Source organism: Saccopteryx leptura, chromosome 3, assembly GCF_036850995.1.
Source record: "Saccopteryx leptura isolate mSacLep1 chromosome 3, mSacLep1_pri_phased_curated, whole genome shotgun sequence".
Taxonomy (NCBI): domain Eukaryota; kingdom Metazoa; phylum Chordata; class Mammalia; order Chiroptera; family Emballonuridae; genus Saccopteryx; species Saccopteryx leptura.
The window spans coordinates 93,957,527-94,225,022 of NC_089505.1; the positions used below are offsets into that span (position 1 = coordinate 93,957,527).

A 267,496-nucleotide genomic window follows, 5' to 3' on the forward strand; every position below is an offset into this window, starting at 1 on the left:
CAAGACAGAGGGGATATGAACTCTCTTATATCCCTAAGGAACCTATGTCATTGGCCCAACTTAAATTTACCTTCTTCACCTGTGCCTCTCCCGCTCCCCAACAACCACCACCACAGACACACAGATCCCTGTCCCGTGCTAAGGGCAGGGACTGGCACATTCTAGGGTCGAGCTCTCTTTTTGGTAAATGGGTTTAGGAATCCTAGGTTCCAGGCTTTGGGGAAGTTCCTGCATCCCTCTGGGCCTCAGCCTCCCCATCAACTTATAAAGGAGTTGGACTAGAAAGAATCCCTAAGGTCCCTTGCAACTTTGACGCTCTAGGAGTCTATGAATAGGCTTAAAGAGAACCGGGACCAGCGATTGTTTCCCCACCCTAGCAACAGTTGCTAGACCACAGCCATCTCCCGGTAGGAATGGAAACCGCTCCCTGGCTCGGGGAGGTCTTTCAAGCATCCCATCCTGCACCGCGACTTAGCCTCGCTAGGAGGCACGTTTTGACCTCTTTGGTCACGATCTCCCCTTTTGATCCAGCCAAAGAGCGCGCCTCGTTCCCATAGTAACCGCGTTCGGTCCACGCGCAGACGGCGCGTAGCAAGGGTCAAAACACATTCGCAAATAGAATCCCTCCATTGTTCAGTCCGTGCCTTGGAAGCGCTGGGCCTTTAAGTATCACGTGACTCCCTTCAGCCTCGTTCCCTCCTTCTTCTCCTCCTCAGGCCCGGGCGAGCGCTGGTGTGGACTGGAGGCTCTCGGCCAGCGGACTAGCTGGATCTCGGACGCTGCAGCCGTTTAGGCTGGTGCCCTTTCCCGGTAACTCCTTCCCGGCGTGACGCGCGGAAGCGGCAATGGCTGGGCAGGCTCAGGGATCTTGTGCTCCAGTTCCTCCTCGTTTCCGGTCCCCGCTGGGCCTGGGGGGAACCGGGAGCCTGCAGGGCCCGACCCGGGGCTCGCGGAGGGCAGCGGAGGAGGCGGCCGTCTCCTGGAGGATTGCGACGTGGAGCTCGAGGCGGTGCTCGGACCCAGAGCGTGTCGCCAGGAGCGGCCGCCGGGTTTCGAGGGCATTGCCCGAGGGTGGCAGCCTACCTGTTGTACAGGTTGTCCGCTGCCCGGAGGCCGGCGCCGTCTGTTAGCCCAAGTCCTTCACCACCCCCTGCCCTTGGGCCCTCGAACGGGAGGCGACTGACACAGTTGATTGAATAAGGCAATGTTTGCGTAGCACGATAGAAAAAAATAATAACAAAAAGTAGCACTTACTGACTTGACCCTGTGCCTGCCCAGTAAATACTTTACATACATTTAACTCCCGTGTTGAGCCTTTCAAGATTGTATTATTCACCCCCATTTTTTTTTTTAATAAGGATGTGGAGGCTAACAAGTTTAAAGTAACTTGCCCAAGGTCATCAAGGAGTGGAGGATGGATCCCAATCTTAGTCTGATTTCAGACTCCATGCACTTAACCAGTAGCGACATCACCACCAGGTTTTTAGCAGACTCTGCGTGGTTTGTAGCCAGAATAGGTTAAAAGTTGCCTGAACAAGAAAGAAACTGGTTTGTTTTAGGATTGTATCCAACATACACGCAGTCCTAAACGTTAGCCATCGGATTAGTCCGTTTTGTGAGGGCTCTCAGGCAGCATTGAGACCTCTACCTGTCCGAATCCACCGCTGTCAACACCTTTTACCCACGCTCTTAAGTGAGATGTCAACAATAGACACTAGAACCTTAGAACTTAAGTAATTTATGAGAAGTCAAGATAAATATGACCCTTGGAAAAACTTGGTCTATCACCAAGGTCCCAATCCTGGGGTGTGTCTGTGCAATGCAGTGCTACCTTGTTCATTAACAACCCAGAATTATTTCCCAAACCCATGATAAATTAATTCAGTCACTAAACTCACCAGAAAGGGATCATTAATAGATGAAGACCATGTCTGGTCTGCAGTCTTTGTCATTGATTCCCCTGCATATGGAAAACTAAATTTTCTCTCACCACTTTTTCTCAAAGGGAAGTTAGAAAGTTGAGCATTTCCTGAAGTTTCCATTTATAATGACCATAGTGCTAATGATCAAGTTAATGAACAACTTCCTTTTCCTGTTCTAATGGGCTTTGTGGGAAAGACTAGAATTGGGGCATAGTAAGTCATAATTGCAAAGATTTTTAAGAGTATTTCACTTTTGTATTTGTACTGATTTAACTCCCAGTAATGTCACCACTATCTCATTTTGTGATTCTATATATGGTAAATTGTATGATGTCGTGAATTTATTTAGCATATACCCAGTGAGTTATTCTCAAGCCTCCTCTTTTAAGTTTACACTATGATTGTCTAAGTGAAACTGTATTTAAGATGTAATCACCTTGATTTTCCTGTGTGTGTCTTCCCACATTTGCTTATTATTTCTTCATCTCACTCATTTTCAGTCATTTCTAAAGCTTTTCTAATCCAAGGATTCTGGAGAGCTACTATTAATTCTTATTGCTTTTTTAAAAAATCTTTAATAGTTCTTATTTGTGATATAAATAGTAGTGAGATTGTTGACTTTTTTTAAAATATAGTCAAACAGCTTGATACTTTTCCTGCAAAATAGCTTTGGTTTGTTTTGTTTTTCATCTATCTTATACCTCTACCTAAAAAAAAAAAAAAAAAAAAAAAAAAAACAAGACTGTCCAGGTTTCTTCCACTGAAACTTGTTGCCTCTTCAATTATTTCAGCTCTGGAAAGGAAGAGACATGGAAGTGAAAAAGTTGAGCATTTCCTGGCAGTTCTTGATAGTTCTGGTTCTGATCCTGCAAATTCTGTCTGCGTTGGATTTTGACCCATACAGAGTCCTAGGGGTCAGCCGAACAGCCAGTCAGGCTGATATTAAAAAGGCTTATAAGAAGCTCGCCCGGGAATGGTAGGTGAAACAAAGAAATAGTCTAATGTAAGCTAAGCAGTTTTAGCAGGGAAGTGAAGCCTAAATTATGATTAGCTTTTACTTATCTCTGTTTCTGGGTTCAATAAATATATAATATATATTTATTTTATATAATATATATTTATTTAGACAGATGTCTAAAAGATTTTATTTGGGAGAACTAATGTTTGTGTTATTTTATCATTTTTAGTGACATGACCCAAAGCCTGTGTTACTATGAAATCCCCTTAATTGCCCTAGATATTATTAGCATATCTAATGTTAAAGTAAAGTAGGATAAAACTTTAATTTTTAAAATATTTATGTAATAAACAATGGATAAGCCACCCTTCCCATGATGTTTTTCACAAAGTAATTCTTTATGAATGCCGTTGCTAAAGGGCACACTACCCAATCCTATTTTCTAGACTATTAAAATGTTTAAGCTTTGAATACGTATGTTATAATAACAGCTTGTTCCCTCAATTTTAAATGAATATTCAGGAATTGAGTACTTCATAGAAAATTCAGAAGTTGACCTGTAGATGTTCTGTATGCTAGAGAATATGCACATGTTTATGAATTAGCAGGCTAGCAATGAATTAAAAACTTATTTTGGACAGACATCATCAGCTTCATCCACAAATGCTATGGGCTTTCCAGGTTGAAGTATGGATTCTGTTAGCTAGAGGGGAGCAGCAGGAGGCGGGAAAGCACACAGGTGACAAGCTAGGGGAACCCAGCACAAGTACAGAGAGGTTTGGGGAGGGAGCCATCACTCAGCACCTGCATGCTCGGCTCCAGGTTCTGTGTTTTTGATCTCGTTTAAACCTTATAATTACACTGTGAGGGAGGTTATTGCTGTTCTTATTTTATGGGTTGTTCAGTCTATATTACCTCCGGCTTCCACAGTGTGACCTGTACCAACCATCTATTGTTTTTTTTGGTTTTTGATCACTTACCCATCTGGGCAGAAGAGTGGGTAGGTTAGTGTTTTGAGTGGGTAGGAAGTTAGGCAGCATCCAAATTGCCACATGCAGATGACATTGCGGGCTGTGCTGATTGCCACTGTTACTCTCTAATGAAACATGCCTTTTAGTTTTAGACTGGTTGCAGTACAGGCAAAAGATAATTTTAAAATACAGTGTTTTGAATAGATACTTTACACTCTATTCATATCACAAGGAATCCAGAATTGGTTACTAAAACACAATCTCTTAATTGTATGTGGCATCTTTCCAGGGACTCTTGACAGCAAAGTTGCTTTCTACATCATTTCAAACTCTTGCCTCTTTATGTTTAAAGCAAAATTTATAAATCTGGCCCTGGCCGGTTGGCTCAGCGGTAGAGCGTTGGCCTGGAGTGCGGGGTACCCGGGTTCGATTTCCGGCCAGGGCACATAGGAGAAGCGCCCATTTGCTTCTCCACCCCCACCCCCTCCTTCCTCTCTGTCTCTCTCTTCCCCTCCCGCAGCCAAGGCTCCATTGGAGCAAAGATGGCCCGGGCGGGCGCTGGGGATGGCGCCTTGGCCTCTGCCCCAGGCGCTAGAGTGGCTCTGGTCGCAACATGGCGACGCCTTGGAGGGGCAGAGCATCGCCCCCTGGTGGGCAGAGCGTCGCCCCTGGTGGGCGTGCCGGGTGGATCCTGGTCGGGCGCATGCGGGAGTCTGTCTGACTGTCTCTCCCTGTTTCCAGCTTCAGAAAAATACAAAAAAAAAAAAAAAAAAATTTATAAATCTGCAGTGAACTCATAAGGTAGTAACGTTCTTTTTGACAGGATATGGTCTTTGACATTTTAAAAGGAGAAACAGCAGCTTGGTTACATAGGACCTATTAAAATATACAGCTTTGACTTTGCTGTCTTCCAGAGCTAAAAAGGTTGTTATATTACTTAAATGAGTCATATACTTCTCTTCCTTGATTATATTCTCTCTAGGAGTAATTAATCACCAAAGAAATATACAGAGTATCATCCAGCGAAAGTCTAAAATTTTACTTTACCTTTGTATTTTCGCTGTGTTATATTTTCTGCCGTTTTGGCTGTGGCCGTGTTTTATCACTAAAATCATTCGTTTCCTTTTGTGATGGTTTCATCTACACTGAAAATAGTAGTGTTTCCCAGTTTACTCTCCAGATGAACTGTAGCAGGGAGAAGTGGTTACAGTAATTGTCAAATTAAACTTGTAGCCTTTCTCTACTGTGTTTTTTACTACTTAAATGTGTCACTTAGACCTCTCAAGAGCTTACCCCTTGCTTGGTGAAACCATTTAAAATTACTTTTCCTCTCAGAAAAACTGTTTGTCTCCCAATAATGAAGTTGTACCATAGGTTCTTTTTTTTTTTTTTGTCCTCTACACTGGCAGAAGGAACAGTCCCTCCCACTCCAAGAAAAGGCCATCAGAAAGTTTGATTTGAAGCACATGGGTGTAACATGGGTAGACACCTGAGTAGTAAAGTGGTTTGTCTAATATTTTCCTCAGTTACTTTTTTCTTTATCATCAACTTTTAAAAATTTTTTAATTACAGTTGACATTCAAACGAAATTACTTTTGCTACCTTCATTTGTATTTCCTGAGAGGTAGCTAGACCCGCAGGAGATACCAAGTACAGTGTAGTCTTCACTTTGCAGTGTAAAGGGTGTGTGTATGTTGAAGTTTGTGAAATGCTTCCCATGCACTGAAAATAGCATTGGACAGTACTTTTCTAGAGCTGAAGTTATTCTTTTCTGTTTTCAACTTTATGCTGTCTGCCTCTGACTAGAAAAATATTCCTTATTAAGTTGAAACTGTCCTGTGGTTTCCTCCCAATTCTTGGGCCTTGGTTTCCTCTGTCACAGGGTTTGTGGTTTTAACCCAGCTGCCCTCACATTCTCTCTTTGGGTCAGTCTCTTTAAAAATCTCCTCCTACCCATCCCCCCTACAGAGTTCTGTGTGTTAAATCTTCATTTGTCTGATCGCATAATTTTTATCTTCTCAGCCTTTAGCCTAAGTTTGAATATTTAAAGCACTTTTTTTTTGTCATGCTTTAAACCACCATCTTGTTTCCTTAAATCATACTATTTTCATTATACATAGCTGAGACTTCTTTCCCCGCTAATATTCATAACAAGGACTGAATAGTTAAGGAGTGATGTCCAAATTCAACAGCCAACCATTTGAAGTTTCTTTATTTTTAGAGAAATCAGAAGATGTGGTATAATTTGTTCAAATATGTCCCTGCTACATTAAGTTGTAATTTTTTTTTTTTTACTCTGATGTACATGGTGCTGTTTTTAGTAGTCATTTGCTTCCCGGTGGATTCAGAACCTTTGCTAGAAGAAATTTAATAGAAGTTAGCAGAAGTGATTACATAAAGAATAAGGTCTGTAATAGAGTCTCAATAGAATGAATGCTGAAACATCAAACACTGATTTAGATCTTAGGGGGTTCTAAAGACATAAAACCCAGCTCCTAAAAAAACAAACAAAAAAAACCCCAGCCCCTACTTTCTTACAGTACCTACTTTGGGACTTTAAAATGCCCAAAGCTGAATTGATCATAAACACAAGCAGAGTCTGGGATAGTAAATGACTACAAGATGGGTAATTGCTGCCTGTGTATAATTGCAAATATTTGTTCTAATATTAGTTGAAATCACTTTGCTTAAACTGTAGCCTTTCTCACATCTTAAAACATGCAGCCTTGAAATTATTACCCATATATAGGTACAAGGCAATCATAGGTAGAAAGGGTAATAATGAAAACGAAAATGTTCTAATTTGAACATCAGCAGCAAGATGCTCGTTGAAACATGGTTGTCACTAACAAATTCATGTGGCATCTTTAAAGCTATTTCTTTTTTTTTTTTACAGAGGCAGAGATAGACAGGGACAGACAGACAGGAACGGAGAGAGATGAGAAGCATCAATCATCAGTTTCTCGTTGCGCGTTGCGACTTCTTAGTTGTTCATTGATTGCTTTCTCACATGTGCCTTGACCGCGGGCCTTCAGCAGACCGAGTAACCCCCTGCTGGAGCCAGCGACCTTGGGTCTAAGCTGGTGAGCTCTTTGCTCAAGCCAGATGAGTCCGCGCTCAAGCTGGCGACCTCGGGGTCTCGAACCTGGGTCCTTCCGCATCCCAGTCCGACGCTCTATCCACTGCGCCACCACCTGGTCAGGCTAAAGCTATTTCTTATGTCTACCTGAGTTGTCAGAAGAAATTGATATCATTGACACGTTCTCGCATTGGGATGGAATGCTGCCATCCCAGGGAAAGAAGGTGCTTCTTCCGGATAAGTGACTTTAGCCCTGAGCCAGTTTAACAGTGTGTGGGAGCAGCGTTAAGGCACACACATCCCACCTCTCCCAGTGAAATGCCACAGTGCAGGCTCCTGTTTGCTTTGAAAATGTGCCCAGCCGAAAAAGTTTCAGAAGAACTTGCCAGTTTTAAAGGTGCATTTTTTTATGGTCTTGTGAAGCAAGTGATTGCTTCTACCATTTTTAAAGAAACCATCCTAAGAAAATAGCCTTCCATTTGCCTCTGATGTAATGAACTCTGTGGACAAGGATATTAATTGGCTGTGTGTAAAACATTGAATCCATCCTCACTGCCTGCCCTTTTGTGTTTCAGGCATCCTGACAAAAACAGAGATCCTGGAGCGGAAGACAAGTTCATTCAAATTAGCAAGGCTTACGAGGTATGGTGTGAGACTTTGGGAGGCATCCACTAGCTCTTATAAAACATGTCTAAATGTTTTGTAGTCTCCTCTGACAGGGCATGTTCCCTATGCCCTTGACCCAGTTTCTATCTGATGGTAGAGGGACCATATTTGGTCATATCCAGTGTGTTGAAACTCATGCCTGAACACTTCAGCTGTTTAAGAGAATGGCCTATTTTAAAGGCTGTGATTGGATTATAGAATTGCCCTAAAGGTATGTTTCTATTTCCTTTTTAGAAACTTATATGATGTGCTCACTTCGGCAGCACATATGCTATAAACTTAAAGAACTACAGACCAATTTTCCTATATTTGTTAACATGGCACAAGGTTATAAATACATTTAAACCCAAGATTTTCTGTAGTTTTCTAACAGAAGCTTAAGTAGGTCAGTCTGGAAGACAGAAAGAGCAAGTCCATGGCTTGCTGATTTGTGTAGGGTAATGCTCTTCAACAGACAGTGCCTAGCTCACAGAATGACACAGCATCCTAAAGCAGGTTCTCGAATTCTATACTTTGAAGTTATTTCCAAGTCAAACAAAGTTGGCTAACATAAAGACTCTGAACTCAAGTCTATGGTTATTTTTTTGGTGCTCACAGCTTTTCACATTTTGGTTTGAATCATTCCAACTTAAATGACAACATATCCTAGTCAGTTTTCTTATGGTTTATCCCTGGTGAACAATATTAATTTTTATTTGTTTATTGATGTGCTGCTTACTATTACAATAGTTCAAAATCTTTAAACCCGAGATAAGCATGAGTATCTGAGTGACTGAAGTAATTTGGTCTTGAAATGTTTAATGTTTCTACTGAGAGAAGAACTTTCTGGTCTGTTAAGGACTGCATTTAGATGATCTAGTCATGTGATATCTCTACATTTATTTTCTTCCCGTCTCTTCCCAAGCTGCTTACAGGAAAGTTCTTTGGGTAAACTTTTTGCATTCTATACATTTCTTTTTTTCTTTCTTTCTTTATAGATTCTTTCCAATGAAGAAAAGCGATCAAATTACGATCACTACGGAGACGCAGGGGAGAACCGGGGCTACCAGAAGCAGCAGCAGCCGCGGGAGCATCGCTTCCGCCATTTCCATGAGAACTTTTATTTTGATGAATCCTTTTTTCACTTCTCCTTTAATTCCGAGCAACGGGACTCCATCGATGAAAAGTACTTACTGCACTTTTCGCATTACGTGAATGAAGTGGTCCCGGATAGCTTCAAGAAACCCTACCTCATTAAGATCACCTCAGATTGGTGCTTTAGCTGTATCCATATTGAGCCTGTTTGGAAAGAAGTAGTTCAAGAACTGGAAGGATTGGGTGAGATCATTTTATTCATTAGAAAATGTTTCTACAGAAGAAGGTCACTCCTCAATTTTGAATTTTATGGGATGCTGGGGAGAAGGGACCGTGTGATTTCTGTTCACAAGTTCATGGTGACTGGTGTTTTACAAGGACACATTTCCAGAGAGGGGAAGTGTGTCAGCCTCTTCGTTTTGCATTACTACCTTGAAGCTTTATCTATATATTCCCCTTACATTCAGTTGGGAGCCCAATGCCTAGGAGAGGCTTTACAGTGGTTGGTGAACAGAGCAGCCCCAGGCCTCCGTGTGAAGGCTGGCAGGGCTCTCAGAGTACTTGTGTGCCCTTTGTGATTTCACTCTGCACGTTCGGTTGCTAGGGACGCCCTAACAAGGTAGCACATAAACAGCAGAAATTTATTTTGTCACAGTTCTTGAGATTAGAGGTCCAAGATCAAGGTGTCGGCAGGGTTGGTTTCTTCTGGGGTCTCTGTCCTCGGCTTGCAGATAGCTGCCTTCTCCCTGTGTGTTCCCGTGGTCATCTCTCTGTGTGTGCATGTGTCTGGTGTCTCTCTCTTTCTGGGTCCTGAACTGTTCTTATTTGGATACGAATCATATTAGATTAGGACCCACCCTGATGACTCTATTTGAACTTACGTACTTTTTTAGAGGCCCTATATCCACGAACGGTCACATTCTGACGTCCTGGGGGCTGGTGCTTTGCCAGGAGGGACACACAATTCAGCCCATAACATTAATGGTCATGGGTTACCACTCTAGACGGCAGATTAGCCTTCCCTTTGTATATAGTCATCTCTTAGTGCCAGGAAGATTTTAGTGATCCAAGGAGGATATTTATTTTAATAACTCCTAAGAGGTAGAATTACTGAACTAAATATGTGTGTGCGTGTGTGTGTTATAGGCATTAGCAGACCTATTTTTGAGTAACAAAAAAGAGACCCAACTGTAGAGGTTGAGGGGCCTGTATTTCTCTGTGGAGAGCTATCACTGAAAATCATTAGATCATTTATTCTAAAACAGAAATTTTCATCATGTTGTTCAGAAGCACTCAGAGAGTCAGATTGCTAAGATGCTTTCCTGGGATTGAATATTAAATGAGAAGTTGTTTTATTAAGCGCCTGATATATATGAAACACTTAATAAATGAACCTTAGGGAATTTTTTTAATTTATTGGGCTTACATTGGTTAATACAATTATATAGATTTCAGAGGTAGAATCTTAGAGAATTTCTGATTAACTATATTTTTTAGTTTACCAAAGTAAAAATTTTGAAAGCACCTATTTTTCAAACTCCTTATAAAAATCTTTCTTAATATATTATTCTACTTACTTCTACTCACTGATAATCAAACACCAACTTTTTACTTATTCTTAACTAAGTCTTGAAAGGTGGTTAGAAGTTGCCTGGACAGGAAACGGAAGTGACGTTGCAGCAGAGGGAAAAAGTGCAGGCAGGGAAACAGAGCATGCTCAGAAGGGCCAGCAGCAGGTGTGACCTGGGTGTGGGTGAGACAGGAGGGAACAGGTAGAGCTGGAAGCCAGGTAGTAAGGAGCCTTAAATTCTACACTAAGGAAGTGGACTTTATTATACTGTATGTAATAAAGCCAAGAAAAGTTTTTACATAGAAGAGTGACCTAAACAGATCTACTCTATAGAAAGCTAACTGTTGGCCCTGGCCAGTTGGCTCAGTGGTAGAGCGTTGGCCTGGTGTGCGGAAGTCCCGGGTTCGATTCCGGCCAGGGCACACAGGAGAGGCGCCCATCTGCTTCTCCACCCCTCCCCCTCTCTTTCCTCTCTGTCTCTCTCTTCCCCTCCCGCAGCCGAGGCTCCATTGGGAGGGGAAGCTCCATTGGAGCAAAAGATGGCCCGGGCACTGGGGATGGCTCCTTGGCCTCTGCCCCAGGCGCTAGAGTGGCTCTGGTCGTGACAGAGCGACACCCCGGATGGGCAGAGCATCGCCCCCTGGTGGGCGTGCCAGATGGATCCCGGTCGGGCGCATGCGGGAGTCTGTCTGACTGCCTCCCCGTTTCCAGCTTCAGAAAAATACAAAAAAAAAAAAAAAAGAAAGAAAGAAAGCTAACTGTTAAATCTACGTGAAGGACAGATTAAAGAAGGTAAGAACATAGGAAAGGAGGTTACCCACCCTGGCAAGACAGCAACCATTGGCCCAAACTAGGGCAGTAGAAATAGAGAGGAGAACAAGTGTCAGATATTCCCTCCTGGTTGGTCAGAATGTCAATTTCACACCAAAAAATTACTTAGCAGGATCTCTTCAACTGCTGGGAGACACAGAAAGGCCTCATGTAGGTCTTCATACTTTTCAGGTGTAGGAATCGGCGTGGTCCATGCTGGGTACGAGCGGCGCCTGGCCCATCACCTGGGAGCACACAGCACACCTTCTATCCTAGGAATCATAAATGGGAAAATCTCCTTCTTCCATAATGCAGTTGTCCGTGAGAACCTGCGACAGTTTGTGGAGAGTCTTCTTCCAGGGAACTTGGTGGAGAAAGTACGTACCTGGCTGAGAAGTAGTTGGCGAGGTGCCTGGGGCTGTTGGCTGCCCAGAACTTTGCCTATGGTTCATTTTGAGCAGGGCAAGACACATTAATCCAGCGGTTCTCAACCTGTGGGTCGCGACCCTGGCGGGGGTCGAACGACCAAAACACAGGGGTCGCCTAAAGCCATCCCCTGTGTTTTGGTCGTTCGACCCCCGCCGCGGTCGCGACCCACAGGTTGAGAACCGCTGCATTAATTAATCACTCAGACTAAATCATTTCAGTGAAGTCTCTCAGAGACTAGAAATTGAACAGATGAAGTAGAGAGATTCAAAGTTCCCTGTTAATACCACTGTGCAGATTTACACTGTCATAGGAATCAGCCTAGAATGACAGGGACTGTTATTTTCTAAGCAAATAATTTTAGATCACAACATAAGATAAAAGGTTTCTTTCCAACTCTTGACCTTGCTCATTTGAAGATACTTTTCTTATAAGTATTCAAATTCGGCTATATTTGATTATATAGTTAATGATCATAATGTGCAGGAAACACCAGTTTCCACAAAAACATACTTTTTGATACTTTCAATACATATAATGATGCAGCAGTATGGTTAAATTTCACAAACAAAAGGCTGAGCTAAAGCAGCCAGGCACAAAGAGTTCATACCAGTTTATGGTTTTTGTACTGAAGGAGCATTTTCCCCCCAGTCTTTTAAGTTAGAGGTCACAGGAACTAGAACAGAATTCTTGTTTTGCTTTAAATGATTTATTCGTTGAACAATACCAGGGAAAGTGAACATATAGGCGTTTCCATCGTATTTCTACATGTACCATTATTCATAGCCAGTCCTGCCAAGATCATTCCCCTCAGAAGAAGTGTATTTGTCAGAGTTAGCCTGTAAGGAAATTGTCAGAAAGCATTGAGGAGGGGGTTCCTAAAACCATGATAGGTCCTCAAAACTTCATAGAATGTCTGTTTTAGGCCTGGCACTAGGGTAAGTGTCGAGGACAATTTCAAGAAGCTCACAGCCTAGTGCGTGATTTTTCCATTCCATATGTTACGAGCTCATCCTAAAGAGTTGGGAAAGGCTTCCTGGCAGAGATTACCCCTGCCCTGAGTTTATCAGGGGAGGAGAGAGAAGTAGGCAGTGGTTTTAGGGTCCACAATCTTCAGGCAACATCAAGGTGGTTAACTCTTTCACAGACCGGCAGGCAGTTTCTGGCGGACCAGCGGTTGGAAACCCCTGAAGTCAGGAATGAGTTTCAGACTGGCAGGGGTCTTTGTATGATGTCATCATTAGTGAATGGAAGAGGACAAGAGAAGAGCTTTAGAAGGAACCTTGCTGTGGGGGCCTCAGAGGGAATCTCGCTGCTTTAAAGAACTTGGGCGTTAGCCTTCGGGTGGTTGGAGCCATTGAGCAACGGGGAGACGTGATCAGATTAAGGTGTCAGATCATTCTGCAAGCAGAGTGGAAAGATACCTTTTTTGAACTACTATAAAAAAATTCTAAATATAAATTTAATTATTTGTGCTTTTTAAATTTGTTCTCTTGGTAGGATTATTTTAAGGCATACACAGGGAAACAAAAGGAGCAATTCAGATGGCAATAAAAGAAATTATGTAGTAGATAGATGAGGCAGGCCCACTTATTTTTATTTAAGCTATTTTAAAAGAGCAATTGTTATATTATCTTCTGGATTAGATACAGTTAATAGATTAAGAAGTACAGTCTATACTTAAGCTAGAACCAACTTCAAAAGCTCAATGTTTTAAGATAATACGGTTAGCAATTGTTTTAGGAAAGATTATGATTTCAGGCGGTAAGAGCTAGAACATATGAAAATATGAAATCACCATCTTTGCTCTTTTTAATAGTTTTAGTCAAATGAAGACAAAAGATTAGCTGTCTGCATTTCTTATTTTTTATAAAGTAATATTTTACACATATTTTATTTTATCTACTGACTGCGTGGTAATACAGTTATTGAATATTAAATATTGAAACTAACATCCCCTTTTCAATTGAAGGTTACGAATAAAAATTATGTCAGATTTCTCTCTGGCTGGCAGCAAGAGAACAAACCACACGTCCTTCTGTTTGACCAGATGCCTGTTGTACCGCTACTCTACAAGGTACTGTATGTGCCGGGGTAATGTTTTCTCTTGGTGGGAAGGACTTGTAGCCTGATTGTCCTTTTTGGAAGTAAAAGCTTATCCCATAAAAATGTTCAGAGACCAGAAATTTACCTTAAACACCATACATTGAACACTACTGATGTGATTGCTATGCTATTAGTGCTTTCCACACACATAATAGCATTGACTCTTCAGAAGAGCCCAGTGATATAGACATCATCCTTGCCTTATAGACCAAGGTAATAAAATTAGAGTGGTCACTCAACCAACCCAGGGTCACTATGGGGACTATTGATTCCCTTGAAACCTATCTGACTCTAGACCTGCCCTCTGAATGATACACTGCCCTGCACTTCCTGGACACCTCTAGGTGTCACTGTGACCTGAGATGGTCACAGCCATCTTACATAACTGGGCTACAGGTAGTTCCTCCAACACTCCATGCTTCCTGTCTAGAGCACCTCTCAGTAAGATGAATATTTTGCTCTGAAAAAGAAGAATTAGTTGTGTTCAGCTCTGTTGTTGCAGTTTTCACGCATGGAACACCATAGGATTCCTGCAAGTGTGCAAGGGTGTAACTGCCCACATGGGGCTATACAATAAGCTTGTGTTCATCTCCCCTCGCTGATGTGAACAAGTCACACTGGATTGTAATGTACGCCGTGTGCTATTGATTTCATCTCTTCCTCTCTGTTATGCCCTAACAGTTGACTGCTTTTGCATACAAAGATTACCTGTCATTTGGGTATGTCTATGTCGGTTTGAGGGGAACGGAGGAGATGACCAGGCAGTACAACGTCAATGTCCACACTCCCACCATCTTGATCTTTAAAGAACACATCAACAAGCCTGCGGATGTCATCCAGGTACGTGGGGGTCCATTGACTTCAGGATTGCCCACACGTTTGATCTTGGGCCTTCCTGGACATACGAAACAGCAAAACTGAACAAAGCAGATGAGAAGAAACTAGTTTTTTATTTCTTCCTACAGAGGCACAAAAATTTAAAAACAAGTTTGTTTTCCATATGATTGGTAGTCTTTTGCTTAAAAAATAATCTTTTGACAGAAAGTAGAATGGTGGTTGCCCGGGGCTGGGGACAGAAGGAAAGGGGATCAGTGTGGGAGGGGCGCCATTTCAGGGGAGGAGGAGGGAGAGGCCTGGGAGGCGGGTGCCAGTGACGGCTGCAGAACTACCTGCAGATACTGAATGCCGCAGGACTATGCACCTGAAAACAGTTTAAATGGTAGATTTAATATGTTATGTATATTTTACCACAAAAATTAAATAATGAAACTCCTCCCCCCAAATTGAGCTAAGAACATGAACAAAAATCTGAGAAGAGATTCAAGTGACTGATAACCCTTTTAAAAATTCAATCTCCTGGGCCCTGGCTGGGTAGCTCAGTCAGAGCATTGTCCCGTAACACCAAGGTTGTGGGTTTGATCCCCGGTCAGGGCACACACGGGAATCAACCAATGAATGCACAGCTAAGTGGAACAAAATATGAGTGTTTCTGTCTCCCCTTCTCCACTTCTCCCCTTCTTCCCTTCTCCCTCACCCTCCTTCCCTCCTTCCTCCTCTCTGTCTCTAAAATAATCAATAAAAAATATTTTTAATTAAATGTCACTCATAATCAGAGAAAAGTAAATTTAATGTTTTCTTCTCCCATCAAATTGTTAGAGATTTTCAAAGTAAAACTCAGAAGTGTTGCGGGTGGAAAGAAACATACTTTTTTTTTTTTTTTAAGATTTTTATTTATTGATTTTACAGTGAGAGGAGAGGGATGGGGTGGGGGGAGTGAGATGTATCAACTTACAGTTGCTTCACTTTGGTTGTTCATTCCTTGCCTGTTGTTTATCATACGTGCCTTGACTGGGCAAGCCCAGGGACCCCTGACCTCAGTGTTCCAGGTTGACACTCTGTCTGCTCTGCCACCATAGGTCAAGCTTTTATTGTTTGGGTTTTTTTTTTGTTTTTGGGGTTTTTTTACAGAGACAGAGAGTCACAGAGAGGGATAGATAGGGACAGACAGACAGGAATGGAGAGAGATGAGAAGCGTCAATCATTAGTTCTCCATTGCGACACCTTAGTTGTTCATTGATTGCTTTCTCATATGTGCCTTGACCGCGGGCCTTCAGCAGACCGAGTAACCAGCGACCTTGGGTCCAAGCTGGTGAGCTTTGCTCAAACCAGATGAGCCCATGCTCAAGCTGGCAACCTTGGTATCTCGAACCTGGGTCCTCCGCATCCCAGTCTGACGCTCTATCCACTGCGCCACCGCCTGCTCAGGCTGTTTGTTTTTTTCCCCTTGCTGGAGGAAGCTTCAGATTTTTCAGAAAAGCAATTTTATATCAACTACCTAGATTTGTTCATCAAGGTTACTCATGAGTATCTGATACATGCCAAACACTGTGCAGGGGTCCCCAAACTTTTTAGACAGGGGGCCAGTTCACTGTCCCTCAGACTGTTGGAGGGCCGCCACATACAGTGCTCCTCTCACTGACCACAAGTGAAAGAGGTGTCCCTTACAGAAGTGCGGCAGGGGGCCGGATAAATGGCCTCAGGGAGCCGCATGCGGCCCGCGGGCCATAGTTTGGGGATACCTGGTGTAAGGGGATCCAGCGCTGAACAAAACCAACAGAATCCTGCCTGACCAGGCGGTGGCGCAGTGGATAGAGTGTCAGATTGGGATGCAGAAGGACCCAGGTTCGAGACCCCGAGGTCGCCAGCTTGAGCACGGGCTCATCTAGTTTGAGCAAAAAGCTCACCAGCTTGGACCCAAGGTCGCTGGTTACTTGGTCTGCTGAAGGCTGGCGGTCAAGGCACATATGAGAAAGCAGTCAGTGAACAACTAAGGTGTCAAAACGAAAAACTGATGATTGATACTTCTCATCTCTCTCCATTCCTGTCTGTCTGTCCTTCTCTCTGACTCTGTCCCTGTAAAAAAAAAAAAACAAAAAAAAAAAAACCCTCATCCTGTGTCTGGGGGGGATAGCAGGCAGGCAGCACAGCATACTACTGTGCTGTGACATGTTAAGTGGCAGTCAGTGCAGTGGAGGGACGTGGAGCAGGGAAGAGGCATGAGGGGTATTGGGATAGAAGGTTCACATATTTAAGGTAAGAAGGTGTCATTAAGGTCATGCTTGAGTAAAGACCTGAGGGAGACGAGATTACCTTTTAGGGATCTGTCCTAGGGTAATGGGAACTCAGACAAAAAATTACATATAGAGATGTTAAGGACCACTCATAATAGCAAAAGTGGGGAAAATATAAATTTCCAACGGTAGGATAATTATTGGTGCGTTTCAAACAGGGACCTTATATAACCATTTAAAATGGCAATTCAAGAATACTTAGCCTGACCTGTGGCGGCGCAGTGGCTAGGGCGTCAACCTGGAACGCTGAGGCCGCCAGTTTGGAACCCTGGGCTTGCCTGGTCAAGGCACATATGGGAGTTGATGCTTCCTGCTCCTCTCCCCTTCTCTCTCCCCTATCTCTCTTAAAAATAAATAAAATGTAAATTAAAAAATAAAAGAATACTTAATGATGGTGATCTTCATAATAGAACATTAAAGAGCAAGCAAGATGCAGAATTGTGTGCAGTTTAAACAATGATCTCAAGTTTATAACATGGATGTATACATGTTTGTGCATACCCATAGAAAAGCTAGAAATATTTGGATTTTCAAATATCCCTATAATAAATATATATTCTTTTATAATTTTAAAGACAGAAAAGTGAGACCAACAATGGTATGGCAGCAGTGGGATGTGTCTTTTATAATTTTTTAATGTTATTTTTAAAAAATCAACAAGGACCCTTTGGCCTTCTCTTAAAGAAGGCTAGAATGAAGAAAATGAGAAATTCTATAAAATCCTTTATTTCATTTATTCAGTAAATTAATTGCCTGCCTGCTATGTAGAAATACAGAGACAGCTCTGACATCCAGAGTTAGTCTCTGTCCTCATACAACTCACCGTTTGGGAGGAGAGAGACCCAAAGGCAATTTCCACCCACTGTCATAGATGTCCCACGTAGATGTGGGGTGAACCCTGGGAGCCGTGGAACACAGAAGACAGGCCCCCCAGACCAGGGGAATGAGGGAAGGACAGTGCATGTGAGAGAACCAGACAGGGAAGGTGGATCGTAAGGAAAGGAGAGCAGGTGGGAAGAAGGCAGTGAATTCAGCCGTGGACATAATGAATTATGAATTGGAACTGCCTACAGGAACTCTAAGGAGAGATGTCCATCAGGCAGTTGGGTGCAGGGATCCAGAGCTGGGGCTAGAGCTTTAACTCATCAGTGAATGGTTAGGCGTTCAAGTGTGAGTGTGGGGCGATCTTCCAGGCATCATATGTGAAGTAAGGAGAGAAGGGGGCCAAGGACAAAGTCGGGGCAAACACCAGCAAATAACAATGGGGTGCCTGATGGCAGCCAAGAAGGAGCTGAGAGAGAGGAAGAACAAGTCCCAGTGGAGGGAGAGAGCAGAGGGTCCTCTCACCCCAGGGTCGATCGGTGAAGGTTGCCTACATTGCTGTTTAGTAATAGCTTCTACTCTTGAGAATTATTTATTTCTTCCCTAGAGAAAACTGTAAATCAAATACATTCACAAAATTACTGGTACAATGCATGCTTTGCCAATTTGCTCTTTAAGGCTGTAAAAATGCATGCTAAACTTGAAAAAAATAAGTTCTCCAGCTGTTAGTGGTATAGCGTAATGCTAGAAGCACCAGCATTTCGTGTGGCCCTAGCTGATGTGTTTTCATTTGCAGCACAGCGATTATGGCCACATTGTCGTTTGTTTACTCATCCTTCTGTTGATGACCATTTTGGTGCTTTAGGAGCAGTGGTGCCATGAGCACCTGAGCACAGCTTCTCTAGGACAGCAGTTTTCAGAAGGCGGTTCACAGACCCCTGGGTGGCAGGCCCCATGGGCCCTGGAAAGGAGTCTGTGAGATCAAAACTGTGTTCATAACCTAACGTAATTTGTCCTTCTTCTCAGTGTTGACGCTTACACCAATGGTGCAAAACAATAGTGGCTAAAAAAACCTGTGTGTAAGTGTGTGAACCCAGACCACCCGAGACCATGTTCTTTCTAAGCACCTGCCATAAAAACAAACAACACTCCTTTCACTTCATCGCCTTGATGAAGCAATAAGAAATACTAACTTTATTAGTAAATAGACCCTTGAGTACACATCTTTTTGTATTTTTAATATTCTGCATGACAGTGTGGGAAGTGTGCATAAAGCAGTGTGTTTCATGCCAGAGTACGAAGGTTGTCTTCAGGACAAGTAGCTATGATTGTGAGATTTGAACTAGAAGGAATTTTTTTTTTTTTAACTTTTCAAAATAGGTAGTGATTCCTCCTTGCCTCCTTGTCATCCTTGATAATGGTTATTTGAACCGTCTCTTGTTTCCAGTTGGTTTTACCATAGTGTTGTCGATTTTATTAGCTCTCCCAAAGAACCAATTCTGGCTTTGTTAATTCCTCTGTTTCTTCTCTTTCTCTATTTTTTGTTTCATTGATGTCTGTTTTTTTGTTTGTTTTTATTATTAATTTTAATGGGGTGACTGATAAATCAGGGTACATATGTTCAGAGAAAACATCTCCATGATATCTGGGGTTTTTTTCTGTTGTTTTGTATTTTTCTGAAGTTGGAAACTGGGAGGCAGACAGACTCCCGCATGCGCCTGACCGGGATCCACCCGGCATGCCCACCAGGGGGCGATGCTCTGCCCATCTGGGGCATCGCTCTGTTACAACCAGAGCCATTCTAGCGCCTGAGGGAGAGGCCATGAAGCCATCCTCAGCGCCCGGGCCAACTTTGCTCCAATGGAGCTTTGGCTGCAGGAGGGGAAGAGAGAGAAAGAGAGGAAGGAGAGGGGGAGGGGTGGAGAAGCAGATGGGCGCTTCTCCTGTGTGCCCTGGCCGGGAATTGAACCCGGGACTCCTGCACGCCAGGCCAACGCTCTACTGCTGAGCCAACCGGCCAGGGCCTCCATGATACCTGTTTTTATCTTTATTTTTTTAACATATTTAATTTGCCCTTGAAGATAGAACACAAATTGTAAGTACACGTCATTATAAGTACATGTCATTGACATCCAATTGGTACACAATTACATGAGCATTATCAATTTTAGTTACTGACGTTGAATAATGTGCATTGCAGATAGCAATTTCATAAGCATTTTGCTAATTAACAACAAAGGCCTTCATTTTTAGAGGTTTTCGGCTTCATCGTAGTTGAAGACTGCATGACTAAGGTGACATTTCCCAAAGAACATAGAGCTGGGAATCTGTCAGTTCAGGAACATCCACATAGTGGCCCTCCACCTCTTGCTTCAGGTCTAAAACAATGCTTCTCCAAGTGTGGTCCCCAGACTGGCAGTGTCAGCTTCACCTGGAACCTTCCCTGTTGCGTTGACATTGGTAGAAAAGCCATGGTGTGTAACTGCTAATGTTGGCACCCATCAAGGCGGGAGCATCAAACGGTACTAGTAGCCATCATGTCCGTTAGTCATGCACGCCCCAGGCCCTGTGCCCAGGATATCCTTGGACTTGATCATCGCTCCTCCCTCTTGAGAGCTGTGTGCTCTGAGGAAGCCAGCGCGCTCCCTTCACCAAGGAGCTGCCTGGCCTATTTTTATCTTTATTCCCTTCTTTTCTGGGTTTATATTATAACTCTTTGTTTTTAACTTTCTTGATACAGATACCTACCTAGTTCATTGATTTCTGTTACATTCATTTTAACATTACCCTCTAAGTACTACTTTGTCTACATCTGAAAGTTTTGGTAAATATATAATATTTTAATTAATCATTCAAATTCAAAATATTTTCTAATATCTGATAGACTTTGTTAGATCAATAGGTTATTCAGAGTGTGTTTCATAACATACGTGGATATTCTGGTTTTACATTCTTTTTAATTGAGTTTATTGGGGTGACACTGGTTATCATAATTATACAGGTTTCAGATGCCCAATTCTGTCTGGTTCACGTTTTATATTGATTTCTAGGTTGTGGTCAGAGCACCTGCAGTATACGGAGTGGGCAAAGTAGATTTACAGTTGTTCGTTTAGAGAGATATATAATACAAGAATAAGCTGTGTTTTGCATATTCAAAACTATAACCTAATTTTGCCCACCCTGTATAATTTCAGTCCTTCAAAATGTATGAAATTTACTAATAGCAGTGGTCATCATACAATTATAGTTTTGTTACTTTGGAGTTTTGGGGGTTTTTGTTTGTTTGTTTTTTATTTTAGAGACAGAAACATCGATCTGTTCCTGTGGGTCCCCTGACCAGGGATCAGACCCACAACCTTTGCTTATCAGGATGATGCTCCAACCAGCCGAGCTCTCCAGCCAGGGCTGGACTGTAGTTACTTGTCCCGTTTGCTACAAATCTTAAAGTAAACTTGCCTAAAATGTAAAATGATTGGTTTTTATAAAAATCTGCCAGCATAAAGCAGTATAGAAAGGCCTTTGACTCTCCTTTGACTTGAAGGAACTAGGGCGCTGCTTTCAGCCCAGCCTGGCTGAAGTAGATCACATGTTTATTTGCTCAAACAGAACTTTCTTCTTTTGTTATGTTACTGTAGCGAGGGTCAGCCACATTTTCATTGAGCTTGTAAGTAAAGCTCTTTTGCTGTGAGAAAACGGAATAAAATAAACTGTTTCTTGGTTTTCCTCCAGGCCCGGGGTATGAAGAAACAGGTCCTTGATGACTTCATCACCCAAAACAAGTATCTGTTAGCAGCCAGGCTCACTAGCCAGAAGTTGTTCCATGAACTCTGCCCCGTGAAACGGTCTCACCGACAGAGGAAGTAAGGACACCAGGCTTCGCTCTGCTTGTCATTGCAGTAGAGGGGCCATGGTCACACTTTACTACAGGGCAACTAAACATCTACCCTACAACAGTCAGAATTTATTATTTAGGTAACAAATAGTGACTGACGACTATTATAGTAGTGGGTATATTAATTCAGGGTCCGTTAGGACCAAATTATTGGATGTGCTAGTTTGGCCCAGGGGTCAGAGAAGATCTCCCTAAGATGTAAAACTTTAGCCGAGACCTGAAGAATGAGTAGATGTTAGCCAGGTGTCAGGGGTGATGATAGCTTTAAAGCAGGCGTCCCCAAACTATGGCCTACGGGCCGCATGTGGCCCCCTGAGGCCATTTATCCAGCCCCCCGCCGCACTTCTGGAAGGGGCACCTCTTTCATTGTTGGTCAGTGAGAGAAGCACTGTATGTGGCAGCCCTCCAACGGTCTGAGGTACAGTGAACTGGCCCCCTGTGTAAAAAGTTTGGGGACCCCTGCTTTAAAGGAGCACAGGGTATGAGAGAGTTACTATTCCTACTAGAGTATTCCATGCAGGGTGAGTCTATAGGTCTCGTATAAGCTCCCCAAGAGCAAGAACATCATCTGTCATACCAGCATATAGTAGGTGCTCAGGAAATACTCAGAGAGTGAGTAAATGAATGATAAATTAAACTTTCCATTGGAATCATTGCAAAGGAAGCCCTTCATAATGAGGCTCAGCAGCCTGTGGGCTGAGAGGCTTGGCCAGCCCTGCCTGTGGTGGAAGAACTGACCAGATGGCTTCTGAAAGGTCCTTCTGTGTCAATGACTCAGTGACCATTGCCTTAAAAGAAATTCCTGAGTATGGTGATCTGGTTTGGGGAAGACATGACTAGTTTGGAAAAGAAGCAGGTCATGAATGACTTGGAAGTCATCTCTCATTAGAGACTTTGAACATAGAGTTTTCATTAGTAAAATGTATTCACTTCTCTAACGTGAGTGCATCCTCTCTCCTCCACCTGCACCTGCCATCACAGCTTCTAATCACAGCCTCGGGGGTTGGTTATGTCTCCTGTTGTGGCACAGGTACTGTGTGGTTTTACTGACTGCTGAGGCCACCAAATCGAGTCAACCCTTTGAGGCCTTCCTGTCCTTTGCCCTGGCAAACACACAAGATACAGTGAGATTCGTGCACGTCTACAGTAATCGGCAGCCGGAGTTTGCCCACACCTTCCTGCCAGACAGTGAGACGTTCCGAGGAAAGTCAGCGGTGAGTCATGGTTTCTGTTTTGATCCCGAGCTCTGCACAAGCCGTGGGCACCTGATTCTGTTTTCTCCTTCCTCAGGAAATCCCAGGAAATCCAGAAATCTCTGGGCCTCTTTTTGAAAGCCTACTCTTAAAACGGTCTTACCCTGTAGATTTCACCTTCTACACAGAAAGCACCTTGGTTCTTCACAGAAAGCACCTTTCCTATGAGTAAAGATTGAAGGGCGTTGGTCCTTTTCACCAGTTTTGCCCCATGGCAAGTCTAGTCTTGCAGTATCTGTTTTTTTTGTTTTGTTTTTGTATTTTCCTGAAGTTGGAAACGGGGAGGCAGTCAGACAGACTCCCGCATGCACCCGACCAGGATCCACCCGGCATGCTCACCAGGGGGCGATGCTCTGCCCATCTGGGGCGTTGCTCTGTTGCAGCCAGAGCCATTCTAGTGCCTGAGGCAGAGGCCATGGAGCCATCCTCAGCACCCGGGCCAACCTTGCTCCAATGGAGCCCTGGCTGCAGGAGGGGAAGAGAGAGAGAGAGAGGAAGGAGAGGGGGAGGGGTGGAGAAGCAGATGGGCGCTTCTCCTGTGTGCCCTGGCCGGGAATCAAACCCGGGACTCCTGCACGCCAGGCAGATGCTCTGCCACTGAGCCAACCGGCCAGGGCTTTGCAGTATCTGTTTTGCAGAATCTTCCTTAGGCTACCAGTAATATGCTTTCGGAATTGGCTCTCCTTCACTTTCATGGCATCCTAACTGATCTCTCCTTCCTCTCCTCTCTCATCACTCAATTCTTCTCTGTCTTTTCCATCATTTTGGTAATCATTGAAAATCACTCTAGCCTGACCTGTGGTGGTGCAGTGGATAAAGTGTCGACCTGGAAATGCTGAGGTCCGGTTCGAAACCCTGGGCTTGCCTGGTCAGGGCACATATGGGAGTTGATGCTTCCAGCTCCTCCCCCCTGTCTCTCTCTCCTCTCTCTCTCTCTCTCTCTCTCCTCTCTAAAATGAGTAAATAAAAAAATTTAAAAAAAAAAAAAAGAAAAAAGAAAAAGAAAATCACTCTAAAAAACAAGGGGTCCCTTTGTTATAAAGTAAGAGGTTATCATACCAAGTTTATTGAGAAGAAAGGGCTTTAACTTTTAACAGAAGCTTTGGAAAGTCACCATAATTTCTTTTGTCACAATTATTTAAATCTCTTGCAAATGTTTTATAGTCATCCATATTTGTGTCTGCCTTTATTGCTGACTTCGCTAGACCCTGTTTTCCATCCTCTCTGGAAAGAACGCAAACAATGGTAACTTGGGATCATCCTTTTGAGAATTCTGATGGTTTTCGCTCTTTCTCTCCCAGGTGTCTATCTTAGAAAGGCGCAACATGGCAGGCAGGGTGGTATATAAAACCCTGGAGGAGCCCTGGACGGGGAGCGAGAATGACAAGTTCACCCTTCTGGGTTATCTCGACCAGCTGCGGAAGGACCCAGCTCTTCTGTCCTCAGAAGCTGTGCTCCCGGACTTGAACGATGAACTTGCCCCTGTAAGCATGTGGCCCAGGAGAGGGGGCGCTGGGCAGGGCTGGTGAGCTTCCAGGGCTGGAGCAAAGGTTCAGCAATAGCACTGTGTGGGGGTCGAGGGCTTCTTCCAGGTCCTGTCATCCACTTCCTCTCTCAATAGGTTTTTCTCCTTCGGTGGCTTTACTCTGCTTCTGACTACGTCTCAAACTGCTGGGATAGCGTCTTTCACAACAACTGGTAGGAATATTGCTAGATTGAATTTCTGTTGCTGCGTTAATAGCAGGGCCACTGTTTTTCTTTTGTAAAGAGTCTGTCCTCCTTTGATTTGAGTGTATTTTCAACATGGGCAGTTGGCAGAATGTTTACACATTTTCAACACTGTTCCCCTTTTACTTTCTTTCTGTAACTTCACTTTTTTTGTATTTGCTGATTGACTCTTTCCCACTGGTTGGAAAAGAAAGGATCACCCCTGGCTGCCCTTCCGGACAACAGAGCCTGGGACTGTCCTCTTCATCCCAGGGCCTGGGATGAAGGGCCTGACCCACGTGGAGTCCAGTGTAGCGGTGTGCACACCAATCAGTGAGTCCCTGAGAGAAGGGAAACTGGACAGAGCACATTTCCTTCGTATTCATGATTGCTAACACCCAGCCCGCGCCCGAAAAGCAGCAGGCCCTTAATGAGTGTTTGTGGGTGAATACAGTTTTAGGATACCAGTTCTAGAGGAAATTGTGAAGGGTCAACTTTTTTTCCCTACTCCACCCTTCTGAGCCACGTCTGAATTATTTCAGTCAGGAAAAATATCAAATAAAGAACTTCATAGCCTTTTTAGGCAATGCCATTAAAGGTAATGACATTCCCCTGTCCTGATAAGCATCTTAATCTTAACTACCCTTGACGTCAGAATGTTCTTCCTTGCTCCCCGCTGACATCCTTTATGACCCCTCTTACTATTTCCTTCTACAGGATATGTAAGCACAGCCTGTGATACTGAGACACAAAATCAGACCCTTAAAATAAGCTATCTGTGAATTATAACAACAAGGGGGAAATCTCTGCTGTCCCCACCGCCACCCCCAGAAACCTCTATTCGTATGAAATCAAACAATGTTCATTGCTGTGAATGCTGCATTGGTTTGGAGTTCTCTGGGGTGTTGTTCTTTGGGCCAAAGGGAGGAAACCTAAAACCATTCAGTGGTGTGTCACAGCAGCCCAAGCCGAGCTGAGCGGACTGTGCGTTTGTCCCCTTGTTTCAGGCGGGAAGTGATGCCCCTTCTGCTGTCCCTGGTCTTCTCGGCCCTCTTCATCCTCTTTGGCACGGTCATCGTGCAGGCTTTCAGGTCGGTCCTGTGTGACGTCTCGGCGCGGTTTCTGTAGGGGGAGCCCAGAACCCGCGGTTGTTTGTCCTCTTCTCATGTGAAAGCCGTTTTCCTCACTTCAGTGACTCAAACGACGAGCGGGAGTCGCACCCTCCAGATAAAGCGGGAGCCCAGGAGAAGGCCGGGAGGACGGAGCCCAGCTTCACCAAAGAAAACAGCAGGTTTCTAGCACACCCACCTCCTCTCTGCAGCACACCTACGGGCCGCATGGTCTCACACAGCAGTGTTCGGATGTGGGGGATGTACAGAACTCCTCCTTTCCTGGGCCTGCCTCCTGGGTTCGAGTGTGGGCACAGGGAGGGTCCCTGTTGGTCCTGTCTACCGAGACCCTCTCCCCCTCAGACACCAGACCCCCTTCTACTCAACTTCTCACTCTGGGTTTAATGATGAGGGCAGGAAGCCAAGAAGCTTGTCAGAGCGATGCTGGATAGCCAGAGCAGAGAACGGAGCATCACCATAGCTTCGATGGCCTTTGTCCCGTCCTGAAGCAGCTTCTCCACCGGCCGAATGGCAGCATCTGAGAGGCCCTCTGTAGACCCGGGGTTGCCAAGGAGGGCCCAGCCCCAGCCCCCAGTGTGCCAGGCTCGGGAATATTAGATAATAGATCTCATCCAGTTAGAACGTACTGTTTTCTTCCACTTGTTCCTTTTAAAAATGGCATTCCGTACTTTGATAACATCTTAATTCTTCAATATTTTTCACAGCAAAATTCCTAAAAGAGGCTTTGTGGAGGTAACTGAGCTCACAGATGTAACATACACCAGCAACTTGGTCCGCCTGAGGCCAGGCCACATGAACGTGGTCCTCATCCTGTCAAATGCCACCAAGACCAGCCTCCTACAGAAGTTCGCGCTGGAGGTCTACACGTTCACCGGGTGAGCTCGAGTGTGTGAGGGAGGTGGGGGAGGGGAGACAGCATGCCCACCTGGGTAAGGAGGGGCCCGGAGGAAACGACTCCTTTCCTCTCTGTGAGGCGCTCTATCCCTGCACCATGATGTTGGCCATGACCTTTCTAACCCAGTAATCTAAGCCATGTGAGGGGACCTTTTTTCCTTCTTGACCTCATGTCCTCTTAGTTCTATTTTCCGGATGCTGAACACTGAGAGTGACAAGTAGCATCCAGCAAGGGACAAGTGGCAGCTGTTGTAGGAGCCCTTGGCTCCCACAGAGGTCCTTTACGTTGTCTGTGCTCTGGCCCCACCTGACGTGAAGCCTCTTCTCGTTACTGGAGGTCTGACGGAGGTGTTTCTGCCCCTGCCCTTGACCGTGTCGGATGTCCCCCTGACCCCTCCGGCTCTCCTTCCGCAGGAGCAGCAGCTTGCACTTCTCCTTCCTGAGTCTGGATAAACACAGAGAGTGGCTCGAGTACTTGTTAGAATTCGCCCAGGATGCGGCCCCGATCCCCAACCAGTACGACAAGCACTTTCTGGAGCGGGACTACACCGGCTACGTGCTGGCTCTGAACGGCCACAAGAAGTACTTCTGCCTCTTCAAGCCCCAGAAAGCAGTCGGAGAGGAGGAAGCCATGGCAGGGGGCGGGGACCCCAACTCTTCCCTCCACCTGGGGGAGTCCCGAGGGAAATCTTTCTGTGGCCCTGGATCCAGGCCCATCAAAGGGAAGTTGAGCAAGCTGTCCTTATGGATGGAACGCCTGTTGGAAGGCTCCTTACAGAGGTTTTATATCCCATCTTGGCCTGAACTAGACTGAGAGCACTTCAAAAAGAGACTTGAACTCTTCAGACCTTTTACAGGCCCCTGGGAACAGGTATTTTCAGGACTCAAAACTATCACAACGGACAGAGTATAGATTTTAGATTATTCTTCTGGAACAATGGCTAGAAGAATCTTTCCTTTGTCCTGTGCTAACCTAGGAGTGAAAATACCGCAAGCTGAATTCTCTAGATGAAAACATTTTCCTTTGGGTTTTATTTTCCTCATCTGAATGCCGTACTATTTAAAATAGACTGCTCCTTCCCTCTTCTGTTATGGTCCCCACACGCTCACAGCCCCGCCCCCGCCCAGTTTCTGCTACGTGGAAGCACACGCGACACGCGCTCGCCCTGCAGCGGTACCGGTACCGATGGAGCTCGGGAGCCTGGTGTGCTGGTCTCTGGGCAGGTCGTTGGCCGCCTTTCTCCGCCCCTCTGGCCCGCTGAGCTTCTGCCATGGTGCATGCTGGGACAGTGGGACCACCACAGCAGCTTCCAGGCCCCGTGTCCTGAGAGAGGCCTAGATCCAAGCAGTCTGTACATTGAACGGTTTTTCTGGTAGGGAGTGGCTAAAGTATATTTTGGGGGTATCCCCCTGCAGCAGTTTTTCAGCCATGGTTTTAAACGTGTAGGGCTGAGTGGGCGTTCTACATGTAAGTTTGGTTTTATTCCCAAGGCAAGAGAAGGGAGAGCTGGGCAGTGACTGAAGTTCCCTTCTGTGAGCGTCCCATCAGTCACCTCCCCAACTCTAAATGTAGCCAAGAGGGATCCGCACGGCAAGAAGTACTGTAATGACTTGAGCCATTTACATGTATGTCTTCAAATGCCTTTCTGCCTCTGTCAATTTTAGGGTATGGATATTAGGAGCCATAACTTTAACCTTGTTCTCTGAACATAGAAAGAAGCTGCTATAAGCCAGTAGATGTTAAGCTGAAGACTCGTTCCCGACTGCGATGAGTGGTGTCTCTTTAGTAGAATACCCGACATGTCTTTGTATCAAGGAACCTAACGTTTCTCAACAATTGTGTTTTGGACACTGTTTCCTCAAATGTGCTGTATCTTCAAGTCCTCTTTCGTGACAAGTGAATCAAGATTTGTTCTAGACTCCTGTTTTGCAGAAGGCTTACTTTGAGCTTCTGGCCTATATTTTGATATCTCACCTTAATCATTTCCCTCTTAACTCACAGCCCCTGCGCCAGTACCAGGGTCAGACCTGTCATCAGCTTGCTGAGCTGCAGTGTAAGATGGACTCCAGGCGGGATCGTTCCAACCAGCTAGAGAGCTTCCCTTTTCTCTAGGGCAGATCCACCAGTGGAGTCTGGACAGCCTCAAAGACTGGTCTGTTCAAATGTCAAAGCAAACTGCCCTTTCAAAGCAGTTTGTAAAATGAAGGGTCAAAATTAGTGACGGGACAGTAAGTGAGTATTTTCTTTCATCATAACTGCTTTAAACTAAGCCGTTTGGATCCTGAATAGCTTAAATATTGAGCTTCAGTGACAAGTAGTAAATTCTTTGAGCCCAGGAACTTCTACAGTTGTCATAGAATCCATAGTTTTATGAAAAAAGTAAAGGAATCACTGCCTGGTTCATTTCCCACGTGACCTTCCGCCAGTGGCAGCACACGCTCCTCTTGGTGCCTGCCAGGTAGAAACGGTCGTGGAATTCATTTGGCTCCTCGATGCATCTGTCCTCAAAATTATTTTCTGGGTCTTTTATGGCCAGGTTGCTTAAATGAGTTTGTTTTGGTTCGATGGTAGATTTTTATTATTAATATCTGGTACTAATGGGATTTCTGATCCTAATTTCTGAAAACCAAAACCTCCCCAGACTTGTTTATTTTTAAAAATTTCATCATTAAGCACCATCAGACAGCTGTGCCCTGCATTCATACTAAGAAAGGAATGTAATAGTAGGATTGAAAACATTCCTGGCAAGTATTTTAGTCCAAAAAAAAATTTTTTCTTTTAGGTTTCATTTATTGATTTTGGAGAGACATGAGAGAGAAAATGCGGGGAAGAGCAGGAAGCATCAGCTCATAGCAGTTGCTTCTCGTGTGTGCCTTTACTGGGCAGGCCTGGGGTTTCAAACTGGCAACCTCAGCGTTCCAGGTCAATGCTTTTATCCACTGCGCCACCACAGGTCAGGCTAGTCCAAAAATTCTGCAGATCTCTTTGGGGGCAGATATATCTGCCAAGAGGATACAAGAGAGCTCTTATTTTATCTTTTTTTTCTTCTTTTTTCTCTTCAAGGGGGGCTTTTATTTTAAAATGAACTTTAGCCTTGACACCCAAGCCTTTCCTCCTGAATGTTGTTCCTATTAATTTGTTTACTTTCGTGTCAAATGTATGAATCATTGTCATGCTCAGCCAATGCCACCATTTCTTTTTCTGATATATGTAACCACACAGACCCAGTTTCAGTTTTAACTTCCTAGTCTTCGAATATGTATCTTATAAAGACAACATTGACGACCTTACAGGTAGGTTTTTCTGGTTCATAGAGACTGCATCATGTGTAGCAGGTGGTTATGAAAACCGGCCTTAAAAGTCTTTGTGGAATACACGCCCATTATATTTCTTTATTGCCAAGGTGGCATTGGCACAATTTGTCTAACACGGAGGTCAGCAGCCCTAACTAAGCAAGTTCAGTGAGCAAGGCTGCCCTAACTTCCATCAGTCACGTGGTCTCGCAGGTCTGGCTGGTCTCTGGTCTCGCTGCCATCCCTTACCGAGTCTGAAATTTTGGTTGTGGTTTTCAAATAATAGGTTGATTTCCTCCTCATTCAGCACATAGATGTTTCCCTGATATAAAGAGGAATGGGATTTGAATGTGTTTTAAGTGATTTGCTTTGTTTGGGAAATGGGATTAGAAGCAAACACTCAAGACCTTTTTTCAGGAAAATTCTTTAAAAGCTGATGGAAAACATTCTAACAAATGAAATGTTGCTCACATCCGAATACCTGCCATTGTCCCTTGAAGGCACACACAGTGTGGCAGCTGCTGACTCTGTTCATTCAGTTTGTCAAGGAGAATAATTATACTTTCGAAACAGACCTGAAAAGAAGGTGAATATTTTGCACTTTTGATACTCTTAGGAACAAATAACTTATTTGGCAAATGGTGTCTTTTTTATGTTGATTTTGTTTTGTATTGTGAACAGGCACTAAAGCGGATGTTATTTTTGTTTTAAGAATATTACCGACTGGAAACAGAAATAAACTATTTTAATGTGTGATGATTACGGGTAGCTTCTGCATTATGAGATGATGATTGGATCATGGACACATTATCAACAAAGCTGAATTTTCAGTTAACTCAGCACATGGCTGAATCAGCATATCCTAACTGCAGATTTGGGGGACTTCTCTCTACAGGGTGTGTCAGCTAGCAGAGTAGATAATGCAGAACAGGCTTCAGGAAGTGTCGCGAAGGACTGTTCGGGAGGCCAGTGGGTGTCGTCTGGTTTAGAATACATTTCATGTACCCTCCTGGGCTTTCAACTGGGACATTTATTAGTATCTTTGTGTTACTTTACTTTTTTTTTTCCCTGAAGTGAGAAGTGGGGAGGCAGAGAGACAGACTCCCAAATGCACCTGACCAGAATCCACCTGGCATGCCCACTATGGGCAGATGCTCTGCCCATCTGGGGCGTTGCTCTGTTGCAGCCAGAGCAATTCCAGCACCTGAGGCAGAGGCCATGGAGCCATCCTCAGCGCCTGGGCCAACTTTGCTCCAATGGATCCTTGGCTGCGGGAGGGGAAGAGAGAGACAGAGAGAAAGGAGAGAGGGAAGGGTGGAGAAGCAAATGGGCACTTCTGTGTGCCCTGACTGGAAATCGAACCTGGAACATCCACACGCTGGGCCGATGCGTTACCACTGAGCCAACCGGCCAGGGCCTGTGTTACTTTCTTTTTTAAAAAAAATTTTATTTGTTGATTATAGAGAGAGAAATGGGAATTGAGGAAGGAGTAGGAAGCATTAACTCATAGTAGTTACTTCTTGTATGTGCCTTGACCAGGCAAGCCCAGGGTTCAGAACCAGTGACCTCAGTGTTCCAGGTCGACGCTCTATCCACTGTACCACCACAGGTCAGGCATGTGTTACTTTCTTTCAAACTTTTTGTTTATGGTCCTAAAACCAAGATGCAGCCCCTCCATGATCCTTGGAGGAAGAGCTGTATTTTAAAGGAAGACACTGTGGAAACATAGAAAGTGTATAGAGTATTATTTCATAGTCTTTATTTCATTCCTCCAATTTTTAGGTAACTTTGAACTAAATTCTTCATCCCTTTTCCCTTTATCCCCCATCAAATTTCATTAAGAAAAAAATCAGCACAGCACAAGTGCTTCTGTTTTCGTAAGTGAATTTAAACTCCTTAGAAATATTAGCTGTTTGGGTTAGAGTTCTACTCTAGGCCCTGATTTTACAGCTGCCGGTGTCACCTGACAGAAAGTTTTATGGGCATAAATTTTTCAGTACTGACTGCTTGCTCATAAATTCCTGAGTTTTGTCATTGATCCAGTCTGTTGTTTTATCTGGAAGAGCACGAGGTTCAGACGACTCTCACTTTGGGGAGAACGCACAGCATCTCAAACAGCAGGTTAGCCGCCAGGAGGGCCGTGTTTCCTACAAAGAATCAAAACCCACTGTGAAGACTGCCTCCCCACCCCCAGCCACACCTCTCTGGACTGCTCAGCCTTCCTCCCTTCGTCTTTCTTCCCAGGTCCCCCCTCCTACTCTTTTGGGGGGCTGCCCAACCACCCACGACCATGCTTTCCCTGGCATTCTGCTCCATCAATCATTTGGAAATAGTGCAGAAGATTCTGGCCCTGGCCGGGTGGGTCAGTAGATAAAGTGTCATCCTGGCACACTGAGGTCACAGGTTCCATCCCCGGTCAGGGCAGATAAAGTTAAGAAGTTTCTTTGTTTACTCTGAGAACAGAGTTCCCCCAAAAGAAAACCTATTTAATAATGGTATGTTCCCTCTGAGGCTAATAGGCCTAACTCCGTAAGGTTTTCTAAATTAAAACTGTTGGGACGGCATCTGCTTTGAGCATCCCTCCTAAGCCAGCTAACTCCCCACTTTAGCAATATGAACAAATACTATATTATTTACCCTTTAAAAATTCACTTTTCCATGAAATATTAAGAGGGTGGTAGTGCACCACCCTGTCTCTAAACTGTAGACTGGCTTCCTTTGCTGACTGATGGGCAAGTTAATAACACTTCGCTCCCTCCTGGGCTCATTAGCTCGTGCTTGTGAGGTGTGCGATAATAGGTTTATTTTCTTCACCGTAGGACCTACTCAGCAGGTTCCTGAGTTACACAGAAGGACCCATCCATCTGCTGCCTGTTAGCTAGATTAATATAGTTTAAACTAGCAGCTGCCTACGGATCACAGCTCTCTTGTGTACTCACCAAAAGGATCGTATGGTGGTGAAACTTCCACAAGGTCACATCCCACCACGTTCAAGCCTTGACAGCCCCGGATGATCTCCAGAGCCTGTTCGTGGTCCAGCCACAGCGGCAAACATTTACAATGGAAAGCAACTGGTACAGGCCTCAGTGGATTTCTCCCAACACGTGCCCACCTTTTGACTTGAAACTATTGCTTTCCCTCAGTAAACAGCTACTGACTGCCAGATGGGCATCACAGATGACCCATGCACAGTCCCTGCCTCTGTCCCTGCCCCTGGAGGGCTCCACAGTGTGATGACGGGGACGAGCAAACCAATCGTTTCTTTTTTTTTTTTTTTTTTTTTTTGCAATTTCTGAAGCTGGAAACAGGGAGAGACAGTCAGACAGACTCCCGCATGCGCCCGACCGGGATCCACCCGGCACGCCCACCATGGGGCGGCGCTCTGCCCATCCTGGGTGTCGCCATGTTGCGACCCTCCTGGGCGTCGCCATGTTGCGACCAGAGCCACTCTAGCGCCTGGGGCAGAGGCCACAGAGCCATCCCCAGCGCCCGGGCCATCTTTGCTCCAATGGAGCCTTGGCTGCGGGAGGGGAAGAGAGAGACAGAGAGGAAGGCGCGGAGGAAGGCGCGGCGGAGGGGTGGAGAAGCAAATGGGCGCTTCTCCTATGTGCCCTGGCCGGGAATCGAACCCGGGTCCTCCGCACGCTAGGCCGACGCTCTACCGCTGAGCCAACCGGCCAGGGCCTCAATCGTTTCAATATCATGCATTAAGGACTTCAAGGAAAGCGAGCAGAGGATCGGAGAGGAACACGTAACAGCCCACAGAGGCAGGGGAAGGCCTCCCCGCGGTGGAAACACTTAGCTCAAGAAGTTGACCAAGCTGATGAGCAGGAAAAGGGCAGCCCGGGCAGAGGAGAAAGGCACCAAGACAGAGGAAGTACCCGTAGTTAGACATTGCTGGAAGACAGGACAAGTGAGGGGATGGTAGGAGGAAGCGCTTGGTTTGAAGGAGTTTCCACTGTGCAGGTGAAAAGCCCAGAAGCAGCTGAGGAATGAGTTTTAGAAATCTCTGTGACGGGACCTGATCATGGCTTTCAAGAGACAGTGATGGCCATTTTTCCTTAGAGGATACAAGATTATTGATTAGGTTTAAGCCGTCTTCATGTCCTCACAAAAACCCTCACTACCCAAGATCGGGTAGTGAAGAGACCAAGGCCCTGCCCTCCGGGAGCTTACCTTCTCATTATAACCACACCCCAATTCTGCCTCCCTATGTTTATGCTCGGCACACCCTATGGGAAATCATTTGGGTGTCGCTAAAGATCTTGAACTGCCTTGGTAGGTGGCTAATTCCACTGTGTGCACTTCTAAAATTAAAACCTAAAAATGATAAGTTGAATGTTCTTAATTGGGGTACCAGAGTATTGTCCCCATGAACCGACTACGGGTGGACCAGCAGGAGAAATCTCAAATGAAGGGCTGTGATATCCCAGAGATACAAAATGAGGGCCCTGGCTAAAACCATCCAGGCCTCAGTAAGTCAGTATTCAAACCCAGGGTGGCCCTGAGGACAGTAAAGGCCCATGTGCCCTGCTTTCACAGTCCTGTCCCAATTCCCGAAGACTCACCACAAGGCCCAGGAAAGCAGGGAGTTAAAAATCTTCCCCTACCCCCGGAATGGTCACTGGTGGAGCCTCTCCGTACCTGACTAGGGGTGAGACCAGCAATTTCAGGTGTCCCTGTTCCTGGGGCGTAGGCAGGATCCAAGCCGTCAATGTCAAAGCTGATATAAATGGGTTTGCCTCCCATCTGCTGCCTCACTTCCGCCATCAGAGGCACCAGCGACTTCAGCCAGCAGTCTTCAGCCAGGACCACCCGGAAGCCCTGAAGGAGGTAGGAATTACAGAGTGGGAGGTCCAGGGGTCTGCCTGGTGGCACTCACTGGGCATTTCCTATGTGCCAACCCCACACTAAGCTCTGTGCCCACATCACCTTGGACTCCCAATCAGAGAGAAGCATGGCTAAACCTCGAGAAACTCGGGACACTCATGCTAGCTCTTCCTGAACAGCTGTCTAGAGGACTGGCCTTCGCATGGGGACTTGCGCCTTTCCTGTTGGCTCCTTCCTCTTACTGAATTTAGTGGGATGGTGTTGATTCCAGTTGGGTCTTATCGTATGTTCCCCCAGGAGGCACTCTGCCCAGCAGGTAGGAAGGTGAGAAGTAAGGGGGCCGCTCGCCTTGGGTATGGACTCCCCTGGCTCTTTTCCAAGCCAGCCAAGTCCCAGGGGTCAATTTGTTTCCAGTAGTCTCCCCACCCAGCTCTAAGAGGCTTCCTCTGCTCACTCCTCTCTGCTCCACACGGCCCTCTGGGTGCAAACTCAGTCTTTCATCCCCATTTTCAGAACTTGATTATCAAAGCCCCTGTTCGGTAGCTCAGTTGGTCAGAGCATCGTCCCAATATGCCAAGACCGTGGGTTCAATCCCTGGTCAGGGCACATACAAAAATCAACCAGTGAATGCACAAATAGGTAGAACTACAAATCAATGTTTCTCTTTCTCTCTCTCTCTTAAATCAATCAATTTTTTTAATTAAAAAAAAAATCCCCGCCCTGGCCAGTTGGCTCAGCGGTAGAGCGTCGGCCTAGCGTGCAGAGGACCCGGGTTCGATTCCCGGCCAGGGCACACAGGAGAAGCGCTCATTTGCTTCTCCACCCCTCCGCCGCGCTTTCCTCTCTGTCTCTCTCTTCCCCTCCCGCAGCCAAGGCTCCATTGGAGCAAAGATGGCCCGGGCGCTGGGGATGGCTCTGTGGCCTCTGCCTCAGGCGCTAGAGTGGCTCTGGTCGCAACATGGCGACGCCCAGGATGGGCAGAGCATCGCCCCCAGGATGGGCAGAGCATCGCCCCTGGTGGGCGTGCCGGGTGGATCCCGGTCGGGCGCATGCGGGAGTCTGTCTGACTGTCTCTCCCTGTTTCCAGCTTCAGAAAAATGAAAAAAAAAAAAAAAAAAAAAAAAAAAAAAAAATCCCCTGTTGAATCCATAGCCACCATTGAGTGAGCAATGGAGAGGAAGGCACTTTGCAGGCAGAGGACGGAGGAAGGGGCATTTGGTCTGTCACCTGGCTCCGGCTGTATCTGCAGGGATCCAAGGTCATGGAAGAGCCCCTGATGCCAATCTGTACTACACGCTTACAGTCCAGAAGTCCCTCGTCCACGCAGCGGCGGAAGGGCGTCCCGTGATAGATCTTCTCTCCCAGGGCCTTGTCAGCTGTGTCCATGTGAGCGTCCACGTGCAGCAGCCCCACAGGGCCATGCCTGATGACACAGGGCAGCTCAGAGGCCAGGCCTCCTCATGGTGACCGAGCACGGCCACCCTCCAGGCCACTGAAACTTGATGACAGTTCACAGCCAAGGAGGGGAGACCTGGCATCAGTAAAAGGCCCTGCAGCTGGTTTCTGCCTTCAAATGACTTAGCAGCTCAGAGTGATAAACTCAGAGACATCGGGCTGAAAATAGACATGTGCTTTAGTTGCCACCCACTACCTATCACCTAGAATTGTCCTCACAGATGGAGAGTGCTGGGCGGATGACAACGAAGGGTGAGCTCAGCTGAACTAATCAAAGCCACCGTTTCTCAAGCTGGGGCACCAGGAAGCAGCTTGGATCCAGCTCTCTCGCCATAATCTCCACCAACCCTGCTGGTCACTCCGAAAAAACAGAATTCAAAACAATGCTAGGCAAACACAGCTTCAAGAAAAGACTTGTACCCACCCACACATTAGGATCCTACCACCCTGGCTGGTAGTGGCGCAGTGGATAGTGTTGACCTGGAGCACCGAGGTCACCAGTTTGAACTCAAGGTCGCCCAAGGCTGCCAGATCGATCCCCAGTCAGGCACACATGAGAAGCAATCAATGGGTACACAACTAAGTGGAGCAACGAGTTGATGCTTCTCTCTCTCTCTCTCTCTCTCTCTCTCTCTCTCTCTCTTTCCCTCTCTCTCAAAAACAATTCTATCTGGAGCTGCCACTGACTTGGACCATCTGTCTCTTGCTCAAATTAATTCACCAGCGGGCCCTTGCAGGAGAAAACTAGGGCCTCTCCTCAGCAAGCAGTACCATGGAGCCTGTCAGTATTTGGGTTTGGCCTTTGAGCAAAACAGAAACGAGTTAACTGGGGTTGTGTATTTCACTAGGGACTCATCTTCCAAAAAGAAGCAAATGCTGAGCGTGCATACCAGAGCAGATCTAGGGCAAGGGAGGATGGCAGGAACTGTTAATAATAGTCTTGGCTTCTAGCTAGTGACTGACAGAGGCACCTGGAGCCCGACCTTCTGATCCACAGAAGTAACTCAGTCGGGAAGTTCCTATCAGCACCCCCTCCCCATAACCTGAGCCAGCACAGATCACCTGATGCCCTCTAGCAGCAAACAACTTATTCCCTAGGGCCCAGACATTGGGAACTTACTTTTTTGCCATGGCTTGCAATATAGGATATGTGATTGTGTGATCTCCACCTGCAAAGAGAAAAAAAGGAGAAAACTTCTGCAATACAGTTAAGACCCGAGGCCTGTGTGTTACATAGAACAGTCTCCACTTTGCCCGATTCTGCTGGGCTTTCTATGAGACTGAAGAATTACAACCCCAGCTAAAATAATATTTTGTTCAGCGGGGAAAGAGACACTGGGTGTTTGAAATGACACTGTCATTTAAAAGGAGAAATTAAGCCTGACCAGGTGGTGGCGCAGTGGATAGAGCATCGAACTGGGATGCGGAAGACCCAGGTTCGAGACCCCGAGGTCGCCAGCTTGAGCACGGGCTCATCTGGTTTAAGCAAAAGTTCACCAGCTTGGACCCAAGGTCGCTGGCTCGAGCAACGGGTTACTCCATCTGCTTAAGGCCCACGGTCAAGGCACATATGAGAAAGCAATCAATGAACTACTAAGGTGCCGCAACAAAAAGGAGAAATTAAACAAATTAAGGTTTACAGGTAAAATGCCCAGAACAGCTCTGTGCAATAGAACTATCTGCAATGATGGACATGTTATAAAAATGCACTGGCCAGTCTGGTGGCCACTATCTATATGAAGTTATTAAAAGAAGGCTCATGCAACTGATGAACTGAATTTTTTATTTAAAGCAATAATTAAATTAATTAAATATTTATTTAAATAATTTAAATTAATTTAAAATTAATTTTAGCCCTGGTCGGTTGGCTCAGTGGTAGAGCGTCGGCCTGGCGTGCAGGAGTCCGGGGTTCGATTCCCAGCCAGGGCACACAGGAGAAGCGCCCATCTGCTTCTCCACCCCTCCCCCTCTCCTTCCTCTCTGTCTCTCTCTTCCCCTCCTGCAGCCAGGGCTCCTTTGGAGCAAAGTTGGCCTGGGTGCTGAGGATGGCTCCATGGCCTCTGCCTCAGGCACTAGAATGGCTCTGGTTGCAGCAAAGCAATGCCCCAGATGGGCAGAGCATCGCCCCCTGGTGGGCATGTAGGGTGGATCCCAGTCGGGCACATGCAGGAGTCTGTCTGACTGACTCCCAGTTTCCAGCTTCAGAAAAATACAAAAAATAAAAATAAATAAAATAAAATTAATTTTAATTTAAATAGCCTCACGCAGCTAGTGGCTACCATGTTGGACAGCACAGGCCTAGAAAAATATTACTATGGGTAACAACTCATAATAATAGCTAATATTTATTGAAGCTTAACTTCTGCCAAGCACCATGCTGGGCCTTCTGTGTACGCATTGTCATTATATGTCCCTCACAGCATAGACTATGGCAGGTGGTGGTTTTGTTATTTTTCCTATTTTATAGAAGAGGAAATGAGGCAGAAATAGCTAGTGGGAGGTAGAGCTGAGATTTCAAACCAGGCCAACCAGAAAGCCACTATTCTCTCTGCAGTCCGGCCTCTCCAATTTGGCAAAAATAAATATGCTATTTAGAAAATGGTCTGTGTCATTTTAACTATTTATAAACCAGATGGGAAAGAAATGCTACAGTGGAAGTGGGCGGGGTTAAGGAAGGGGAAAGCCACCAGATACACTGATACAGACCGTGACATGGACGAACCTGCCCTGTGTCGTGCTCTCAAAGTCATTCACACAATGTCCTTCAACTAGTTCAGCAGTCACACTGAGCCCCTGTTCCTGCCTTCCCTGGGCCTGGGATCCAGGGCAGAGACAGAGATGGAGAGGGTGAGGTGAGGTGCAAAACTTAAGGGATGCCGAAAACCTCAGTAATCAAGATAAACAATCTTTTAAGGTAACATTTTCAAAAGTAATTCATTCACGGCCTTACCAGGTGGTGGCACAGTGAATAGAGTGTCGGACTGGGACAAGGAGGACCCAGGTTCAAAACCCCAAGGTCACCAGCTTGAGCGTGGGTTCATCTGGTTTGAGCAAGGCTCACCAGCTTGAGCCCAAGGTCGCTGGTTTAAGTAAGGAGTCACTTGGTCTGCTGTAGTCCCCCAACGATCAAGGCACATATGAGAAAGCAATCAATGAACAACTAAGGTGCTGCAATGAAGAATTGATGCTTCTCATCTCTCTCCCTTCCTGTCTGTCCCTATCTGTCCCTCTCTCTGACTCTCTGTCTCTGTCACACACACACACACAAAAAGCATACACTATTATAAAAAATTAAAAAATTCATTCAAAAACAATCCACGACAGAAGTTGCTCTGTGTCTCAGCAGAAGCAACTGTGTCATTTTAACTATTTATAAACCAGATGGGACCCTGGTACCGAGGGTCCAGCCACCAGCTTGCTCCCCCCTATATCAGTTGGAGGAGAAAAGTTTGTGAATTAGGTCTCCAAGTTTTGGGGCACCCGGGCTTGCAGCTTGGGGTGACAGTTTGTTGGCGCTTTACCTTCAGAGCCTACCCAGCCTGCAGAGAACCCCAGCCTGACCCAGCAGCTCCACACTGCAGAATCGAGGGGACCATGAAGACCCCGGGGACAAGGCCCTGGATGGCTCTGATACAGTAGTGCTCAGCCTCTTCCCCTGCACCCCACAGCCTGGCAATCCTGAACCGGATGCTGGAGCCTTGCCCCCTTGGGGCCGCCCCCTGAAGCACTCCTCCCCCCACTCTGGCCCTTGGCCTTCGGAAACATTGAGACAGTCTGCTTCTTGCTTGTGTGGATTGCCAACCCATAGATCCTGGCCAAGGAGCAGGAGGGCACCCTGTCACTGGCCAGTGCAGCTGGCTACACGGACATCGTGGGGCTGCTGCTCAAGCATGACGTGGACATCAACACGTATGACTGGAATGGAGGGATGCCACTGCTGTATGCCGTGCATGGGAACCATGTGAAGTGCGTGGAGGCCTCGTTGGCCCAAGAAGCTGATCTCACCACTGAGACCGACACCCCCGTGGACTTCGCAATGGCTATGGGATACCAGAAAGTGCAACAAGTGATCGTGAACCATATCCTCAAACTCTTCCCAAGTAACCTGGTGCCCAACAATCCCTACTGAAGGCCACCTGCCCCTCAGGGACTTAGACACTCAGGGAATACATGGTTGACCCAGAGTTGGGGGAACCCAGAACTGGCTTCAAAGGCAGCTCCTGGATAGATGGTGGGAGGGAATCCTCAGGAAAAATCAATAAATCTTTTGTGCAGAAAAAGAAAATCCATGATAAATTGTAAAGAAAGATGGGACCAGTAACTGCTGTTCTGAGCCATTGGAGCACGAGGCAAAAGGGGAAATCAGCAATACTTACTGTTGATTTTTTCGGTGACCCTTAAATTTTTTACAGAGGTGCATGCCTCGCCTGCCTCCCCCATAGTCCGATCCTGTCCATCATACTAGTCCAACATTTAAATATCCTCTCCCCTGGGGGGTTAAAATACATGAGTTAATAATGTTCTCTGTCCTACTGTCCCCGCAGTCACAGTGGCTTGCCCTGGAGAAGTAGCTGTACTCCAGCCCACTGTATATAATCCCTGAGCACAGCGACCTGCACTTGCCCTTGCAGATGCCATTACCCAAGGTCAGGGGAACACAGCCAGCAGCTACAATCTTCTGATAGGACTCCTGAATTAGGCGGCAGCTGTCCTGAAGGTTGTAAAGATTCACATTCACATCACCTAGGTCTGCAACCATGAGGGACTGGAAAGGGAGGGCCCCTGTGCTAGGGTTGATTGTCCGAAGCATCACTGATTCTTCCCGGATCCGTCGGGGTCCAAATCTGGAAGAAGAAGGAGTATCCTGTGAGCATCCCTGAAGGCTTAGAGGCCTTGCCTCGGTAGGGCTTCTCAGCCTCTGCACTGGTGACACTTGGGGCTAGATGTTATTGGGGGCGGGGGCATCCTGGACATTGTAGAATGTTTAGCAGCATCCCTGGTCTGTCCCCACTAGATACCAGTAGTACCCCTCCCCCCAAGTTCTGACAACCAAAAATGCCTCCAGACACTGCCAAATGTCCCCTGAGGACAAAATAACTCTGGTTAAGAATCACTATTCCAGTCCTGGCCGGTTGGCTCAGCAGTAGAGCGTCGGCCTAGCGTGCAGAGGACCCGGGTTCGATTCCCGGCCAGGGCACACAGGAGAAGCGCCCATTTGCTTCTCCACCCCTCCGCCGCGCTTTCCTCTCTGTCTCTCTCTTCCCCTCCCGCAGCCAAGGCTCCATTGGAGCAGGGGTGGCCCGGGCGCTGGGGATGGCTCTGTGGCCTCTGCCTCAGGTGCTAGAGTGGCTCTGGTCGCAACATGGCGACGCCCAGGAGGGGCAGAGCATCGCCCCCTGGTGGGCAGAGCGTTGCCCCTGGTGGGCGTGCCGGGTGGATCCCGGTCGGGCGCATGCGGGAGTCTGTCTGACTGTCTCTCCCTGTTTCCAGCTTCAGAAAAATGAAAAACAAAAAAAAATCACTATTCCAAGCTAGATATTAAGAGATTAAAGGAACAGATTTAGGAGCCCACCCATCACCAATTTACTAAATGGTATTGAATAACTTCTTTTTTTAAAACTTTGATTTTTTTTTTTTTTAATTTAGAGGATTTTTTTTAAGAAGGAGAGAGAAACATCGATTTGCTCTTCCATCCATTCAGGCATTCACTGCTGTATGTGTCCTAACCAGGAATGGAACCCACAACCTTGGTGTACCAGACAACTCTCTAACCAACTGAGCTACCTACCTAGCCAGGGCTTGGATAATTTCTTAATGTCTTTGAGCCTCAGTTTCCTAATCTATAAAATAATAATGGTATTTCCCTTACTTCATTGTTGTAAGAATTAAGGTAGATGAGATTATCTATGCAAAGTGCCTGGCACTTAGTAGACATTTAATAAATGGTGGCATTTATCATTTTAGGCCAGTAGTCAGATGTGTTGTTGCTGAGCTGAATCAGAAATAGCTAAAGCTCCATAACTAGGAAAATGGATTTTATTTCTGCTGACTTGAATTTAGGAAAATTGCCATAATTTGAACAATTTTTTTTTTTTTGTATTTTTCTGAAGCTGGAAGCGGGGAGGCAGTCAGACTCCCGCATGCGCCTGACCGGGATCCACCCGGCACGCCCACTAGGGGGCGATGCTCTGCCCATCCGGGGCATCGCTCTGTCGCGACCAGAGCCACTCTAGCGCCTGGGGCAGAGGCCAAGGAGCCATCCCCAGCGCCCGGGCCATCTTTTGCTCCAATGGAGCCTCGGCTTCGGGAGGGGAAGAGAGAGACAGAGAGGAAGGAGAGGGGAAAGGGTAGAGAAGCAGATGGGTGCCTCTCCTGTGTGCACCCATCTGGCTGGGAATCGAACCCGGGACTTCCGCACGCCAGGCCGACGCTCTACCACTGAGACAACCGGCCAGGGCAATTTGAACAATTCTTGAAGCAGGTGACATCTAGAGGTTTTGGGAAGGGGCTGCCAGCTTCTGTCCCCAAATGTCCCCTGCCAGTGGATGCTGACCATACCCCCAGCCTGCGTCCCAGCAAGGTCTGGGGATCAGGGTGTGGAGAGGTTCCTGTCGCAGGTCCCCCTTTCTTTACCACACGTGTTGAGCCCTGGGGGTTACTCGATGAAAACGGAGGGAAATAAACTCTTAAATGATCAGGGGCTCTTTGGAGCCAGGCACCAGCTTTCAACCTGACTCCAGGTGAGCAGAGCCCCCTGTGCGGTTTACATGCCCACTGGCCCTCAGGCTACCCAGACACGTGTCCCTGAATCCTCCCGGCCTTACCTCGCCCCGGGCCTGTTGGAGGTCCCAATGTCCAGGGGCACGCCCACGAAAGCGGCGTCCAGCCCCTCAGGGGAGGTTTGCACCGGCAGCCGCATCATGGAACAGACGCCCACCGGCCGGGCCACAAATTGGGAGTTGGGGGGCTGGTTCAGGGGGGCGTCGGAGGTCTGGTGGCTGGCGCTGCGGCAGTGGTCGCCGAGCCCTGCGGGAGGACGAGCGACCCTGCGAGCCCTCGGGCCCCGGGCGCAGCGGGACACCAGCAGCCGCAGCATGCCGCCCACCGCCTGACCCGCCTTGTCCCTCGCAGCGCTCAGGACGCTCGTACTAGCAACAGAACCGCCGGGCTCAAAGGGCAGGGGCGCCGGGTGGATCAATGGCAGGGGAGGGGCCCCAGAGATCGGGGCGTTGTCTCCCTACCCGCCGTTCCGGACTTTGGCCTCTGGCTTTTTTGGTCAATAAAACCAGGCCAGGGGCTTCCTATGCGCACACATCCCCAAAGGCCCTTTGCAACTTTTCTCCTATTCAGTGTAATATTTTCTAAAACCCGAAAATTTTGAAGGAGAAAAACTTTTCCCTAAGCGACAAAAATTAGAAGTGCATTTAAAAAATAATGTATCAAGCCTGACCAGGCGGTGGCGCAGTGGATAGAGCGTCGGACTGGGATGCAGAGGACCCAGGTTCAAGACACCAAGGTCACCAGCTTGAGTGTGGGCTCATCTGGTTTGAGCAGAGCTCACCAGCTTGGACCCAAGGTCGCTGGCTCCAGCAAGGGGTTACTCGGTCTGCTGAACGCCCGTGGTCAAGGCACGTATGAGAAAGCAATCAATGAACAACTAAGGTGTCTCAATGAGCAGTGAAAAACTAATGATTGATGCTTCTCATCTCTCCGTTCCTGTCTGTCTGTCCCTATCTATCCCTCTCTCTGACTCTCTCTCTGTCTCTGTAAAAAAAAATAATAATAATGTATCAAGAATGTCTAGGTGGGATTCTCAGGAAGCAGTGAGTCTTTCTAAATAACATAAGAAAAAAAAAGGTCTTAGAGGTAAGCCCAATAGTCTGTGGTCTTCTTTATTTCTAAGGGGTAAAAAGTCACATGGGGTTAAAGGAAGTGATTTGTAATAAAGTTACATGAGCCATTTGGTGGCATTATATATTTTTTTAATTGCTTAGAGGCTGAGATTGAATAGGAAAGGCTCTTCAGCATTCACTACTGCTGATCACGCCCTTCCATTAAACTTTCCTCAGATGGCCTCTTCCACCAGGTGTGCCCCTGCTCCTTATACCTATCTGACCTGGGGGTGATAGTTTTCACCTGCAGGCAGGTCATTCACAAGCCACTTTTCAGCCCTGGGCTCCAGTCGCCCGTTTGCTAGCTCCCTACCCAGATGATTTGACAGCAAGTCAGGTAGGCTGCAAGGTCTTTCCACCGCCCTGTCTTGGACCCCACGCCCCGCCCCAGGTAAGTCCCGGTGGTTTCCTGCAAGCAGGCCCTCGGCTCCTGCCCTCTGCGGCTACCCTGGTTCAGGCCTCCCCACCTCCCACTTTCTCACCCCACGTCTCACCACCGCTGCTGTCACATGGACTTCTCTGCCAGGTCACGCTTCCTGAAGCCAGGCCGCCTTCCCAATTGTATTTTCCTCCAATCCCGTGTTTTCACGTACTTGACCCTCCAACCACTGTTCACCTCCCAAGGTCCCATTTTTCTCGCCCCCTAACTTTGCCCACGCCATATCCTCTGCCTGAAATGCTCTCTCCCCGCTCCACACGCCCCGTTGTCAGCTGAAGCCCATGTTTAAACCACTCTGAACTCTCTTAAAACCTGAACAGTTTTCTACCTGGGATAAGTGTGGGTCTGGAATCAGAAAAAAAAGTTGCATCAGTGTATCTTAGTCACTGATGGCAGAAGACAGAAGTCATCCCCACCCCCGCAGGTCCCGGGCACGAGGAAGGGGGGTACATAGCTCTACGTGCGTCCATTAAGCACAGTACTTCTTTGAAGTTTCATGTTTGATCTTGCAAATTTGCGCAGTTTTCATTCAATTTCATAACACATATCTATTTTAGCATAACAAATATTTTATATTATTTACTAGTTAAATTGCCCCCAAGAAGTTTCAAGTAAAGCTGTCACTCCAACAACTTGTTTAACTCAGCCCACCAATGTGTACATCCCTGACGGACCCAGTCGGGGAAGTGTGGCCTTAGCACATCAACCTAAGCAACTTACCCTTTGGAACCTGTTTTCTATTCATTCTGTAAAATGGGATGATATTCCCTCCTGGTTGTTCTTACGGGGATTAAATGCGAGAGAGCACCATAAGCCACACATTGAGAAAAAGCAGGTAGCGTTGTCACTGTACGTTTTATTTCCTCCACGGCAGAGTGTCCTGACCCGTGGTCAGCGCGCACTGGTAATATTGCAAATGGGTTACAGGTGGGACACCACATTAAGATCCCATGGCCCTTGGGGCCACCAGCTAGGCCAGTCACTTCTGGGCAATCCAAGAAGAAAGTGATCCAAGCAGAGCAGAGTGTGACATCCTCCCTGTAATCCCCATGAGTAGGCAACAGGATCAGGGTCGTTTGCCACTTGCCATGTGTCCCCACCTGGACATGTACCTCAGCAGCCAGCTGCAGTGTGAGCTGCTGCATGTCACTGGCGGCCTGCTAGAGGAGCTGGGGCCCAGGTACTCAAGGAGGAAGAGCAACAACAACCCAAGGTACAGGGTCGTGAAAGGGTTAGGAGACAGGTTGGTGGCCTGACCAGAGCAGCGCCAGATAGCTGACCCAAATCTCTCTTTACATTGTATCAGACGTTTCCATCGATTTTTGGTTGGTGTCCAAGAAATTGCCACACTAACTTCAGGGTGACTACTGTCACAATGCTTCTGGACAGGGTGATATTTAAAATATTTTTAACATCTGAGATGGCACAGATATTGACCAATCAGAAGAGAATCCAGGCTGTCACAAAAAGTGAAGGGCACCTACCACGGGGCTATCAAACCTGAAAGAGTGTGCTTTAAATCAAAGCTCTGTCATTATTTTAAAAAGCTTGACATGAGTCTAATTGGATTCAAAACCCATTAATGTTATCACAAGGAATTTTAACTGTACACTTGTTTATGAAAGATAAAGAAGACATTTCTTTAAATATTTAAACTTTTGTAAATTTATCTTTACCAACTATAAGAGAAAGTTTATTTAGAAAGTCACAGAGGTAGCCTGCCAGGCGGTGACAAAATGAAAAGAGCTTCAGACTAGGACTGAGAGGACCCAGGTTTGAAACCCCAAGGTCACCAGCTTGAGCGCGGGCTCATCCGGCTTGACCACAGGCTCACCAGTGGTTGCTGGCTTGAGCGCTTGAGCAAGGGGTCACTCGCTCTGCTGGAGCCCCCCAACGATCAAGGCTCATATGAGAAAGCAATCAATGAACAACTAAGATGCCGAAACGAAGAATTGATGTTTCTCATCTCTCTCCCTTCCTATCTGTCTGTCCCTATCTGTCCCTCTCTCTGTCTCTCTCTGTCACACACACACACACACAAAAAGTCACAGAGGTAGGAAAAATGGGCTTTAGGAGACAAGTTACAGAGGTGACAGAAGGGGAGCTTAGGAGAAAGAGCCGCACCTGAGGAAGGGGGCGGGGAAGGTGCGGGAGGGCTCCCCGAGGGAGAGCACTCCTAAGTTTTTTAAAGTTAAGATTTTAAAAATTATTATTACAAAGTCGGGTTTCTGATTATTTATGGCTGTCAGGAACCCCTCCTGGGGCTGACAAGAGTCCCTCCTTAAAAAGTCATGGTCGGCACTTCATATAGCCATTTCAAGCATAAAACCTGATATTCTAAAGTTATATTCACAGAAGAAAGCTAAATTTTTGAAGATATTTTATTTGGAAATTTTGTACAAGCTCAGTATTTAATGCTGTCTCTAATACTTTTATTTTATATTTCAAATCATAGTTATACAACATGTAGAAAATGTCATTCGTTTCTTTTTTTTTTTTTACCAAAACATATATGAATGCTGCCCCCCCCCAGTTTATTCAGTGGAACATACAGATGGTATGTGTGTCCCATGATTGGAATAAAGGTTCCAAAGCACATTTTCTAAACCATACATTCCAATACCTGCTTCATCCTTGATTAAGCCAGCCTCTAAGCACAGTGCCTTATTAAAAAAAACAAAAATAAAATAAATGTTTGGCGAGCAAGTAAATGACTGAACAGACCTTCTGGAAGCTGTGGAGAGTGGCTCTGGGGAGATAACTATTTCAGCCAAAAGACTGTGACAGCCAAAGAGAATAAAGAAAACACCATGTACGGTTCAGCTGTCTGCGCGGCTTCCCTTTGCCCTGGTGCATGATGCAAGGGTTCCACACGAGGCGTCAACGCTTTGAACTTGTCGGTGCTTGCACAGGCTCAGCCAGGATCTTGCAGCAACCCCAGCTTCCCCAACACACCTGACATTTACCTTTACCTTCCTTGCTCCCTGGCCCTAAAGAAAAAGACATATATTTTTTTTGAAAGACATATTTTTGAGTATGTTCAGAATATGTTTATCAAAGTTTGTCTAAATCTCCACTCTTCCTACTTCTTTTATAAACATACACACTCAGCAATGCCTCAGAGAATACTTGACACACTCATATAGAGTAATCCCCAATAATAGCATCATTGTTTTTTGTGTGTGTGTATGTGTTTTTATTATTATTATTAAATTTAATGCAATGACATTGATAAATCGGGGTACATATGTTGAGAGAAAACATCTCCAGATTATTTTGACATTTGATTATGCTGCATACCCCTCACCCAAAGTCAAATTGTCTTCCGTCACCGCATCGTTTTTGAGTATAGAAAATAAGAACAGCCTGGCCTGTGGTGGTGCAGTGGATAGAGCATTGACCTGGAACACTGAGGTCGCCGGTTCGAAACTCCAGGCTTGTTTAGTCAAGGCACATACAATAAGCAAGCAATGAACAACTAAAGTGAAACAACTATACTTCTCACTCCCCGTCCCCCCGTAAAATCAAGAAATAAAATCTTTAAAAAAAGAAAAGAAGAACAGGTACTATTTGAACATGATACTGGTTGTTTAGTCTCGCTCTTCAGCTTTTCGACATTTGGGGATTAATCTGACCACTTTTATCCAGACACCAAAGTAGTTGGCCCTCTTGGTCTCTCTCTAGCCCAAAATGGGAAAGGGAGGGCCAAGCATGAAATTTATCTAAGGAAGGACCCACCCAGTGAAGTTTCAAGAATACTATATTATGCAGTTTCAAAGTCAAGCCAGGAGAGGGCACAGAAAGATGAATATAGAAAAGACGAATTCAGGAAATGCACACAGCTCTTCTTCCATCATCCATCAGGGGACGCACTCAGTTCAGGTTGTTTAGTCAGTCGGCTTTCATCCTGAGACGTCAACAATTGTCCTATAAAGTAGGCTATCTTAATATAATCTTGGCACCATTTAATTTGTTCTTGAAGAAGATGTTCAGATTCTTGCAAGCGCCAGCCAGTTTCCTATGCATTTCTTCTAAACAGCGTCCTCTTTGCTTCTGTAAGGTAGCCAGCTGCTTCTGAGTAGCTTGTCTTCATCTGCAAAGTGGAGACTGTAATAATAGCTGACCTTTCCTGACCTCCTGTTGAGGATGCACAGCTGCGAGTACACCATCAACCTGGTCCTTAGAGAGAGAGGCATTAGACAAATGCAAGGGCTGATTATTAATTATAAACTATATATTCTGGGTAAAGAGATCTGACTCAAATCATTAGTAGAACTGAATATTCAATAATTGATGATGAAAGGGACTGTAGCTTAAAACGGAGGTTCTAGAGTGACACAAAGCCATGGGACACTTTGAAAATGCTTTTTAGACAAATTCATCTATGAACCAATTTATGCTAGACAGTTCGACACCATTATATGTGTTTGAAAGGTAAGAATGAATGTTTCAAGTAGAGATCTCATATAAACAAGCATGTGTGCTATAATGTAGTATAATCAAATCAGTGGTATGATAAAGTATTTGTCCTCTTAATCTGACTTCGGATAGATACGGACAGACAGATAGGAAGGGAGAGAGAAGAGAAACATCAATTCTTCGTTTCGGCATCTTAGTTGTTCATTGATTGCTTCCTCATATGAACCTTGGTTGGGGGGCTCCAGCAGAGCGAGTGACTCCTTGCTCAATTTCCTTTTGAGTTCAACATGATATATATCTTATTAGTCCTTCCAATTATCCTAGAAAACAAATAATACATATTATTTATATCCAATAAGGAAACTGAAGTGCCAGGCCAGTGATGTCATTGTATATTGCACAGCAACTTCCTGTCCAGAATCCAGAATTAGAGATGGTCTTACCTGTCAAAGAGGGAGGGAGTGTCATCGTGTACTGGATAGCTAAGAGGGTAGAAGGATTCCCCTGTATGGACTTCATTCCCATAACTGTTATCAAAATTGTTTCAGAGCTTCACCTAAATTTCAGATCCAGGCTCCAAGTGTTCATTATTTAAAACTGATTTCTGGAAACATGACTAGCAGCAAAATAATTTGTCTCAGCTCAGAGTTCGAACAACAGAACTGGAATGCAGGTTTTCTGATATCTTATCTAACATTGTCTCCACTACCTTGTAGATGGGTCAAACGGACCCCTTTTTCTCTTGGCATTTCCCTTTACTTATTTTCTCTCTCGTTTTTTAAAGAAGATTTTATTTATTGATTTATAGAGATGGGGTGGGAAGCAAGAAGTATCAACTCATATTTGCATCACTTTAGGTGTTCATTTGCTTGCCTGTTGTATGTGCCTTGACGAGGCAAGCCCAGACTTTCAAACTGGTGACCTCAGCATTCCAGGCTGATGCTGTATCTACTGCACCACCACAGGCCAGGCTATTTTCTCTCTCTTTTAATTAAAAATTTTTAATCTTCCTTTTAAGATCCTTTTTTTTTTCTGACTACAAAAGAAATACATGTGTGTTGGACAAAGTGAAAGTCCACCATAGTGTACACCTACTGAATCAAAGTTATAGTTCAATACAGATAAGGCTTTTCAAAAAACTCAAAGCTGGGTTTAGCCTATATAAAGAGGTTGGCAACTTCTTTTTTCACCTTAACATGTCTTAGAAATCTTTAAGATATGCTTTTTAAAAATTACTTAGGTATAATTTATATACCACAAAATTTACCTAGTTTTGAGTATACAATTCAATGATTTTTGTAAACTGCTGCATCACTACAACCCAGTTTTAGAATATTTCAGTCATCCCAAAAAGTTCCCTTATGCCTGTAAATACGCTTTTCTAAAGGATGCATTTTTGTGGATAATTGTAATCATGAATAACAAATCCCAAAAATTTCCATTTGCCTAGCTTTCATTTCCTGCTGGCAGACAGAAAGAAAATTGCAAATGCCCATCAACAAATGTTGGAAGAAAACACCATAAGCTGATTGACAGCTATTTGCTCAAAATAGTTTCTTCATCCACTCCAGCTTTACTGGGTGTCAGCCAAGCGCCAGGCTATTGGCTAAGTCTGTAGTGATATAAAGACAAGATAATAGCTGTCTTCTCCTAGAATAAGTTGGATTTCAATACTGAGTTCAGTAGCATGCAACCTAATTTAAAAGTTTCAATATTCAATGATTTTGAGTGGCAAGTGTTCCTGATGGATGTGATACTTGGATTTCTACTTCTAGAAGTCAAGACAGAGATAGAGGGACCAGATTTACTTTTCTGCCTAAAATTGCCAAAAGAGCAACGAAAAAATATGAAACAATGGGTTTGTCATGCAGTAGACACCAAGCCCCCAGTGGCAGGAACCCTGAGAAAGGGAAACAAACAAGGTTAGCCCTAGCACTGCCCCAGGTTATTGCCTTGAGTTTCCAGGCTCCAGTGCAGGGAAGGAAAACAGGCAGACCTCAGTGGAGTCCCTGGTTTGAGGAGACAGAGCTGGCTGTCCAGGGAGACCAAGACAGCTAGAGCTCATAAGACAGAGTACCAGGGAGGAGAGAGTGGTACAGGGAGCGAGAGAACCCCAGAGACCTGTAGGGTGTCCTCTTCTAGTATTCAGAAAAGTACTGGTTAGCACATGTGCGTAAGAAAACTACCTGAGGCTGGGGAAAGAACCACTTGAAAGGATAGGAGGGAAAAGTGCTTGATGCACACACTGGGCTGGGCATAGCACCTAGCCCCACCACCAGGTTAGAAGAACTCAAGATTTATGGAGCACTGGGAAGAGTACTCATGAAGGTCTTGCCTCAGGGACAATAGTTGGCCCTAGAGTGCCACTGCTCTAGTCCTAACAAGTTTGAAAAGCAAGACCCAAAAGAATCAAAGTAGCTGACCAGGCATTGGGCGGGGACGCTGAGGACCCAGGTTCAAAATCCTGAGGTTGCTAACTTGAGCGTGGGCTCATCTGGTTTGAGCACAGGGTCACCAGCTTGAGTGTGGGATTATAGACATGACCCCATGGTCTCTGGCTTGGCTGGAGCTTCTGGGTCAAGGCACGTATGTGAAAGCAATTGATAAATAACTAAAGTGCTGCAATTCTGAGTTGATGCTTCTCAACTCTCTCCCTTCCTGTCTGTCTGTCTGTCTCTCTCTCTCTCTCTCTCTCTCTCTCTTAAAAAAGAAAAAGAAAAGAATCAAAGTAACTTAACTGCACCCCAAAACAAAACTCAAGTTTTATAGGAATAAAAATAAGCCAACACTGAGCAAGTTAAAATTTATAATATCTGACATCCAATCAAAAGTTACCAGGAAGACAAAGAGACAGGAAAATGTGACCCATAATGAGGAGAGCAGTCAATCAATAAAAACGGACCCAGATGTGACACAAACATTAGAATTAGCAGCAGACATTAAAATAGTTATTATAACTGTATTCCATATGTTCCAAGTGATAAGTAAAGTCATGGGGATATAAAAAATAATTGGAATTTTAGAGATAAAAATGACAATATGGGGGGATAATATCTCCTTTATTTTGAATATAACCACTTTTTTTAAGAGAGAGAGAGAGAGAGGAAGGGAGAGAGTGAGAAAGAGACAGAAACATTGATCCATTCCTATGTGTGCCCTGACCAGGGACCACATTGGCAAGCTCTGCACTTCAGGATAATGCTCTGATCAACTGAGCTATCCAGCCAGGGATAGAAATGTCCACTTTATGTATTTATTTATTTGTATGACCACTTTATATGTGCAATATAAAGTTGCAAAATATTTTTTTCTCTCTTCTTTAACAAATACATCAAGTGTGCAATCAGCCAAAATCACTGCTTTCATTTCTCATGAATGAACTCAAGTCTTCCTTACCTGGTACATTCAATTGCTTGTACTTAACTGGGAACTCGTGTTGGTTTTGAGCCATCATTTTAACCAATCTGAATCTCTTTAACTTTTGTTCCTGTGGGCTGATTAATTACTGCTAATTCCTGACTGTGTCAACTGAACATTTGACAAGACTGCTCTTTGACCTCATACAAGTTGCCATAAAAATGCTGAGCACTTTAATACAATCTAGATCAGTATTTTTCAACCACCAGTCCTCCAGAAATTTCATGCAGGTCCATGAAGGAGTTAACCACCCTGATGTTGTATGAGGCTTATAAAGTCTACAAAAGAGTTAATTACCCTGATGTTGTATGAAGAACATAGGGTCTACTGGTCAAGCCAGTAACCTTTGGGCTCAGGCCAGAGACTATGGGGTCATGTTGATGATCCCACGCTCAAGCTGATAAGCCTGCTTTCAAGCTGTATGAGTCCATGCTCAAGCTGGTGACCTCAGGATTTCGAACCTGGGACCTCAGTGTCCCAGGATGATGTTCTATCCAGTGTGCTGCAGCTGGTCAGGCTAATTTTCATTAATTTTACATATATCAAACCCTATCAATCTAAAAATCATTGACCTGGGTTCCTAGATATCTATTTTTTCTTTGTTGTTGTTGTGAGTCGGGGGCGCAGAGAGAGAGATCAGCAGATGAAATCATCAAGGACTAGCAAAGGACCACCACTCGCTCAGGCAAATGGCCCCGAGTTTGCACTGTGTCCTACTTTTATTCACAAGACTTCAAAAAGCTTGTTTACTGAGAAATTGGCATAACATCAAGCATAACTTTTACTTAAAGATACATGGAATAGTCTGACCAGGTGGTGGTGCAGTAGATAGAGCGTCGAACTGGGATGCAGATGACCCAGATTCGAGACCCCGAGGTCACCAGCTTGAGCGCGGGCTCATCTGGTTTGAGCAAAAAGCTCACCAGCTTGGACCCAAGGTCGCTGGCTCAAGCAAGGGGTTACTCTGTCTGCTGTAGCCCCCCAGTCAAGGCAGGTATGAGAAATCAATCAATGAACAACTAAGGCCTTGCAACGAAAAACTGATGATTGATGCTTCTCATCTCTCTCCGTTCCTGTCTGTCTGTCCCTATCTATCCCTCTCTCTGACTCTCTCTCTGTCCCTGAAAATTAAAAAAACAAAAACAAAAACATGCAGTACACCTGCATGATAGCTTAATAATAATATAATATCAAAAGGCATTAATTGCTATTGCTTCTATGGTTCCCACAACATTCCTCTCTTTATCTCAAGGGATAACCTTGAAAGGAACAGAAATCTTATGAGAATGTTTTACTGAGAAAAAAGCCCAGCAACTGCCTTCAGTCACATAGACCTATTTCAGTGACCCACCTTCAAGTCACAAAACAATTCTCTTGGCAAAATATTATTTTCTTGTTGGCTGTGTTCCCATCCAAGGCCATGCAATGGGTTATTCCACTACATTTCTTACATCATTTTAAATTTCTTCTTGTAAATACACCATAATTTGGAGAGCCTTCACTACTTAGTCTCTGTGTTCAGAACTTCAGGTGTGTTTTCAGTGTTGAAACTTTTTAAAGAACCAAAGGACGGCAGATGCGTAGTGAGTCAGTGAGAGTCAAGTCTGAATCCATGGATCCCATGGGTTAAGCATGTTCTTCAATGTCAGAGGGATTTCACCTTTATCTAAAGACTTTTAACAATAAAAGGTTTGATAGTTTTAAGTCTATTATTCCAAATATTGTGAATTCTCAGATGATCAAACTAACAAAATAACCAAAATGAATTCTGAATAGAAATTTTATATGGATAATATATGCTTTTGATCATTTTCATCCTATGACTTTCCCTTCATGTGTAACTAAAAGTTTGCTGATGTTAAATTGTTGTTTGGGCATAAAATCAGATATAGAAAGGAGGTAGTTGTGCGATTAGCAATAACAATTACATAGGGCTATTACTATTCATGAGGCCAACAGCCTCTTTATCTGCAACTTGGGAGCTTGTTAGACATGCAAAAACCCTCAGATCCTCAAACCTTAAGATTCATAAGACATTTTCACAAGATTTCCCAGGTGCTTGCTATACACATTCAAGACTAAGAAGCACTGATGTCTGGGAAATAATTTCTCTGATCATGTTTCTTTATGCATGACAAAAAGGGCAGTGAAACCTGCCTACCTATTTCACAAGCTCGTGATTAGAATGAAATGTGATACCCAATCCAAACGTGTTAGGTACCGTGAAATATCAAACTTTCTAATAAATAGCGAGTTACAAGTCCCAGCCACACCACAAGTACTTCTGGATTGAAAATACTGAACAGCAAAAAGACTGCCATTGTTACTAGAAATCCCCAAAACAAGGCCTTCTTATTTCATTATTTTTTTAACATGTCTTTATTTTATTTTTTTTTAATTTTATTTATTCATTTATTTTTTACAGAGACAGGGAGTGAGTCAGAGAGAGGGATAGACAGGGACAGACAGACAGAAACAGAGAGAGATGAGAAGCATCAATCATTAGTTTTCCATTGCGCATTGCAACACCCTAGTTGTTCATTGATTGCTTTCTCATATGTGCCTTGACTGTGGGCCTTCAGCAGACCAAGCAATCCCCTGCTGGAGCCAGCGACCTTGCTCAAACCAGATGAGCCTACGCTCAAACTGGTGACCTCAGGGTCTCGAACCTGGGTCCTCTGCATCCCAGTCTGACGCTCTATCCACTGCGCCACCGCCTGGTCAGGTGTCTTTTTTATTTTTATTGATTTTAGAGAGGAAGAGGGGGAGAGAGAGAGAAAAGGAGAGAGAGAGAGAGAGAGAGAGATGGATTTGTTGCCCTACGTTTTTATGCATTTATTGGTTGAGTCTTGTATGTGTCCTGACTGGGATTCGAACCTGCAACCTTGGCATATGGAAATAATGTTCTAACCAATTGAGCCAACCAGACAGGTCTCAAATACATAAACTTTTTAAAAATGTAGTTGACTGTTGGCCTGACCTGTGGTGGCGCAGTGGATAAAGCGTCGACCTGGAAATGCTGAGGTTGCGGGTTTGAAACCCTGGGCTTGCCTGGTCAAGGCACATATGGGAGTTGATGCTTCCAGCTCCCCCTCTTCTCTCTCTCTCTGTCTCTCTCTCTCTCCTCTCTAAAATAAATTAAAAAAAAAAATTTTTTTTTAATGTAGTTGACTGTTTTCACTTCTGGGAATAGCTTTATTTTTCTTTTTCTCGAAATATGTTATCCTTCAGTATACAACTGTTCAAGACAATCGTTTCAGGAAAGAAGCACATGTGGTACAGAGTCCCTGTGACCATTTTCCTTCTCTGGCCAAAGCGACAAACCTAAACCTTGACGCGAGCCGCTAGGTAGCTGCAAGATGCCGCGCCTGGACTTCCAACAGGGACCAGCTCTTCCGCCCGCCACTGCCTCCGCCACACCTCTGCCGAACCACAGTCCTCTGGTTCTCTTGAGCTGCGCTGGCCAAGGCATGGAATTTGTGACTGGACCACGCCTAACCAGCGCGGCCCTGCCCCAGCTGCCAAGTTGGTCCCCGAGGAACAGAAGCTTGAGGATGCCGGCACGCCTGGGTTCAAACCTCGAAGGCGAAAAGGGGTAGGGGCCGCCACCAGAGCTGCCACCAGAGAGAAGACCGCAGCTGCTAAAATCCCTCACAGGAACTAAAACATCAAAGAGAATGAGTCGGGTCTGGAGCTCCCACCGCTACCTCCCAGGATAAAGCCAACCACGTGATGCCCAGCCGGAGCTGGGGTCGCCTAGCAACCAGGAGCCTAGTGCGGACTCCAGGCATTGGCCAACGTACATCACGTGGGCAGGACCCATTGCCCTTTGCGAGTGTACGCAACAGGCACATGATGCGACGCAGGCGCATTTTCACCAAGTTCTCCGTGTTGGTGGTGAAGGTTCCTGGAGTGCTTTCTGGAGGATCTACTTTGGTATCCCACGAAATCTTGGCCTGACTGGATTGACCAGAGAGAGACGAAACGGGAAGTTGAGACCTTTCTGCACCAGCTATACAAAAGCGCTGCAGCGGTGGTAAATTGCACCCGTGAGGCTATCATGCAGGAACATTTCTTGAGAATAAGACTCGTCGGATGCTAAAATCTGCCTCCCGAACAGAGTTCTGACCAACCGGTCCAACACCTGCACATGTTAGGATGGAAAGAAGAGTCATGACAAATAGTGGGTGGAAATTAGGGATATTAAGGATATTGAGTCGGGCAGTGTGTTCAGTGCTGGCTGGAAGAGACAGACTGCTTCGGGGGCCAAAGGAGTTTTGTGGGGGAAGGCAGGGGCCTGCCTTGCCAAAGTATTTATTGTAAAAGTCGAACTTCCGTTGTGAATTTAGAGGGCAACTTCAGCTTCGCTTCTCGTACGCGAGGAGCCAGAGCCTTGTCATCCACCTGTCAGTTCATGAAATCTAGGTCCCAGCGTGCACACCAGTGTGTGTGAGGCCTGGCCAAGAAAACGTCCAGTTTGGATGGCATTTGAGATCATTGGGATGGCCTAGCTCCTCTTCCTCCTCTTCTTCTTTTTATGAATTTTTAAACTTTTTTTTTTTTTTTTTTTTTTTTTTCATTTTTCTGAAGCTGGAAACAGGGAGAGACAGTCAGACAGACTCCCGCATGCGCCCGACCGGGATCCACCCGGCACGCCCACCATGGGGCGACGCTCTGCCCACCAGGGGGCGATGCTCTGCCCAACCTGGGCATCGCCATGTTGCGACCAGAGCCACTCTAGCGCCTGAGGCAGAGGCCACAGAGCCATCCCCAGCGCTCGGGCCATCTTTGCTCCAGTGGAGTCTCGGCTGCGGGAGGGGAAGAGAGAGACAGAGAGGAAAGCGCAGCGGAGGGGTGGAGAAGCAAATGGGCGCTTCTCCTGTGTGCCCTGGCCGGGAATCGAACCCGGGTCCTCCGCACGCTAGGCCGACGCTCTACTGCTGAGCCAACCGGCCAGGGCTAAACTTTTTTTTTTTATTTACTTACTGATTTGCACTATAGAGGAAGGGAAAGAGAGAGACGGAAACATGGCTCTGTCCCTGTATGTGCCCTGACGGGGAATCAAACCTACAGCCTTTGCCTGTCAGAACTTCCCAGGAGGTTGTCGGCAACACCACCTTTAATTTGAATCATTTTTCCTCCAGCAAACAGGAATTTAAAGTACCATGCCTACTCTCGAATACTGCCCCATACCTCGTAACCATCCTTGGTTCCTTTCTCTCACACCCCATATTCAGTGCATCAGCACAGCCTATTGCCTCTACCTTCAAAATGAGTTCAGCATCTGACCACTTCTCACTACTGCACAACCCATTCTGGTCACAACCCCCACGATCTTTCGTCTGAATTATTGCAGTCACTTTCTAACTAGCCCACTCTTGCCTTCCTCCACAGGTCAGCCAAAGTGATTTTTTTTTTTTTTTTTTTTTTTTTTTTTTACTATATCACTACAAATTTTATTCAGAAATCCATCTTTGTTTTTTTAATTGTTTTTTTTTAAAAAAAATTCCCATTATGAACTGGTTTGGTCAATCAACTACAACACTTTCTAGCAGACACATACGGTAAAAATAGCCTGGCTCAGAATCGCCCAGATCTCTCACGATCTCTTGACCGCCTCCTATCACGCTCCCGTCCCCCACCACCTCCTCCACCACCGCCACCGCCACCACGACCACGGTCTCTAGACCGAGAGCGACGCTCCCGGGACCGGGACCTCGATCGATGCTTCTTGCGCCGGCGCCCATACAGTTCCCGTCGCAGCTCTCTGGAAATGGGCTTCAGATGCATGAAGTTGCAGAAGCCGCCTCGTGTACACTCTCCCATTTCATACTGGCGGCAGCAGGCTTCCCGGAAGTCGGTCACGGGGGAGAGCTCAGCATGGATGGGCTGCCCGTTGAACCAGCGGTTGTTCAAGTCAATCACAGCTTTCTCTGCATCTTCTTCACGGTGAAACTTCACGTATACATTTCCTACGAGGTGGTCTCCAAGGTTATCACAGACGTTCATCTCTTCAACCTCACCATACTTCTCCTCCATCTCTGTAAAAACCTCCTCAAAAAACTCATCATAGTGTTCCTGCATCTCGACATCACTCACAGCACAGCGCAAACCGTCAGCAGACTGGGAAGAGTTTTGAGGGTTACGGTAAATGTTCAAGAGGGCAATGGTCTGGCTAAAGGTCGGTTTATTGTGCAACCGAGAGCATCTGTCTCCATGACGACATGCACCAATTTTGAAATAGAATGAACAGTTGACTTTGTCTTTTTCGGTTCCGAAGATGGAGGCCAAGTACTCCGCCATTTCCCACCCGCAGCAGCCAACACTGCTGTCGACGCCGCCGCCACTCAAAGTGATTTTTTTTTAACACGCATGTCACATCATGTCATTTCTCTGCTCAGCACCCTCCTGTGGCTTCCTTTCTTAGTAAAAGCCAAAGTCCTTATACATAATCTAGTCCTATGGGCTCCTATCCACTCTCCTCATTTCACTGATCTCCAGAAATGCTATTCTTCACGCTGTTTCTTGAACAGGGTAAGTATGCTTCTGTATTTAGGTCTTTGCCCTTGCAGTTACCTGAGCCCAGTGTTCTTTCCTGATGTCCACATGACTTATTCCTTTACTTCATCTGCTTAGATGTCAGCCTTATAAGACACACTTTCCCTGACCACCCTGTGTGAAGTAGCAACCATTGCATGCACCAATTTCCTAACCCCCTTCCTAGCACTCCCTATCTGCGGCTTGCTTTTTGTCCCTCTCTTGAACACTTATCAACACCTGACCATTTTATGTGTTCTTTGCCTCTCCTCCTAGAATGCAATAAGTTCCCTGTGGGTAGGCATTTTGTCTTGTTCCCTGCTGTACCAGTAGTACTCAGAACAATGCCTGGCTTTATTAATTGTTAACTACCAGGTGTTAATTGTTGAAAGAATGACTAACTGGTCTATGCCCCATATGGTTCTATTGCTGATTATGGTGAGCGGACCAAAGTTGGTCCAAGTGGCTAATATTGAACACATCCACAATATTGTCATGATTTTGACATTGGCAGTGCTCACTCGCAGAATGCTTTGCATCCACTTTGTAGCTTAAAAGCTCACTGTGTGCTCTTAGCCATGACTGAGATTTCTCCACATGTAATGTGCTGTTCCAAGAAGAAAGACATTTAAGCTTTACTTGAAAAACCAGGAGTTTCTTGAAGAGAAAGAACAGAAAAGAGCAATTTAACTACCAAGGTGGGTATTGGACTAGGTGTATATCAAGGATAGATCAATAAAACACTGCTCAGATGTCAGCAGAGTAGGTGAAGTAGGCTTGGGTCAATCCAGAAGGCCAAGTTCCCTTAAGCCTGGAAATCTACAGCTGATGAATAATCCTTTATCCCTTATTAAAATACAAATACCCTGAGAGAGATAGTACTGAGTTTCAGCAGTCATTAATACCTTAGTGTGAATTACTCCAGGTTCTTTCTTGAGAACAGGTTTTGAAAAGGCAAGGGAAGAAAGGAGCACGTGAGAACTAAGAGGAACAAGTGGAGAGAAAGTTCCGGAGCCAAGGAAGGAGCATAAACTTTGTACTTGCCAAGGACAAACTTTGACCTATTTTGTAGGTTTGCCCAGGGCTGTCTCTGGTAATCAAATACAGCAGGTCCTCAAATAATGTGGTTTCATGATGATGAGGAGGAGGAAAAAAAAAATTGAACCCCAGCTGGGCCAAAGTCTGTGCGGAGTTGGCATGTTCTTCCCACGTCTGCGTGGGTTTCCTCTGAACACTCTGGTATCCTCCCATATCCCAAATGTGCACATGAAGTGTATTGATGTCTAAATTGTTCTCGTTTGAGTGTGTGTGTGTGTGTGTGAGTGAGCGTGCCCTGCGATGGAAAGGCAACCTGCCCAGGGTTAGTCCCCACCTTGCACTCTGAGCTGCCAGGAGAGAGTCTGGCCACCCACAGCCCTGAACAAGAATAAGTGGATTGGAAAATAATTATCTTCCTTGTTTTTATTAATCTTTCTTAAATGTGTGCATAGCTCACATTTATTTCAGTGTTTAATATTAGAAGTGTTTGGGTCTTTATTTAGATTTCTGGTGATGTTTTTGTGACCAGAAGTTAACTCTTGTTTAATATTAGCAAGCCTGTGGTTAAATTGTTTTTGCTTGAAGTCACAGTTTCCAAGAACCTATTGACAAGTGAGGACTTACTGTACATATGATCTCTAGCTCCAAATTTCTCAGTAGGAAAATTATGGCACTTAAAATTATTACCTGAAATGTTTTGATAACCCAGTGGGTACAAGATACACTGGGAATGAAGAAGAAGGGCTGACCTAGAATATAGTGGTTCTGAAAGGCTATCAGATTTTTGGAAAGATAAGCAGGAAAGGGAGGAGGCATTGCATTATACATATGCACATGATCCTGCCCTAAGAAATAGGAAACCAAATGAAAAGAGTTTTTGTGTTAAGGTAAAATGAGTAAAATGGAGCGCTCTCTGCTCTCCATTGACATGTCAGAAACAAGAAGGTGAGATGGCCTTTCTTGAGCAACCAGCAATGGATGATGAAGGAAAATATTCTAGAACAATGCATACATGCTTTTTAAAAGTAACAGGTCACAAATATCAAATACTTCAGTATTTGGGGAATTTGCTTCTTACTGTAGGGAGTTTATAATCAATCAGGGTAGATGCCTTTATTGATTTGTTATTTCTGGTAGAAAAGAATTAGACAAGAACCTAGAGGTAGACAAAAACTTTGCTGGTAGTGACCGTATGGTGACGAAAATTGGTTTTGAAGCACAGCAAGGTGTGTGATGTCCAAGTAGGGCATTTGTGCTTTAGTTAAAGGTTTGAAGTAGATGTTTTCACTCTTAAAGTTTCTTCCAATTTGTAGAACCTGCTACTCACTACCTGTATGAACATGGGCAAGTTTAAAACTCCCACCTGTCAGTTTCCTTATCCATGAATAGTAACAGTACATATCACTGAGGTCTTTTTGTTTTTTATTCTTGCAGAAGTCTTTTATTTATTTATTTTTATTTTTTTTTCTTTACAGAGACAGAGAGAGAGTCAGAGAGAGGGATAGACAGGGACAGACAGACAGGAACGGAGAGATGAGAAGCATCAATCATTAGTTTTTCATTGCGTGTTGCAACACCTTAGTTGTTCATTGATTGCTTTCTTATATGTGCCTTGACTGTGGGCCTTCAGCAGACCGAGTAACCCCTTACTTGAGTCAGCAACCTTGGGCTCAAGCTGGTGAGCTTTTTGCTCAAACCTGATGAGCCCGCGCTCAAGCTGGCAACCTTGGGGATCTCGAACCTGGGTCTTCCGCATCCCAGTCTGGTGCTCTATCCACTGCGCCACCGCCTAGTCAGGCTCGTAGAGGTCTTTTAGAAGGTTGAAATGAGGTCTTATATCTGGCAGTGTAAAATAGTGGTTAAAATTGTGAAGTTGAGTGAGATTACCTGGTTTGAATACTGGAGCTGCCATTTACTCTTCTGTGCCCTCGGGCAGGTCACTGACCCCTCTCCATGCCTCAGTTTCTTCATCTGCAGAATGGAGATAATACCTCATAGGATTTTTGGAAGATTAAATGATTTTCCTATAAAATGCATAAAGTGGCCTGACCAGGTGGTGGTGCAGTGGATAGAGCGTCGGACTGGGATGCGGAAGGACCCAGGTTCGAGACCCTGAGGTCGCCAGCTTGAGCGCGGGCTCATCTGGCTTGAGCAAAGAGCTCACCAGCTTGGACCCAAGGTTGCTGGCTCCAGCAGGAGGTTACTCAGTCTGCTGAAGTTCCACGGTCAAGGCACATGTGGGGAAGCAATCAATGAACAACTAAGAAGTCGCAATGAGAAACTGATGATTGATGCTTCTCATCTCTCTCCGTTCCTGTCTGTCTGTCTCTGTCTATCTCTGCCTCTGTAAAAATAAATAAATAAATAAAATACATAAAGTGGGTGTTCAGTAAAAGTTAATCATTTGCAAGGTTCTTGACACACAGCAATGATTAATACATGGGACCCATCTTGTTGGTAACCCTCCTTATCTAGGCCTCCCTCAAGTTCCCCCTTACCCCATCCTGACTTATTATGAAGTACTGGAAATGTCTCAAGCCATCTGTGGTCACAAGTAATAGAGGTGCAAAGTCTATTTCACAGAGCAGTAATTTTCATGAGATGACCTTTGTCATCTTATGGCACACATAAACTAATTACTAAAATTCTGTGGCACACCAAAAATATTTTTTGCCAATCTGACAAAAAAAAATTAATTATAATTTTGATTGATTTACCAAAAAATAAAAAAAGAAAGTAATTACCTATCCTTTTTGCTCCTAAGTGATTTTTTAAAAAATTTATTTAGTAAGAGGCGGGAAGGCAGAGATAAACTCCCACATATGCCCTGACTGGGATCCACCCAGCAAGCCCAGTAGGGGGGCGATGCTCTGCTTGGCTGGGGCCCTTGCTCTGTTGCAACTGGAGCCATATTTTTTTTTTTTTTTAGCTTCTGAGGCATAGACCATGGAGCCATCCTAAGTGCCTGGGCCAACTCGCTCCAATTGAGCCATGGCTGCAGGAGGGGTGGAGAACAGAGAGATATATAGAGAGAAGCAAGAGAGGGAGAGGTGGATAAGCAGATCGGCACTTCTCCTGTGAGCCCTGGCCAGGAATTGAACCCAGGACATCTACACACTGGGCCAATGCTCTATCACTAAACCAACAGGCCAGGGCCCAAAGTGATTTTTAAAAAAAACAGGAGCCTATACTTATATATAAGGTTTATCGGAAAGTTCTGTTCGTTTCTATCACAAGTTTTTGTTAGTTTGTTTTGTTTTTGTATTTTTCTGAAGCTGGAAATGGGGAGGCAGTCCGACAGACTCCCGCATGCGCCCGACCAGGATCCACCCAGCATGCCCACCAGGGGGCGATGCTCTGCCCATCTGCGGCGTCGCTCTGTTGAGACCAGAGCCACTCTAGCGCCTGAGGCACAGGCCATGAAGCCATCCCCAGCACCTGGGCCATCTTTGCTCCAATGGAGCCTTGGCTGCCGGAGGGGAAGAGAGAGACAGAGAGGAAGGAGAGGGGGAGGGGTGGAGAAGCAGATGGGCGCTTCTCCTGTGTGCCCTGGCCGGGAATCAAACCCGGGACTTCCGCATGCCAGGCCGACGCTCTACCACTGAGCCAACCGGCCAGGGCTTTCTATCACAAGTTTTGACATGTAAGCACATGTTTATTTGGCGCATGTGTGCCTCTCTACTTTTATCACTTAATGTATACATACTGACGTAGCAAATTAACTAAAATAAAGTTGATTCACGTTAGTCTTATGTGTGAAGTGATAGTGTACCCATGGCTACTGATAAAGTTCATTTACGCCACTGTAATTTTTACGAATTTCAACAAGGAAGAAATGCTACAGAAGCATGTCTTTCGCATCCACCATATTCCCCAGACTTAGCACCCTCTGACTATCACTTGTTTTTGTCCTTACAAAATTTTTTGAAGGGCAAAAAATTCAAAAATGAAGAAGATATCAAACAAGCACTGGTTCAATTTTTTGCATCAAAAGATAAAACATTTTTCAAAAATGGGATATACAAAATGCCCTCATGCTGGCAAGAAATCATTAATAATAATGGCAATTATATTATTTAATAAAGTTTATTGACGGTAAGAAAAATTTGTATTTTGGTTTATTCCAAAAATGGACAGAACTTTCTGGTAGACCTTATATAAGGATTTCTAGTACCAAGAACTAACCAATCAGACACAACATTACTATGCAGCATAACCAATAAGACCCAACTCATATTATTATATGACCTATGTATCTATGGTTTAAGACAGAGTATTCACACCAGGTGGCTCTTGTTGTTTTGGCTGTCATTTTTTTTTTTTTTTTTTTGACAATCTAAGGGAAAAGAGGTCTGTGTCTCTGAGTAAATAGTCAGCTACTACATGTTTTAAAAATTCTTGCGGCACACTGGTTGAAAATAGCAGTCATAGATTGGTGCGAGAGAGTGGAAGTCCACAGTGTGAGAGCCAGAGCCCAAGAGACAACTGAGCAGAGTCTGAAAGGTGTGAGGCCTGGGAGGAGAGGAGCTGATTGGTGAAAGCTGTAGGAACTCTGCTCCAGAAGTGGTTCTCTCAAGAGAGGTGGGAAGGTAGGAAAGGAGGAGTTCAGGGAGATTAGAGCAGTGAGCAGAGCTGTTGGCAGAGGGTTCTGCCACAGAGTTTGTTGGATCCAGTGGAGTGTGTTGTAAAAATTCCCTGCATTCCTAGAACTAGGACCCTGATGATGAACCTTTTTATAAAAACCGCCCACTTTTGGGCCCTGGCTGGTTGGCTCAGCGGTAGAGCATCGGCCTGGCGTGCGGGGAACCCGGGTTCGATTCCCAGCCAGGGCACATAGGAGAAGCGCCCATTTGCTTCTCCACCCCTCCCCTCCTTCCTCTCTGTCTCTTTCTTCCCCTCCCGCAGCCAAGGCTCCATTGGCGCAAAGATGGCCCGGGCACTGGGGATGGCTCCTTGGCCTCTGCCCCAGGCGCTAGAGTGGCTCTGGTCCCGGCAGAGCGACGCGACGGAGGGGCAGAGCATCGCCCCCTGGTGGGCGTGCCGGGTGGACCCCGGTCCGGCGCATGCGGGAGTCTGTCTGACTGCCTCTCCCCGTTTCCAGCTTCAGAAAAATACAAAAAAAATAAAAAAAACCGCCCACTTTTGCAGTGCTAGTCAACCTAGTCCCTCCCACCAACTAGTGGGCGGTCTAGCTTTCATGGTGGGCCAATCGTGGTGCTGTTTGGTTGCTCCACTCACCCACCATGAAAGCTGGAACGCCCACTAGTGGGTGGGAGGGACCATGTTGACCAGCACTGCAAGAGTGGGCGGTTTTTATAAAATGGTTCGCCATCAGGGAACTAGGACCGTGAGTCTGAATCCTGGTGCAACACAGAGACAATGCATCTTGGTTACTGGGATGTGTTGTGTGTATATTTCTTAAGTTTTCTTTCTCTTAACTCGTGTGTCATTCCTCCTTCTCCCTTGTCCTCCCAGTCCAATCTATTAGCACGTTCTATCTCTCCAAACCAGCTGCCTCTCTCATCTCAACTGTCACCTCTCTAGTCCATCATTTCTCTCATCTAGACTCCTGTTGAAGCCCCCTAAACATTTTCCTGTTACCTTTTATGCCCCAGTAAAATCCATCATTCACTTAGCAGCCAATATGAACTTTAAAACATTTTAATAGCTTTATCGAGATATAAATCACATATCATACAAATTGCCCATTTAAAATGTTCAATTCAGTAGGTTTTAGTTTACTCACATGGTTGTATAACCATTACCACAATCAATTATAGAACATTTTTATCACCCCAAAATGAAACTGTATTCATTAGCAGTCACTTACACCCCATATACCCCCATTCCTCTATCCCCCACCAGACTTAAGCAACCACTAATATACTTTCTGTCTCTATGGATTTGCCTTTTCTGGATCCTTCTTTCTTTCTTTCTTTCTTTCTTTCTTTCTTTCTTTCTTTCTTTCTTTCTTTCTTTCTTTCTTTCTTTCTTTCTTTTTCTCCCTCTCTCTTCTTTTCTTTTTTCTTTCTCCAGGTGAGAGGAGGGGAGATAGTGAGGCAGACTCCTGCATGCCCCCCAACCAGGACCTGGCAACCTCATCTGGGGCTGATGCTTGAGTGGTGAGCTATTTTTAGCACCTGAGGCTGATGCATTCCAACCGAGCTATCCTCAATGCCCAGGACCAAGCTTGAACCAATCAAGCCACTGACTGTGGAAGGGGAAGAGTGAGAGAAGGGGGAGAGGAAAGGAGGGAGAAGCAGATGGTTGTTTCTCCTATGTGCCCTAATGGGGAATCAAACCCAGGATGTCCACACGCCGGGCAGACACTCTATCTACTGAGCCACCGGCCATGGCCTCTGGATATTTCATGTAATTGGAATCATATCATATGTGTCTTTTGTGACTGGTTTAACTTAGCATAATGTTTTCAGGTTCATCTGTGTTGTAGAATGTGTTAGTACTTTTTTATTTTCAAATAATATTCCACTGTATGGGTAATACCACATTTATTTATTCATCAGGTGTTGCATGCTTGGGTTGGGTTGTTTCCACTTCTTGATTATTGTGAATAATGCTGCTGTGAACATTTGTGTACAGATTTATTTATTTTTTTTAGAGAGAGAGAGATGGGGAGAGGTGCAGGAAGCATCAATTCACAGGTAGTTGCTTTCTTTGACGGAGAGAGAGTCAGAGAAGGATAGATAGGGACAGACAGACAGGAACGGAGAGAGATGAGAAGCATCAATCATCAGTTTTTCGTTGCAACACATTAGTTGTTCATTGATTCCTTTCTCATATGTGCCTTGACCATGGCCAGGCGTCTCCAAACTACGGCCCACGGTAAGCATGTGGCCCCCTGAGGCCATTTATCCGGCCCCCCCGCCGCACTCCCGGAAGGGGCACCTCTTTTCATTGGTGGTCAGTGAGAGGAGCACTGTATGTGGCAGCCCTCCAACGGTCTGAGAGACAGTGAACTGGCCCCCTGTGTAAAAAGTTTGGGGACCTCTGCATGGGCCTTCAGCAGACCAAGTAACCCCTTGCTCGAGCCAGCGACCTTGAGTCCAAGCTGGTGAGCTTTGTTCAAACCAGATGAGCCCGCGCTCAAGCTGGCGACCTCAGGGTCTCAAACCTGGGTCCTTCCACATCCCAGTCCGATGCTCTATCCACTGCGCTGCCGCCTGGTCAGGCAAGGTAGATGCTTCTTGTATGTGCCTTGACTGGGCAAGCCCAGAGTTTCTTCTTTCTTTTTCTTTTTTCTTTCTTTTTTTAATTTTATTCATTTTTATTAGAGAGAGAGAGAGAGAGCAAGAGAGTGGAACAGATAGAACAGGGGGAGGAGCAGGAAGCATCAACTCCCATATGTGCCTTGATCAGGGAAGCCTGGGATTTCAAACTGGCAACCTCAGCATTCCAGGTCAACGCTTTATCCACTGTGCCACCACAGGTCAGGCTGTGTACAAGTTTTTGTGTGCATATATAGTTTCATTTTTCTTGGGTGTATGCTTAGGACTGGAATTGCTGGGTCATGTGATGATTCTAACTTTTCGAGGAACTGTCGAACTGTTTTCGAAAGTGGCTGCAGCATTTAAAATCCCCTACAACAGTGTATTAGGGTTCCGATTTCCCCACAGCTCACCATCTCTTGTTATTATAGTCATCCTAGTGGATGTAAAATCATAGCTCATTGTGGGTTTTTTAAATTTTTTAAAATTTATTCATTTTATTTTTTTGTATTTTTCTGAAGCTGGAAACGGGGAGAGACAGTCAGACAGACTCCCGCATGCGCCCGACCGGGATCCACCCTCAAAAAGTTCTCTTTTTTAAAGTTTATTGGCTATGCCTTTATTCAGTGTACCAGTTAGTGTTGCTTTGTAAGAAACAACCCTAGGCCCTGGCCGGTTGGCTCAGCGGTAGAGCGTCGGCCTGGAATGCAGGGGACCCGGGTTCAATTCCCGGCCAGGGCACATAGGAGAGGCACCCATTTGCTTCTCCACCCCCCCCTTCCTCTCTGTCTCTCTCTTCCCCTCCCGCAGCCGGGGCTCCATTGGAGCAAAGATGGCCCAGGCGCTGGGGATGGCTCCTTGGCCTCTGCCCCAGGCGCTGAAGTGGCTCTGGTTGCGGCAGAGCGACGCCCCGGAGGGGCAGAGCATCGCCCCCTGGTGGGCAGAGCGTAGCCCCTGGTGGGCGTGCCAGGTAGATCCTGGTCGAAACAACCCTAGCCTGACCAGGCAGTGGTGCAGTGGATAGAGCATCAGACTGGGATGCGGAGGACTCAGGTTCGAGACCCTGAGGTCACCAGCTTGAGCACGGGCTTATCTGATTTGAGCAAAAGCCCACCAGCTTGAACCCAAGGTCGCTGGCTCCAGCAAGGGGTTACTAGGTCTGCTGAAGGCCCGCGTCAAGGCACATATGAGAAAGCAGTCAATGAACAACTAAGGTGTTGCAACACGCAATGAAAAACTAATGATTAATGCTTCTTATCTCTCTCCATTCCTGTCTGTCCCTGTCTATCTCTCTCTCTGACTCACTCTCTGTCTCTGTAAATAAATAAATAAAATTAAAAAAAAAAAAAAAAAAGAAACAACCCTAAACTTACTTATGTAAAATAATCATTTTATTGTACTCATAGATTCTGTGGGTCAGGAATTTAAAAAAAGTACAGTGGAGACAGTTCCATGATATCTGGGACCTCAGCTGGGAAGAGGCAAGGGCTAGAGATGACTCAACAGCTGGGGTTGAATTCAACTGGAAGTGCCTTCATTCATGCGCTTGGTGGTTTTCCTGATAATTGGCTTTCATCTCAGCTGGTTTGTTGCCTGGAACATCTACACTTGCTCTCTCCATGCTGTCTCAGTATCTGGGGTAATTTGGGCTTCCTCACAGCATGGCTGCTGGGTTCCAAGAGCAAGTGTTCCAAGAGAACCAGGCAGACTCTATACTGGCTTTTATGATTTAGCCTCCAAAGTCACACAATGACATTTATGCCAGAGTTCATCTGCCATGATTCAAATAGAGGGACATACAGCCCATCTTTTAATGGGAGGAATGTCATAATATCATTGTAGGAAGATCATATAAGATGGGAGATGCTGTTGTGGCCATCTTTAACCTATTACACCTGGACACCTAAGCGCTAGAAAATAAAACATTATAAAAATCAACTCATGCCTGACCTGTGGTGGCGCAGTGGATAAAGCATCGACCTGGAACGCTGAGGTCGCCAATTCAAAACCCCGGGATTGCCCAGTCAAGGCACATATGGGAGTTGAAGCTTCCTGCTCCTCCCCCTCTTCTCTCTGTCTCTCTCTCTCCTCTAAAATGAATAAATAAAAATAATAAAAAAAAAATCAATTCATGATTCCACACTGAGGTCGCTGGTTCAAAACCCTGGGCTTGCCTGGTCAAGGCACATATGGGAGTTGATGCTTCCTGCTCCCCTTTTTCTTTCATGCTCTCTAAAATGAATAAATAAGATCTTTTAAAAAATTAATTTGCCTGACCAGGCGGTGGTGCAGTGGATAGAGTGTCAGACTGGGATGAGGAAGGACCCAGGTTTGAGACCCCAAGGTCACCAGCTTAAGTTCGGGCTCATCTGGCTTGAACAAAAAGCTCACCAGCTTGGACCCAAGGTTGCTGGCTCGAGCAAGGGGTTACTCGGTCTGCTGAACGCCCGCAGTCAAGGCACATATGAGAAGGCAATCAATGAACAACTAAGGTGTCACAACGAAAAACTGATGATTGATGCTTCTCATCTCTCTCAGTTCCTGTCTGTCTGTCCCTATCTACCCCTCTCTTTGACTCTCTCTCTGTCCCTGTAAAATATAAAAATAAAAAAAAAATATTTAAAAAATTAATTCATGTTTCCAAACTCAGCTGAACTCTTGACACCGTCTGGCAATCCTACATCATTTCTCTGCTGAACTTGCTTCAACTTGGCAAGGATTATTTCAAGCCTTCTCTGATATAGTAGGCACTGTGTATGTCTCACCCAACACCCATTCCCAACCCCTTTTTCCTGTCCCTGTCTTGTAAGGAGGTGATAAAAGCTCAACACTCATTTTCCTAGCCTTTCTTGCATCTATGTAACAGAGTTCTGGCCAGTGAAATGTAAGCAGAAATCTACTGGGGCACTTCTGGGCAAGCTCTTGATTTGAACAAGAAAATGATGTATGGAGTGGAGGCAGTCGGCCATACTGTGACCCTCGGGGAAAGCCCCCTACTCCTCCACCTTCTCTCTTAATTCTCTACAGATGAACTTCCCTCTTCCATTACAGAGAAAAGTGTTCAGCTGGTTATTCTCTGACTTTCTTGCCATCAAACCTACCTACTTACCTGCTTCCATGCCATCCTGTTTCCTCCTTCCCTTCCCTTCCATTATAACAGAAGAGGGGTCCCTAATCCAGGATGGGGGAGTGAGAGGTAAATAGGAAGATGCCAATCTCGTATCCATTCTACCTTCCTCTGTTTCTGTTTTCTGAGTCATTCTCATGTTCTGGGCCTCTATCACTCATCAGCCATGGTGGCCTTTATACAGGCCATTAAAATAGCAAATATTTTATCCAGTGGAATCTAAGCCCAATAAATGCACTGCACTAGGTGCTGGGGTATGCCAGGGCTAGGAAGGAGCAGCCCAAGAGAGAGAGCTATTTACAAGGCAGGCTGAGGAACGGAGTCTTGAAGGAACTGAAAGTCACAATGTGGCAGGGAAGGCAGTGTGGAAAGGGCTCAGGAGGCGGGGCTGCAGATGACGCGCCAGAGTGAGCGGGGTCCTACGGGCCAAGCGAGCCAATGATTTGGGGGGACTGGCAATGAACTAATATCTCTGCGCCTCAATCTCTACCTCGGGAAATAGGTTTTACAACTATTTGTTTCGTTTTCAGTCTCCTGTACTTGCTTCAGAGTTCCTCAAGGGCAAAGACCTGTATTGTATCCAATATGGTAGGCGCTTGCTTAATCAATGCCTGCTGGATGAATAAATGATATTGTGGAGCTCTCCACAAACTTCAGTTATTAAGCCAATTAATAGTCTTTCTCATTCCTCTCCTCCCTCCTCTTTTCTCGTCCATCCTCCCTCACGTCTCCCACACCGGCACCGGTGCTCTCCTGGCTTCCCGCCAGGCTTCCCGTCTGCCTTCTCCGCCCTGCCCCTCCGTTGCGTCGCGACAGCAGACCGGGCAAGGCGGGCTTTACGGCAGCCGCGTTGCGACGGGGCGGGGCGCTTGGCGGCTGGCGCGCTTGGCGGCAGCGGTGGGAGGCAGACCGGCAGGCAGGCAGGCAGACGGAGTCGGAGGCGGGTTGTGGCGGCCGTGCTCTCTAGTGAGGGCGGTCGGTCGGGAGTCTCTGAGCGTGTGTGAGGGAGGAAAGGAGCAAGTGGTCGAGCAGGCAGCCCGCACCGTGCCCGCAGCACCAGCCAGACCCCGCCGCCATCTGCAGCCCTGCGCCGAGGCCGGGCGGAGCCGAGCCGAGCTGGGTCGGGCCCGGGCCATGCTGCTCACCGTGTACTGTGTGCGGAGGGACCTCTCCGAGGTGACCTTTTCCCTCCAGGTCGACGCCGACTTCGAGCTGCACAACTTCCGCGCACTGTGCGAGCTCGAGTCCGGCATCCCCGCGGCCGAGAGCCAGGTACGCCGTGGCGGCGAGCGGGGCCTCCCTCCGGAGCTAGCCCTCCCGCTTCGGGGCCTCACGCCCTTCCGTTGCTGCGGGTGAGGAATCGAGGGTGGGGGAGCAGGCTGGCCCTTTCTCGGCTCGCCCCCGCATCCGGGAGGGAGCTGGAACCGGTCGCTGCCTCCACACACTCCCGGCGTGGGGTGGGGTGCCGGGGAGGGAGCGGAGGACCTGACCTCAGACGCTCCCGCTGCAGCCGGAGGGGTGCGTGGACTGTTGGGCGGCCCGCCCTACCTTCTGGCTCTTTGGCCCGTTCTCCCTTAATATCCCCAGTTTGGGGTGTCGCCGGGGACCTAAGACGAAGCCCTAGGTTTGCAAGAGTCCATACGTCCTGCTTCCCCAACCAGAAACACCAGTTTGGATCACTGGTAGATACATAGATGTTCATTATCACTTTTAGAAAAGGTTCTGCTTGAGTAGACGTAATTTATCTTTAAATATACAGATTTGCACTCTAGATGAAGGGAAAAGTTTAAGACTGGTACTGCCTTGCTTTGAGGCCTTTGAAAATTCTCTTTTCCTTGACACACGGTTTCTGGTTGAATTCTGGAATGGGGGGGGTGGTCAGTTATTAGTGCAATTCAGACTGTTTCTCTGTTCTGTTCCCCTGGTATTAGGCCAGAATCCCTCTTGTCACATTTGAGCGTTTGGGTCAGTTCAAAGCACAGTGCTTTAAGAGGATATTTGTTTTAAAATGGCTGTCCGTAGATATCCATGGAAATGTTACTCATAACTGCTTCAAATTATCCCCAATTCTCCTTGTGATTTGCTTGTCTCCTCTCAATTCCCCACCCTGCTGGGTGGAAGTTCAGCTCCTGTTACATTTTAAATAAGCCAAGTAACTTATTCTCAAAATGTTCTGGGGCTGCCACCAGACAGAATGAGTGACAATAACACTGTGGGACTGTGGGCGTCACACTAACATTTAAATCCTGACTTCATAAGAGGATCTTGGAGGACCTAGTCTAAATATTAAGAAAATTTAAGAAGTTCTCCAAAGCCCCAGAATGTAAATCTTGATTTCCTACTGCAGTTATGAAATAGTTCCAGAAACTATTGCCCAACTGCAGCTTGCTCTGCCCTATGTTATGGTAAATAAATGGGTCAGTATTTTCTTCAGAAGTGAATATGATTTCTGTACAGTGGTGTGAACTTTAGAACTGTATCATAAAGCTGAGTATCAAGAAAGGATTTATTTCAGGGCACAGTGTTACTCAAATAGCACAGTCTGGTAAAAGGGATTTTTTTTGGCAACTTTTATTAGCTTGTGTTAAGCTAATCACAAAAACTCAGGAACCAGTTCCTGTCAGCAAATCCTCAAGGCAGATCTGTTGAAAGGACAGTTTATATAGGGAGGGAAACATTTAAATCAGTTCATTGTATGGTTAAAGTGGGCACTGTCCTCTGCCAGCTCAGAATGGTAGGAACATCTTACCAATTGAACAAGTAGGCTAACTCTAAATTCTTTCTTATTGCTAGGTCAACATTTTGGCATTTACTTCCCTGTTAAGCCAAATTCGCATATGGAAACCTAGGTTCCAACTAGCATTAAGCCTGTATTACATAGTTGTAAACAACTCCTGTTTTTCAGGTTTGGTGTGTTGGCTCTGTTGTAACCTAACACAGTATCTATTTTAAGATGTCTGGTGGTCGGTTGTCTTTCAGTTGCTAGCCCATCAGGCAGGAACAGGATCCACCCTAGAAACTTGAGTCATTTCCTTTCACCAAAACATAATAGTAAACACCATTATAGTTTTTACCCTCCAATAGATCATCTTCCCTCACTTGAGGTCCCTCCTCCTGCGTTACCTCCCAGGATTCTCCCATATTACTCATCTTCCCTTCCTCCTGGTAGTTCTGGTCTTTATCCCACTCTTCTTATTTACCTTCTCTGGTCTCATCCTTCACTTCCATTTCTAAAGGGAATATATATGTATTTTTTCTCTCCTGTCACTATGTGTCCAGACCACTGGTCTCCAAACTTTTTTAGTCTTGTATCCCTCTGTGTAAAATGTTTTTTTTTTTATTATTTTATTATTATTATTTATTTTATTTTTTTTGTATTTTTCTGAAGCTGGAAACGGGGAGAGACAGTCAGACAGACTCCCACATGCGCCCGACCGGGATCCACCCGGCATGCCCACCACGGGCAATGCTGTGCCCACCAGGGGGCAATGCTCTGCCCCTCTGGGGCGTCGCTCCGCTGCGACCAGAGCCACTCTAGCGCCTGGGGCAGAGGCCAAGGAGCCATCCCCAGCGCCCGGGCCATCTTTGCTCCAATGGAGCCTTGGCTGCGGGAGGGGAAGAGAGAGACAGAGAGGAAGGGGGGGGGGGAGTGGAGAAGCAAATGGTCGCTTCTCCTATGTGCCCTGGCCAGGAATCGAACCCAGGTCCCCCGCACGCCAGGCCGACGCTCTACCGCTGAGCCAATCGGCCAGGGTTGTGTAAAATGTTTTAAAACATGCGCCTTTGTGATGTATGTAAAACAAGTTATATACACAAACTAATGTTATGTGCACTATGTATGTGTGTATATTACATTTATATAACTATTGTCATCACTAACATATACATGAAGTAATACCTTATGTATATTATAAACAAGCACAGAATACAATTTAAGGAAGGATAAAAATAAATGGAAACGGAAATTCTATTATTTTTCTGTTTTTTTTTTTTCTTTATCCTTAAAGTCTTATCTTGCATTGAGGATCATTGGTTTAGAATCCAGTCTTTCACAATAGCATCAATTGTGTATACGCATGTACTCAGAAGAGGTTAATTTTTAACGTCTCCAGTCTGATTATAGTAGTTATAATGAGATGATAACAAATTTAGAATAGACACCATTTCTACTTGTACATGTGATTAAAGCTGGGTGTGTTCCATCTCTTAATACAAGTGTGGGCTTGGAAGCCAGTCATGGCTGTGTTTGAAGCTTTGATGCAGACTTGGTTGGACAAACTTCAAACAGTTATCAGAGAACCCAACTTCAGTTTAAGGCCTTTGTATTTTTGAAACGTTGTTCTAATTTACTCTTGTAGGTGGCATGTGGCAGAGAGGGTGCAGTAACTGTGATCCTGAAAATGCAGCTTTGCATGCCGCATGACTTGTGGTTTGTAAAACACTATTTTATACTAGTGGAAACTGAAATAGCTGGTTTGGGTCATGTTTATTTTCACAGGTAATTTTCATGTTTTTTTTTTTGTCTGATAACTACTATGTAGTCATTATAGAGAACTTGTAATATAAAGGTCACTATTATTATCTCATAACTCAGAGATAACTGCAGTTTACTTTTTAGTATACAATATTTTTATACTCTCTTCTTCCCTTTGTACAGTAAAATGTCCTTTAAACATGATGGCCTAAACTGTATAAACAGTTTCAGATCTTCAACCAACACTACATTGTCAGCATTTTCCTATTGGTATAAATTCTTCAAATACCTGTACATCATTTTAATGGCACATGATATGTCATCATATATGTGTCCTACAGTTGATCAAGTTTTTCTATAGCTGGGTATTTGAATTGGGGATAATTTGAAGCAGTTATGAGTATATTTCCATGGATATTGATAGACTTAAGGCTTTGTCTTCATTTTTTTATTATTTTCTCAGGATAAATTCTTAGGGAATTGTCAGGTCTTTGGAAAGAGTAACTATTGCCAAGCTATCTTGGAGCAGCATTGTAACATCAAACTATTAGCATGGGATAGTGTGTGTGGATCACTTGGCCTAGTGGGCTTTCAGTACATGTTAGATACTATTATGAAGTCATTGTATGGTCCTTACTGCTCGAAATAATGTTATGATTTCTGTTGATTAAGGCGCTCATTCAGAGATCAGAATACAGTACATCTGACAGTCCATCTTAAAGGTCTTGGAGATGTATGAATTATTATTGTTAAATGTTGACTAAGGTTAGAATCTAGTCTCTGGGGCGCCCCTGGAATGAGCACCAGCAGCTGTGCCACTTGTGCAGATTAAGACCTATAGCTGTAGGAATTGGCTGTCTTATCTTAAGTCCTTATACCTGTCAAAACTTGAGTTTTGAGTTTTGTAACCTTTAAGTTGGGTATTATAAATGGTGGGAAGCATCACTAATGATATTACCAACACTCATTTTGCTTTGATTGGTAGGAATTTGAAACCATGATGTGTTGGAAACTCATATTACGTTAGAAAATTGTTCAGATGTATTCTGAGACTTAAGCTGCAAAGTAATTGTCTTTCTTAGACTTTTTTTTTTTTTTTGTATTTTTCTGAAGTTGGAAATGGGAGGTAGACAGACTCCCGCATGCGCCCGACCGGGATCCACCCGGCATGCCCACCAGGGGGCAATGCTCTGCCCATCTGGGGTGTCACTCTGCCGCAATCGGAACCATTCTAGTACCTGAGGCAGAGGCCACAGAGCCATCCTAGTGCCCCGGCAAACTTTGCTCCAATGGAGCCTTGGCTGCGGGAAGGGAAGAGAGAGACAGAGGAAGGAGAGGGGGAGGGGCAGAGAAGCAGATGGGCGCTTCTCCTGTGTGCCCTGGCCGGGAATCGAACCCAGTACTCCTGCACGCCAGGCTGACGCTCTACCACTGAGCAAACCGGCCAGGGCCTCTTTCTTAGACTCTTAAGTCTACTTTAACAAAAGGAAATTAATTCTTTGCAGCAATGATAATTTCGTCTAAGCTTTTATTTCATTTGTGTCCTTGGATTGAAAGGACACCTGCTGCTTTGTCATTGTGAAGAATGTTTGCTTCTCACCCACATTCTCCACTCTAGTATTTTTAGGAAGTTGGGGCAGATAGCAATATTCCATATTTCATATACATGTTTAACGTTATTGATTACATCTTAATTTTTATTTTTAGATCGGGCTGCCCTTCTTAAAAATATATATATAATTATATATATATATACACACACACACACACACACACACACACACACACTGTCTTCTGAGGAAAGATGGTGCTAACTGTACAGTGAACTGGTGTATAGCATCGGTCAAATGGTAGTACAGAGTGAGGAGCTGGTGGTGTTCCTTTCTTCGTGTTCAGGGCAGGGGTACATTGAGCAATGGACACTGCTTTGATCCCTCTCATTTGTCCTCAGTGGTGATGGATGGCTTAGTAACTCTTGTTAAGGTCACCCAGCTAATTTACCAGACCACTTTGGACTTATGTGGTGCTAAGAAGGGGTATGGGCTTTAAAGTCAGTCCAGTGTGGTCCCAGTCCCAGTTTTCTTCTTAATAGCTGTGTAGCCTCAGGTCATTGATCTGTTTCCCTGTCTATAAAATGGGACAAATAATGCCTACCTCTTCAAATGATTATGAGACTTAAATGAGAGGATATGAGGACAAATAATGCCTACCTCTTCAAATGATTATGAGACTTAAATGAGAGGATATGAGGATTTAAGTGGGAGACTTGAAGAATCAAGTGTGATGCTTGCTCATCATAGAAGTTCTCAGTGTTGCCTAGCTGTCTATATATAGAGGAGATTGTGAGACAGACTCCTGCATGTATCCCAACCAGGACCACCCGGCAGCCCCTGTCTGGGGCCAATGCTCGAATCAACTGAGCTATCCTTAGCACCTTGGGCCGATGCTTGGACCAACCAAGCTGTCTTCAGCACCTGGGCCGACGCTCAAACCAATCAAGCCATTGACTGCAGAAGGTGGAGAGGGATGGGGAGAGAAGCAGGTGGTTGCCTTCTCTTGTGTTCCCTGACTGGGAATCGAGCCCGGGACGTCCATACCCTGAGCCATTGCTCTATCCACTGGACAAACTGGCCAGGGCCTACTGTCTAATTTTTTTTATTATTTTTTTATTTTTTATTTTTCTGAAGCTGGAAACCGGGAGGCAGTCAGACAGACTCCCGCATGCGCCCGACCGGATCCACCCGGCATGCCCACCAGGGGGTGACGCTCTGCCCATCCGGGGCATCGCTCTGTCGCAACCAGAGCCACTCTAGCGCCTGGCGCAGAGGCCAAGGAGCCATCCCCAGCGCCCGGGCCATCTTTTGCTCCAATGGAGCCTCGGCTGCGGGAGGGGAAGAGAGAGACAGAGAGGAAGGAGAGGGGGAGGGGTGGAGAAGCAGATGGGCACTTCTCCTGTGTGCCCTGGCCGGGAATCGAACCCGGGACTTCTGCACGCCAGGCCGACACTCTACCACTGAGCCAACCGGCCAGGGCCTGATTTGGGTGTATTTTTACTGTAAGATAAATACTTAAATAAGGGAGCATGAATAGATTGATAGTGACAGTTGCTATTTGTTATAAGATGATTTAAGTTTGCAGGTGAGGGAAAGAACTAACCATAGTGTTCTAGTATAATTGGACCTACAAATGCTGTAAGTCAATTTTTTGCTCATTCTCAGAACTTTTGTGTGTGTGTGTGTGTGTATGACAGAGACAGAGAGGGACAGACAGGAGGGAGAGAAATGAGAAGCATCAATTCTTTGTTGCGGCACCTTAGTTGTTCATTGATTGTTTTCTCATATGTGCCTTGACCTGGGGGCTACAGCAGAGCAAGTGGCCCTTTGCTCAAGCCAGCGACCTTGGGCTCAAGCTGGAGAGCTTTGCTCAAACCGGATGAGCCCGTGCTCAAACTGCTGACCTCAGAGTTTCAAACCTGGGTCCTCCGCGTCCCCATAATCTGAGAGCCATTACCACAGACCTTTTTTTATTTCCTTATTTAAATCCTGTATATTTCAGGTTCTGTGCCGGGCAGTCTTAACCATGAGAGTTATGAGGACATATGAGGACACATTGTAAATGGTTGTGTAATAGAAAGGCCTGGAAGAGACAGTGTAATGATTATTGAGCCCTGCTGCTCGCTTACCATGTGGGAAGCTGAGATCAGCTGAGTGACGGGCCGTAGGAGCCAGGACAGAACTCATGTTCCTCAGTTTGCTCATGGCCCAGTGGAAAGCTAATCATTAGAAAGAAAACCTTTCAAAGCCTGAATTTGCCCCTCGGGTATAATGATGCAGGGAGGTTTTACGTTCCTTTGTGGTCAAATTATAGCGTGCCCTCTGTGTGTTCCTGTTCTTTCCAGAGCACATTGTTTCACCCACATTCATGCTCTCAGGCTCTCTTTCGTGTTTGATTGCAGGTCATACTGATAGTACTTAGGAGTACACGCTTGTTCTTTTCTTTCATCTGTGTTGAATTGTTCTCTTCTGAATGTCTTCCACTTTTATCTTCCACTCACAAATATGAATGATAAAACTTTGGAGATGGTTTAAAAAAAAAGGAAGAAAGAAAGCAGGAAGGGTGGTGCTTGGGAGTTTTTTAGACTTGCTATTGTGCAAGATCATTTAAAAATGGACACATTGGGATGTGCCTATACAGTGTGGTAACTAAACTTAATACGGTATCATATATTTGAAAGCTACTATAATAGTAAACCTTAAAAGTTCTCATCATGAGGAAAAAGTTTGTAACTATGTGAGGTGATGGTTTGTAACCTATGTTAGGTAACTAAACTCATTGTGGTAATCATTTCGCAAAAGACGCATATGTCAAACCATCATGTCGTGTATATCTAAAATTAATACAGGTTTTTATGTTAATACTGTCTTGCTAAAACTGGGGGGAGGGGAAGCTAGAAATATATAACAGTATTATAGTTCGCATACCCAGAATAAATCATCCCCATTTTTTTCCCTGCTCAGAATTAAATCTAAAATTATATCCACTGCTTCCATATATTAGTTTGTCATGTAATTCAACAAGTAGTTGGGCATTATTTTTCTAACAGGCCTTGTTCTGGGCATTTGGGATATGGCAAGCAAAGCAAATTCCTTGTCCTAGAGTAGCTTACATTTAGAGGGGACAGGAGGACAGTAAAGAGATAAATACATACATGTTAGGTGGAGATGATTAGAAAAGGTCTCTGAAGGCCCTGGCTGGTTGGCTCAGTGGTAGAGCGTCGGCCTGGTGTGCAGAGGTCCCGGGTTCGATTCCCGGCCACCCCTCCCCCTCCCTTTCCTCTCTGTCTCTCTCTTCCCCTCCCACAGCAAGGCTCCATTGGAGCAAAGATGGCCCGGGCGCTGGGGATGGCTCCTTGGCCTCTGCCCCAGGCGCTAGAGTGGCTCTGGTCGCAACAGAGCGACGCCCTGGAGGGGCAGAGCATCGCCCCCTGGTGGGCAGAGCAGCGCCCCTGGTGGGCGTGCCAGGTGGATCCCGGTCGGGCGCATGCGGGAGTCTGTCTGACTGTCTCTCCCCATTTCCAGCTTCAGAAAAATACAAAAAAAAAAAAAAAAAGAAAAAAAAAAGAAAAGGTCTCTGAAGAGGTAATGTTTGATCAGAGACATAAAAATGACTGGGAAGGACCATTCCTCATATAGAAGGAAGAGCGAGTGGAACAGTCTTGGGAGTAAATCATTCGAGAATCAGTGATTGTGGTGAGATCAGACCAGAGAGGGAGTTGGAAGCCAACTGATTGGGCCTAGAGGAGATAAAGGACTTCGGCTTTTATTCTGGGCATGGCGGGGAAACCTCGAGGGTTTGCAGCAGGAAGTGATGTTATCTCATGAAGAGGAAAACGGATGCTGGTACTTCTCAGTGCTTTGTACTGTTCTACCTTTTCTGGTTGTAGATTGTCTACGCTGAAAGACCTCTCACGGACAACCACAGGTCACTGGCTTCTTACGGCTTGAAAGATGGAGATGTTGTGATTTTACGGCAGAAGGAGAATGCAGACCCTCGCCCTTCAGTGCAGTTTCCAAGTAAGATGTCTCATAATGGGTTAGCTTCTGGACGCAAGCATCAGTAGCATAGTGTAGTAGTGGCTCAGAGTTTTGGATTAGGTTTGGATTCAGACTACTAGGGTACAGATCCTTGAACTCAGCTCCTAGAGTGGGTGTGAGAATAATGCGTGGAAAACCTTCAGCCCATAGCAGGCCCTTGATATATGTTAGCTTCTGTCGGCAGTGATCAGTTTATCCTTGGAAGGACTTGTGAGGCTGCACAGGCCTGACCCCTGACAGACTTTTGCTATTCGTGGCTGAAATTCCGAAGCAGGCCTTTGCCGTCAGTCAGGCACATGCACATGCACCAGTGAGTCATGTGATCTCTTAACTCATATGTGGGGAAGAGATTCCTCTTTACAACTTACTATCATTAACAGATGAAACTGTGATTTTAAATGATGTCTTTTAAGTTACATAGCTAATAAGTGTAGGCATAGAAATTAAAACTTGGTGCTTTTACCACTGCACTGAGCTTTATGAACATTAAGCAGCTAGACCACCAACTTCTAATTCTTTCTCACCAATTTTGTTAATTGTGTAAAAAGAAACTTATTTATCTTAGATGCCCCACCCAGAGTAGGTGTTTATAATCTGGGATCTGTACACTGGGATGAGGGAGGTTCCTGTGTCCCCAAAATAAGAAGCGTAATTATGTGGGTGTGGGCATTTGATAGGGACAGGGTGCATGGCTTGCCTAAGATACTGACATGGATTTATGATCTACCAAAGTTTATAGGGTTCTGATGTGGAACTACTCAATGAAATGTATTTGGTTTTTTCCATTCCCTATCATGCCCCGATAGATTGCTTTAAACAGTGTTTAGTCTCTAGGTCACTTGGTTTTAAAATTTAAGGTAACAGCTGATAGGTGTTCAGGTGATGACAGTCTCTAACTTAGAACACAATGCTCCCATTCAGCCTGGAACTGGGGCTATAAGAGATCATTGAGCAGGGTTCCTCCCAGATTTGGATCACATTACTCCCTCGGGGCTGTGGTTCAACTCCACAAAGAGCAGTGGTTCAAATATGCCAGTCAATAAAAACCAAACCTTCCTTTGATCAGTTTGGTGAGATTGTAGTTCTGGAGACCTACATGTATTTTGTTTTGTTTTTTTTCTGTACTGTTCCATATCAGCAAGAGAGACAGAGCGCATGGGAGAGGATGGGATCCGGTCTGTAAGGCCCAAAATAGAAATTATTCTGATGGGAATGGATTCTCTAGATAAGTGTAACAGGGTTGGAGATAAAGTTTCTCAACCCACAAAAATGGCTTGCCATATATGTTTTGCTAACTGGTATCACTTACCTCGGTAAAGATGGTGCCATTAGTGTCCCCTTTTCACTGGGAGGAAGTTCGTATACATTATACACTACTAGCTGGCAGCTGAGGTCTGTTTGAAGAATGCGTCTGGTTGAACCCATGCCGGGAGGCAGAAACCTTATGTCTAAGTTCAGGCATTCCCTCCGTCTGTTTGAGGCCCAGAGGCTTCAGGATAGCCCCAGACTTGGGACAGGTGTGACTGTCAAAGCATTTTGGGATTGGAGAAATGGGGGTTCATTTAGTCCTACCCACCTGTCCTGGCTCTTCTCTTTTCTTCTTCCTTCTAAAAATAAAACTCTTGCCTGACCTGTGTTGGAGCAGTGGAAAGAGTGTCAACCTGGAACTCTGAGGTACCAGTTTTGAAACCCTGGAGGTCGCTGGCTTGGCCTGAGCCTCCCGGTCATGGCATGTATGAGAAGCAATCAGTGACCACTAAGGTGCCGCAACTACTAGTTGATGCTTCTCTTCTCTCTCCTGTCTCTCTCTCTTTCACTAAAAAATAAACAAATAAAAATAAAACTTTAAATAACAGCTTCTTTGAGATCATTCACACCCATGAATTCACCCATTTAAGGGATGCACTGGATCGGTTTTGGTGTATTCAAAGTTGTGCGGCCATCAATCACTGCTGTCAGTTTCAGCTATTTCATTGCTCTGAAAAGAAACTGTCATTCTTCATCTGCCCCCAAGCCTCCCTGCCCTGGGCAACCATCAGTCTACTTTGCATTGCTGTGTATTTTCCTGTTCTGGACATTTCATGTAAATGGTCTCACACAATATTTGGGTCCTTTGTGTAAAGCTTCCTTTTCTTATACTTTCATTTTAGTAAGGTCAGCTCGGCCTGGAGTGTGGAACCTGGGAGCTGTAGTCTCTAACCCTGTTCAGTCTGCGGTGTACTCAGAGCTGAGAACCTGCGCATGTTCTTTTTCTTCTGTTTTTCTCTACTGTAAAATGATTAGCCCTGCTGGCTTCCCAGAGCTATGAGAAGAGTTCTCAGTATGCCCAGTTGAAAGTGTCAGTTCAGATAACTAACATGTGTAGCACAGACTTGTAGAATTCAACATCTAACGTTTATGCTGTTCCCTAGATATGTATGTATAGTGTTCTGTACACAAGATATCAGGGCTCTTGGAAGCATATGTCAAAGCAGACCAGGATTTTTCTTAACCATATACAGATTTTTATAGTTATATTTGAGACTAGCTTTAATTTTTTGTAAAAAACCAAAAGTAAATAAAAATATCTATGACATTTTATAAGCCAAAAAATCTGGGATCTGTGCCGTAGTGTGCTCCCCACCCCACTTTTGTGTTTATTCCCACCTCTTTGCTCTCAGGCTGCAGTCTTCATGTTCAAAGTTACTGTGAGAAACTCGCACAAGGGAGGGGCACTAGAATGTCGACGACCACCACGCACTGCTGGTACATACCATGTGTGCGCCAATGTTCTGCACTTTTCCTTCGGATACTTGTCTGTAATGGATCACTTAAAGTAAACAATCGATTTTCCCCAACAGACTTACCCCGAATAGACTTCCGTAGTATAGCTGTGCCCGGCACGTCGAGCTCCCGGCAGCGGCAGCCCCCAGCCACACAACAGCCCCGCTCATCTCCCGGCGACATAGCTTCCTCTCCTCAGGCCTTGGACAACCCAGCCTTGCTTCGAGACATGCTGCTGGCCAACCCCCATGAGCTGTCCTTGCTGAAGGAGCGGAACCCTCCGCTGGCGGACGCTTTGCTCAGTGGAGACCTTGGTAAGCTACTTTGGAAAGGCCGGCACACTGACTTGAGGTGACTTGGTTGTATCACAGCAAAGGGGGAGAAATTCAAGCAGCTGGTGTGTCCAGCTCAATGTGTCACATGATTTATTAACCACATCATTGCTCTCTGGGAGGTAAGTTAGTACTACTGTTAAAGGCTGAGTGAAATGACAGTAGCAACAGAATTTTGGGGCTGTATAGAGTTCCGAAGTCCAGCTGAACCAGCCGTTCCATTTACATTTTGTCCCAATTATTTTAGCAGCTCATAACCCAGATACTGCTTGCTGTCCTAACCTGTTCAGTTAGACCTTTAATTATGGGGAGCACCAGGAAAGCTTCTGGGCCTTCAGTTACGAGCAGCGGGTCCAAGGCCTTCACCCTGTGCAGCAGAATGTCCCTCCATCCTCATCCACCCCAAGTTTAATGAAAGGGGTCGTTACCAACAGTTTATTTGGAGCTGCATTTGAACTGTTCTTTAGAGAGAGAGGGGAAGGGACGGAGGGTGATTAACTCATTCTTCAATAACCATTTTGTAAGTAGAGGTAATATTTACCTATAGAGAAATACACAGATTTTACATATACCGTTTGTTGAGTTTTGGCTAATTCATATATCCACCCCTCCAACCAAGATCTAGAACATTTCCTTCCAGAAATTTCCATTATGTTCTCATCCAGTCAGTTTCTTCCCCTTAGAGGCTACCATTATTCTGATAATCATTATAGATTATTTTGCCTGTTTTTGATCTTCATGTAAATGGAATCATCACACATGTCTTCTCATGTCAGGCTTCCTTCACTCAACTTAATGTTTTTAGATTTATCTGCGTTGTGTGAATTAGTTCTCATGACCATTATCTTGGTTTCTTTCATTTCTTATGCAGCCAAAGACCATGATGATGCCACTTTTAAGTTTACACATTTAAATGCACCCATTTAAGAAATAGCAAAATAAAGGTGGTTTTTATAACATGTAGCAAGCAGTCTTTTCTTCTATACTAATTTATCTGCTTGTTACCCATCAGGTAACAAAGGTATGCTAACAGTAGTTTGCATTTAATTGGTCTGCTTTAAGCTTGAGAGTGTTATGAAGGAAATGAAACTGGAAGAGGAAAGGGGGTTCTATAGAATAAGGGTGGTAGGGAGGGTCATTTATCTGCCACACAGATACCAGTCTCCGGATTCAGATTGTAAAGTTATCTCTGAGTAGAAACAATATTATAGATAACTTCGTATGAGAGTAAATGATTTTTCCAAAAACTTTATCTCTTTGCACTGAGTTTAGGTGAAGAAATAGTCTCACCTCTGAACAGAAAGCAAATGTAATTGCTCACTTCGTTTTTAGGCATCTTCTTTGCATCTCTTACAGTGTTTTTGTTTTGTTGTGTTTAATTTTACTTACTGATTTGAGAGAGAGGAGAGCAAGAGAGAAAGATGGGTGGAGAGAATGGGAAGCATCAACTCGTAGTAGTTCTCATATGTGCCTGATCAGGCAAGCCCATGGTCTCAAACCAGCAACCTCAGTGTTCCAGGTCCACAATTTATCCACTGTGCCACCATGGGTTGTATTTTGAGAAAGTGTCTGATGTGGGAAAGGACTAATAAGGAATGAGAATACAGTGGTACTTAAGATCCACCCCCCCCCTTGCTTTTGTAGAGAAATTTTCTAGGGTCCTGGTGGAGCAGCAGCAGGACCGAGCGCGGAGAGAGCAAGAAAGGATTCGTCTCTTTTCTGCTGACCCTTTTGATCTTGAAGCTCAGGCCAAAATAGAAGAAGATATAAGGTAATGATGCCTTAACCTAAACAGCGAGAGAGGATGCGGACTTCCCATACTACAGGTTGTCTTATCTTAGTTGGGCATTTTGCTTCGAGGTTGATTCCTTATTTTGCACTAGAGATAGTAACTTCAGTCTTTTATTCTCCCATTTTCCTCACGTTTTAATTCAGCATTACAAAGGTACCAGGTACCGAACTGAATGGCTTTTCTGAAGTTTTAATAAAGTCCCCTGGCTAGCCCACAGTGTGTCATTGAAGGTAGATGACCCCAGGACTAAGCAGAAGCCCCCAGTTTGGTGAGATTGCTAGGCTTGCTACCCAGGCTGATTTGAATCTGTCCTTAGACATATTTTGTGGGCCCTGATCAGATCTAGGGCTTGAAAATGATTGGATGAGGAGAAGAGCTCTAAAAAGGAACCTGGTAGTCCTGAATCTTCTTCCTTCTGCAGCTCTTGTTCGGGCCTCAGTGGATAAACTGTTTCCGGCTCCTGTTCTCATGCTGCGGCTCTCATCTGAGGCTATATTAGCACCATGTTAGAAGCTTCTAGAAATGCAGGTGCTTGGGTTCCACTCCCAAATCTGAGGAATCTGAATCTTAAAGAGTGGGGCCAAAGCAGGTACAATAGTGCTAATGCTAACTTTGGTCACGTTATTAGTCACAGGCCAGATGCTATTCAGTCAATCCCTTTGCAGAAGAAAACAGCTCCCCCCATTCAGTTTTTGTGGCTCATTGTGATGATTTTAAAGATTTTATTTATTGATTCTACAGAGAGGAGAATGGTGGAGCGCGAAATATTAACTCATAGTTGCTTCACTTTAGTTGTTCATGGATTGCTTGTTATATGTGCCTAGACCAGGCAAGCCCAGGGTTTTGAACCAGTGACCTCAGCGTTCCAGGTTGATGCTCTGTCTGCTGCACCACTATGGCCAGTGCTGTGATGGTTTTAGTATAAGTAAAAAGACTGACTGTACCAATGCTACTTTTAGGGGCTTTGTCATCATTTTGGTTACTTAAATGAAGCCTCAATTGGTCATTATATTATGCTGTCAACTTGAAAGTCAAGTAATTAATGGTTTCCTTCATTCTTACTCCTCTGACTGCATTTAAAATCAAAGAATGTAAATTGAACACCGGAATCACTTGAGAGCCCTAAGCCATTCTCTTTCTTAAGCATTCCCATTAATTGTATCACAGATTTTATCAGAACTGATGAATACAGTATCTTTGAGAACCATCTCACTAGTTAAGTCTTCCTGGAGACACAGGAAGACGTGTATTCTCTGAACTAGACTGCATTGCAACTACAGGGAATGTTACATAATTGACAAGAATAATTGCGTCCAGCCCAGGAAGCAGGAGTGCTGAGAGGGAGAGGCTTAAGGCCACATAGGCACCGTGGCACTGAGCTTTCGGAAGAGTAGAAGTGGAATGAGGCATACCCATTGACTCGTGTTTTTCCCATGGTGAGGGAAAGGCAGTGGGCTGATGGATGCATCCACTCCTTCAAACCGAACACCTGCTGCCTGTAAAGGGAGTCTATGTACAGAGCCCAGAATAGCCACAGGAACCTGTATTACTTCAGAAGATTTTTGCTGAAAACCTTGGTTGAAATCATTACAGTGTCGGGAGTGTATAGCTAATTTTGGGTTATTTCTAAATTTAATAATATGGCATAGGAGAAAAGCTGTTTAATTATATCAAATGCTTATTAAAGTTTTATTTGGTATGCTACACCAGTGATTACACAGGGTATGTATACACTGAGGTATGATAGCTTGCCTGTGCTCAAGCCAGCGACCTCGGGGTTTTGAACCTGGGTCTTCAGCGTCCCAGGCCGATGCTGTATCCACTGCGCCACTGCCTGGTCAGGTTGAGACATTTAATATTTTAATACAGAATGGCCAATAAAGCCATCAGTTCAGTTGAGCTAAAGTATTACTACAGCCAGGACAGTTTAGAACAGGGGCCAGTAAACATTATCCGTGAAGAGTCAGATAGGAAACACTTTCAGCTTTGCAGGCCGCACTGTCTGTGGCTGGCAGTCAGTTCTGCCTGTGTGGAACAGATAGCCAGAGATAATACCAGTATGGAAATGAATGGTGGGCTCTGTTCACATGAGGGTTTATTCACAGAGTGGGCTATAGTTTGCCAGCCCCTGGTTTACAATATAATTTAACTAAGCCCTGAACCCTGTTCTGTTACTGCCTCAGCCTTGAGAGAAGGGGCCTAGCCCCTGCCTTAGTTTCCATTAATGGTGATCATATTTGATTGTTTTTTATAAGGAGGTTGGGCATGGAGATATGCCATGATAGAGTAAGCTGCTGGTAAGCAGCCTTCTCTGTGGTTGTTTTTTTGGGTTTTTTGTGTTTTGTTGTTCTTTTTTTTTGTGATAGAGACCAGAGAGAGGGACAGTTACGGACAGAGATGAGAAGCATTAATTCTTTATTGTGGCTTCTTAGTCTCCTTAGTTGTTCAGTGATTGCTTTCTCATATGTGCCTTGACCAGGAAGCTGCAGCAGAGCGAGTGACCCCTTGCTTAAGCCAGCAACCTCAGGGTTTTGAACCTGGATCCTCTGTGTCCCAGTTCAATGCTGTATCCACTGTGCCACCGCCTGAACAGCTATGTGCTTTTGTGCTTTCTTTTTTTTTTTTTAACAGAGACAGTGAAAGAGGGATAGATACGGACAGACAGACAGGAACAGAGAGATGAGAAGCATCGATCATTAGTTTTTCATTGCAACACCTTAGTTCAGTGGTAGTCAACCTGGTTCCTACCGCTCACTAGTGGACGTTCCAGCTTTCATGGTGGGTGGTAGCGGAGCAACCAAAGTATAAATAAAAAGAGTTTTAACTATAGTAAGTTATTTTATAAAGATTTATCCTGCTAAACTTAACGAAAATCCAACATAAATTACTTGGTAAGTAATTATTATATTCTTTAATTTGCTGTAACTCTGCTTTATAAATTTTATAAAGTAAAGTTACTTCCCTACTTTATAAATCACCATTACTGTGGAACTGGTGGGCGGTTAGAAAATTTTACTAGTAACAGAGATACAAAAGTGGGCAGTAGGCATAAAAAGGTTGACTACCCCTGCCTTAGTTGTTCATTGATTGCTTTCTCATATGTGCCTTGACCGTGGGGCTACAGCGGACTGAGTGACCCCTTGCTCAAGCCAGCAACTTTGGGTCCAAGCTGGTGAGCTTTGCTCAAACCAGATGAATCTGCACTCAAGCTGGCAACCTCGGGGTCTTGAACCTGGGTCCTCTGCGTCCCAGTCCGATGCTCTATTCACCGCACCACCGCCTAGTCAGGCGGGCTATGTGCTTTTCTTATGTGATAATTTGAGTGTTCAATTTTTGAAGACGGTATTTGATGACCCAGTAAAAAGTGATTCTTTTGTATGTGTAGTTCTCTTAAGTGATAGCTAGATAGGAATTTTTTTTAATCTGCCCTTATGTTGGCATTGTATAATAGATGCTTTCTACCTCTCAGCAACTATCTGATGGGAATCATCCTCATTTTACAGATTAAAAAGCCCAATCTTGGAAATTAAGCAGCAGGTGCAACCCAAACAGTTAAGACATCTGTATATTATATTTGCAAACAGTTTTTAATGGACTGGACATAGGAAATGAACCCAGATACCCAGTAAATCCTCAGATAAATTAGTGCATTCATGAAATTCTGATATTCTATAGGATAAAAAGGGTTGTGACCCTTACTCTCCAGAAATATGTTTCCCTGTATTGTGAGCTTGAAAAGGAAACAAATAGTCATTTTATATGAGGGTAATTTGTATGCCTTTAATTTTCTGCTGTGTATCTCATTGCCTCCTGCAAAATCACATACTGTGGGATAGAGCACCAGTTTCCATTTCAGTGACTCAGCTGCTATAGTTGGCAAAAGATACATACAGATCTGGTTTTAATATTGTGACTTTGAAACAGTTCTCTCTTCATGGAAATGGTGCTCTAGTGTACCTGGTTTTGGTTTGTTACAGGCAACAGAACATTGAGGAAAACATGACGATAGCTATGGAAGAGGCTCCGGAAAGTTTTGGCCAAGTAGTGATGCTTTATATTAACTGCAAAGTGAATGGACATCCTGTGAAAGCCTTTGTTGACTCAGGTGATGTCTCTGTCCTTTGTGTCTTTGTCTCCCCATCCAACATTCTGACCTGACACAGGAAGAAGGGGAGACCCTGGTGTCCATTAAAGATGGCATTTGTCCTTTGGACTGCTAGCTAACAAGCCTGGGGGTTATTGTTTCACTTGCTAACCTTTTCTTGTTTGTGATAGGTTTGTTTCTTTCATCATTTCTTTACTAGTTTTGCATTTTGTGGTGCCTCTTTATCTTCCTGCTTACCTTATTTGGCATCCTGAATTTCTAGGGCACCTCTAAGGCATTGGGGAGTCATTGGGTTTAGAATAAGGGGCTGTAAGGAGGAGCTGTGTAGCGTATAGGTCAAACAAATATTTCCACTTGGTCTGTGGGCCATCACTTTGCCAGGAGCAATGAGTATAAGCACGGTTCTTGCCCTGGGAGCACTAAACAGCCAGATAAGGAAGCAGGGATGTTACACTTGAGGATACAGATAATCCCAGTGCTAACTGTCACCTTCTCTCTCAGCAACAACTCCTTGCTTTTTAGTCAGACCACACAGGCAGCACCATGTGGGTGTGACAGTGGTCTCTGTGTCTTCACCCTGGGTATGACTTCCTAGAGTAGTAACAGCTCCTGCTCAGGTCAGTTTTCCTCCCTTCATTCATCCACAAATACTTGAGCACGTGCTAGGTTTCAGCTGTTAAAAGTTCGTACTAAGATACATATATTCCTGTGAGAAGTAAACTGCTGATTATTCAGCTTTTAAAATGTCTTTTGAGTGCTGTGTACAGGGCCTTGTGCTGAGTGCTTAACTAACTGCTGCTTCATAGGGCTCTGGTGACAGAAGAGACAGACCCTAATATATATAAAGCTCAGTGCTTCTTGAGCCATTATTGTGTGCCAGGCACCATGCTAATTCATGCTTAATCAACTAAGGTGCTTAATATATATTGTTTTATTCACTTCTATTTACTCCTCAGAATATCCCCCATAAACTGTGTTCTGCTGTTACCCTTATTTTATAGATGAGGAAATGTGGACATAGAGAGGGGAAGTCATTTCCAGGTATACAGAGTTCACGAGCAGTAGATTTTTTTTTAAGTTTGTATTGATTGATTTTAGAGAGAGAGAAAGGGAGTGAGTGAGAGAGATACATTGATTTCTTGTTCCACTTATTTATGCATTTATTAGTGATTCTTGTATGTGCCCTGACTTGGGATCGAATCTTCAACCTTGGCATATCAGGACACTAACCAATTGAGTTACCTGGCCAGGGCCTATGAGAAAGTTTTTGGATTTAGCCCCCAATCTGCTTGATGCCAGAACTCTAACCACGATGCAAAAATCAGATGCATATTGAGTGAACATGGGTCACCTGACTGGGACGCTCAGGTGTGGCTTCAAAAGAGAGAGACTGTGAACTGAGCTGTCTCTGCAGGCAGAGAGTGGGCTTGGAGCTGAGGCTTGAGAAGAAAGAGGCAGGGGAGCAGTAACAGGGACCCTTCTCATCCTGGGGTTGCTTCCTGTACATCAGTAACTAGTTTTTGTGGAGTAAAGTGAGGAGGGAGGAAGAAAAAAGAAAATTGCCTTCCCAAATTCCTTTTTCCTTCATTATTTTTGGGCCTCCTTGGACCTAACCTTGTTCAAATGGCATGACTTTCAGTGCCCGTCAAGTGTAAGGTGCCTGATGAGTAATATAGTCAGGAAATGCTGGGATTGAGGTTGAGACATCATTGGCAAAGGACGTGTGCGTTGGGGAGGAGGCGGGCCTTCAGGTGGGCCTCAGAGCGTAAGCAGAATTCAGAGAGAGTGGAAGCAGTGGAGGGGCGCTCTCATGGAGGGTCAAAGTGAGTCAGGGGTGTAGGGAGCCAGTGCCCCCATAGAGTAGAGGATGAGTACTTGGAACACCAGACTGATATCTGAGCTGCTCCGGCTGCCATAGCAATACCATAGACCAGGGGTCTCAAACTTCAAATATTTTGAACTTCGTGGATTAGTCTGCGGGCTGCACAAAATTGTTCGGCGGGCCGCATGCGGCCCCGAGTTTGAGACCCCTGCCATAGACTGAGTGGCTTATAAACACAGATCCGTTTCTTATAGTTGATTGAGGCACTGGAAGACTCGTGGCTGGTGACAGCCTGATTCCTAGATCATAGATAGCAGTCTTCTCCCTAGGTCTTCACGTGGTGGGAGTGGTAAAGGAGCTCTCGGGTCTCTTATACAGGAGCCAGTCCCATTCGTGAGGGCTCCATTCTAATGACCTAATCACCGCCCCCCCCAAAAGCCCCTACCTCTAATATCACATTGGGGATTAAATTTCAACATGAATTTTGGAGGGATGCAGACATTCTGTCTATAGCAGCTGGAAGTAGTTTGACCAGAACAAGGCGAGATCTGAAGCTTTGGCAATGTGGTTTGAAGGTGGTCTTATAAGAGTAGGAGCCGCCCTGGGTGGATAGTTCGGTTGGTTAGAGCATTGTCGTATGCCAACGTTGCCGGTTTGATCCCCAGTCAGGGTACATACAGGAATGGATTGATGTTTCTATCTATCTATCTTTCCCCCTTCTTCTCTCTCTAAATTTAAAAAAAAAAAAAAAAAAATTTAAAGTAAAGAGTAGAAGCTGCTGAGGATCTTTGGGCAGATAGATAAGTGATCTGAAGAAGGTGGTATTTTAGGAAGACAGAGGCAGTGGCAGAAATATAGAACTCTATAACACTAAGGGTCAAAACTACTTCCCTGCTTTAAGTTATACATCCAGAGTGTTTGGGAAACCAGAGAAATTGTCCACTAGCGAGGGGAATAGAGGGTGAGCAAGGCTGAGTGCTGTGGCTGGAAGAAAGAGGGGCAGAAATTACATAGAATTTAACAGATTGGACCAGCGTTTGAGAGTGTGGAGAAGGCGAAAAGAGGAGTCAAAAGTGAACAGTGCTTATGTTTCATGATTGCAAAAAAGTAATTCCATTGGTGAGGAGAAATCCGAAGTTTTAATTGTTTGGGGAGAAGGAGTCTACCTGTTGGCTCTGAGATAGACACGGCTGACAGCAGGGGGGTGGGACTCGAGTCCACGGGAAAGATGAACACTGTAGGTCAAGATGAGCGGAGCATGTGGTCCCCACCGGCCACCTCCACTGTGGGTGAATGCATGTCATTGCAAGAGAGAAAAACCCTCACTGCCCACTTCCTAAAAGAGCAGAGGGCTCATAATGGGGAGTTCACTTCCAGTTTTTTTGAGAGACTGTATGATATATATATATCTTTTAAAGATTTTATATTTTCATCGATTTTACAGAAAGAGGAGAGAGAGAGGCATGGGGGAGTGCGAAGTGTCTCATAGTTGCTTCACTCTAGTTGTTCGTTGATTGCTTGTTGTAGGTGCCTTGACCGGGCAAGTCCAGGGTTTTGAACCGGCGACCTCAGCATTCCAGGTCGGCGCTTTATCCACTGCACCACCACAGGCCAGGCAATATATTTATTTTTATTTATTTATTTTTCATTGATTTGTTTTAGTGAGAGAGGAAGGGAGAGAGACAGGAACATTGATCTGTTCCTGTATGTGCCCTGACCAAGGATCAAACCAGCAACCTCTGCACCTGGGGATGATGCTCTAACCAACCAAGCTATCCAGCCAGGGCTTAATGATGAATTTTTTAACTGGCAAATTAGTGTCCCTACGTTTGATGTAAAAATAACTTGGTGACATGTTTAGAGCTACTGTGTGAAAACAGATATGAATGTAAAAAGTGGTACATGGTGAGCATTTGCACCTGTAGACAGTTGCCTTGTTGGAAGTCTTTTCCAGGTATTTTTGCTTCCTATGCGGTAAAGTTTTAAAATACCATTTAATTACTACATTTAACCAAAATATCCTTTCCCTCAGTGTCAGGTTTCTGCACTGTTTCAGATTCCACTGTGGAACTGAAAGTGAACTAAGGCAGGCAGGGAATTGCTAGGTGGGAACAATGTCACCGACCAGTCTGGGGGTGTACTGGCGGCCTACCCTGTTCTCAGTGCTGCATTTGTCCTCTTGCCACAAAGGCAGATTTTGTCCTTATTGTGTGATGTTTCCCTCCACCTCCAGGTGCCCAGATGACTATTATGAGCCAAGCTTGTGCAGAAAGGTGTAATATAATGAGGCTGGTGGATCGTCGGTGGGCAGGAATCGCCAAAGGAGTGGGCACCCAGAAGATTATTGGAAGGGTACATCTAGGTGAGCAGAAAGGCGCTGGGGATCTTTGTGGGGTAGTGGAGTTAAATTTCCCGGGACAGGTGCCTTTTCCAGTAGGCCTTAACCCTAGACATTTAAATTCTATTGAAGTCATACGGATCTGCATGTTTTAGCTGGTGACAAAAACAGTCCCCAGTGTGCTTACGTTTTCTGCTCCTGAGAGATGATTCCTTTCAACTATTTCAGATTTCTGTTGGTGCTTGCCTCCACATTTCTAAGTAATATGTTCATAGTGCTATTTACTGATACAATTATATAAATACCATTGAGGAGAATGTAGCCATCTCATTGAAAATAATTGCTTTCCTTTTTCGTGTGTGTGTGTGTGTGTGTGTGTGTGTTACTCATCCCAAACACTTGCCTAGTTGTGTAAATCTCCTTGATACATTGCATCCCGTTGAAGACGCTTCTCCCAGAGCCTGGATTGAAGGCTACTGTGTTGGAACCCACTTGACTGGGTCCAGAGGGGTTCTTTTCTCGTCCTGATGTTGGGCTACATTAATCTCATGTCTCTCTCTGTATTTTGCTCCTCGGTTTATTAGAGCACATCTTCCAGTAACTTCCTGAGAAAAAGTGCATGGAGGTAAATTGAGTCCTTAAATATTAGAACATGTCTTTTTCCCCTACATTCTGCCAACCTGGCTAAGTTGGAAGTCATTTTCCTTCACAATTTTTTACACTATTGCTGTGGAAAATCTGGGTGCTATTCTGATCCTCAGTTGTTTATGTGAAAGATTTCTGTTTCTGAAGGTTGTAGAATCTAGTCTTTGCCCACAGTGGTTTGAAATTTTACAGTGATGCACTTGGTTGTAGCTCCCTTTTCACCCGCTGTGCTGGGTGCCTTTCAGTCTGGAGAAGTGACTGTCAGAATGGTCTCCTTCCCTCCCGCTGGGTGCACTCTGCTCTGCCAGGGGAGCCCCTCTGTTAGGCAGGGAGGGTAATCTCCTGTCCTGGACTTGTCCTGTCGTTTCCTTTTTTCTTTCTTTCATTGTGTTCTTAGAGGGGAGAGTGGCTGGTGAAATTTCCTCAGTTTTGCCTTCTTTCCTTTCTAGTATTATATTTTGGGGTTATTTTGGGAGAGGGTTCTTCTGTGTTAGATGGTTTTCACAGATGTCTGATTATCCTTGGAATCGCTCATATTGAAGAGGGGACACCAGAAGGCTGTCTGGAAGATTACTGGTGTGGACATCCATGGCGACTGGGGGTGATCTAGAAGTTGGAGGGAGAAAAAGGCCCCAGTCTTAGCTTTCAGTTAATGCCCTTGGTTTTAGTTAGGTACTAGTGCCCCTGTCTTCCTCCATCTTCTTCCCTGCCCACCTCTGTTTCACCCTCTTGAGGAAAAGTCCTCCGGTGTGCCGTTGAGGTAGAGCGAGGGGCTGAGCAGCGTGCAGGAGAGGGGCCCCAGGATCTGGCCGCGCAGGAGAGGGGCCCCAGGATCTGGCCGTGCAGGAGAGGGGCCCCAGGATCTGGCCGTGCCTGCTGAGACCTTCAACCTTCTTTCTACCTTGGACCCACTTCTACCGGTTTTCAGAAGTACTTATAAATACAAGTTGTGTAATCTTTCATCTCTCATCCAGCGTGTTTCTTTCTGTTGTTTTTTTTTAACATCTATCTAACATATGCTTGTTGTAGAGAATCTCAAAAGTATAGAAATGTTAAAAGAAGCTAAAATACCTTAAATCCTGTGAGGTGAGAGAATCAGCTGTTGATAGTATTTGGACATACAGTACTTCATTTTGGCCTTGTTTCCATGTGCTTTTTTTCTTAAAAAAGATGGTCATACGAAGTGTAGAATTTTATTCTCTGATTTAAGAAAAATTAACATTCTTAACATTTTCCCAATGTTACTGTCAATTTCATAAGCATAATTTAAATAAGTGAGTAACAGTCTGTTGTGTAGGTTTAATGTTCGGCTTTTAGGACGTGTATTTTCCTCCAGTATTTTGTCATTGTAACGTGGCTTTTTGTGTACGCTGATATTTTTCCTTCAAGCTTCCTGTAAATACTGAAGCAAAGGTTATGGGTGCTTTCAGACTCTTGATATTGCTAACGGTTGTACTAATCTGGTTTCTCCAGCACTGAATGAATATTCCTCTCAACATCCTTGATACAGTCAAGTATTACTAGTTTTTAGTCCATTAATTTGCAGATGAGGTGCTTTTTTATTATGTTATTTTTCTTTCATTACAGTGACATTTCTACCTATTTTCTTTAATTTTTCTTTTTTAATATTATGTGTCTACTAGCACCATCTTATTATCTCTTACTGATTTCTGTAGAGTAGGATAATTCAAATACCTTCCTCTCATATACTTTCTAACACACAGTAGAACTCAAATTGAGGAGGAATACCACAAATGGGTTGCTTCAGAGTCTGAGGTCTCAGATTTTTCATGGTTTTAAGTGAGGAGATAATAGGAAGAGACAAAGTAATACGAGTCCTTTGTGCCCTTCTTTGCGGATGTACAAGTTGTACTATTTGCAGCTTTGGCTCTGATCAGTATGAAGAAAACCTTAAAACAGTTAGGATCTGTACCATGGATAGGAAGGTTCAGTCTGTCAAAGATGGTAATTCTCCACATTTATCAACAGAATCCTTGTTAATACCATCCAAACCCCAATGTGTATGTGAGAGGGAGAGAGACATGATATGCTGATTTTAAATTTTGTTTGGGCTCTTTACATCACTTACAAAGTCAACTCAATGGTGGTTAAAGACCTAGAAGCAGAAGACAAAGTCACAGCTTCTAGGAGAGAACACAGGAGGGTGTCTTGCCTAGGGAAGGCATTCTTTCAGAGGCAGGAAGGAAATTATTTGAGACATTCAGCAGCTTTAAGATTAAGAACCTTTCATCAAAAGACATAAAAAAGTGCACAGACACAAACTAGGAAACATGTATAACTTATAAAAGATTCGAATGCAGAATAGACACATTCCACGTGTTTGTATATCCTCTGACTCAGTAAGAAAGACAGTATAAAAATATTCATAAGTACTTTGAAAGGAAACCCAGTGGTTAGTAAATATATGAAAAGTTGCTTAATCTCATTATTAACCAGGGAAATGCAAAATTACTGCTAGGCTAGTAGGATTTTAAATCTAATCATACTGACTGTAGGTGAGAATATGGAGCACTGTGAACTTTCATGCACTTCCAGAAAGCATTTAGAGAATTCATCATCACCAAGCAAAATTGAGCCTGATATCTCCTAGAACAGTGGTCCCCAACCCTTGGGCTGCGGACCGGTATTTAAGTCTGACCAATGTTTTATTTTTTAAAAAATGACCAGATTCCCTCTGTTAATCCGTCTAAGACTCACTCTTGACGCTTATCTCGTAAGTTCAACAATTATATTTTAAAATACCACAGTTTTTACACCGGTCGCATAATTTTATTTTGTGCATTTATCTGTCCCACCCTAAAGGCTGGTCCATGAAAATATTTTCTGGCATTAAACTGGTCCGTGGCCCAAAAAAGGTTGGGGACCACTGCCCTAGAAGAGTGGTTTTCCACTGCCAGTCCACAAAAGAGTTAAGCATCCTGATACTGTATAAAGGGTTCACCATCAGGGTGGTTAACTGTTTTGCGCACCGGTGGTTGAAAACCATTGCCCTAGAACCCTATGCTCTCACTTCTTAGACTCTACCTTAGAGGAACTCATGGCACACCAGGGGACAAGTGCTCCTGCATTCACGGTAGCAGTGCTGTGACAGCAGAAACTGGAAGCAACCCAGAAGGTCCCACAACAGTGAAATGGGCATGTCAGTTCTGATGTGTTACACAATACAGCCCTCTAGGGTGGTATAAAGCAAAGGTGTAGTCACGTGTGTCTGCTAGCGATGAAGTGTCTCAAAATATTTTTTGAGTAAAAGAGCAAGTCCATAGTTCAAAAACATAACACTAAATAATACAGTATGTCCGTAAAGTCATGGTGCACTTTTTTTCTTTTTTTTTTTTTTTATAGGGACAGAGAGAGGGATAGATAGGGACAGACAGACAGGAACGGAGAGAGATGAGAAGCATCAATCATCAGTTTTTCGTTGTGACATCTTAGTTGTTCATTGATTGCTTTCTCATATGTGCCTTGACCTTGGGGCTACAGCAGACCGAGTAACCCCTTGCTGGAGCCAGGGACCTTGGGTCCAAGCTGGTGAGCTTTTTGCTCAAATCATATGAGCCCGCGCTCAAGCTGGTGACCTTGGGATCTCGAACCCGGGTCCTTCTGCATCCCAGTCCGGCGCTCTATCCACTGCACCACCGCCTGGTCAGGCATGGTGCACTTTTGACCGGTCACAGGAAAGCAACAAAAGACGATAGAAATGTGAAATCTGTTCCAAATAAAAGAAAAACCCTTCCAGTTTCTGTTGGATGATGTGGCAGCATGTGTGCATGTGCAGATGATGATGTAACACCGTGTATACAGTGGAGCAGCTCACGGCCATGCCAGTTGAGATGTGGACGGTACAAAGTTCAATGTGTTCTGTGGCTTGCTAAATTCGAATCTGTGACCAAAGTGCAACATGAATATCGGCGCGTTTATAACGAAGCGCCACCACATAGGAATAACATTACTTGGTGGGATAAGCAGTTGAAGGAAACCGGCAGTTTGGTGGAGAAACCCCGTTCTGGTAGGGGTTTCAGTGACCAGTCTGTAGAGGCTATACGGGATAGCTACCTAAGGAGCCCTAAATAATCTGTACGTGAGCCCACATCGAACTGCACTGAATAGGTATGAAACTGGGAGAGTTTTCCCTTTTATTTGGTGCAGATTTCACATTTCTATCGTCTTTTGTTGCTTTCCTGTGACCGATCAAAAGTGCACCATGACTTTATGGACACACACTATGTTGCACAGAAATCATACAAAGCGGGAAAGAACTTTAAGAAACGCTGAGAGTAATTAACACAAAACCCAGGATAATTGGGAGGGTGGGAGGAAGCAAAGAGAAAAGTTGTCATCAGTAGGACATACTGAGACTTCTCAGCTCTGTTTCTTAACTTGGGGAAGAGATGTGTGGGTGTTTATTATACTTTATGCTGTACATATATTTCATACACCCTCCTGTTTTTAAGATATACTTACTAATAGCAAAGTAAGTTCTTCAATCTTACATATTAAGTGAGGAGAGTAATTGATGAAGGAATTGAGGCAGGAGGCTCCAGGCAGACACCGGCCTTGGTGTTTTGCCTGGTTTGGCACATGGAAACTGGATTATAACAGGCAATAATAAAGTTCACTTTTTGGAGGCTAATTTAAAAGGTTTAACATGTACAGGCTTTATTTCCCTTTTAGAAAACCTCTTGTAAGTGTATATAGAAAGTGGGTGGTTTATAGGAGGAATTGGTCTTTTTTTTTTACAAGGGGTTTGAAGCAAGAAGTATCAACTCAGTTCCTTCGCTTTAGTTGTTCATTGATTGCTTGTTGTATGTGCCTTGACCAGGCAAGCCCAGGGTTTCGAACCAGTGACGTCAACGTTTCAGGTCGACATTTTATTTGCTGTGCTACTGAAGGCTGGGCTCTTTTTTTTTTTTAAGTCCACTTTACTTTGTGCCCTTGCTGGCTTTTAAACTGCTTGTTAGTCTAACAGGATTTTCTTTCTGTATTTCACCTTTTTGCTGCTTTGCCTTGGTTTGGACTGATTATGAGAAGCAAGGCACAGAATGATAGATACGTTTCCAAAGTTTGCGTTGGGCTTTTGAAGCAAAAATCTGTAACCTCTTACTCGTTTTTCATGTGCTTCAGCTCAGGTTCAGATTGAAGGTGATTTCCTGGCCTGTTCCTTCTCTATACTTGAGGAGCAGCCCATGGACATGCTTCTGGGACTGGACATGCTGAAACGACATCAGGTACCCAAGGGCTCTGCTTGCTTTTTGCATGGTTTTTTGTACATTTTGTGCTTGTTACTGCATCATTTCTGTTGGCCATGTATACTGGAAAACTAAGAAGCATGACTCTTCAAACCTGGAAAGGTCCTTGAAGACAATGTCATACAAGGGTCATACAAGGTTTGAAATTATGTGTAAGTAGAAATAGAATCTTTTGTGAAATCTCTCTGAATCTTAAATCTTGCCATCTGTTTTGAGATTAAAATGGGCAGTGGTTCTCTTGTGTAATTTTTAGTTTCTAATTAGAACTCATTTTTCCCCCCATTGATATGAGAGAGAGAGAAGCATCAATTTGTTGTTCCACTTAGTTGTTCCATTTAGTTGTGTACTCACTGATTGCCTCTCATATGAGTCTTGACAGGGGGTTGACCATCTGCTTCTTCCCCCCCCCCCTCTCCCTCCTCTCTTGCAGCCAATGACTCTGTGGTTTGAGTATCAGCTCCAGGCACTGAGGGTAGCTTGGTTGGTCCATGCACATCATCCCTAGGCACTAAAACTAGCTCAGTTGGCCCCAAACAGGGTTGCTGGGTGGATTCCAGTCAGGGCACTTGTAGGAGTCTGTTTCACTATCTCCCCTAGTCAGGGTGCAGGATTTTAAGTAGAGGAATGAGTGAATGCATGTGTGAATAAAACATTTTATTGTTGGCATCTTTTCTTGTTTTTTAGTTGTGATATACACCTGGAGTCTCCAGCTTTATATACATAAAGCATATATCTGTAATTGTCCTATATTAACTAATTCTCAAAATACACAGAAAAGTATGAAATAAAGAATAATTTTGTAGAGAGAGCATAGCCTGTATACCACTTTTGAAACCATTAGTACAGAGTTTAAATACCAGCTGTACTTAGACAAAAAACGAAAAGCAAAATGTAAAACTACATAAATGGTATTTCTCAGCTTTATAATAAAAAGTTATTTAGCCCTGGCCAGATAGCTCAGTTGAGGGAAGCATCGTCCTAATACGCAGAGGTAGTGAGATCAGTTTCCAGTCAAGGCACATACTGAAACATGTCGATGTTTCTGTCTCTCTTTCTCTCCTTTCTCTTTTTCTAAAATCAGTATATTTTTTTTAAAAAAAGAGTCTGACATGTCGTGGCGCCGTGGATAAAGTGTTGATCTGGAATGCTGAGATTGCCAGTTCGAAACCCTGGGCTTGCCCAGTCAATGCACGTATGGGAAGCAAATACAAGTTGATGCTTCCCGCTTCTAACCCCCCCCCTTCCCTCTCTCCCTCTTCCCTCTCTCTAACATAAATAAATAAAATTTTAAAAAAATAACGAAGAAAAGAAAAAGGAAAGGTCACCTATATGTTTGGCCACTGATTATGCATGGCATTTTTCCAAGTTGTGCACAGTGAACATGTAGTACATTTAAACTTAGAAATAAACATACACTGTGTTAGACAAATATACTAAATGCAAACTATAGCCTATAGAGATTATTCTACTATCAACTTTAAATGGTAAACAAAGTCTAAATTAACAGTGTCACCTAGGTTAAAGTGTGAATACTTCTAGGTGAAGTTGTTCTGAACCATGTTTCTCTGTCAGTGTTGTTCTTTGTGGTTGGAGCTTTAAATTCAGGATCATCATTTTTCTGCATGGTGTTTTATATGCTATCATTAGTCTTTGGTTTCTTCCTTCTAAGTGTTCCATTGACCTCAAGAAAAATGTCCTCGTGATTGGCACCACGGGCTCACAGACCACCTTCCTTCCCGAGGGAGAGCTACCAGAGTGTGCCCGGCTGGCGTATGGGGCTGGGCGAGAAGAGGTGCGGCCAGAGGAGATCGCGGACCAGGAATTAGCAGAAGCGCTTCAAAAATCTGTACAGGATGCAGGTATCTGCCATGGCGGGCTCTGGAATGAGGACTCTTGTTAGTGGTGGGTGTGCCTGGGAAGTCAGAGCTGTAGAGGGGGTTGGGGACCTTTCCAGCTCCTACTCGGTCTGTCGTCCTGTCAGATGTGTTTCTGTCCCCTTACCGCCTCCTTCCAACTCAACAGATCCAGAGACAGCAGTTCATTGCCACGCACAGGATAGGTAGGGTGGGGAGTCACTTGTTAGGCACATTTTGGCAGGCTTTCTGGAAAATCTTGTCTTCTTTTATTCTAAAGAAAATTATAACGGTGAGCAGACATTTCCTTTTGAGTTCAACAGTATATCCCTGCAAATTTCTTTGCTTTTTTGTAGGCACATTTATTTTGAAGATTAGCATTGTCCCTGTGACTAAGCAGCCCAGCCTGTTTTCATGTCCTGAAAGCGCTGCCATCAAAGACAGGAACCAACAATAAGAGTAATCGAACAACAATCAAAAGATATACTGTTGATGCTATTAGTAAGGGCACAATAGTGTGTCATTGGGCCAAATTAGAACAGTATGTGAGCTATTGAAATGAGCTACCTAATGCTTTTTTTTTTTCCTAAGTCTAAATTGTGGAAGCTTGTTTTGATCTAGAGCCTAAGCTGCCTGGGCTGGATAGCTCAGTTGGTTAGCATCGTGTCGAAGCATAGAGGTTGCCAGTTCGATCCCCTGGCAGGGCACAGAGAGGAACAGATCAGTGTTCCCCTCTCTGTCTCTTTCTCTCTCTCCCACTCTTCCTTCCTCTCTTTCTAAAATCGATAAACATTTTAAATTTTTTTAAAAAAAGTAAAGTCTAAGCCAAGTTCCTGTGTAAAATGGAGGGATGTGGTTTTGCTGACATCCCACTTCCATGGGTAGTTTTTCCCTATCTGTTGTAGAACAGCGACTCTGGGATGCAATTTCTAGAAGCTGAAGATTAATTAACTTTTAAGTTGGGGTTATTTTGAAGCCTTGAGCTGTAATAATTCATATTGCATTTTCTGATACAATAAAATATATTAGAGCTACAAGTGCAGGGAATCACTTCTAAAGACAAAAAAGACCGGAGCTCTAAAGAATAAGCAAGCAGATTTTGCCAATGTTTATTACTGGTTAACACCCGGTGGATTAGCCTTGGGCCTCTCTAGAATGGACAGGGGCTGCAGACAGCGTTTTCCAGGCTGGCCTTGTTCACAGTCTGCTCCCACCACCACTTCATAGCTCAGTTTTACATGTAAAGTACAGTTTGGAATGTGACTTCAGTATTTTATAGGAAGGGGAGAATTTTGAACAGCCAGACAGAGAATAAATTCATAGTTCTAATCTTCACTACAAGGCAAGCTTGAGTGAGTTTGACATACCCACTTAGAAAATTGTACATTTTCTCAGTAACTTGTCAGCTTAGTCATAATGCTATGCATTAATAAAGTAGGATATATTATCATTTTGTGAACTCTCTATTACCCCCACACACAGTTTTGGTGCTTTTATATAAGAAATGCTAGCTGAGCCCTGGCTAGATAGCTCAGTTGGTTAGAGCGTTGTCCCAATACACAAAGGTGACCAGTTCAGTCCCCAGTCAAGGCACACACAGAAACAGATCGAGGTTTCTGTCTCTCACTCTCCCTTCCTCTTTCTCTGAAATCAATAAATAAAAGTTAAAAAACAAAAAACTAGCTGATGATAGCAGTGCTTTCTAAAATTAACAACGACTACTCTCTTTGGGTAATTATTTTTTTAAAAAACGTTATCAGGCGTCCCCAAACTACGGCCCACGGACCGCATGTGGCCTCCTGAGGCCATTTATCCGGCCCCCCGCCGCACTCTGGAAGGGGCACCTCTTTTATTGGTGGTCAGTGAGAGGAGCACTGTATGTGGCGGCCCTCCAACGGTCTGAGGGACAGTGAACTGGCCCCCTGTGTAAAAAGTTTGGAGACCTCTGGTTAAGATGAAAATAGAAACCACAGGTGTTTTTACGCATAGTAAAGGACATATACCAGTTTTAAAGGATAAAAAAGAAATGACTCGTTACCCACATTGTATTGGCTTGTGCTGATTTTTGTAATGTTTAAAAAATGAAATAATTCTACAACATCCAGTTCTATTTGTTTGGACCGCTGACTTTCCAGTATCATTAAAATAAAAACTATGGGCGTAGCAGGTCAAAGTATTTTTGTTAAAAATCGTTTCTTTGGTGGCTACTCTACACCAAAGTATCTTTATCTGTTCTATCAGTTGAAAAAAAATCAGAACAGAAGCTGTGTGTGTTTTATAAAAACTGATTAAAAGATAAAGAAGTTAAGCCAGAATAGATAATTAGGTTTGGTTTGTACTTCTTCGAAAAATAAATCTCAGCTGAGAAAGAAATTTGGAAGTGACTGTTGCGTGTGTCCACTTACCCGTTACTCCATAAGATGACATTTGTGTCACGTAGTTCTGTCTATGGGCCTACATACTTTTATTCACCTGTCTCATGTGTTTGCCCTTGAATTCTCTGTGTGTGCAATTAATCTCTTTCCAAGTTCTATTAAAAATATGTTGGAAGTTGACACATTATGTATTGTGAAAGAATTAAAGCAACCAACAAATCTTTTGCTGTCCAAACGACAGAAATGTTCCCTGGTTTTGACTCTCCCCGTTCCTGATGTTAAGATGGCAAAGGAATGGAGACTATAACCCCGCATGCTGTGTGGTTTGCATTGTTAACCCAAGTTTGCTTGTCTGTTTCCTAATTCAAACAGAGCGTCAGAAGCCATGATGCATGTAGTGTGTGTGTGCTGCAGCTGGAGTGGGCCCCAGACCAGGTATTTATAGACATGCGTTCAGCCTTCCGTCCCGTCGTCTGTGGTCTGTATCTGCAGCCGTTTGGGAATGTGGCGTTCGTCCTTCACCATTTCACCTTGTTTAATCTGGTTACAACCAGCCTGTATGTATGTTTGTATGTTGGCATACATACACATCTAAGCATATTTTCCTATTCCAAATTTTATCAATTATTAGACCAGTCGGGGGGGGGGTCCCCAGTAAAAACTGTTCACCTGACTTGTGAGTATCAAATCAACAATGTCAGTATCACAGCCCTTTTTTTGTTGGAGACAGCTAGGCTGTTAAGGGTTTCATAAGTCCCTTCTGGAAAACTTAGTTCTTTTTTCACATCAGTGCACACAGCTAACTACCTAACGTTATAGCGAGACAGTAGTTTTTATTCTGGTGAAGAAGAAATGGAGACAGGCCAGGTGACTTGCCCGTGGTCACAGAGTCCATAATAAAGGTGAGACTGGCATTTTGTTCTCCCAGCAACAAGGGCCAAGACTCTGCTTGTGCCTCTCTCCCAGGCCTGTCCGGTTTCCCTGCTCTGCCTCCATTTCCCTGCAGTGTCAGTGTGGCACTTGTCATCCTGAGCACACTGGCTGATGTCTCAGAGGAGGAAAAACGGTCATTTAAACTGTCAACCTAGAACTTGACAGGGTTTGCAGGCTGGTTGTAATTAGATGCATAGGACTTAATTTCTTCTTCTTTTATTTTTTCTTTTTCTTGTAAGGATGGGTTATAAGAACAGGCATAGTTTAATTCTTAAGATCCATTGTCCTCATCGTCTTCTCCTATCCTATGGTACTGATCCAGTCCTCCCTACATTTAGGACTTAGGCCAGTGAAACTGACCATCTCAGCTACAGGAGGACTATATGCTGCTTTCATAGTGAGTACAAAATACATCGAGGCCATGTTCACTCTGACCCCACCCAGTTGTTATAACTGTATGTCATACCAATAGCCAGAAGGCCATTGTCACATACCCCCGCCCCCGTGCTGCTAACATGGGTATGTCACTACAGTGCATCTTTTCTGTTCACATTAACTCAAAATGAGTCGTTTTCAGAGTCAGCCTTAGAGATTGATAAATACAACTAATAACTGTTTTTACTCTAATGAATATAGTTTGCACTGAGATAAATGCTGTTTTCCTGTTTACCCCTCAAGTCAATAACTTCATGCTGTTAACCGCTGTTGGATTAGAGTGATCCAGAGCCATTTGAATTGTGACTGCATTGCTGCATGACTTAAGTCAAGTTAAAGTTCTTATAAAAATTGCACAGAGGTCAGTTTTTGACTAGATCAGTGGCAAAAGGAGAGTTGGAACTTACGGTTTAATGACATCATGATGTTTACACTGAAGTCATGTTTAACCCTGCCACCTGGTGTGACCGCTCAGAAAGTGGCAGTGGCTCTCAGTCACCGTTGCCTATTGAAAATCTATCTCCCTCCACTGCCTGAACTACCTGGCTGCACCCCTCCAATCCCCCCTTTCCCCTGCCCTTAAAGTACCTAAATGTTCTTACTTAGTTGTACTGTTAGTGTGATAAAGTAACTAATAATCTTATTTAAAGTTTATTTGGTAAGATGATGACTATGAAATTTAATGTGTTTGATGTTTAGCTTTACTGTTGTTCTCTAAGTCCATGCTCAAGTAGTTTTATCATTACTTTTGGGAAGTTTGGGTAGAAATAAATAGAGTGTTTCCTTCTGTATTCTGGAGATCACCAAGCATTACATTCTTCTCTGGGTATTTCCCACTCTGCCCCAGCTCTGCCTGGTTTCAGACTTCTCATTTATACTCAGTGTTCACATTTAAAACACTAACAGTACATTGGCATTAGAATCCTAGTGCAGAGAGCTTCAGCATTTGTAATGCGCTTAAGAATCACCTGGAAAAAAGAAGAAGAAAAGAATCACCTGAGGGGCTTATTGAAAATGCAGGTTCCTAGGTGTACTCCCAGGTATGGTGTCCCAGAATCTGCATGCTTAGCAAACATCCCAGGTGGTTTTAGGACAAGAGCTGGAGAGAACACACTGGGGAAACTATTCTAGCCCTCTGAGCTCACTGCGAATAAAGATACTTAAAAGTCCTTCTGTTTTGAGAGCTAACCCAGCCATTACTAAGTGGATGTTTATTAACGATGCTTAAAATACTGAATTACAGTACGCATGTTTTATTAAGAACATGCCTACCTTTTATTTGATGCCATGATGTTAAATTGTCTACACAGTGGAAATGACTCTTGTGTAAGTCTATGAATATAAGCAAAGCTAAATTTAAGGACCTGATGTTGTTCTATCCTGTTTAGATTTGTGTCCTCTGATAATTTAATGGTTTTTGTAACTGCCAATCTTTTTTCCTTTGTGTTCCATACAGAGAAAAGTGGTGAAGAAACTACCTCACTGGGAATGCCATCGTTACCAACTTCAGATGGATTTGACCATCTGGCCCGTCCTTCAGGACAGAGTCCTGAGATTGGTAATCCTGTGGGCCTGGCTCACTCTGTCTCGGCTTCAGTCTGCCCTATCAAGCCCAGTGACCCAGACAGCATCGAACCTCAAGCTGTGAAGGCTTTGAATACTTCCTCTGGATTCCAGATAACCTCTGAAAAGAAAGAACATCTTTCCCGACTGGGTGTTTCTGGCTGTGCCTCTCCAGTGGACAGTGCTCCGGCAGACCAGACAGCGCTGCCTTTGCAGAACTCACCCAAGGAAGCCCCAGCTACGGATAACCCAGAGACGTCTCCTGCTGAAGCATGCACCCAGGGCCTCAGATCCTGTCTCCACACAAGACAGGAAGTTTCTGTCACAGCCTCTGGGATGCAAGAACCACAGAGGTTTCTAGGTGGAAAGGGTCGGCATCCAGGATGTCAGAGTCTGAGTCAAGTGAATGGCCTTCAGCAGCACAAGGAACCAGGGAATGAACAGCATGAAGTTGTACAACAGAATGTGCCACATGACCAAGAACATCTTTGTAACACCGGGGACCTTGAACTTCTTGGAGACAGGCAGCAGAATCAGCTACAAAGTGTTCATGTGGAAGCTCCAGTGAAAGGAGAGGGGCCACAGCAGAATATGGACCTTGCAGGTACACAGAGAAGCAGTCTGCTTTCAGGATGCTTTGACTCCTCTAACTCAGAAACACTCATGGAAATAGATACAGTTGAACAGTCCCTCATTGCTGTGCTTAATTCAGCAGACGGTCCGAATGCCAGTGCCGAGAGCGCTGGTGCATCTGACCTCACCCCAGATAATCCCCCCATGGAAGTGGAACCATCGAAATGTGGCCCTTCATCTGAAATGTCGAGGAATTACATTTCCACTCAGAATCTACAGCTCCCAGAAAGTAACGTGGAAATGTCTGGAACAAACAGAGACTGTGGGAATTACTCCCCGTCTTTAAGTGTCCGTGGCAGTTGTCAGCCCCCTGTGGAGTCAGCAGAGGAGTCTTGCTCCTCTTTAACAGCAGCCTTGAAGGAACTTCATGGACTGTTGGTCATTAGTAGCAAACCAGCTTCAGAAAACACATCTGAAGAAGTTAGCTGTCAATCAGAAATCATAACTGAGGTCCTTTCTGAAAGGTGGATCCAAAGTGAGCATCTTACAGCTACCCAGAATGAGCAGTGTTCCCAAGTCTCCTTCCATGAGGCCAGCTCTGTATCATTGAAGACAGAAATACTAACAGCAACTTCAGCTGGCACTGGAATAGAAGCTGTAGAAAATATTAACTTTAAGGGTCCAGGTGATGGCCTATTAACTGACAAGGAAGGTGTCCCCAAGTCTAAGGAATCAGTAAATGAGAGCAATTCTGTCATACTAGCCTCAGCTAAAATGTCTGATCAATCACACTGCACCTTGGGTGTGGAAGTTTCACCCAAACTTGTAGCAGGTGAGGAGGATGCACTCAATCAGACATCAGAGCAAACTAAGTCCGTGTCAGATTTTATATTGGTTAAAGATTTGGGTCAGGGCACCCAGCATCCAGTGACAGACAAGCCTGAGAGCAGAGAAGACGCCTGTCCTGAAGCTGCAGGACCACTTCTTGAATTTGAGCCACCTGCCAGCTATCCATCCAGTCCTTCCACTCTTCCACCATTGATGTTTCCTGCTGCAGACATTGACCGGATTCTCCGAGCCGGCTTTACTTTGCAGGAAGCCCTTGCGGCTTTGCAACAAGCTGGTGGAAATGCAGACCTTGCGCTGCTTCTTCTGCTAGCAAAGAACATTGTAGTTCCTACGTAACCCTGGAAAAGTGGGCTAGACCATACTTCATTCCCTTAAGGAAAAAGCTCTGTCTACACACATACACACGCACTCACCACATATACAGTATATGTAGAAACCTGCAAGCAGAATGTTGAGCCAGATTTTTTTTAATGATTTTTTTCAGCCAAAGTAATTTATGATCTCTTGTCTGATGAATTTGTCTATTCTATTTGTTAAAAATTTGGGCCTTTTTTAATGTAATAGCAGTATATGCATACAAAAGCTTTTTATTCTCATTAAGATGATGTCTTCTGGAATAAAATTGATGGTTTTGTGTATAGCGTACCATACTAGAATGAGAGTGAATGCTTTGAGACGCAGAAGCTGGGAGAAATCTCTCTGCCCATGCAGCTGAGAGCAGGTCAGGTTCACACTCCGGCTGTGTCTCTGCTATAGGCAAGCTAGGCTTGTTGGTTCGGTGGTCAACTTACAAACGTTTGACCACACGGTTTGGGTGTTCAGAATTCCACCCAGTGCTCTGATATTCTGATTCATCAGTTAGCACAGGAAATTGAAGAATAATTGAATAATATCTCCTAGCGTGATAGCATCATTTCTGTGGTTAGGATTTGACATTTTCAAGGGATGAATCAGGAGGGTTTAAAACTTGAGCTGCTTTGTACATCACAGGCTGCTGCATGGGTTGCCACATATCTTGGATGGGATTTTGTGTGGGAAGTCACATTAGAGTGCAACATGGTGCTACCCAGATTTAAAAAAAAAAACCTGCAATTCCATTTGCAAGTGTCTTGGTGATGTTTCAAGCACTATAAATGAAAAATAATGACCTAAACACTGGAATTTACTGGAAGTTAGATTTGCTAGCATCTCACAGACCAACCTCCACCCTTAATGACTAATGATCTTCCAGTTCAGCTAATGAGTGGATCGCCATCAGTTTAGTTTCTGAACTCATCTTCTACTAGGAAGTTCTAAAGCTCAGTTTGAGCTGTAATCTGAGTGAAAAATTAAAGTGCGAACCATGTCACTGGTTCATCTTGGTGCTTTGAACGGACAGTCCATTTGGTGAGTGTGCGTTGCAGCAATAGAAATAGTAATTGCAGTTTCTGACTCAAGTGGCCTTGGCAGTGGGTTCCATCGCATTCTTTCCTCAGGCGTTTCTTTGATTAAGCAAGAGTCATCCCGTTTGTGTTTACTATGTCAAGTTAGAGTGGGGCATAGTATGTAGATATATTTATTGTGGCCTTTCTTTTCTATGAGTGCCCTTGGAAATCATATTCCCATGGGCCCCACTGTGCAATAATTCTGGATAGATTTTAGATCTTTTTTTTTTTTTCCTGGAAAAAAACACAACTGCTCTGTTATGTACTTAGCAGGAATCTGAAATCTTGGTTTTACTGAAAGGGATTTTGAGCATGATAATTCCCAGTTCTGGGGTATAGGTTGCAATGTGTTTGAAACAGAACCTTTGAAATGGTGATTTGTGAACTTGGTGTTAAATGATCTTGTTTGAAGTCTGACTCTCTTTGAAAGCTCATTCCATCCAAATGCAGGTCATTTAGCACAATGAAAATGGAGGCTCATATCTCAGGAGTTCTTGAAATTTTAATTCGGGGCTACTTACAGGCGTTTCTCTTCTACCGTGTTCCATCTCCTTTTGGCTGTGGTGTGTGTGCGTGAGTATGCGTGTGTGTGTGTGTAGACTAGTAGCGTGATGAAAACTTGCCTCAGTTCCTCATGATCCTCTGAGGTTAGGGAACAGCTGACAAGTTGTAGTTGACTTGTCAAAAGGGTGCTCAGAATACCAGGTTAGCCGGGCTGTCTTTTAAATGTTCTTTTAGGCCCTGGCCGGTTGGCTCAGTGGTAGAGCATCGGCCTGGCATGCAGGAATCCCGGGTTCGATTCCCAGCCAGGGCACACAGGAGAAGCGCCCATCTGCTTCTCCACCCCTCCCCCTCTCCTTCCTCTGTCTCTCTCTTCCCCTCCCACAGCCAAGACTCCATTGGAACAAAGTTGGCCCGGGCGCTGAGGATGGCTCCATGGCCTCTGCCTCAGGCGCTAGAATGGCTCTGGTTGCAACAGAGCAATGCCCCAGATGAGCAGAGCATCACCCCCTGGTGGGCATGCCGGTTGGATCCCGGTCGGGTGCATACAGGAGTCTGTCTGACTGCCTCCCCGTTTCCAACTTCAGAAAAATTAAATGTTCTTTTAGACAATCACATGCTGCAGACCCTTTCACCGGCCCTACACCAAAGATGTCAGATGCACCAGGAAACTACTTACAGGACTTCTGTCAGCCGACGCGGAGAGGTGTGATTGTAATGAAGTAGCTGGTGCTGTGATTGAAGCAAAATCTCGTGGCATTGCAGTGGGTCCATGTATTTACTTTATGGGCGGTGACTGGGAATTTATTCTAAGCTATGAATCTTTAGGGCCACAGAATGGGTGATTGTGGGGTGGAGAAACTTACCAGTGACAAAAGACTCCTCCCAAAAGGCCTTGTGTGTGAAGACTGGCCTCGCAGTTTTCGGAGAGCGGATAGCATACACCATTCAGGCTTAGCTGCTGACTTTTCACAATGTGGAGCCGGGGGAGTCAGTCCCAAGGTTGAGATATGGAGTATCGGTCCCGAAAAGGTTGTATTGCAATAGCTTTTTATGTGTATGTGTATTTATTTTTAGGAGAAAATGGACAAGGCCTGCAGGTGTATGTGTGTTTTCGTTAAGAATACTTTGAATGAGCTCAACCCACTTGCCAAATACCCTTGTCTTTTTCCATCATTTATTTTCCAATGTATAATTGCTTTTTCTTTTTAAGGTCTTATTTCCTGTCCACCGTTTGTATAAAAGTAAAGTTGTTGATGTTGGGTTTTAAGTCATTTGTAAATTCGGAAGTTCTAGAACACATAAGGAATTAAGGAACACAAAACTAGTGAGTCGTCACTGTCAGTTTTTACTCCAAGTGCAGAAATTAGAGATGGACTTGAAAATCATTGTGAAACTCCTCTGGTTGTCAACAGAACTGGTGTTGGCCAGCCCAGGAATGGGCCACTTTACTGGACAGTTCCTTTGCCATGACCAGTATTGGACAGCTCTCTAATTAGTGCTTACCTCCAGGGGTGGCCTAAGTTCATTGACCAAAGAGAGAAGATTTTTTTATATTTAATATCTGCATTTTCCATTAAGTTGAATCCTGTGTGTAAGAATGTGCTTGCTATCCGGATGCCTATATCTAGGTTATAGATTTTGCCCATTGAAGGTGATAAGAATTTCCACTTGTACCTGTTTAGGCCTCCAGACATCAGCCTTCATCCCACAGATGGGGCTCTAGCCATAAATATACAGAGATGACCAGTTGCTTGGCAAAGGGAACTGAATAGATGGTGAGTGTGTATTAAAACTCTTTCCTTGTAGCCTATACCACATGTTTTTCCCAAAAACACTTCTCCAGCAAGAAGATTGCATAAAAATAGAAAGATACACGAGGCTTTATGTCACTGACTTTATGATAACCATTTCAAATGGAACTGCCTGTTCTTCCCTTAGCACTTCTATCTCAAGTAAAAGCCATAAAAATTTAGTTGGTTTAGCCACCAGCTTTTTGTATATATACATGTGTGATTGATGAATAGTCTACTGTTAACTTTACATAGATTAAAAAGCAAGCGATTTTCATATCCACAAATAGATTCTTGACTTGTAGCTCTTATCCCACCATGTGTATAAAAAACAGCCTTGCAGACACCTGCCTGAGGGTAAACAGGATAATTGAACTGTTAAAATACTCCAAAATTTTTATCGCTGGTAACATAAGCAACATCTAGAAGATGAATGTTACCTTTCATGTTAGGAGTTCCATTAAATAAAAACAGCTTTTTCTCTGAAAGACTTTAAAATGGCCATTCCTCTTAACAAATCCAGAGCATGTCCTTGAGAACTGGAAATGTGCAAGCATGGCTCAAGTTCTATCCCTTAGTGGTCCCTCAGTAGGCGTCACTAGGGGTGAACCTTTAATGTGCTTGATTTTTTTTCTCTTGTGCCTTAGTTTCTCCAAATAGCAGAGACAAGTTTTGGTGGGAAATGAGAGTGGAAGCATGGGGGGGGGGGCATTGAAAGTGTCCTTCCTGATGGTAGAGGACACACATGGAGTGGTTTTGAGGCTCACCTTTATTGTTCAATCAGAACTCACCTGTACTGAGTTGTTGGGTAGAACTGCTTGAAGAGAGAAAGTACTCAGAAATGAGTTAACAGTGTGGGTGGGGGTGGGCAGGGAAGAAATGTGAATAAATGGAAGAGGATCCTAAACATTCAACAGCGACAGCTTTTCCTTCCACTGGACCCTCTGCCCATGCAGGGTGGGAACACGGGTTGTGCTGCAGCATCCTCCGCGCTGCCCCTGGGCACAGCTGCTCTGGAACACTGGGCTTGCTGTGCTAAAGCGGCCGAGTGCCAGAAGTGGAAATAAGGTCTAGAGCAGAAAATGTGGCAAGCGGTGTGTGGGACTGGTTGATGCAGAATTTATGTAAGAGCATTCAAGGTTCTAGCAAATCTTTCTACAGGAAGCTCCATCAGAAGGATGGACATTCTTTAACCCATTATTTGACATGTTATCACATGTATTCCTGAGGCATACAGGGAGACTTTCTGGACTTGGTACTAGTGACTTAAGAGGTTTACAATGAGTTATTGGTGATTGGTAACCTAGACCCTCTGGGGGCTCTAAGGTGAGAGGATGTAACTGACAGGTTTTAGGACACAATCTTGTGGAATGAAATCTGCAAAGGAAGTGGTTCACGGGTGTATGAGTTAGAGAATTGTTTACCTTAAAAAAAAAGGCCTTGGAATGGGGGTGTAGAATGCAAAGTTAGAATAATTTTTACAGAGCTATATCTCTTTAAATGTGTACCATACGGTTCTCATTAGCTGACTTCGAAGGGGCATGCTGGGACATTTTTTCCTGGGAACTAACATGTCTGATGGGAAATGATGCTGTTTACCAGGAGCTTGTTTTACACACGACCTTGAATGAATGCATCTGTGGCTTCAAGAAAGACCTCTATTTCCTACCAGAGACAGGCAGTCAGATTGGTTTCTTTCTAAATGCATTTGGGCTGAGATTACCTGATGCTGACCAGACTTCTTTTTCCTTCCCTGAAGGCTCCCAGCTGAGTCTATGCCGCCCATCTGTGACCTTTCCCTCTGAGTGATTATATCTCCATTCTCTGTTCTCTTAATCATTCTTTTGAGACACTTCTGGTAATATACTCAGAGCAATTGCATACTAATTGCATTTGCTGTTTTCACTGTACCTACGATGAAAGTTGATTTGCTCAGTTTTTTTATTTGCTCATTTTAATTCAGAATCTCATCTTCATGGCAAATTGGGCTAATGACCTTTGTTCTCAAGGTTTGTTTACCAGTTTTGTAGTCGTATTTGGCAAATCATAGCGAATAGAAACGGCTCTTTTCCCCCCTTTATCTGTGCTTGCAATTGCTCATGTATGCTTTCCCGACTTTTCTTTATGCTTTGAGACTACTGCATCTTACAAGAATTGGGCTGATTGGCAGCATAGCCTTGCCAGTAGCTCAGGCTTTCCCATAATGCTTTGGTTTTGAGAGTCAGAAAACTCTTGAGAACTTAAGGGAACCAAACTCAGGAATCCCAAAGTTGGTTGCATTGTGCCATTGGTTTAGGGACTGGACATAGGACCAGTCTGCAGCTGAATGAGCTAGATGCATTTGGGTTTGAGTTTTTGTCACATAATGAAATGTAAGTCAGCCCTAAATAATCAAAACACTTTATTTTTTTTTAATAGGAACTTTCTGAAGAAAAGTGATGTGTAAAACATTTGATATTTAAGACAATAAAGTTTTTACCATAAGATGCTTGTTTGCTCGATTTTTTTTTTAAGATTTTTATTCATTTTAGAGAAGGTAGAGGGTAAGAGGAGCAGGAAGCATCAACTATATGTGCCTTGACTGGGCAAGCCTGGGGTTTCCAACTAGCGATCTCTGCATTCTAGGCCAACACTTTATCCACTGCGTCACCACAGATCAGGCTCAATTTTTTTTAAATTGAAGTGGTTAACTTTTATTATTATTCAGTGAGAAGAGGGGAAGCAGAGACAGACTCTTGCATGCACCCTGACTGGGATCCACCCAGCAAGCCCACTAGGGGGTGATGCTCTGCTCATCTGGGGCATCGCGCCATTGCTCAGCAACCGAGCTCCTCCTAGCACCAGAGCCAGAGGTCATGGAGCCATCCTCAGTACCTAAGGCCAACTTGCTCTAATTGAGCTGTGGCTGCAGGAGGGGAAGAGAGAGAAGCGAGAGGGGGAAGGAGTGGAGAAACAGGTGCTTCTGTGTGCCCTGACCAGGAATCGGACCCGGAACATCCACACAACAGGCTGACACTCTGCCACTGAGCCAGCCAGTATGGGCTAGTTAATTAACTTATCCCTGTCTGTCTCCCTGCCCCTTTAAATCGCTTATACCCAGGCTCTGTGGCTTATCATGTGCTTAAACCCCAGAAAAAATGGCCTTCTCCAAGTCCTTAAAGTAACTTTTCAGTAACCACTGCAGGAGGATAGCTGTATGCTGAGGTGTAAGATGTGCATTTTATGACTCTGCGTGGGCCGTTGATACACAGTAATAGAACATTGGCAATGGGGTATTGTGGTTTAGACTAACCTCCAGAGCCAGGCTGCTTGGGTTTGAACTCCAGCTCTGCCACTTACTAGCTATGTACCAGGTATCTTGCCTAACCTTTCTGTGCCTCAGTTTCCTCATCTGTCAAGTACAGACTGTCGGGTTACAGGGATTTAACAATATGTGTAAAGTCCTCAGAAAATGACTGGCACATAGTAAGTGCTCATAGATAGTTGAACTCATTGCATCACATAAGAGATTTGAGCATGCTAAAGGGAATTTCCAGAAGTTGGGCAATTCTAGCAGTCATGTGTGGGAGGGGAGGGCTCTGCCTCATGCAGTCAATCACAAAGGGTCCTAGCTGCCAGGGCTCTGCCCTCTTCAGCATGCAACTTCCAAGATTACTGGACGTGCAGCTGACATCCCAGGAGAAGAGAGTGAGGGCTGTCTGTCCATGAAATGCTAATACCAGGGCTGGAGGTGGTGTGCATCACTTGACCCACGTTTCACTGGCTGGAACTTGTCTGCAAGGTTGTACGGAAATGCCAGGGAGGTGGGGAGAGCTAGAGCTAACCTACTTGTGTGCCCAAGAAGGTGAGGAGCACAGTTCCATGGTCAGCCAGCAGTCCTGCAGCGTCACCTTACCCAGACCACACGCCTGGGCCCCCAAGGAGAGGATCCTGTACCCCAGCCAAGCTCTCAACTGACCTCAGTCCAGAATCCCCTGAGATGTCCCGTTCTCTCCTTGAGTTCTTGACTGTGGCTCTTTTATGGTCTGGCAAACAACTGCAGATGATGCCATCTGCTCCTACCCCATATACAAGTGTTGGCACAAGGACAGAATAACTGCGATAGAAATTGCATAAAAATGCTAAGTTATCACCTGCAGCTGCACAGCTATTAGTGTCTTCATGGGGTTAACCAAGTATGTATGTCGATCCTTATCTACGGACAGTGTCCTTTAAAAAATTAGAGCTAGCCTGACCAGGCGGTGGCGCAGTGGATAGAGCGTTGGACTGGGATGCAGAGGACCCAGGTTCGAGACCCCGAGGTCGCCAGCTTGAGTGCGGGCTCATCTGGTTTGAGGAAAAGCCCACCAGCTTGAACCCAAGGTCGCTGGCTCCAGCAAGGGGTTACTCGGTCTGCTGAAGGCCCGCGGTCAAGGCACATATGAGAAAGCAATCAATGAACAACGAAGGTGTTGCAACGCGCAATGAAAAACTAATGATTGATGCTTCTCATCTCTCTCCATTCCTGTCTGTCTGTCCCTGTCTATCCCTCTCTCTGACTCACTCTCTGTCTCTGTAAAAAATAAATAAATAAAAATTAAAAAAATAAAAATAAAATAAAAAATTAGAGCTAGGGTGGTTTGGTTCCTCCTAGAAAGACGAAAGCCTTTGTGGTTTTTCCTGTTCTATCTCAGGTGTCTGAAGTGCGCTGGGCCAGAAATCCTCCACCACCCCCACATCCCACCTGCTCCTTTCACGTTCATCCTCTGAGTAGTAAATGACAACTGCATCTTTCCCTTAGTTCACTTTTTTTTTTTTTGTATTTTCTGAAGTTGGAAACGGGGAGGCAGTCAGACAGACTCCCGCATGCGCCTGACAGGGATCCACCCGGCACGCCCACCAGGGGGTGATGCTCTGCCCCTCTGGGGCTTTGCTCTTTGCAACCAGAGCGATCCTAGCGCCTGAGCCAAAGGCCATGGAGCAATCCTTAGGGCCCGGGCCAACTTTGCTCCAATGGAGCCCTGGCTGTGGGAGGGGAAGAGACAGAGAGGAAGGAGAGGGGGAGGGGTGGAGAAGCAGATGGGCGCTTCTCCTGTGTGCCCTGGCTGGGAATCGAACCTGGGACTCCTGCACGCCAGGCCAATGCTCTACCACTGAGCCAACCGGCCAGGGCCTCCCTTCGTTCACTTTAAAGCCTCGAGTGCTTTTGCAACCTGCATCCAGCGCACCGTAAATCCTATGGGCTCCACTTCAAGATCCGGTTGTTTCTAGAACCCCGGTCCCAGGCATCTCTCACCTGGGTTATTGAAACAGGTCTCCTGCTCCTGCGCCTGTCTACCTATGTTCTGTTTTTAGCACACCTGCCACGTGATTTTGTTAAATTAGTTCATACCTCTCCTTAAAATCAAACCCTTCAGCGGATCCCCGCCTAACTCGGAGTACAGTCCAAAGTCCTTATGATGCCCCCGTGGCTGCTGTTTGCTCCGCCATCCTCTCCTGCCTCACTCCCTCACTCAGCTCTAAGCCACCCTGATCTCCACGCTTGAAGTCACCATGCTCTCCTACCTCGGGCCTTTATAGTGGTTATTTCCTTAGCCTGGAGTGCTCTTTCCCTGGACGCCCTCTTGGCTTTTTCTCTCTCTTCCTTTAGGTCTTTACTCAAATATGACCTAAGTAAGGTCTTTTCTGGCTACACTTATTTTATTTATTTTAGAGAGGCAAGGGGAGGGGAGGAGCAAGAAGCATCAACTTCCATGTGTGCCTTGACCAGGCAAGCCCAGGATTTCGAACTCGCGACCTCAGCGTTCCAGGCTGATTCTTTATCCCCTGCACCACCACAGGTCAGGCTTGGCTACTCTTTATAAAATTGTAGCCACACACCCCCCTTCCTATGTCTCTTCCCTTATTAATTTTCCTCCTTAGTAGTAACCACTACCTGGCATACTCTGCATTTCATCTCTGTTCCTAGTTCAGTATCTTTCTCCCCTATTAGAACTTAAGCTCCAAGAGGGCAGGGATTGATATCTGTCCTTTTCATTGCTACATCCCCATGCCTGGTGCATAGTAGATTTTGAATGGATAAATCCATGGACACCATTAGACTGCCACAGTTTCTCAATTCAAAGGCCCTAAGGAGCTGTGCCATAGTGGGGTGACAGCAGAACTGGTCCTGAAACCTGGCCAGCTCGTTGAGATCAATTTGCAGGATTTGGGGATTCTAGACCAGGAGGACTGTTGAGGTTGAGTTTAATGTAGATTTAAATATACGTCATTCTGAGGTTAGTAAGTTTGCAGGCGTTTATGTGAAGTAGTACTTTTAAAAAAAAAAGATTTTATTTATTCATTATAGAGAGGAGCAAGAGAGAGAGAGAGAGAGAGAGAGAGAGAGAAGGGGGGAGGAGCAGGAAGTATCAACTCCCGAATGTGCCTTGACCAGGCAAGCCCAGGGTTTTGAACCGGCAACCTCAGTGTTTCCAGGTTGATGCTTTATCCACTGCGCCACCACAGGTCAGGCTGAAGTAGTACTTTTGATTTTACTCCCATGTAATACTCTGTACACCTGCTAAGGGCTGTACAGACCATAATTCTTCATTATCTTCCTAGAATGGGAAGACCCACGGTAGGTATAAAGAGAAACAGCCTTATATCTGACCCTGCTTCTCTTTCTGTGCTTTTAATTCTACAGTTAAAATTTTTTTCTGCATCCCTATTGAATTAAAAATTAACCAGCAGATATTAATTCAAAAAACATTGAGGCCCTGGCCAGGTAATTCAGTTGGTTAAAGTGTATTTCTGACATGCCGGGGCTGCAGGTTTGATCCCCAGTCAGGGCATAAGAAGAACCAACCAATGAATGTATAAATAACTGGAATAACAAATAGATGTTTCTCTCTCTCTCTCCTCCCTTCCTCTCTCTCTGAAATCAATAAGTAAAAAAATATACTAAAAAAAAAAATATATATATATGTATATATATATATATACACACACTGCTCGCAAAAATTAGGGGCTATTTCAAAATGAATAGGAAGCTATAAAATATCCCCTAATTTTTGTAAAATATTCTCTAATTTTGTGAGCAGCGTAAATAAAAACATTGTGTATCATGTGCCAGATTGTGTGAACTGAGCAAAGGAGAGTGTCCCATGGGTCTCACATTATCGCAGCCTCTTTGAAGAATGACAACAAAGTGCTGGGTGATAATAAATTCTACAATGAACATTGGTAGACCGGCACACTTGAAGGGACTAGAGGCCACTTCATGTGGAGTAATCCATGCGAAAGGTCTTCTGAGAAGCTAACCTTTGAGTTTTGACTGACAAGGCTCCTGCCAGGTGAGGATTTAGGAAGTTTTAGGGTTAGGCTAAACTGAGGGAAAAAAAAGCCCCAAATTTCAATAATTTATTACATACAGTACAATACAGAAATGGTACCTGAGATGTGGTGGCGCAGTAGATAAGGCATCAACCTGAAACGCTGAGGTTGCAGGTTCGAGACCCCAGACTTGTCCAGTCTAGGCACATATGAGAAGCAACTGTGAGTTTGTGTTTCCTGTTCCTCCCTCCCTCCTGCCTTTTGTCTCTCTCTAAAATCAATAAATAAAATCTTTTTTTAAAATTATAATATACAAAGGATGTATTTATAGAACTGTACACTTACACCTATATAATTTTATTAACCAATGTCACCCAAATGGATTCAATAAAAAAAAAGTTTTAAAGTTATTATCTTGCTTATATGACAGCCCAAGATAATTATTCCTGATTGATGGGCAGCTCTCCTCCATGTAGTGATTCACGGAACCAGGTTCTTGACATCTTGTCAGTCTGACGTCCTCTTTACTTCATCCTACCTGGTGGAAGAAGAGACAGCACGGAGAAGCCCAGCCTAGAAGTGGATCACTTTCTTTCTGTTCACGTTGTTCTGGAGAGAACTTGAGAGCCGTCATGCCTATTGCCAAGGAGGCTGGGAAATGTAGTCCGGCACTCCCTGGCTACAGGGCTATCACTGTAGAGAGAGCAGGTTTGGGTGAACAGCTAGAGTCCTCTACCACACGGGAAGAGCACCCCAGCAAAGGCCCTCAGATGTGTACACATGGCATGTTTGAGAAAAAGAAGGCTGGTAGGGACTGGTCCACACAAGCGAAGAGATTAGGGCAGGAGTCAGGGAGAGAGGCTGGATCAGGTGAGCTATGACCTTGTAGGCCAGAGGAAAGAGTACGAATGTCATTCTAGATGCTGTGACAGGAAGCTGTTGGAGGCTTTTCAGCTAGGAGGTTGATTGACATTCCAGTTTTCACCAACCCATCTTGTGGACGGGACAGTAATGAGGAAGGAACTAGATGTTCCACATTTTAAAATAAAATCACTGAGATTAAAGCTGCCTTGTTTGTGTTTACTCGGTCTTAGAGTTGCAGATTATTATACTTGTAAGTGCCTGGAGTTAAGGAGCAGGAAGCTGGACCACTGCTGTGATGCTCACCCTGCCCCTCTGTCTCCCCCCACAGGTGGGGATCAGCTTCACAACCTGATGGCCAAGGAAATAGTCTCTAAAAACACAAATATATCTGCCTTGAGTTAAGAGGAAAGGGAGGAATTAGCCCCTTAAACTATCCTCCACTTTATTTTTACAGTCCTGCCCAGTGACCTTTGAAGGATGTGGCAGGATGAAGGTGCCAGAATTTTTGCTGTTTTCCCTCTCTGAGGCATGACACATCTTTGGGAAGACGAGTGAAGGAGACTGGTGAGCCAGGGCTATGGTCTCTCTACAATCTTGCCTTTCTTTCCAACTTCTTCCCTCATCTGATGGAGTTCAGCAGCAGGAGACTTAGGTGAGGAAGAAGAAGAAGAAAAAGAAGGGAGAGGAGGGGAGGGAAGAGGGAGGAAAAAGAAGAGGAACCATAACAACAACAAAATCATTTTTCCTGTGTCACTGATTTGGAAACAAAAAGAGTGATTTGCTCGAGGCCCTCTTATGAGTCAGTCCGGGCTTTTGATTCCTGATGCCTCATAGTCTTGTGCATTTTACATGTGATCAGCAAAGTCTTGTGCAATAAATAAATGGGCTTCGATTTGGAGTTTCAATGACTCCCAAGAACAGGATTAATAGGCATCCTGGTTTTGGATAGTTTTGTTTTAAATTTTTATGTATTGATTGATTTGAGAGAGGGATAAAGGGAGAGAAAGAGAGAGAAACATTAACTTGTTGTTCCATTTATCTATGTATTCATTGTTGATTCTTGTATGTGCCCTGACTGGGGATCAAACCCGCAACCTTAGTGTATGGGGACAATGCTCTAATCTAACAAACTGAGTTACCTGAATGCTTTCTCCTTTCCCTTTCTTTCTTTCTTTCTTTCTTTCTTTCTTTCTTTCTTTCTTTCTTTCTTTCTTTCTTTTTCTTTCTTTCTTTCTTCTTTTTTTTTTTTTTTTTGCCTTGTTTTTGACAGGCAAGAATGGATTCCACCTTCGAGCTCTAGGCATGGGACAGTTATCTGCACATGAACACCCACACTTGGCCCTCTCCCCTTTTCCTGCAAAAAGTCTTGTGAGACTAGAATGTGCCTCTCTTCTCTCATCCACGTACCTATTTACATCCCCATATGAACCTTGGAAATCTGAAAGGCTGTGAAACCAAATGTTCCTCCTGAAAGTTGTAAAAGGTTGACTGTGGTGTGAAGGTGCAAATAAAACGGCAGAAATGCCACCACCTTCTGATATCACAGGGATCCAGCCAAGGGACAAAAATGCCTATTGAAGCTGTCATGTGCCCAAGCGCATGACAGGAAGGTGGTGACCAGCAGAAGACGCTGCCCGGAAGATGGCTTCGTTAATTAACACCAGGAGAAGAATCCCAAAGCCAGTTGGTTCCTCCTTGGGTTGAAAGTAGTCTCATGAGCCAGGGTTGCAACCAACAGGTTGGGGCCTGTGGGCACCCTAACAGGGTGGAGTAGGAAGGGAGTGCTCCAAACCTATGAGACTGGTCATTCAAGCTGGCTTTCCTCCTGCTTGCCATAAACACTTTAAGACACCCGACTGTTTTTTTCCTCATTCCCAATAATGTGTCCTCTGCTCTTGGCCTTTTTTCTACCTGTCCAGTCCCTGCAGCCTCCCTCCCCACCTGTCATTCTGCCCCAGCCCAGCTCCATGGAGGCTAGCTCTTATTTTTCTAAACTCAGTGCTAATAAGAAAATGCTCTCAAAAAAAAAAGAAAGAAAGAAAATGCTCTCAGTTTAGAGATTTTCCTTCTTTCCCTAAAGGGTTAGACCAAAGAGATCACCTCTTAGAATAATATGAAGAAATGTGACAGGCCTGACCAGGCAGTGGTGCCAGGCAGTGGTGCAGTGGATATCAGGCGGTGGCGCAGTGGATAGAGCTTCGGACTGGGACACGGAGGATCCAGGTTCGAAACCCCAAGGTTGCCAGTTTGAGCGCGGACTCATCTGGTTTGAGCAAGGCTCACCAGCTTGAGCCTAAGGCCACTGGCTTGAGCAAGGAGTCATTCGGTCTGCTGTAGCCCTCCCGGTCAGGGCACATATGAGAAATCAATCAATGAACAACTAAGGTGTCGCAATGAAAAACTAATGACTGATGCTTCTCATCTCTCTCTGTCCCTGTCTGTCTGTCCCTATCTCTGTCTCTCTTTCTCTGTCACACATAAAAATGTGAAAGGATCCTTAGCTCAGGAATGGTTTCTGGGTTCCACCCTATACAGTATGATTTTAGGCAAATGACCCCCACCCCTTAATTTCATCTGTACCACAAAGATGTGAAGATACATGAAACAGAAGTAAAGCACTTAATTCAGTCTGTGGCCCAAGTCAGCATTCAACACATCGTCCTCATCATCGTGCCTATTGACAACTCTTGCCCTAGCCAGGGGTCGGGAACCTTTTTGTCTGAGAGAGCCATGAATGCCACATATTTTAAAATGTAATTCCGTGAGAGCCATACAATGACCCATGTACGTTATGCATTATCCAATAAAAGTTTGGTGTTGTCCCGGAGGACAGCTGTAATTGGCTCCAGCCACCTGCAACCATGAACATGAGCAGTAGGAAATGAATGGATTGTAATACATGGGATGTTTTATATTTTTAACGTTACTATTTTTTTTATTAAAGATTTGTCTGCGAACCAGATGCAGCTATCAAAAGAGCCACATCTGGCTCACGAGCCATAGGTTCCCGACCCATGCCCTAGACCCTGAGGTGGTCATAGGACACAGCAATCCCAGTTTCTCAAGCCATTGTTCTTTCCTTTTCCTGACATGTACTCATCCCCTATTCAGTCACATAGAAACAAAACAACTACCGTACCACCATCTTGGGTCTCTCCTGGGGAAACTGAGGGAGAGGGAGGGATTTTTGGTTGTGGATGGGGTGGGGTATATCTAGGACAAGCTGTAGAATCAGTGTTTCAGGTAGGTGCTGGGGCGGCCAGGTCTAGGAGGCTGAGGGAGGAGCAAACTGAGCAGACAAAAAATAAAATTTGGGAGCTAAAGTTGAGAATTGAGAATCAGTGTGTCCCTTTTTATTTTTTTATTTTTATTTTTTTAAACTTTTATTTTTATTTATTTATTTTTTTGTGGCAGACACAGAGAGACTCAGAGAGAGGGACAGACAGGGACAGACAGACAGGAAGGGAGAGAGATGAGAAACATCAATTCTTCGTTGCAGCTCCTTAGTTGTTCATCGATTGATCCCTCACATGTGCCTTGACCAGGAGGCTACAGCAGACCGAGTGACCCCCTGCTCAAGCCAACGACCTTGGGCCCAAGCTGGTGAGCCCCGCTCAAACCAGATGAGCCTGCGCTCAAGCTGGCAACCTCGGGGTCTTGAACTTGGGTCCTCCACATCCCAGTTCGACTCTCTATCCACTGCGCCACCGCCTGGTCAGGCCTCTTTTTATTTTTTAAGATTTTATTTATTGACTTTAGAGAGAGAAGACAGCCCTGGCCGGCTTGCTCAGTGGTAGAGCATCACCCAGTGTGTGGAAGTCCAGGGTTCAATTCTCGGCCAGGGCACACAGGAGAAGCACCCATCTGCTTCTCCGCCCTTTCCCCTCTCCTTCCTCTCTATCTCTCTCTTCCCCTCCAGCAGCCAAGGCTCCACTGGAGCAGTTGGCCCCAGAGCTGAGGATGGCTCCCTGGCCTCCGCCTCAGGCGCTAGAATGGCTCTGGTTGCAACAGAGCAACAGCCCAGGTGGACAGAGCATCGCCCCATGGTGGGCATGCCGGGTGGATCCCAGTCTGGCTCATATGGGAGTCTGTTTCTCTGCCTCTCTGCCTCCCTGCCTCTCACTTCAGAAAAACACAAAAATAAATAAATAGATAGATTGATAAATAAATAAATAAATGAAATGAAATGAAATGAAATGAAATGAAAATAGAGAGGAGAGAGAAAGAGTGGGGTGGAGGTAGCAGGAAGTATCAACTTATATGCCTTGACCTGGGGAGCCGCATCCTCAACACTCCAGGTCAGCGCTTTAGCCACTGCGCCACCACAGGTAGGGTGAGAACCAGGGTGTCTTAAGCATAAAAAGGGGAATTATCATTTTGCAATAGACATATATTGAATCATGTTGTATACCTGAAACTAATGTTACGTCAACTATATCTCAATCTTTTGAAAGTGATAAAAAGTACATATTGATATTTTAAAAAAGAATAAAAAGAAGAGATTAAAGGATGTATTAGGAATATATATGTTTAGGACCAAATGAGTTAAGAGAGCCCAGTAGGAGTGAATTTGGAGAGGGGTGGGGTGGGGGTGAGGGGAACTGTCATTCTGGGTGTCGGGCTGAGGGAGTGGGGGCCCTGGGATATGTGCCCGCAGAAGCAGTGAGCTGAGGGGTCTCCGGGGCCTGGCATAGCTAGCTGGGTCTTCGTTCTAAGGAAAGGGAGAGTGTAGGGGTCCGCGGCCGGACCACTCCGAGGTCCCCGGTCGGAGTGGTGGAGGGACTCGGGTCACTGAGGGTCAAGGCTCGTCGAGGTCTGTGTGGTCCCTGAGGTCTGTGGACTGAGGGGGGCGGGGCGCGAGGTCCGCGGGGTCCCCGGGGTCTGTGGGCTGGGGGGCGGGGCGCGAGGTCCGCGGGGTCGCGGGGTCCTCGGGGTCTGTGGGCTGGGGGGCGGGGCACGAGGTCCGAGGGGTCGCGGGGTCCCCGGGGTCTGTGGGCTGGGGGGCGGGGCGCGAGGTCCGCGGGGTCGCGGGGTCCTCGGGGTCTGTGGGCTGGGGGGCGGGGCGCGAGGTCCGCGGGGTCGCGGGGTCCTCGGGGTCTGTGGGCTCGGGGGCGGGGCACGAGGTCCGCGGGGTCGCGGGGTCCTCGGGGTCTGTGGGCTGGGGGGCGGGGCACGAGGTCCGCGGGGTCGCGGGGTCCTCGGGGTCTGTGGGCTCGGGGGCGGGGCACGAGGTCCTCGGGGTCGCGGGGTCCTCGGGGTCTGTGGGCTCGGGGGCGGGGCGCGAGGTCCGCGGGGTCGCGGGATCCCCAGCGCGGGCGTCCCCGCCGCCGGCCCAGGCGCCGCCCCGCCTGACATCAGTTCCGCCGCCGCTGCCGCGCACAGCCGCGGCCTCCTTCCCCGCCGGCCGCGCTCGGGAGCCGCCGGGCCGCGGCCGAGCGAGGCCCCGGGCGAGGCGACGGCCGGGCGGCGGGCGCCGGGCCCCGCGGCCGGCACGACGGAGCCCCCGCACGGCCGCCCGCAGCGGTTGGCGGCGGCCCCGGGCCCCCGGCGCGGGAAGCGGCGGCGGCGGGGCGGCGGCGGCGGCGGCGACATGGAGCCGCGGGAGGTGAAGGACCGGATCCTGGAGAACATCTCGCTGTCGGTGAAGAAGGTGAGCACGGCCTGCTCGCCGGTCCGGCCGCGACCCCTCCAGCGCGCCCTCGTCCACGGCGTCGCTCACCCAGGCCGGGTCCCACCTGTCGCCGCGGCTCGGGGACGCCGCCCTTCCCCTCCGGGACCCCGGGCCGATGGAGGGGAAGCGGGGCCGCTCACGTGAGCCGCGGTCTCGGAGCTATTTTTAAAGAAGGGGTTGAGGTCAGCATCCTCAGGGCTTCCCCCGGCCAGGCCCGCGGCCCTGCGGCCCTACGGCCCTGGGACGGGTCGCGCCCGCCGGTGCCCCCACTCGACCCGCGGCAAAGCTCTGCGGGGACCCCCGCCCGCAGCGCATCTCCGGGCGGCATCCCTGCATCCGCGGCCGCCTCCGGACTGTCCACCCTCAGTCAGGGCAAAGGCCGGTCATCGGCCGCTTCCAGTTTCCCCAGTTTTGGGTGACATTGCCTCCGGTCCTGGGACGTTCTCTGAGGGATCTTGCTCAATCAAGGATGGCAGTTTTGGAGAGGCTTTTCAGAGAGAGCTTTGAGAACCTGGAGCACCTGGGCATTGCATTCTGGACGGTGACTCCCAGGGCTCTGGGACACCCCAGATACTTGGCTGTGCAGGGCTCCTTGCAGCAGAGATTGCTGTCCCAATTCTAGGTTAAAAAAATGAAACAAAACAAATTACCTATAAAGGATATGCAACTTATGGACAAGGAAGGCAGCTTATCTGAAAAAGGGTCCTGTTTTTGAAGGTAGAATTCATAGTCACTTAAAACCAAACCACAACTGACCATCATTTCAGGATGTTGTTGGATTCTATCCCCCCCCCCATTTGAATTCCTGAATCACCGATAGTTTCAGAAACAGGGTGCTGGGGGTGTCTTGAAGGGGTGGGGATGGAAGGCTCATCAGATTATTTTATCACAAACCAAAATGAATAAAATTAGTTAAATAAACCATTGTATTTAAATAACTTTTTCCCACTTAAATTCTTCAAAAGTAATATAGGCAAGCAATTTTACCTTTTGTAGAGATTAATATGGCTTTAAAAGAAAAGTAAATTCAAAACGTGCTTACTGCCCTGGCCAGATAGGTCAGTTGGTTAAAACATTGTCCAGGCCCTGGCCAGTTGGCTCAGTGGTAGAGCGTCGGCCTGGTGTGCAGGAGTCCCAGGTTCGATTCCCAGCCAGGGCACACAGGAGAAGCGCCCATCTGCTTCTCCACCCCTCCCCCTCCTTCCTCTCTGTCTCTCTCTTCCCCTACCGCAGCCAAGGCTCCATTGGAGCAAAGTTGGCCCGGGCGCTGAGGATGGCTCCATGGCCTCTGTCTCAGGCGCTAGAATGGCTCTGGTTGCAACAAAACATTGTCCAGATACACCAAGGCTGTGGGTTCAATCCCCAGTCAGGGCACATACAGGAAACAACTGATGAGTGCATAAATAAGTGGAACAGCAAATTGTTGTTTCTCTTTCTCTTCCCCCTCTCTAAAATCAATTTTAAAAAATAAAGCTAATTTTTAAAAACATTTTATTTATTGATTTTTAGAGAAAGAGAGAGAGAAAGGGGAGGAGCAGGAAGCATCAACTCCCATATGTGCCTTGACCAGGCAAGCCCAGGGTTTCGAACCAGCAACCTCAGTGTTCCAGGTTGACGCTTTATCCCACTGCGCCACCACAGGTCAGGCCTAAAGCTAATTTTTTTAAATGCTCTTATTAAAATATTTCTCTAAGAGCCCAACTAAAAGTAACATTGCAGACATCCAACAAAAGTTTTATTTCATTCTCCCGAGCTTTGCTAATGCCATTGGGGTGTAGCTTTTGCTTACTCAAGGAATATACAATGAGCAAATACTTTGTTAAAAAAAAAAAAATCTTTTGTCCTGACTAGTAGTGTGGCACAGTGGATAAAGCATCAGCTGGGAACACTGAGGTCTCTGGCTTGAGCACAGGGTCACTCAAGGTTACTGGTCTGATCCCCTGTCAAGGGAAGCAATCAGTGCACAACTAGGTGGAATAACAGGTTGATACTTTTCTCTCTCTTTCTCTCTATCTAAAATAATAAATAAAAAGCAATACATCTTTTCTAATGGGAGAGAAAGAAAGATTGCTGACTTGACTAATCTGATCTGGGCTGATTATAGCTTCAGGTAGGCCAGGCATTTTGTCTTTGGGTTTTCCACAAGTAAGTGGGAGAAAGCCCTGGGTAGGAAGGTGGTAGGCAGGGACAGTCAGCAGTGTAAGCCCGGCTCTCTTAAATGCAGAGATCCACTCTGTAAATTGGAGGAGTACATTACGAAGGAGTTGTTTGTCGAAGTTCTTGTAATTGCATGGGTTTGGACAAGCACGTTTTATTGAGCTGTAATGCGCAGCCAGCAGGTAGAAGTCGCACACTAGAAACCGGAAACCCATCCCTGGGTGCAGCGCAAGGGCAGGCCCGACTAACAGCCTGGTGAAGAACATGGATTCTGGGTGTGGCCTGGGCTGAACACTTGCACTGCCAGTTAATAACCCTGCAACCCTGAGGAGGTTCCTCAACCTCTTCATGCCTCAGTTTTCTCATCTGTGAAGCAGGGATAAATTTTGGGTTGTTTTGAAACGTTAAGGAGATTAAGTATGTAGAGTGTTTGTCATTATGGCACAGTGCTTGACCCAGTCTTAATAGGTAAGTTGTCTTAGGCCATTTTGGCTGCTATAATAAACCACCATAGACGGAATGGCTTATAAACAACACACATTTAGTCTGGCCTGTGGTGGCACAGTGGATAAAGTGTTGACCTGGAATGCTGAGGTTGCCAGTTCAAAACCCTGGGCTGCCTGGTCAAGGCACATATGGGAGTTGATGCTTCCTGCTCCTCTCTCTCTCTCTCTCTCTCTCTCTTTCTCTCTCCCCTCTCTAAAATGAATAAATAAAAAAGAAATTTTAAACAGTATACATTTATTTTTCCTGGGTTTCTTGTATAAGGGTGCCACCCTCATGACCTGAGCACCTCCCAAAGGCCTAACTCCCAGTATCATCACATTGGGGGTTTGGATTTCAGCACAGGAATCTGGGGGAACACAAATGTTCAGTCCGTAGCACAAGCAGTAGTTATCTCTGTTTATCGAAGAGCCAGTTCCTTTTACAAGATCTGAAGATGGGTATGGGCCTCACCACCTAAAAGTTGTTATACAACAGCATCTGGACGTGTTACCTACTTCCTTTGTGTGCTGTGTCTTGGAGAACTGTTGTATGATTCTTGCACCATGAGGTGCGTTTGGTTTTCTAAACCAGAGTACCTGCTCCTCAGAGGAACCAGTTAGCTAGGCTGCAGCAATAGGCATTGAGCAGTCTTGGGCTCAGGTCTGCCCTGGAATGCCAGTGTCACTTAATTTTCTTATCCGACACCACCTGACCAGGCGGTGGGCACCTTGAGAGTCACTTCAGCTTTTTCTCCATCCTACCACTGGTAAAATGGTCTTACTGATTCTTGCTGTATGAAGAAAATGAGAGGTATATTTCTGCAAAAAAAATAAAAAAGATCTATTGTGTATTACTAGTTTAGAGCTTTTTTTGATTGATTGATTTGGGGGGGGGGAGGGAGAGAGAAAGGGAAGCATTCATTTGCTGTTCCACTTAGCTGTGCATTCCTTGGTCACTTCCTGTATGTGCCCTGACTGGGCATTGAACCCACAACCTTGGCATTTCAGGATGAATGTAACTGACTAAGCAACCGGCCAAGGACTAGTTTAGAACTTTTTTTTTTTTTTTTTACAGGGACATAGAGTCAGAGAGAGGGATAGACAGGGGCAGACAGACAGGAGCGGAGAGAGATGAGAAGCATCAATCATCAGTTTTTCGTTGTGACACCTTAGTTGTTCATTGATTGCTTTCTCATACGTGCCTTGACCGTGGGCCTTCAGCAGACCGAGTAACTCCTTGCTGGAGCCAGTGACCTTGGGTCCAAGCTGGTGAGCTTTTTGCTCAAGCCAGATGAGCCCGTGCTCAACCTGGCAAGCTCGGGATCTCGAACCTGGGTCCTTCCGCATCCCAGTCCGACGCTCTATCCACTGCACCACCGCCTGGTCAGGCAGTTTAGAACTTTTTATTGAAGTAGAATATACCTATATTCCTATGCAGCTGGATGCATTCTCACAAAGTAAACACATTCACATATCCAGCACCTAGATCAAGAAACAGAGCCTAACCATCATCCCAGAAGGGCTCCCACCATTCCCCTCCCAGACACTATGCCCCAAGTGTAACCCCTCTCCCTAAGCACCATTGTCAAGTTCAGCTAGTTTCACACCTAGAGTCTGTGTGATGAGCATGTGCTGAAGCACCAGCGAGATGAAATAGCTATTATCCTACCTGGATCCGAGGGGACCTGTGTTCTGACGTGAAGGCAGGATTCCCAGGGGTTAGAGAGATAGGAGAGTTTAATAGTTAGTGCAGGTAAATGAATATGATCACAGTGAAAGCAAGTTCCATGTATTTTTTCAAGGGAGAGAGTGGCCCTGGCTGGATAGCTTAGTTGGTTTTAGAGCATTGTCCCAAAGTGCAGAGGTTGCTGGTTTAATCCCCAGTCAGGGCACATACAGGAATAGATTCATGTCCCCCCCCCATCCCTCCCTCTCCCACTAAAATAAATAAACAAACAAACAAATAAATAAATACGTAAGTCTTTTAAAAGAGAGAATAGCAGAAATATCCCAGGTGCAGATAACAAAGCTTGTGGTTGCTGACTTGTCAATGGTTAGAAACATTCAGGTCAGAGACTTGGCATTTTTCATTGGCGTGCTGTTCTAACTAAATAGCATCTTCTCCAGGAGAGGAAAGGCAGTGCTTTTCGTGGGAGTTTTGTTTTGATGTTGAGGAGCGTGAGTGTCTGTTGCCTGCACCTTATAGATGAGCAATGGCTCTGTGCTGTGAGAAGCAGCCCCACCCCCCAAACAGTTTGTATGTTGGTTGGAGGGAGAATTTTAAAACTCACTAGAGCAAGGAGAAGCCCTCAGAGGAAGAGGGCTTAACTGAGTCTTTTTTTTTTTTTTTTTTACAGAGACAGAGAGAGAGTCAGAGAGAGGGATAGACAGGGACAGACAGACAGGAACGGAGAGAGATGAGAAGCATCAATCATCAGTTTTTCATTGCGCCTTGCGACACCTTAGTTGTTCATTGATTGCTTTCTCATATGTGCCTTGACCGTGGGCCTTCAGCAGACCAAGTAACCCCTTGCTCGAGCTAGTGACCTTGAGTCCAAGCTGGTGAGCTTTGCTCAAACCAGATGAGCCTGCACTCAAGCTGGCAAACCTCGGGGTCTTGAACCTGGGTCTTCCGCATCTCAGTCCGACGCTCTATCCACTGTGCCACTGCCTGGTCAGGCCTTGACTGAGTCTTGACAAGCAAGTAGAATGCAGAGAAAGAGAAAACAGGCATTCAAGGTAGAAGGAACGGCCTCAGCACCCCTGGGGAAGTGGGATGCCCAGGTGGTCTTCTGAGGACAGCGAGGAGACGGACAGGTCTCAAGAGTGCTGAGGGTTCAGCTTGATCGGCCGGGAAGTGCTTTCCATGAGAGCTGTGCCGCATAGTAGATACAAACCCAGGTTTCCAAGGTGCACAGACCTGGGTCTGGATTCTGGGTTTGTTACTGACCATGTTGACTGTGGCGAATTACTGGATTTCAGTTATCCTCAGCAGTTGGAACTTACTCATGCTGCTGTGATGAGAATGGAATCACAGGAGATAATACACATAAAGCATTCGGTATAATGCCTAGTACATAACAAGGCCTAGGTAAAATATTAGCTGCCTTCATCACCTGCAAGTGTCTATGTGAACTTTGCAGTTTACTCTTGTGCAGTGTTTTTTAAATTTTATTGATTGGTTCGCTTCCTGGTCAGGGCACACAAGAGAAGTGACCATCTGCTTCTCCAACCCTCCCCATCTCCCTTCTCTCTCTCGCTCTTCCTCTCTCCTTCCACAGCCATGGCTTGATTGATTCAAGTGCATCAGCCCTAGGCACTGAGGATAACTCCATGGAGCTTCTGCCTCAGGTGCTAAAAATAGCTTGGTTGTGAGCATGGCCTCAGATGGGCAGAACATTGGCCCCAGACAGGGGTTACTGGGTGGATCCTGGTCAGGGTGCATGTAGGAGTCTGTCTCTATCTCCCCTTCTTTCATTTAGAAAAAGAATAAAAAAATAATAAATAAAATAATAATATAAAATAAATTTTATTGATTTTGGAGAGAAAAGTGAGAGAGAGAGAGAAAGAAGGAAACATCAATTTGTTGTTCCACTTATTTCTGCATTCATTGGTTGATTCTTGTATGTGCCCTGACTGGGGATCAAACCTGCAACCTTGGCATATCGGGGCAATGCTCTAACCAGCTGAGCTGGTTAAACTGTCAAACTTCTTAAAAGGCCAGATGGCAAATATTTTCAGCCTTTCCATCTTTGTTGCAACTGCTTGGCTCTGCCCCTGTGGCTAAAAGCAGCCACAGACAGGCCATACATGTCTGCATGTGGCTGTGTTCCAGGAAACCTATGTTTACAACAGGCAGCAGCCCGGGGTTGGCGGGCTTTACTTTGTATGTGAACATGTGTGTGCACGCGGAAAAATCCTCGCCAGGGTAGGCTAGGGATCACTTTCAGAGAAATTGGTGTGCCCCGCCTAGTTACCCAAACCTCTATTGTAGCTGTGCTTCAGCACATTTTTTGAGGCTTGTGGAATGAATGGGGACACTTGTGAATCCCATCATGTGTCCATGCATCAGTTTTTAAAAAATATATACTTATCACCTTTTATATGCCCCTGCTGTCCTCAGCCCACGGAGGGTAGTAGTGAACAAGACAGATAAGATCCCTGGCCTCATAGAGTGGATATTCCAGGAGGAGACGAGTGATAAATCAGTAGACAAAGCAACACAAAGATGGTCTGGTCTCAGATTGTGTTGGGGCTTGGACACATTCAAGTGCCTGGCCTGTGGTGGCACAGTGGATAAAGCATTGACCTGGAATGCTGAGGTCGCCAGTTCGAGATGCTGGGCTTGCCTGGTCAAGGCACGTACGAAAAACAACTACTACGAGTTGATACTTCCCGCTCCTACCCCACCTTTCTCTCTCCTCTTTCTTAAGAAAAAAAAAAAGATTGTGACAAGTGTTATGAAAGCATCAGGTGGAAGAATGCGATAAATAATTGGTAGGGGAGGTTGCTGTGAATGAGGTGTCAGGGAAGACTTGCCTAAGGAGGTGACGTTGCATCCAGCAAGGGACACTGACTAGGACTAGAGCAGAAAACATTATCCTAGGAAAATGAGTAGTTGTTTTAAGAAGCACCCAGATAGCTCAGAAGTGTTAAAAGAGAAAAGTATGTGACCCCTATTCTCGCTCTCCTCAGCTCCAAGTCCGCTCCCTTTGAACAGGGTACATAAAGGAATTTCGATAAAGTGACTGTCCTTCAGAGAATGTTGCTGGACTGTGACAACCTTCCCTTACCTAGGACCACCTAGGTCTCCCACTCACCTCAGGTTGATGGCCCTACCTATCTAGGCTCTCTTTCTGGCCGGGCACACCCTCCGTGGGGTGGGTGGGGGGTCTTCCAGTTGGGTTCGGCTAGTGAATGAGCAGCCGCTGTCCAACCTCGCCTGTCGCTGCAGCCATGGGTGGGAGGCTCCCTGTCCCCATTCTTATGTTCCTTCATATAGGTCAGATCTGCCAGAGCATTAAAAATTAGTTAGGGCAGACCCTGGCCGAGTAACTCAGTGGGTTAAGAGCGTCATCCCAAAACATCAAGGTTGAGGGTTCAATCCCTGATCAGGGCACATGCGGGAAACAACCAATGAACACACAACTAAGTGAAAAAACAAATGAATGCTTCTCTCTCTCTCTCTCTCTCTCTTTCCTTCTTTTCTTCTCTCTCCCCCCCTCATCTCTGTCTCTCTAAAATCAATTTTTAAAAATTAGCTAGGGCAGCTTATTTCTAGGAGGGCCTGGTAGTGAGATATATGTGGGAATTTTATTGACCATTTGATTTCAATCAATAATTTTGTTCTCTCTGGTTTCATGGGAAAATTAAGAGTTTAAAAAATCTTAAGAGTTCTGAAAAACCCTCAGTCTCCTGGGCAGAGCTGTCAATGAAATACTGAAGGCTAAAGGTCAAGGTCGCTTCTCCTTACTTCCTCTTCCCCAGCCTGAGCCCTGACATTGGCTGTAGCTATTTCTCTGCGCCCCTCCCTTCTCATTGAAGAAAGACCATCTAGCGAGAGACCTGAAGGTCCCCAACCAGGCAGCACAGATGTGTGCACCGACCCCACGAGTGACCCCACCCAAGCCAGTGGAGAAGTGTGAGCTGCCCTGCCCACGACATTTTAAGATATGGTTCTCCTTTTACAAAATGCTTCTCTTAACATTAGGTTTCTGTTTGGAGCCTGCTGACACTCTGGTCCTTTGTGTCCCACCGCAGAGCAGCCGGGCCCTCGCTCTCCATGGCTTGGCTCTAGCATTCAGCCCATCCAGAGTGAAAGGCCCTGTTTGGTGATGGGAGGCCAGGCAGAAACTCAGCTGCACCTGGGCTTGGACACATACAGGTTGCCCCATGGCAGCAGGTGGCCCCTGTCAGTCGGGTGGCCTACAGCTGTCTCTCTGTAGTCACATGATAGTCACGTCACACTCAGAGTTTCAGATGGAGCGGTGGGGAGTCCTGCAGGGCCCCTGAAAGCTCATCCGCCTGGAGCCCATTGTGAAAAGAAATTCCCAGCAAAACTGAACACCTGTTGCTGGCCAACAAAAATGTTAGGTCTGCACACTGATGTTGAGGAAGGGGTGGAGGGGCACAGACGTGTTCTCATGTGAAGGGAAAGGAGCTGTGAGCATCACGGGAGGAAGAAGGTCGGCATTTGTAGGTACGGTGGGGCTCTCGGGTGGGTCATTCTTCCCCTCAGGTCTTTGGTGCTCAGGTCAGGCATCAGGATCGACCACCATGGCAGGGGCGTGTGTCCTGCAGCCAGTGGCGGCTTCCTTCTGAGGAAGGCGGTGGGGCTTTTCTCCTCTAGGATAAAACGCTGAAGCAGGTTCCCTATCTGGGACCTGGAACCCCAGTGCCATCAGTGCCATGTTGGAGTGACCACCTCTGGGCCCCCTAGACCTCTCCTCCTTGGTTTGGGTGACCTTTCCTTTCCGGCCCCATTCTCTTCCTCACTGCTGCTCACTTAAGGCGCGAACATCCTAGAACTTCCTAGAACTGTTTGAGAGTAAGGACAGTTTCTGAGAGAGTCCACTTGGCTGGAGCTGGAAGGTCAGGTCATCGATCTGTTGTTTGTTATAACCACCCAGGGGCACGGGAGTGCTTCCATCCTGCTAGCAAAGCGCTGGCCTCGCCACACAGACATTCTCCCCCGTTTTATGTATGTGTGATTGACCTTCTTCCCCCCTTTGCTTTGAAGTGTTTGTAAACATTATAGAAATACGTAAAGAAGAAAGTGTTCGTTTCCTTCGCTCTCCCTTCCTCCCTGGGTAACTGTAGTTAAGAGTTGGAACTAAGAGACTCTAAGGAGCCCAGTAATACAGGGATCACTCAGGTTACAACCGTCTCCACACACAATGTTTTGAGTTTACGGCACTCCCTCCCATAGAAACTTAAAAAAATTAAGATGTGTTTTGGTTTACACTGTTAGCGTCATGCTTTCTTTCTGCACTCATTTTTTTTTGTACAGTGGACAGAGCAGTATATTTATGTCCTTTTCCTTTTCCCGGGGCTTAGTTGTGTTTTTATGCTCTAGAGCAGTGGTGGTCAACCTGGTCCCTACCACCCACTAGTGGGCGTTCCAGCTTTCATGGTGGGCGGTAGCAGAGCAACCAAAGTATAAATAAAAAGATAGATTTAACTATAGTAAGTTGTTTTATAAAGATTTATTCTGCCAAACTTAGAGAAAATCTGACATAAAGTACTTGGTAAGTAATTATTATTATATGATTTAACCTGCTGTAACTCTGCTTTATAAATTTTATAAAGTAAAGTTACTTCCCTACTTTATAAGTCACCATTACTGTGGAACCGGTGGACGGTTAGAAAATTTTACTACTAACAGAGATACAAAAGTGGGCGGTAGGTATAAAAAAGTTGACTACTCTTGGGCTAGATTATGATTTTAGAACTGTGTTAGGATGGGTAAGTGACTTAGGCTAGGGTATGTTTCGACTTACACCAAAATTCGGGTTATGTCACTGCTGTAGGAACGGAACTGTCTCATAACCTGAGGATCCCCTTTATATGAGAACAAGGAAAGGACTGTCATAGAGTTGAAGTCCACAAAAATCTCAGAACTTAATTTTTGTGAGTAGTCAACCTCTGTTTCCACCATCACCCTAAGTTCTTTATTTTTGGTATTATCCTACTGGGGCATGAAATGTCCAAATATCCTGAGAGGAAGGGGGGAAATAATATCCGAGGAATCCTTACGTTTAATGTACTGTTTATACACCTGCTGTTTATATACATTTCTTCGGTCGGGCTCACAACCAACCTATAGGAGGGATCATGATCTCTGTTTAATACACGAGAGAAATGAGCTTTGATTATAACCCTCATATGGGGGTCAGGCTGGATTGGCACCGCATATCTGGCTCTTGTTCCCTCTATTTGTCTTAACTTCTCCATCTCCATGATGTTTGTCTTGAAATAACGACAGAAAATCCATCCCTCTTGAGCCTATGCTGTGGGACAGCCCTCCATAAAATGACCTGTTCAAAAAAAACAACCAAAAAACGACCTGTTCATTGAACAAATATTTATTGAGTGACTGTGCTGTGCTGAACTCTCCTCTAGTACCAGGAATCAGCAGCAAACAGAACCCACCAAGTCCCTGCCCCTTTGCGTGGGGCTTACACTCTAGAAGTAGAGACAGACATACAGATCACAGTGCATTAGGGGTGAAAGCCCAGGCCCTCCTGACGACCTTTATAGCTGTTTGGGATTTGTAATCCATGGAGTTTTTGTCATGCTTCCTTACTCTGTAGCTACATTTTTAGCCTCCAAAGTCTCTGACTGTATTTCACAGGTCTTGACGGAGGCAGGGGCCCCCCCAGCGCCCTCCCAATCTAATGCTGTGACTTAGGGCCTGGATGGCCATTTTCCTCATTAGCAGCAAAATGGTTGTCTGGGTGGGGGAAGCACGTGTGCCGTCCTGTTGTAGGTATGGCAGAGGAAAGGGGAAGTGAAAGATGAACACAGAACCAGGGAAGGCTCCCAGGCTTTGAAAGAATGATTAGAATGAGGCTTTGAAAAACTCCCTTCCTCCTCGCGCTGGTGCCACACACCGCACTAAATGGGGAGGGCTCCCGCCCGCTCCTGCTCCATCCCAGCGGCAGAAGCATGGAGCGGAATGGCGGGTGCGCGCGCTATTTCAGGCCGTTGGCTGGCTTCTAGGTCCCTGGTGTTTGCCTGTTGGCAGAGCCTCTGACCATTTTCCTCCCCACTCTGAACAAGTCCTTGGTGCCTTCACAAGAGGTCAAGCCCTGCGCGGATTTCAGAGGCAGACCAATCCTAGAACCTGGGGCCCGGACACGCCCCTTCCAGGAAGGAGAAGCCTTCAACTGCTTTTGGAAACCGAATTCTGTCAACCCAGGAGATCTGTGCCCAGTTAGGCCAGTCCCCTTCTACTTCATCCAAGTACCTGCTTTTTTTTTTTTCCAGCTTTTCCCCCTGCGTAGCTTTCGACAGAGCTGCCAGTCTTGCCAACTCTCCAGCAAAGGGGCTAAATGAGCAGTGATTTGGAAAGGTGGGAAAGAAAGCTGGATAATTGTGCGTATTTAGTGGCAAATGAACGGTTAAGAAGTATTGCTTTCCCCCAGCTTGCTTAAGGAACAATGCGAACCCATGGCAAACAAACAGCACACGCTTTTATGACGACTCTATGTGTGGGGGTGTCAGTCAGTCCCAGGATGCCATCCAGCCTGGACATAAGCCCATCCTGGGCAGGGCCATTGAGAAACCAGGCTGATCATTTCTGAATCGCAGGACCTCAGATTGGTTCTCATGCAGGGGTGATTCCTGAGTTCTCTAGTTCTAGAATCTGCTGTAATTTATTGTCCCTGGGAATGAAATATTTTCCAGGCTATGGTGGGCTAGGATCTCAGGGATTTTGTTTTATTTTATTTTATTTTATTTTATTTTTTACAGAGACAGAGAGTGAGTCAGAGAGAGGGATAGACAGGGACAGACAGACAGGAACGGAGAGAGACGAGAAGCATCAATCATTAGTTTTTCATTGTGCGTTGCAACACCTTAGTTGTTCATTGATTGCTTTTTCATATGTGCCTTGACCATGGGCCTTCAGCGGACCGAGTAACCCCTTTCTTGGGTTCAAGCTGGTGGGCTTTTTTTGCTCAAACCAGATGAGCCCACGCTCAAGCTAGAGACCTTGGGGTCTCAAACCTAGGTCCTCTGCATCCCAGTCCAATGCTCTATCCACTGTGCCACCGCCTGGTCAGGCAATTTTGTTTTATTTATTTACTTTTTAAAATTTATTGATTGATTTTAGAGAGGGAAAGAGAGAGACAGACAGAAACATCGATCTGTTCCTGTATGTACCCTGAATGGGGATCGAACCTGCCACCCTTGCATATCAGGACGATACTCTAACTAACCTAGCTATGGGGCCGGTACAATCTCAGGGATTTTAAAATTAGGAGCATAAGTCAGAAGCACGGTGGTTGCCTGGGCTGGTGGAGTAGTAGACACGTAGCAGGCCAGAGCCTCTGTTGACACTCTCATCTTGTCTAGGAAGGAAGCAATTAGGGCATTCTGACATTGTTCCTCACCCCCAAGCTCCCATTATACAGTCTTGGGAGAGGCCACGGCCCCTGCTGCTCTGCCCTCCCTCAGTGAGATGTTGGGATGAGCACTTCGCAGATGGTAACGGCAGGTACCCTGACCTTCGTTTCATCCCCAGGCCGGGTGGAGGCAGAGGGGCTCCAGGAATAGCTACTTCTGTGGTGTCTGAGTACATCGGGCCAAGACTCTGCAGTAAAACAGCAGGGTCAATGGACAAAGCCAGGAGGGGTGAGAAGTATCTGCACCTTCCTGGGTTCCAGTCTCCCTGCCTACAAAATGAGGGTTCTGCCTAAGTGCTTCCCCCCCCCCCGAATTTTCAGCATATTCAGAAGTCAGAGTCTCTTTCACTCATCGCCTGTCTCTCGCTCACATAGCCTCCAGCTCAGGGCATACTTGCTGAGTGGGAGGCCTCAGGAAAATCTACTTTGCAACTGAGTGGTTTCTAAGGGCCCTTCTGCTCCTAGATTCTGAAGTCCTTCAGCCTGGCCAGAACCCAGCCTTGTCTTAGATCCCACTGGAGATTCTTCACGGAAATGCTGTTGGCCTTGGCCTTCTATTCCCTGGATCACGTAGAAGAGGAATTATTGCCTTTAGAAGCTTTGCTAAAAGACCCCAGCCTGCCTGCCTTGTTTGTTTGTTTATTTGTTTCCTTGTTTAAGTTGACTCGGTGGCATCCTGAAGAGAACACTGGGTAGCTCTAACCACACCAACCCTCCTCCAGCTGCCACTGATGTGGATGAACCCTCTTAGGATCCTTCTCCCTGGGGGAGGCCAGACATCAAAGTATGGGGACCTCCCAACCCCAAAGGTAACACGTAGCATCATGTGGCATGCGCTCTGCATGGCCCAGAGGGGCTGTTTCACCCATCAGTGGCCACACTGTGAATAGAATTCCAAAGGCAAAGCAGGCTGAGCCCTCTCTCTTTCCACGAGACTTGTTGCTGGCCCACAGTGCACCTGCAGCGGCATGCGGTAAGAGGCAGCCTGTGGATTCGGTGGCCTGGAGGGTCCTGCAGCTCAGGGTGGCTCTGCGTTTGAGTTGAGCTCATGGAACAGGGCCATCATCGATATAATATTTTTTTCTGAAGTGCGAAACAGTGAGGCAGAGACAGACTCCCACATGTGCCCAACTGGGATCCATACGGCATGCCCACTAGAGGGTGATGCTCTGCCCATCTGGGGTGTTGCTCCGTTGCCACCAGAGCCACTCTAGCGCCTGAGGCAGAGGCCATGGAGCCATCCTCAGCGCCCTGGCCAACTTTGTTCCCATGGAGACTTGGCTGCAGGAGGGGAAGAGAGAGACAGAGAGGAAGGAGAGGGGGAGGGGTGGAGAAGCAGATGGGTGCTTCTCCTGTGTGCCCTGACCAGGAATTGAACCCAGGATTTCCACACACCGGGCTGACGCTATACCGCTGAGCCAACCGGCCAGGGCTTGGATTTAATTTTTAAAAGAGGTGATTTCAGGTCAGATCCACCCTTCCTTCATTTGGGGTCTTTTATGCTTTTGGATTTCCATCCCTTGCCTAACCTTGGCCTGCTGAGGCTGTTTTAAACTTTCTTTTGTTTAAATACACCTGATCTCCATGGAACCACTAGGGAGACCGCTGTTTCCTGGCGACCTGCTCCCTGGGCAGCCGAGGAGAGCCAGGTTTCCCGTGTGTGGAGGGGTGAGTGCCTTCTATGTGCTGAGTAGAGCAGGGGTGGAGGGGCCCAGCATCGGGCCCCAGAGTGGTCGGCCAGTTCACACAGGCGCCTCTGCAGCCCTGTGTCCGTCCAGCCCTGCAGATGCTCCTATGGCTGGGGCAGGGGTTTTTATCCTGCGCTGTGAACCTAAGAGTGGGGACCACCCTGCAGCCCTCCCCACTCCCCCACAGGGCAGCCTATGGAAGGCAGCAGAGTTCGATTCCAGCTCTCCCATCTGGACTCTTACCGGGCAGCCTCATGGCCTCTCTAGTCTTTTTTTTTTTTTTTTTTTTTTTTTTTAAAGGTTTTTTTTTTTAATTTTATTTATTAATTTTTAGAGAGGAGAGAGAGAGGGAGAGAGAGAAAGGGGGAGGAGCTGGAAGCATCAACTCCCATATGTGCCTTGACCAGGCAAGCCCGGGGTTTTGAACCGGCAACCTCAGCATTTCCAGGTCGATGCTTTATCCACTGCACCACCACAGGTCAGGCCTGGCCTCTCTAGTCTTGACTGACCAGGGAGCAGGGAAGTAGGACTCCTGGAATGGTCTTACTTTCATTTGGCCACTTATCCTCTTTCTCAGCCATCTTTGAGGTATCTGTTAGGGATGACTTCTGGAAGGATTTCCCAGTACCGACTGTAGAACCAGAAATCAATTTGTGGCGGTGTGTCTGTAAGGAAGACACAGGACAGGCGGTGGCTGCTCAGCACAGAGAGTAGGGCTGCCCCTGATTAAAATGCTCTGAGTCAGGCATTCCTGGCTCGCTGGAGTGTGCCACCCACATTTCCCTGCAGCCACCGGGGCGGGCAGTCTTGTGACGGCGAGTCCTCCCAGCGTGCTCTGCAGGGAGCACGGTCCTCCTGGCTTTGAGAGGCCAGGGTGGGCTGAGCCCTGCGTTTCCTGGCCAGGTGCCCGAGCGCTCCCCCAGGGACAGGAGCAGAAGCAGGGAGAGAACAGGCGGGTCACCCCAGGGTGTGGTCTGAGCGCAGGCCACTGAGAGAAAGAAAGAGAGAGAGAGAGGGAGGCCTGAGTTAGGGAAACCATGACTTTATTTATTTTTTTATTGTTAAATCTTAAACCTTTTCTTAGCTCTCAGCTGCCCTTGCTTATTTTTAAATATTCTTTTGGTGAGAACTTTTTCATCCTCCCACCATCAATCCTCCCCGCCCACCCGCATCTGGGTTCCCATCTGTGCCCACCCTCCCCGAGCGGTGGATCCCGCCTGTCTTTCCTGCCCAAGGATTTGGGCTTTTTTATTCCACCCCCATTTCCTTGCTACCCTTTTGGCAAAACTGGTCAGAGGGTTTTCTGTATTGCTGTCTCCTCTTTTTCCTTCATCCTTCCCTCCCTCCCTCCCTGCCTCCCTGCCTCCCTCCATCTTCTCTGCCCCCTCTCTCCTCACCGCATGTAAGCAGTGCTTTACTCTCATCATCTCTGTCTTTTCTGCTAAACCCTTTTCCCTCTGTTGTTTTAAAGCAGATCCCAACATCCATAACATTTTCCATAAACTCTGCTCAGAGAGGACTTTTTACCCTCTCATAGCCCAATACCACTCTTACTCCTTCAAAACTTAATAATAATTCTTCCTTGATACCATAAAATATTTACTAAGTTTTCAAGCCCAATTGCCTCATCAATCTCACTTTAAAAAATAGCTCATTTGCTTGAAGCAGGATTCTCCCTAATAAGTAAGCTCTGACTGTCCCTACCAATCTACCAGGCTTTTGTCCCTGTCCCTTCACCTGGATTGCTTTTGTCAAGGTTCCCGGCACCTCCCTTTACGGCCTCCCTTTATGTGGGACTGTGACCCCAGGAGCGGATCATTCCTGCCCTTTGGAAACTCTCTCACTTGGAGGAAGTTCCGGAGCACACGCAGTCCAGGTTTTCCGCCCACCCCACCAGCCCTGCCTTCTTGGTAGAGCAGCTGATCCTGAGCCCTGGCTGGGCATGAGAGTGACCTGGGGAGCACGAGAAAGAAACATTCGCTCCCGGGCCCTGCCTCCAGAGTTCCTGATTCAGCTGACCTGGGGAGGTGTCTGGGCGTCATCGTTCTCCTCCCATTTCCTAGGCAGTTCTGTTGTGCAGGTTGGGTGCTGGCCCGGGTCCAGCAGCACGAGGCCCCACTCAGCGTTCCAGGTCCTCGCTCTGCACTCCTTGAAGGGCCTTTTCCGGTTCCCCAGCTTGAAATCCCGGGTAAAGGCTGATGGCGCTGACCCCATCCAGACCCTCTTATAGAACTGTCCCCTCGACACCTGTCTCCACTCAGATATCTGATAAGTATCTTGAACTTACCATGACCAGGGCAGAACTCCACCGGATCTGGAAATGGCCCCCGCATTCATTTGCTCAGACTAAAAACCTTAGAATCATCCTTGTCAACTTCCTTTGTCCTAAAACCCACATCTAATCCATCCATAAATCCCTGGGGCACCACCTACAGAATACATCTTGAATCTGACCCCTTCTCTCTCCACCACTACAGCCAGCTCCAAGCCTCCATTATGTATCCGCACTGGTGATAGCCTCCCCCCACCCTCTCTGCCTCCACCTTGACTTTGCGTAGTCTGTTCACATACCACACAAAAGCTGTAGCGGCCTCAAAACATACAGATTGTATTATGTTACTTCCCTATTTTCAACCTTGCAATAACTTCGCATCATACAGGTAATAAAATATGAAGTCCTTACTGTGGCCTGTATAGCTGCACACAATGTGGTCCTTGGCTACCGTCTGACCTCATCTCCTACCATTCACATCCTTACTCCCTGGGCTGCAGCCACACCTGTCTCCTTATTGTTGCCCCTGCCTCAGGACCTTTGTACCTGCTATCCCTCTAACTCTTCCCTGAGATACTTCAGTAGTCATTTCCTCAGTGAGATCTTCTCTTACCCCAGATTTATAACAGATCCCCATATCCTTGCTTTGTTATTTTTTTTATAGTGTTAGTATTCCCTGACATGATATTTGCACACAGTTTCTCTCCATTACCAGCATGTAAGCTTTACAAGGGCAAGGACTTCTGTGGAAGAATAGTATCTGATCTATACATAGTAGGTGCCCAGTAATTATTTGTTGAAATATATGTATCTTCAAGGCTCAAGTCTGTCTCTCTTTCTGGCCACTGCAGAACTGAGCTTTGGGCAGGAGACAGCTTCCAGCCCAGCCTGTCACAGGTGTACATTCCTGTCCACCCCTGCTCAAGGCTCTACACCAGTGGCCCCCAACTTTTTTTGGGCCGCGGACCGGTTTAATGCCAGAAAATATTTTCAGGCCCCTGGCAGGTTAGCTCAGTGGTAGAGTGTCAGCCTGGCGTGCAGGAGTCCCAGGTTCGATTCCCGGCCAGGGCACACAGGAGAGGCGCCCATCTGCTTCTCCACCCCTCCCCCTCTCCTTCCTCTCTGTCTCTCTTCCCCTCCCTCAGCCAAGGCTCCATTGGAGCAAAGTTGGCCCAGGAGCTGAGGATGGCTCTGTGGCCTCTGCCTCAGGCGCTAGAATGGCTCTAGTTGCAACAGAGCAACACCCCAGATGGGCAGAGCATCGCCCCCTGGTGGGCATGCCAGGTGGATCCTTGTCGGGCGCATGCAGGAGTCTGTCTGACTGCTTCCCCGTTTCCAACTTCAGAAAAATACAAAAAAAAAAAAAGAAAAGAAAATATTTTCACAGATCAGCCTTTAGGGTGAGACGGGTAAATGTATCACGTGACCGAGACAAGCATCAAGAGTGAGTCTCAGACGGCTGTAACAGAGGGAACCTGGTCATTTTTAAAAAATAAAACATCATTCAGACTTAAATATAAATAAAATGGAAATAATGTAAGTTATTTATTCTTTCTCTGCAGACCAGTACCAAATGGCCCACGGGCCGGTACCGGTCCGCGGCCCAGGAGTTGGGGACCATTGCTGAGTCTAGACCACAGGTCAGCAAACTTCTTTGTAAAGAGCCAGATAGTAAATATTGTAGTTCTACAGGCCACACCGTCTCTGTGGCACCTGCTCCACCCTACTGTCATAGCACAAAAAAGCAGCTGAATGAAATACAAAACAAATGGGCATGGTCGTGTTCCAATAGAACTTTATTTACCAAAACCCACTGCCTATAGTTTGCCAACCGCTGGTCTGCAATTTTCTGCCTTTCCCCCAAATCTACACGGACAGAAAGGCAACACTCAAAACTACTTGGCAGCCCTGGCTGGTTGGCTCAGCGGGAGAGCGTCGGCCTGGCGTGCGGGGGACCCGGGTTCGATTCCCGGCCAGGGCACATAGGAGAAGCGCTCATTTGCTTCTCCACCCCCACCCCTCCTTCCTCTCTGTCTCTCTCTTCCCCTCCCGCAGCCAAGGCTCCATTGGAGCAAAGATGGCCCGGGCGCTGGGGATGGCTCCTTGGCCTCTGCCCCAGGCACTAGAGTGGCTCTGGTCGCAGCAGAGCGACACCCCGGAGGGGCAGAGCATCGCCCCCTGGTAGGCAGAGCGTCGCCCCTGGTGGGCGTGCCGGGTGGATCCCAGTCAGGCACATGTGGGAGTCTGTCTGACTATCTCTCCCCGTTTCCAGCTTCAGAAAAGGAAAAAAAAAAAAAAACTACTTGGCAGTCTGGTCAGCAGGCTGAATTTCTTCCCAGAAGTGGGGAAAACTTCCGGGGCAATTGGGGCTTGTGTCAATCAAACTACACATTCCCACCAGGAAGATGCCAGTGTGGGGCAAGAGGGGGAGGGAGAAACGGGCAGGCTTTCTTCTTAGAGAAGCCGCCTGGCTCTTCTGCTCGGTCCATCTTCCAAGAAGCAGAGCAGCAGAACACAGTGAGCTTGTGCCCACCACATCGCCTTTTAGTTCCGCGCCTTATAACAGAGGGGGCCGCATTTTTCTTGGGTTCTCCTGCAACATATTAGAACAAAGGACATTTTATATATATAATTTATATATATATATGTATATATATATATATATTTCATTCAGAGCTCTTGAATTCAGGTTAGATGGGAGGATTTAAAATCAGGTTCTGCCACTACTAGCTCTGCGACCTATTTTATGAGATTGCCGTGATGATTAAATTAAATAGTATTTGTAAATAGTGAGTCATTGAAGCTGCTAACATTTATTTAATGTTTTCAAGGTATCATTCACTTTGATATGCTAGAAGGGGTATCTGAACCCTCACAACAACCTATAGGGAGAGCATTGTTACTAAGCCCATCTTACTGATGAGGGAAGCGAGCAGAGAGGGGTTAATTAACTGGCCCAAGGTTACATGGCGAGTGAGGAGCAGAGCCCACATTCAAACCCAAGTCGTCTGACCCCAGAATCCACACTCTTAACCATTCTGCCTCCTCCCTCGTGCACCTTATAAGTGCTTAGTCAATGACAGCTCTGTGGCTCTAATTATAGCCAGTTATAGCTCCACCAGGAGGCATTGTATGTGACCAAAGAGGGGTTTGGAATAAAAGTTAGTTAATTTTGCTTCCCGGCTGAATTATGGTCATTATACTCACTCCATGACTTCTGCTGCTCAGGAGCCCTCATTCATTAGATGTTTGCTTCCCTCCCACTCCCTGCTTATTCAGAGCCTGCCGATCTTACTGGTGCAGTGAGCGGCCACCTGCTGAATACCTCCGCTGTGTACCTTTACCTCGTGCTTCGCCGACCAGACCAACTCCCCACGCAGGAGCTCGGGCTGCTTACAGGGCTTCTGAAGTTCTGCCATTGATCCATAAACATTCCCTTTCTTCCTCCTGCTCCTCTCAAGACCTATGCTGAGCTGTAGCATTGATGAAGAATCTCCTTGTCCCCTGAGACAATGGGAAACCCTTATGACCCTGCTGTAAAAGAGCAGTTAAGAGCCAGGCTTTGGAACCTCCTGCCAGGGAACCTGGTGAACAGGAGATGGGTCATCAAGAGCAGATTCCACCATCGTGTCTTCTCGGCCCAGAGCTTATGGTTAGCCAAGTGCTGTGTCATTAGTTTGACTAAGACTGTAGGTTTGGCCCTACAAACCGGTTGGCTCAGTGGTAGAGTGTCGGCCTGACATGCAGGGGTCCCAGGTTCGATTCCCGGCCAGGGCACACAGGAGAAGCGCCCATCTGCTTCTCCACCCCTCCCCCTCTCCTTTTTCTCTGTCTCTCTCTTCCCCTCCCAAAGCCAAGGCTCCATTGGAGCAAAGTTGGCCCGGGCGCTGAGGATGGCTCCATGGCCTCTGCCTCAGGCACTAGAATGGCACTGGTTGCAACAGAGCAATGCCCTAGATGGGCAGAGCATCGCCCCCTGGTGGCATGCCGGGTGGATCCCGGTCGGGCGCATGAGGGAGTCTGTCTGCCTCCCGGTTTCCAACTTCAGAAAAATACAAAAAAAAAAAAGAAAAGAAAAGACTATAGGTTCATTATTCCTAATAATCTTAACTAATATTTACTGAGCACTTGCTGCTTAGTAGGGCCTGTGCTAAGCCTTTTATGTGCTTTCTATCATTAGCTCCTTTACACCAGCACTGTTCGGTGGGACTTCGGGCCGTGATGGAGATACTCTATGTCTGCTCTGTCCATATGCTGTCCACGGCCATGTGCAGTCTCTGAGCAGCTGAGATGTGGCTAGTGCACCTGAAGAACTGAACTTTCTTCTTTTTTAAAAAAAAAAAATTAAATTTTTATTTTTTTACATTGACAGAGAGTCAGAGAGAGGGATATATAGAGACAGACAGACAAAACAGAGAGAGATGAGAAGCATCAATCATCAGTTTTTCGTTATGGCACTTTAGTTGTTCATTGATTGCTTTCTCATATGTGCCTTGACCATGGGGCTACAGCAGACCGAGTAACCTCTTGCTCAAGCCGGCGACCTTGGGTCCAAGCTGGTTAGCTTTGCTCAAACCATGTGAGCCCGTGCTCAAGCTGGCGACCTTGGGGTCTCGAACCTGGGTCCTCCGCATCCTGGCTCTTAACTGCTCTTTTACAGCAGGGTCATAAGGGTTTCCCATTGTCTCAGGGGACAAGGAGATTCTTCATCAATGCTACAGCTCAGCATAGGTCTTGAGAGGAGCAGGAGGAAGAAAGGGAATGTTTATGGATCAATGGCAGAACTTCAGAAGCCCTGTAAGCAGCCCGAGCTCCTGCGTGGGGAGTTGGTCTGGTCGGCGAAGCACGAGGTAAAGGTACACAGCGGAGGTATTCAGCAGGTGGCCGCTCACTGCACCAGTAAGATCGGCAGGCTCTGAATAAGCAGGGAGTGGGAGGGAAGCAAACATCTAATGAATGAGGGCTCCTGAGCAGCAGAAGTCATGGAGTGAGTATAATGACCATAATTCAGCCGGGAAGCAAAATTAACTAACTTTTATTCCAAACCCCTCTTTGGTCACATACAATGCCTCCTGGTGGAGCTATAACTGGCTATAATTAGAGCCACAGAGCTGTCATTGACTAAGCACTTATAAGGTGCACGAGGGAGGAGGCAGAATGGTTAAGAGTGTGGATTCTGGGGTCAGACGACTTGGGTTTGAATGTGGGCTCTGCTCCTCACTCGCCATGTAACCTTGGGCCAGTTAATTAACCCCTCTCTGCTCGCTTCCCTCATCAGTAAGATGGGCTTAGTAACAATGCTCTCCCTATAGGTTGTTGTGAGGGTTCAGATACCCCTTCTAGCATAGTCCGACGCTCCATCCACTGCGCCACTGCCTGGTCAGGCTGAACTTTCTTCTTTTTTAATTTTTATTTATTTATTCATTTTAGAGAGGAGAGAGAGAATGAGAGAGAGAGAGAGAGAAAGGGGGGGAGGAGCAGGAAGCATCAACTCCCATATGTGCCTTGACCAGGCACGCCCAGGGTTTTGAACCGGTGACCTCAGCATTTCCAGGGCAACGCTTTATCCACTGCGCCACCACAGGTCAGGCACTTTCTTCTTTTTTAAATTTAAATTAATTTAAATTTAAATAGTTACATATAACTAGTGGCTACTGTACGGAGAACTTTAAGCCCATTTTACAGAAGAGTGTGAGAGGGTTAACTCATTTTAAAAACGAGGGTTAGATCCCTGGCCAGATAGGTTGGTTGGTTAGAGTGCCACCCTGATGCACAAAGGCTGTGGGTTCGACCCCGGTCAGGCCACATACAGGAACAGATTGATCTGTCTGTCTATCTCTCTCTCTTTCTCTCTATTTCTCTCTATCTAAAATACTGTTTTTAAATGAGGGTTAGAGGCCCTGGCCAGTTAGTTCAGTCGGTTTGAACAGTGTCCCTAAATGCCAAGGTTGCAGGTTTGATCCCCAATGAGGGCACATATGCTGGGTAGCTCAGTTTGATAGAGTGTCTTTCGGATACCCCAAGGTTTGGGCTTGATCCCAGGTGAGGGCACATTCAAGAATCAACCAGTGAATGCATAAATAAGTTGAACAACAAATTAATGTTTCTCTCTCAAATCAGTTTTTATAAAAAATGAGGAGTAGAGGGTTAAATATTTTGCTAGACGTACTCAACCCCAGGAGCAGAGTCAGACTGTGGACCCAGGATTCCTACCCAGAACCCCGGTTCTTCTCCGTGTTATATTCCCTTTCTGTTTATCATACTTTTTGCAGAAATTGTTTAATGGTTGCTGACTATTCCCTAATTCATAATGCCATGTGTGTGTACAACCCACTTTGAAATAAATGTGCAAGACCTATGTAAAGTCAGCTGTAAAATTTACCAAAGGAATTATTGATAGAAGAAGACCTGTATAAATTAAAAAAAAAAAAAGTAGCCTGACCTGTGGTGGAGCAGTGGATAAAGCATCGACCTGGAATGCTGAGGTCGCCGGTTCAAAACCCTGGGCTTGCCTGGTCAAGGCACATATGGGAGTTGATGCTTCGTGCTCCTCCCCCTGTTCTCTCTATCTCTCCTGCTCTCTCTCTCTAATAAAAATGAATAAATAAAATCTAAAAAAGTAAATAAATAGAAATTAAAAAAAAAAGTACTACGTTTCTGGCTAAGCAAGACTCAGTATTGCAAAAGTACCATTTCTCCCCACAAGTTATCTCTGGATTCAACAGAATTCTACTCCATATCCTAAAGGGAATTGCAATGAAATTTGATTCTAAAGAATGTGCTAGAATAGTCAAAACAGTTTTGAAAACAAATAGTTGGGGGGTGGGGTGGACTTGTTCTGCACATATAAAAATAATGAATAAAGCGAAAATAATTAAAAGTAGGAGGCTGCCACAGGAGTAGACAGTGAAAAGTTAAACAAAATAGTCAGGGAAGGTGGCATATTAAATTGCAAATCTGTAAGGGACCGTGAATGCACGTGGGAAATGAGTTAGCCATCCAAAAAATAATAAAATGATTCTTACCTCAAGTTACATATAAAATAAAGATATAAGCATTAAAAAAAAAACCCAGAAAGTCCTAAAACAAAGAATAAACATACTTTTGTAATATTAGATTAGGGAAAATGGAAACTCTAAAGAAAAATATTTGACTACATAAAAAATAATTTCTCAATAGGAAAAAAACCACCAAAAGCAAAGTTTCAAGGTCAAGTGGCACTGAGCAAAAACAAAACATAACACCCCCAAAAACAAAAAACAGCATTACTACAAACAGGGTTAAATTCTTTTTTTCTTTTCTTTTTGAGAGAGAGAGAGGAAAGGAGAGAGAGATGAGAAGTGTCAACTCGTAGTTGCGTCACCTTAGTTTTTCACTGATTGATTGCTTCTCATATGTGCCTTGACTGGGGGCTCAAACCGTGCCAGTGACCCATTGCTCAAGACAGGGACCTTGGGATCACGTTGATGATCTCTCGCTTAAGCTGGTGACCTCAGGGTTTCGAACCTGGGACCTCAGCATCCCAGTTCCACACTATCTACTGCCGCCTCCAGTCAGGTCAGGGTTAAATCCTAACAAACAAAGAGCTGCAATAGATAAGAAAAGACAAGCATCCAGGAGGATTGGGTGGTGGTTATGAATGGGCAATTCACAGAAATAAGAAATACAAGTGGGTAATAAAGATGTTCAGCCCTGGCCAGTTAAAGTGTCATCCCAAATCAACAAGTTGCAGGTTCAGTCCTTGGTCAGGGCTCATATGGGAAGCAACCAATAAATGCACAACAAAATGGAACAACAAATGAATACTTCTCTCTCTCTACCTCTCTTTCTCCCCTTCCCCTTTCCTCTCTATATCTTTCTAAAATCAATTAATAAATTAAAAGAAAACTTAAGATGTTCAGCTGCATTAGTAATCAGAGAAATATCATTTAAAGCAATTAAGTACTGTTTTCATTAACTGGACTGGCAATAATTTGACTAATTATAACCTGTGTTGGCCAGCATGGTAGAACAGTAAATTGACCCAACCTTTTAGAAGGGCACATGGCAGATTCCGACCAGACTGTAAAGATGCATGTTCTTTGGCTGGGCAGTTCCACTCTAAGCACTCACCCTGCAGAATTACCCCCCCCCCAGAGATCTGCTGATGTTTGTTGCAATGTTGGTGTGTAATATGAAAGAATCGGAGACAGTAGCCATATCTAACAATGGTTAAAGCACAGGGACCTCATACTTTAGGATGCAATGTGGTTATGAAAAGTAGTATAGTGGACCTGTATGTAATGATATAGAAATGTATACTTGATGTATTGTTAATTTGTAAGACTTTTTGAACTAGTATAGAATGATACTATTTCCTTTTTTTTAAAACCTATGTAGACAAGGAAAGACTTGGGAGGACATACACACACACACACACACACACACACACACACACACACAAGCTGTTGGCAGTGGGAAACAGGGAGCAGGGGTTTTAATATTGATACCGCTTCCACATCACTCACATTTTTTTTTTTTTTTCATTTTTCTGAAGCTGGAAACAGGGAGAGACAGTCAGACAGACTCCCGCATGCGCCCGACCGGGATCCACCCGGCACGCCCACCAGGGGCGGTGCTCTGCCCCCCAGGGGGCGATGCTCTGCCCATCCTGGGCGTCGCCATATTGCGACCAGAACCACTCTAGCGCCTGAGGCAGAGGCCACAGAGCCATGCCCAGCGCCCGGGCCATCTTTGCTCCAATGGAGCCTTGGCTGCGGGAGGGGAAGAGAGAGACAGAGAGGAAAGCGCGGCGGAGGGGTGGAGAAGCAAATGGGCGCTTCTCCTATGTGCCCTGGCCGGGGATCGAACCCGGGTCCTCCGCACGCTAGGCCGACGCTCTACCGCTGAGCCAACCGGCCAGGGCATCACTCACATTTTTTATGATTGAGCAAATATTGTTTCTGGAATAATTCTTTTTAAGCTATCTTAACCTAAAAAAGGAGTCTGAGCTTGACATGTGGTAGTGAAATGGATAAAGTGTCGACCTGGAATGCTAAGGTCACCAGTTCAAAACCCTGGGCTTGTCTGGTCAAGGCACATATGGGAGTTGATGCTTCCTGTTCCTCCCTTTCTCTCTCTCTCTCCTTTCTCTAAAATGAATAAATAAAATGGAAAGAAAGTTGTCCGAGTTCCAGCCATGGCTCCCTCACTTAGCTAAAAATCACAGTGAAGGACTTAACTTCTACTGGCTTTAGCCACCTTCTCTATTTAAAAATAAATAAATAAAACTTTAAAACTTTTTCATGTTTTTCAAGTGTGGTGGTGGGCATGGCTACTTTTATAATGAAGAAAATGAATGAGCCCATTTTGCTTTTTAGGAAGGGAGTTACACCGGACCTTTGAAGAGCCTTCTAGCTCTAGCATCTAAGCCTCTCTGATCTCAGATTTCAGTGGATTTTGAAATTAAAAGAAACCCCCCTCCCAAGCCCGGAAGTTGGCGCTGTGGTTCTCGGTAGTGAAGTGCCCGGGAAGGCTTTCCGCCGTCGCTGAGAGCGGTGGGGTTTCGCTGGCCACTGCTCTTCCCTGCACTTCTGGAAACCTTTCCTCCTGGAGCTTGGTTCTGCCCGCCTCTCAGGAGGCAGGGCGGACCCCGAGGGCCTGAGGTCTGTCCCTGGCCAGCAGGCCTGCTGGCAGGACTACTCCGGGCCGCAGAGAAGAGAGACTATTTTTGTTGTGGGGGCTGAATGGTTGGCCTCTCTCCAAGAGCGCGTGCTTGTTGGTGTGGTTGATGTCTTGCCTCCTGCTGCTGTCTCCACCACTGCTTCAGAAAAACACTTGAGAACACATTTGTCTAGCGCCAGGAGCTTAAACCTGAGATGAGTGTACAGGGATGGGTGCTCTTTTCTTCTTTCCTTCCCCCTTCTGGCCCCAGGAAGGGCACCAGCAGACCAGAGTGTGGCTAAACTGAAGGTGGACAGACTTCTCCTAGAGCTTTACTTGAAAGGGGCCCCGCCTCCTCACTGGTTGCAGAGAACCCAGCCCCAGTATCTGGGCTTCCTTGGCCTCCCCTAAGCTGGGAGAGCTGCCCTGGCCTTCATCAGCTGGGGGGTGTTTGCTCAGAGCTGCACTTTGTCCCGCCTGCTGTCCAAATCTTTGATCAGTACAGCCTGAGAACAGTGTCCTTCTTGGTTCATTGGTTCAGGGCTTGACATGAGCCTGGCATGTACGCAGATCCATATCCAGCCTTGTCAGGTTCCGCAGGTAAAGCCAGTGTCGCATGTCAGCCTCCGGTGAGAAGGCCGTCACAGCAGGTGCCTCAGCCCATCGGCCCTTAGTTTGTGCAGAGGAGCTGCCGGAAGCAGGGCCACCATGTGGCACAACTCCGGGGGCGGGGGCATTTACACTGGGCACTGGGGTCATTTATGTAGACAACAATCTATGTACAGTGCCTGCGGTTTTGTAGCGCGGTGACCCTGGCTCAAAGCCTGGTACCACCTGATACCGATGCACGGACCACGCTTCCTCACCAGCCGTGGGTTGTCATCGGGCAGAACAGTAACAGAGTGCCCTTTGGGGCCTGGGCTGTGAAGACACAGCGTTCGATCTCTAGAGTCTAGACCAGGGGTCCCCAAACTTTTTACACAGGGGGCCAGTTCACTGTCCCTCAGACCGTTGGAGGGCCGGACTATAAAAAAAACTATGAACAAATCTCTAGGCACACTGCACATATCTTATTTTAAAGTAAAAAAACAAAATGGGAACAAATACAATATTGAAAATAAAGAATAAGTAAATTTAAATCAACAATCTGACCAGTATTTCAACAGGAACTATGCTCCTCTCACTGACCACCAATGAAAGAGGTGCCTCTTCTGGAAGTGCAGCGGGAGCGGGGGCCGGATAAATGGCCTCAGGGGGCCGCATGCGGCCCGCGGGCCGTAGTTTGGGGACCCCTGGTCTAGACCATCCAGTGCAGGACGAGCAGCCGCGCATGCAGTTTGAGGTGTAGACTCTGTCGGTCACCGCGAGTACGCCATGTACTTTTTCTGAGCAAACTCGATTGCCCGACTTCTGTAGCCCTCCTCTTTGTCCATTTCTAATTTGGGGTTGTTTCTCCCCGTTCAGTTGCAGAGCTACTTTGCTGCATGTGAAGATGAGACCCCCGCCATCCGGAACCACGACAAGGTCCTGCAGCGTCTGTGTGAGCACTTGGACCACGCCCTGCTGTATGGGTAAGCTGCGACAGTCCCTGGAGAAGACAGTAGGGCACAACAGGGCATGGCTGAGGTCACGCTTAGCCTCCAGAGAGAAGTCCCTGGCCTTGCCCGCCTTTTATTTCTTCCTTCCCTTGGCAGAAGGGTCCCAGGCTGTCTGTTGTTATCCTGGTAAATTGTCTCTGAGCAGGCATAAATGACCGGGGAGAGAATTAGCAGCAGACGAAACAGTGGTGTGGAGGCAGGAAGGGATGCTGTTGCCAGTGGGTCCCTCTGGGGATCCATTGCTTTCGGCCTTGAGCTCACGGCTGACACAGCTGGTAGACCAGCTGACTGCATCTTCCCAGCAGAGCCCTGCTTAGGTAACAGCAGCTCCTGTTCTATTTTCTCAGACTGCAAGACCTCTCATCTGGCTACTGGGTGCTCGTGGTGCATTTCACCCGGAGAGAAGCCATCAGACAGATTGAGGTGCTGCAGCACGTGGCCACCAACCTGGGACGCAGTGAGTAGTACCAGATTGATGTTGGGAGGGACCAGCTCTGCCATCCCTGTGGGTGGCTCGGGGCTCAGGTGTGGCCTCCCGATCAACCCTGGGAGGCTGACTGCCTCTGATGTCCAGAGGCAGCGGGGTACTCAAATGCCAGTGCCCTCCATGAGGCCCCTCTTCCCCCCGCCTATGGCAGTCTGTTGGGGCATTGTGGGTGGGGCAAAGGAGGGTGAAATGCTGAAGAGAACCAGACTCCTGGCAAACCCCAGCCTGAGCGCAGAATGAGTCTCGCTTCCTTCCCTGAGCGAGGATCAGTGTTAGCCTACAGGATCACACAGAATCATTGAATTTATCAACCCACCCAAAGTGTGCAATCTGCCCCATTGATCAGAGCTTCACGGGCAGCCACAGGCTAGAGTTTGACTGGGAAAATGAAGATTTCAGGGTCCAGAGGCAAGGCTGTCGGAGTGCATGGTCCCCTTGGCTACTCTTTCTTTCCTTCCTGCGCTTGCTTGGCCAGAAAGCCGGCACCCTGGCAGACCTTCCTCCCAGTGACTCCTGCCCTGTTCGCAGGCCGGGCCTGGCTGTACCTGGCCCTCAATGAGAACTCCCTGGAGAGCTACCTGCGGCTGTTCCAGGAGAACATGGGCCTGCTGCACAAGTACTATGTCAGGTGAGTGTCCACTCTGCCTCACGTCATCCCAGAGCTGCCCTTGCACCGCGTCCCAGAGACTCTTGTCACATGTGGGCACCAGGGTATGCCACATCAGAGGCCTAGCCTGGCATTGCATGCTGAGGACACATGCCACGGGGCCATCAGAGCCTGTCCTGTGGCGGCTCTGGCCAGGAGTCCTGGTAATCCTACTGGGCTCGTGTCAAGCAGTTTGGTGCTCTGCCTGATCCTCAGATGCAACTAGAATGGACACCCTGGGCTGGGGTTGCTGCAGGGACAAAGTATTTATAGCAGCTGTTGCGAGCCAGATGGGCCTTAGGCTGCAGGTCCACATCTGAAAGCACACAGGGTGAAGTGCTGTGTGGCCCCAAACCCAGGAAAAGAATGCTGGAAAGGGGTGGGTGCAGGTTGCATCAGGCTGGGTCCCCTCCGGGACTGCAATGTCACATGTCACATTTCATCACAGCCGACTTATTGGTGAGGGAGGGCCAAGCTGGTAACTAGACCCAGAACCACCATCGTCCCTTCTTGTGTCTCACAGGAATGCCCTGGTCTGCAGCCATGATCACCTGACTCTCTTCCTGACCTTGGTATCTGGGCTGGAGTTCATTCGATTTGACCTTGATTTGGTGAGACCCATGGCTTTCACTGCTTTCGGGGGCAGAGGAGTGGGTAGGCTGGGCACGTGGTTTCATTTCCCAGGTCCCTCTCAGGGAGCCCACTGGGTGTCACGGGGCCTGAGCAGGATTCAGGGTCTGAACAGTGGGACTGAGGGGAAGAGGGTGATTTTTTTTTAAGTGAGAGAGGTGGTAAGACAGACAGGAAAAGACTGCAACTCGTGTTGCAGCATCTTAGTTGTTCATTGATTGCTTTCTCATGTGTGCCTTGACTGGGGGCTCTGATGAGCCAGTGACCCCTTGCTCAAGCCAGTGATCTTTGGTTCAAGCCAGCAACCTTGGCTTCAAGCCAGAGACCTTTGGGCTCAAGCCAGTGACCATGGGATCATGTCTATGCTCTCATGCTCAAGCTGGTGACCCTGTGCTCAAGCCGTCAACCCCACACTCAAATTAGTGAGCCCATGTTCAAGCTGGCAACCATGGGGTTTCAAATCTGGGTCCTCAGCATCCCAGGCCAACACTCTATCCACTGCGCCACCATCTTGTCAGGCATCCTCTCTTGATACAAGGCCAGATTTCCTGGTTCAGCTGACTCCTGGAGAAAAGCCACGCTGCCTAGAGCAGGTTAGCGCTGAGGCACTCTCCTTGATGTTTAGGACGCGTGTGTTTGAGAGGGACAAGACAAATTCATCCCTGCGCCTCCTGGGGTCCTGGAATTGTCACCAGCACTGTATTCCCTGGCCTCCCTCCTCACGTTGTCATGCGTCCCTCACTATCACACACTAGAGAAATATGGTGCTAGCCCAGAACAAGCCGAAGGGGCCCAGAGCGCCTCGCAGACTCAGACTTACCAAGACGATGCAGCTTCCCCGTCCTACTAGAATCACCTGCCAGGGGTCCTGCCCTGGCAGCAGACTGGAAAGGAACTTAGCTACTGAAAAGTCACAGAAATCAGGGAAAATAAGCAAGGAAGGGTTAGAAGGCATCGCTGGGCTCTGTCATCTCTGTCAACCTCAGGTCCAGCTTTAATAGCCACAACCATTCACATTACTCTTTTTAGCAGCTTGTTCCTGAATTTAGTGCCTTAAGCCCATTGGTTTCCCAAAGAAAAACTGGATTGGGGGAGGGTGTGACAGGCAGATGACGGCTCCCGCACGTGGACTCTGCCGACCAGGGAAGCCCTTGTTTCCAGCCCCCGCGAGAACCCCCGCCACCCAGACCTGCCTTCCCCCTCTCTCCTCAGGACGCCCCTTACTTAGACTTGGCGCCCTACATGCCCGACTACTACAAACCACAGCACCTGCTGGACTTTGAAGACCGCCTTCCCAGCTCGGTCCATGGCTCGGACAGCCTGTCCCTCAATTCCTTCAACTCTGTCACCTCCACCAACCTGGAGTGGGATGACAGTGCAATTGCCCCATCCAGTGAGGGTAAGTGGTCCTGGGGCAGAAAGGACCCAGCCTCTGCCATGAAACTGATTCTAGAGCCACTAGCGCCCAGCCGGGTGACGTCCTTCTTGGCTTAGTTTTGGTCTGATACTGAAATCATAGTTGCATAGGGTCGGCTGTTTTCCCAGACCTTCATTTCCTCCGCATCCCTGTGGTGGCTGAAAAACTGGTTCAGGGCAGAAAAAGCCAAACAATCTTATAAATGTTAGGACCCTTTTCCCGAAGGCTACAGCCACATGCCGGGCAGTTTTTCTGAGTGAGGGCGGATTAGCAGTGTGACCTGGAATCTTCCCGTCACGTAGGGGTGAGCGTTCCTGCCCTGGGGAGGTTGTCCTGCCCTAGATCCTCACCAGAAAGAGGCCAAGGAACTACTGGAAAGAGAAGAAGACCAGATGGATGCAAAGTTTAGGGGGAAGCCTACCACCATTTTTCATGAATCCATTCGATTTCTGGGTCCCTCCTGCACTTGCTAGGGTTTCAGCAGCAGTTGTACCCATTGCGTCAGAGACTGAGAAGGAATGTCTTCATGTCCTGATAACATTTGGGGTCTGGATCCAAAAACTTATTGGAACAGCCTGGCTCCCTTCCAGCCTCAGGCCTCAGTGTTCATTTACAAAGCTGGCCGTTTCCCCTCCATCCATCCCATGTGGGAAACCAGATGTCTCCATCCCTGCGCCCCACCGCACCCCCAGGGAAGGGTCTCCAAGCCCCAGTTCAGCCCCTGGGACTCCCTAGAATTGCATCAGCTTTGAGACCTTGACCTTCTGTATTTCTAATTGTGCCATGGGCCGTGTCTCAGGAAGAGGGCAGTCACTTTCAGACTTGCTGCTAGCAAGATTCGGATTACTCCTTGTATAAGCGGCAGAAGGTGGCTCAGTCTCCTTGGGCTGGGCTTATGGGCTGTCTCAAAGACAGAGGGACGGGCCTCTAAGGAGCACCCCCCATCTCAGCTGCTGGGTACGGAGGGAGGGAAGACAAGAGATAGAAAAGACGGTCAGGTGCAGGTGGCCCCCATTCTTCTCCACCAGAACGTCTTCCTAGCTGGTTGGAGGCCTCCAGGCCGGTGCCTGAGCTGGGGCAGCTGGGGTCCTAATACGTTCCTCTGAGGTTGGTTATCGGAGGAAATGTAGAAAGTTTCATTTTTTCCCCCTCTCTTGTTTTCTCCATGTCTCCCACCCTGGTGCCCCCACCCTCCCTGTCCGTCCACTGCCTGTTTCTAATCTTCAGTTTTGTCCCCGTTTTTGTAGATTATGATTTTGGAGATGTGTTTCCAGCAGTGCCGTCTGTACCCAGCACAGACTGGGAAGGTGGGCAGAGTCCGCTGTTACCCTCTTTTCCTGTTTTTGCAACGTTTCCATGCCAAGCTTGCTGCATGATTCAAAATCAGCTCATTATTTATAATAATGTCAATGATCATAATAAAGCCAAGTTTGGTGTTCTGATCGATGGAATTCTGCAGTAGGAGGACTTGACCATTAGCCCTAGGCAAATTCCTTGTCCCGTGGCCTTGTGGAGCCACTAAGGGACTGCTTTTCAGGGACACACAGGTCACTCTTCCTGATTCCGATGCCAGTTCGATGTAACCACTAGATGTGCACAGGGAACCAGCACGTGGGGCACTGGTGGCCTGACCCAGCGAGTGGAGACTTGTTCTGGAAAGTCATGCCTTTGAACATGTGGGTTGTGAATTCCTGTAGGTCAGATGTTTTCCTGCATCAGGAAGCAAAGGCAGAGGGCTTGATTCTTTCAGTCCATTCTTAATGGCTTCCTCTTGGATTTTTTGAAAGAGATTGAGGTCTAAATGAGGGAAATTGCCAGTACAGGTGAAACTTCCCACCGGGAAATTTCTCTTTAAGTTTTACGCCAAATTAAACTAAACTCCGCCCACCCTCCCACAATGTCCACTAGGTGGCAGTAGTGCTTGGGCATTTTCCTGCCTGAAACCCCCACATCTGGACTTGTGGGAATTTGTGAAGCTCTTCTTTACATTCCCATGATTACTCAAAGCATAGGGCACGTTTCTGAGAAGGTTGATGCTTCCTCCTTAAATCTGAGGCCATAATCAGGACCCTGTATTACAGACTCTCTTGCCCTGTGGGCCACTTCCACGTGGGGTGCTGTGGAGTGCCAGCCTCTATAGGAGGACAGATATATATATATGGGATATATATGGGGCCATATATAGTGCTCTCCCCAGTGCTCCGGAGCAAGCCCCCCTTATAAGAGCTGTGATCTCTAAGTAATGGATGACAGGTGATTTTTCTCCCCAAGTATCATGTATGAAATTACTTAAGTTTGAGGGAAATAAGATGACATTGGGAAAAATAAATTGTCATCTGGCCAAGAGAGTAGCATCAGAGTCCCACGTGCAGCTGACATTGGCTGGAAATCCAGAATTCCATCATGACATCATTTGTCCTCTCAGCCTCTCTTCTTGCAGCCGACGTGCTGGGCGTTGACATTTCCCCTCTGGTTCTAACAACTAACCCCTCCTGACCCAGCTACCTGTTGCCTGTTGTGGTTGCTTGACCAGCGGGGCCTGACCTCCCTCTGCAGCCCCACAGAGCTCCCTGTGGCCTGAGAACTAACAGCCCAGTCGCACCGCTTGCTCAGGCTGGCCGGGTTCCAGAGCAGGGTGAGATTTGTCCCAGCGGTGATCTCCGGCTTTTGAGTCCTCGGGCACCAAAAATGTCCTGAACCCGCAGTGGCCTGTCCCTTGGGGAGGCTTGGTCTTCTCCTGAAACCAGGAGGAAAGCAGGACTTGCAGGCAGCTCCAAACTCTGGGCCCCTGGGTCAAGTTTGGGGCCACTGTCCCGTGGTCTTCAGCTCATTTGCAGGACTGGTGGGTACTTGACATCCATCACGTCCGGTGGTCTGCTCGCTCACCTCTCGGACTCCTCCATTGAGCAACTGCAGATGTCCAGGGGCTGGAACAAGAGTGTGTGGGCTTGGCAAGAACCTTCTCTGAGATGGAAGGGCAAGGTTTTCTGCCTCTGAGAACTGAGGCGCTGTGGCCCCAGGACATCAGAAGAAAGTCTCATCGGTTGCCAGTGTTTTTCCAGCAGAGCTGGCAATTGCCTTTAGCCCCCTCTTTTGTCCTTATATTAAAAGACAATGTACTTTTTAAAAATATATGAATGGTGTGCTGTGTCAGCAGACAGCCGCCAGTGGTTTCCAAGATGCACTAGGCAGCTGACTGCAGCTGGGCCCTTCCGGATGAGGCTGAGGGTGGCAAGCAGGCTTGCCACGTCTCCTGGGCAGATAATGGCCCATAAGATGTGCATAGGGTGGCTAATGGAGCGTGAACAGCCTCACCATTAACCCTCACCCAGGCTGTTCCACCAGCTCTCTGCTTGGGCAGTTCCCATCTGCCACCAGATAAATGGCCCGAGTGCTTTTCCTGCTGCTGCTCCCTCCTCTCTCTGTCCTCCTATTCCAGTGACCTGGGAAGGACTGCTGGGGTCACCTACTCCGCTCTGACAGGGCAGCATCATTCCCCACCCATCCTCTCCCTGGGGGGGGGGCGGGGGGGGGGTCAGGGGGCCAGTGTGCACCTGAGGCAAAATGAAACGGAGTTCCTAGCACTCCCTTTAAAGGGGCACCTGGTCCTGCCCCCTGGAGTGTGCTGGCGGGTTGTCAGGAAGAGAAGCAGCCGCTGAAGGCCCACCAGCCATCTGTTGGGGGCAGCCCCTCGGCACACTTTTCTTGTCCCCTTCACCCTTCTCTCTCTCTCTCTCTCCCCTGTGCTCTGGCTCTTTCTCTGCGTTCCACCCTCTCTCCCCTCCCCTCCCCTCCCCTCCCCTCCCCTCCCTTCTCCTCTCTGCCTTCAGCCCTGCACCCTCATGTTCTCTGATTTCAGTTCACTCTTTTGCTCCTTGTTATCTGCCCCCATGGGGGGCCCTTCGGAGGACTGTGGGTATCTCAGCCCTGCCAGTGCCTTGTGGTGCTGAAGGGGCCGCCGGGTACCCCCTCTAACGCCCTCTAGTGGAGGTCCCTGGCCTCCCCTGACAGGTGTGCGGCCCGTCTCCTCTTTAGACACTGAGCTCATCATCCTTGAGGGGCCTTAGTTTGGAGCTCTTAACTCAACTTGGCCAAACTGCTGTGGCTCTCGAGGGCTCCCAGTGGTAGTGATAATGGTGGTCCCCCTAAGTCGCTTTTAAAGAAGAAATCCCGTGTCCTGTTGGGTTGGGGCTTCTACTCTTGAAAGAGGGCCACCCCAACCAGACTTCCCTGGGGAGAACTCGCCTGCCATCCTCAAGAGGGAAGGCGCGCCCTGGGGGCCCGGGGCCCCAGATGGCGCCTGACGGCCTTGTCCTATCCCTGCTCTCCCAGACGGAGACCTCACAGACACTGTCAGTGGCCCCCGCTCCACCGCCTCCGACCTGACCAGCAGCAAAGCTTCCGCCAGGAGTCCCACCCAGCGCCACAACCCCTTCAATGAAGACCAGGCCGAGACCGTCTCGTCCTCCGACACCACCCCTGTGCACACCGCCTCCCAGGAGAAGGTGGAGGCCCACACCCCGGAACCGCTGGACGCCTGCACCGAGCTCGAGGTCATCAGGTCAGCAAGGGCAGGGGGAGGTCAGCTGAGCCTCCTGGTGTCCATTCTTTCTGCTCCTAACATCATGTTTCAGTCCACGCAGGCAGCCGGGCAGCCGCCTGGAGACCAGGCACCCCCTTTCTTAGTAGTACTTTGAGCAAGAGGAAATAGCAGGCCCGGAAGACAAGAGACACAGGCAACAGCCCTGCTGGTTCTGGGGCCTGTGCAGGCTGCTGGGGCATCTGTCCAATCCACCCAGGACCAGAAAGCACTTTCAAACTGGACTTCTCTCCAAGGGGGTTCTTGGGCCTCAGTGCACAGTTTCTGAGATTTGGACTAATTCTAGTTCAGCAAGGCTCAGTCAAAGAAAGGTATCTTTGTCATATCAGTAGGAACGTGGAAGGGGAGGAGGAAGGTGGATGACAAGTTGGGAAGCTCTTGGCCGAGACCTCCTGGCCTCCTTGGGTCCTGCTCGTGAAACTGCACACTGAGTAAGAAGACGTGCATGTCAAACGGCCCCGGAGGCTTGCTTGCCCGAGACAGGGGAGTTGCCCTCCAGTGACTGGAGTGAGGGGTCCCCCTCCCACAGGCTGGTTTGAGTCCAGAGCAGCTTGAGCTGCTCAGACCGAGGGTCACTTAGCCAGGCCCACTCCAGCTAACTTGGGACCAAAGAGTAGGTGCCAAGAGTTTGAGCCCAAAAGGCTTTGAGTGTATTTCTGGCTGAATTGTCCACAATGATACCTAATGGGAAGTGAGATCAGCTCAGGGTCTGTTGCCCACAGCCTAAGGAAAAGGCTAAGCAGAGGGGCCATGGGTCTGACCAACCGTGGCCTGTTTCTGCTCCCTGGAGCACCGCTGGCTGGATTGCAGGACCCACCGGGGGGGTCCCCTGGCTGCTGCCCTCTGTGCCTCCTCAGGCTGCCCTCTGTGCCTCCTCAGGCTGGCCGCTGCCCCCTCTCTCAGCCATGAGGCGACCTCAGGACCTGAGCCACTGCCACTGCCCCCGGCCCAAGGCCCCGCACCCAGCACTGCCCTGGACCACTGACGTTCTGGCCATGCTCTTTGAGGTCACACACCCAGGGCCACCTCTTTTAATCCTGCCCCTCTAAATTCCCCCAGTACTGTGGCGCTCGCATGTTACTTCTCCCCATTACCTCTGTCCCAGGGTCACCAAGAAAAAGAAAACTGGCAAGAAGAAGAAGACAAGATCAGATGAGGAAGCAAGTCCACTTCACCCAGCCTCTGCCCAGCACACCAGTGCCAGGAGAGGGGACGGTGACAGCCATGGCAGCAGCCCTGGCCCTGGGCGGGGCTCCCCAGACACCACCTGTGCCTCCCCCCCGGAGAAGGGAGAGGGGCCCGGCAGCACAGCTGAGAGCGGCGAGCACTCAGAGCCCAACCGGATGGACCTGCTGATCCCCGAAATGAAGGACACCTCCATGGAGCGCTTGGGGCAGCCCCTGAGTAAGGTCATCGACCAGCTCAATGGGCAGCTGGACCCTCGCACCTGGCGCTCCCACGGCGAGCCCCCAGACCAGTCCTTTCGGACTGGCTCTCCGGGGGATGCCCCGGAGAGGCCGCCATTTTGTGACTTTAGTGAGGGGCTTCCGGCCCCAATGGACTTCTACCGCTTTACCGTCGAGAGTCCAAGCACTGTTACATCAGGTGGCAGCAACCATGACCCTGCAGGGCCTAGCCAACCGCTGCATGTTTCTAGTAGCCCTGCGGCTGCTGGCCAAGAAGAAGAGGGAGGAGGAGGAGGAGAGGGACTGGCGCCTCGGCCCCTAGAGGACACCCAGGGGGAGGCTCAGGAGCCAGACACCCAAGAACTGAAGACCCAGTTGGCCCCGGTCGGTGAGGGGCCTGTGCCCGAGCGGGAGCCTGGGACGCAGGAGGCTCTTTGCCAGCCCAAGCGAGACCAGCCCAGCCCGTGCCCGAGCAGCGCGGAGGACTCTGGGGTGGATGAGGGGCAGGGGAGCCCTTCTGAGATGTCCCACTCGGCCGAGTTCCGGTGAGCAAGGCTTCTGTGCTGCTTGTGTGAGAGACACTCTCAGTCCTTGAAGCAGGGGGCACTTGGTGTCTGTCCCCCAAACAAACCAAGCGTAACTCCCAGAAGACCTGACCTAGGATGGGAGGAAGGAAGGGGTGTGATCCCCCGCCCCCCCATTTGGCTCCTGGTGAGGGGGCAGAGCCACTATAACTTCACTGCTTCTGGGTGCCTGTCCCTCCTCCCGGTGCCCGGTGCCCATCTGCCTCTGGGTGGGTGTACCACCCCCCGGTGGCCGAACCCCTTCCGGGTTCCCATACCGCCCCCCGGGTGGCCATATCGTCTCTTGGTGGGTGTACCGCCTCCGGGTACATGTACCACCTCCGAGTGCCCGTACCGCCCCCAGGTAGCTATACCTCCTCTGGGTGGCTGTACCGTCTCCGGGTGCCTGTACCTCCTCTTTGTACATGTATCTCCTCTCTGTGCCTGTTTTGCCTCTCCCACCCCGCCTCAGCCTGACACCTCACCCTCCTGTACTTGTCCCTCTCACAGAGTAGACAACAATCACTTACTCCTGCTGATGATCCATGTGTTTCGAGAAAACGAAGAGCAGCTCTTCAAAGTAAGTCCCAGGAACTCAGAATGAAGAATGAACGAGAGCCAGCAAGGCCGGGCGGGCGAGGATGGGCCACTGAGCTGGTTCAGAGGGCGGGGCGTGCTGCCGGGGGCGGGGCAGGGTGGGAGCCGCAGGGCCTGACCCGCGCTTGCTTTGGGCTGCAGATGATCCGGATGAGCACAGGGCACATGGAGGGCACACTGCAGCTGCTGTACGTGCTGCTCACCGACTGCTACGTGTACCTGCTCCGAAAAGGTGCCTGCCGCCCCTGTCCCCAAGCCCCCCACACACCGGGTGTCTCAGCTGCCTGGCGGGTGGTGATGGAAACACTCCAGCGGAAGGTGTCCCTAGCAGTCCCAGCAGCCCCAAGACATGAGCCTGGAGCCTCCTCTACATGAGCACTCATGTCCTCTTCCACTTCAGATCACAGGGCACAGGCTGGTCTTCTGAGAAAGGGGCCAGACCTTAGAAAATGGAGCGGGGGGAGGGAAAGAGGCCACTGTGGGTAATAAGCATTCGGGTCTCCTCTCTTAGGGGCCACAGAGAAGCCATACCTGGTGGAAGAGGCCATTTCTTACAATGAACTTGACTACGTGTCGGTGAGTTCAGACTTGACAGTTGGTGTTTGCTGTAGGGCGGGGCTCCTCCGGCCACCCACCCACCCACAGGGCCGCAGAGCAAGGCAGGACCCCTGCCTCAGCCCTCCCGGCCAGGGGCCAGCTCATCTCTTGAGCAGCTTCTGTCCATGGTGCCAGGATAAGAGCCAAGCCTGAGGATGCCTCTCCGTCTGCCGTGTTTCTGACTCTCCCTCCCTAACTCGGCCAGGGTCCTGGGCCTCTGGAGCTTTACCTCGTGGCAACCCCAGGGCATGCTTCCTCCCTCCCCAGCCGGCCCTCAGTCTGGCCATGGCTGCCTCTTCTGCCAGGCAGCAGCCAAGCCCCGTGTGCATGTAGGGTGTGGTTTCTGGCAGGTGGGCCTGGACCAGCAGACGGTGAAGCTAGTGTGCACCAACCGCAGGAAGCAGTTTCTGCTGGACACGGCTGACGTGGCCCTGGCTGAGTGAGTGCCGCTCCCCGCCATCCCCTGAACCGGAGAATCGGCATGGGCCCCTGGGGGGGGGGGTCGTGCCCTGGACTTCCCGCCGTCAGGGGTGGAGGGTAGGAAATGGCTTAAAAAGAAGGGAAGAACAGAGATATGTTCCCTCGGGAACCTGCAGTCTGGTCAGAGGCATGGAGATGAACAGACAGGCTGAGCAGTTAAGTCACGGTCAACCCCGGTGACCAACAGAGAGGAAGGGGGCTGGCATGCGTTACCCAGCAGGAAAGGAAGCACATGCCTTGCTGCCGGACCCTAGTGTGTCCCCACGGACTGCCACACGGAAACTGCACGTAATAAGATTGTACTGTTGTCCAGGTCCAGCCATATCCCCTGGTCCAGTCTTCACTCACTGTCAAAACCCGAGGCCCCTTGGCCATTGGCAATAGTTAAGCCTTTTCCACTCACAAACTAGATGACCGTGTTCTGCGGTCACATCACTGCTCCTCCTGCTGCCTTGGGCTCTGGTGCCAGCCAGGTCCCTCCCCCAAGATTCTGTGACGCATGAGGCCAGGAGCCCTGGGCAGTAAGCCCCGTCCGTGGGAGGGGTGGGGGCCGCCCCAGCCTCTGACAGCAGGTCCCCCTTGTGCAGGTTCTTCTTGGCTTCTCTGAAGTCAGCCATGATCAAAGGCTGTCGAGAGCCACCCTATCCCAGCATCCTGACTGATGCCACCATGGAGAAGCTGGCACTGGCCAAATTCGTGGCCCAGGAGTCTAAGTGTGAGGCAAGAAACTGGGGAGGAGGGGTGCTGTCCCTGAAATGCCAGCCCTGGTATTAGTGTCAAGAGGTACAAGTCGAGGTCTTGAGCATTTCTCCATCACCCCCTCCCCACTTGGGGTATGTCCTTGCTTTCTCAGTAGCCGCTTCTCTTTTTTTCCTTTTTAATCTGAGGACAGTGAAACAAGGAAGGGCTGAGGATGGAAGAAGCAGGAGAGCCTGGGTGGGGCTGCTCTGGCTCCGTGGGAAGTCAGAGACATATTCCCGGGGTTAGCCCCCCGGGCAAGCTGTGACCTCCCTGGGCTCCCTGGTTGCAGGTCTCCCGGGGACCCTCCAGGTTTAGAGAGGCACACCTTTGGGGGTAGAAGGGGGAAGGGAAAGGTGTGGGTGTGCTCCCAGGAGGGAGAGCGCCCCTCACTGGCCACTTCTGGTGCTGGCCCAGACCTCACATCTCTGTCCTCTGCCCCCTCTCCAGGTGACCGCTGTTACTGTGCGCTTCTACGGGCTTGTACACTGGGAGGACCCCACGGACGAGTCCCTGGGCCCTGTCCCCTGCCACTGCTCACCCCCCGAGGGTGCCATCACCAAAGAAGGCATGCTGTATTACAAGGCGGGCACCTCCTACCTGGGCAAGGAGCACTGGAAGGCTTGCTTCGTGGTGCTCAGGTGGGAGCCCCGCCTGCTCCAGCCTCTCCCAGGGCTGAGGTTGTGGGCTGTCAGGTCCCCAGTAGGGAGCTCTTTGCAGCAAGCCACTGAAACAAAGCCCCAAGGGGGCGGCTCCCTCCTCCAGGGCTCTGGAGGATACAGTTCCGGGGTTATCAGAGCTTCTCTGTAAAGCCAGCCCTCTGGGGGGCCCAGAGGAGCCTGCTAGGATGGCTCAGGGGAAGACCGAGGCTGGGCTGCCTGGAGCCGTCCCCATGTCCCCATGTACTGAGGGAGCAGCGCTCCCTGCCGTCCCTCTGCAGTTCTTCACCCTCCCTGCCATAGAAGACAGGCCACCCCCCCACCTCCTTGGCCTCTGGGGTTCAAGGCTTCAGCTCCTGGGGAGTCCCAGGGATCTGGGTTCCACCTGGCCCCATTTCTGGGACAGGCCTCACCTCTGCCATGTCGTGCCCCTGCAGCAACGGGATCCTCTACCAGTATCCTGACCGCACCGATGTCACGCCCCTGCTATCAGTGAACATGGGGTGAGTGGCCCCCCTCGACCTCACCCCATCTGGCAGCCCTGACTGTGCTCTGAGGCCTGCTGAGCTCAGAGGACTGCAGGAACCCAAGGGAGAGGAGGGGAGAAGAGGGGAGGAGAGGCGAGACAGCATCCTCTCAGGGAAGCAAGAGTTTCTTCTTGCCTGGAAAGGGGCTGGTCTCATAAGGGAGGCAGGCCCCCAGTCTGACAGGGGAGGCAGGCCCCGGTCTGACAGGGGAGACAGTCCTCGGTCTGACAGGGGAGGCAGACCTCAGTCTGATAGGGGAGACAGTCCTTCAGTCTGACAGGGGAGGCAGACCCCAGTCTGACAGGGGAGGCAGACCCCAGTCTGACAGGGGAGGCAGTCCCCTTCGGTCTGACAGGGGAGGCAGTCCTCAGTCTGACAGGGGAGGCAGACCCTTCCCTGGGAAGCTCCTGACTTGATGGGGAGGATGGACCCACATACTTGGGGAAAACCCTGGGCCTGTGGCGAGGACATGAGAAAGTGCACTGGTCCTGAGAAGGCTGGAGCTGGGAGCTGCTCTCCCCCCTTGCTTGGCTGTGTTCAGGTCTCTAGAAGGATCTTGGAGGTTCTGGTGTTACACAGAAAGCAGGGGGCTGCCCGGCAGCTTAACTCCTTTTCTGAGAGCTGCAGGGGGCTGAGCTGGCTTCTAGTGCCCCCCGCCCTTGGGACTGTGGGGCAGGCCCTGAATCCACAGGCCCGGAGCCTCACCAAGGGCTCCCACCCCGAGCCACCCCCGCTCCCTGCTCCCGTTTCACCCCTCCTCCTCTGGCCCAGGGGGGAACAGTGCGGTGGCTGTCGGAGGTCCAACACCACGGATCGGCCCCACGCCTTCCAGGTCATCCTGGCTGACCGGCCCTGCCTGGAGCTGAGCGCCGACAGCGAGGCTGAGATGGCCGACTGGATGCAGCTCCTCTGCCAGGCTGTGTCCAAAGGGGTGAGCTGCTCCTGCCTCCGCCACTCACCTGGCCGCCTGACCCCATCCTGGATCCCTTCCCCAAACCCACACCAGCCACGGAGCAACCTGTGAGGACCAAGACAGGGGACCTCCAGGGGACAGCCCAGTAGGGACCCTGGAGCTCAGGGCCACCTGGGGCCTGAACTCTCCCTGTCACCCCACCCCCACGCTGAGGTGGGCGGGGCCTGCCTGACTTCTGGAGGGAGGGGCATAGGACTGGCTGGGCCGCTGGAATGGGGAGCTCCAGCCGGCTTCTCCCCACCCCTCTGCCAATGCCCGGCAGGTCATCCCCCAGGGAGTAACTCCCAGCCCCTGCATCCCCTGCTGCCTGGTGATCACCGATGACCGCCTTTTCACGTGCCATGAGGATTGCCAGACCAGCTTCTTCCGCTCCCTGGGCACAGCCAAGCTGGCTGACGTCAGCACTGTCTCCATGGAACCTGGCCGGGAGTTCTGTGTCTTGGTGAGCCTGGTGGGGGGCGGTGGAGGCAGGCCCTGCAGAAGGAGGCTGTCTGCTCACCTGGGCCCTGGCTCTCCCCAGGAGTTCTCCAGGGACAGCCAGCAGCCCCTGCCCCCCTGGGTCATCTACCTGAGCTGCACATCTGAACTGGACCGATTCCTGTCTGCGCTGAACTCAGGGTGGAAAGCCATCTACCAGGTACCGAGCTGCCCGGGGCCCTGTGGAGTGCAGCCGTTCCCTAAGGAAAGGAGCCCTGTGTGGCACAGACAGAGGCAGGGGTCGGGCCTGGGGACAGCACCATACCTGTAGCTCCAGAACTGACACGAACATTTAGGATTAGAGGGCAACCCTGACTCCCAGTGGTCCTGAGACTAAACTGACAGTGGGACCCAGGAGACACCATCCCTGACCTTGTGCTTCGGAGGGGCTGAGGCAGAGAGCTGTTCCAGGCAGGCAGGGCGCTCCCAGGTGTGCCCAGTGCGGAGGGACCCCACGGTCCTCACAGGTTCCCTGCATGGCCCGACACAGGTGGACCTCCCCCACCAGGCCATCCAGGAAGCCTCCAACAAGAAGTTCGAGGATGCCCTGAGCCTCATCCACAGCGCATGGCAGCGCAGCGACAGCCTGTGCCGCGGCAGAGCCTCCCGGGACCCCTGGTGCTGAGGCGGGGCCAGCTGGTGTTCTGGTGGACAGGACAGGGGCACCCTGAGCAGCACACGGGCACCACTGCCATCGGGCTGCCCGGGGCCAGGCTCCGGCCCCCCTGCCGCAGCCCACCCCCACCCCGGGCGGCAGAACCAAGTGGGGCTAGAGACAGGGTCTGTCCTTCCCAGGGATCCAGAGTGGGTGCTCAACACCCCTGGGCACCCTGCCCAGCGGGCACTGGAAAGCACCTGGGCGGAGGGTCCGAGCCCTGTGGGCTCCGTAGCTGCGTGGCCTCCCCAGAGCCACGGCCTCGGTCCACGCCATCTCTTCAGGATGGCGGTGAGGTTAACATGGACCCTGAGGGGAGCAGGAGGACTGGGAGGGTAGGGGTCCCCTCCTCCTCCTGGGCCAGAGACCCGGGCAGAGGCTCAGGGGGCCCCGGGGGCCCTGGATGCCCAGCCATCCTTGTTCATTTTTGAACAGCTGCCTGGCTGTGCGGGGGAGCTGGGACGCTAAGGCCTCAGTGCATGTCTTCTCACTGACTCCATCCCCAAGTGCACTGCTACCTGACTTCCCGGGCGGGGGTGGGGGCACGGACTGGCCCCCCCTGGCTGCCAGGGGGCCCTGCATGTCCATGGACCCCTGGCCCGCCTCTCCCTGAACCCGGAAGTGCCCGTGGACCCAGGAACGAGCATCTTCTTTCACCAGGAGCAAAGGGGAGGGAGGCGGGCTTGGAGGGGAGCAGAGCCCACCGGCCAGTGTCAGCGCTGGAGCCTCCGACTGTCCCCTGCTTGGCGAGAGCCAGGCCCTTCCCAAGAGCTTTGTCAAGGGCCCTCCGGGGAAAAGGGTCAGGTGGTCTGGGTTCTGTTTTTTAAAATAAAATAGATATATTATATTGCTGAGACTTGTCACTGGCTCTTTTTGACCACAGTAGAGGAGGGGCTCTCCAGTCCCTCTTCTCAGGCCCCCTGGCCCCTCGTCTTTGTTGCACAAATACTGTATCAGCTGCCTGCGCCAACGCTGCGGACCAGACCCCCCAAGGAGCACAGGCCTGGGGTTTCTGTCAGCTGCAGTGGCCAGGGGTAGGACACTCTAGTCCTGGAGCGTGTCTCCGTTACCAGGGCAGGGCACTCCTGCCTCCCTGACTTCCCTGCTCTGGGGGTGAATGCCAGCCTCCCCAGATAAACCCAGAAGAGGCCAAGCTGTGCCCAAGGCCTCTTGTTGAGTTACTGCCCTGGGGACTGGCTGGAGAGTGCCCAGCCTATCAGGTGGTGGGGGGAGCCATTCAGCTCCACAACCTCCAGGACCTTGCACCTGGGAGGGCGGGGTAGGCTCGGGAGGAGGCTGGTGTGGTGGCTACAGGCAGGGCGGCTCTGTCTCTGGTGTCGATTGGGACTAGGGTGATGCGGGTTGGCCCTGGCAGGAGAGAGCTGCTCTGGGGGCACAGGCCAAGGTGGGCAGGGTGGTATCAGCCCCCCGCCTGAGCAGCCTGGCACCTGACAGCAGTGCCCAGGGGTGGAAGGTCCCTTCTCACCAGGCACAAAGGGCCACTTCCATGCCAAGGGCTCTCTTCCAGAAAGCCACAACCCAGGAGGTGCTCCCAGGGGGAGGCACTAGTGCTGAGGGAGAAATCCATACCAGATAGGCCTCCCAAGCCACGGGTCACCCCTTGAGAACCAAAGGGCCTTGTTTTTCCTTCTCTTACCCACCCACGGGGCCCCCAGGCAGGGGGAATGTGGGCCACCTTATATTGAGTGCTGTTCACACATCTCTAATCCTCCAAAGGAGTTCTGAGGTGTGTACCGAGATCCCCATGTTACGAATGGAGATTGAAACCCAGAGAGAGGGAGTGATTGCCCAGGTCCCAAGCTAGCACAGCCTGGGAGTCAAGATCAGCCCTCCACCTCTGCTCTCACTGACAGGGGGACCACAGACTGTGGAGCCAGATTGGAAGACTGAGGCTGGGAAAGGGGACATCTTACAGGCAGTGGTGGAGGCAGGCGTGGGGTAGTTGCTGAGTTGCCCCAGTACTCTGGCCAGGAGCCTCCTGGGTCAGTTATCCCATGCCCAGGGCTCTGAGCTGCAGCAGGACTGGCTAAGCCAAAGGTGGGGCAGGGGCACCCGTTCTTTGCTCCACAGCCAGAGGGAGGGCAAGAAGACAAGAGGGATAGGAGGAGGTGTCTCAGCTGATTGGCACCTTCTTCCCACCCCCAATCTCTCCCGCTGGTCCTAAGTGACCTTTCCCCCAGATCCCAGGGTCCAGGCCCGGCCCTGCTAGGAGGTGTGGAGAACAAAGGCAGCTGAGATTGGTCAGAATGGGCGGGGGTGTGTCCCAGCCACAGACAGCTCTGGCTGCTGAGCAGAGCAGGTGGACTCTGGAGATAGATCAGAGCTGCTTGGCAGCCACAGGTCTGCCCGCGGGACCCCTGCCCTCCAGACATGGCTCCAGGCCCCCTAGATCCCTAACCCTGTGACCTTTCAGGGGTAGCCTAAGTGCTACCACCCCAAAGCCTATGCCATGCCCCTAACCCGAGCACAACCAGCCTCCAGCAAGGAGCACACAGACATGGAAACAGTAGCCCCAGCTGTGGACCTGGTGCTGGGCGCCTCTGCCTGTTGCCTGGCCTGCATCTTCACCAACCCCCTGGAAGTGGTTAAGACGCGGCTGCAGCTGCAGGGTGAGCTGCAGCCTCCGGGTACCTACCCTCAGCCCTACAGGGGCCTTGTGGCCTCTGTTGCCGCTGTGGCCAGAGCCGATGGGCTGTCTGGCCTGCAGAAGGGGCTGACCGCCAGCCTCCTCTACCAGGGCCTCATGAACAGCGTCCGCTTTTACTGCTACAGTCTGGCCTGCCAGGCGGGCCTCACCCAGCACCCAGGGGGCACTGTGGTCGCAGGTGCTGTGGCTGGGGCACTGGGAGCCTTTGTGGGGAGCCCTGCTTACCTGGTGAGTGCCTTGTCTCCATGCTCCCTCCAGCTCCCTCCTGGGCTCCCAATTTCTTGGGTTCAGTGGACAGGTGGGGTGGGGCAGGCTGGGTGGGGTTGCTCCCTGGAACCTCCCTGCCCAGGCCTGCGATCTGCCCCGGGGCACCAGGGAAGGGTGCCTTCCACATACAGCCCCCACCCAGGCTCTCCCAAGGCTCCAGCCCTAAGCCCTCGGTCACCTCTGCTCTCACAGGTCAAAACGCAGCTGCAGGCCCAGACGGTGGCCGAGATGGCCGTGGGGCACCAGCACCACCACCAGGTAGAACTGTCACTCCCCAGAGCTCCCTGGGCTGGGTGGGCTCCTGGGCTGGCAGGGGCTGCCCAGTGACCTGTATCCTCTCCCCACAGAGCGTCCTGGGCGCCATGGAGACCATCTGGCGACAGCAGGGCCTGGCAGGGCTATGGCGGGGTGTGGGCGGGGCTGTGCCCCGAGTCATGGTTGGCTCAGCTGCCCAGCTGGCCACCTTTGCCTCCGCTAAGGCCTGGGTGCAGGAGCGACAGGTGAGGGGCCAGGGACACCTGCACTCAGCCACACAGACACAGAGAGAGGAGGGCTTCCTGCCTCTCTTCTCCTGTCTGTCTGGGCCCTAATCCCACCTCGACATCTCCAGCTGGACCCTCACACAGGGAATCCCGGGGGTGGTGACAGATAGGGCCCCCTCAGGCCCCTGGGCCCAGCAGGAGGGGCAAGTCAGAGGTACACCCTGCAGCAGTGAAGGAACTGAGAGGTGAGAGGAGCTGTGGGGCCTGGTCTTCCCCCTCCCCTCAGCTCTTCCAGCCCCCAGGTGGTGGGACAGCGGGCGGAGGGCAGCTGCAGGTGTCTGCAGCCTGTGCCATCCCCACAGTGGCTCCCGGAGGACAGCTGGCTGGTGGCCCTGGCCGGAGGCATGATCAGCAGCGTTGCTGTGGTTGCAGTCATGACCCCCTTTGACGTGGTCAGCACTCGGCTATACAATCAGCCCGTGGATGGAGCTGGCAGGGTGAGCAGGGGACCTGGTGGGGAGACTGTGGGGAGCTGGAGAGCTCCCTCCCCTTACCCCCCCCCCCACACACAGCCAGAGGCACAGGCGCAGGCTGCAGATGCAAACACATTAATTCAGCTTGCGTGCTGAGCGCCTGCAGCCCAGGCACACGCGAAGCAGCTTCACACCTGCATTTTATTCCATGCTACACAACCAGCTTCATTTTCCTGAGGAGGAAATTGAGGCTCAGAGATATCAAGTCATTTGCCTGAGGTCGCCCAGCTGGTAATGGAAGGCCTGCACTGGAATCCGGGCCTGACCCCACGGCCTCGCAAACGCACACCCGCCATCGCGTTCGCTGGTGTCCTCCGCAGGCTGAGTCAGGGACGAAATCCATTCCTGTGCCACTAACCAGACTGAGCCCCTGGCACGGGGCTGTGGCTGTCTGAAGGGAGAAACCCCTTTTTCAGTTTTGCAACCTAAAGGGCCATCTCTGTAATGTGCCTAGCTTTGGGGTGTGCCTTTTCTGATGTGCCACAGAAGCCCTTACACACAGACACACCTGTTGTGCTAGCCAGGGCCCCACGGTCACTGTAGCAACACCTGCCCCGTGTCTGTCCCCAGGGCCGGCTGTACCGGGGCCTCGCTGACTGCCTGGTGAAGATCTGGAGGCAGGAGGGCCCCCTGGCGCTCTACAAGGGCCTGGGCCCCGCCTACCTGCGCCTGGGCCCCCACACCATCCTCAGCATGCTCTTCTGGGATGAGCTCCGGAAGCTGTTCAGTCAGGGCCCATGCCCCAGCACCTAGGCGGCTACCGTCACTCCCGCCTCCCAGTGCAGCAGGTCACCCCGCTCCGGCTGGGAATGGCCATCTAGAGCCAGCCACAGACCCAGGCCCTGCCGCAGGGCTGGGGAGAGTGTACACAGCTCTGGTCAACCCAGTCCCGTGACCCACAACCCCGCTCCAAATCACCACTCTCTCTGTTCTCCAGAAAGTTCCCCTCTCCTCCTTCTCTGTTCCCAGCTGCCTTGTCCCAGAGCCTTGCTGCTCCGAGTGTCACCGTGAACGGGGTCCCTTACTGGGTCAGCTCACTTCATCCTGAAACAACCGTGAGGTGATAAAATCCTCTCACTGGTGAGGAAGCCGAGGCTCAGAGGGCTAAGGGCTTCGACCACAGCGACCTGCACAGCCCAGAACCGTGCCCTTAACAAGGGCCAGGACCACGGGGGCTGGCGTGTCCCCGAGGGACCGCTGCACACGCACGGAGACCCTGGGTGTACCATGGGGCGTGTCATCATCTGTGGTAGTCGGCCAGGGCTGCCCTAACAAAGCGCCTCAGCCTGGGTGGCTGTTACAACAGAAAGTGATTTTCTCACAGGTCTGGAAGCCAGATGTCCACGGTTAAGGTGGCAGCTGAGTTGGTTTCTTCTGAGGCCTCTCTCCTTGGCTTGTAGGTGGCTGACTTCTCTGTGTGTCCTTCCTTCTGTTCCTGTCTGGGTCCTAATCTTCTCTTCTTATATGGACACCAGTCATATCAGGTTAGGGCCCGCCCCAGTGTCTTTGTATAAATTTAATCACCTTTTTAAAGACTCAGTCTCTAACCACAGGTGCATCCTGAGGTCCTGGGCATTCAATATATGAATGGGGGAGGGGGGTGCAGAACACCATTCAGTCCATCTCATCAACCAAGGGCATCACCGAGGCCCCCTTCGGCGCCCCGCACTGCGGGCATTTGCACAGATCCTCATGAGGACTCCGAAGGGAAGCCTCTCTATGCCTGAAGCCTGCCGTTCGGAGGAGACTGAGACCAGGACAGGGAAGCCAATCCTCACCTTGGCCCCCTCCCCGAGCTGCAGCCACACTCCCCTCATGCCCGGCCCAACCTTTGTGCTACAGAGATGGACACCCAAGGCCCTGGGCGGGGAGGACTGGCACAGGTCAGGCACCCTGAATCACCTTCCCTGCCCACACCCCGTGTCTCAGAAAAACTGTCCTCCAGGGGCACGCCTCCCAACACTCCAAACCAATAAAGTTTTCTATTTTGTTTACTTCAGCGACTCCCCTCTGCCGGCAGCCTCCTCTCTCCCCTCTCCCCATGAACACCCCCCCCCCTTTGGCTTCTTCACCCTGGGAAAGGAGGACCCAAAAGAATTGGGAAGTTCAGCCCAGCCCCGCCCTGTCTGACACAGGGGAGGCCTGCCCCCTAGTGGATGCAGAGGGTAGTCAAGAAGGGTGGCCCTGTGGCTGAGGGGGAGGGGCCCAGAGCTGGACCCCAACCTCAGAGGGTGGGGGGGACCTCCGCCCCCTCTCCAGACTTCAGGTGAGAGTACAGCCTGAGCTCAGGAATGTAGGAGAATAGACCAGACAAGGTCTGGGCTTCAGGAAGCCACTGTGTGGCAAGCCCTAAGGGAGGATGGGTAACGCGGGCACCAGGCTTGAGCAGGGACAGGGACATGCCCCTTCAGCCCCTGCGGTCCACACGTTTAACACCTGAGCAGTGCTCGGTCCCACAGCCCCTTAACCCTGCAGTCAGCAAGTTGAAGGCCCCTGGCTCTCCTCCTCCCTCCCTGCACTCCCTGCCCCAGGCCTTTGACCCCCTCCCAACCCCTCCCAGCCCGCCTCGCCTGCACTGACACCTTTGCCCCGTGATGTCAGTCTCTCCGGCACAGACCTGGCCCGAGGCTGGGGCTGGCTCTGGCAGCCATGTTCTCCCTGCCGTCCCTCCCCTCCTGGCTCCCTGGGCTCTCCACCCTTGAGTGGGGCTCTGTCCTCCTCCTCGACTCCTTCCTGCAAGGTGAGCGCCTCCTCCCCACACCCTCTGGGGCCTGCTCCGGGCAGTGCAGGGTGGACCCCAGCCATGGGTCTCCCAGCGCCTTAGGCTGCCCCACCTTTAACCCTGTGGAGCACCCCACCCTCCCTCCCGCCCCTCAGGCCTCGTCGGGGCTTGCGGAGTCTCCGTCCTGAACAGCCTCCTGAAGGTTTACTTCTTCGTGGGCTGTGCCAAGTGAGTGCCCCTCTCCCCGGCCCAACCTCAACTCCTTTCTGGCCAGGGAGTGTGGCTGGGGGCCCCGTGACCCCCTCCAGGGCCCAGGCTGGGTGGTCTTTCCTACCCTTCTGCCTACACCCACTCTGCCCCCACAGCAACCCAGAGCGGCAGCTGGAACAGGAATGGCTGCGAACCCGGAGGGCCTCGCTAGAGACTGTGCACCTGGCCGGGCTGGCCCTGATCCTGACTGTGGTGGGGACCAGGGTGGCCTCCCTGGTGGTGCTGGAGTTCTCCCTCCGGGCCGTCTCTACGCTGCTCTCCCTGGGCAAGGTGAGGCCGCAGGGAGGAGCTGGGTGTGCCCTGCCTGGTCCGGGAACACAGGAAGCTGGGCCTGCTTGGAGCACATCTCCTCACCACCTCCCTTCTGTAAGGTTGAGGCTAGAGTACAGGTTGCTTCCTGGGGTTGTGACCGCCAAAGCCAAGTGACCACTCAGTGTGGACATGGACACGACCCCAGGCCACGAAGATGCTAGTGGCAGCTCCTGGACAGCAGGAGCTTCCCATATGCTAGAAAGTTTAAGTACATCACCCCACAACCACAGGGGGTGAAGGTTTGTGTGATACCCATTGCACAGACGGGGAAACTAAGGCTCAGGGAGGATAAGTGGCTTGTCTGTGGTCGACAACCACAAGAAATAGGGTCAGGCTTTGAACCCAAGTCTTCAATGCTCTGAGCCATCACCCATCAGAAGGCACATGGGTCCCAAGTAAGTAATAATCATGATTGAAATTAAGCTGGAGGAAATTATCTCATTAGGGCTTGCCGTGAAGGCAGTATTCCCCCGCGTTGGGAGTGAACCTCGGGGTTCCTCTGGGTTCCAGCCTCCTATAGAATGAAGCGTCTGTACCCTGACACCCCTCGGTGTCCCAGTAGGGAGGGGAGGCCTGAGCCCCACCAGCGCAGCCCGTCTTCTGCCATCTCCCCCACCAGGGCTCCCGGGGCGCCCAGAGGCTGCAGCTGTATCTGCTGTGCCAGTACTCACTGGGCTGCGGGCTGACCTGCAGCCTGAGCTTCCTGCAGGAGGGCGCCGCTCACCGCACGCTGAACCTGCTGCTGGGCCTCGGGCTGGCTGCGCTGCTTAGCAAGGTGGCCCAGCGCCTCTGCCGCCACGTCTGCTGCCTCTATGAGCTGCACAGCAGCCAGCAGTACTGTGGGGTCTGCCTGGGCCTGCTGGCCAACGCGCACGGCCTTCCCCGGCTGCTGGGCCGTGCGCTTACTGTGGCCTTCGCTGTGAGCAACCTGGCGGCCGTGGCCCTCATCAACCGGGACTTCCTGACCACCTCGGAGGCGGTGCGCTTCTGGACGCCTCTCACCATCTGCTACACCCTGCTGGTCATCTACATGCAAGGTAAGGGCCACAGGCGAGGGATATGACCATGTAGGCCAAAACTTAGAGGTGAGAGAGCATGGCAGTCTCAAACAACTGAAAAAAGCTGAGGGTAGCTGTCACCCCAAGAGGGGCGGAGGCTGGTGAGATTCACAGGGGCCTGAAGGATTGCCCTCGTAGACCAGGCTGGGCAGTCTGATGAAAAGCCATTTCATGGCAGGGTTTTAAGCAGGGGTGAGTGTTATGGTCATATCTGGGCTCTAGGAAGAGCCCCTAACTGCAGGGTGAGGATGGAATAGACAGAGTAAAAATGGCAGGAAAAGGAAGGGCAGTCAGAAAGAGCAAACAGCAGGTACAAAGGCCCTGGGGTGGGAATGAGTTTGGCACGCTCAGTGAACAGCAAGGAAACGGGTAGGGGTTTGAGCAAGGCTAGGGGTTGAGCAAAGGGGAAGCAGGGATGAGATGAGGTTGGAGAGCGGGCATTGGTCAAATCGAGCAGGACCTCATAGACTAGGTAAGAGCTTAGAGCTTATTCCAAATGTTGAGGGAAGTGCTGGAGGATTACAAGTGGAGGAATGATTTCATCTCACTGATGTGTTTAGAAAGTCACTAGCTGTTGATTAGACACTTGAGTTGTAGGGTCAAGAATAGAAGCCAGGAGACCAGTGAGGAGGCTGCTACAAGAGATAAAGGTAGCCAGGACTGGGCTCGGGCAGTGGAGTGGCGAGGTACGCTTGGCTGGGAATCTGTTTGGCAGAGAGAGTTGACAGGTGTACTGTTGGGTCTGGACGTGCTGGGGAGGAGTCAGGCCGGACCTGCAGCTGGAGGCTGGCGTGCTCTGTCCTGGACACAGGAGGAGCACACTGGCATGAGACTCGCGTGTGGGCCGTGAGGCCTGGGAGGCAGAAGAGCCCGGTGTCCTGGGAGGTGCTGAGATTGGAGGGGAAGGCTCTCACTGGGGAGAGTCGGTAGGGGAGCTGGGTGGTCCAGCCTTGATCCTGCTGGACATCAACCTGGGGCACCGGTTGCGGTGGGCAGCGTGACAGGCAGCGTGTCCCCCACAGAGGAGCAGCGGCAGCACCCTGGCCTGCAGAGCCAGGTCCAGACAGTGCTGGTACGCATGGGTGGCCTCTTTGTGCTGCTACTGACCGTGGGCCGCTGGCTGGACCTCGTGGGTATCTTCATCTCCTTGATGGGCGAGATCTGGTGCCTGGTGGGCGTCCGCACCCTGCTTGACCTTTGCCAGATACAGGTGGGCACCCCCACCCCGGCACCCCTAGACACTGAAGCCCTGCTCCAGACGGCTCTAGGAGCCTCAACAGGCCCAAGTTTAAGATGAGCTGGGACAACCTCTCTTTGGGGTGGGGTGGGGAGCAGAGGGAGTTGGAATCCCCTTTCTCACCTGGTGTTAACCTTTGGCCTGTGCCCCAGAGGCCCTGCATGAGAGGAAGGTGTTGGATAAACGGAGACCTGAAGTTCCCCCAGGGGTTGGGGCATGGGGGGGGGGGGTGTTCTCCATCTCTCCCTCCTCACCTCCCCTCAGGATTTTCCATCCCAGAGGCCTTTGGTGTCAGCTCCAAGCCAGTCCCGGCCTGCCCAGGCCCAGGGGACGGCCCCCTCCTGACCCGCGTCCCTCCGAGAGGACTCCTCTGTCTCAGCCAGCCCGGGCTCAGCTGGAGGCCTTGCCACATGCCTGGAGGAGGCAGATTGGCAGGGCTGGCCCCACCTGGACCTGGCGGTGGGCTCTGGAGCCCCCTGAGGTGGAAGAGAGGGTTTGGGGTTCGGGCCCTCAGGAGGCGGGGGCAGCTGGGTGTCGCTGGGTTAACCCTTCTTTACTCAGGGCGGGTAGTGGACACCCAGCTCCACAGACTCGCCTGCAGAGGGGATGGCGATGGGGGAGGGGGGCATCCTCAGAGTGGCCCCGCCCTTGCTATCTTCATACACAATAAACATATTTTTCTCAACTTGTGCTTAGAATCACGAGCATACAGAGAGGGCAAGGACCTCACAGCACTTGGGCTCAGGGCAGGCGCCTGGGATATGTGTCTGGAGTTTAACATTGAGGTGGCCAAGGAGGTGGTGGGACGGACACATGGTCGCAGTCTTGGGTGGATGGGGCCTGTCCTGTCCCATCCTAGGCTGAGATACAACCGAAGGGAACACAATGCTGAAGAGGCCTTTCCTGGTCCTCTTGGGTCCCCACCCAACCCTGACTTGTCTCAGACCATGAGGATGCTTCCTGTTTCCGCTCCGTTCAGCCTGTGTCCCCTGCAGGGCCAAGCTCAAGGGAGGCCACAGAGTGTATGGAAAAACGTTGGGTACCAGCATCTCTGCTGGCCTGCTGTGTGCCCTTGGGGAGGCCGCTGTCCCTCTCTGAGCCTGTCAGAAGAACAGCTACCATGGGTTGGGTGCTTACCATGTACTGGACACTATGCTGAGCATTTTTATGATCTCATTTCATTCTGACATCAGCCCCAAGAGGTAGGTACTGTTAACCCTTTTTACAGATTCAGAAACTGAGGCTGAGGGAGGCTAAGTAACTTTCTCAAGGGCACAGAGCTAGTTAGTGGCAAGGTCAGGATTTGAATTGCATGCTTCCTGCTACCCTCTTCTTGTTGAGGAATTGAGGCCAGGAAAACTAACAGGTAGGCATGAGAAATAGGGCAGGTCCATTCCTGGCAGGTTCTAGAATGTGGTTCTGGCTACCTTGTGTCCAGGGTGGCCTGAGGCTCCGTCACAGTCATGTTGTCCTGGCCCAGACACCCAGCCTCACAGGGGAGCTTGTTTTCATGGGGACTGAGCTGGGGCCCTCTCCCGGGAGGGCTGGGGAAAGGAGACTGCCAGGCAGGGGGCTTCCAGGGGCTTGTGAGGGTCAGGCTGTTGGAGTGGCAGCGAGGCATCAGGGAGGAGGTGAAGGCTGGGGAGGCTTGAGGATTCCAGGCTCCTGGGGTCTCGCTCAGCAAAGGCCACCATGGTCACCCACAGGCCGCTTCGGAGCAGACAGAGGCTGGCCTAGGATTTTTTCACGGCCTACCTTGGGGTACCTGGGAGACAGGACCAGGCCGGCCCAGGGCTGGATGGGGTGGCTCCAGCTGGTTCCTCCCGGAGTGGCCACCCAGTTGACAGCTTGAGCCTCATCTCGGATCCCTTTGTCCTGCCCCCAGGAGGGGCCCCTTGGCCCAGAGTAGCTGAGGTGGGGGACGTAGCTATGGATCCCCCCACCCTCAATATAGCACCCAGCCCCCCTCCCCCACCTAGGAGTGCATTCAGTGTCCTCTGGGCAGGAAGCTTGCTCCAGTCTAGGAGGAAATGGCTCAGTTAGGTGGGCCCAGGGCCAGCTCCTTGCCAAACCCAGACTGGGCACCAGGTTCCAACTGTTCTGATGTTTTTGCTGGAAGGTTCCCAGCCCCCTGGCCCCCATACAGCCTAGGACCCGGTGGGGGGCTGGGCTGGGAGGCACTGGACTAGGCAGTCCTTTCCTTTTTATGGGCACAGGTACCGTTTTCCAAACAAGAATTGGGGCATGTGGGCTGGAACAGAATTCTTTTCTTATCTATTAAATTATTTTTGTGAAAAGTCTGACGGGTATAAAAATTAGGTCACTCTAAGTCCAGCATTTAGCAAATCTCCACACGAGACAAAGAGAAATGGGCCTAAGGCTCAGAGGACAGCGGAAATCTACCGGGCATGGCCTGGGACGGGGACATGATGCTGGGACTTGATTCCAGGTCCCACAGACGGTGAGAGCCTAGATCCTGGGCCCTGGGCAGTGTCCTCCTGAAGATGTGGGAAGCCAGAGCCCCCATCCCCGCTAAGAGGGCATGATGGTAGCCTCTGGGGCAGCTGGGATTGGGGTGAGCCAGCCACCTCCCTCGTGAGCCCTCCCACCTCTGGCTTTTCTGAGCTATAGCATCATCCCTGTGAGTGTCCTGCATTCCTTTGTCCATTCATTCACAAGTCATTACTGAACATCAGGTAAAGGGACAGAGGGATGGGGCTACCGGGCCAGGGAGGGTGTTTTTGTTATCTACAGCTGCGTAACACATGACCCCAAAACCTAGCAGCTTCAAAATAACAGACATTCATTGTCTCACTTTTCTGTATGGGTTGGGAATCTGGGTACAGCTTGGCTGTGGTCACTGGCTTAGGGTCTCTCACAGGCCACAGTCAAGATGTTGGCCAACTGCCCTAGCTGGTTGGCTTAGTGGTAGAGCGTCAGCCCAGCGTGTGGAAGTCCTGGGTTCGGTTCCCAGTCAGGGCACACAGGAGAGGCACCCATCTGCTTCTCCATCCTTCTCCCTTTCCTTTCTCTCTATCTCTCTCTTCCTCTCCTGCAGCCAAGGCTCCATGGGAGCAAGGTTGGGCTGAGTGCTGAGGATGGCTCCATGACCTCTACCTCAGGCAGTAGATTGGCTCCAGTTGCAATGGAGCAATAGCCCAGATGGGCAGAACATCGCCCCCTGGTGGGCATGCCAGGTAGATCCCGGTCAGGCACATGCGGGAGTCTATCTCTCTGCCTCCCTGCTTCTCACTTCAGAAAAATAATTAATTAATTAATAAAGATGTTGGCCAAGGCTCAGATGTCATCCTAAAACTTGACCGGGGAGGGATCCTATTCCAAACTCATTCACAGGGTTGTTGGCAAGATTCACTTTTTCTGGGCTGTTGGGCTGAGGGTCTGGGTTCCTCTGTGGCTCTTGGCTAAGGGTCTCCCTCAGTTCTTTGCCACATGAACCTCTCTGCAGGGCCTCTCACAGCATGACTGCTGACTTCCCTTGAGCCACCAAACCAGTGAGGGAGAGAGAGAAGCAGGACAGAAGTCACCGTCTTTTTGTAACCCAGTGTTAAAAGCAACATTTTACCGTTTTTGCGGTGTTCTGTTGGTTAGAAGCAAGTCGCCTTTGAGGGGAGGGGACTATACCAGGGTGTGGGAGAAGGTGGGGATTCCTGGGAGCCGCTTTAGAAACTGCCTTCTACAGAGAGCTTTTAGCTGGACTGGGAGCAAGCCCGGTAAAGTGCTGAGGGAAAAACCTGCCCAGCTGAGAGGACAGCACAGGCAAAGGCCCTGGGGTGGGAACAAGCTGGGGAACGTTAAGAACAGCAGGAAATTGCCTGACCTGTGGTGGTGCAGTGGATAAAGCGTCAACCTGGAAATGCTGAGGTCGCCGGTTCGAAACCCTGGGCTTGCCTGGTCAAGGCACATATGGGAGTTGATGCTTCCAGCTCCTCCCCCCTTCTCTCTCTCTGTCTCTCCTCTCTCTGTCTCTCCCTCTCTTCTCTAAAATGAATAAATTAAAAAAAAAAAAAGAACAGCAGGAAATTTAGCATGGCTGGAGCACTGCAGGGAAGATGAAGTGTCAGGCGCGATGTCAGATTGCTCAGGGCCACGGTGAGAGTTAGGCCCCATGACTGGCAGCCGCCTGAGGGTTTGCATAGGAGGTGATGTAATCTGACTTACATTTTTAAAGGAGTCCCCTCCTTACTCTGGCTGGATAGCTTGGTTGGTTGGAACATTGTCCCGAAGTTCAGAGGTTGCCGGTTCAATCCCCTGCCAGCTCTATGTTCCTATCTCTCTCTCTCTCTCTCTCTCTCCTTTCCTCTCTCACTGAAATCAATAAATAAACAATAAAGGATTTCCCTCCTTGCTGTTTTTAGAATAGACAAGTATAGAAACAGTACACTAGTTTGGAAACATTTGGAGTAACCCAGGTGAGACGATGGTGGCTTGGACCAAGGTGGTAGCCATGGAGATGGCCATAGGTGGTTGGATTACGGACATATTTTGAAGAGTTGATGGGATTTCCTCATCAGTTAGATTCAGGCTTGAGAGAAAGAGGAATCCAGGGGTTCTTCCATTTTTTACCTGAACAACGACGTGAACGAGATGGGGGCCCTCTGGGGGCAGAGCGGGTTTATCTTACACAGGTGTGGTCAGCCTTGAAGGAAGGTCCAGGTGCCGGGAGGTGTGTGGTGTGGTCTGGCGAGTTCCCTGGCCAGTCAGGAGGTGGGGAAGCCCAGCCAGGTCTTACGGCTCCTGAGTAGAGGGGTGAAGTTCTCAGTGGCAGAGAGGCTGTAACAGGTGAGTGGGGCGTCCATCACGCAGGTTCATGGGAGGGCTTTGGCATCCCCCCCACCCTGTCTCAGAGCAGCAGGAGCCCCAGAAGGGCTGTGGAGGGGCGGGGGCTGCAATGACCACGTGCTCTTTAGCGAGATGGTCTGGCCAGTGTGCAGAATGAATTGTAAGGAGTGAGAGCAGAGCCAGTTCCATTTAAGGGCCCCCTTTAGGAAAGAGAATACAATTCGTATAGAAGTGAACATTGATTGAGAATAAGACAGAAAAAAAACACTACAGATTGCTGGAAGGCGGGCCTGGGAGATGTGGTTGGTTCCCCTGACACATCTCTGGGCAATCTGCCAGGAGCACTAATGGAAAACACCCAGTGCAACCTGGCTGTGCCCCCGCCCCAGAGCACTCCGTAGCTCCCAGCTGCCCCAATCCTCACGGGAGGGGGGCCGGCAAGAGCCAGAGGCCTGAGTGGAAGTTTCATTAACTTCACAGTAAGCCCACTCTGGCTAAGAGAGAAGTGGGGAGGCCAGCGGGGGGGGGGGGAATGTGGCAGGCTCTACCCACATTACACTTCGATAAGGATGGGTCTCAGGGCTTGGGGGTGCTGAAATAGACGCTGCCAAGAATGGAGGCTCCCAAGAAGGGGGGTTCAGGGAAGGGGATGAGATAAGTGGGGGAATAGGGGCTTGGCCTTGACAAACAGCCAAGGGCTTGGGGCAAGCTCAGGGACCCTCCAAAGCGACTGACACCAGGACTTCTTCCTCTGCCTGCAGAAGGGGTTCAGACCCCTCAGGCCTGGTGCCAGAAAGAGCCCAACCAGCCCACTGAGCCACAAGCTCTCTCCATGACCCACTCCACCCTTCCTACTGGGCTGACTTCTGAGCACATAACCTGGCCGTGGAGACCAGCAGGTCTGTTTAGAGTTAGCTCAGGCCCCTGGACCAGGAGCGGATGAAGACCCAGATATTGTCACAACAACCAGGTCTGGAAGGCTGGGCCCCCTGCCTGGCCCAAGGAGACACAGGCGGGGGCCCAAACGTGGGGGATTCCACGTGGCTACTATTGTGGCTCAGTTAGTTCCCCCTTGGTTTTTGAACATTTCTCTATGAGCTTGAACTGTTCAGTATAGGGACTTGGAGCTAGACTCCCAGGGTTTGAATGAAGCTTACTAATGGATGTGACCTTGAGCAAGTTATCCTCTCTACCTCAGTTTTCCCATTTTTGTTCAGTGGACAGAACAAGATGATGGAAGTAGGGCTTAACCCAGAGCCTGACCATGGCCTCTAGTGCCCCTCATCCCTGGAAGAGACTGCAACTCAGTCTTAACCATGCCTTTCTGATGTGAAGGGTCAATGAATACATTTGAGTAAGGGAACAGGGAAAGAGACATAGCAGAAACCAATCTGGGGGGAGGAGGGAATAAGAAGTCTGCGTCCCCCTCTTGTCCACCCAGGTAGAAAAAGATGAGCACATTTCCTTTCATCTGCAGAAAGCTGTTAATACGACAACACTCCATTGAGGACTTACAACCCCATGCTATGCATTTTTTTGTATTCCCCCGGCCTTCCGAACAACCTTGTGAGGAGTTGATTATTGTTTTCTCCCCAGGAGAAAACTCAAGGTTCAGAGAGATTAAGTGACTTGCTCAAGGTCACAGAGCTAATAAGTGGGGGAGCCAAGATCCAAATTCAGGTGGGTCTAACTCCAAAGCCCCACGCACTACCCTTTACAGACTTCTCACATGATTTGCATATCAGCTGCTGAAGACCTACTCGTGCATTTTGTAAGGATTACTGAGCCGCCCTGCTACATGCCGGGCATTGTGCTGAGTGCTAGAGACTCAGAGTAATAAGACATAGCCCTGTCCCCATTCTGGGAGGAAACCATATTGGTACAACCCCACAGCCTCGGGATATATCCAAGGGATTGAAATGACTCCTAAGCCTACCTAGAGGAATCAGGGTAGCTTTCTCAGAAGTGGTGATAAAGGTGCAGAGTTGGCAGGAGAAGGAGCTGACCCGGACCAATAGCCTCACCAGTCTTCATCGTGATTCTGCTTTAAGCAGAAAAAATATACTTTTGCCCCGTTGGTTCAATTCTAGGGCAGGCACACATAGGAACACATTGATGTTTCTGTGTGTGTCTCTCTCTCTCCTTTTCTCTCTCTCTAAAATCAATCAATAAAAATTTTAAAAATAATAAAAATAAAAGAAGAAATAAATTTCAAAAACAGAAATACAGTTTTAACTGGTTTAATAAAAAGCAAGAAAAAAGAGAATGCATTGACTCCAGACATGGATTTCAGGCATGGCTGAATCCAGCAGCTTAATTAAGACAGAATCAGTTCCTCTCTCCCTCTCTATCATCTTTGCTCTCCTGTCCTCCATGTTGGTCCAAGTGCTGGCAAAAATGGTGACTAGCTTACATCTTGACAACCTGGAAAAATACTGCCTCTTTCCAAATAGTTCCAGCCTGAGTGGGGGTGAGGTTCCTCAACAGAAATTGGATGCTGTTATCAGAATCTGGGACAGTGACGCTGGCTGATAGAAACCGTGATATCCGTGATATCCCTTAGCTTTTCTAGCAGGACCAAGTCTCTTCCTTACCTTCAGCCCTTTGTCCATCTCCCTGTAACATCCCGTAACCTCTCTCCTCTATACAATGGGGAAAGAAAAGGAACTCGCCCTTGAACACCCAATAAGGAGCAGGCACGTTTTTCCACATTTGTCCTATCAGATCCTCACAATGAAGCCACAGGGTGGTACTGCTACCCCCAGGTTACAAGAGGAATCAGGCTCAGGGAGAAGTGACCAGCCCAGGGTGGCACAGCTGAATTCATTCATAGATACTGATGTTGCTCATACCTGTGCTTGCCCCACCCCTGCCTCTGAGACAGTATATGGGGAGGGGCGCCCACTTTTCTGTACTCATGCACCCCTTGCACTGGGCTCCACACACAGTAGGTGCTCAGGAAATAAGTGTTGAACTGACTTGACACCAAGCAGGCAGAGCAGAGGATGGAGGGAAGAGAAGGAACAGAGCCAGGGCTGGGAGGCCCGGGGAGGGGGGGGCGCTTCTGAGGCTGTTTGTTAATGAGGAGGTACCCCCACCCTGACCCAGATGTACAACTTCATGCAGCTGCACATCTGGGCAGCCCTCAGCTGGGCTTGAAAGTTCTGCTCTGACCTGGCCCAAGAGGAGCCTGTCAAGGGGAAGGGCAGTCAGACAGATGCTTCCCTCCTTCGAGGTTCCTGGGCCCTCCAGGATGTTAGCTCAGGGAACCTTGTCTCTGTCCTCGGGTTTAGCCACAGAGCATAGGGGCCAAGTGAGCCATGAACTCAGGAAACCAGGCAAGGTGATGTGAGAATAGCCAGTGCTACCGTTCAGTGAGCAGGACACGGATAGGCCATGCTCCTGACCCCAGCAGTTCTGCTAAGGGGGCATTCACATCCCCATTCGAGGGCATCCAGCCCGGCTCCTATGTTACAGGTGACAAAATGGAGCCTCGGAGTGGGAAGAAGCTTGGCCAAGGTCACAGCCGGCACCAGACAGCTGGGAGTTAAGCCCAAGACTGACCTCAAAGCCCATGTTTCCCTACTGCAGGGGTCGGGAACCAATGGCTCGTGAGCCAGATGTGGCTCTTGATGGCTGCACCTGGTTCACAGACAAATATTTAATAAAAAATAATAATAATACCTTGGCCGGTTGGCTCAGTGGTAGAACATCAGCCTGGCGTGCAGGAGTCCCGGGTTCGATTCCCGGCCAGGGCACACAGGAGAAGCGCCCATCTGCTTCTCCACCCCTCCCCCTCTCCTCCTCTCTCTCTCTCTCTCTCTCTCTCTCTCTCTCTTCCCCTCCCACAGCCAAGGCTCCATTGGAGCAAAGTTGGCCTGGGCGCCGAGGATGACTCCATGACCTCTGCCTCAGGCGCTAGAATGGCCCTTGTTGCAACAGAGCAACGCCCCAGGTGGGCAGAGCATCGCCCCCTGGTGGGCATGCCGGGTGGATCCCGGGTGGGCGCATGCGGGAGTCTGTCTGACTGCCTCCCCGTTTCCAACTTCAGAAAAATACAAATAATAATAATAATAATAACGTTAAAAATATAAAACATTCTCATGTATTACAATCCATTCATTTCCTACCGCTCATGTTCATGGTTGTGGATGGCTGGAGCCAATCACAGCTGTCCTCTGGGACAACACCAAGTTTTTATTGGATAATGCGTAAGATACACAGGTTGTTGTATGGCTCTCACGGAATTACATTTTAAAATATGTGGCGTTCATGGCTCTCTCAGCCAGAAAGATTCCTGACCCCTGCCCTACTGCCTCCCTCCCCCTGTTCTTCTCATGGTGCTTCCTCATCTCAGTTTTTTTTGTTTTTTTTTTACAGAGACAGAGAGAGAGTCAGAGGGGTAGACAGGGACAGACAGACAGGAATGGAGACAGATGAGAAGCATCAATCATTAGTTTTTCATTGTGCGTTGCGACTTCTTAGTTGTTCATCGATTGCTTTCTCATATGTGCCTTGACTGCGGGCCTTCAGCAGACCGAGTAACCCCTTGCTGGAGCCAGCGACCCCGGGTCCAAGCTGGTGAGCTTTTGCTCAAGCCAGATGAGCCCGCGCTCAAGCTGGCGACCTCGGGGTCTCGAACCTGGGTCCTTCCACATCCCAGTCCAATGCTCTATCCACTGCGCCACCGCCTGGTCAGGCCTCATCTCAGTTTAAATGTCACCTCCACACGCACACATACACACACACTGAAGACATCTGCCCTACCCTCACCTGCACCTCTTTCACTCCTCCGGGGCACACCCTACCGTTGCTCTTTACATTAATTTGCATTTTGTGTTTGATCACCCCACCTCTCTGTAAGCTCCATGGGAACAAGGATCGATTCCTGTGATCTCCTTGATTCGTGCCTAGCACAAAGTAGGTGCCCAATCAATGTTTGTTGGATCAAAGCCTTTGTCCTACTGTTCGTAGCAGGTGCCACGCTCACCTGCAGACTGGACAGCAGCAGATGTCCCCACCGCTTTGGATCTCTCCCCTAAACCTCTCTCCTGTCCTTCCTTGTCACCCAGGGTCTCAGCCCTCTGGACCCTAATGAAAGAGTGAGCCCCTCGCTCAGCTGCCGGGAAGGAAGAGGCTGAGGCTGGCCTGGAGGGAGGAGGGGCGCGGCGCCTCTGCGGGGCGGACAAAGGGCGTGTGTTCTCATTCAGTGCACTTCCTGGGTTTCCATTGCAGGAAGCTTGGCACCTGCTCGGGTGACACTGACACCTGGAGTGGTGCGGGAGACCCTTGGCCGGGATACTCCTCTGCACCTGGGAGTGGCAGTGGAGGTGAGCCTGGTGGCCAGGGGTACTGGGTGGCAGGTAAGTGGTGGCAGCCAGCCCCTCACATTCCCCTTTGACCTCCCTCCCTCCCTAGCCAGTCTTCGCCCAGAGCAGATGGGAGAATGCCTGGGTCCCGGATGGGGGCCTTGTGACCTTGGACAAGGCCTGAGGTCAACCCTTTGGTGCCTTGTTGCCCCACTGTGGGGTGCAGTGAGCTAGCTTGGGGCAATATCATGGAGTTGAAAGAGCACAGCGACATCTTTCTGTTTAACTCGAAAAGGGGGTTCTACAGCCAAAGTGTCTGGGAAGCCCTGGCTCTCACCTTCCTGCCACGGTCATTTCCATCTGGTGCTCAGCAGTTCCCGCCTCCCTCCTGGGGAGGTAGAGGGGAGTCTTGTTCTGCCACCATGGGTGACAGTGTCCACAGCAGTGTCCTCCAGCCAGGAGTGAGCCCCAGCCGGGTGCAGTCAGCCCAGAGGGCTGCTCTTCCTCTGCCTCAAGGAGCCTCAAGGACTCGCTGCCTCTCCAAGCATCTGCTTCCCAATCCGAAGGGCGGCAGCCTCACAGCCCCTGGGACCAGCAGAGCAGTGCACCCAGGGGCTCCCAGGCTGGGTTTGAATCCAGCTCTGCCACTTGCTGCCTGTGTCACCTCGAGCCTCTCTGGGACTCAGTTTCCTGGTCAGTGAAGCAAGAATAATCGGCCCCACCCCCCACAGAGGGCTCTCCTGAAGACAGAGTGGAAAGGCAGCCCGTGAACCAGAAACGAGCTGAAGGAAACCCTGTCACTGGCAGCGGCTGCTACGGCCAGCCGTTGTTACCGCAGAGCCGCTGTGTTCCTGGAAGCCCAGCGTTTTTCCCGTGGACCCACCAGCCTGCCCACACTGGCCCAAAGAAATGCACGAGCGGAAGTTTGCAGCACAGGAAGAAAAATAGTTAATGTTGAATTGGCCAACATGGAGACGGGAGCTTATGCTTTAAAAACCTGACTCCCCAAGTGGTTTGCACATTACAGATAATAGAGGACAAAATCACAAGACACGGTGGGCTGGGGCTGCAGGGTCCTGCTGGGAGCTGATTGGTTGGAGGTGAGGTAAGGGTAATAAATCATTTCTTAAGGGTTTTTTTTGTTGTTTTTTTACAGTGACAGAGAGAGTCAGAGAGAGGGATAGACAGACAGGAACGGAGAGATGAGAAGCATCAATCATTAGTTTTTCATTGCGCATTGTGACACCTTAGTTGTTCATTGATTGCTTTCTCATATGTGCCTTGACCGCGGGCCTTCAGCAGACCGAGTAACCCCTTGCTGGTGCCAGTGACCCTGGGTCAAAGCTGGTGAGCTTTGCTCAAGCCAGATGAGCCCACGCTCAAGCTGGCGACCTCGGGGTCTCGAACCTGGGTCCTTCCACATCCCAGTCCAACGCTCTATCCACTGCGCCACCACCTGGCAGGCTCTTAAGGTCTTGAGGACAGTGCTGAGAGGTCTTTTTTCTGTTTCTGTCTGGTCTCGTGAGAAGGTAGCCAAAGGGGTCCTTCCACTGTAGGGCTCAGGAGCTGAAACATGACTTAGGTCAGGATGTGGTCTTTCAGCCTGCCAGAGGTCCTGACTGTGTGACCATTGGCCAGGTCCTGGCTACTGTCTTATGCTGCTTCCGGGGTTGCTCATTATAGGGGGGTAGGGCGGTGGGGGGGGAGGCTAGGTCTCTGGGGGGGGTATGTGTATATGTAGATAGGACTTCTAGAGCTCAGGTTTAAAACTAAATTTAATTAAAGTCATAGGGACCCTCAGTTTCAGCTATGAAGATCCAAAGGAAAAAGAATGACAAAAACGGGACGAGGGACTCAGGGAGGCAGAAGGGGGATAAAGGAGCGTGAGACAGGGTTCCAGGCACCCCTCTTACAACCCCCATGAGCATGAGCCCCTCAGGAGCAGCCCAAGAGCCAGGCTGGCCGAGGTGATGGTAGCTTCAGGCCCACGGAGGAAGGCCAGACCCTGCTGGACTTCCCCCAGATGGCGCCGAGTCCGGTGCTCCTCTGGCCTCAGTCACTGTGGCTTTAATCAAAAGAACAATCTGTTTGCCTCTGAATCAGACCCGGATTCCTTTTCCCAGCAATGTTCCGGAGGCCTCCAGGGACTCGGGCGGCCCATCCCGGCTCCATCTACTCCCCGGGGCGGGCTCAGCCTCCCCTCCCCACTCCATTATCTGTCCACTCCAGCTTGGGGGAGGGTGTGCAGGACGTGGGAGGGGCCCCGCCACAGGTGATGTGATTGCCAACTGGGCCCTATCTACCAGGCCTCCCGGAGGTGAGTGTTCCCCAGGACACTGGGACCCACCTGCAGAGGGCTTAAGGATCCAGACTGGTTGTGACAGCTCAGGACGGCACATCCAGGTGACCTGCTTCACTGGGGCACCCCCCTAAGAAAACCCCAAGTCCAGCATATATTGACCACTCTCGGTGTTATTCTCGCTGTGGTTAGCATCCTATAGCCTCAGGCTGACCCTGAGAGGTAAGCAGCCATATCCTGGTTTTTACAAAGAAACTGAGGTCAGGAAGAGGGAGTGACTTGCCCAGGGTCACTGGGGTTAGTGAATAGCCATGGAACCCTGACCCACCTGACTCTTAGGACCCTGGGAAATTCCAGGCCAAACCGAGGTGTAAGCACTCCCTCCACCAAACGGGCAGGTAGGGCCACCAACCCAAGTGATCTTGGGAGGGGGAGGGTAAGGACCACTCTGGGTGCACAAAGGACAGCGGGGTGGGCACGGGGCTGGAAGGGGGGAGGCCTCCCACCCTCCAGGTCTGCCGGGAGAAGGGAGGAGGGGTCGAGGGAACAAAGGGAGCGGTAGGGGGCGGTGCGGGGCGCGGCCACCCAGGTGGGGGGGCAGGTAGGGGGCTGCTTCCGCCCGGCAGGAATCCTGGGCCCCCTCCCCCAAACCTCACCTTTTATGGTAAGGCGGCCGGGGCGGCGGGGCGGAGGGAGCCAGGGGGCGGGGAGGGCGGAGGGGCGGGAGGCCCGCGCTCCTCCCGGCTCTGCTAGCTCGGGCGTCGGACCGGAGCCGGCCGGGGCGCAGGCAGCCCAGGTAAACTGGGCGGGGGGTGGGGGTCCTGTCCTTCCGTCTTTCCGTCCTGGCCCCGGCTGCACACAGGTGACAGCACGGGCAGTCCCGGGCCGGAGCCCACCCCGCCCCCAGCCGGGACCCCAGCCCTGGCGCTCTGGAGGGGGCCTGCGGGACCCGGGGCAGGAGGTGGCTTAGCGGAACCGGGGTGGGGGCGCTGTCCTTCCTCCCCAGTCCCTCGGTCACTGTCCCGGTGTGGGGGTAGGGCTAGTGTCCCTGCCCGGGAGCGGGGCTCCAGGGGCAGGGGTGGGCAGGGCGGAAGCTCCCGCACAAAGGGGACAGCGTCCCGCACATGGATCGAATTAAGTCCCCGGCGGCGCCCCACGGTGACCCGGCCAGCCGCACTGCTTGGCTGCTTGCGGGAGGGCGTCGGGTTTCCGGAGCTCCGGGGACCTCCGGGCCCTCTTCCTCAGCCAGGGTCAGGAGAGGGGAGGGAAGGGTGCAGGACGGCCCCTCTCTGGGCCATAGTCCCCGTCCGGGGCGGGAAGGGGTGAGCCTGGGCGGTCCCCAAGGTGTGTGCAGGTTGGCATACGGCTCCCTTCAGCCCAGATCTGAGGACCCCGGGAAGGGGGTGGGCAGCGCCTTCCCTCTTGCTCTTCACAGTGACGGAAGCTGAGTCCTGGTCCTCCCAGCCCCCGGGGACTCCTCCTCTCTCTCCGGGGCTAAATAACCAGCTGCCTTCTCTTTGCCCCGAGTACCAAGTACCGGGATCTCGAGCACCCTCTCTTCTCTTATCCTCTTAGCCAGCCACCCTTTAGGACAGACCTCATTATTCTCACTTTGTTAAAAAAAACAACTGAGGCCCAGAGAGGTTCAGTGACCTGCTCAGGGTCACCCAGCAGGAAAGAAGTGAAGCCCGTGTGAACCAACTCTGTGTACCTCCTCTTCCCCTTTCTTGGGGTGGGAAAGAAGGAGGGGGGACCCCTATCCAAGGCTGCAAAGTCCCCTCCAGGAAGGAGGGGGTGCAGTCTCACCCCTACTTCCAGCAAAGTTTAATTTTGAACTGAGCATAGACTACTTTATCAGAGTATCATAGAACAAAGCTTAGAGGCTGTTCCACAGTTTGGGGAGGGGGTTAGGAGTAGGACCCGGGAGGGGGCGGGGCACTACCTGGAGGCCCTGGAGCCCTGCCCTGGGCTGCAGCCTAAAGCCCTGCTGGGTGGCTGGCTGGATTTCAGCCTCTTTCCTCTTGACAGGAAATGACTTTCCTTCCCTTTGTTCCCACTTTCTCCGCTTACCCAACTGGATCTCAGATCCTCCCCCTGGGAGAGGAAGGATGGGGGGGGGTCCCCTCTGCAAGGCTGGTTGGAGCTGGCTGGATCGCTGCCCACAGGGAGCTTTCTCACATGTACCCCGCTCCAGGGTGACCTGTGGGCAATGGGGCCAGAGGGAAGGAGCCTCCCTAACCTGCTGGGGCCTGAGGGACCCAACTGATCAGGCTTTGTAAATCCCCAGCTGGGCCCCTTCCCCTGGGGCCTTAAGTCCCTGCAGAAACCACAGTGAGTCGGGGTGGGGGCAGCTGTGAACATCTGGCCTCAGCACTGGGACGTTTGCCTTGGATGTTTTCCGAGAAACCAGAAGATCTAGCTTCCTGAAGGGGTGGGCTGGGGTGGAGGGGGGGTCAGAGCAGGGTGGGAAGGGGGCAGAGGTGGCATCCGCAGCAGTCGTTGGGGACAGCCAGAATGCACTGACCACGAGATAATTAGTCTGGATTGGGCCATTCTGGGATGAGAACGAGCCTGATGATTTGGAGGCCCCCATGCCATCCAAGGAAGAAAAAGCGGGTGGGGTCTGAGGACGCCCTGTGGATTCATGTCGGTGGTGCTCCATTAGAATTCCGAGTCTGTCCCAGGGGGCCTGGAAAAGTCCATCTCTGGGGGGCTCATTGGCCCATCTGTAAAGTGGGGGCAGAAGGGGTTGTGTGAGAATTAGGTAAGATTAGAGGCACAGAGAGCACTGGGCACAGCACCTGGGACTCAGCAAGCCTTTGTATCAGCCAGTGCTCTTGCGGTTGTTTCTTGTATTTTTAAGTCTCAGATGTACTCTGAAATTTGTTTATCAAAATCAATAATGAAATTTGTAGCAAAAGATAAAACCAGAGACCATAACAGCTAGTACTAGCACATATACTTCCAAACATCACTCACAAAACAAGAAACAAGAGGGAAGTACTCTAAGGAACTTTTGAAGCTTTTTTCGGCTTCTTTTTTGGAACAGATATTTTAGTATCATACTGAGTGATACATTTTAACCAAACATATAAACAAACTCGGGAAGAATTTACAAGCATATGATGTTGTTTTTGTTATTATTCTCCCTCGGTCACCATGATTGCCCACGATGGCCAGCTGGACTTTATATGGAGGGAGGCCTTTAGGTGGCCTCTTGGGCTCCAGGTCCAGCGTTAGGGTCCCCCAAGTTGCTCACCCCGTGCCCACCCAGCCCCACTTCTCACGGTCACTCTGGTTCCCTGCTTTCCCTTCTTCCCATGATCCTGTGGGCTGGGCTTTGGGGCCGTGTCAGGGTGACCCAGCTGGAGAGTGAGATAGAACAAGGGCACGTTCTCCTCCCTGGGTGCCAAGTGCAGGCTCCTGAGCTGAGTGTGGTTGACTTGCCCCACCCCGTGGCCCCGCCACAACGTTGGCCACGGAGGCTGCTGTCTACAGGCACCACCTGATATGCAGAATGGGCTCTTCCTGGTCAGTGTGCTGCCCTGTGCCCAGATCCATGCTTTCATGCCTATACTTTGAGCTGGACTCGGGTCACACAGAAATCACAGACACAGCTGATGGCACACATGGTCACTTATGGGAGGTAGGGGGACTGACATGGTGACAGTGAGCCAGTGTGCTCTGAGATGGGCTGTCATTGCTCCACGGAAGCAGACAGCTGCCCCAAAGAAGGGTCAGGAATCAGGGGAGGCTTCATGGAGGAGGTAATATTTAAACTGGGCCTCTTAAGAAAAAACTGGAATTTACCATGTGGTGGGCAAGAGAGGAAAAACAGGTGGTGGAAAACGCTCCCAGGCAGGGAAAGAAGGGTAAGCGGTCAAAAAAGAGGTTGAGCCTGACCTGTGGTGGCGCAGTGGATAAAGCGTCGACCTGGAATGTTGAGGTTGCCGGTTCGAAACCCTGGGCTTGCCTGGTCAAGGCACATATGGGAGTTGCTGCTTCCTGCTCCTCCCTCTTCTCTCTCTCCCCTCTCTCTCTAATTCTCTTTCTCTTTCTCCTCTATAAAATGAATAAATAAAATCTAAAAAAAAAAAAAGAGGTTGAGCAAGGGGTCACTCACTCTGCTATAGCCCCCAGGTCAAGGCACATATGAGAAAGCAATCAATGAACTAAGGTGCCACAACAAAGATGCTTCTCATCTCTCTCCCTTCCTGTCTGTCTGTCCCTATTTGTCCCTCTCTCTGACTCTCTCTGTCTCTGTCACAAAAAAAAAAAAAAAAAAAAAAAAAAGGTTGAGGCCAGAGGAGCTTGGGACTTGATCTTCAATGTAGTAGGGAGCAATGGGAGTCTTTTGAGTAGAAGAGAAAGCCTTACAGTCTAGAAAAGCCACTCCAGGGACAGGGTAGGAAGCAGAATTGGAGCCCATTGTGGCACCTGCCTGAACCAGGGCTGCAGTTTTGGAAATGCAACAGTGATTCCCACAATAGAATCAAGGTTTGGTTGGATATGGAGGCCCAGGGTGGGGAAGAGGATGCTGGCTGTGGGTGGGCCCGGAGAGGGCAGCAGAGCCACGTAGCCAAGAGCATGGGCTCTGAGTTCAAATCCCAGCTCTGCTGCTGCGTGACCCCAAACAAGTGACTGCTTCTTTGTCTCGGTTTCCTCATCTGTGAGATGTGGATAGCAAGAGTGTCTCTTTCCCAGCAGCGCTGGGACGACTTATGAGTTAAGGGGCAGAGGGCTTACCACACAGAGTGGGTCTTGGAAAATGGTAACTCTGAGTGCTGTCCTCTCTGCCTGGCCTGCTAGAGGCCAGCCCGATGCTCTGACCAGTTCATGCTGTGTCCCTCCCACGGAGGAGCTGGCCTTGGAGACCAGCTCTCCCAGGAGAATCCGGTAACGGGGTGTGACCCTGGGCTGGGGCCGCACAGGGATGGGGAGCACAAGGCGGTGCTGCCTCACACTTCTGAGTGGGGAGAGCGCAACCATTCGGGAGGTGAGCTGGGCAGGACTGCTCTTTGCCCCCACAGGTGTGGTGTGCGGGTTCGCAGGAGGGGCAGTCAGGGCTGTTGGGTCCCACCCTGGAGCCAGTCACCTAGTAAACACCTGCCCTCCCTCGAAAGATAGCCCAGCCCCTGCACTAGCTGGGCTGGGTCTCCCGCACCATGGGGTGGCTGTTCCTGTCTTATTAGGAGGAGGGAGGCCCCATGCCCCCGGGGCAGGGTGTCTCTGTGTCCAGGTGGAGGGCACCCCTGGGCTCTGAGCCTTGCCTGAGCCCAAGCCCCGCTTTGCCCCCAGTCCCACCAGGAGCCGAGGCGATGGCCTCAAAGCCTGAGAAGCGGGTCGCCTCGTCTGTCTTTATCACCCTGGCACCCCCACGTCGAGATGAGGTCGTGGCTGACGAGGTGAGGCGGGCAGCCTGTGAGGCCCGGCCCGGCCGCCCCTGGGAATCTCCTGTCCCCACGAAGGCACCTGCAGCTGGCTCGGCAGGCAGGCACAGGCCCTGGACACCTCCTGGCAGGGCTGCAGCCACAGTGCGAGCTGTGCCCCCTCAACTCTCCAATGGAGGTAAGAGGGTGAGGGCTGGGAGGGAGATCTGGTCAGAGGCAGCACTGAGGGGGAGGAGGGCAGGCTCTGACATCGTTCATTCACCGAGCACCTACTGTGTGCCTGGCAGACCGGCACCCGTCTTCCTGGGGGTATGATGTTGGCAGGCTGCTTAATCTTTCTTCCTCAGTTTCCTAACCTGCCAGAGAGGGATAATGATAGTACCTTTATTAAAAGGTTGCTGTGGGGATAAGATGAGTTAATAGATATGATTAGGCCTGACCAGGCAGTGGCGCAGTGGATAGAGCGTCGGACTGGGATGCGGAAGACCCAGGTTCGAGACCCCGAGGTCGCCAGCTTGAGCGCGGGCTCATCTGGTTTGAGCAAAAGCTCACCAGCTTGAGCCCAAGGTCGCTGGCTCCAGCAAGGGGTTACTTGGTCTGCTGAAGGCCCACGGTCAAGGCACATATGAGAAAGCAATCAATGAACAACTAAGGTGTTGCAGCACGCAACGAAAAACTGATTGATGCTTCTCATCTCTCCGTTCCTGTCTGTCTGTCCCTGTCTATCCCTTTCTCTGACTCTCTCTCTTTCTGTCTCTGTAAAGAAAAAAAGAAAAAAAATAGATATGATTAGCCCAGCACCTGTCACAGAGAAAGTGTTGAATATGTGAATTTTATGTTGAATATTACTTTGGGCCACACACTGGGGACATGAACAAAGAGACACAGTTTTCAGCCTGTGTGAAACTTGCATTCTAGTGGGGGAAACAGAGTTGATAAAAATATAATGTCAGGAAGACACAAGTGCTCTATAGGAATAAAATACAGTGAAGAGGTAAGGAAGTTGTAATGTTTTATGGAGTGGTCAGAATGGTATCTCCAAGGAGGTGGTGTTTAGCTAAGACCTGAATAATAGGGTGGAGCTGATGTGGCAGGGGTAGGGAGAGCTTGAAAGACAGTGGGAACAGCAAGTGCAAAGGTCCTGAGGCGGAATGAATTTGGCAAGTAGAAGGGCCTGGAAGATGATTTTTTTCTTTGTGGGGCTCTGCTGTTCCTTTGCTGTGTGATCTTAGGTGAGCTACTTCCTTGCTTGATTTCCTCCTCTGGAAAATGGAAATTTGGTTGTATGTGTGATGTATCCATCACAGAATGGATACTTCTTAAGTGACTGTTCTTTTACCTTGTGCTCGCTCTGGTTGGAGCTGGCCCTGCTGTCTTATCGACAAGAGCCTTGCAATCTTCTCTCCCTGCGACTTCCATGGCAAGTCTCAGCTGTTGGCCCTGGCCGGTTGGCTCAGTGGTAGAGCGTTGGCCTGGCGTGCGGAAGTCCCGGGTTCGATTCCCAGCCAGGGCACACAGGAGAAGCACCCATCTGCTTCTCTACCCCCCCTCTCCTTCCTCTCTGTCTCTCTCTTCCCCTCCCACAGCCAAGGCTCCATTGGAGCAAAGATGGCCCGGGCACTGGGGATGGCTCCGTGGCCTCTGCCCCAGGCGCTAGAGTGGCTCTGGTCGCGACAGAGCGATGCCCCAGATGGGCAGAGCATCGCCCCCTGGTGGGCATGCCAGGTGGATCCCAGTCAAGTGCATGTGGGAGTCTGTCTGACTGCCTCCCCATTTCCAGCTTCAGAAAAAAAAAATACAAAAAAAAAAAAAGAAAGTCTCAGCTGTTGAGTTGGGTAGTAGCAATGAAGTATGGCAAGGCAGGCACCTGAGGCAGGGCGATGGCTCATTGTCTGTCAGGACACCAGCTGGAACAAGGAGACACTGAGACACCAACGGTGAGACCAGCCCAGGATGGCAGCTGAGCCCCTCAGAATCCCCCGGGTGCCTAGTCGGGCATCCCGCTAGCCTAGGACAGCCCTGCACAGCCATCACCACGGAAACCACCTGGAGGGGCGAGGAAGGGGCCACATGTGTACACACTGGGAGTACATGGATATTCATGTGTGTGTCTTCATTGTCACGCAACCTCCTGCACTGATCTTTCCGCCCTAACTGCCCATCCTAAGAACACAGCCTCATCCAGCTACTTCTCCAAATAGAACCAGGACCATGTTGACCCAGATTCGCACATCAGGACGCTTGAGCCAGTGGGAAAAAGAATATGTCCCTTCTGGGTCGGAGAGGGAGCTCAAGAAATATCATTTAAATGCCAAAATTTCCTGGACATTTCCACGGGTTACTGAAATTCTAGGCAGAAAGAAGATCCTGGGAGTGTGATAACAAAACCGGACCTTCCTCAGGACAGCGGCGGCCTCACAATGACTGCTCAGCTCTTTTGTGTGCCAGTCGGGTGAACTTGGGGTTCAGCCTCACTGGAGTGAGGTAAGGTCTAAATGAGCAACTTGGTCATGAGTTTGGTCTGACTACAGGACATAAAAGCAGGCCCTGGGGCCCTGCCAGCTGCTTAAAGCCACCTCTCCAGCAGGCTGTCACCTGATGCTTCTCTGGTGCTTGTCCCCTCAGGAATCCACCCGCAGTTCTTTAGCCTTTTCATCCTGGCAGAAATCTTCCCTCCCCTCCCCCACAAGCACTGGACACTCACACAGCCTCACCAGTCTTATTCATAAGTCAATTTTTCTCTTGGCTTCTCTTTATTTATTTTATTAAGATTTATTATTTTTTTTTACAGAGACAGAGTCAGAGAGAAGGAGAGATAAGGACAGAAAGGGAGAGAGTTGAGAAGCATCAGTTCTTCATTACAGCACCTTAGTTGATCATTGATTGCTTTCTCAGATGTGCCTTGACGGGGGTGGAAGGGCGACAGCAAAGCAAGTGACCCTTTGCTCAAACCAGCAACTGTGGCTTTAAGCCAGCGAACCCACACTCAAGCTGGTGAGCCTGTGCTCAAGCCAGATGAGCCCGTGCTCAAGCCGGAGTCCTTGGGATTTCGAACCTGGGTTCCAGTCTGATGCTCTATTCACTGCACCGCCGCCTGGACAGGCTAGAATTTTTATTTATTGATTTTAGAGAGGAGAGAGAGAGAGAAGTGGGGGAGGAGAAGGAAGCATCAACTCACTGTAGTTGCTCCTCCTATGTGCCTTGACCAGGCAAGCCCAGGGTTTCGAACCAGCGACCTCAGCATACCAGGTCGATGTTTTATCCACTGCGCCACCACAGGTCAGGCTGTCTTGGCTTCTCTTTAAAAGGTTGCTCCTGGCCTGACCTGTGGTGGTGCAGTGGATAAAGCATCGACCTAGAAATGCTGAGGTCGCTGGTTCGAAACCCTGGGTTTGCCTGGTCAAGGCACATATGGGAGTTGATGCTTCCTGTTTCTCCCCCTTCTCTCTCTCTGTTTCTCTCTCTCTCTCTCTCTCTCTCTCTCTCTCCTCTCTAAAAATGAATAAATAAAAAAAATTTTAAAAAGGTTGCTCCTCCCCCAGCACTCAGCCATCTAGACAGAATCATCCTCACTCAGCTAGGGTCTCCTTTCTGCACACCTGCCCTGAGGCCTCGAGTCCCTCTCTTGAATCCCTGCCCTGACCAGCACCTGCCCATCCTTCAACAGCCTATTGTCTCTTAAGGCTGGTAAGGCTGGTCCTGGCAGACGCCTCCGCGCTCCTGCTGTCTCTCCTGAAAGGTTCCTGACTCACATCAGCGCTTCTGGAGCAAGGTTCTCACACTTCAGTGACATCAGCATCCGTGGGGGCTTGTTCCAACATGACCAGCTGGGCCCCACCTCGGGCGTTTCTGATTCAGCAGGTCTGCAGTGGGGCCCAAGAATGTGCATTTCTTAAGGTGTTTCCAGGTAATGTTGATGCCCTGGTCAGGGGACCACACTTTGAGAACTATTGTTTAGTCCAAAGGCACTAAGCAGGTGAGACTTGTGGACGAGGAGAGTAGTTCTCAAAGTGTGGCCTTTGAATCAGCAGCATGGAGACCCCCTGAGTCAGAAGCTCTGGGGTGGGCCCAGCCGTCTACATTCGAACAAGCCCCCAGATGAGTGTGCTGTGTGTGCTCACGGGGCTGGAGCAAGCTTCCCATCTGCAAAGTCTCCTCAGCCCTTGCACAAAGGAGCAGGGTTTATTATCTGTGTCGAATGGACGAGAAACCTGAAGCCCAGAGAGGTGCCCCAGTGAATCAGCAGAGAATGGGACCAGAGCCCAGGACGTCGGGGGGGCAGGGCCTCGGGCACTTTCCGTCTGTCTCCTATGAGTGTCTCGGGCAGGGCACAGGACAGCCCGACTTCGCTGGTGCGTGGCCCACTTTGTGCCGCCGTAACAGGGGGTCGGCAGAGTGCCTCTGTGTCCTTTCTCCCAGGGTACTGTTAATAGTGCCCACCCTGTAGTGGCAGTGACGGGATTTTCATGGGTGTGTTCACAGCTTCACACTACGACTTTTCTCCTGACCCCACCCCCAGGTCCCTCTCTAGGGTAGCCGGGAGCTCCTTGTGGGGCAGCATGGAGGGGTGGGAGCGACTGGGTAGTCAGTGTTGCTGAATGGGGGTGCCTGGGGTGGAGGCAGGAGCTCAGGGATCCACCAACCCACTTCCTCCCTCCCTGCCAGGAGCCCCGAGAAGGCTGTGCCCAAGGACTAGCAGATAGGAACTAGGGGCAGCCCCTCGGTGTCACTTCTGTCGTGTGTGTGTGTGTGTGTGTGTGTGTGTGTGTGTGTGTGTGTGTTTAATGAGACTCAAACATACATAGCAGTAGAGAGAACAGTACCAGGAGCCTGTGAGTGCCACATCCAGTTTCAAAAATTTCTGTGATTTTCCCATGTTTGTTACATGTATCCCTTTCTTTTCTTTCCTGAAGTATTTTAAAGGAAATGCCAAGAGCCTGACCTGTGGTGGCGCAGTGGATAAAGCGTTGACCTGGAACACTGAGGTCACCGGTTCAAAACCCTGGGCTTGCCCGGTTAAGGCATATATGGGAGTTGATGCTTCCTGCTCCTCCCCCCCTTTCTCTCTCTCTCTCTCTCTCTCATTCTAACTCTCTCTCCTCTCTAAAAAAATGAATAAATAAATAAAAAGTAAAGGAAATGCCAAGAGTCAGGTCATTTCAGCCCCGCATCCTGCAGCGTGTATTTCTAAATTTGGATTTGTTTTTTTTAACATAACCACAAAGCCAAACAATATCAACAAGAATCCCTTATGATTACCTAGTCCACGATCCATGATTAATTACCCTGCATTGTTGTAAAAATGCCCTTGATCTGTTGGGTCGTAGGGGAATGAATGGGTTACATTATGTCTTGTCTTTTGGGCTATGTCATCCAGTACAATTTGTAGCTTTTCCTCATTTGCAAAATGAGGAGAATTACAGGAGATGATTCATCCTTTGAATCAGGATCCAATAAGGTGCATACCACACTGTCCAATAAAAAGATAGTGAGTCATAAGTGTAAGCCTCATACAGAATTCACAATTTTCTAGGATTCACACTAAAAAAAGTAAAAAGAATTAAGTGATATTACTTTTTATAGTATACGTTATGCAATCCAATATACAAAAATGATCGTTTCAGCCTGCCCAGGCGGTGGCGCAGTGGATAAAGCATCGGACTGGGACGCGGAGAACCAAGGTTCGAAACCTCGAGGTGCTGGCTTGAGCGCGGACTCATCTGGTGTGAGCACAGCTAACCAGCTTGAGCCCAAGGTCACTGGCTTGAGCAAGGGGTCGCTCGGTCTGCTGTAGCTACCCCTACCCCCCAACTCCCACCCCCGGTTAAGGCACATATGAGAAAGCAATCAATGAACAACTAAGGTGCCGCAACAAAGAATTGATGCTTCTCATCTCTCTCTCTTTCTGTCTGTCTGTCCCTATCTGTCTCTCTCTCTGTCTCTGTCACACACACAAAAAAAATCATTTCAGAACACCTAAGGTGTCGCAACGAAAAACTAACGATTGATGCTTCTCATCTCTCTCTGTTCCTGTCTGTCCCTATCTATCCCTCTCTCCCTCTTTCTGACTCTCTGTTTCTGTAAAAAAAAAAAAAAAAAATCATTTTCAGCCCTGGCTGGGTGGCTAAGTGGATAAATGTTGACCTGGCATGCCAGAGGTTGTGGGTTTGACCCCGGTCAGAGCACAGGCAAAACTAAGTGGAACCACTAAGTGAAACAATGAGTTGATGCTTTTCTCTCTCTCTCTCTCTCTCTCTCTCTCTCGTCTTCTCCCTCCCTCTCTTTTCCTCTCTCTCTCTCTCTCAAATCAATAGGGAAAATTTTTTTTTTAATTATCATTACAGCATGTGATCATTATAAAAGTGATTATTAGGAATTTTACGTTCCTTTTTGTGTCCTGAGTCTTCCAGCCCATCTCAGGGTAGACTTCTCACATGTTCAATAGCCACATGTGGCTGGTGGCAACTTTATAGGATAGAATGAATATAAACATTATATGTAGTTATGTTTCTCTGAAGTCTCTCTTTTTAATTTTTAATTTATTTATTTTTTTACAGAGACAGAGAGTGAGTCAGAGATAGGGATAGACAGGGACAGAGAGACAGGAATGGAGAGAGATGAGAAGCATCAATCATTAGTTTTTGGGGGTTTTTTTCATTGCGCATTGCAACACCTTAGTTGTTCATTGATTGTTTTCTCATATGTGCCTTGACCGTGGGCCTTCAGCAGACCGAGTAACCCCTTGCTGGAGCCAGGGACCTTGGGTTCAAGCTGGTTGGCTTTTTTTTTTTGCTCAAACCAGATGAGCCTGCGCTCAAGCTGGCGACCTCGAGGGTCTCGAACCTGGGTCCTCTGCATCCCAGTCTGATGCTCTATCCACTGCGCCACTGCCTGGTCAGGCTCTCTGAAGATTCTTAATTCCAGGGAAGACCCCTCCCTCTTTCTCTCCCTGTCACTGACTTGTTGCAGAAATATGCTGATGTGTCCCTTTGGCTTTTTTGTGGTCTCATCCAACTTGCCCCTCTGTCTCCTAAATGTACTATAAATAGAGGTGAAGTCTGGAGACCTGCTTAGGTTGTGTTTGGTTTTGGTTTATGTTTTTGGGCTTGTTTAGACGATAGCATTCAGGGGTGGTGCCTATTGCTTACAATAGCATAATGTGAGTCAGAAGACCCCTGATGTCAGCTGAGGTTAATTGTAAGTTTCGGCCCTGGCGAGTTAGCTTAGAGCGTTTTCCCAAAATGCCAGGGTTGCGGGTTCCATCCCCAGTCAGGACACATACAGGAAGCAACCAATGAATGAACAACTAAGTGGGTCAAAAAACGAATGCTTTCCCCTCATTCTCTCCCTTCCTCTCTCTGCCTCTCTCTCTCTCTCTCTCTAAAAAAAAAAAAAAAAGGTGTCAATCAATTTTTTAAAATTCTAAAAAAGAAAACAATTGTAGTTCAGGTGGTGGCAGCCTGACCCCTCCCCTGGAGAGTTCTGCAAGGGTTCTACATCAACCTGCCTGGTGGTCGGTACCTGAATCTATTATGTAACTAGAAGATGGTTCCCACACCTGAGTGGCTTTAGCACCTCCTAGGGGGCTTTCTAAGCTCCACAAACCCAGGCTGCGCCTGGAGTTTCAGATCCTGTGGGTCTGGGGCAGGCCCAGGAGTCGCATGTCTGACACTGTCCCCGGTGCTGCTCCTGCTGGCCCAGGAGCCTCAGTGAGAACCACGCCTTAGGGGTTGGTTTTGCTTGTATCCCCCCATGAGGGCCTTCTAGTGGGGGTTTCAGGCGTGCTAGCTGCCAGGTTGGGTTGAGGGAAGCTGCTTGGACAGCTACTGTTTTCTGAGCCTGTGCCACGTGCCACCCACTGTGCCAAGCCCTTACCTCCATTATTTCATAGTCTTCGCAACAACCCTGGGCAGCTGACACCCATTTTCCAACCAAGCAAACCGAGACTCAGAGAGACTAAGTCTCTTCTTGCCTGCGGACACATATCAAGTCAGTGGCAGAGTTAGAGGTGGAGCCCTTGGCCACCACGCTGTTCAACTTCCTCCTTCCGGTTGCAGGTTGCTCTCTGCCTCCGCCTGCTCTGGATGGCGAGGACGCGCTCCCCGACCTGGACCTCCTCCCACCGCCGCCTCCCCCACCCGCGTACCTGCCTTCTCCTGAGGATGAGCCCCCCGCCCAGAGAGTCACATCACTCATCTCCGACTTAGAGCAGCTACACCTGCCCCCGCCCCCACCGCCACCCCCACCACAGGTACTGCCAACCCTTGATCCCTGACGGAGCCCTGGAGCCCCGTGGGCCAGGGGAGGGCGAGTCCGAGTTTCCTCGGCCTTGGAGGGAGTTTAAGCCTGGAGATTGTTTGGTCCATTCTCCTGCTTGAGGACAGTCCCTCTTTGAATCTCTTTGAGGCTGGTAAAATGGATTATGTTTTCAAGGCCCTGGAGAAAGGGTGCCACCCTCTTTTCCCCATTAGGTGTACCCCCCCCCCTTCAGCTATAAGAATACATCTCCCTGGATCTAACTCAAATCCCTCATGCTGCATACGAGGCCCATTTTTAACTCTCTGCCCTTAACAGAGGCCTCTGTAGCAAAGGAAGGGACTCCAGGAGCGTTCCTGGATGTAGAAGGAAGTAGCTTTGACTGGTGGAGGGAACCGAGACAAGTTGCTGGGAGACCTGGGTTCAGCCGCCACTGTAACCTGCCTGCTGAGTGACCTTTGCTGGGTCGCTCGCTTCTCTGGGCCATGAGACTAATTGTGCCTGGCGCCATCGCATGAGGAGTGGAGCTGAGAGAGCTGTGTGGGGTTCCCCCAGATGACTTCTTCCCTACCCCCCACCTCCTGTGTCCCCACAGTCCCTGGCGGAGGGGCCTCCATTCCAGCCCGGGCCCAGCCGTCTCAGGCCCGCAGAGGAGGAGCTGCCACCTCCCCCAGATGAGCCTGCTGGCTTCCCGGAGAGAGAGGCATCCACAGGTATGGACACAGGGCTGGGGGGATTCTGGGTGGTCCTGGGGGCCCTCGGGGCCTGAGCGTCCAGTGGGAACTAGGACAACAGGGACCACCAGTGTCTTCCCCGGGTCACAGTTCAGTGACGGGCCTTATAGTTGTACATCAACTTGATTTTTATTGCCTTAACCTTTTTCCTTTATCACTAGAATCCATTTAAATATTGATCACCAGGGCCTGACCTGTGGTGGCGCAGTGGATAAAGCGTCGACCTGGAAATGCTGAGGTCGCCGGTTTGAAACCCTGGGCTTGCCTGGTCAAGGCACATATGGGAGTTGATGCTTCCAGCTCCTCCCCTCTGTCTCTCTCTCCTCTCTCTCTCTGTCTCTCCCTCTCTCTCTCCTCTCTAAAATGAATAAATAAAATAAAAATTTTAAAAATAAAAAAATAAATATTGATCACCAAATTTGCCGTGAGAGCAAAAAGACCTTGAATTTTTTCCACTAACTTTCTGTAGTACTCTATATATGGGTTTCCTCACAGAGTCTAAAATACAAAGCATGAAAGGGGGCCCAGTGAAATCTTCCCTCTGCCCCTTCCCTGTCTCACCATTTCCTTCTGGACAGCCTCTGATGTTCACGTCTTGCATCTCTTTTCAGATGTGTTTTATGCATATGTAAGCCAATGCAAATTATGTATCCACTGCCTCTCCCCTCATTTTTGCACAAACAAGAGCAAACTCCCTGCAGTTCTGCACTTTCCCTCCTTTGTGCATCTTAGAGCTCATTCCACAGCAGAATACACAGTGAGTGGCTCCTTGGTCTTTTTCTTGGCTGCATAGTATTCCTCCACAGGGCCCTGCCATGTACATTTAACCAGATGCCGATGAGCAGGTGCTTCAGAGGCTTTTTGCTATAACAAATAAGGCTGAGATGAATTGTCTTGCACATGGGTTATTTTGCCTGTGTGCAAGTTTGTGAACTAAAGTCCTAGAAGAAGGAACACTGTAGCCAAATGGGTGGGCACATTTGTAACTTCAATATTTTTGCCAAATTGCTCCTTTACCTCCTCTATACTCCCGCCAGCAGGGTGTGCACAACTGTCTGCCCACAGTCCCTCCAGCACTGTGTTATTCATTTAATAAAGAGTGTTAAATGCTCACCATGCACCGAAGGGCCTTTGCTACTCCAAGGTTATAAAATAACCCTCCTCTGGTTTCTTCCATTGTTCTTAATGGTTTCATCTTCCAAATCTCTGATACATTCTGATGATCTGGGTGCAAGGTGTCATGAGAGAGGCCTCCCCCCACTTTAATTTTTTGCAGATGGCAATCCAGTTGTCCTGACACTATGTCTCCTTTCAGAGGCCATTCACATTGCTTTTTACTGTTCCTCGTGACCCTCCTCGGGAGACAACGTCACACCCATGGCCCCCAGGGGTTTGAGGCAGAGATCTGGCACTCTGGGCACAATCTGGGTGGTGACCAGGTACAGTACTCCCAGGCTGTTAGGTCATGGCCTGTGTCTCTTCTACCCCAGACATCTGCGCCTTTTGCCACAAGACTGTGTCTCCCCGAGAGCTGGCCGTGGAGGCCATGAAGAGGCAGTACCATGCCCAGTGCTTTACATGCCGCACCTGCCGCCGCCAGCTAGCCGGGCAGAGCTTCTACCAGAAGGACGGGAGGCCTCTCTGCGAACCCTGCTACCAGGTAACCACCGCTCCCCTGCCCCGCAGCAGTTCCCGCTGAGCTGGGCACTTGGGGGATGTTCTGTTATTTCATCCCCCACAACAACCCTGGGAGGTAGCCACTACTGACCCACTTCACAGATGAGGAAGCTGAGGCTCAGAGGGGGCAGGAGCTTAGTCAAGGTGTACTACTCTCCTGGGACTGCTTTGATGTCACCACAGACTTGGTGGCCCCAAACAGAATACATTTACCCTCCTACAGTTCCAGAGGTCAGAAGTCCAAAATCAAAGTAGAGAGTGAGATGAGACCAAAGGGGAAGTTAGTACCCGAAAATATATGAATGAAAGACCCCTACAGTTGTTCCTAAAAATGGAGCATGGAATTTGACTCTGAGCTTCCAAGTGGCCAAATGGAAAAGGGAAAGAGTTTCCAGGTTTATTGTCCATAAGATAAAAAGCACACCAGTTTCTCCAGGAATCCTTTTTCATGACTCTGAGATTGAAGAGAAATTTCTCCCATGGGCCCTAGTGGACACTCGCCTCAAGCATTTCCTAGTAACAAAACATGCAGTCGTGGCTTCGTGGCAGGATTCCTCACTGTAAGCCAAGGACACAGGCAAAGCTTGACCCAGTTTAAGTAATAGTGGGGGTTTGGGGATAGTAGTTATAGGCCAGCTGCATGAATTTGAGCTCCTCGCCTGTACTTTTGGCCTTCTGGGCCTCTTCTGAGTTGGTCAGAAGACCCCGCGGCTGGGAGTGGGAACGTGAATGGGACAGCTCTCAGGGAATGGCCCTCCGTCCTAGGACACCCTGGAGAAGTGTGGCAAGTGTGGCGAGGTGGTCCAAGAACACATCATCAGGGCCCTGGGCCGGGCCTTTCACCCAACCTGCTTCACGTGTGTGACCTGTGCCCGGTGCATCGGGGATGAGAGCTTCGCCCTGGACAACCAGAATGAGGTGTACTGCCTCGATGACTTCTACAGGTATGAGAGGAGTCGGGGCACTGGATGGGGCGGGGATTCTCTGGGTTGAATGGAGGAGCTGAACCAACGTCCTCGGTCACAGCTTCCCTGCATGGACCAGGTCTACCTGTTCCACACACTCTGTATCAGACCATGTACCTGCTTGCAGCCCACTCTCTGAGCACCTATATTGTGGCAGGCACTCCACTTGGGTTAGGCCATTTCATCCTCAAAACTAACTTAGTAGTGGCCCTGGCTAGTTGGCTCAGTGGTAGAGCGTTAGCCTGGTGTGTGAAAGTCCCAGGTTCGATTTCCGGCCAGGGCACACAGGAGAAGCGCCTATCTGCTTCACCACCCCTCCCCCTCTCCTTTCTCTCTGTCTCTCTCTTCCCCTCCCGCAGCCAAGGCTCCATTGGAGCAAAGTTGGCCCGGGCGCTGAGGATGGCTCTGTGGCCTCTGCCTCAGGCACTAGAATGGCTCCTGTTGCAACAGAGTGATGCCCCAGATGGGCAGAGCATCGACCCCTGGTGGGCATGCCGGGTGGATCCTGGTCGGGCGCATGCAGGAGTCTGACTGCCTTCCCATTTCCAACTTCAGAAAAATACAAAAAAAAAAAAAAGGAAAAAAAAAAAGAAAGAAAGGAGAGAAGAAGGAAAAGCCATGACCAATCACACAAGACAAACAAAAGGGGTTGCAGCCCCACTGAACTCGCAGGAGATGTCTGCTTCATCAGATTCTGATGTTCCCAGCCACCTCCTCGCCTGGAGCTAATTATACCCTGGGAAGCTGGTCTAATCACGCAGGTCTCCCCATCCTCGCCACCACCCCTGCCGCCGGGAAGAAATAGGCATTTGCTGTTATAGCTCCAGGTGCTGTCACATAGTGACAGGTCTGAAATAGCTCGGGGATGTAAATGAGCAGAGCTAGCCCCGGTTCTGACAACTAATTTCTGTGGTTGTGGGGCTTGAACGCCTCCCGAGCATGGGTTCCCTTCCTTCTAGGAAATTTGCCCCTGTGTGCAGCATCTGTGAGAATCCTATCATCCCCAGAGACGGGAAGGATGCCTTCAAAATCGAGTGCATGGGGAGAAATTTCCATGAAAATTGCTACAGGTGCGAGGTGAGTAGAGCGGTGATGGAGTGACAGGCTGCGGGTCCCGGGGTCACAGTGGCGTTCTGTCACCGCAGGAGCCCTGCTGAGAGCCCCTGGGCTGGGACAAGTCAGGGAAGGGGCTTGGATCCAAGTTGCTTGCTGTCCAGCAGCAGAAACAAAATAAGAATAGAAAGAACTACAAGTAGAGTCCTCTCATCAGAACTTTTTGAATTCCTCATGATAGGAACTAAACTTGGCCGCTTTCTGCAAGGACAGGAATCACGGGAAGGCGCATGGTGATGTCACTGATGATATCAAATGAAATCCATTTCTTGGTTCTGCTTCTTTTGGGGGGGCTTGCTTCCTTTTCTCTTCCTGTGGGCTGGCATCCTCTGGGAGAAGGGGGATAGGGTGCATGGTCACATTTGGGCCAGGTTGCCATTTTTCAACTTAGAAACCTCATCCAGGGTTCCCATTCAGATCCAAGAAGGCCTCTGATTGGCCTAGTTTTGGTCACATGCCCATTCTGGACCAATCACTAGCCAGTGGTTATGATTGACAATACCAGGGGTGGGGGTGGGGGCAGAACCATTTGAAACAGAGGAGTTGATACAACCAGAGGAAGGAAGGAAGGAAGGAAGGGACACTGGGCAGACGCACGCCACAGATGTCCTTTCCGGGTGCTGGGAAAGAGCATGTATAAATCAGCTTTGGGACTAAAAATTCAGTGATGGAGTCTAGCCAGAGTGGTAGGATCAGAGGCACTCTTATAGAGGAAGTGACGTGCACCCTGAGTCTGTGATCATGTTTGTTGGATACTCAGAGAGGGGAAAGGAAGTCCAGAAGGAGGCAAGGGCCTGTGAAAACCCACTTTGGCATGCGCAAGCACGAGTAGTCAGAGGAAGTGGAAGTTCCCAGGTGTGTCTGGAGCGTTCAGTGCCGGAGCGTGTGGTTGGAGGAAAGGAAAGGGCCCTACGTGCAGGCTAAGGCTGCAGGGTGGGGTGAGGCGGAGATGGGGGAAGGCTGGTTAGAAGCCCCAGCAAGAAATGCCCAGGGAGTCTCTCAGTTTCCCGCATTCAGAAGCTTTGAAGCTCTGCTGTTACCATCTTGAAATTCTTAATTTTTGAACAAAGGGCTCTGCGTTTGCATTTTGCCCAAGATACTATTACGGTATGTAGTCAGTCCTGCTGGGGGGGCCTCTAAGAGAGTCCTCGCCTAGCTCTTCCATTGTCGCCTCCATGTCACTGATGTGTCTTGTCTTCTCTGGTGATGGCAGCAGAGGTAGCCGCTCTTATGGGTGCCACCTAAGTGGGGACTCCCAGAGCAAACCTCTTAATCAGCCAGCCAGTAATTCAAAACATGTACTCAAAACAGATAACATGAGACCGAGAGGCTGTTTTCACTGGGTGTGACGAGGGAGCTCGGTCCAAGAAGTTGACAGATTGCTTCATAATTACGCTGTCCTTGTGGGGTTAGAGTCCAAAGTCCGACTGATAACGCATCTTGAAAGAACAATGACGAAAATCAAATGGTGTTATCACCATCAGAGCCCTCTTAAGGTCCAGTGGTGATTAGCATTTCCCTGAGCCTGGTTACTGAGCAAATAAACCCTCCCTCCTTGTCCTTGGTCAGTGTGGCCAAGGCTACCGTGAGCGGTCCCTGGGCTGCTGCAGGAGGTCGGAATTTAGACTCTTGTAGTTACATTTGGGATGGTCCGGCTCAGACCACTGCGACCTGGAACTGACTTGAGGAGCTGCTTCTCTAGAAAGGGAAATCGGTTTCCAGGTGCTGCCCACACTCCTCTCACCGTTCCTATTCACTGTGGTCCATGTCATTTATTACCATTGCTGGAAGGGTAACAATACTTTTATACCTGGGTCGTGTTTCTTGGGGTTTTTGGGGGGAGGGGGTTATATTTGTTTTAATTTATAAGATGCTTTCACATACAATGCTTTATTTAATCCTTTCACAATCTTGTGAGATGGAACTTATTGTCTCCAGTTAAGACGAAGAAACTGAGGCTGAGAAAAGGGGTTCCCACCCTTGTTCATCTGGGCTGGGCCGAGCCAGCTTTCTGCCACCCAACAGCTCCTTCCCAGACCATGTGACTCAGTCATAGTTGAGATGTTTCCTCACTTGCTTCTAATTTAGGAGCGGTCACATGCCCCCCCCTTTGGGACTTGACATTTGGCACCTGATGCTCTCAGAATGCCAAACACGTGGCAGGTGGGAATAACACGGATCTTGGTATCCAATAGTCCTGGAAACACTCGAGGTGCAGTTGCAGAAAAGAGACAGAAGAGGGCGCCCTCTGCTGGCCTTTCTGGGTCAGAATGTTACCCGGGAGCCCAGAGTTGTCTCTGCAGGAACCAGTCCTTCTGAATACTGAACGGGGTCCCTGGGCATTAATTGTCCTCAGTATTACTCCCCGGTGTGAGGCTCAGATGAGGTAGGGGCTTGCAGCAGAAGGGTGAACTTAGCAGGCCGGGATGCACATCCCCATCTTCCTCGTTCCGAAGTCCTTTGCTGATTTGAAAAATTGGAATTTGAGGGGGGAGGCATTTGAGATCTTGCTTCCGTCATATTGTCATTAGGGTTCAAATAAACTCTTGTAAAAATTCTCAAAAAAGAAAAAAGAAAAGAAAAATTGGAATTTGAACATTTGTGCCAGTGTTGAAGATATACAGAAAGTAGAGCAATGAGAAGACCCCTGACCCCTGAGCCTGGAGACCTGGGGCAAGCCTGTCCACCCCCCCCCCGGAACTGCAGGGCCCCCCCCCCCCCATGAGAGGAAGGTCTGGGCTGGACCCAGTCACCTGCTCAGCAGCTATGTGTGGCGAGCCTTCGGTGCCCCGGGCTCCGGTCTGTGGGGTTGAGCAGGAGGTGGGGTTGCTGCCTCGCAGGGTGATGCCCCAGAGGGGCTGCTGGGTGGTTGGTAAGCCTCTCCTAGCTCTTCCTGTGCTCCCTCGGGGCACGTCCCCCCAGTGTCCTCAGGTCTCCCCTCCGCTGACTGCACTCATCTCACAGCCCCGTGTGCCCTGCCTGCCCTGACGGAGAGCTGGCCCGGGTGCGCTGGCTGGGAGAACAGGAATGAGAAGCCACCTTCCCCACCCGTAAGAAGTCCGTTCGTTCAGTCGATTTCATCAGCAGACGCTAGCTGAGCCCCCACCCCAGGCAGGCTCCGTGCTGCGCTCAGGCCTGGGGCCCATCCGCGTGTCCCTTGTCCCCTCAGGACTGCAGGATCCTCCTGTCCGTGGAGCCCACGGACCAAGGCTGCTACCCGCTGAACGACCGTCTCTTCTGTAAGCCGTGCCACGTGAAGCGGAGCGCCGCGGGCTGCTGCTGAGAGCACCGGGCGGGCCCTGGGACCCTTCCCAGACTCGGTTTCCCTTCCTGACCTGCTCTCACACACTTTCCTTTCGGGTCACAGCAGGGATCATGTCCCGTCCTAGGGGCTGAGCCACCCAGCCCCATCTCCTCCCAGCTCAGTGGCCGGTGGGCGGCAGACAGCGCCCCTCAGACTTTCACCTCTTCCTTCCATCCTCCGGCACCGGAAGTCTCCATACCGTGAGCATTACACCTGAGGTGTCCATGTCCAAGACTCTGGTCTCTCTCACACACTGGCCTTGACCCCCCATTTCCAGGGGTGAGTTGAGGCGAGTCTCCAGGTGGCACCCAGTCTCCCTAGCAATGACACTCAGCTATATCCCATAAGGGGCACTGAAGTCAGCTCTGGTTTGCAGGACAGAGCTGTTTGAGGAAAACTCCAAGGTCCCTTAAAAAGTGCTTTTCAAAAAAATTTTTGAGATTTAAATGATGGGAAACATTCTTTGGGTTTTTTTGGGGGGCGTGTCTTAATAGGAAATGTCTCTTATTTGTTCATAAATGTACAAGAACACGACCTGGTGGTGGCATGGCCGTGGACTGCTCACGGGGGCCCAGGCCGCACTGTGAACCTGAGCAGCAGGTGCAGGAGAAAGGAGTGAGAGATGGTGCCACCCAGGACAGGGGCCACCCCTCTGCCCTGCCTGCTGGCACCCTGTGTGCGAATCAGCTGACATTGATTGACTGCCTGTTGTATGCCCGGGAACAGGGTGCAGGTGCTCTGAGCCCCCTGGCGCCTTGATGGGGGCCGTACACACTCCTTCAGGACAGTGCCAGGGACTGTCCCTTCAGCCCCCCTATTTATCTCCCCAAGTCCCACTGAACCCTCCCGCCCAGGCAGCCCTGTGACCACTGCCTCTTCGAGGCCACATCTAGAAGATTCTTTTTCCTTTTTAAGGAAAATTGTGTTGCTTTGTAACTTCTAAGGCGTTCTCTAGGGCACAAAGTAAGATGTTCCTTCCTCCCTGGGGTCGTCTGGCTGCACCGCAGGCTCCTATGAGGATGCTGTGGGCTCCCAGTTCCAGGAGCTGCTCTGTAGAGCCCCTCAGGCTTCAGAGCAGAGCGTGTTTGCCCCACCCCCCCACCCGCTTAGAGCAGCGAGTCCCAAACACCAGGCGCGCCCACTCCACCTCCACAACTGTCATAATCCAAGACCTCATTCTTTCACTTCCTTAATATTTTCTTTAAATTAACGTACTTTTTGTTTTACTCCCAAATTAGGTCTGTGCTAAACAATGTATCCATGGCAGTCACATATGCTAGTTATATTTTTTTCTTATTACACATGGAAATAAATGCATAACTATTAGAAGTCTATCTGTGTTCCATTTAAGACCTCACCTAGCTAGACTTGAGCCTCTAGTAATAGCCCTGGAAAAATGTTTACTGAGCATCTGTTCACAGTGGCATGAGTGTCCAGAAAGTGTACCCCCTTCTCCGCCAAGTGGGGCTCAGCTTACCGGATCAGGGAACTCGTGCCCAGCATGAAGACTTGTACCAGGCAGCTCCCAGACCCGGCCACCCGTTAAGGGGTCAGCTGGCTGCAAGGTGTTCAGGGTGGAGCCTTTGCTGTGGGAAGCCTTCTGAGGCCACCAAATCTTTTCGCAGAATCAACACGCACCCTCAGGATGTGCTCCCTGCGGACGGACAGGACCACACTCGTACACCAGCCCCAGGGCATGCTTGGTGGGTGCAGCTCCAGGAAGGGTGCGTGGCAGGCGAGAAACTCAGGTCTCAGGCCTGGTGCTGCCGCTAAGTATGGTGCACCAGTTATTAATCTCGTGAGCCTTGGTTTCCTCATCTGTGAAATGGAAACAACTTGACTATCTTATACAGGGTTGTGATAGACAGAAATGTTGGACTGGTGGTTAACCAAGTCACTTATTCCCTCTGTTGTTGGCCAGCAATTCTTAGACATTATTTTTATTATTATTTAAGATTTTATTTATTGCCTGACCAGACGGTGGCATAGTAAATAGAGCGTTGGACTGGGACACGAAGGACCCAGGTTCGAAACCCCCAGGTCACCAGCTTGAGTATGAGATCGGTGGCTTGAGCATGGGACCATAGACATGACCCCATGGTCACTCACTTGAGCCCAAAGGTCGTTGGCTTGAGCAAGGGGTCTCTTACTTTGCTGTAGCCCCCCAATCAAGACACATGAGAAAGCAGTCAATGAACAACTAAGGAGCTGCAACAAAAAATTGATGCTTCTCATCTCTCTCCCTTCCTGTCTGTCCCTATCTATCCCTCTGTCTCTCTCCCTGTCTCTGTCACACACACACACACAAAATTTATTGATTGATTTTAGAGAGGAAAGAGAGAAGGGAAGAAAGCATCAGCTCACAGTCATTGCTTCTCATATGTGCCTTGATCAGGCAAGCCTAGTTTTTTCTTTTTGTTTGTTCGTTAGTTTTTTTTGTTGTTGTTTTTTTTTATTTTTCTGAAGCTGGGAACGGTGAGAGACAGACAGACTCCCGCATGTGCCCGACCGGGATCCACCGGCACGCCCACCAGGGGGGCTGCTCTGCCCACCAGGGGGCGATGCTCTGCCCTCTGGGGCGTCGCTCTGCCACGACCAGAGCCACTCTAGTGCCTGGGGCAGAGGCCAAGGAGCCATCCCCAGCGCCCGGGCCATCTTTGCTCCAGTGGAGCCTTGGCTGCGGGAGGGGAAGAGAGAGACAGAGAGGAAGGAGGGGGGGATGGAGAAGCAAATGGGTGCTTCTCCTATGTGCCCTGGCCGGGAATCGAACCCGGGTCCCCCGCACACCAGGCCGACGCTCTACCGCTGAGCCAACTGGCCAGGGCCTGTTCGTTAGTTTTGTATTTTTCTGGAGACATACTCCTGCATGCGCCCTACCGGGATCCACCCGGCATGCCCACTAAGGGGTGATGCTCTGTTGCAACCTGAGCCCTTCTAGTGCCTGAGGCGGAGGACATGGAGCCATACTCAGTGCCCGAGCCAACTTTGCTCCAATGGAGCCTTGGCTGTGGGAGAAGAGAGAGACAGAGAGGAAGGAGAGGGGGAGGGAGGAGAAGCAGATGGGCGTTTCTTCTGTGTGCTCTGACCGGGAATCAAATCTGGGACTTCCACACAGCGGGCTGACACTCTACTACTGAGCCAGCTGGCCAGGGCTTTTTTTTTTAAGATTTTATTTATTTATTTTAGAGAAGACAGAGAGAGAGAGAGAGAAGGGGGGAGGAGCAGGATACATCAACTCCCATATGTGCCTTGACTGTGCAAGCCCAAGGTTTCGAACTGGTGACCTCAGTGTTCCAGGTCGTGTCTTTATCCACTATGCCATGACAGGTCAGGAAAGCCCGAGGTTTTGAACTGGCAACCTCAGTATTACAGGTCAATGCTTTATCTACTGTGCCACTATAGGTCAGGCAGCCATTATTATTATTTTTTTAATATTTTATTTATTGATTTTTAGAGAGAGCAAGAAACATCAATTTGTTGTTCCACTTACTTATGCATTCATTGGTTGGTTCTATTATGTGCCCTGACTGGAGATCGAACTTGCAACCATGGCATATGGGGACAACACTAACCAACTGAGCTACCCGGCCTGCACAGCCATCACTCCTTTTATCAACATTCCTCAATGATCCTGTTGAAGCCCATGGATCAGAGACCACCAGGGACACGTCCCCAGGCAACAAGGGGGTATATTGTGCTTGCTGCTGTGCACAGTGAGGGTTCAGGAGGGACCTACAGGATGTGGGCGGGTACCGAGGAGTTTGGGGAGGATTTAAGAAGTGAGTGTTTGCATGACCAGGCAGTGGCGCAGTGGATAGAGCATCAGACTGGGATGTGGAGGACCCAGGTTCAAGACCCCGAGGTCGCCAGCTTGAGCGTGGGCTCATCTGGTTTGAGCAAAGCTCACCAGCCTGAGCCCAAGGTCACTGACTTGAGCAAGGGGTTACTCGGTCTGCTGTAGCCCCCGGTCAAGGCACATATGAGAAAACAATCAATGAACAACCGAAAGTGCTACAACAAAAAATTGATACTTCTCATCTCTCTCCGTTCCTGTCTGTCTGTCCCTATCTATCCTTCTCTCTGTCTCTGTAAAAAAAAAAAAAGTGTAACCAGGCAGTGGCACAGTGGATAGAGCATTGGACTGGGATGCAGAGGAGCCAGGTTCGAGACCCCGAGGTCACCAGCTTGAGCATGGGCTTATCTGCTTTGAGCAAAGCTCACCAGCTTGGACCCAAGGTCGCTGGCTCAAGCAAGGGGTTACTCGGTCTGCTGAAGGCCGGCGGTTAAGGCACATATGAGAAAGCAATCAATGAACAACTAAGGTGTTGCAATGAAAAACTGATGATTGATGCTTCTCATCTCTCTCTGTTCCTGTCTGTCTGTCCCTATCTATCTGTCTCTCTGACTCTCTGTAAAAAAAAAAAAAAAAAAAGACAGATACTGTATGATTCCATTTGGATAAGGTACTCAGAGTGTCAAATTCATAGATGCAGAAAAGTAGAAGGTGCTGTGTGGCAAGCACTCCAGAAAGGTGGGCTGGGCTGAGTGTGGGAATGGGAAGTGTTTAATCAGTACAGAGTTTCCATTTGCAAGTTAAGGGTTTGAAGATGAATAGGGAGATGTTTACATAATAATGTGAATCTGCTTACTGCCACTTAAAATGGTGACGGATTGTTATGTCTATTTTACCACAGTTAAACATATACATATAGATTTAATGCTCAGAGACAAAAAAGGGGCTGACAAAATGATGTAGGGGTCCTGAGAAGGGGATGGGTCCCCCTTAATGCGCTCCTAGGAAGGCTGGCCATTGCAGTGTGCAACCCCAGCCAAGTCCTGCGCTTCCTGAAGGGAGGTACTGTGCACAGCCACTAGAGAGCAGCATGGGCTAGCGAACTAGGCGTGGAGCCCTGGGCACCAGTGTTCCCTTGCCTCTCATGGGGTCCTCAGCTTCTCCAGATGCAAGATGGGAATACTTCCCGCCCACCTACTGCGTGGGGTTGCAGTGAGGATGAGAGAAGAAAACTGGAAGACTGTGGAGTTGCTGCGACTGGAGGGCACCTTCTTGGAGAGAGAGCCATGCCAGGAGAGTGAATTCCTCATCAGCCAGAACTCCTTCCTGCTGGGAGGGTCCCGCCTGGGAGCTCCCACACTTCCACCTGCAAGTCTGTACCTGGGAACAAGAACTCAGTAAGCACAGGTTCCAGATAAGACCGTATGGGTTTGCTGGGCTGCTTGGAGCTTTTCTGCTAGTCACACCTACCAAAGACCCCCTTACCCAGGTGTTTGAAAGTGTGAACTCCACCCAACATCTACCAGCCCCTTCAGGGCAACTAGAAACTACATTGATGGGAACACAAATGGCGGAAATGAGGACTTAATGGGGAGAAGACAGTGCAACAGGATAGGGGAAAGAGGAGAAGGCTGGACTAAGAGAGAATCCCAGTGACCACAGGACATTGTCATAGAAATGGCTTTATCAATTTAAAGTACACATCTCATAAGGTGGATAGCTACTCATAAAAAAATCATCACAATCTATGATATAGATGCTATGACTAGCCCAATTAGAAACAAGGACACTGCACATCACAGAGATGCCATCCGGGGCTGCTCAAACCTGGTCCAGTGAGTACTACAGGCCTCGGCTACAGACCCTGGTCACAAACACCCACAGCTGAAAAACAACCTTAAAATATTTGTGCCCTCCACCTTTAAAGCAGCTGCTCTGAGGCAGCCTCTTGCTTGCAGGGAGATGTCATTTCCCCAAGTCCTCCGGAAAGGACTTTGCATTCACAGCGCGTGAGTCATGCTGATCTCGTGAACGCTCTGATGATCAGGTTAAGACCACGGAGTGCCCTATTTGCCACCTTCCTTCTGCGGGAGAAGGGGGGGGGGGTGTACACTTCAGTGGAAACTACAGGCTGTCTACAGCACATCTTCCGGGTTTTCCTTTTGTCTTTGAGCTATTTGACAACTGTAAACTGCAGGTCACTGATCAATCCTGTCCTGTCTGGTAGACAGATGGTTCCCCTCAGCCCCTTGTGGGAAAACCAGTTTTTCTCCCCATTTGCTCGTTCACTTCAATTTTCCAGCCCACCGATAAATGTGAATGTTCTTCTGTTGTCCTTTTTTTTTTTTTTTTTTTACAGAGACAGAGAGTCAGAGAGAGGGATAGACAGGGACAGACAGACAGGAATGGAGATATGAGAAGCATCAATCATTAGTTTTTTTTGTTGCGTGTTGCAACACCTTAGCTGTTCATTGATTGCTTTCTCATATGTGCCTTGACCGTGGGCCTTCAGCAGACCAAGTAACCCCTTGCTCGAGCCAGGGGCCTTGGGCTCAAGCCAGTGAGCTTTTTGCTCCAACCAGATGAGCCTCCACTCAAGTTGGAGACCTCAGGGTCTCGAACCTGGGTCTTCTGCATCCCAGTCCGACGCTGTATCCACTGTGCCATCACCTGGTCAGGCCTGTTGTCCTTTTGAGCTAGTCAGTTATAACATACCCACCTGGTTCCCTTAGGTGTTAAATGTTTAACACGTGTTGATTCTTTTTTTTTTTTTATAGTTCTAATTTCTTTTTTTATTTTTTTATTTATTCATTTTAGAGAGGAAAGGGCGAGACAGAGAGAGAGGAGAGACAGAGAGAGAGAAGGGGGGGAGGAGCTGGAAGCATCAACTCCCATATGTGCCTTGACCAGGCAAGCCCAGGGTTTTGAACCCGCGACCTCAGCATTTCCAGGTCGACGCTTTATCCACTGCACCACCACAGGTCAGGCCACATGTTGATTCTATATCTGTGAGGAAGCCATGATTTTACCTGTTTTGGAAAAGGTTCATGCTTCCTTGATGGGGTGCATTTAGACAGCTCTTTCAGACCAGGAGGGGAGGTAGGTATTCAGGGGTGTCAAGAGGCAGCAGGCAGGTAGCAGCTGCCGCCCTGCCCACAGTCTCGGAACAAGGGGGAAGGGGATGGGCCCTGCTCAGGCGGATGGGGCAAGGTCTTAGCAAGACCTAGGCGTTCCCGCTGGTTGAACCTCTAACCAGCTACCTGATCTTGAGATAACCCTTTCGGAGAGCGAGGAAGGACAGTAGAAACTAACTTATTTCCTGAGTTCTTGTTTGGAGTGAGGCTAGAGAGGTCGGATGATTGATTATTCCCGACAGAAAGCCAGTTTTATCTGGGTTAGGTAGCCTGCCTGGAATGGTAAGCAAGCCTGCCTGACTGTCACCCGCCTGCCCCTTGGGGCCACAGAATGGCCACCCCAACAGCTGCTGGGGGACTGCTTCCTGCTTGACCTTGTACCTTCCCGACACCTCTGCACGGAAGGCTCTGGTCACCATCTTCCAGGTGAGGAAACTGAGGCTCAGGAAGATGCTGTGGCTTGCCCAAGGACACACAGCCAGTGGCCTCAGTGGGACAACACTCTGGGGCCTGGTCAAACAAGGTCCTGTGTAGCCTGGCCAGTCCTGCTCCCCAGTAAAGGTGCCCAGAAGGCGAGTGGTAGGTGGGGGGCCCATTTAGACACAATTCTTTTTTTTTTTTTTTTTTTTTTTACAGAGACAGTGAGAGTCAGACAGAGGGATAGATAGGGACAAACAGACAGGAACAGAGAGAGATGAGAAGCATCAATCATTAGTTTTTCGTTGCGATACCTTAGTTGTTCATTGATTGCTTTCTCATATGTGTCTTGACCATGGGGCTACAGCAGACCGAATAACCCAGAGGTCGAGAACCTATGGCTCGCGAGCCAGATGTGGCTCTTTTGATGTCTGCATCTGGCTCACAGACAAATCTTTAATAAAAAATAATAATAATGTTAAAAATATAAAATATTCTCATGTATTACAATCCATTCATTTCCTACTGCTCATGTTCATGGTTGTGGGTGGCTGGAGCCAATCACAGCTGTCCTCTGGGACAACACCAAATTTTTATTGGATAATGCGTAATGTACATGGGTCAGGCAGTGAAAGAGATTAAAGAGCATCTGAGTAGTCTTTCTTCAAATAAATGTGCCCTGGTTACACCAGATGTCACAAGAGAACTGCTTAAAGGTGTTAGGAGACTCTGTGATCCTTTGCAATGTTTCTGTAAATATAAAAGTATTCCAAAATTTCGGGCACATTCCCCCTCTGGGGAGCACACCCATGCCTTTTCCAACCGTCCTGCGTTTCCCCCCAGGCATGTTACCTTTACCCTTCTCTCTCTCTCTCCTAATCTCCGAGGGCCCTACTTTTGCCTCTGTAACTTGTTTCCTGAACCCATTTCTTCTACTCTGTGACTTTCTAAATAAACTTTCATTTGTATTTATTTTATTTTTTATTTTTATTTGAAAGAGAGAGAGGCGGGGAAAGAGAGGGGAAGGGAGAGAGACAAGAAGCATCAATTCTTCGTTGCAGCATCTTAGTTGTTCACTGATTGCTTTCTCATATGTGCCTTGACTGGGGGGCTACAGCAGAGCGAGTGACCCCTTGCTCGAGCCAGCGACCTTTGGGCTCACACCAGTGACTTTGGGATCATGTTGATGATCCCACGCTCAAGCGGGCAAGCCCGTGGTCAAGCCAATGACCTTGGAGGTTTCAAACCAGGAACCTCAGTGTTCTGAGTCAACGCTCTATCCACTGCACCACCACCAATCAGGCAATCTTTGTTTTTACTTAAAAAATAAGACAATTCCCAAGTTAAAAGTTTATTTTAAAAAGTAAGGGGATGGAGGGGAAAGCCTATGATGTCCAGGAGGCATTGTCTGTCATTGATACGGGCATGGGTTGGGCTTGGAGCAGAGAAAATGTCCAGAAAAAGGGGCAGGGGGCCCACTGACGGCACAGGAGGGGAGGTGGCGGACCCAAGCCAGCTTCTGTGGATTTCTGATTGTTCCCAGAACTGAAGCGAGCTCCTGATGGCCCCAGATGGCCCAGGTCAGGCAGCCATTGTAAACAAGAGTTTTGAAAAAAAAAAACACCACCAGTTTGAGGACTGGTGTTCCCCAACCCTGGTGTCCTCCTGAGCCTGGGAGTGCTGGGCAGGGGGGTGGGGTGGTCCTGGGGCTCTCCTTCACCCCAGCCCCCCCCCCAGACAAATGCCAAATAGGAGGTGGGTGGGGAAGGGTCTCAGAAAACAGGAGGACTTTTAGTCATTGTAAGGGACAACTGTTTTCCCCTCTGTAAACAGAGAAAGGGTTCCTTGGGAAAATGTAGTACAGCCCAGGAGTCTTGAGCTGGTCCTTCAAGCCAGTGGGACCCTAGAAACTTCAAGCCCATAGGGGGAGACTGGCCCAGCTGGAGATGTCTTAGCTGGAAGGCCTGGTCAGAAAGTGGTTTGCTAAAGGCCATGGAGTGTTAAGAAAGCTGCTTGGTGCACTTTCCCTGGGGACGTGGGGGGGGGGTGTGACCCACCGTGCCTTTCCCCACTTCCCCTCCCTTTTCCTTCCCCCAGGCTCGGTTTCCTTGCCTCTCTCTTTTTCCTAAATTCCAAGGGAGGGCCCTTCTTTTGCCTCAGAGACTTGTTTCCTAAAGCCCATTTCTTCTACCTCTGTAACTTTCTAAATAAACTTTGTCTTATATTTTCGGGGAAAATAAAGCTGTTTGGGGCCAGTGAGTCATGGGCCAGACAACTTGGGGTGGTGGCATGGCTGGAACCTGGCTGGAACCTCCCTGGAAAATCTACACCCCTCCCACCAGCATGCCCTCCTGGGCAGGTCTGACCTCTGGGCGGCTTTGCACCAGGGCCCATGGGAGGGAAGCAAACCACGGCTCCAGCTTGCCCGGAAGCTTCCACTTCATTCATTCCTTCATTCTATAGTTATTGACCCCTTCTGTGTGCTGGTCACTGCCTGGGGCACACAGCTCTGTTGAATGAGGAGGAGTAAAAAGGGAATAGCCTCCGCTGGAGGGCGCACACAGCTGGCAGGTCAGAAGAGGAAGGCGGTTGGGAAAGTGATGTCCAGGCTGTGGCCTGAAGGATGACAGGGGCCGGCCAGCTGTGGTGCTGTGTGGGGAGCTCTCTGCGCGCATGCTCTCGGAGCTGGGCACAGCTGAATGTTGCTGGGGGTGCGGGACTCGACGGGGTTGGGTCCAGGTGTGGCAGCAGCAAGCCATCAGGGGCCCCTTAAGCTGTAGGGCTGTTTCCCGGAAGGCAAGGTAAGCTGGAGGAACCCAAGCCCTAGTAGAATTCCAGAGCTGAACATCCAGTCCAGCTGCACGTTCTTGTAGAAGTATACAGTGGAGCCCAGAGAGGGTGTGGCACCTGCCAGGCTCACACAGCTGGTTAGTAGCTATGTCCCAGACATCCTGCCTTCCAGAACGGGAATTTTCCCACCCCTCCCACTGTCTCTATTATCTCCCAAGACCTACTTGTAGACTCAGGCACCTGCAAACTTCTCAACATGTCCACCCGGAGGTGGAGGATTGGAGGGTGGGCGCAGGCAGGTGAATCGAGTCAGTGTTATGAATAGACTGGCCCAAGTCAGATGATCTCGCCTGGTGGGCAGGCAGGTGGGTGAGCAGGCTTCCTGCAGGGGTGAGAGGTGACTTGCCCCAGATGGATGGAGTGACTCACTGGGGAGCCACACTCACACTTCCTCTTCTCTCTGGGCTTTGATCTGTTCCCCGGAGGGAGGTACAGCCTTGATTCCTGGGGGCGGCTGACCTGCTCAGCCCAGACTGGGGTGCTGGCTGTCTGCACTCTGTAACTCCTCCACCCTCCCTTTCTGAAGGCCTGGTAACTTTCCATTTGGGCCCCGTGGTCTGACTCAGGCCTGACCCATCACATGGGACATCAGCTGCAGGAAGTCAGCTTCCCTGTCTCACTGCTGAGCTTGGTCAGGCATTTCACTGCCCTGTGCCACGGTGACCCAATAGGGCAAAGAACCCATGGCTGCCCAGCCAGTGGAACAAAATAAATGACCACAGGGGAGGTTTTCCTTGGACACCGGGTCACCAGGGAGCCCCTGGACTGAGGAGCAGAGATGATAACCCCAGTGAACTAGCACTGATTTAGAACCTACTATGTGCCCGGTGCTAACACAGCCATCAGCCCCAGGAGGCAGAAATGTTACTGTCTCATTTTATAGAGGAGAAGGGGGGCCACATGGGGAGAGTGAATGACCATGACGGGGACATCCGAGCAGCATTAAGGACCCACTCGGAGTGCGCGTCATGAATTTAAAGTGAGCCGGCTGGCGAGGTGGAGTGTTTTCCTCCAGCCAGAACCATCCAGGCCAGGGGCAGGGGCAGAGTAGGCAGAGCACTGGCTCAGACCAGCGCTGGGGTTTGGTCACGTGAGACCGGTGATGCGAGGAGCAGGGAAGGCTGCGGAAGCAGTGAGTGACCAGGTGAGAAGGGCAGTGAGAGACGAGGGACCCAGGGACAGTGACAGCAGTGGGCCCCGTGATCGCTGGCATTGTGGTTGTAAAAGGAAGGGAGGAGGTGAGAGTCAGAGGTCCAGCAGTGGAAATGATGGAGGTGGTGCAGGCACTGGCCGTGGGGCTCTGAGTAATGGGGTGCCACTGTCCTAGGATGTGGGTGGTTTGTTTCATGTTGCATCCTCCCTGCACAGACTCCACGGAGGCCCACAGTGAATGTTTATGAACAAATGAATGGCTATGTGGGGAAGTCTGGGCTGGGGTGGTTTAAAAAGGATATTTTATTTGCTTCCTTCTTGTTTTTAAAAAATAACTGTATGGAGATAGCCCTGGCCGGTTGGCTCAGTGGTAGAGTGTTGGCCTGGCGTGCAGGAGTCCCGGGTTCGATTTCCAGCCAGGGCACACAGGAGAAGCGCCCACCTGCTTCTCCACCCCTCCCCCTCTTCTTCCTCTCTGTCGCTCTCTCTTCCCCTCCTGCAGCCAAGGCTCCATTGGAGCAAAAAGTTGGCCCGGGCGCTGAGGATGGCTCTGTGGCCTCTGCCTCAGGCCACAGAGAATGGCTCTGGTAGCAACAGAGCGACGCCCCAGATGGGCAGAGCATCGCCCCCTGGTGGGCATGCCGGGTGGATCCCGTTCGGGCGCATGCGGGAGTCTGTCTGACTGCCTCCCCATTTCCAACTTCAGAAAGAAAAAAAAAAAAGATAAAAAATAACTATATGGAGATATAATTCACATACCACAAAATTCAGTTTTAAAAAACATTGTTTTTACTAGTAGTTTTTGGTATATTCACAGACTTGTACAGTCATCACCATATCTAAATTCAGGACATTTTGATCACCCCCAAAATAAACTCCCATACCCATAAGCGTCACACCCCATTTCGGCTGCCCCCAGTCCCTGGCAACCACTAATCTATTTCCTGATTCTATGAGTTTACCTATTCTGGACAGTTCTAGAAGTGGAATCATATAATGCATGGTCTTTTGTGACTGGATTCTCTCACTTAGTATGTTTTCAAGATTCACCCGTGTTGGAGCTTTTTTTATTATTATTAAGTGAGAGGCAGGGAGGCAGAGACAGACTCCCGCAGTCGCCCCAACTGGGATCCACCTGGCAAGCCCTACGGGGTAATGCTCTGCTCATCTGGGGTGTTACTCATTGGCAACAGAGCTATTTTAGCACCTGAGGCGAGGCCATGGAGCCATCTTCCGTGCCCAGGGCCAACTTGCTGGAACTGTTTGAATCATGGCTACAGGAGGGGAAGAGAAAGAGAATTAGAGAGAGAGAGAGAGAAGGGGGAAGGGTAGAGAAACAGACGGTCACTTCTCCTGTGTGCCCTGACCGGAATCAAACCAGGACTTCCACACGCTGGGCGGACACTCTACTGCTGAGCCAACCGACCAGGGCCCCGTGTTGGAGCTTATATCAGCCCTTCATTCCTTTTTATTATTGAATTATATCCCATTGTATGAATGTACCATGCTTTGTTTATTCATTTGTCAGCGGAGGACACTTGGGTTGTTCCCATCTGGGGGCTGTTGTGAAGAACGGTGCTGTGAACATTCATGCACAGGTTTTTGTGTGCACGTATTTCTCTTGGGAATATACTTAAGAGTGGAAATGTTGGGTCAATATTTACATCGTTATGACTTGGAATGATTTTTTTACAATAGGCACATAATTCTTTCACAATAAACCCATTTTAAAAATAATCATTTTTCTGAAACGATAAGCCAAGTCCATAGGAAAAAAAAAAAGGCCTAAAATTGGAGGCAGGGAAGAAATATTGGGTTGGGGAATAAGTTCGTAGCGTTTTTATATTTTCTTTTATTTTACAACAATTTGTTTGCTGTTTGGCAAAGGGTAAGTATTCATTCGATAAAACTCTTTCTGCTCTACAAAACTATGTTAATTGTATTTTTGAGTTATTTCATTTTTTATTAGTTTTGAGGCTTAGAAATGGAATACTAGGAGCCAGGACGGAAGGAGGCCAGCACCGTGGTTGGTAGGTGACTTGAAGCAAAGGACCCGCCCTTCTCAGGGCCTCCCCTGTGAATGGAGGAGGGGCGGGGGTGGGCGGGGCAGCAGCTGAAGGCTGAGCTGGAACGAAGACCTCTCAGGCTTGTCCCGGCCAGATCTTGAAGCAGGCTGGGTTCCCACACCTAGTTAGAGAAAAAGAGTCAGGAAATGATCTTGTCTTTTGAGTTCTCTTCCTAAAGGGTAAATACTATAATGTTGGTAGGCAACAAGGCAAATTCAATCCAGAATGTCACACCCTTTCTGATCCCTAACAGAGATGATATTTAACTCTGTCTGCCATTTATCCTTCATGCTCAACCTAATACTTGCTTATTAACATGGTTGCAGATGTTGAATCAGTAGGTCTGAAGTGGGCCCTGAGAGTCTATAGTTCTAGGGAGCCTCCAGATGATGTCAATGCTGCTGGTCCCATTGAAATATAGTAGTAATAAGATTCTATCCATCTCTCCTACCCAGGGAATGAACTGGCCCTATACATTTTTTGCCATTATTTATTAGGGAAATCTGTCTCTATTATATATATATAATAGAGTTAGAAGTCTGCAAGGACTGCTCCTTTCCCCTCCCCTCCGAGATAGAACCAGGATCTCTGACTTACACCCACTTCGGCGCACGGTGCGGTGGGTCCCCTGCCTCCAGCATTCCTCTCGGTTCTCTCCTCCGAGACTCCCTGTCCGAGACTCATATATATATATATATATATATATATATATATATATATATATATGATTTTATTTATTTATTTTGAGAGAGAGAGAAGGTCAGGAGAGGAGCAGGAAGCATCAACTTGTAATAGTTGCTTCTCGTATGTGCCTTGACCCAGCAAGCCCAGGGTTTTGAACCAGCATTCCAGGTCGACGCTCTATCCACTGCACCACCACAGGTCAGGCTAGATATGTTTTTTGTTTTGTTTTGTTTTGTTTTGTTTTGTTTTAGGTTTCTCTGGCCAGAAAAAGGCCTGCGCGGTGGAACAGGCGGCACAGAGATTAAGGACAGGTGCGCGAATAATTAGAAGCCGTGTATGTAAGAGATCTCCAATCAGTTCCCAGCTTTTTTGGCTATAGTTAAATTGGTGAGGGTGTTAACACTGAAAGTCCCTTCAGGAGGCCAATTGAGTGGGCTCTGTGGCCTGGCCACAGCGGAGAAGAAGAACAGTTTCTTCTTCTCTAGGGAGGGAGACTCCCGTGCCCCAACAGCTTCCCCCAGTCCTCGGAGTGGTCAGACCTGAGCACTAGCGTCCCAAAAACTCAAGGTACAGCCACGGATGAAAGTGGATGTGCTTGGGGAGGTCTCCACAAGCACACACTCACTCGGACGGACGGAAAAGACTTCCCTGACGCAGCCACAGTCTCGGACAGGGAGTCTCGGAGGAGAGAACCGAGAGGAATGCTGGAGGCAGGGGACCCACCGCACCGTGCGCCGAAGTGGGTGTAAGTCGGAGATCCTGGTTCTTTCTTGGAGGGGAGGGGAAAGAAGCAATCCTTGCAGACTTCTAACTCCTCCCGGGTTTCGGCACCAAAATGTAAGATCTCTCCCCCCCCCCCCCAGAAGGAAGGAAGGGGCCAGAGCCATAAAGTGTGGAATAGCAAACGGCTCTATTGAGCACAGAGCGTACATCCCGCCCGGTAAGGTTCCCTGGCCCCGAGGAAAGAAAGATGGAGGAGAGATGGAGGTCAGGGAAGTTGCCTGGATATGTTTTTAAAATATTTATTTTATTGATTTTAGAGAGAGAGGAATGTCGATCTGTTCCTGTATGTGCCCTGACCAGGAATTGAACTGGCAACCTCTATACTTTGGGACAATGCTCTAACCAACTGAGCTATCTGGCCAGGGCTTCTTTTCTTATTTAAAAAAGAATTTATTGTGTTGGCCCTGGCCGGTTGGCTCAGTGGTAGAGCGTGGGCCTGGCATGTGGAAGTTCTGGGTTCGATTGTTGGTCAGGGCACACGGGAGAAGCACCCATCTGCTTCTCCACCCCTCCACCCCTTCTCCCTTTCTTCCTTTCTCTTTCTTTCTTTCTTTCTTTCTTTCTTTCTTTCTTTCTTTCTTTCTTTCTTCCCCTCCCACAGCCATGGCTCCAATGGTTCAAGAAATTTGGCCCCAGGTGCTGAGGATGGCTTGATGGCCTCCCCTCAGGCTCTGAAATAGCTCCCTTGGAAGCAATGGAGCAATGGTCCAGGTGGGCAGAGCATCACCCTCTAGTGGGCTTGCCCTGTGATTCCCGGTGGGGCACATGTGGGAGTCTGCCTCTCTGCCTCCCTGTCTCTCTGCCTCTCACTTAATAAAAAAATAAAAATAATAATAAATTTTAAAAATTTGTGTTGATATGATTTCAAGTGTCCCACCCAATGTAACACCATCCACACACCACATGGTGCCCCCAATCCCCTTGCAAAGTCTCTTTCCACCTTCATTTCTCCCTCTTCACCCCCTCTCCCTACCTTGACCCCCCCAAAGCACACAGTTCTTTAGTAGTAATAAAAATAAATGCCTTTAAAGGAATAATCATTCAGACTCCTTTTGATGTGTGCAAGAATGGATGTAAAAGGATGCTTATTCCAGCACGACTTCTAGTGGCAAAAAATTGGAGATTACCATTTGCTCACTTTATATGTTTCAGTTTACTTTAGAGTGAACATTGCAATGAACTGAGTGGTTATGTTCCCAAGTCATATGTTGAAATCCTAACCCCCAAGGTGATGGTATTTGGAGGCGGTGCTTTTGGGAGGTGACTTGGCCATGAGGGTGGAGCTCTTATGATTGAACTATGCTCCTGTAAAACAGACTCCAGAGAGCTCCCTCACTCCTCCCACTGCACCCTGGGACACAGCCGAAAGACAGCTGTCTGTGAACCAGGAGGAGGGCCCTGAATCTGCCGCGGGCCCTGAATCTGCCGCAGACACTGAATCTGCCGCAGCCCTGATCTTGATTTCCTAGTCTCCAGCAACTGTGAGAAAATAAATTGCAGTTGTGTGTAAGCCACCCAATTGATGGTATTTTGTGATAGCAGCTTGCACAAATCTAGACAAACATGTATTGATATTTGTATAACTGAAACAAAAACAAACAGGAGGGTGATGCGTAGGCTAGCTGGCTTACAACAGAGAAGCCGGCCACAGCCTCCCTCTGGCCCACGGTCCAGGTGCTACTGCACCTGGCTGAGTCCATTTAGTCTTGTCTTCTCCCACCACACCACGTGAGCAGTGGAAACAGTATCTGGCCACTGTGACCAAGAGTGGAAAACAGATGATCTGCTTTAGAGACCAAATGCACAACTTTATGCTGTCTCCTTAGCGACCAAAGCCAGAAGTCCTGATGATACCGGAGGCTTGTCCCTCAGATCAGCATGTCACTTGCCAACACATGAGCTGGTCTCTGGAGGCCAGGCGCTCTGTCTCTGGCTCATGGGCTCCCAGCTTGCCCTGAGCTTGCACCCAGGACAGGATAAACAGAATCCCTGGAGTGGGAAGCTGCCACCTCTAGTTTGGAAATTCAAAGAGTCTGAGAATTTTACATTTGAACTTGGCCTTCCAAGTGGCTATGAAGGTGTATTTGTCAAGATGGCAGAAGAGGAAAACATTTAAATAGCTAATTAAAATGTTTAACAATAGGCCCTGGCTCAGTTGGTTAGAGTGTCACCCCACTCTAAGTGCCAAGGTTGTGAGTTTGATCCCCAGTCAGGGCACATACAAGAATCAACCAGCCCCAGATAGCTGTGTTAGCTAGACTAAAGTATTGTCACAAAGCACAGAGGTTGCTGGTTCGATTCCCCGGTCAGTGCACATACAGAAACAGATTGATATTCCTGTCTCTTTCTCTCTCTCTCTCCCTCCCCCCCTTTAAAAGAGCAAAAAGTAAAAATAAATTACAATGTTTAACAATAGATTTGTAGCTTTATATATTTAGACCTAGCTATATGACTCTTCACGGGTACACCTCCAAAGGTTAAGATGAGGCTGTGCCCGGGACCCATTTCCGGGGGTGTGTGGTTCTAGGATCTTTAAAAAGCCCCTCAGGTGATTCTCGTAGGCAGCCAGAGTTGAGAATATCTGCTTTAGGGTATCTTTTGATTAGTTTTGCTGCAGTTAATGTAGTTATACTTTCCTTTATGGTCTGCATTTTTTAAAAAAATCTTAAGATACCTACCCTTCTTTACCCTGAACTCATAACTATCATCCCTATTGTTCTTTTTTTTTTTTTTTAAGTGAGAGGAGGGGAGACTTGGGGTTTCGACAGACTCCCACATGCTCCCTGACCGGGTTCCACCCAGCAACTGCTGTGTGGGGTTGATGCTCTGCCCATCTGGGGCCATGTTTGCAACTGAGCTATTTTTAGTACCTGAGGTGGAGGCTCCACGGAGCCATCCTCAGTACCCAGGGCCAACATTCTCAAACCAATTGAGCCATGGCTGCAGGAGAGGAAAAGAGAGAGACAAAGAGAGAGAGACAGAGAGAGAATGGGGAGGGGGAGGAGAGGAGAAGCAGATGGTCGCCTCTGTGTGCCCTTATTGGGAATTAAACCCAGGACATCCACATGCTAGGCCAATGCTCTACCACTCAGCCAACCAGCCAGGGCAATCATTCATATTTTCCTGAGTTTTGCTTTCATACTTAATAACTGGATTGATTTTTTTTTCTAGTGTAGTGAGATAAGATCCATTGCATTTGCCTGACCAGGCGGTGGCGCAGTGGAAAGAGCGTCGGACTGGGATGCAGAGGACCCAGGTTCAACACCCCGAGGTCGCCAGCTTGAGCGCGGGCTCATCTGGTTTGAGCAAAGCTCACCAGCTTGGACCCAAGGTCACTGGCTCCAGCAAGGGGTTACTCGGTCTGCTGAAGGCCCGCGGTCAAGGCACATATGAGAAAGCAATCAATGAATAACTAAGGAGTCGCAACAAAAAACTGATGATTGATACTTCTCATCTCTCTTTGTTCCTGTCTGTCTGTCCTTATCTATCCCTGCTCCGGATTCTTTCCTGTTTTAACCATGAGGTTTCTTTTTCTGAAATTAATATTTATTACCTGTGTAATACATTTTATTATATTTTTTAAAATTATTTTAGCGAGAGAGAGAGGGAGATGGACAACAGACAGGAAGGGAGAGAGATGAGAAGCATCAACTCATAGATGCAGCACCTTAGTTGTTCACTGATTGCTTTCTTATACGTGCCTTGCCCAAGGGGCCCCAGCAGAGCGAGTGACCCCTTGCTCAAGCCAGTGACCTTGGGCTTCAAGTCAGCGACCTCTGGGCTCAAGCCAGCAACCATGGGGTCATGTCTACGATCCCATGCTCAAGTCAGCAACCCCATGCTCAAGCTGGTGAGCCTGTGTTCAAGCCAGTGACTTCGGGGTTTCAAACCTGGGTTCTCAGTGTTTCAGGCTGACACTCTATCCACTGTGCCACTGCCTATCAGGCCATTTTATTTTTCCATGAGAAAAAAACAACCCAGTATTCACAGGAAAAACTCTGTAACTCATTCACTCAGATTTGTGATTGTTAATGGTATTAAAATGATATCACTCCAAAGGTGCTTATTTTTATTTTTTTCAATTTAACAGGAACTGCACTTAGAGCAAAAGGAAAGAAACTCTAGTAGTGACATTTCAGTTGAGTGAGTGGCCACTGAGTGGGGGTGTGTGGAGGAGAAGGCCAGCAGCGTCATGGAGGAGCACGTGAAATTGTGCCGTCCAGGAAGCACACCTGTTGGAGCTACCCGCCGGTCCCTGGCACACAGGAAAATGTTTCACAGCATCTGGGTCGGGGGTGCGGGGGACTCTGAGGAATGTATTTACTTTTCGAATGAAGAGGGGAAGATTGAGAAGTATTTGGTTGGCCCCTGCCATTTAACTGGGACTCCTGATATCTGGGGACTTTGCATCTGTCCCTAGTTGTTGACCTTGATTCTTTCCCCAGGGACACATTCAACCTATGAACAACAGAGTGAACTCTAGAGGGGAGGGCTTTTTTCTGTTTAGATGAATGACTGTCTATCTTAGTGAAGGCAGACAGAACACTAGACTTTGTGAACCTTGAAGACCTGAGTTTGAGCGCTGGCTCTGCTGCCCTAAGACCTTTTCTTTTTAGCATTGTTTTGTTTGGGGTTTTTGTTATTGTTGCTGTTGTTACTGTTTTTTGGGGTTTTTTCCCTAAGTCCTTACTATAAGTCTCTGTGTCTTCTTTTACAAAGTCAGGATAATGCTGCTTTCATCAAAAAGTTCTACTGAGGCCTTGGCCGGTTGGCTCAGTGGTAGAGTGTCAGCCTGGTGTCTGGAAGTTCCAGGTTCGATTTCTGGTCAGGGCACACAGGAGAAGTGCCCATCTGCTTTTCCACCCTTCCCCCTCTCCTTTCTCTCTATCTTCCCCTCCTGCAGCCAAGGCTCCATTGGAGCAAAGTTGGCCCGGGTGCTGAGGATAGCTCCATGGCCTCCATCTCAGGCGCTAGAATGGCTCCAGTTGCAACAGAGCAACGCCCCAGATGGGCAGAGCATCGCCCCCTAGTGGGCATGCTGGATGGATCCTGGTAGGGTGCATGAGGGAGTCTGTCTGTCTGCCTCCCCACTTCTCACTTAGGAACAACAAATAAAAAAAGTTCTAGCCCTGGCCAGTTGGCTCTGTGGTAGAGCGTCGGCCTGGCGTGCGGGGGACCCGAGTTCGATTCCCGGCCAGGGCACATAGGAGAAGCGCCCATTTGCTTCTCCACCCCCCCTCCTTCCTTTCTGTCTCTCTCTTCCCCTCCCGCAGCCAAGGCTCCATTGGAGCAAAGATGGCCCGGGCGCTGGGGCTGGCTCCTTGGCCTTTGCCCCAGGCGCTACAGTGGCTCTGGTCGTGGCAGAGCGACGCCCTGGAGGGGCAGAGCATCGCCCCCTGGTGGGCAGAGCATCGCCCCTGGTGGGCGTGCCGGGTGGATCCCGGTCGGGCGCATGCAGGAGTCTGTCTGACTGTCTCTCCCCGTTTCCAGCTTCAGAAAAATACAAAAAAAAAAAAAAAGTTCTAATGAGCAGAATTACTTGAAGGGGCTTTGTTAGCTGCAAAGCTCCTGTCAAATGTTTGCTCTGTGAATAAGATGTCTGTCTAGCCCAAATGTCATCCCAAATGAGTACTCTCCATGGTCTTTCCTAAGGGAGAAAAAAAGGAGATATTTGAGTTTAAAGTTTTGTAATTCACTTACGCTAAATAGTACTGGGCAAGAGCTGAATCACAGCACATGAATTATAGCCTGGACATAGTCCATTAGAAATACTCGCCAACATTTTTAGCAAAAAGTTGTTCATTCCTCAGTGTTCTGCCTCTTCTGACTCTGTCTCAAAGGAGAAGGAATATGAATTCAACAATACAGTGTGTCCGTAAAGTCATGGTGCACTTTTGACTGGTCACAGGAAAGCAACAAAAGACGATAGAAATGTGAAATCTGCACCAAATAAAAGGAAAACTCTCCCAGTTTCATACCTATTCAGTGCAGTTCGACATGGGCTCATGCACAGATTTTTTAGGGCTTCTTAGGTAGCTATCCCGTATAGCCCCTACAGACTCGTCACTGACTGATGGCCTACCAGAACGGAGTTTCTCCACCAAACTGCCGGTTTCCTTCAACTGCTTATCCCACCAAGTAATGTTATTCCTATGTGGTGGCGCTTCGTTATAAACGTGCCGATATTCACGTTGCACTTTGGTCACGGATTCGAATTTAGCGAGCCACAAAACGCACTGAACTTTCCTCTGTACCATCCACATCTCGACTGGCATGGCCATGGGCTGCTCCGCTGTATACACGGTGTTACGTCATCATCTGTGCATGTGCACATGCTGCCACATTATCCTACAGAACCTGGGAGGGCTTTCCTTTTATTTGGTGCAGATTTCATATTTCTATCATCTTTTGTTGCTTTCCTGTGACCGGTCAAAAGTGCACCATGACTTTACGGACACCCTGTGTATGTATATATATATATATTTGGGGGGGAGGGTTTGTATTTTTCTGAAGTTGGAAATGGGAGGCAGTCAGACAGACTTCCGCATGCGCCCGACCAGGATCCACCTGGCATGCCCACCAAGGGGCGATGCTCTGCCCATCTGGAGCGTTGCTCTGTTGCAACCAGAGCCATTCCAGCGCCTGAGGCAGAGGCCACAGAGCCATCCTCAGCGTCCGGGCCAACTTTGCTCCAATGGAGCCTGGGTTGCGGGAGGGGAAGAGAGAGACAGAGAGGAAGGAGGGGGGGGTGGAGAAGCAGATGGGCGCTTCTCCTGTGTGCCCTGGCCAGGAATCGAACCCAGGACTTCTGCACTCCAGGCTGACGTTCTACCACTGAGCCAACCGGCCAGGGCCTGTATATATTTTTTAAGATTTTATTTATTGATTTTACAGAGAGAGGTGGGGGAGAAACAGGAAGTATTGATCTAAGGACTGGTCTGTGAAAGGGTTAATCACCCTGATGTTGTATGAAGACTTGGACGCCCAATGATCTTAGTCGAATTCGCTTATGCTCATGGTGATTTCTGTCTTAGTGGTCCCCAAAATCATTCTGCTATTTTCATTGGTCCCCATGTGTAAAAAGGTTGAAAACCCTGACTTAGATTATTTTGTTTTCCCTAACTGTTCCAACTATATAATATAGCATCCAACAAGTGGATAATTGAAAATGTATATTGAATGGTGATGGAAGCAGTGACCGGGCACCCAGAGGAAGCCCTGGCCCCACGTCAGGCACACCCATTGGGTTGGCACTGAGATTGGTCTGGCTGGAGTAGGGTAGGGGCAAAGTGGAGAGAGAGAAGGCTGGGGGAACTCATGGTACTGGGTGCCTGCTGCCAGACACCCCGGCAGGGGAGCGCAGGTCCAGTGGGAGATGTAGACACAAACAAGTAAATAAGAGATTGCAGGTAGAAATAAGTACATGGACAAATATAAAGCAAGGGAAAGATAGAGGGTAGTGGGGGGGGGTGAGGTGTGTTCTTTACAGTCACAAAGGGCCCAAGGAAGTGCCATTTGAGATCAGATCAATTTCAAGAAGTCGTCCATGTGCAAATCTTGACGCAAAGTGTTCGTTAAAAGCAGAGGAAATAGCAATGACAAAGGTGGTGGCAATAAGCCTTGTGTATTTGAACTGTCATTGCAAGGTTCGGTGACTATTTTTCACTGGGTGAGGTCTGAGGTATGTGGGTTTAACCCACTGAGGCACTCCCTTGGATCTGGCTATCAGACAGGTATGGCTTGAGAAGGCAGCCTACCTGACCCTGGGACAACTAAAGTTGGAAGGCTTGAACCAGCTGTCACTCAAGGAAGGATGATGTGTCCCTGGTCTGTGACTGGCAGTCAGGGCAGCGGCAGAGCTACACTGCCATTGAAGAGCACAGCTTGTGAGTCAGTGGGAGGCTAAAAGTGGCTCATCCAACAAAGCAAATGCTACTTACATTCTGGGCACGGTTGGGGCCTTGCCGAGCTCACAAGCATGCTTGTACACATTCTTAGTTCTGTGAGGTTCGCAGTATAGCTTTTATCCTCAGACTGTAGCTGAGGAAACTAAAGTGGAATGACCAACCCCTTGTACAGTAAGCTACCGACTAGGATGAGAACCATTTTTCCTGACCTCCAATAGAGTGCTCATTCCTTAAAGAAGACAGTCATGTGAAGCCCAAGATGTTAGGGCCAGAACTCTAAAGATCTTGCTTCTGCCTTATCTCACCCCAACTTTATATATTTAGTCATATCTCCAGTTGCACAATTTCTGGAGCCTCTATTCCTCTCAAAATCCACACTCAACTTTCCATCACAAGAATATTACATTTGAACCAGGGACAAATCTTCAATCAACGAAACAAGTAGCCTGACCAGGCAGTGGAGCAGTGAATAGAGCAGGGGTCCCCAAACTACGGCCCGCTGAGGCCATTTATCCGGCCCCCGCTGCACTTCCAAAAGGGGCACCTCTTTCATTGGTGGTCAGTGAGAGGAGCACGGGATGCACTGGAGTACTGTATGTGGTGGCGCCACAAAGCGCGGCATCACTCACGTATAGTACTACTTCCAGTGACGCAGGATGCACGCATCATGGCTCCAGAAGCGCGTCATATCACTTGTTACGGCTAGCAGTGACAAATATGGAACCAGACATTGACCATCTCATTAGCCAAAAGCAGGCCCATAGTTCCCATTGAAATACTGGTCAGTTTGTTGATTTAAATTTACTTGTTCTTTATTTTAAATATTGTATTTGTTCCCATTTTGTTTTTTTTTACTTTAAAATAAGATATGTGCAGTGTGCATAGGGATTTGTTCATAGTTTTTTTTTATAGTCCGGCCCTCCAATGGTCTGAGGGACAGTAAACTGGCCCCCTGTATAAAAAGTTTGGGGACCCCTGGGATAGAGTGTCGGACTGGGAAGCGGAGGACCCAGGTTTGAAACCCAAAGTCACCAGCTTGAGCGTGGGCTCATCTGGTTTGAGCAAGGCTCACAGCCTGAGCCCAAGGTCGCTGCCTTGAGCAAGGGGTCACTCAGTCTGCTGTAGCCCCCCAGTCAAGGTGCATATGAAAAAGTAATCAATGGACAACAAAGGTCCCACAACAAAGAATTGACACTTCTCATCTCTCTCCCTTCCTGTCTGTCTGTCCCTCTCTCTGTCCCCCTCTCTGTCTCTCTCTGTCTCTGTCACACACACACAAAAAAAGAAACAAGTAACCCTCTCGAGCAATACTGTCCAATAGAAATATACTGTGGACCATATATACAATTTAAAATTTTCTAGAGCCTTGGTCACCAGGTAGAGCATCATCTCGATACACTTAGGTTGAGAGTTCAATCCCCAGTCAGGGCAGATACAAGATTCAACCTATGAATGTATAAATAAGCAGAAAAATAACTTTATGAATCCCTCTCTTTGTTTCTCTCTCTCTCCCCCTTCCACTCTCTCTAAAATCAATAAATAAAAATAAAAGGTAAAAATTTCTAGAAGCCACATTTTAAAAATAGAAAGGACAAAATAAATTTTTTTTATAAAATTCACCATTGTAACTATTTTAAAAAGTTTTTTTAATTCATATTTAGATAGAAGAAAGAGAGAGAGAGAGAGAAGAGGGGAGGAGCAGGAAGCATCAATTTCCATATGTGCCTTGACCAGGCAAGCCCAGGGTTTTGAACCAGTGACCTCAGCATTCTAGGTCGACGTTTTATCCACTGTACCACCACAGGTCAGGCATAAATTATTTTTAACATATTTAATTCAATAGATCAAAATAGATTAAAACATAATCAATATAAAATATTCATTAAAATTAAATAAAGTATTCATGAAATAGTTTAAATATTTTGGTACTAAATCTTCAAAATCTGGTATGCATTTTTTTTTTTCTTTTTCCATTTTTCTGAAGCTGGAAACAGGGAGAGACAGTCAGACAGACTCCCGCATGCGCCCGACCGGGACCTGGCACGCCAACCATGGGGCGACGCTCTGCCCACCAGGGGGCGATGCTCTGCCCATCCTGGGCATCACCATGTTGCGACCAGAGCCACTCTAGCGCCTGAGGCAGAGGCCACAGAGCCATCCCCAGCGCCTGGGCCATCTTTGCTCCAATGGAGCCTTGGCTGCGGGAGGGGAAGAGAGAGACAGAGAGGAAAGCGCGGCGGAGGGGTGGAGAAGCAAATGGGCACTTCTCCTGTGTGCCCTGGCCGGGAATCGAACCCAGGTCCTCCGCACACTAGGCCGACGCTCTACCGCTGAGCCAACCGGCCAGGGCTGGTATGCATTTTTTAGGTGAGAGGAGGAGAGATAGTGAGGCAGACTCTCACATATGCCCTGACTAGATCCACCCGGCAACCCCGTCTGGGACCAATGCTCGTGAATTGAGCTATTTTTAGGACCCGAGGCTGATGTGCTCCAACAGAACTATCCTTAATACCCACACCCAGGACCATGCTTGAACCAATCAAGCCACTGGCTGCAGGAGGGGAAGAGAGAGAGAAGGGGAAGAGCATATGGTCACTTTGATGTCCATACGCTGGGCCGACGCTCTATCCACTGAGCCACCAGCCAGGGCCAAAATTCTGGTGTACATTTTACACTTATAGTACATCTCTGTTTGGGCCAGCCATGTTTCAAGTACTGAGTAGTACCATTTGTGGCTTGGACAGTCTGGGACAGTGCAGCTCTAGAGGCAGATTTGCTAGTATTTGAGGCTGACCATTGTGAAGTTCACAGACATCTTTGGGGGGCAAGGTGTCTTCTACTGTCTCACAAATCATTCTAGACAAGCATATACTGAGTTATCAACAACAACAACAACAAAATGAAAAAGACCTACAGTTAAGTCAACTTTTGAGACTATAGATGATTATATTAGAAGGACTCTTTGAGATTATCTAGCCCAGAAGTCAGCAAACTTCAGCCCTGGGCCATATCTGGACCACTGCCTGGTTTTATTCTATAGTCTAAAGCTAAAAATGGTTTTCATTTTTTTTTTTTTTTTTAGAGAGACAAGAAGGGAGAGAGAAGGGGGTAGTTGCTTTACTTTAGTTTTTCATTGATTGTTTCTCATATGTGACTGGGAGTTCAAACCGAGCCATGACCTCTTGCTCAAGCCAGTGACCTTTGGGCTCAAGCTAGAGACCCTGGGCTTCTAGCTAGCGACCTTTGGACTCAAGCCAGAGACCTTGGGATCATGTTGATGATCTCGCAGTCAAGCCGCAGAGCCTATGCTCAAGCCAGTGACCTTGGGGTTTCAAACTGGGGCCCTCACCTCCCTGGGCTGATGTTCAATCCCCTGCACCACCCCCTGTCAAGTAAAAAAAAGTTTTTAAAAATTGATAGAAGAATAATGCTTCATGATGTGACTATTATACGAAATTCAGAATTCAGTGCCTGGCCTGACCTGTGGTGACTCCAGTGGATAACACATTGACCTGGAACGCTGAGGTCACTGATTCAAAGCCCTGGGTTTGCCTGGTTAAGGCACATGCGGGAAGCAACTACTATATGAGCTGATGCTTCCTGCTCCTCCCCCCTGCCTTTCTCTCTCTCTCTAAAATCAATAAATAAAATAAAAGACTTAAAAATGAAACAGAGTTCAGTGTCAGTAATAAAATTGTATTGTAACGCCTGCACACTCACTCACTACATTCTGCCTGTGTCTGCTTTTGAGCTATGGCAGCAGAGTTGAGTAGTTGCCATAGAGATGATATGGCCCACCAAGACCAAAATAGTATTATTTGGCCTCATAGGAAAGGTTAGCTGGACCAGGCGGTGGCGCAGTGGATAGAGCATTGGACTGGGATGCAGAGGACCCAGGTTCGAGACCCCGAAGTCGCCAGCTTGAGCGCAGGCTCATCTGGTTTGAGCAAAAGCCCACCAGCTTGAACCCAAGGTCGCTGGCTCCAGCAAGGGGTTGCTCGGTCTGCTGAAGGCCCGCGGTCAAGGCACGTATGAGAAAGCAATCAATGAACAACTAAGGTGTTGCAACGCACAATGAAAAACTAATGATTGATGCTTCTCATCTCTCTTCGTTCCTGTCTGTCTGTCCCTGTCTATCCCTCTCTCTGACTCACTCTCTGTCTCTGTAAAAAATAAATAAAAAATTTTTTTTAAAAAAAGAAAAGGTTAGCTGAACGCTGGACTAGACCAGTGGCTCCCATTCTACCTGGGAATTGAAGCACAGAGACAACGACCAGAGATTGCAGTCAGCCAACGGCTGAAGTGAGAACTCTCTGGCACCCTCTTTGGTGCTCTTTTCATGACACTATTACACAAAAGTAGATAAACAAGAGTTTCTTGGTGTGTCATGACAATGACCACCTACCTGGTCCTTTAACATGCTTTTTATCTCTGCTGATTCCCACCTCACACACAAGCCTAATTTTGGTTTTAGTATATGCAGCTGCATCTGTAACCTCCAGAGGGCAGCACTGACTCGGGTGACTCCAGAGAGCAGCCTCTTATCAAAGAGATAATCAAAATAGAACCAGTTATACTATTGCTCTGTCCTAAAAAAAGAAAAAGAAAAAAGGACCTGAATTGCCTTTGATGTTTTGATGATATGCATATATTCTAGTGTAGATGTAAGACACTTTTAAAAAGAAAGATTTTTTTTTTGGATGCCAAAGGTGAATTCAAGCACAAAGAATCCCCACATTTAGTTAGAATGAAAGATACAAAAGCCAAAGCAACAGGGGGAAAAAAATGGTAATTTCAGACAGAAGTACCCACACCTTAAAAAAACAACCCACAAATCTATTTTCTGAGTATTAGGAGAACGTGGAGAGGAAATTAGTTCTCCTTGAGCCCTAGGGACCCTCTTAAGTAGGCGAATGGAACTGCTCATGACCCAGATTTGTCTTTGTTCTGTGCAGGCTGGAGAACAGGGTGCTGTCTCTTCATTTTGGGATGTCTAATAATAAAATGGGGCTGGTAGGGCTTGCAGCCTAGTATCAGTGAAGTTATTTATGAAGTATAATTAATGTTTGCAATGAGCTTTGAGAGCCTTCAGATTAAAAGGTACGCTGTGCAAGATGCGAGGCGGCCTGGTGTTACTGTGAGGGCAGATGTATTTTGTGGGTGTCACCATTGTTGTTGTTTATGGAGGCAGTGGCAGCCGGTGGGGGTAGGGGGAGTAGGTTAAAACCAGGTGGCACAATCCTTCAGCGTGGCGGAGAACTGGGCCAAAGGAAACCTGTTGAAGCAGACTATCACAACGGATGGTGTAGAGAAATTTCACTGAGAATGCCTAAATCCCCAGAGGCAGAATGGTTAGCTTCATGACACATAATCACACCTAGAGGAAATCTGGTGGGGCTAATTAGAAAAACACATATGGCACTTCCGGCTTTACAAGGAAGGAGACTGAGTTGCATTACTCAGCAAATATCTTCCCTTGGCTTGGGCTTGACTTCTGAGATTTTTCTTCCTCTCTCTCTCTCTCTCTCTCTTTCTTTCATATTAATGTCCTAAGTGTTATTTGATTATTTATTAAATTTAATTTATTGGGGATGACAGTGGTTATCATAATTATACAGGTTTCAGGTGCCCAATTCTATAACACATCTCTGTACACCGTATTGTGTGTTCACCCCTCCCCCCCAAATCAAGTCTTCATCCATCACCATTTACCCGCCCCCCATACCCTCCTCCACATCCCTGCCCTGCTGAAGCTTGTCTGAGATCTAAGTATTTTTCTTTTTTTTTTTTTTTTAATTTTTTAATTTTTAAATTTCTTTTTAATTTTTTTATTTTTTTATTTATTCATTTTAGAGAGGAGAGGGAGAGACAGAGAGCGAGAGAGAGAGAGAGAGAGAGACAGAGACAGAGAGACAGAGAGGGAGAGAGAAGAAAGAGAGAAGGGGGAGGAGCTGGAAGCATCAACTCCCATATGTGCCTTGACCAGGCAAGCCCAGAGTTTCAAACCGGCGACCTCAGCATTTCCAGGTCAACGCTTTATCCACTGCGCCACCACAGGTCAGGCCTAAGTATTTTTCCTAAGTAATCCTAAAAGGCCCGGGGCTGGGTAACAGCAGGAACTAGGCTGGTGGCCACATGAAGCATCCCCATCCTGTGACACTTAAAAACGCTTATGGGAATCCCAACAAGTTCCTAATGCCTAATTTCTAAATTTAATCCTAAATTGCTCCACTGGATCCTCTTGAATGACCTTGGTTGATTATATAATATCTAATCACCAGTGATAATGCTGAAAAATTGAAAATGATGGCAGGAGTTAGTCTATTCACTTCTTGCAGGTATTCCATCAGGACCAAAGAGAAGCTCTTCTAGGAATAAAAAACCCAGCATATTGGAAATTGCTGCCAAACTCTAGCAATTAATGATATTATTTACTTTAGTTCCCTAGAATGCTAAAGAAATAGAAATGCACTGAGTGGAATTTTGTTTTTCTTAGTTTGTTTTATTTTTTAGCTAGAAATATGGTCCAGATCAGTCCTATAGTATGTGGGAATACCATGTAGATGTATTATGAAAATAGTCCAATATATCTGAAATGTTAAGAAATCCTCAGAATAAGTAAATAAATTTAAAACTTTATTCTGTTACCTAGTAAATCCTAGTTATTCTTTACCTAGTTTATCTACAACACCAATATTGTGTTTGATTTGGAAATAATAATATACCAAAAAAAAAGAAGAAAGAGAAAAGAAAGGTTATATAACACTCGTGCTCAGTTTTGTAAATGTAACTTGGAATTTAGTTTATGACATTCACATAAAACTGATTGACTTAGCTTTGGTTTCCTGGCTTTTGTATATTTTTGTCAGTTGTGTAGCATTACATGGTTTATTACTTCAGATCCCATTTTAAGTGATGTTGTATTCCTCCCTGGAATTTTAAACCGGTTGACAGACTCTTTAGGTCCTGAAGTAGTCTTCTGGGGGTGGGGGGGAAGGCAACTAATAATAATGACTCTGTTTCCCTATGTATATTATATGTCTCCTTTTAGAAGTCAGAAATCTCAGTGGACTTTATTCTAACGCTCCCTGACATAAGTAACCTAGATTTGAATAGCATGTTTCAGATGATAAGGTGCTTTTACATCCATTCTCTCATTTCATGGATTTTCAAAACACCCTTGGCCTGACCTGTGGTGGCGCAGTAGATAAAGTGTCAATCTGGAACACTGAGGTCGCTGGTTCAAAACCCTGGGCTTGCCTGGTCAAGGCACATATGGGAGTTGATGCTTCCTGCTCCGTCCCACCTTTTCTCTGCTCCCCGCCACACACACCTTCTATCTCTCTCTCTCTCTCTCTCTCTCTCTCCTCCCCCCCTAAAATGAGTAAAACTAAAATCTTAAAAAAAACAAACTTGTGACAGGTATGATATATGTAGTACAGTTATTTAATACATTCATTTCTAAAATTAATCCAGTGAATATTTATTGAACGACTACTGTTTGCCCGACACTATTTTAGATAGTGATCATTTAGTGGAGAATCAAACGCACCGGAAGCCTGCCAGGGATGTTTGTGAGTTGCCCAAGAACATAGAAAGTAAATCTAAAACCTTTGTACTGGCATACTATGTCATTATTCCCATCTTCAGTTGGAAACTGAAGTACAGAAAACTTAATTCCGTCTCTTGGTAGATCAGTGGCATTTCTTGAATAGACTTGCTCAACCACATCTGCTCTCCAGCATTGGCACCCATACATTCTGGCTTCCCATCTTTTCCTAGATGAACTATTTGATACTCCTGTCTAAAGCCAGTTGCTTCACATAGCCAGCCCCTCTCTCCTTCTTTTTTTTTTAATTGAGATCTTTTTTCTTTAATATTTTTTATTTATTCATTTTAGAGAGGAGAGAGAGAGAGAGAAGGGGGGAGGAGCAGGAAGCATCAACTCCCATTTATGTCTTGACTGGGCAAACCTAGGGTTTTGAACTGGCAACCTCAGCGTTTCCAGGTCGAACACTTTATCCACTGCGCCACCACAGTCAGGCCTCTCTCTCTTTCTTAAGGCTGTGGATCCAGGCAACCCTCCCACCCACAACAATTCTCTACTGTATCAACAGTGTTGTGAAAGTGTTAGCATTTCTCCCACCTTAAAAACAAACTTCTGCCTAGCCTGTGGTGGCACAGTGGATAGATCGTGGGCCTGGAACACTGAGGTTGCCAGGTCTGAAACCCTGGGCTTGCCTGGTCAAGGCACATATGACAAAAAATTAATGAACTAAAGTGAAACAACTATGAGTTGATACTTCTTGTTCTTCCCTCACCTCTCTCTGTACAATCAATAAATAAAATCTTCAAAGACAAAACAACAACTACCACTTCTCTTGACCCCATTTCCCAGGCCATTCACCCCTTACCAGCTACCACTCCATTTTTCTGATGTCCTTTTGTAGCAGACTACTCCCATTCTCCAACCTAAAAGTCAATTAAATAAGGAACAGGAGCATTTGAGATCTTGCTCCCTGGTATATGTCTTCAGTTTGATGCAAACAAACTCATAAACATTAAAAAAAATGTATTTATTGAACAAATGCAGAATAAATGAACCAGGATGTTTCACATACAGATAAGTAAGTTCAAACATTCAGAAGACTTCTCACCAAAAACAAACAAAAAAACAAAACTGGTTCTATATTTCTCCAAAAGGCAGAACTGTCACCAGTGGTTACAAACATTCAGCATGTTGGTACAAATAGATTCAATTTCTCCAATATAATGGATGCTATACTTTTTCAAAGTAAAAAAAAGGAGATTTTTTTTTTTTTTAATATATAGCACTCTTGGACCTTACAAAGAAATCAAATTTTCATTACACAGCCTCTGTAATAGTAAATGATGCACTCATACCATCAGATACATGTCTCAAGTCCGCTAACTGGTTTGTTAAAGAAAAAGTATTTTGTCCCTCAGTTATAGTTTAAGTTCTACACATGTGAACTTGGGAGGTGTGTGAAAAATCCATTCCACAAAGCAGATGGAGCAGACTCTCCTGGACTTCTAGTATTCCATTCTAGGGAGATAGTATTCCTCAATCCCCAAAAGAATCATTACCAGGCCCTGGCCGGTTAGCTCAGTGGTAGAGCGTCGGCCTGGTGTGCAGGAGTCCTGGGTTCAATTCCCAGCCAGGGCACACAGGAGAAGTGCCTATCTGCTCCTCCACCCCTCCCCCTCTCCTTCCTCTCTGTCTCTCTCTTCCTCTCCTGCAGCCCAGGCTCCATTGGAGCAAAGTTGGCCCGGGTGCTGAGGATGGCTCTGTGGCCTCTGCCTCAGGCGCTAGAATGGCTCTGGTTGCAACAGAGCAATGCCCCAGATGGGCAGAGCATCGCCCCCTGGTGGGCATGCCGGGTGGATCCCGGTGGGGCGCATGCAGGAGTCTGTCTGACTGCTTCCCTGTTTCCAACTTTGGAAAAATACAAAAAAATAAAAAAAAATAAAAAAAAAAAGAATCGTTACCAATATGTATTAGTATAACTGATGGAAGTATATTAAGTGCTGGGACAAGCAACAAACAGTTAAAGACTGTTCTTTTTCTTTTTTAAGAGTTGCTGTGATTTTTTTTTTTTTTTTTTTACAGAGACAGAGAGAGAGTCAGAGAGAGGGATAGACAGAGACAGCCAGACAGGAACGGAGAGATGAGAAGCATCAATCATTAGTTTTTTGTTGTGCATTGTGACGCCTTAGTTGTTTATTGATTGCTTTCTCATATGTGCCTTGACCGTGGGCCTTCATTAGACCGAGTAACCCCTTGCTCGAGCCAGTGACCTTGGGTCCAAGCTGGTGAGCTTTGTTCAAACCAGATGAGCCCACGCTCAAGTTGGCAACCTCGGGGTCTCAAACCTGGGTCCTTGGCATCCCAGTCCAATGCTCTATCCACTGCACCACTACCTGGTCAGGCTGATTTTTTTTTTTTTAAGTGAGAGAGACAGGAAGGGAGAGAGATGAGAAGCATCAACTTGTAGTTGCGGCACTTTATTCATTAATTGCTTCTCATATGTGCCTTGACCGGGGGTGCTCCAGCTGAGCCAGTGACCCCTTGCTCAAGCCGGCAAGCATGAGATCATGTTGATGATCCCACACTCAAGCCAGATGAGCCTGTGCTGAAGCTGGCGACCTTGGGGTTCTGAACATGAAACCTCAGTGTCCCAGGTGGACGTTCTTTCCACTGTGAAAGTGGTTTATTTTTTAAATTTTTATTTATTGATTTTAATGAGAGAAGAAGGGAAGGAGGGAGGGAAGAAGAGAGAGAGAGAGAAGAAAAGGTGGAGAGAGAAAGAGACAGGAACATTGATCTGTTCCTATATGTGCCCTGACTGGAGATTGAACCAGCAGTCTCTGCTCTTGGGGATGATGATTTAACCAACTGAGCTATCTGACCAAGGTGAAGACTGCTCTTAAATAAGCTGGAGAACCTGACCAGGTGGTGGCGCAGAGGATAGAGCGTTGGACTGGGATACGGAGGACCCAGGTTCGAGACTTGGAGTTCGCCAGCTTGAGCACGGGTTCATCTGGTTTGAGCAAAAAAGCTCACCAGTTTGAGGCCAAGGTCGCTGGCTCGAGCAAAGGTCACTCAGTCTGTTGTAGCCCCCTGGTCAAGGCACATATGAGAAAGCAATCAATGAACAACTAAGGTGCCGCAACAAAGAATTAATGCTTCTCATCTCTCTCCCTTCGTGACTGTCCCTCTCTCTGACTCTCTCTGTCACAAAATAAATAAATAAAAAATAAGCTGGAGAAAGCAATATTTCACGAGTAATTAGAATACATAAACTTGCCTAACCAGGTGGTAGTGCAGTGGAGAGGGTCTTGGCCTGGGATGCTGAGGACCCAGGTTCGAAATCCCAAGGTTGCCGGCTTGAGCGTGGGCTCACCAGCTCGATCGAGGAGTCACTGGTTTCTTGAGTCCAAGGTCACTGACTTGAATAAGGGGTCACTGGCTCAGCTGGAGCCCCCTCCAATTGAGGCACATACGAGAAGTTATTAACAACTAAAAGTGCCACAACTATAAGTTGATGCTTCTCATCTCTCTCCTTTCTTCCCTCTCTCTCTCTCTAAAAATAAAAAGAAAGAAACATTCAGGCATTTCACTCTGAGGTCATTACATTTCTTGCGATGAAATCACAAGTCAGTTTGCCATAATTGTTCTAAAATTTTTTTTTATTCATTTTATTTATTTATTTATTTTACAGAGACAGAGAGAGGGGTAGATAGGGACAGAAAGACAGGAACAGAGAGAGATGAGAAGCATCAATCATCAGTTTTTCGTTGCAACACCTTAGTTGTTCATTGATTGCTTTCTCATATGTGCCTTGACCGTGGGCCTTCAGCAGACCGAGTAACCCCTTGCTAGAGCCAGCAACCTTGGGTCCAAGCTGGTGAGCTTTTTGCTCAAACCAGATGAGCCCGCACTCAAACCGGCGACCTCGGGGTCTCAAACCTGAGTCCTCCGCATCCCAGTCCGACACTATCCACTGCACCACCACCTGGTCAGGCTGTTCTAAAATTTTAATAGGAAGTCTAAAGGCTGCAAAGTCCTCAGTGATGACTAAGGTATACATTTGAGAAATCAGGGCAAAGTCTGCTTTGTTGCATCCCTAAGCACTGTATGACTGGCCAAATCATGTCAGACCACTGGTGAGCATTGGGTGTTATATAAATTTTAGGAAAATCTATGTGCTAGATTCTTTGTCCTACTGACCAAATTCTTCCAAGTACTGACCAAATTCCAAGTTCAGAATTTGCAGATTTTATAGGAAGTAGTATTCTTTTCCAAATAAATTTTATATTACTCATGTCATTATGGAACAGATACAAGGCAAGGAGGGAGCAGACCATATCTTTAAGGTGTAACAATTCCTTCAGAAACAAAGGTTATGAGTTCCTGATTCTTGCACTGATCCAGGAACTTTCTTAAACTGAAGGTACTTTCTACCATCACAGTTCCCTGGCGTCTTTCCCTCCAACTCCACTCTTCCAAAGACTCATTAATTTTTTTTTCTTCAACCCAGTCCACTCAAGCTTTTGCCCCTACTGCTCCACCAAAACAGCCCTTGTCAAAGTCGCCAAGGACCTCCATGTTGCTCCAACAGTGAATTCTCAGGCCTTATCTTAACCTCTCAGCAGCATCCCACAGTCACTCCCTCCTCCTTCAGACGTGTTCTTCGCCTGACTTCTGAAACGCTACTTGGTTTTCCTCCTACCTAACTGGTTTGCTCCTTCTTGTTGCTTTGCAAATTCCTGACTTCTGAGACCTTTCAAGTGTGAAGTGCCTCAGGGCTTCCCTGTTCTTTCCTTCTATATGTACGCGCACTTCCTTGGTGATCTCATTCAGTTTTGGACTTTAAATGCATTTATATGCTGACAACTCTTTCATACACAGTGTGTATAAAAATGACGTAGATGGCCCTGGCTGGATAGCTCAGTTGGTTAGAGCATTATCCCAAAGCGCAGAGGTTGCTGGTTCAGTCCCTGGTCAGAGCATATACAGGAACAGATAGATGTTCATCTTTCTCTCTCTCCATTTCTCTAAAGTAAAAATAAGCAAATAAATAAAATGGAATAGATTATATAAAAATATATATATCTTCACTACTTCCTCCTGAACTTGATTCAAATCCAACAGCCTATCTAATGAGTACCTAATATATCTTCATTTGAATAATAAATATCTCACACTGAACTCTTAAAAAGTTTTTATTGATTGATTTGAGAGAGATAGAGAGAGGGAGGGAGAGAGAGAGAAAAGCATTCATTTGTTGTTCCACTTAATTGTGCACTCATTGGCTACTTTTTTTTGTTTTTTTGTATTTTTCCGAAGCCAGAAACGAGGAGGCAGTCAGACAGACTCCTGCATGCGCCCGACTGAGATCCATCCGGCATGCCCACCAGGGGCGATGCTCTGCCCATCCGGGGCATCGCTCTGTTGCCACCAGAGACATTCTAGCACCTGAGGCAGAGGCCACAGAGCCATCCTCAGCACCCGGGCCAACTTTGCTCCAATGGAGCCTTGGCTGCGGGAGGGGAAGAGAGAGACAGAGAGGAAGGAGAGGGGGAGGAGTGGAGAAGCAGATGGGCGCTTCTCCTGTGTGCCCTGACCAGGAATCGAACCCGGAACTCCTGAATGCCAGGCCAATGCTCTACCACTGAGCCAACCGGCCAGGGCTTCATTGGTTACTTTTGATATGTGCCCTGACCAGAATGAACCCACAGCCTTGGCATTCTGGGACGATGCTCTTAACCAACTGTGCTAACTGGCCAGGGCTCAAACTGAACTCTTTATGTTACCATGGAAAATTGCTCCATCCTGTGTTCCTTATTTGTTGATTACAACTCCATCTTCTTAGTTGCCCAGGTCAGAAACCTTGGGCTCATCCTTGACTCCTTTTTATCAATTCTATCCATCATTTATCTCTTTATCCATCAGAAAGTCCTCTTGGAATTACCTTCAAAATATATCCAGGAGGCCCTGGCCAGTTGGCTCAGTGGTAGAGCATCAGCCCAGTGTGTGGAAGTCCTGGGTTTGATTCCAGGTCAGGGTATACAGGAGAAGCGCCCATCTGCTTCTCCACCCCTCCCCCTCTCCTTTCTCTCTGTCTCTCTCTTCCACTCCTACAGTGAAGGCTCCATTGGAGCAAAAGTGGCCCGGGCTCTGAGGATGGCTCCATGGCCTCACCTCAGGCACTAGAATGGCTTTGGTTGCAGAGGAACGGCTCAGATGGGCAGAGCACCGCTCCCTGGTAGGTGTGCCGGCTGGGTCCTAGTAGGACGGATGTGGGAGTCTGTCTCTCTGCCTCCCCACTTCTCACTTCAGAAAAATACAAAAAGAAATATTCAAAGTGATGAAAAGCAAGGGCCTACAACCATAAAGCTATCATTTAGAACCAAAGGTTATATAAAGAGCTTCCCACACATAAAAAAGGAATTCATCACCACCGAACCAGTATTATATGAAATGTTAAAGAGTCTTCTTTAAGAAGAAGAGATAAAAAAAAAAAAGTGAACAATAAAATGGCAATAAAAACATATCAACAATTGAATCTAAACAACAAATGAATAAGCAGAACAGATCTATTCCTGGTCAGGGCACACAAGAAAAGCACCCAGTTGCTTCCTGCTTCTCCATCCCATCCCTTCTTGCTTTTCTCTCTCTCTCTCTTCCCCTCCTGCAGCCATGACTTGAAGAGATTTGGCCCTGGGTGCTTAGGATGGCTCTATGGCCTCCACCTTAGGCACTAAGAAGAGTTCAGTTGCTGAGCAATGGAGCAATGCCCCAGATGGGCAGAGAATCACCCACTATTGGGCTTGCCAGGTGGATCCTGGCCAGGTCACATGTGGGAGTCTGTCTCTGCCTGCTCTCTTCTCACTGAATAAAAAAAGAAATAAAAAATGAAAAACAGGCCTGACCAGGCGGTGGAGCAGTGGATAGAGAAACGGACTGGGATGCAGAGGACCCAGGTTTGAGACCCCGAGGTCACCAGCTTGAGCATGGGCTCATCTGGTTTGAGCAAAGCTCACCAGCTTAGACCCAAGGTGGCTGGCTTGAGCAAGGAGTCACTCGCTCTGCTGTAGCCCCAAGGTCAAGGTACATATGAGAAAGCAATCAATGAACAACTAAGGTGTGGCAACGAAAAACTAATGATTAATGCTTCTCATCTCTCTCTGTTCCTGTCTGTCCCTGTCTATCCCTCTCTGTCTCTATAAAAACAAACAAACAAACAAAACAAACCCAAGCAGAACAGAAACAGACTCATAGATATGGATTGACAGTTCCCAGATGGAATGGGGGTTGTGGGGATGGGTGAAAAAGGTGAAGGGATTAAGAAGTACAAATTGGTTGTTACAGGATAGGGGGATGGATGTACAGTACAGTACAGCACAGGGAATATAGTCGGTAATATTCTAATAACTGTGTGCTGTCTGGTGGATATGAGACTGTTCAGGATGTTATGTAATATCTTATTACTGGGATGTACACCTGAAACTAATATAATATTATATGTCACTATAATTGAAAAATAAAAAATGACTTAAAAAAGTCACAACACATCACCCTGGCAGAATAGCTCAGTTGGTTAGAGCACTGTCCTAAAGCACAGAGGTTGCTGGTTTGATCCCTGGTCAGGGCACATGCAGGAAGAAATTAATGTTCCTGTCTCTCTCGCCTCTTCCTCTAAAATCAATAAAATAAACGTTACCCAAAATTGCAACATGTTTCATCTCTCATCTCTGTATTTTCACCACAGCACTTACTGTTCCTACTAATTTCCTTTTTATTACATTTATTGTCTCTTCTCCCATCACAACCCGTTTCCCACCTCCCACCAGATAAGTTCCATGAAAACAGGGGCTTGGTTTTATTTTTTTTTTAAGATTTTATTTATTCACTTTGGAGAGGAGAGAGAGAAGGGGGAGGAGCAGGTTGTATCAACTCCCATATGTGCCTTGACTAGGCAAGCCTAGGGTTTTGAACCGGCGACCTCAGCATTCAGGTTGATGCTTTATCCACTGCGCCACCATAGGTCAGGCACAGGGATCTGTTTTATTCAGTGATGTGTCCTAAGTACTTGGAGTAAGATCTATAACCAGGTTGAGGCTCAAAAATTATTTGTTAAACGTATAAAGATCTTGACTTTTATAAGTCTTTCTGATATACTGTCTACCCAGGCCATTTAAACCATGATGCCAAAATGATAAATCTACAGATTTCATATAATCTGCAGAATTGTCAGGATAAACTTTTGTTTTAGGGTAGACCATTTGTACTCTGGCAAGACAAACAAATGTTGAGCTGTTCCAGAAGTATTTTTTTATTTTTATAAATGTTCCTATTTTTCTAAGAAATATAGCGTTGGCTGCAAGGATTTGTTCTTTGAATTCCAATACTTCTGAAGTGCTGAACTTCTGAGTTTTGGCTCAAAGGGGAAAAGACTATTACAGCACGTGGGAGTGCTCAATTGCTGCCAAACATATTTTGAAGGACTTCCCACATTACTAAGGTCTCTAAGGGAGCTCATTTATCTTTACCAGGAAAAGATTATTATTACCGTTAAATTCCCTCCTATTCCAGAATTTGGCATGAAAAGCTGTGCTTTCCTGGAATAGAGGTATTTATGATTTCTATAGGTTGTTTGGAGAAGGTACATACAAGCTTCACCAAAAAATAAACTAAATCAAAGGCAATAAGGAAAAAAACCCATAAAACAAAAACTAAATCAAAGGCATGAGCCAAAGGAGCCTAGGATACACCATTCTGTTCCACACTGGCTGCCTTATGGGTCTGGTTGTGATTCAAGGTTTTGGTTAATCTCTAACTTCTTTCAGGGAGCACAAACTGGTACAAATTAATTCAGAACTTCAGTTTTAGAATAAGAAAAACTACAGGAACAATGGGTTGGTAATCTTGAAATTCACTGGTCCTGCCTGGCTTGACAAATTGAAGAGACCTAGGACTACATACACAAAAGCATTTTCACTTCTGGGACAGATCTGGCTGGTGATTTCAAAATCTGTTTATTTGAACATGGCTCTCTGCACATCTAAAGTTCACCTGTTTAAATGATTGGGCTTTTGGCCTAGGAAGTTGGAAATGGTATGAGGCCAACATTAGGATGGGGGAGGTGGGTTATTTCCAAATTTCTGTTTAACTGTTTTGTACATGTATGACACTGGTCATAAGACAGAGAGGAACAGGGCAAAATACCACTTATTCTTTTTTTAAAAAAAGATTTTATTTATTGATTTTAGAGAGATGAGAAAGGTGGGGGGGAGGGAGTGGGAAGCATCAACTTGTACTAGTTGCTTCTCATATGTGCCCTGACCAGGCAAGCCTGGGTTTTGAACTGGTGACCTCAGCATTCCAGGTCAGCATTTTATCCACTGCACCACCACAGGTCAAGTACTACTTATTCTTAAGAAAATACAAATTGCAATCATTTTTGTGCAAAAAAGTTGTGCTTTTTGTTTTAAATGTAATAGTTATAGGTGTGAAATAATTATGCATTTTATAAATAAAGACAAACTCTATTAATTAGAATTGTTGAAACAGATCCTTCTACAACTGTACAAAGTTAAAGACGGATTGTGCAATAGTCTGAATTTCAAGTGCTTGGCTAATTAGGGCCATAATATTTTTTGTCAGTGTTAAGATAACATACCCTAATTTCCCAATAAAAACAAATAGTTTCATACTGTTTAATTTGAGTTGTGCAGGCAAAGAAATATTTGTTTAAATTTTTACTTATTGATCTTAGAGAGAGGAAGTTTGAGAGACAAACATCGATTTGTTATTCCACTCATTCATGCAGTCATTGGTTGATTCTTGTTTGTACCTTGACCTGAATGAACGCAACCTCTGCACGAAGGGTGGACGCGCTAACCAACTGAACCACCTCGCCAGGGCCTTAAAAAGCATTTTTAAATACTTAACACATTTCACAAGCTTTCACCACTAAAATACTGTACTGTAGCTTTACAGAATCCTGAGCGAGTACAACAAACAATTAAAACTACGCAGTGGTTTTAGCCAAACAGGAACGAAAACAAAATTTGGACTCTAACAGCCACTCCTCAGATGTTTCATCTAGAAGCCATCAAATCCTGATCTGTGCCCTCAACAAGTATTTTTACATTTTCATCCTATCATTATGAGCGTAAACCCCCATTACTGAAACAGATAACCAACCTCCTATAATTATACATAGTAAGAACCCTCCCTTCACCGAACAAAAAAGCCTTCTGTAGCTGTGACACCAGCCGACTTGAGCCTGAAAAAAGGCTGACTCGGTTACGAACTCATGCTGTGAAGAAAAGCAAAGTTAAAAAAAACAACACCTCAAAACTTAAATATACCTTGCACAAAAAGCAAGGCTTGAAGACAAATTTAGCAGCGTTACTCTTGAATTTCCAGGCTTTGTTGATCCGAGCCGCAAAGTTAACATTAAAATGCCAGATTCCCATTTAAATATTTCCCCTGAAATCAGGAAAACAATAGCTCTTTCAGGAATTGAAATGACACTGGAAGGCACATAATAGAGATTTTATTGAGTCAATTTGCTATTTACATACTCATAAGGGACTGAGAAAAGAAGTTAATGGAAGTCGTTCTCAACAGACAGAAATAAGGTAATCTCGACTATTGTTCCAGTTTATGGCTCAGATATAAATAATGGGCTATAAAAACCTTATCTGAAAATAGTGGCGCAGTGCGTGCTTCACAGCCAGCCAATGAAGAGTCATCGCCTTGGTCCTCCTACGCTGACAGCACTTCAAAGACACCACTTTTTTTTTTTTTTTTTAAAGAGATCGACCTCTCTGTTAAACGGTGTTTAGCATCTTTGTTGGGTCTCCCAGTGGCGAAGCTGCTTAGTGTGACTTCTATGTGCACAGCGCCATTACGGTTCAAGGCAGAGGACGCGACCGGCTGTGCGACTCCCACCAGCACAAGGAAACAGAAAGCGCCTTCCTTCTCAGGGTGAAATTCCAGCTTCCCACGGTTGAGTTCCGAGCACTGCCTCATAAAAAGTATTCCTTTCACATAGCATGGGCGGGGCGGAGAAATCCCACTTTAGAGAGCAGAAAAGACCAGGGCTCTGCGCACGCCTCTCTGCGGATTCTCGGGGGTTCACAAGCTGCAGGCAGCCAGGGCCCCTCCGGGGGGCGGCCCGCCGCACAGCCCGCGTCCCAAGCTTCCAGCCCGGAGGCGAAGAACAAAGGGGGCGCGCTCGCCGGCGCATTGATGGCCGGGAGCCCGGGCGCTGCCTCCAGCCCGTCTTCCCCCCGCCCCCTCTCCGCGAACAGCGGCCGCCCCTCCCCCAGCCCTGCCCCCTTGGCGGCGCGAAATGGCGGCCACGCCACAAAATGGCAGCCGGGCAAGGGTGAGCGGGCGCCAACCAAGACAAAACAGGCACCACAGACCCCTTCTCCCAGCACAGCCGTGCCAGCACGAGCTTCCTCAGAGCGGCTGTCAAGCGGGCCCCTCCAGCACTGCGCACCCTCGCAGCCCCGCGGCCGTGCTCGGCCTTCCCACGCTGCGCCCCTCCGCTGGCAGTTCCTGTAGTCGCTCCAGTCTGCAACCCAATGGCGCCTTGGTGTGGGCGGACGCTGTTTTTATTCTTCTAAATCACCCCTGTCCAGGAGGCGTTTAGGAAAAGGGTAAAACTGGGGAAAAATGAGCGTGGAACACCTGCCAGGCAACCTCTGCACTCCCAGGACTTCCGTCGGGGCGAGGAGTGTCCCTTTAGGGCCCCCACGGTCTCAGCTTTTAGGTCCAGGTCACCACAGAACACAGGAAAGGGGTTATCAAAGAATCCCCTCAAGTGAGGGTTTCAAAAGTCCCCAAACCAATACTTCGGCAGCCACGTGGAATCCTAATGCCCTGAGCCTGCTCCAGAGCGCAGCGAAGAGCCCCGGCGGCTTTTGAGCGCGCAAGCAGCTCCAGATGGCGGATGCCGGCTTTTACTCCACTATGCAAACATCCAGTGAGCGTTTCAGGCCTTTCATCGCTCCCTCCCCCCCACCCCACGCTCCCTTTGCTGAAGGGCCTGGGGTTGGGCACAGGCAGTGGAAGGAGCGGCTGCTGAGGTCCCCATGCTTTTCCCTCTGGCGTGAGGGTCTTGGTGAGCTTGGACTTTGCTTTGGCCGTGGCTTGATGGCTGGAGATAGGGCGGTGGCGGGTGTACTTTGTACACTTCGCTTTCTTTCGCGCAAGTGCTGCTTCCCTGCGTTCCCCATCCCCCAGCTTCCCTAGGGCTCCGTCTTTCCAGAAACTTGTCAGAGAAACTCAGCAGAAAGCTTCAAGCACCGCCACCACCTCCCTCCCAGAGCATGCGCCGAGGACTGAGCGGAGAGCTCGGAGCGCGCGCGCGAGTGTGAGAGTGGTACGTGCGCGCGCGTGCGCGCTCGCCATGATGGGCGGGATGGGTCTGCCACAATGAGAGGAACAGGATTTTCTCCCCTCCCCCAATGTTCCGCCGTTGCGCAAGCGCATTGGGGCAACTCTTCTGGTCTTTGAGAGAAGCAGGGAGGGGGCGGGGCGGGTCTCCCCACCGCCCTAATCGTTTCTCCGCGCGCCGGCGCACTGGATCGTCTTTGCCCTGTTGTCTTTTCCACGGTGTTTGCGGTAGCGTCTTTCATGTGAAGTGCGTTTGAGCGTCTTGGTTATGCGCTACTCACTGTTTCCTCAACTCCCACTTGCGGGAACTGAAGCCTCTTGAGGGTTTATTAATTCTGTACCGCAGGTTTCCCGGAGATTAGCCGCCTCTCTGCCGCAGGGCTGAGGTTGGATCGTGTCTCGCTGACCTCCTTCCACTCTCGCCTGCGCCATGTTTGCAATGGCTGGCTCCTGGGTGGATTCGGTGTGTGGAGTATGGAGGCGCTTTCTCCAAAACCGGGAAACATCCCAGGCCGAAGGACTGCGTAGTGGCAGGGCTGGCTTCCAGGAGGTGCCGCCGACAGCTTTTTTTTCTCACTAAGTCAAAATAAAGGTTCTTTTTTTGGAACGGTGCCCTTGGTCTTCTGCTCGGGGTGGCGGGGCTGGCCACTAGGTTTGTCCTCGGTGTGTGGATACAAACAAAGAAAGGGCCTTGGCGACAGTTCTGTCTCCCTTAGAAGAACTGAGCTTGAAGAGTGGTAACCATAGTAACAGTATTTACTCTTTCTTAAGGTGCCTTCCCCTCCTTCTTAGGGAGTGTGGTGGAAATTATTGCTAGGGTTGTGGGTTCTTATACTCCCCACCCCCAAAAAAAGCTCTCTGCCAGGTAATGCACTGCCATCCAAACCCGTTTTTGAAAAGCCGCAGGTTAAGCTTCCTATGGCAGGGCACGGATGCTGGCCACTTCTCCAGCCTGAGCTTTGTTTCCTTGCCACGACCCTTCCTTTTGAAGTTCCTTCGTTTTTCTGAACTCGTGACTGCCTTCCTATATCGGTTAGCCTGTAATGTACCTAGAGTCTCACAGAAGTTGAGGTTTAAAAGAGGGAACTTGTTTGCGAAGAAAGCACCTTGGGGGCTCTTAAAGACTGACGTGGCAGTTGCAACTCGGTCTTTGATAGTTGCACACCGCATTTTGTCTCAGAGGTTTGGCGGTGGCACTTGCCCTCAGGTGCGAAAGCACCATTGACCGCGGCGAGTCCGAGGTCAGCCCAGGTCATCGCTCTGGGCGGAGCCACTCTGTGGTTCCTAAGGAAGGGATATCTTTCTTCCTTGTGGGAATTTTGAGTTTGTGCTAGATTGAACAGGAACTCTTACTTAGTATATAAGAAGCTATATAGAGGTTGTTGAAGTACTAGCGAGCGACAGAATTCTCCCCTCGCTAACAAGGCTATATATAACTCGAGGCTTGTAAATGACCAGATCAACTCTTTCTTGAATTCTTTCTGTGAGAGTCTTTAAAGTCAAAGTTCCTACAGCGAGGATAACATTACTAAGTAAAGGAAGGAAAATATTGGGTATGTACATTTTATAATTGAGTAGGCATGAAATCAGAGTTCTTATGTGAATAATTGGACTCTCTGGAAACTGATCTTGAGGAAAACTGTATATAAAGTAGAAAATTATTATGGACAAAAGTATCATGATTTAAAGCCACTTTTTCAGGCGAAAAAAAATTAACGGTTTATGCTTGCGTGCATCTTTATCTTGTAGGGGTAGGGAAAACAAATCCAGTTTATTAGTTCATCTCATCATGTCCCTCCCACCAGGTAACATTATACAGTGAAATCTTTAGTTATGATTATTGCTGGTTCTTTATTCTTAGAAAAAATATTTTAAGTTAATCTAGCATCTTTAAAGAGAGTTATCTTGCGGCAAGCTCTCTTTTCAGACAAAGCATTTTCTAGATAGTGTAAGGAATGGTTTTCATTCCTTTGTAGCATATGGCCTCAAAAAATTCTATCTCCTATATATAAATACTGAAATTTAACTGTTTAAAGCCTTAAAAATAATTCCAGTATTTATTTATTGATTGATTTTAGAGAGAGAAAGGAAGGAAGAGAGAGACATAAAAACATTGATCTGTGCCTGTATGTGCCCTGATTGGGGATGGAACTTACAACCTTTTCATATCAGACAATGCTCTATCCAACTGAGTTCTCCAGCCAGGGCAATTATAGTATTTAATTCATTTTTTTATTTTGCTTTTTGCCTTTTTAATCCTTTTCTTTTTTAAAATTGTTTTTACAGTCTTCAGAAATGCATCAAAACCTAATACTTAGTCTTTAAATAGAATGTGGTTTTATTTTAAGCCAAAAGGTTTCAAGTATCTAATTATGGAATATTATATAAAATTAGCAATCATTACTATCCTGAAGATCAACACCAAATATTGAGGCCTTTATATGATCTAAAGAGGCATTACTTTTAAATAGCAATAATTAAAAAAAAATAGCAATAATTTATTGTAAATGGACACAGTTTTAAAAATATTTCAAATGAGTAATTTTTTTGTTTGCATTCTCTACTTCAGACTAGATCTAGGTCTTTAAGAGGAGGGTAGAGGGGCTTAAAACTATAAATCTGAAAATTTCAATACATATGTCACAAGTTACCAAACACATTTTATTTGCTATAATTGTTTTTTTAGCCTTGATTTATATTATTTATATTCTGCTTCCTGCTGTTTAAAAGATAGAATCTCCTACACCTGGGGTATGTTGGCTAATGTGTATAACTTTATAGCAAAGAAGTTAAGTCTTTTCTCACATGAGAATCAGCAGTAGAGCTTTAAAGCATTCAATGAAATCTCTGAGTTAAATAGAGAGTAATAAATTAATTTAGGGAAAACAAAAAACGAGGGAAACATAACTTCATTTTTTTCTTTATTCATTATAGAGAGGAGAGAGAGAGAGAGAGAAGGGGGGAGGAGCAGGAAGCATCAACTCCCATATGTGCCTTGACCAGGAAAGCCCAGGGTTTTGAACCGGCAACCTCAGCGTTTCCAGGTTGACGCTTTATCCACTGCGCCACCACAGGTCAGGCCAACTTCATTTTTTTAAAGAGAGAATATCAGCCATTATATTAATTTATAAAATTAAAACAATGCAGAAAACTAAAAGCAATGTGGAATAAATGATTTATTAATAGCTTTCTTAGAGGGTTGAACAGAAAAGTAGATATTCAAGTGTCAGCTTCCTGAAAGAATGATTGAGAAAAGAACTGGCTAGCTAATTGTGTTCGACTTATTGGAGTTCTGATAATTTATACATATATAATTTCACCAGAGTGAGCCTACTGTATCAAGATAAGTCAGTTAATAAACTGGTCTTTTTCACCACTTCATCCTCAGCACTATCAAGATGTCAACACTCCTTGAGAATAATATAGTCAACTTGGCTTTATTTTGGTTTTGTTTGTTTGTTTTATCTCTAGCATTTATTTTTATTGATTTGAGAGAGAGGGAGGAGAGAGAGTAAAGAGCATCAATTCATAGTTGTTTCACCTTGGTGTTCATTGTTTGCTTCTCCAATGTGCCTTGACCAGGGGCTCAAGCTGAGCAAGTGACCCCTTACTCAAACCAGTGACCTTGGGCTTAAGCCAGCAGACTTTTGGCTCAAACCAGTGACTTGGGATTTCAAACTGGGGACCTCAATATTCTGGGATTGTTGCTCTATCCACTGTACCACCACCAGTCAGGCCTATTGTTTTTTATTTTTATTTTATTTATTTTTTATTTTTATTTTTTAACAGAGACAGAGAGAGTCAGAGAGAGGGATAGACAGGGACAGACAGCCAGGAATGGAGATGAGAAGAATCAATCATTAGTTTTTTGTTGCGACACCTTAGTTGTTCATTGATTGCTTTCTCATATGTGCCTTGACTGTGGGGCTGAAGCAGACTGAGTAACCCCTTGCTCGAGCCAGCAACCTTGGGTCCAAGCTGGTGAGCTTTGCTTAAACCAGATGAACCTGCGCTCAAGCTGGTGACTTCCGGGTCTCGAACCTGGGTCCTCCGCATCCCAGCCCGACGCTCTATCCACTGCACCACCGCCTGGTCAGGTTTGTTTTTTTTAAAACTGATTCTAGCCCTGGCCCCATAGCTCAGTTGGTTAGAGCATCGTCTGGCAACTCAGAGATTGCCAGTTTGATCCCTGACCAGGGCACATACAGGAACAGATGGAGATTTCTGTCTCTCTCTGTCTCTTTCCCTTCCTCTCTCTCTAAAATGAATTTTAAAATTAAAAAAGGAAACTGCTTCTAATAATAGGAATTTGTTAGTATTGTCAAGTGTTCAAGTGGTTGGAGCTTTGATCATTTTAGAGCTAGTTAACATGTTTTTATATGATGCCTTTAAGAACAAGTGCATATATATATATCGTATATATATATATTGATTGATTGATTGAGGTATATATTGAAAGAGAGAGAGAGAGAAACATCAATCTGTTCCTGTATGTGTCCTGACTTGGGGATGGAACTAGCAACCTTTGTACCTTTGCATATAGGGATGATGCTAACCAACAGAGCTATCTGGCCAGGGCAACAACTGCTTATATTTTAAGTATATTTTCTCATGAAACAGTTTCATTTTAGTAGCTTGGGACTTGGTCTGTAACTACATTCTTTTTTTTTTTTTTTTTTTTAAGATTTTATTTATTCATTATAGAGAGGAGAGAGAGAGAGAAGGGGGGGAGGAGCAGAAAGCATCAACTCCCATGTGTGCCTTGACCAGGCAAGCCCAGGGTTTTGAACTGGCAACCTCAGCGTTTCCAGGTTGACGCTTTATCCACTGCGCCACCACAGGTCAGGCCTACATTCTTTTTTTTTTTTTTTTTTTTTTTTTTCATTTTTCTGAAGCTGGAAACGGGGAGAGACAGTCAGACAGACTCCCGCATGCGCCCGACCAGGATCCACCCGGCACGCCCACCATGGGGCGACGCTCTGCCCACCAGGGGGCGATGCTCTGCCCATCCTGGGCGTCGCCATATTGCGACCAGAGCCACTCTAGCGCCTGGGGCAGAAGCCACAGAGCCATCCCCAGCGCCCGGGCCATCTTTGCTCCAATGGAGCCTTGGCTGCGGGAGGGGAAGAGAGAGACAGAGAGGGAGGTGCGGCGGAGGGGTGGAGAAGCAAATGGGCGCTTCTCCTGTGTGCCCTGGCCGGGAATCGAACCCGGGTCCTCCGCACGCTAGGCCGACGCTCTACCGCTGAGCCAACCGGCCAGGGCCCTACATTCTTTTTTAAAAAATATTTTATTTATTGCCTGACCAGGTGGTGGCACAGTGGATAGAGCGTCAGACTGGGATGCAGACGACCCAGGTTCTAGACCCCAAGGTCACTAGCTTGAGCATGGGCTCATCTGGTTTGAGCAAAGCTCACCAGCTTGGACCCAAGGTCGCTGGCTCGAGCAAGGGGTAACTTGGTCTGGGGAAGGCCCGTGGTCAAGACACTTATGAGAAAGCAATCAATGAACAACTAAGGTGTCACAATGAAAAACTAATGATTGATGCTTCTCATCTCTCTCCATTCCTGTCTGTCTGTCCCTATCTATCCCTCTCTCTGACTCTCTGTCTCTGAAAAAAAATAAAAAAATTATTGATTTTATAGAGAGATGGGGTGGGAAATGAGAAGTATCAACGTATCAACTCATAGTTGCTTCCTTTAGTTGTTCATTGATTGTCATATGTGCCTTGACCGGACAAGGAGACAGGAGGTCAGACAGGAGATCTCAGTATTCCAGTTCAATGCTCTATCCACTGTGTCACCACAGGTAAGGCTGTGATCAAATTCTTTTTTATTTATTTATTATTTTTTTAATTTTTATTATTTTTTACAGGGACAGAGAGAGAGTCAGATAGAGGGATAGACAGGGACAGACAGACAGGAACGGAGAGAGATGAGAAGCATCAATCATCAGTTTTTCGTTGCGACACCGTAGTTGTTCATCGATTGCTTTCTCATATGTGCCATGACCGCGGGCCTTCAGCAGACTGAGTAACACCCCCCCCAACCCCCCCACCCCACCCCCCGCTCGAGCCAGTGACCTTGGGTCCATAGTAGTGAGCTTTTTTTTTTTGCTCAAGCCAGATGAGCCCACGCTCAAGCTGGCAACCCCAGAGTCTCGAACCTGGGTCCTTCCGCATCCCAGTCCGACATTCTATCCACTGCGCCACCGCCTGGTCAGGCCAAATTCTTTTTTAATATCTGGCTAAGTTGGCATTCAAAGCCTGAATTTGAGGTGCAAATGCTTTCCCCAGCTGTGCTTCCATTATACATGACTGAACTCTTTGATTACATTTAGCATGCTAAATACAGGAGTTCTTCACAGTCTGAAAATAAGACCTGATTAAAAACACACCTATTTGCCTGACCTATGGTGGCGCAGTGGATAAAGTGTTGACCTGGAACACTGAGGTCACTGGTTCGAAACCCTGGGCTTGCCTGGTCAAGGCACATATAGGAGTTGATGCTTCCTGCTCCTCCCCCTACCTTTCACTCTCCTCTCTAAAAATGAATAAATTAAAAACAAAACAAAACACATATTTTAATTCTCCTTTACAAATGGGAGCTTCTTTCTTTTTTGGAGGAGCTCTGCTTTAATGTCACTTTTCTGAATTATATTTAATGCTCAAATGTAGAAATTCACTTCAACATCCATTTATCATAGATGAAAAAAGAGATTACACCCTAGTTTTTTATCTTTATTTTAGTGCCTCAATTAATTATTTTTATAGCATTTATTTTTTAAGTGTTTATTGTATTGATTTATTTTTTCAGGTGAGAGGAGGGGAGATAGTTGAGGCAGACTCCTGCATGCATGCTGACCGGGATATACCTGGCAACCTCATCAGAGGTCTATGTTCAAGTACTGATCTATTTTTAGCACCAGAGGCTGATGTGCTTCAACAACCTTATCCTCAGCGCCTGCTGAGGGTCATGCTTCAATCAATCGAACCCTGGCTGTGGGATGGGAAGAGAGAGAAGGGGGAATAGGAAGCAGGGGAGAAGCAGATGGTTATTTCTGTGTACCCTGATTGGGAAATTTTTTTTTTTTACAACTCTTTAAAATTTTATTTATTTTTTAAAGTAACACCTTATTTTGATTTTTTTTTAATAAATAAATTTTTATTTTAATGGGGTGACATCAATAAATCAGGGTACATATATTCAAAGAAAATATTTCCAGGTTATCTTGTCATTTAGTTCTGTTGCATACCCATCACCCAAAGAGAGATCGTCCTCCGTCCTCCGTCACCATCTATCCAGTTTTCTTTGTACCCCTCCCCTCCCCCACCCCCTCTCCCTTTTTCCCTCCCCCCCCAACCACCACACTCCTGTCCCTGTCTCTTAGTCTCGCTTTTATGTCCCACCAATGTATGGAATCCTGAAGTTCTTGTTTTTTTCTGATTCACTTATTTCACTCCACATAATGTTATCAAGATTCCACCATTCTGCTATAAGTGATCCGATGTCATCATTTCTTCTAGCTGAATAGTATACCATGGTGTATATGTGTCCCATCTTCTTTATCCAGTCTTCTATTTTTTTTCTTTTTCTTTTTTTTTTTTTTTTTTTCATTTTTCTGAAGCTGGAAACAGGGAGAGACAGTCAGACAGACTCCCGCATGTGCCCGACCAGGATCCACCCGGCACGCCCACCATGGGGCGATGCTCTGCCCATCCTGGGCATCGCCATGTTGCGACCATCCTGGGCATCGCCATGTTGTGACCAGAGCCACTCTAGCGCCTGGGGCAGAGGCCACAGAGCCATCCCCAGCACCCGGCCATCTTTGCTCCAACGGAGCCTTGGCTGCGGGAGGGGAAGAGAGAGACAGAGAGGAAGGCGCCGCGGAGGGGTGGAGAAGCAAATGGGCGCTTCTCCTATGTGCCCTGGCCGGGAATCGAACCCGGGTCCTCCGCACGCTAGGCCGACGCTCTACCGCTGAGCCAACCGGCCAGGGCTATTTTTTTTTACAGTGATTAAAAGCCTTTAAGCAAACTCTTGGCCAATACAGCAAGAACCCATAAAAGAGTACTGATTGGGAATTGAATCCAGGATGCTCATGTGCTGGGTTGACGCTCCATCTACTGAGCCACCGGCCAGGGCCTATTGCATTGATTTTAGGGAGAGAGAAAGAGAGAGAAGGAGAAAGAGACAGGAACATTGATCTTCTCCTGTGTGGGACCTGACCGGGGATCAAACCAGCAACCTCTCTGCTTCAGGAAGATGCTTTAACCAATGGAACTATCCGGCCAGGGTTAATTATTAAAATAAATTTAAAAATCAGAAATAACAGAGTGGGTTGCCTTTCTGATGCAAACATACGAAGATAAATGCTTATGAGGAAATTCTGCCCTTGTAAATATTTTTGTAACAAGGAGAAAATCAAACACTTGCTTTGGGGATGTACAAAGGGCACATACTTCATAACCTTATTGTTATTTATTTATTTTAAATTTTTATTTATTTATTCATTTATTTATTTTTACAGAGACAAAGTCAGAGAGAGGGATAGACAGGGACAGACAGACAGGAACGGAGAGATGAGAAGCATCAATCATTAGTTTCTCGTTGCGCATTGCTACACCTTAGTTGTTCATTGACTGCTTTCTCATATGAGCCTTGACCGTGGGCCTTCAGCAGACCGAGTAACCCCTTGCTGGAGCCAGCGACCTTGAGTCCAAGCTGGTGAGCTTTTGCTCAAACCAGATGAGCCCACGCTCAAGCTCGTGAGCTTGCGGTCTCGAACCTGGGTCCTTCCGCATCACAGTCCAACGCTCCATCCACTGCGCCACCGCCTGGTCAGGCTATTTATTTTTTTGTGGCAGAGGCAGAGAGAGTCAGAGAGAGGGACAGATAGGAACAGACAGACAGGAAGAGAGAGAGATGAGAAACATCAGTTCTTCGTTGCGGTTCCTTAGTTGTTCAATGATTGATTTCTCATATGTGCCTTTACGGGGGTACGGGGGCTATAACAGACAGAGTGCCAGCGACCCCTTGCTCGAGCCAGCAACCTTGTGCTCAAGCTGGTGAGCCTTGCTCAAACCCAATGAGCTTATGCTCAAGCTGGCGACCTCAGGGTCTTGAAACCTGGGTTCTCCGCATCCTAGTCGGACGCTGTATCCACTGCGCCACCGTCTGGTCAGGCATAACCTTATTGTTATTAAGACACACTAATAACATTTGTTATTAAGAGCTTTGCAACAGAAGTAAAAATCCAAGGAAATATGTCCTTGACCTGTAATCATTGTGGACTGATTTTTAAAAATTTTCCATTGATTTGAGAGAGAGAGAAAGAAGCATCAACTCATTGCTTCACTTACTTGTTCACTCATTTACTGCTTCTTGCCTGAGCCCTGACCAGGGATCAAACTTGCAACCTCTGGTGGTGCTCGGACAATGCTCTATCCACTGAGCCACCTGGCCAGGGCTCACTGCATATTGACTTCACTATAAGACCTGGTTATAATCATGAAAATGTAATAAGTTGATAATGGCATGTTTTTAATTTCAATTGATGCTTTTGATATAACTATGAAATTACTAGCAACCAACCATACTAGGTAGAGAAAACAGATTTTTCTTTTTTTTTATTTATCATTTTGAAGACTTTTCTCAGTTTTTTTTATAAATATCTGGTAAAGTAGGAAATGATATTATCTTAATTTGACATTTGTCCCTCATCTTTTTGACATTCTGTGACCTCTAAAGGTCTTTGGAAGAACTTTAACTCAGCTTTACTTAACAATTTGTATGTTAGTAAGCTTCCACCACAATTTCCTCCTCTTCCTCTACTTCCCAAAAGGTGGGGGGTTTGAAAGTATTTGTAAACAGCACTGCCCATTTCAAATTAAGTTATGAAAATCAAATACTGTATCTACTCTGCTTTTTTACAAAGGGAAACAGGACTGCTAATAACCAGACCATTAGGCTAATCTAAGAGAGTTGCATTTAAAAAGAAATTTTATAGGCCCTGGCCGGTTTGCTCAGTGGTAGAGCCTCGGCCTGGCGTGCAGAAGTCCCGGGTTCGATTCCCGGGCAGGACACACAGGAGAAGCGCCCATCTGCTTCTCCACCCCTCCCCCTCTCCTTCCTCTCTGTCTCTCTCTTCCCCTCCCGCAGCCGAGGCCCCATTGGAGCAAAGATGGCCCGGGTGCTGGGGATGGCTCCTTGGCCTCTGCCCCAGGCGCTAGAGTGGCTCTGGTTGCAACAGAGCGACGTCCTGGAGGGGCAGAGCATTGCCCCCTGGTGGGCAGAGCATCGCCCCTGGTGGGTATGCCGGGTGGATCCTGGTCGGGCGCATGCGGGAGTCTGTCTGACCGTCTCTCCCCGTTTCCATCTTCAGAAAAATACAAAAAAAAAAAAGAAAATTAAAAAAGAAAAGAAATTTTAGTTGGTAAACTTGTTGCTTTTATTTATTTTTAAATTTATTTATTGATTTGAGAGAGAGAGAGAGAGAGAAACAGAAACATTGATCTGTTCCTGTAGGTGCCCTGACTGGGGATTGAACCAGCAACCTTTGTGTTTCAGGAGTTATGCTTCAATTAACCAAGCTATCCATGCAGGGCTAAACTTGTTGCTTTTAATTTTCACTCACTGTCCCCTTGTTCTTCTGCCATGGAGGAAGTATTATAAATACATCTGAATTGGTTCCTATTTTGTTATAGCTTATCCTTTTATTCTGTGGAAGTCATAGACGGGTACAAAATACCATATTTAACAATTACTCTAACTAGTCTCTCTTAATGATTTTGCTTCTAAAAGGCTTCCTTTCCTCTTTTTTTCCCCAGCCCTTGAATTCTTCTTCAGCATAATTTTAACTGAAGGTTGCATTCAAGTAAAATGCACCCTTTATTTCTCTAATTGCCAGATATGTTTTCTGAATCCTCTTCTTTGTCAGTTGCCCTTTTTAATGCAGTTTAGCTGAGCCTCTTCTGTTTTTCTTGGTGACATTTTGGTCTTTCCCAGGTGGTTTCAGATAATTCAGAGGCTATCATGCTTTCAAATGAGTAATTTATATCATATTTTAAAATGTGTTTCATATTGTGGTTGCTTATATTGAAATTTATGGCCTGACCTGTGGTGGTGCAGTGGATAAAACCTTGACCTGGAATGCCGAGGTTGCCAATTCAAAACTGCGGCTTGCCTGGTCAAGGCACATATGGGAGTTAATGCCTCCTTCTCCCCACCCCCTCTCTAAAATGAACAACAAAACAACAAAAAGTAAGAAATTCATGTTTCATGAAAAAATGCATTTCAGTTCAATGTTTATTGCAGCCATATATACAGAACCATATAATTGTGTGCTGGCCTAACACTTCTGTAATAGTTGTTGAGACAGAGAAATGGCCAAATGTAAATCTCTAATCAAGCCTACATTGGAATGTAGGTTGATTTGTTTTTATTGTTACTGAAGAATCAATTCCATACTATTTTCAAGAACAAAAGTTTCCATTTCATTTAATGACCGATTTACATGAAGACAAGGTCAACCTATGGGTGGCACTAAATACCGTAACTAAATTATGAAGGAGTGCCACTATTGTGGTAGTACTTTTTCTATTTCTGACTTTTCTAGACCTCCTCTTTCTGTTTCTGCCTCTTATTAAAGTTACCAAAACTAATGAAATAAAAAATAAGGTGTGTCAAAATAGATAATGTAAACATAAGCTAGGAATATAGCATAGAAAACAAACTAGTTAAATTACCTAGTTCTTGGCCCTGGCCAGTTTGCTCAGTGGATAGAGCTGTGGCCTGATGGGCTGACATCCTGTTTTAATTCTGGTCAAGGCACATATGAGAAACAACCATCTGCTTTTCTTCCCCTTCCTTTCCCCCATCCCTCTCTCTTCCCTCTCTTCCCCTCTGGCAACCAGTGACTCAACTAATTTGAGTATTGTGGGGGAGGGCAGGGACAGGGGGCTAGGGGGTACTGAGGATAGCTCAGTTGATTCGAGCAGGTGCCCTAGACTGGGGTGGCCCATGGATCCTGGTTGGGGCGCATGTAGGAGTCTATCTCCCCTCCTCTCACTTAAAAAAAATTACCTGGCTCAGAATTTACAAAATTTTTAAGTAATTTGTCAAAATTCCCAAAAGCATTTCAATGGATGATAAGGTTACACTTTTTTTTTTTTAGTTTAGAGGGAGAGGAAGGAGGGGAAGAGAGAGAGAGAGAGAGCGCAGTTTGTTTCATTCATTTATTGGTTGATTCTTGTATGTGCCTTGACCAAGGACCTAACCGCAACCTAGGTGTATAGGGAGGTCCCTCTACCCAACTGAGCTATCCAGTCAGGGCAAGGTTACACGTCTTATACTGTAACTGTTACAACTGCGTAAGTTGGGAGCTTTCTTAGCCTTCTGACAATCCCAAGAGAGGAGGAAAGATGATCTTAATTGATCAGACCTGCTGAGACTTTATTAAATACCGTAGAAACTATTAAACCAGATACAAGAAAAATTGATGTGATTTTTAGACGGATACAATCATTAAGAAACTTAAGGTAGACTATATGGAAAACAGAAGACCTACTTGATGCTTTACCACCTGTGGAACAAAAGAAACTTTATTC

At 48.0% G+C, this 267,496-nt stretch overlaps 8 protein-coding genes, 2 long non-coding RNA genes and 1 pseudogene across 21 annotated transcripts; 7 read left to right on the forward strand and 4 right to left on the reverse strand.

Annotated features, from left to right (window-relative positions):
* The first annotated feature begins 639 nt into the window (after positions 1 to 639).
* Positions 640 to 30,464, forward strand: DNAJC16 (DnaJ heat shock protein family (Hsp40) member C16). Its single transcript, XM_066375150.1, has 15 exons — positions 640 to 810; positions 2,714 to 2,898; positions 7,506 to 7,572; positions 8,574 to 8,913; positions 11,243 to 11,427; positions 13,449 to 13,553; positions 14,264 to 14,422; positions 21,265 to 21,395; positions 22,458 to 22,641; positions 23,982 to 24,164; positions 24,302 to 24,378; positions 25,395 to 25,478; positions 25,580 to 25,678; positions 26,222 to 26,392; positions 26,826 to 30,464. Exons 2-15 carry the CDS (start codon positions 2,732 to 2,734, stop codon positions 27,223 to 27,225), a joined length of 2,352 nt encoding a protein of 783 aa, XP_066231247.1. The 5' UTR covers positions 640 to 810; positions 2,714 to 2,731; the 3' UTR covers positions 27,226 to 30,464.
* Positions 30,465 to 31,442: 978 nt separating this feature from the next.
* AGMAT (agmatinase (putative)) lies at positions 31,443 to 43,166 on the reverse strand. Of its 2 annotated transcripts, none has more exons than XM_066375172.1 (7): positions 42,815 to 43,166; positions 40,734 to 40,834; positions 37,111 to 37,159; positions 35,763 to 35,958; positions 34,350 to 34,529; positions 32,645 to 32,729; positions 31,443 to 31,852 (listed from the first exon to the last, which is right to left on the reverse strand). In XM_066375172.1, exons 1-7 carry the CDS (start codon positions 43,084 to 43,086, stop codon positions 31,779 to 31,781), a joined length of 957 nt encoding a protein of 318 aa, XP_066231269.1. In that variant the 5' UTR covers positions 43,087 to 43,166; the 3' UTR covers positions 31,443 to 31,778. The 2 variants fall into 2 exon arrangements, with proteins under 2 accessions (XP_066231269.1, XP_066231268.1); XM_066375171.1 differs by having other exon boundaries at positions 40,632 to 40,834; positions 42,815 to 43,165.
* Positions 38,419 to 40,121, forward strand: LOC136397217 (DNA-binding protein RFXANK pseudogene; annotated as a pseudogene).
* A 14,426-nt stretch (positions 43,167 to 57,592) lies between the features above and the next one.
* On the reverse strand, positions 57,593 to 58,499 carry LOC136397523 (splicing factor U2AF 35 kDa subunit-like protein). The gene has a single exon (XM_066372019.1). It carries the CDS (start codon positions 58,458 to 58,460, stop codon positions 57,738 to 57,740), a length of 723 nt encoding a protein of 240 aa, XP_066228116.1. The 5' UTR covers positions 58,461 to 58,499; the 3' UTR covers positions 57,593 to 57,737.
* A 12,505-nt stretch (positions 58,500 to 71,004) lies between these two features.
* Positions 71,005 to 109,897, forward strand: LOC136399678 (protein DDI1 homolog 2). 5 transcript variants are annotated; one of them, XM_066375151.1, is made up of 9 exons: positions 71,005 to 71,357; positions 80,003 to 80,132; positions 82,994 to 83,230; positions 84,893 to 85,019; positions 89,018 to 89,145; positions 93,201 to 93,329; positions 99,093 to 99,196; positions 100,887 to 101,076; positions 106,270 to 109,897. In XM_066375151.1, exons 1-9 carry the CDS (start codon positions 71,220 to 71,222, stop codon positions 108,132 to 108,134), a joined length of 3,048 nt encoding a protein of 1,015 aa, XP_066231248.1. In that variant the 5' UTR covers positions 71,005 to 71,219; the 3' UTR covers positions 108,135 to 109,897. The 5 variants fall into 5 exon arrangements, with proteins under 5 accessions (XP_066231248.1, XP_066231252.1, XP_066231249.1 ...); XM_066375155.1 differs by lacking the exon at positions 106,270 to 109,897 and adding an exon at positions 103,818 to 103,880; XM_066375152.1 differs by lacking the exon at positions 80,003 to 80,132 and having other exon boundaries at positions 71,223 to 71,357.
* A 15,151-nt stretch (positions 109,898 to 125,048) lies between these two features.
* Positions 125,049 to 169,619, forward strand: PLEKHM2 (pleckstrin homology and RUN domain containing M2). Of its 2 annotated transcripts, XM_066375156.1 has the most exons (20): positions 125,051 to 125,323; positions 153,180 to 153,286; positions 153,661 to 153,770; positions 154,329 to 154,428; positions 154,970 to 155,057; positions 156,289 to 156,475; positions 157,741 to 157,800; positions 160,826 to 161,054; positions 162,199 to 163,044; positions 163,573 to 163,642; positions 163,801 to 163,891; positions 164,171 to 164,235; positions 164,607 to 164,695; positions 165,324 to 165,456; positions 165,925 to 166,115; positions 166,571 to 166,636; positions 167,432 to 167,591; positions 167,896 to 168,075; positions 168,154 to 168,270; positions 168,601 to 169,619. In XM_066375156.1, exons 1-20 carry the CDS (start codon positions 125,264 to 125,266, stop codon positions 168,733 to 168,735), a joined length of 3,084 nt encoding a protein of 1,027 aa, XP_066231253.1. In that variant the 5' UTR covers positions 125,051 to 125,263; the 3' UTR covers positions 168,736 to 169,619. The 2 variants fall into 2 exon arrangements, with proteins under 2 accessions (XP_066231254.1, XP_066231253.1); XM_066375157.1 differs by lacking the exon at positions 157,741 to 157,800 and having other exon boundaries at positions 125,049 to 125,323.
* LOC136399684 (uncharacterized) lies at positions 165,474 to 166,623 on the reverse strand. The gene is made up of 3 exons (XR_010750190.1): positions 166,547 to 166,623; positions 166,075 to 166,243; positions 165,474 to 165,802 (listed from the first exon to the last, which is right to left on the reverse strand). It is a non-coding gene; the product is annotated as an uncharacterized lncRNA (long non-coding RNA).
* A 1,439-nt stretch (positions 169,620 to 171,058) lies between the features above and the next one.
* Positions 171,059 to 174,709, forward strand: SLC25A34 (solute carrier family 25 member 34). Its single transcript, XM_066375159.1, has 5 exons — positions 171,059 to 171,661; positions 171,893 to 171,958; positions 172,048 to 172,200; positions 172,545 to 172,679; positions 173,286 to 174,709. The coding sequence occupies exons 1-5, from the start codon at positions 171,236 to 171,238 to the stop codon at positions 173,466 to 173,468; spliced, it is 963 nt and encodes a 320-aa protein (XP_066231256.1). The 5' UTR covers positions 171,059 to 171,235; the 3' UTR covers positions 173,469 to 174,709.
* A 589-nt stretch (positions 174,710 to 175,298) lies between these two features.
* TMEM82 (transmembrane protein 82) lies at positions 175,299 to 178,986 on the forward strand. Its single transcript, XM_066375158.1, has 6 exons — positions 175,299 to 175,455; positions 175,593 to 175,665; positions 175,803 to 175,977; positions 176,639 to 177,056; positions 178,100 to 178,287; positions 178,579 to 178,986. Exons 1-6 carry the CDS (start codon positions 175,365 to 175,367, stop codon positions 178,657 to 178,659), a joined length of 1,026 nt encoding a protein of 341 aa, XP_066231255.1. The 5' UTR covers positions 175,299 to 175,364; the 3' UTR covers positions 178,660 to 178,986.
* Positions 178,987 to 188,458: 9,472 nt separating this feature from the next.
* FBLIM1 (filamin binding LIM protein 1) lies at positions 188,459 to 213,490 on the forward strand. Of its 5 annotated transcripts, XM_066375164.1 has the most exons (9): positions 188,463 to 188,477; positions 190,730 to 190,826; positions 196,021 to 196,290; positions 204,170 to 204,363; positions 204,964 to 205,081; positions 206,593 to 206,762; positions 207,545 to 207,723; positions 208,704 to 208,821; positions 212,027 to 213,490. In XM_066375164.1, the coding sequence occupies exons 3-9, from the start codon at positions 196,041 to 196,043 to the stop codon at positions 212,138 to 212,140; spliced, it is 1,143 nt and encodes a 380-aa protein (XP_066231261.1). In that variant the 5' UTR covers positions 188,463 to 188,477; positions 190,730 to 190,826; positions 196,021 to 196,040; the 3' UTR covers positions 212,141 to 213,490. The 5 variants fall into 5 exon arrangements, with proteins under 5 accessions (XP_066231262.1, XP_066231261.1, XP_066231260.1 ...); XM_066375165.1 differs by lacking the exon at positions 190,730 to 190,826 and having other exon boundaries at positions 188,459 to 188,477; XM_066375163.1 differs by lacking the exon at positions 188,463 to 188,477 and having other exon boundaries at positions 190,803 to 190,944.
* Positions 189,886 to 195,708, reverse strand: LOC136399686 (uncharacterized). 2 transcript variants are annotated; one of them, XR_010750192.1, is made up of 4 exons: positions 195,469 to 195,708; positions 193,247 to 193,448; positions 190,771 to 190,959; positions 189,886 to 189,989 (listed from the first exon to the last, which is right to left on the reverse strand). It is a non-coding gene; the product is annotated as an uncharacterized lncRNA (long non-coding RNA). The 2 variants fall into 2 exon arrangements; XR_010750191.1 differs by lacking the exon at positions 189,886 to 189,989 and adding an exon at positions 190,349 to 190,488.
* Positions 213,491 to 267,496: the final 54,006 nt, after the last annotated feature.

Coding starts and splice junctions, on each gene's coding strand:
- DNAJC16 (XM_066375150.1), top strand. CDS start 2,732: ATGGAAGTGAAAAAGTTGAGCATTTCCTGGCAGTTCTTGATAGTTCTG. Junction 24,379..25,394: donor AGCGTCTTTCACAACAACTG/GTAGGAATATTG, acceptor CCCTTGTTTCAG/GCGGGAAGTGATGCCCCTTC. Junction 25,479..25,579: donor GTCATCGTGCAGGCTTTCAG/GTCGGTCCTGTG, acceptor TCCTCACTTCAG/TGACTCAAACGACGAGCGGG.
- AGMAT (XM_066375171.1), bottom strand. CDS start 43,086: ATGCTGCGGCTGCTGGTGTCCCGCTGCGCCCGGGGCCCGAGGGCTCGC. Junction 40,835..42,814: donor TCCAACAGGCCCGGGGCGAG/GTAAGGCCGGGA, acceptor TTCTTCTTCCAG/ATTTGGACCCCGACGGATCC. Junction 34,530..35,762: donor GCAGATACAGCCGGAGCCAG/GTGACAGACCAA, acceptor TACCTCCTTCAG/GGCTTCCGGGTGGTCCTGGC.
- LOC136397523 (XM_066372019.1), bottom strand. CDS start 58,460: ATGGCGGAGTACTTGGCCTCCATCTTCGGAACCGAAAAAGACAAAGTC.
- LOC136399678 (XM_066375151.1), top strand. CDS start 71,220: ATGCTGCTCACCGTGTACTGTGTGCGGAGGGACCTCTCCGAGGTGACC. Junction 93,330..99,092: donor TATTGGAAGGGTACATCTAG/GTGAGCAGAAAG, acceptor CATGTGCTTCAG/CTCAGGTTCAGATTGAAGGT. Junction 99,197..100,886: donor ACATGCTGAAACGACATCAG/GTACCCAAGGGC, acceptor CTTCCTTCTAAG/TGTTCCATTGACCTCAAGAA.
- PLEKHM2 (XM_066375156.1), top strand. CDS start 125,264: ATGGAGCCGCGGGAGGTGAAGGACCGGATCCTGGAGAACATCTCGCTG. Junction 163,643..163,800: donor ACGAAGAGCAGCTCTTCAAA/GTAAGTCCCAGG, acceptor TTTGGGCTGCAG/ATGATCCGGATGAGCACAGG. Junction 165,457..165,924: donor CCCAGGAGTCTAAGTGTGAG/GCAAGAAACTGG, acceptor CCCCCTCTCCAG/GTGACCGCTGTTACTGTGCG.
- SLC25A34 (XM_066375159.1), top strand. CDS start 171,236: ATGCCCCTAACCCGAGCACAACCAGCCTCCAGCAAGGAGCACACAGAC. Junction 171,959..172,047: donor GGCACCAGCACCACCACCAG/GTAGAACTGTCA, acceptor CTCTCCCCACAG/AGCGTCCTGGGCGCCATGGA. Junction 172,201..172,544: donor CCTGGGTGCAGGAGCGACAG/GTGAGGGGCCAG, acceptor CCATCCCCACAG/TGGCTCCCGGAGGACAGCTG.
- TMEM82 (XM_066375158.1), top strand. CDS start 175,365: ATGTTCTCCCTGCCGTCCCTCCCCTCCTGGCTCCCTGGGCTCTCCACC. Junction 175,456..175,592: donor CCTCGACTCCTTCCTGCAAG/GTGAGCGCCTCC, acceptor CCCGCCCCTCAG/GCCTCGTCGGGGCTTGCGGA. Junction 175,666..175,802: donor TTCTTCGTGGGCTGTGCCAA/GTGAGTGCCCCT, acceptor CTGCCCCCACAG/CAACCCAGAGCGGCAGCTGG.
- FBLIM1 (XM_066375160.1), top strand. CDS start 195,930: ATGCCCCCGGGGCAGGGTGTCTCTGTGTCCAGGTGGAGGGCACCCCTG. Junction 196,291..204,169: donor CCCTCAACTCTCCAATGGAG/GTAAGAGGGTGA, acceptor TTCCGGTTGCAG/GTTGCTCTCTGCCTCCGCCT. Junction 208,822..212,026: donor AAAATTGCTACAGGTGCGAG/GTGAGTAGAGCG, acceptor TTGTCCCCTCAG/GACTGCAGGATCCTCCTGTC.